General features: G+C 40.6%; 1 protein-coding gene across 1 annotated transcript; it reads right to left on the bottom strand.

The window, feature by feature from the left end:
* Positions 1-12,870: 12,870 nt before the first annotated feature.
* SCUBE1 (signal peptide, CUB domain and EGF like domain containing 1) lies at positions 12,871-222,387 on the bottom strand (the record flags this gene model as incomplete). Its single annotated transcript, XM_082308699.1, has 23 exons — positions 222,297-222,387; positions 219,430-219,552; positions 192,126-192,254; positions 170,125-170,259; positions 118,038-118,163; positions 108,123-108,239; positions 105,172-105,261; positions 85,664-85,780; positions 64,589-64,711; positions 40,964-41,080; positions 36,390-36,512; positions 32,834-32,953; positions 31,147-31,239; positions 29,476-29,592; positions 26,900-27,058; positions 25,538-25,741; positions 23,960-24,121; positions 20,626-20,793; positions 19,579-19,740; positions 17,905-18,102; positions 15,280-15,432; positions 14,160-14,239; positions 12,871-13,023 (listed from the first exon to the last, which is right to left on the bottom strand). The coding sequence occupies exons 1-23, from the start codon at positions 222,382-222,384 to the stop codon at positions 12,871-12,873; spliced, it is 3,057 nt and encodes a 1,018-aa protein (XP_082164825.1). The 5' UTR covers positions 222,385-222,387.
* Between the last annotated feature and the right edge of the window lie 14,040 nt (positions 222,388-236,427).

The following is a 236,427-nucleotide window of genomic DNA, read 5'->3' as shown; positions in this document are numbered from 1 at the left end:
CTGGAAATAAAAGGCAGGTTCTAGAAATAGGAATTTAGGGTCAGTAGCTGGTCAGGAAAGCCTCAAATTCGTGGAGCGCAGTCAGCGGGGAATGTACGTGAATGCCATGTTGAAGAAATACCTCTTTGCTCACTGCCCTGTCTTGTGTTGCTGGACTGGTGTCCTATATAACTACCGAGAGCAGCAATCCCTCTCTCCACCTAATCACAGAGTTATCAGGTGGAGGCTCTGGAAATCAAAGCGCTGGAATAGCTTGGCCAGGCGCAGAGAGAGTAGAAAGAGATTAAAAACGACGCCTACGTGCTGTAACTACGCATCACCACTCTGCAGCTGAGGATCCAGCACAATCCTCAGGTTGGGTATCTGAATAGCAAATGCAGGCAAATCTTCCTCTTTGCCGGAGGCTGTGTCTGCCTCACCACGTGCTGTGTTCTGTTCCCACACTTCCCCGGCACAAAGGCTTCACTAGGATGTCGCTAAGGAGACCTACCTCATTAAACAGCGGAAGATCAAAAAATAGTTGTATTTCCAGTGTTCCTTGACTGGGTTCCCGCCACGCTACTCTGAGTTTGAGGACTTTTTTGCTAATATCGTGGTTTGGAAAAGGAGGATGGCTGTGGTGGTGATCTTGCACTAGTAGTATAAAATGTGAAGACTAGGTCACTTACCAGTCCTCGTGGGGATCCTGCTTACTGAAAAGGATCCCAGTGCCACCCTTCCCTCATTTCTGTCTTTGCCTTAGACTCAATACCTGATGGCATATTACGTATGCACACAACGTGATACACTTCTACACAGTCTATGTCGAGTATATCAAGTTACGTGACTTGTTTTTTTGCATAGATTTTGCTCACTACACCAAATGCTGTCTCAAGTTGGGAGTGTTTACTACTGCTACTTTGAACTGGTTGGTTTTTTACTTCTTTTTTGCCAGATGACTTTATAAAAATAAGAAAGTCCCCAGAAAATACATTATAATAATAATTTTATAGTTAAGTCAAACTTTTTAATTACCTAAAGGAAAAAAAAGCCAATCTCTTTTCCCTAGACAGACCAAGTAAGAAAAATGAGATATATTTTCATTTCTTTACTCAGTAGAGCCACATTGATCATGCCCAGTCCCGAGGCAAGGGGAACGTGATCCTGCTCCAACACGAGGTTTACACAACTCCCGCTCTCGCCAAGCGCAGGCAGGTGCGTTCTCAGTGCTTGTTTGCACTTCCACCTCACCCTGGGTAGGAGTTCTGGCCACTGGCCAGCTGTCTGTGGTTCCAGGCTGTTTGGGTGAGGTTGCGGGTCTGGGGGCAGGCTACGCTGCTGCTGCTAACCTCCGAGTAGGACTAAAACACAGTCAGAATCACTGGGGTTAAGAGTAGATAACACCCTGAGCTACAGAAGCAACTGTAAGTGGGCTAGTTCCGACTTTGTCCAACAGTTATCTAATGCCGTCTTACTCAACTGCTGTCCTTGGCAGCCTACCCCACTTTTTTGCTGGTTTTCCACAACAGGAGTAATTCCTGGAGCAGGGAGCGGACTCCAGCACTCACCGCTTTCCCGGCACCGCTTCAGCTGCCAGGCTGCACAGTGAGGCTGTCGGGAACGTCGTTCCTACCCCGTGGCCTAGATCACCTGTGATGCCAGAGCCGTAGCCCAGAGATACCACTGTCAGCCTCTCATTATGAAAGCAGGTATTTGGGGATAATCTTTGTAAAGAAAAAGCTACCACAGTATATTATTCTCATTGTTTTCTTAGGAAGAGTGACTCATTTACAGTGCCTGAACAATGCAGTCCTTACTCAGGCAAAGTGCTTGCTAAATTTAATGGGTTACTTTACATAGGTATTTGCAGAGAATGCAAAAAATTCTCAGCAAGGCTGACCTTACTAGCACTAACCCGGTCTAAAATAAGAGGATTTAGCCTTCCGGCACTATCTGCAGGGGGCCAGCCCATACAGCCGTTGTCACAGCAGTCCTGATGACTTATCTACCACTACATTGTTTAGTTCCTGCCCTGTAGCAGCCTGGAGCAGGAATCTATCATGAGTTAGCACATGTGAAGCAGCATTTATTTGCCCCCAACAAATACAGCTAGAGTTTTACAAAGTTTTGTGAGTCTGGCAGTTTCTGGCTTTATTCCAAATATTTATGGCTAGCTGATCCCAATAGATCTGGTGTGCGTTCCCCACTTCTTTTTCCTGTTGTTTCACGTTAGAACCTTCCTTTTGGGCAGCGTGCCATGGAAACCTCCCGAAGAGAGGTAGGGATGTAAGGGGCAGAAGAGACCCTCAACATAATAATAACAAGGACGTGAGGGGACGTATTTCTGGTGCATTTTACAATAAATGCTGTAATATGGTATCAAAGAAACCATTTGCTTTCAGATAAACAACTTTCACAACAGTAAAACTAGAACTTCCAAGCATGGAAAGCAGAGATGGGGGCTTAGATGAGAGGAATATCATTTGCTGTAAATACTTTATTAATCATAGCTGTATCTGTGAACCTAAAGCCTCATAGATGCTATTATAAGAATGCAAAATGTATTCTGCATCAAAATAGCAGTGATTGTGTGTAGCTTTTGCTTACCTGCTTTTGTGGATGGGTATATTTTTGGGAAGGTACTGCATCCCTTTAACTGCAAGAATCCCCAAAACAGCATTTACTGTGTTTTGCACTCACCTGGCAAGGAACCTGTGCAGAGGCAGTGACGGCAGGCAGCTGTGAGGCTGTGAGCATGACTCTCTGATGAGCCACGTAAGGCTCAGACAGCTGTGGCGGCATCAGCTCAGAGCTTCGAACTGCAGTGATGTCCGGGCATGTAGCTGCACACAAATGCTGCACGTACAGCTGTAGAACAGACTTCCACATATGCCATGGCTAGCAGCTGAACCACTGACACAAGGAGAGAGAAAAATAAAGAACCAAATTTAGTTAAATTTGCAACACCCCCCTGTCAGCTGGTGTCCATCAAGGGCCTTAGACGAAGTCTCTTTCCCATACCCTGATTACTGTGTGCCAGTGGGGCTGCACTGTCCTGTTGTGTGGCTGGATGGGCACGTGCATGACGAGGTAAACCCGTGTTTTGGTCTTGGGGCGGGTGTCTGTGTGAACGTGGAGTTTGGAAAAAGCCCTGGAGAAAAAGAGCCTTGGAGGGCAGCTTGCAGGCGGATGAATGATCTTAGCAGGTTGGGCTCAGTCTCTGGCCTAAAGGTCTGACAAGAGATCAGTATCTTAAGGATAATAAGCCAAACAAATTGTCTGGCATAAACAATACTTTTACTCATTGTATCCCCCAAGAAACATATTTACTGCATTTATATTATGCGCTGACATAACACACGCTGACAAGCGCACATGTTTTAATTTCAAAGATGCTCTCGCTGCTCAAGCAGTGCTGGGGTGGAAGGATGCTGCCCTCCTACTGGCCGTACAATGAAAAACCAGCTTGCCAGGCAGCTCCAAGGACCTTCACCTCGTGTCACGTCCATGTAGGCAATCCCGCGTGCTGCCCTTAGTCCCAAGGCATCCGGCTGCACCTCCACAGCCAGTGCTGCAGTTTGTCACAAGCTGCTGGGGTGCCTTCAGAAAGGCAGATCCCTGCTCCTCCTTTTCCTGTGTCTTTAGGCATACATACATAGCCTGTTGTCTAATATATTACTTTTATAAAAATATGACCGTTACGTAGGAATACTGTTGTACACACACTACAAGTGAGCTGGAGGTGATGTTATTCTGCATGTTATTCTACGTGTTAAGAAGTGCTGTTGGAGCGTAGGAGATCTCACACCATGCATCAGGAGGCACACAGCAGAGGTGACAACAGGTTATGTGTGTCACCTTCGTGCTGGAGTGGCTCGGGGTGCTGACGGGCCAGGTGCCCAGCATCCATCTCCTCGGGCAGTGCTGGGGCTCTCCAGAGCGAGACAGTGAGGGATCTCCTCCAATGATCATAAAAAAGCCGTGGCTGGTATAGCGCTGACTCCTAAATAAATACCAGATTGGATAAAATGCACAGATCTGCACTTACTTAGGGTACTTTTCTTGGTTTATGTTTGAAACACAGAAGTATTTTGTAGCAAAAATAGCCAGTGGCTACCTAGAGCAAGCGCATCTATGTTTATGTTGCCCGCCTAGCATCATGATAGAAGGAAATTTGTTGGGGCACTAGGCAGCAACAGCAGCAGCGAGATGCACACAGGGGCAGGAGAAAGCAGGCTGCAGCCGTGTTAGCTTCGTGTGCTATAGGAGTTCAAGCACGGCTACATAAAACAGAGGGAGAAAGAAAATGCACCCAGGGCAGGGCAACTTCTCCTAAAAATGCTCTGGGAATGATGTCTGGTTTGTAACTTACATGAAGATTCAGAGAAATATTGCCAGTGGTTCACAGCTGACTGCCCACTTAGATGTTATTTTTAAGAGGCAAAAATAGCCACTCATTATGATTTGTACAGGACAGACCCCTCTGTCACACCAGGAGTCAGTCAGTGCTGGTGGCTGAGCAAAGAGACGAATGTGCCCAGTCTGCCTTCACTTACCTGCTGGGTCGCGCTGGAGTGCTGTCCCTCAGGCCATTATGTTCTGTGAGCTTGTTGGGAAGGCATGGAAAGATCTGAAACGAGAATGGACCCCGCTGCCATTCTCACCAGGCAACGCCTATTTCAGTAAACTACAATCTCCTACTCTTGTACGCATTGTCACGACCGCTGAACTTTCAGTGGCTTTTGCCCTCGTGTGCAGGTACTTCATTACCAGTAATTAATTGGACTTCCAATGACCTTCAGGAACTTGAGTACAGCTTTTCTGTGTCTTTGATAGCAGCTGACTTTTCCTATTACTCCTTTAAAGCTCTGAAGCTATAAAGAGAGCTGAGCGCCACCTGACACGGCACCGTCTGTAGTCTGATAAAAGCGATGCTGTATCTTCTTGGAGCGTAATGAGGATAACTGCCCGTATTACCTAAGTGGATCGCTACTAGCTGAAAAAGGCAGTAATTGATTTTTTGCAGCCAGTGAGAATGTCGCTGCCTGTCTCTTTATGCCTTTCAAACCTGTCAGTGACACCAACAGTCACCAGTCATACTGACAGTATTTGTATCATTTACAACATCTATAAAATCCGCGGAGCATACTGTCGTACGATAAATGCTTTCTCTTAACAAGACAAACTGCTTACACGAGAGCATTAGCGGAATACCACGCACCACGCTGGCATGAACATGAAGCGCCCTGCCTGTTCTGAAGTAGGTGGCTGCTGTAGCGGTAACAGTGCTCGGCAGGCTGTGCTCATCGCCTGACAAGCACGGCTGAGTGGCAAACCTGTTACCAGGCGTTATCAACTGAATTAACAACATCCATGCTTTTTGTCTGGTCTGGCGTGCTGTGTACCCTTAATGACAACTTGTACTTCTTAAACTGCAAAACATTGTTTAAATCAGATCTGAGCTATTGATGTCACTACAGGTAGTCTCTTTTCTGCCAGTCTGTCATCATCCATTTTCATCATTACCAGCATCGGGAGTTTCACTTGGGCCACTGATTGTACAAATGCTGCTTGCTTTGTAATCTTGGACCGCAAAAGTGTGACTGTCATCGTAAAATTCAGCAGCAAGGAGGGCCTGGGCAAATACACTTTTTCTACAGCAGGGCTAGAGGGGGAAAGGACGCTTTTGATCTCTCTTTAAATCATCATTTTGGGTGCAAGCGTAGTTTGCTCTCAGTGGGAGAGCAAACCCAGTCCTCAGTGGGACAAGCAGCAGGTGAGTCTGGAAGTCGCCAGTCTTCTCGGCAGCTTGTGGTAGGAATAGCCCATCAGGCCACCGGCAGAAAAGAGCTTCCTTCCTCGTTCGTTGAGGCAGTTTATCAATAGAGGGAAAGGGCACCTGCATGAGGTACATACAGTCGCATCAGAGTTATTTCAAGAAATGGTTAAAGGTCCTGGAGGGATGTTGGTGATGTGGTGCTTTGCTGTAGCCAGGATTTCTTCTTGCTCTGAAAAACTCCCCTTGAAGTCTATTTGGAAGGAACCTAATTCAGTGTCCTAGCACTCACAAACTGCAGTTGTTTGATGAGAAAGAAAAAGCTCTCTGTTGCCTAAAGATGAAAATTAGACTGAAATATGTAAATGCTATCAAAAAAAAGAGACGGTCTCTTCTGATTCCTGTCTACATTACACCGGTGCGTGGAGCCTTCTCCATGTACACAAATAAATGGCAGGCAGGGGTATCCGTTCCATTTTACGTTTATTATGAAAGTGATTTTAACAAAAGTTTTATTACATGCTTCACTTTGAGCTTTGACATAGAAATCAAAGCTATTAATATACAGAGGCAAAAGGAAATGTATTTTCTTATAAGGTACATTTACAACGTTTTCTACTACAAATCTGACAGTATTGTTAAAATACTGGTAAAGCTTAGACCACTGTATTTTATTTTCTAACTATCAAATTTTGTACAGTTATTCACTATCTTTGCTCTAAACTATCATGGTACATTTCATATGGAAATAGCTGTTTGTACATAATTTACATTGGTAATAAAGCTTAGAAGTCCCAGCAGCATCTACAAGGGTTTAGTTCAAAATGTCACTCTTGCCCAGTGATTTACACAGAGCAAATCGGTACAGAAACCAATATTACACTCCAGGTATTTTCCCCCAAAATCTAGTCTACCAGAAATTCCTGCTTAACAGATGATGGACATGATCACAGTGAACTTTATGCAGGTGAAACTACCACTGACCTTAGCGGCAGTTTTGCCCAAAAAAGGCTCTGTGATCTGATCCAATACGAGGTTTTATCACTTCTACTGCTACCTAGGAGCACAGAGATACCATACCTTTCCTTATCTTTATACCGTATTTGGGCGTAATCTTTTGAATTCCCTTTTATTTCTGAGTTTTGTGTTTTTCCTTATCCTAACAACGGAAGAAGAACTAGCACTAACTTTAAAATACGTATTCTTTATATGTTATGGTAAGCACTTCAGAATGACACTGGAGAGTCAATGATATCGAAATTAGCAGGTTAAATTGCCCCACAAAACTCTTCCCGTGATGCCAGTGAGACTGCAGAAATAACAGGAGCAGTATTCTGGAAGGATGAATCTGACTACTGACCGCATCCACCCCACTCTCCCAAAGTACCTTTTTAATCATTGTGTTGAGTATCTGCTGCTGTCAATGCAAATTAACGGCCTTTCTAAGGTATAAAACATAGAAAACAATATGTACAAAATAATTTTAATTCAAAAAGTAACAAAAACAAGCTCTAAAAAAGATATTTTCACAATTATTAAAATAAAGTTTAATTAAGCAAAGCCACTTCTTTTTCTAGATATTGAGAAATTCAGCTAAAATTGAATTGCAATCGTTTGTATATCTTTAAACTTGTTACCTCCGCTTTCTGAATACAGATGGTTTAAATTATTACATCTAAAGGTACTTCTGTACATTTTACTCTTGTATATTACATATTAATTTTATAGATTAAAAGCTTAGTGATGAAACAGAATAAATACATGAAATAACAAACTGGAATTGTATATATTCAGACACTTAGATAACAGTTTTTTGACATTAAGAGTTTATTTCCCAGTCTGTTTCTATTCAGATGAAAAATGTTACAATAAAACGTGAGACTTCTCTCTGAATCCAAGTCTCACACTGAGGAATAAGTCCATATTACCTTACAGAAATTTCCCTTCTTCCATAAATTCTTACAGGAGACAAAAGTCCTTTCCCCCCGCCCCCAAGTGCTTACAACAATCTCTCATCCTAGAAAACTATTTCATTAAAGTCTCAAAGTACTGAGAGTCTATAGTTACTACCATTCCTGTCAACCAGTGGTTTTAAACTAGGAAAAAAATGCAACTACTTGAACTCATGACACAGGTACAAGTAACTGTGTGTGTTGCTCATTCCCATCATTAAACAGGGAAAATCCAGACCCCTGAGGTGGCTGAGAAATTTGTTGCTGGACTCAGTTTTTGAAGATTTCGCTCCAGCTTCTTTGTTAAGAGCACTCAAAGGTATTCAGAGTCCAGACATGGGAACTGTCACAGAACAGTTAGGTTTTGCTGGCAAAGACCCGTCAGCAGTTCCTATAGAAGAATCACACCACTACTTTTGCTCCTGATGTTTGCAACTTGTTATCCGCCAGATTGTAACTGGGTTCTTTATAGATAGGACTGACCTGAGAAATTTGGATCTGTTGGGCACGCTTACAAAGGGGCACGGGGTGGGGTTTGACTTTCCTCTTTGAATGTTTAATGCATGTAAGCATGTTTCTTGTTCATGTGGCATCATCCTTGCGTTCTGCTTACAGACAGAGGACGGCGGGTGAGCTGTGCTCTCTCGAAACCAGCTGACAACTCGGAATGTGGACTTTCTGAAAACTCTGCGGCCAAGCCTATATTTATTTAAGTTAGTCTAAAACTAAACTAAACTTACACTAAACTAAACCTAGCTTACTAGGTAAGCTAGTTTTAAGTAAGCTTACTTACTTTTAAGTAAGCTTACCCTAGTATGAAGCTGATGTGTAGGAAAGATCAGGCTAAATCTTTAGTAGTTATAGAGCACTGTGATTTAACTTTATTCTATGGGGGAGGCACAACGAGGAAATAGATTTCTTTTCAAAAGTTGGTCTTTAGGTAATAATCTAATGTGTGATGGAGGAAGGAAGGCAGGGCAAGAAAATGGGCTGAACGAAGACTTCAGCGGCTTTAAGTTCAGTTTCGGTGAGCTAAATCTGCAGGCAGAATAAATCTTGCTGTTGTGCAAGATGCAGGTGGCAATCTATCGAACACCGAATCCTGATGCTTCCTGTACTGAAATCACACACACAGGCACCTTGCCTGCAGCAATCACTAATGAGCGCTTTCAAGAACGACTTGGGCTTGATTAGCAACTTCTGATTGTTGCAGTCTCCTGGACCGCAGCAGGTACGCAGGCAGTGATTTGGTGGCACATAAGAACGTTTAGGGATGATTCACCACCACCTCACTAAAAATAAGTGCAGTATTTAAAGCGGGAGGAGAGGCTTAAAATGGTAAGTGCTAAAGGTGCCGCTTTTCAGCATTTGCAAATTGAAAATAAAAAGCTCAGTTTGTAATGTGGAATTGGGCAATCACAAACGGACACTTCTTCAGCCTTCCTGTAATAACACATAGACATGTTGCACCTATCCTGCATACAACGTGTAATTCTATAAGAACAGCTACAGGGTTGTATTTATTGAATATCTTTAAATGCAATATTTCATGTTTACGGTAAAAGCCAAAATTGTCTGTTCTGCAATGTATTGATTCATTTCATGAAGCCGGTTTTCTTAAAGGCGGTCATATTTCTCCTTGTATGGTTTTTGATTCCCAAATCTGTCTAGGTCTTCTCCAGAGAAGACGACATTCCTTGTTGTTGTACCGTTATTGTGTAATAGCAATATGTTCTCTGACTTCTGACAATGAAGACATCCTACACCTACATTAACAAACGAAGAGCTGAGCTCACCTTCTATTTGGTGACTGCCAGTTTCTGTAACTATAAATCTAGTATGAAAATCAAAGCATTTTTAACCTTTAGAGCTGATGTAAAAATTCTGTGCTGTTGTACAGATCAGATGAAATCAGTTCAGACAGTCCTATATACCACTTGTCATTACTCTTTTCATTAGAAATTTGCACATCCAAGGGCATTTCTATGCAGAGCTGCAAACATTCAAACCTATATTTTCTAAATATATCACTTTTGAAACCCCTATATATTCAGAAGCATTTCACTGTATACTTTTGAAGGCCAAATTATGCTCTTTCTTTCACTGCTCTCAGCAACACGAAGTCTGCGTTTGCTACAGAAGTCCCTGAGCGCCCTGTCCTGACTGTGGAGTCCATGCCCTGACATGGCTCCAGGGAATATGAGCTAACACGCACTCTCAGGTTGTCTGTCAGGACAAACTAGACAAAACCCTGGTTTTGTCTAACGTGGTTGTAAGTCAGGGCGAGCCGTACCAGAACTAAATGCAGCCGGTCCCTCCTGTATTCACCTCTCACAGCTCTACCAAGGTCCCACTAACAGTGGCCACAGCTGGGATGCGTCCCTCTCGTAGTCGCTATCTGGCACTGGATTCCCCATGTAGCTAAGAACCTGGAAAGTGTTACGGTGCAGCCAGTGGCTTCTGGACTCGTAAGGCAATTCCCTTCAGCCCTGTTCCAGAGAGGAAGTTTGTCCTGCTCGGCACCAGTGTCGTACAGTGGTATTATGTCCAAACGCGTGGATTGTTAAGCAAAAATTTTAGCAAGGATTTTACTAAACTCACTGCACAGCATCAGGTTCCAAAGTTTGCTTACTTAAGTTTGAAATACTAAAGATTGCTGTAAATTGTTCAGCAAATGAGGAAGTTATTTTTCTCCATGTCTTTCATATCTTTTCCTTCATATCCTTCAGTAGGATGGCTGCAATCCTGACCCATTCTAATCGTTCTGAATAAGCTATCAGACTTTGAAACACTGTTTGGCTGAAGGAGCTTTTTAGCTATACACTTATACATAATTGAGTACCTAAAATGGTTTTTGCTTTTTTAAGATTTAATTTTTTTCTACAAATAACTCCTGTTAAGGAAAAAAATACATGTAACTTTTTTTTTGTTCCAGGCATGCACTGAATCTAGGACTGATAAGATGTTCTCCTTTGAACATCCACCTTTAGCAACCCATAATGAATATTTAATAAAAGTAGTTTCAACATCCTCCCAAAAAGTTAGGTTTAACAGCCTTTAAAAAAGGACTTTTATGGAGATGTCACATTTTGAAATGAGGGTTAATATATAAATATATATATATATTAAAGAGAAAGCTCGTCAAAGACCTAAGATCCATGAGTGAAAAAACCAAGCTGTTAGACCCTAAGTTAAAACTGTTCAGGCATAGAAAGAAAAAATTATGCTCTTCAACAGAAAAGGAAAGAAGGCAAGCAAAATTACAAGATGGCCAAGTAGAAAAGCTCAACAGAATACTTAAGATGTCTCTTAGAAATGGAACATTCAACCACTTGTAGCTACAAAAAAAGTGTAAGAAGTTAACCATAACCACCCTTAATGTACGTCTTTGTGAGCATCCAAGGGTATGCCAAACGACAGGGCAGCTATGCAAAAAAAAATGCAGTAAAGCAAAACTGCATCTTAGTCTTTTTCTGAAAGGATGTTGGCGTGATAGTTAATTTCTCCATGTAATAAACTTGTAGGATCAAAAGGGAAAATGATATACAGAAGGAAGGGACTTAAAAGTAAACAGGCTGAAATACTAATAAAAATAGCTACTCTCTCATTGAAATTAGCTCCTGGGCCAGGAAACAGCAGGAAACACAGGATTTATCATCATCTTAACCCACCCGTACCTGTCACTCTCTGAGGAAGGCCTCACCTCGAGGCTAATGCTCTCTGGCAGACCGTACAGCCCCCGCGGCTGATGGGCACTGCGGTTGCAAATACGGGATAAAAGGAGGCGCCGGGTCTCTGCAGACTGCAGGGCCTGCCCTCCAACTCATCTGCAAACCTGTGTCCTCTTCACCCCCTCGCCCCCCTCAGAGCCTGGGCCTGTGACACAGGTACGTTCCCAGCGCGTCAGAGATGGCAGATCCAACGAGAACTCCTCCCTAGCGAGCTCCTCTCACGTGTGTCGTCCTCAGGGGGAACCCTGTTGGTCTGCGTGTGAGGGGTGCCCAAGGAAGAGGCGATAGCTGACCCTTTACTGGACAGCAGTTGCATCTTCACTGATGATAGCTTTCCTGGAATAATGTATGTTGAAAGAGATTGTCCCAGAGTAAACCATTATCCAGTATTATAAAACTCCAAAAGGCTTCAGTTTGGTGTTAACGGAAGTGACAAGCACTCGGAGAAGTCATTTAATCATCTAAGCAAAGTTACAAATAGATACGAGTAAATAGGGTGTGTGGGAGTAAAGATTTAAGCATGAATAATATTTACAGTAACTAAAGATAACATTACTAACGTACCCACAAATAGAAGTATATATTTATATATTTATATATTGTACTTAATTAGATGCTCTATTAACGGAAAGAAAAACGAGACTACTACTGTTGTTGTTCATTTCTCACCTATCCTATTGTAAATGCCTTCAAAGGGACCAACTGGTTTACGGAAATCCAGAGCTAAATCTGTTTCAATGAAGTAACCGACAGTGGCAAACCTCTGAAGAAGTTTAGAAGAGGACAGATAAAAACATTAGGACATTAGGGCACGGGACTCAATCTTATGTACTTCATAACACAAAATTATACATCTGTTTCGTTTTTTTTTTTTTTTTTTCTTTCTTTTTTTTCCCTTTTGATTTCTACTTGGACAGAGGTTCCACTAAGCCACAAATGAGAAATAACAAAATTTAGATTGTTTTGTTTTCTTCTAAAGATTCGACTATAAACTTCAAGTGCAATTCAAAATCCGAATATTATTTATACTACATACTTCTTTCTACAACAGAACTTATCTGCAGGTAGTTTAATCAGATTTGAATAGATTCCTTCTTTGCTTTGACGAAAGTTATTGACGATGAAAAATAAAAAGCTGGAAAGAATATTTTCTACATAATGTAATTTCAAATGGAAAGTGAAGATACACTAGTGCCACACAAATTTGGATCTTCAACTAGATGCACTCAGGGATGCACAATTTTTTTTGTAGTAAAAATCTCATTCAGAACATTGGCTTTTAACGATTATAAAACATTATAGGTATTCTTCAATATACAATTGAAAACAAAGACTGCAAAAAAGAGCCTTCAAATTAGCAAATGTTTCTACTATGGAGGAAAGACAATATTTGACAGGAATGCAAGGTAACCAAAAATTGAATACCACTAGACTATTTGTATGGTCGTAGAAATCTGGAAACTTTTGATCGCAGTAGCTTTATAAATGATCTTGGGAACATCTCTTTTGACTCTTGTGCTGTGTACTTGAAATAGTTTTGTGGGTGTGCCAGTACATCAAAGAGAGCTTTAATCAGTTTCTTGTCCTATGGGAGACAACATAAATATTAGATAAAAATAGGGTTTGGATTTAGTGCCTGCACAGCTTTCAAAGTTAATGAACAACAATCAGGTCTTTTTTGCAAAACTTGATTCTGGGTAAAGCAGTGTAAGGAAACTACTCCATGTTGCTGTGGAGTTTTATGCTGATGAATCTTTCTACTGTGCCGGGCTTTTTTTTGCAATTAGCGTTCCTGGAAGGTCCTGAACTGAGAGGGTAGCAGCTGGGTTAACCACAAACCGGCATTAGAATTACAAACTGCCTCTGACTGCCCTGCCAGCCTGCTTCATGCTGTTGGCCAGGGCCTTCCCTCCCTGAACAAGAGAGAAGGCTGCTCTTCAGTGATGCTGAGCTCTTCAAGGACCTTCTCCTGTACCGTGGTAACGCCTCGATTCAGAGCCTCGGCTGAGCCTATGCCTGACCGCATACACTGCAGCTGGGACCCGGGCGACCTCAAAGCTCTAGCGAGAGAATACTGGCAGGGCTGGGGCAGGGGTGGCCAGGGCAGCTGGCTGTTAATCAGTTCCTGTCCTTCCAAGTCGTACATTTACACAGCTGAATTTTGCCTTCTGAACAGCTTTTTTTCAGTTTTAATTAGTTAGTTGTTATAGGTGGCAGCCCAACAGCCTTCCTCCACAATTCTCTCCAATGTGTTGCTTGTGCCTTTGGAAAACTATTTCACGGACGGCTTACAATGCTACATTATGGTTATGTCTTGTTGAGGCAGGACAGTGATTTAGGTAAATACATTTTTTAATGCACAGGAAATTCTAACTTAATGACTCATTTAAACACATGCCAGACTGAGGCTGAAGAAGGCTCTTCAAGCAGTAGGTTCTTCACTCTTTGTTGACTAATTTTTCTAACATACAATCTTGTTAGCATACATTTCATTTAGTTCCTGATTCAGCAAAGGATGTATGCACGTGCTCAGCCCAGCTGAGCTACTGAGTTTGTGCTGCTCCAAATACCAGCATAAATCTCAGAAGACAGAGAATTTAATTTGGGGTCACACTCGAGGTTTAAACATTATGACCCTATCAGGGTAATGAGACCTATCTCGGGAAAATATTTAGTAAAAGGAATTTGTGGTCAGCCTCAGATAAAGCAGAATTTTCTTACCTTTAGAATTTCTTGATGATTTTCTGATGCATATAATCGTCCATCTCGAACAATGTCTTCTATTAATTGTTGGTAATCCTCTGCAAAATAAAGAGCAGTTGAGTGACATCCTTTGGGAGGATAATAGCCAGACACTAGCTAGACCTCCTCGTCAAGACAGAGCTGAGAAATGTAGTATCCAGTTAATTACTCAGTGTCTCTCAAGCTGCTGCAGTCTAATCTAATCACATTATAATTCTGTACTGCTTTAAGACAGAAATTTTGAATTATCCATATAAATACTAACTTAGCCCCAGAAAACTACTCCCTCCAGATAATAATGCTTTATTATCTGCATTCTAGAGACGAAGAAACAGGACCAGGGATATGAAATAACTGTCAAAGGTTATATGTGAAGTCTGCAGCACAGTCAGGAACAGATCCTTGTTTTCTGCCCTGAGAACAGCTCTCATTTTGATTCCTGGATGACCAGCTTAATACAGATTTTCTCATAATTCACAAAATTGCACTGGTGTTTGGAAAAGAGATGGACTAAGAGCTGCCAAAGGTATCACAGAAAAGTCTTTGTTGCATTAAAACAGAAATCATCCCAAAGTCCAAAATATACAGTCTAATGCATAATTTATATGACAAGCCAGACTGTTTTAAAATGTGGATTTATGAAAGTGGTTACTGAAAGGGTATTTGGTTTTGCATCATTGTTTTTCTCTGTTGGACTTGTGATTTTATTAATTTATCATTTTCAAAATTGTGTGGGTTACCAGTAGGACGCAATGAAGGGGCTTCCTAAAATGCCCACTAATTAATGGTATTCTCATTATGCATATGATAAATGCCAATTAAAAGGAGTCTCATTGAATTCAGTGGGATAAGGATTAAGTTTAAAGAATTCTGTGTCACTTGCTGTCCATCCTTAAAGTATTAGAAAAACTAACAAAAATAAAGTCAGGCATTATTTCAAAGTCTTTGCAACTGGTTTTAAAGTAATTCACTGGACTAAAAATGAGTTACATCAAGTTTGTCCTCATTCTCTCCCTGTTATCAGTGTAAGAGAGATTCTAAAGGACAATTTTCTGTAATTCGGATATAACACAAAGATGGAAAACAATCCCATTCTCACCGTCGTAAGTCACATAGGGGACCTGAAATCCTTTGCCACTGTTCCCTTCATTTGACTTGAACTGAATCCAGAGCTTCCTCGATCTTGAGGTAAATGCAATAGGTCTCTCGTAAGTCTGACATGTTTCATACGTAGTAATTGAAGTAGGAGAAGCTAGAAAGAAGGTTAAAGAAAGAAATGTTCTTTATAAAATAACTTTTTGCACCCTTCCTGATCTAAAGGTCAGAAATATCAAATTGACAAGACACTTCTCAGCCAATGTATTCCTGAGAGCAGAAGTTTTTTGTAACAGAAGGGATGTAGTCTTTACCTGTCTATAAGAAGTAAGTTTTTCCACAAAGGTAATGGGAACCCCTCTGTCCCACAGCAAGAAGCTTAAGTAGACAGTGAGGTGCCCGAGATAATTTTTGACATTTATAAAATTACTATCCATATTACTTATTTTGTGTACTACTCTAGCACTGAATTCCAGGGTTCCCATATGCTGGGCCCAGATAGGTAAGAACAAGTCAGCTGCACCCCAGGCAGATGTGGTAACCAGCTCCTTACATGCCCCGTTTGGGGAGTTCATCTGACAGCAATAAACCGATTATCAGAATGTAACAGCCTGGTGTAGTGATTCTGACCGAAAGGCCATCGCACGCGAGGAGTTCGTGATGCACAGAACAGTTAACCTGGGCGTGGCCAGGCCTGCGCTGCGCTGCGCGTCCAGCGTGGCCTTCAGGCCTGTGCTGTGCTGCACAAATCCCACGGCTGCTGGATAACCTCAGCCAGCTCGTTGTAACGAGAGGAACTTGCAGGCAGCTCCCACGGGTGATGGTGGTACTGCGTGGCCTTGCCTTCATCCAGAAGGGCAGCAAGAAGTGCTCATTGAGAACATTGTTTCTGTTTGACAGTAGGAATGATAAATAGAGTTGTTTCCTTGCATGAAAATCTTACAATAGCTTGAATGACTGAAAAGGCAAAATCTCTTCTATGGACAGGGTCTCCCCAGCACGCGGCTTGTGGATCAGAGGCCCATTCAATGCTGCATCGCCTATTGTTCCCACCATCTAAAGGGATGCAAGGTTATCTATGCTATTCTGTCCTTATAATGATAGCTCTAATAAATAGCATTTTAAATGATACCTTACAGAATCTCAGTGCCCTTCTTACTGGGATCATTAATGGACCGGCACCTCCCAGTGCAAAACACCTGGCTGTAGGTTTGGAAAGAAAATGTCATTTATCTATACTGAAACAGAGCTAATAGGCTGGGCACCGGAAAGACCCCCATTTGCCCCTAACGTAAATAACAGATGGAGGGTGCAGGATGTCTTCAAATCATTATGAATGTATCATGAGGCTTCTCTAAGTTGAAATGAATTTCAAACAAAAGGAAAAAAATAGCTTCTTACCTAGTTCAAAAAAAACCCACTCCACAGCCACAGGATAACGAGGGAAAATAACAAGTGTAACTTAAAATCTGAACTTGCTAGGGCTGATTCAACGTTCACCAATGTTAGCAAAAAGAGACCGTTTGAATTGAAAGGGATCTGGATTCTTGAAGTGCAAAAAAGTGGATTTAACTGTAACTCTGGAACTGCCGTCAGTTTTTCCACAGTAATGTTGGCAGCTGACCACACATGAGCTACGATAAATATTCATAAGATCTTCTCTTATGATGCCAAACATACAGTGATCACAAATCACAGCTCTCATTTTCCAGTGCTGTTGTTTTGGTACTGTTATTGGTACTGACGTGGAAGTCGGACTTTTCCCTGATGTGGCTGGCTTTCCTCACTGTTGGAACCACAGTTTGGGCGTAGAAGGACATCTGATTTGTTCTGCTACAGTAAGTGCTTTGCTTTTAAAAAACTGATCTGGACAGATATCATTTCCTTCCGTCTATACCGAGCATGTTTCTTCTTCTGATACATAGAGATGTCAACACAAGTTCTCAAGGATAAAAAGTGGTGAAAATTGTTTTAGCAAATGAAATACAGTGTTTTAGCAAGTAAAATATGCTGTTTTAAACAAAGCTACATATAAACAATTGCCTTTCAGGTTTGATGCTTGTTGGAGATTTAACAACAGATCACCTACATAGGACTGAAGAAGGAGTGCATCTCATTGGTGTCTTAACTTCAGAAGTTGTTGAATTAACTTTGTAATCAAAGACACAACGCACCCCCCGCTCCACATAAAACTGGGAAAACTGGATTTCTTGAGGCTGTCAGGTGTACCAACCTGTGCCACTGCACAGATTTAGCAGTAACTGCAGCGTATATATACTTGCAAAGGATAAGTGAGAGCACAGTTTGTACAGACGACAGGAGATAGCTCTCCCAATATAATTTAGCGTAGCTTTGTTGACTCCTAGAGTGGCAGTGATTTATCCCACGTGATAACTGGGCCAGACAGAAGCCCATTAACTGCTTTGTGATTCAGCCAAGACACTTGAATAATTAATATCACTCTGTTAATTGTTATTGGTACAGTGTTCTGTTTTAACTTGCTGTGCCAGTTCATTCAACAATCCTTTTAAAAACACCGGATAGATGAAGACAGTCATCCCTTCAATATGAACTTTCCACTCAGTCAGTTTGCAATAAATATTTATATAACCCATGTCTGGCAACTTACCACTTTTTCTCATTACTAAAACATCGCCGCATTCATCTTCAATTGGGAGAAATATCTCAGGTACTACGATGAGTATTCTCCTCTTTGGGGGTGGATTTATATTCCAAATGCATTCAACATTAGCTGGGTAGTCTCCAGGATAGTTGGGCGATTCAATGTAGCCAGTATAATCTCCAAGTTCTCCTCCACAGTGCTGGTCTGTGGAGAAACACAAATTAGCATTTGTGTTAGCTGATTAGCTAATTTGAGGTGTTTTTCTAGACCTGTCAAGAGCAAGTCTAAACTCTTCCTTGTGGCTTTAGAAACGTATACATTCTCCAGCTGCCTCTTTGTTTAGCATGGAAAGCCTTTAAAGGAATACTTGATCTGCAGGGCTGCTCCAACTGATTTGCAAAACCTTAATCTCTGGTGTATAAACTGATTCAACGCTTCATTCAGGCTGCTTTAGCATTCGATTAAGGAACGAACACAGCTAAGTAAACATGATCCCATTGTGCAGGTTCTCACACAGTGGTTACCACTGAGACCATGCTGACATGGAGAAGGGATTCTGGTTTAGCTTCACTTGTTTTTAAACCTGATTTAGCTGAATGAGTGTGATGATCCTAATAGCCAGCCTTACCTTGATTACAGATCTGCCTTGCTTTATCTTAGATTAAACCGGTTAATAAAGCATCTCCATTGACAGATCAGTTTTACTTTCTGAGTTTTCAAAACTCCTATTGAATTTGCCACAGAAGCCTGATTCACTAAGTTACTTAAGTTTGATCTCTCTAGGCCTACTCACCCACATAAAACTAGATTTATGTTTAAATATTTTGCTTAATCCAAGCCTCAAAGATTATGCAAGGTCAGAAACTGGCTCGAAAACAAGGAGTATTTAAGACAGCGAAGTGACAAGGGTGGTTTTATTTTCTAGGAAAATCATCAAACTTCTTCAAATTCCTTACAAATACCTAATTTACTCAAATTACATTAGAAATAATGAAGGGCTTCAAAGACACATGGCACATAATCAGAATAAAAACTTACGATAGACTTGCACCTGAATAGTTAGTTTAGATGACATTACCTAATTATTATAGAAATGTTCCCTTAAATTAGCATGGTAGAGATGAAAAAAATTCCTTGCCTAAAAGAATCAGTTGTTCACAAAAGATCAAATAAAATTGCACTGGAATCCTTGGGGATGTTTGAAATGGTAATTGAAGATAGGAGGCTGAGTACTCCAAAACAGCCTATGAGAAGATTTCACTGCCGTGAGCGATTACCTGGCAATTGCAGTATGCATGACCATACCTCCTAGTATTTTGTAATTATTACAAAATGGCAGTTACTCTGATAGAAGATATTGTGCTCTACAGAGACACAGAGGAATATGCATCACTGCAAGACAACTTACAGGATCTGTGAAACCAAATGCTCTGTAGTTTTAACTTGTAGCTGGCACTCTGCCAAATTACATTAAAGCTAAAACAATCGTATGCATCAAGTGGTACTTTTCCAGGTCTTTTTTCCTCATTGTTTTCCCAATTTTTACTATTTCCTCTGGCAGTAGACACATGCTAACTAGGATATACAGAACTGAAGTTCAGCCTGACAGATGGAACCTTCAAATTGCAGTTCAGATCTGAAGATACGCTTCATCTCACAACTAATATAAATGCAACTTACTTTTGCAGTGCGTAACATTAGTGGAGCCATCAAAATCTGTACTTGTGTTCCCAGGGCAGGTGATGCAGTAGTTTTGACCAAACTCAGGCTGGTACGTTCCCACAGGGCATCGGATACATCTGTGTGTTGTGGAGTTGTAGTAGTGTCCAGGAGAACAATGAACTGTAAGGTGTGAGGTGTATTATTTTCAGAAAGTAGCAATCTTCAGTGCAGAGAGAACTTTCCTCTACCCTGGAGATACCTTATGATCCCCGTTCTGCAAGATACGTACTAGGCCATAAAAGGCAAAAAAGACACTAGCTCCCTGTATTTCCCGTTACAAAGGACCTTCTAACTAGAATTATCTTCCAAAGACTAGAGCTAAACCCCTACGAACACGAGCTACATGTGTCTCTCCCGGTATTTAATACAGTGGTTTCCAATGAGTTTGTAATAAATGGAAGCTGCTACATATTTACCTCAACAATAAAAACACCTTTCACAATAGCAGGAGAGAGGTTTCCATCAGTGTCTGTTTGCCAGCGCCAGCATGTCATTCCAGTAACTAAAGCAAAATGCACTTGGGCAGATTCCCTCTTCAGCATTTGCACTGGAAGTTGACGTTACGGAACACGCAACGTGTTGCATGCTTACAGTTTCTGCCTAGCCCATTAATAATCAATCCTTAAAATAATTTCTGTAGTGTTTAGTTTTTCTAATTTGGTAAATAAAAATATACAGGATGTGAAGGCTAAAGCATTGTCTAATGCAAATTTGTCTTATTTCTTGCCATGCAGTGGGGCTGATTCACTTACCAGTTGCAGCACTGACTCCGTACCTGCCTATCATAAAGTCCAAAGAAAACCATAAAGCCTGTTCAGTCTCTGCAACCTCGGGAGATCGTTTCTAGTTTACAGATTTCCTGACCGTTTAATTTAATCACACACTGTGTTTCTACATGCAGTGACTATGTTTGTTTTGGAGCCTTTCAGAGCCCCTTGGCATTGAAGATTACAAACAAAAGGGCAAGCAGCGGGAATATGAATCGCGGAAAGATTTTAAATTCACCTTTGGTTTCGCAGTCTTGAAAGGAAACAGCACCTTCATACTTGGTCACAAGCCCACCGCCACATGGAAAGCAGAGGGTCCTTCCCGGTTCAGGCTGGTATGTACCAAGAGGACAGACTCTACAAGGTTTAAAACCATCTGAAGAATAGTGCCCAGGAGAACACTGCCCTAGAAATTGAAAATGATTATCTGTATTAGTGAGTTGACTTTTCTGGACAAAGTACAAAACCCACTTGTAGTTAGCAACACTTCCTTTAACTTAAACACGTGACATCATGACAGCTGCAGATCAAATTCTGATCTTACCTGCTGATTTTGTATTGTTCCTGTAACTGCTTCCTAAAAACACCATCCAGTAAATACAACTAGTTTCTTAATAAGCTCTTTGCTACCTATTTCTCTTTGGTGGTTCCCCCCCCCAGCAAGGGCTCTATTGAGATGTTGTTAGAATACTTTGTACTTTCACCATGTCTTTCATCTGAGAATGTCAAAGCACTTTGTAGGAAAGAATGAAACTTTGCACCATATCTATGAAGCAAGTAATTGTTTTTTTATATTTCCATTTTATAGATACGGAAACAGTAGATCATGGGATTTACCAGACTGGATGGGACCAGTCCAGCACCCTGTCTGTGAGAATAGCTGACACCAGCAGCTTTCCAGGTAGCTGTGAAAACCAGTGCTTGTCAGAAGTTCTTCTGCCAGAAAATGGTGATTTGTGTAAACCAAAACACTTTGTGAATGAGTCTACTGACAGATACAAGGTGGTTTCAAAACTTGCTCTCCAGGCAATTTCTGATAGGCGTTTGTTTGGTTTGCTTCTTACTAGCTTGAGTACTTTACTCCTTGACAACCTACCTGAGAATCAGGATGTCAAGTTTTTCAAGATTATGGCATTAACGCATATCTTCACACCACCCCAGCCTGGGCAACCAGCACTTTGAGATGTCAGGTGTTCCCTGAGGTTGCCTAATCCCAGTACTTTGTAATTTATCTTCCCTGAGAACTGAACAGCAGGCAGAAACAACTGGCTTGAAAACCTGAAAGTTGTGAGAGCTCTAGGTGGGGCTGGGGTCTCTTAAGAACCCTGATACTTGCTGGGAAATGTTGGGGGGGCATCCAGTGTCTTGGGTACTCGGCACTTAGGATGAGCTAGAGCTCCTGAGCGAAAGCAAAGTTCAAGTTCTGTCCCCGCAAAAGTCAAACTCCTACGGACACCTGTGGGACCAGGATCTCTGGGATTTAGTTGCGCTTCCATCCCAGCTGGCTGAATATGACTGTATAAGCTGTCTGTTGTGACACAGACCTCTGAGAAATATTACAATATTACTAATTTGAAGACAATTCTGCTATTGTTTTTGTAGCAAAACTGATCCATCTGGTCTGGTCCAGCTGGTCACTGGACTTTAACATGAAGGCAGTTAATGAAGAGTGGATTTGGATCTGGATTTTAGTGTGAAAATTAAGTACTTGTGACACCTGGCTTACAGACATCCTTTGAAAGAAGCGGTACAGCTGGGTTTTAATACTGCTAAATACCTGATGCTTTCAGCACTAATATGTGTCAGTCTTTACCTGTATACAAGAATGAGCTAACTTGCTCCCTTCTTGCCTTCTGTATTGAAATTGCCAACAAAATCAATCTGAGGTGATTTCCCTAAGAAATGCCCCAAATGACTAGGTTTCCTAATTGCGTTTTGGCCTTGTACCTACATGGATCACATGTAACTTAAGTGTCACAGCATCTTATTCACTTGCAGCTACAACACAGAGCTCTACACAACAGTCACTAAACCTCTCTTTCATACTTGTTGTATGTGCCTCACCGGTCGGGGTGAGGATTTTGGTCACAGCTTACTTGTTACTACACAGGCATTACTGCTCCAGAAGATATGATGCAAAAATACTGTTGATTACAGGTGGTGAGTACATTTCTAACAAAATCAGTGTTCATCAAAATACACGGTTTCATCACACATGCTGACACATTTGATGGACACATACTGATTTTGATAAAACCTTTTGACAGGGAGGTTTATGAAGTCCAAAGCATATTCTCTCTTGCCACTTTCAGAGAAAGAGAAAAGGGAAGAATTGAGCAGAAAAACAGACTGTTGTGATCTGACAACAAACATTTTGAGACAGATCCACTCTGCAAAAATAATGAGAAGGGTTTCTTTTTGTTGTTGTGCAGAACAGTAATTCAAATGCAAGCCTTGAAACAAACCAGTCTTTTTCCTCCAGTTGTTGTGCTGCTTTGGTCAGTATACTGTATTCAACCTTTAGAAACTCAGATTTCACTTTGATTATCTGTTCTTGTTGGATTTTGGCTAAATACAAGTCAACATAACAAAGATGCACAAGCAGTTCAAGAATTTTTCTGTGATAGCTCCTTCATACAGTAAATCAGCAAGATCTACCATATGTTTGGGCTGGAGATACTAGAGTTATTTTTTTATTCAGTGGATGGGGAAAAAGTAGCAGTTTCTCAAGTGGCATTCATTGTGTGTTCATTCTAGTATCCTTGAAGGAAGCATTAATGTAAATTACATGGATGAGTTTTAAAGTTAGAACGTGCGTAGCAGATAGGACAGATTTCTTTCGAAGTCAAATAATGTATCTGCTATAAACTAGATTTTGCTCATCTGTAATGAAATAAGGTAAAGAAAATGATTAACAGTTGTGTCTTAAAACCTTATCTTGATCAGGTTACAGTAGAAGCATTAACAAACTGAACTTTACAGCTTTCTTCTGAAACCAGGTATTATCATCTAACTTATATTATCATGACGTTGAGTCAGAGATGCTGCATCACTTGCCAAAAGCTACAGTGAATTCAAGCAGCGTTGAAACTTGCAATCATTAGCTCTGGGTCCAGGTTACAGATTGCCGCAGCATAACTATCTCAAAATTATGATTGCTGCCAATTAGACCAGGTAAACTGCATCTCATGCAAAACATTAAATCAGCAGGTTCATTAGACTCACCAATACCAGCCCAAAGTAATCCATCCCTTTGGCTCACAATATACCTGACGAGTCCTTACAAGTCGAGGTATGTCCAGATTCCATACCTGACTCGAAGCAAAGTGCTTTGCTCTGCTTGCTCACTTCCATACCATAACTCACATTGCTGCAGCAGGTCCCATCTTCTTGTCGGCAATGTCAGCGGATGGAACAAGCCAAAACATTCTGTGTATTGCTTGTAAGTGCACAGAGATTTCTTCTGTTACCTTTACAAGACAGAAGTGTGGAAGGCTCTCCCCTCTTTTAGCCTCCGTGCCTCACAGGCTGCGTGGCAACACCTAATCCTTTTATAATCAAATTAAACTTGCCTCCACATTCTGACACGTTCCGGGCGCCTGCTACTCCCTGTCCATCGTTGCTTGGGCAAGGCTCACAGGTAAGTTGACCTTCTGTGTCTTGGTATGTTCCCGGTGAGCAAGGAACGCACTGATTATGTTCTCCACTATAAAAGGTGCCCGTGCTGCAGGTAACTGAGAAAAGAAAAGGGGAATCTACATAAGGACTTTCATTTTGATCACATCATTTGCCTTTATATCAAACACTCAGAGAAGATGGATCTCTTTGGCCCCAGTATTATAGTGGCATATGTTTTGCATATGTTAGTCCAGAATCCTCACCTGATGTAAACAGGCCCATGTCCACTGCGGTCTAGGTCAGTTTACATCAGGGTGAGGTCCTTCTTCTATTATTTAAGCCATTAAATGGCATTGTACTGCACTGAAGCGTTTATCAGACATAGGTTGTTAATAAAGCTGATGCAGTCTTAAAACAATATATTGCAGTTTAATTAAGACAGTGGTGCATAACGTATGGGAAGTGATGCGAGTTTTTAGTTTACACTAGGTGCATTTATGTGTTGGTTTTATGGAGGATGACTACAAAAAGTCTGTCGCCTGAGATCAGTTCTAGAGATTTCTCTGAGGGCAATGTGTCCCGTGTAATATTTTATGTCTCTTGACCCTCAAATACCCCAGCTGGAAAGCGTTTCAAATACAGATATGAATCCACATGCTTTTCTTGCTTCAACAAAGCACGTAACTGCGTTAAACGTTTTTCTCTGCTGGATATAGGTAGTTAAAATGTATGGGTTTCTAGACACTAATAGCAACAGTCTTTCAATACAGTTTCTAAATCATTGTTCCTATATGATGAAAACAGCCTCTGAACCAACTCATTAGAGGCAGCTATCAGATCTGCACTTAACTATTTCTTTTTCCTTGTAAATCACTTAGTGTCTAAAAGAAGCTGGAACAACAGATATGCTGATTTTGAAAAGGTGACTCTAAGTGATTAGAAAGCTTGCAGTGCTGAGAACTGCCATTAATAGGTATGCGCTAGCACCTTGCCCTCAGTAAAGCGCTAGAGCCTGATAACCTCAGAAAAGGCTTAAAGGAATTAGGTATTTTACATAAAGTTAAAATAGATTTCTACAGGGTTTTTTTTATTGGACCTCTTGAGCAGTAAATATATCCACGGGTCATGGATTATTTGATGGTGAGGAGAGTGAGGGAAGCGATATAAAACCAAATACACAGCATCTAGGCAAACACCACTTTACTGTTTTACAGATTTGTAATTATGTTTTCATAAGATGCTGGGAGCAACTGGGAACTACTTGCCAACACGGCATTGTGGCAGGCCTTGATACATACCAGCTGACAGCATGGGAATATATGCATATATGTGCTGCTTTTGTTTTCCTGCAATCATTTAGTGAACTCCCTTCGAAGTCTTATGAACCATCATCAGTCCGTGGACATAGGCTGAGTAATATGGATCTAAATCGTCTGTTATCTCATAGATTTCCTGCCTGGCTCACTAGGGACAAGTTAATTTTGGATTGCTTGTTTTGGGGGATATGGCTGAACAGAGTTGTTGGGACTTACCGCATTTTCCATCCTGCAGCACTTGCCCTGTGCTGCAAGCTTCATGCCCTTCAGTAGCTTTAGCTGGCTTCTGAGCCACTTCATATTCTGTCCCAGAAAACTGAATGTAAAATTGCTGTTTATTAATAGATTTCCTCAATGTTTTGATTGCAGTTTGCAGCTTCTGCTCCATCCTTTTCCGAACACAGTCAATGTTACAGGTGTCTAGATGGGAAATGATAAGAAAACTAGAAGCAATTGAGATTCATGTTTAAAAAGAGGTGCTTAACAAAAAGGTTAGCCTGCATCGCACTATGACACCTCTGTTTGCTTCACTGTCTTCTCCATATAAATCGTAGAAGCAGCTCACTGTATTCAAAATCAGGCCTTTTAAAAGGAGAAGAGAGTTCACTGAGGTCCATCAAATTGAGTTTCACAGCCTGTAAGTGCACACTGAGTGCTGATATCTCTAACATTAAGAAATCGGGTTATACTGAGTGCACAGCGAGAGGGCTGCAGAAAGCATTCAATCTGGCCAGCAAAATCAAGTTGGCGCTGTGCAAGAATGTTGTACTCTGTTGTACAGCATAGCGGTGACTGGTGCTTTGTGCCCTGCCAGAGGAATGGTGAACTTCCCACTGTGTTGTATTTCCAGATGTGTGTTCAGTTTGCTGCCACTAATGGTTCTGAATTTTGTCTGCCCATGCTTTACTCAGTTGATGAGGAATTCTCCCCACTTTCCTGACTGAAATATGAGGGACACAAAGAAAGGTGCTTTCTGGCATGATTACTGTTTGAATCACTTGGCTAGTGAGGTACCCCCCATGGACTAAGAAACCTGCCTTTGAGGACTGACATGTTTATAGAGTTCAGCCCACATTTTCTTTGGCTGGATTTTATAGCGTAATATTCCATCTCATTAATAACTTGAAGCAATTCTTCTTCCTGAAGTTTGTTATGAAAGCATGAATTTACCAAATGTGTGACTAAAATGTTTGATTCTCAGACTAAAGTTTCAGCAACTTACATTTTGGAGGATATTTTTATCGTTGTTGTTGCGGAACTTCTATCTAATCCTTACGTTCTCTGTGCATCAATTAGCACTTCTGCCGTTCAAAGAAATCAGACTAAATTAAAGCACATGACTTAACTTGAGGCTTTGAAGGGATTTTGCTGCAGGTTCAATCTTTGTTCCTCTGCCTTAATTTCATACCTGATTCCTTTCAATTAAATCTCTGAAACTTTGCATTTGGAAAGGCTGTTGAATGAGGCTTGTGCTAAAAGGTTTGCGTGGCAGCTTCATGAGATAGCATCAAAGAGATTCTAACAACACACCGAGGAACTGAATTCTGATTTCTCTCTGCAGGCAGATCTTTCACAAACCTGAGACTTCTTCTGCCTTCATCTCCACTTCGAACTCTGTGGTGATATGGGACACTTCTTTTGATGGTGACTTGCGGCCTCGGCGTTTTTTCTTGGAGGAATCGCACTTGAGATTCACAAAGGTCACCTGGCAGTTGTCTGTACAAGGGAATTGACCTCCTTTGCATAAGAGAAGCAACATAGAAAAGAAATCAAGTAGCAAAGTAGCAAGTGACAGGCTAATAAGCGATCTCTCAGCTGGGTTATCATGAATGCAATGACAGGCTTCATAACATTTCACATGCGTTGTTAGACACCTCCTTCTCTGTGCAGTTTTGGGTTTGCTCATTTTGCTAGTGAATCCAGGAGGCAAAAATACAGTGTGGTGATGCTAAGCTGTGCAGCGGTACCTCTAATGCCTATAATTTCCTGTCTCTTTTCTGCATAAGGTTTAGAAAGCTCTTTAGAGAAATTAGTTAAGATCAGCAATAGTATATACAGTCATTTGATGGTTAAACAAAGCAAGAGAGTCAATTTTCATAAATTCATGAGAGCAGCAGGCCTGGGACTAAAGCATAGCAGTATGAGCCTCTAGAAACTACCAGCTGGTATTCCATCTCTTTCAGCAATGACAATCACCAGATATCACAGGTTTTAAAAGCCTTTGATTGGGAGGTTATGAAAATATATTGGAAGGCTTTATCTGAGGGGAAATCATAGAATCATTTAGATTGGAAAAGACCCTTAAGATCATTGAGTCCAACTGTAACGCTACCAATTCCACCACTAAACCACATCCCTAAGCACCACATCTACACGTCTTTTGAATACCTCCAGGGATGGAGACTCAACCACTGCCCTGGGCAGCCTGTTCCAACGCCTGCCAACCCCGTCGGTGAAGAAGTTTTTCCTAATATCCAATCTAAACCTGCCCTGGCGCAGCTTGAGGCTGTTTCCTCTCATCCTATCACAAGCCAGAGGAACTGAATGCCCTCGTCAATTATCTGTAACCACTGAGGAGAAAGGCTACAATCCGTTGGGACTCAATCACATAAGCATCCTCTCCCTATAGAAAGCAAGCTACGTGAAAAACATCCTTTTTGTGATAGGCGATGGACCTTCTAGGTCCGGGAGAAATTTCTAGCCCTCAAGCCACCAGAAGGATTTCATTCCAAGTGTGTGCTGTATGATATAATCTTACTGTTAGACCCAGAAGTTCAGATGACATAACAAACACAAAGCAAAGCAAGCAAAGGTCAAGGAAATGCGTCCAAGATATATGTTCCCATGGTGACTGTGTGGACCAAAACCCCCAACTTCTATGACTTTAAAAATGAGTCTGATAATCATATCATATTAAAAGAAAACAATACATAAGCACAAGGTAAGCATCCTGACAACTCAGACTTCTTCTAAGCCGATACTTAGAAAATTAGAGAGATAAATGTCTAGATTGCAGGGTAAAGATAAAATATGACTCTAAACTTCAAAAATAAAATCTTTAAACCATTAGCATTTTTTTAGGATAGCTATTGTTACTCTTCTCTGCTCATATATGACTCCTCACTCACTAGCAAAAGTCGTGGTAAGACAGATTCACAACAGAGAATATATCACTAGTAGACATTTGCTGTAAGCTGCTAAGTTGCTTTCAGCAACAATATGAACTGTTGCAATGACAACAATACTGTGTATTAAAATCCAGAAAAATTTTGAGTTTAATATTCAATTTAAATGAACTGCAAATATTTTAAGCTGTGGAAATGCACAGCAGTAACACCTACTCGTTAATTGTCCCTGTCATGATATCAAGGGGATGGAGGACAAGAAATAAACATCACGAAGATCTGTTAAATACATATCACTTTAAAAATCTCTTTTATGTTCAACTTTAAAAGTGATGTTCAGAACTAATAATAATAAAACCCCATACGTAGTCATACGGAGTTTTAACAACATTTGATTACTTTGATTCAGTCTGGCACAAACTGTTTTCTTTCATTTCAGATTTTTGGTAATTATGTCTAAATCTTCTAAATATTTTTTCTAACATCGTAACTACTCACTCCAACATAACAAAAGATCTAAGGCTGTGTAACATCGGATTTTGATTATAACTTTCCCGCTTAGGGGTTGTCTTTGCTGCTGCAATGGGATACTAATCCAGCACAAAGCAAATAAATAATAGCTTTTGTTTTCTTTTACAAACCTCATTTGGGAAAACTAAACCAAACCAAACTGACATTGTTTCATGTAACTTTGCATTGGTCATAGCTTTTTTCCTCAGGATACTTCTGCCATTACCAATGCCAGAAAAAGGATCAGCTTAATTTCAAACTCATGTACTTTTGAATAAAAATTTTTCAAAGCAACTGGTGACATTTCAGCACTGTCAGATCCAAACCCAAGGCAGTTCAGCTGCCTGGAACCCAAACTGTTCAGCTCGAGTGTGAACCTTGGCCTGAACTTAAATTCAGATCCAAACATGAAAACCACTACTTTTTTTCCGTCTGCAGTGTGAAAACAAAATATGCAAACAAGCAAGCAAACAAACAAAAAATCAGAATGCTGTTTACATGTTAGAAGAAACCACATACCTAAACCAGCTTGCTTCCCAGAATCTTTTGTTTTTTCTTTGCTGCGAGGCCGTAAATGGCACTTTGCATCTTTAATTTTAAAACGAGCTTTCTGCTTGATTGGAGGGGCTAATGAATCTGTTGATGTAAAGTGAAAAAGCTATCATTTGGGATGCAGACGACATGAAGTCTGAAACTTATTTCTGAAAACAGACTCAAAAGTCTTCTTGTGACATAGAAAAGAGACAGCCCAAGAGTTATACACCTTGTACAAGAGGATCCATTTCCGTAAGTTCATTTTTTCGCATAAGCACTTACTCTTGAGCCCATAAAGATCAATGAATTTGCTAGTACTGCACATACGACTCCCCTCCAGCAGGCCTGCACATCTTGGTGGAATTTGGGTGAATTTGTCTCTTCCTATGAAAAAGGTTAATTGCCACTCTTTTTTTCTGACTCTCTGTCTGTGACTTCCCATCTTACTTGTCTGTAGCTCTGCTCTTACTAATGCCGACCAGGAATGAGATTAATTTAGTGGAGTTATGCTGTTGGCAGTTGAAAACCATCCAAAGGAAACGTCTTTATTTGACTGCGGTCTATGGCTTGCAAGCTTTATTCTTCAGCTTTAAATCCAACCCAGTTATGTCTTACGACTTTAAAGGCTGTTATACAGCCATGCACTGCTCAGAAAATGTAGCTGCTGGCTGACTTCCTCGCAAAGCCCATGGTGGAAAAGGCCGGGCCTGGGCCGTCACCTGCCAGCCGCTGCGGGCTGCCCATGGGACCCGAGCAGGCGGAGGGTGGTCGCAGGTCAGTGCCGCAGCGTGGGTCCCTCCTTCCTTGGGAGGGCCTTGCTGGACCGGCGCTATGGAGGTAGCCTGCCCCTGTGCCACAGGCAGCCGCATCGGCTGCCGTGCTGCCTCACCCCACAGCATCGTACCTCCTAACGCATTCCAAATAGATACGAAATACGTGGTTAGAGAACTGGCAAATTGGAGAGAAGTACAGCAGGTAACGATAGGTAAAGCGGGCTGACACTTCCCACTGCTGGATGCTGTTTCAGCTGCTTCTAATTTTGCCAGACTTCAACCATTTTGAGCTGAACTTTTTTTAATGCTGAGTATCAGCTTTAGGACACATTTTGAAATGTCTCTGCAAAAATACTCCAGCCATTTCTGAGAACAAGATAAATGAAACACAGTACGTGCTCATAAAAGTCTCATACCCTTTTTATTGGGAATCCCCAGGAGGAGGATCTGTGCTCCTAAGGAAGAACTTCGCAGGTGAGGGCTGGGACCCACCATAGCCTTCTGCTCTTGTGCTACCGATGGGCCCCTCTGGCTCACTTCTAGGTCTGGGAAGAAATGCCATTTTGATATGCTCGCTATTGCCTTGCTGGACTATGGAAAGTAAAGCATTCTAAATATTTGTCCTTATTGAATATATCTCAAACCCCCACTGCTCCTATACTGACCTACCAACACAACGCCACACGGGAGGGCAACTCCGCACACTCCATCCCTCAAGGAGAGGCTGCAGAAAAGTGTGTGTGTGCATGATGAAACATGGGCTACCTTAATTCTGGCCTTGTGTAACCTGGGAGCTCCATGTCTTGCAGCTCCCAAATGGTCTGGGGGACCTCACCACCCACCTCCTAGACGCCAAGGCCCGGGCGAGCAGGAGCGCACCTACCTGCGCAGCTGGGCAGGGTTGCGTTGCGTTTCTGCTGAGCCTTGCCTTGCTGGACGGGAACGCCGCAGCTCAGCGTATAGCTGTTCTCCGAATCTGCGGGGCAGAACGCAGGGTCAGCACGGGTGGCAACAGCCTCACAAAACACCTGCTCCCCTCGTCACCCCCAGCATTAATGTTCGGTGCTTGAACAAACTTATTACTACGGCTAAATAAGGAGACATTTTAAGTGCTAAACTTGGATTTAAATGGCTGAAACAGTTTGCCAAAGGCTACTGCTTCACAATGTTGACTACAAGCTTTGTTTCTTCCAGCACTGAAATGTTAAATTTTATAAACAATTTGGCATGAGGTTAGCTGTAAATAATTCCATGGTGCACAAATATAAAATATTTTGTGCTTGTCTGTGGCAGAGTCCTTGTGCTTTGATCATCTCTATAATTTAAAAAATAAACCACGTACTTTAGCAATAATTTTAGCTTCAAGACTCTGGCAGAATTTATTGGCAGAAACAAAAAAAATAACATACTTAGAACTGTAGCAGGGTTTACATACTGCACAGATAAAACTGTGTATTGGTGCATACAAATTAGATAAATGCATGGTTCCAGTAATCTCTGCTAAACTGAAAATGAAGTGTGAACAGCTCTACTGCCTATACTGCCAGGACTAACATGAAAAGTAGACACCCTTGCGGAAAAGAATCCTGTGTCAGAGCCAGAACATATATGAAAAAGTAATAGCAACCTCCTGTCCCACCTGCCCTGCAAAACTGTGTAGACGAAAATTACCTGTAGCAAATGATAAAAAAAAAGAGGGGGGGAAGATGAGATGCCTGAGTTTCTATAAATAACACTCTGCTGAACTATTACCAACAAAATCTGTTAAAAACCAGCAACTGCCAGCAACTAATAGAGAGAGATGTTTTTTCCATACAGCCTCCTGAGACAGATTTAGTTGTGTCCATTTTGTGTGAGACAGGTTTAAAGCTGTTGCTATGTCATCCTTTGCTCCGCTGGCTGAGCTGATGGAGGTTTTGTGCTACGCTGGCTGGTGGGGGAGCTCGATCATGTGCCGTGGCAGCCGCAGCGTTAAATTGCCCAGCACGTCCCGCTGCTCCTCTCCTGCCCCTGCCTCACGTTGTGCTCGCTAAGCCGAGTTCCCCTCAGGGGAACCCTCCGCTTTGGGGCCGTTTCTGCTCCTGCTCAATCACACAGTTACAGGGTATTTCAGGCCATGATGCAGAGTCCATCATTTTAAGCAGATGCCTGGATGGGCACAGGGGACTCTACTCATACTGAAAAATACGTTACTAAAAATCAGCAGGAATTCACTGAAACCAACTGTTCACCTCCCCCCCCACTCTTGCCATAGCAATTTAATATATTAAAATTTTTCTTTTGCACCATCTGGTTAAGGTAGTTGTGTGTCTTAGATTTTTATTAAAATTTTTCCCTCAAACTACATCTCAAATTAAACAGCTAAGGGCCAAACCTCTAATGTAACTGACAGTCAGCTCTTCTTGTATTTAATGATGTGCACGTTGCCCCAATTTAATTTATAATGACGTTTTGCTCATTTACAGTTGTCTATAACAAAAACTGAATGCAAGAGTCATGAATACATTAGCAGAGAATAAAAATCATCAAGTCATGTTCTAGACTTCGGAGGACAAATATTTTGTACAAACCTGGAACAAAGAGAGTATTGGATGGGCAGGATAGGAAGCAGCTCTCTATGCCTCCTGTCTTACTACAGACTAGCTGAGCCTTGGGCGCTGGCTTGGCGTTCGGGAGACATTTCACCATCTCTGAGGAGAAGGAGAAAAAAAAAAAAAAGAAAAATGAAAAAAAAATCAGGCACTGCCCAAGCCAGAACCTTGTGCATCCACTTGCTTGCAGCGGTGAGGAAAGGTAGAAGCGGCAACAAAACAAAACCACAGGCCCAGGCATTTCTGAAATAAGCACGTAACAGGGAGAGAGTATCTGGATCTTGAGCTTGGACTTGGAAACTCCTTCACATTTTTAGACCTAAACTCTAGATCAGTCTTTCCCTCCTATCCTCCACCTTGGCACTGTTCAGGTCCAGATCTGCACTCAGAGGCAGGTATCTCTCTAATTATGAGCACAATTCTGTGTGCACGACTCGATCACAGAAGCAACAGTTAATACTAATGACCCGAGATGTCCTCTCCCCGCTTTTGGAGGCACAGCTCTCTGCTTTAACAGGCCACGTACCACACCACGCACAGCAGTCACCCTCACGAAGATCTGTTTATTCAGATGACCGCTAAAATGGTATTTTCCACTTCTCACTCCAGCTCTTGCAGACTTTTTAATTTCAGCTCCATGCTCAAGCTTCTGGAAGTAGAAAACTTGCCAGGCAGGCCGAGGTGAGGCAGGACATGCTGGGATGGAGATGGACAGTCCCACCGCTCCTTTCAGCCACTGCCGAAATGCCCTAAGCGATGCACGAAGGGACACTGTGACTGTCACAGACATCCGCCATTTCTCATCGGCGCCCAGCGCACGAGGCACATCGCAGCTCGTGCAATGGGAATACCCGGCTTCTCCTCTTGGCTTCACGGCAGGATGAAGACCGAGTATCCTGCAGGTCTCACAAGCTGCTCTTCATATTGCGGTAAGAGACGGTTTGTGTTTTAGATGAAACTACATAAAGTTGTTACGAATTGTTGCTTCACCTTGAGATGATGGTATGCCACTGATAATTCTAATCCTGCATTTATTTTAATTGGACATCTTCTGGGACTGAAGTGTTACTTAGGTACCTCTTTCTTACACAAACGACGAGGTTCATTCTCGGCTGCGGCCAGCGGGCGCCATCACTGCCTGCGCTGAGGCAGCCTCACCGCTTCCCTCCTTTCCCCCAGAGATTTAACCTCCGCACTGACTGCTGGCCAAGGGCAGCTGGGCACCTCTTCAAGCAGATATTTCACACTGCATCAGCCGGTTAAATCTCAGCCAGGTGTCTGCAGAGCAGTTCTTGCTTCAGCCCCGTAAAAAGCACCTGTTCGGGTACATACCCTTTTTCTTCGACTGTTCCTTCCAAACACGCTCACCTTACAAGATGGACTTGGCTGACTCTTGTTTTGCTCGTGGCTGACCGTGCTACTGCAAATGTCATTTTTCCTACCCCCCAGCTCACCACTGAACCACACCAAGGTAGGGGGGAGATCAGAGCTGCAGCATCCGAGCCCAGTAGGAAGCAGCCAGACTGGTTTGGGTCCGCCAGGGCTTGGGAAGAGCCCAGTAAAGCTGGGATGAAACAAACCAGTTCAAATGTGGTAGCTGGAATGAGCCTTGCCTGGCTTGGCTTGAGTGCAGAGGAAGGGTCCCAGCAGCTGCCAGCTGGGTTGTATTCCTGGCCTCACTAGTGGTCAAATATAAAAATATACAAGTCCCTTGAACACGCCTGATGTTTGCATCTCAAGCATGGGAATAATCATCTGCCACTTACCTCCCTCCTAAGGCCTTTTATATTACTTTGGTGATGTTTATAAAGAAATTATTTCTTTGGACTGAGGAGACAACACAAGCGCAAAGTGTCATTGCTGAGCAAAAGAGGATTTTGTTACTGCAAGTGTCTCCAAGTCATGTGGCATTCAGGGCCATTAGGTATCATTCTCCTCTTTTCTGTTTGCTTTTATAACAATGTAGAACGCAGTTTCCTCTAAACAGTGTTGGTAATAAAGGCAGGCGATCAGCAGGGAGATGACACTCATTTTAAGCCTCATTAAATTCGTCAAATAAAACAGTGTACATCAATAAAGAAGGGTGTTCTACTTTCCATCTTCCAACTGAGTATTACAAATAATGAAGAGAAATTTACAAGTAGGAAAATATTCTCAATACAGTCTCTTACCATGGGAACAGCATTCTTAGTAGGTTGAGAGGGAATATCGCACAAAACTTCTGTGGTCTAACTATATACCAGACCTCAAAAAATTTTAGTCCCTGCTGTTAATTTACAAATTCCTTTCCAGAGGACTAACTGGTACACAGGAAGGGAGACCTAGTGGATAGCTGAAAAAACAGCGTTAACTGTTTTTTACTCCTATAGTACTTGTTCTTTATATAGCAGTGAGGGTAGTTTATGTAGAAGCTAAGTGGGAAAAATGAGGTACTTAGTTGTGGTTAAGACGACAGTCAGCGGCAAAGGCTGAAACCCAACTTGACACCCCCCTTCCCCCATCTCGCCTATAAAGTGCTTTCCATCCTGCTGAATCCATGTAAGTGGAAAAATGCCATAATTGCCTGATCATGCAAGAGGCCGGTGCAGTGCTCTGTACTCCAGACGACAGCGCCTTCCCGCAATATGTGCAGAGATTCCCTTACGTAATGTCCCCCTTTATTGTTCTAGTTTGCTCCCAGTTAGGTACTAGGCATCAGCCCCAAATGTCTCTATGAGAATCAAACCAAACCAACCAAACAAAACCCCACAACCTAAGTTTGATTATGCAAGACCTAAGGTATGCTATTCCCATTAAAAACCATGAAAACGGAATTAAAATCTCACAGAAAACACTTTGAATGGCTGGAGCCATGGCCAAGATTTGCTGTGCTTCAAATTAGACCCCAGGGAAAAAAAAAAGTCATCTACTAAAAGGATACACAAGAACGATGACTGGAACAGATATTCAGATTTGCCACAACGTGGCACTAGCAGCAAGCGCCATCATTTTAGTGGTCCTGGGATTTGTGCTCGTTGCAATTAATACTTTTGACACAGCTACTGTCAGTCCTTTATATTAAAGAGGATACCTTTGGTGATAACTTGAAAAATTGGGGTATGGTGCTGTGAATGTAGATAATAACTGGAATACCATGTGCTATTTGTAAACAGTTAAATATTTTGAATATTCTAAATGACTCTTAGAGGGAAACAGAGTTCTATCTGAGGTCTTAGAGATGGATGTCAAGAGACAAAAAAGATAAGAACTATAAAATACATAAAATAATAATGTAGGAAGACTTAGATTTGTGTGAACAGACTCATAAAATAAAAAAAAAAATTCAACACAAATAAAATCCAACATATTGTCCATTCTCTAATCCACCTATAGTTACATCTTAGTCCATGGACAGCCAGGCTGTCCAGGCTAAAATGAATTTGGGGATCTGTATTGTGAAAATGCAGCACCCCTCAGACAAAACCACGGGCTCTTCCACCCTCCTGGAGAACAGGAGCATCACCACAGTCATCTCGGAGTCAGCTCCCACACTCACCAACGCAGTCCTTTTTATTCCAGTGCAGTTTCTTTCCAGGTGGACAGACACACTCATAGCTCCCCATTGTATTAAGACACCCATAGTCACAGCTACCATTGCTGATGCTGCATTCATCAATATCTGAAATGTAATTAGAGTTGAGAAGAGTATTAACTGTATGTGAACATGTGTATTGTGCATTAAGATATTATGTGCATAAGGATAGCTGTTTTCCACCACATCTCTTATATTTCAGTCTACATAAACATGTATAAATGCAGACAATACTCATGTCAAACAATTTTATGTACATTGAATGTATTTGTCCTTAGACACATACTTAGCTCCTACTCTTGCAGAGATTTATGCATATGATACAGTTTACTTGCCAGGACTGAAATTCTTGGAAGTACTCACAAGATACAAATCATGCTCGAAAGTCTCTGCAGCATCTGGACAATAAAGCATATTGCATTATATGGAAAAATGTCAAAGGCATAAACATCTGTGAGATTCGATCACTTTTGCGTAACAGGGAGATAAATTCTCCATAGTGATTCACAGAGTTTGCTTTTAGAAATGATTCAGGTGGAGGAAACTGTATATTTGATAGGAACCTAGCAGCTGAAATACAGTTTATTTAGTCTTCTACTCCTCAAATAAAAATGAAAAGTAAGAGACTGCAAGAAGGCAAAGCAATTACCAGGTATTTATCGCTGATATTCCACTTAAAATCTTTCAACTTCACATACATTAGAAAAGCATTCAGTCAATATGAGGTACAACCTTTTTAGTCTATGCAATCGGCATTTATATACTTGGGGCTGACACATGGCTGATCTCCCATCTCCTCTCCTCCCACCACCAGAAAGGATGTTTATCCATCATGCTCAACAGGAGTTGTGCTGCCACGTACCCCCCCCTCTGGATCACGCTCAGGCACACCTGGGACACTGGATGGCACAGGCCGAAATTGTGATAGGGCACCAGTGAACCAGCAGTTGCACATCGCTGCTCCAGACTCTCTGATTTACTACAACAGCCATAACCTAAAGGCCCTTGCTACGGACCACAGCCCTGTTATTTTAGGTACGGCACTAACCTCAACAACAAGTGGTTTCTGCCCTTCGAACACAGCTACCCATCTGCTTGCTAAGACAGTAGCGTCGCTGTAATAGACCTTCACAAAGCATGTAGGTTGCGCCATGTGACATATGCTCAAGTGAGCCAGAATGACACCAAATCAACATGAGATACACTGAATTGCTAATACTCTGGCTTAATGTAACTGTAGAAGGAAAATCGTCACTGAAGGTCCTTCTAAGGGAAGCTGGCCATAAAGGCTCACAGGCTGAGTGTCTAACTGCCTTTCCAAACCACGCCTGAGCCCAGGCATGAATTCGGATTGCCGTGTGCTTGGCACTGTGTGAATCCATACCGTTTGCAGGAACACAGTCTGAGTTGAAGCCAGTTCTCCCCAGGCACCAGTTTTGGAGCCCAGCGACCCCATCTGAAGCCGGAGGGTGAGGTGCAGGTAGGAGGTGAGGCTGGTGAGGGACTGGGCTCAAGCACACACTTAGGCCCTGCGCTGATTAAGAAGTGCAAGCCTAGACATATTAGCCAAGGCTTCCTCGGGCTTCTTGGGGCACTTGACGGGAACATGAGAGTGTTTACTAGGGCAGCTGCTGGAATCCAGAAATGGCTTTCTTTTTCTGATGCCTGTGTGGTTAAGCAAAAATCCAGAAAACATGGAGTACCTGCATAAAAGAAACTGAGAAAGACACCCTAATGCAACAGGCGTGTTTCTAGAAAACATCACGATTTTTGAGTCAGAGTCAGGGCTTCTGGAGGTCCTGGGTCAGCAGTTCCAAAAACTGACAAGGGAGATAATTCCAGCAAAAACTTTTTCTGAGAAATTTTGTACCTAGTAGCTAGGCTTCTGCTGAGTGCAACAGGGGAATCTGCTTGCTAACCCATACATCAAAACACACATTGAATCCACAGTGCTCCTGCCACTGAGCTCTGGCCGAACTGTTCAAACACGGGCTCTTGCTGTCAAGTACCTCAGCCCAGACCCAAGCTCCTGAAGAAGCAGCCAAATTCCCAAAGGCACTGAACAGTCCTGCAGATTCTGCTGACTCTCCTAAGGTCGCTTAACAAGCCGATATATACTGCGGGTAGGGCTTTACATCGACAGGTGGTGTAAGCGCTAGCACTGTCCTTGTAAAAGACTCCCTTAGGATACACGACTTTTATTACAACAGATGTCATGAAAAGGATCCCAGAGAGAGCAACAAGGGTTGCCCCTCAGCATGGAAGGCCCAGACCAAGGACACTGCCACATAGTTTATTAATTACTATAAAGGGGAAGCAAGATGGAGAGAAAGCTTATCTGAAGCAAGCTTGCACCAAATCTTTTTGAAGGTTCTCATTATTTCTCCCTCGTTTTGACTTCTGCTCAGTGCCACATGGATGGCAGCCAGGGCGAGTTATTTGTTCCACTGTAAACATCGCTCTCCAGGGAATGACTAAAACTAATGATAGGCCTGAGCGGCAAAGCTCAGGGCCTGGACAAGTCTGGATTCAGAGCTGGGATTTTGGATCTGCCCATTATGGAAAAAAGCAGGAGGTTTGGATCCGGTTATGTTTTTGCCCGAAGTTCAGCACCGAGTATTTCCAGTTAGAGTTTTGGTCCTACTTCAGTCTTATTTAAAAGATTGAAGCTGAACTGAGGCTGAAGATTATTTAAAGACTGAGGCTGAATGCCAAACTTTAAAGGCTTTCCCTAAATGAATACGTAAATAAAGTCTTTAAGGAATTAACAGTGAAACTGAAGATCAGTCTCTCCGCACCCCACACAGGTTCCCAAAACTTTCAGACCCTGATTTTGCTTTCCGAACTGCCCTCAAGTGGAGTCTTTTTCCAAACTCTTTCCTTAGATGGACTCCTATTTCTCTCCCTGCCTGCCTCTACTATACAGTGAATTCATTTGTTACTTATCCTGCTCTATACAAGAGATACTAACGTACACTCCCTACACCCTTCTCCCAAAGAGAAGCCAGGCAGAGACATCATTAGTCGTGTCTCACGTTAACCCTACAAAATCAGGTGAACTCAGCGCTCAGACAAGTGAGGGGCTACAGCATCTGTTCCTGCTACATCAGTTTGCACGGTACAAACCGAATCCCACGGGGACAGAAACACCACGAGCCTTTAACTGTATCTTGGTGACTCAGTCTGTAGCACGATTTCCTTAGGAATACAGAGAGGACAACTCTTGCATATGATATGTACCACAATGCCTGCTCCACAAAATAAGAGTCATTAGGGCCCGACACTGTTCTTGGCAATTCTTCTAACAGCCTTTCCCTGGGCGAAGTCTGACTCAGATCAGAAGCAGGCCTGAATACATGGATTTTGTGGATTTAAAGTCGGGCCTTTGTTTATAGTTTGATGCAAGCTTTACTTGAATAATTAAATAATTAACTATTAACCATCTTTTAACTAAACAAAACCATTCAGTTTTACATTTACAAATAGCATGGAGAGTTTCTTTTGTGTCAGTATTTTCTAAAAAGTAATTTAGATTCAGGGCTTCTAGGTTTTATTATAATTTTCTCTTGCCACTTTTGTTTGTGTAATGCTGACCCGACTGGTTAAAAGCACAATTTGGACTTAATACACTTAACAAATCCCTCAAAAACCCCCTTTGCTCTCCTTTGACCGGTGTTCTGAACACAACCAAAACCTACCACACTTACTAAACGTTCAGGCAGGAGCCCACAGGCTAGCACCTGGGGGTGCTAGCCAGGCTGGTGGCAGGCAGTCTCGTACTGTGACACCCCTGGCCAACACTGGACTGAGTTTGAGTGCTCTGAAATTCTCCCGCCTAAGTCAAGTAGCAGTTGAACCTCTAATGTGGTCATTGCGGTAATACCGCCCTATGACGCACTTAAAAAACATCCCTCTCCTGGATAACCGAACACTACAGCACCAATTCTTTCCAGTTATGCCAAAAAGGTTGAAGAGCTGAAGTAGCTCCACAGAAGATGGGAAGAAGGTGCCCCACGGCCTTCCGTTATGAGTTTTACAGGCAGTTCACGTTGCAGACTGTAAGGACAAATACCAATAGAGCCAAAATTTGTAAACTTTGTAAAACTGACATCCTTCTCCTATCCTCTTTGTTGCCCAGCATTTGAAGCCTTCCTTCTGTAAATACAGTTGTGACTAACCGCGCTCCTGTGGAGGTACCGATTGGTACCCTGCGCCTGTAAACCCGGTAAGGAAGCTCACCCGGTACAGCGCGATGCAAGCGCCACAGCTGCAGGGTTCTCATCTACGCTGAGACTGCTATGTACCACCATCCAAAAATGCAAGGACATTGGTTTTTATTTATGTTCTTCTGGGAATGCTTCAGCAAATTTGAGATGCTGAAATTTTAGTCACACCCAGCTCATGCTATTTTAGCTTTATTTTAACTTTATTGCTTTATCTTCTTCAGTTCTAAAATCTTCAGCTAAAATAATGTGTGGCTCAGTAAACAGTTCACAAAGCAAACAAGCAAACAGATAAGCAAAACTCAGTTTCCAAACCTCCACAGTGCGTCAGTCCGTACAAGGTGTAGCCTTTATGGCAGAGACATTCAAAGCTTCCAGGGTAGTTGATGCAGGTGTGATCACAGGTCCTTTCGAAGGAACACTCATCTATATCTGAATTCATAGAAAAAGCATTAAGAAATTAAAATCCAGTTAAACTGAATGGCTGGAATTTCACATTCAGTTGCAAAATCTTGTTACTGATAAAGTATCGGGTATCATCCCAGGTAAAATCTGAATAAAATATCATTCTCGTTCCTCTAGTGCCTCATAAAGAAAGGACTGGCAGGTACCTGGAGAAAGGTAAGAAAAGATAATTTAAGAAAAAACATGAAGACTGTATTATATGTGTTCACCATTAGATGGCAACCTTTAACTTCTGATCATATTTACCCAGCAGGGCTGTGGGGGTGTTAAGGTTTTGGGGGGTTAGCGGCACAACGGAAAAAAGTTTTGAGCTGAATGAAGTCGTTCCCTCTTTCCCTGACCACTCCTCTGGCACCTGGCCCACCAGGACAGGGAGTCACTCGCAGCCTCTGCCCTGCCTGCGCCGGGCTGTACAGACACCGGCGCAGCTACCGGGGGGCAAGCCAAACAGGGCCTGGGAATAAGCCGGTACCAGCAATGGGCGGGCTGCACCTAAGACACAGGGAATCTCAGTCCAAAGTCTGCATTCTACCTCATTCGAGAAAATTTGACCTCTTCGCCTTAAAAAAGCCAGGCATCTCTAATGATCACTGCTCACGAATGCGAAACCCTCATTTACATCGTCTCTTCCATCCAGCAGCCGATGAGGGAAGCACTTAACAGCACAGCGCTTTAAAAATAAAAAGGTTTTGCTGAGCAGGGTGATACAAAGGTTTATTTGAGAGCAGTTGTGACGGAATGGACTTGCTGAAAACCGTTACATTAAAGGTACCTTAAATAGCAATGTGGGCAAAACAACAACGCTTTTGAGTGAATTTTATCCTCCAACAATTGTTTTTTTAAAAATCCTCTTCAATGATTAATTTTTCTGTTAAAAGGTCAGAGAAATTAATACAATGGCATTATCTGAGAGTGGCAATTTCAACAAATCTCATTCCTCCAATATTCCTGAGGTATAAATGAATGGAATAGTATTCCTCTAGTAGCTTGCACACTTTCTAGAGTTGCTTATTAAGAACATAACCTGAGCAACACCATTACTATATATAACCGGGACTTCCATATTGTACATGCTTAGAAAGCTGCGGGTGCTTGAAAAAACTTGAAAACTCACCAATACTTAAGGGTATGCTACCCAATTCCTATATCCAAGTATTACTTATAGTTTTGATGTTTAATGAGACATTCTAGGTCTCATCCTGCTATTATAAATGCAAATACTTCAAGAACTAGAAAATTAAGATTTTGTGTATGTCTACACAAACCCAAAATCTGTGTGAGAGTTTATGCACGAATTTAGAGTGCTGTAAACAGCTACATTTTTATATGATCTCCGATTTTAAGTGTTTCAAAACATGCATACAAAAGAGAACTCACAATGTGGAAAGCAACTGTTCAGGCAAATGCAGAACATAAATGAAATACACGTGATGAACAAAAACCTCTGCCATCCAGTTTTGTGCGTGCATCACAATCACTTGTCATGATCAAGTAGCCAAAACCAGACAACTGAGATTTTCTCTTTTTTAAATCTACTTCATTTTAATGCATTTTCTATGCGTTTTAAAATATCATTATTTGAGTTCTGAAAGTAATTTCTTTTTAAGGTTTCCTTTATAGTCTTGGAAATACGCAGCTTTTGAATACGCATAAATGGCAAACTGTTTCAGTTTTCTCTAAATAAATACATAAAGTAAAATCATTTGGGAATGAACACTGCAGTTACAGTTTTAAAGGATTTTTAATGCATAAGAAGCCAAATCATACATCATGGTTTCATTCATGTGTAACCTTGTTTGCTACACGGTGTTGCAGGAAATGTACAAAAGCAGTTCTTTTTCTGGCCTCTGACTTACCTTGGAAGGCTCTTTTGCAAAAATAATTTCATAGTTCTCAACAATGATCTTATCCTGTACTAGTTTAGTCAACGGGGTTTACGCGTTGCTTTCACACGTACCGCTTTGTGTTGTTACGTGTTATGGCTTAGGCCTTTACGGGTTTTTCTTTACATTAAGAAGGATGCATAGCCCTCTTTGCCCGTGGAAACAACAGTCTGTCTAATAACATGACCGCTCATCTGCTTGCCAAGTAACAGGCACTCACGACAGACAAATGCCTTTCTAGTACACGAAATATCAGCTACTCATAAACTTATATTGCTTACACTGGCTGGCAGAGACGCTGAAACAAACACTTTTATTATAATACAGAGACTGCTATTAAAGGCTTTTTGGCCATTTAAACCCCTCATCCCACCTCCTGCTGCTGCTCTCATAAATTCAACCCCTGCTGAATTCAGCATCTTGCTTTGGGTGATCGGACGCGGAAAGCCTCCGCGCAGGTTCTTCCTTGCTTCACAAGAAGCCCTCGGCCCCTCTCCTCCTTGCCTGAGGAGGGCAGGGCCAGGCGCTGCCCAGCTGAGCTTTCCACAGCGCCCTGCCTGCAGAGTCGCCAGCCCCCTGAGGAATTACGCACTGGCCATAGAAAAGGCAGAAATATGCACCACATGCTCTTCACTAAAAGAAACCGGTGGCGTGATACGGGATGCCGAAATCCTCTTGCACGCTTTTTTTTTTGAAAAAAAACCCCAACCTCTGAAGTCTGTGTTCTGGGCGCTGTTATCCCCTCGCTCCCAGAAACTTTGAAGTTGGCCCTCACACCTTTGTGGTGCTCCACAATATTTCGCCGTATTTACCCTGAAAGGATGTGCTTACTTCCCACCCCCTCGTGACACAGGTGTATCTCATGAGAGACTGAGGAGCAGGGAGTCACACCTGGTTTTCACCTTCACAGCCCTGGGTCTCAAATCCTGCTTACCACACAACTGGGAACGAATGTAGGTATCTAAACCTCGTCTCCTCTGTACAAACACCACCACAAAATCTCGTAGCATTATGTACTGAAGAGAAGCCCAAAATTACAAAAGCAGAGATGTGGCAGGTTACAGCTAGAGAACTGAGAACAAATAATTTCTCTTTCAGTTTTGCGGTCACACATACACACTCAGACACACGCACATTTTTGTATTGGGTCGCTCTAAATTTCTGCCCTCCCACTCACCAAAATAAGTACTGAGAAATTAACTTTCTCGGTCTGAGGTACTATTAAAACAATTTAAAGTTATTTAAGTTAAGGTTTTGAACTGTTTTAACATGAAAAGTCAAAATGTTTTGTTTTCAAGGAACCGCAGTGGAAAACTTCAACTTGAGGCTGAAGCTTGTATTCTATTTTTAGTTGAATTTGGCAGGAATTCACAAATAGTCCAAGCTGTCTCAGAAAATTTCAGATTTGCTAATGCACTTACTTGACATCAAACACATTCTTTTTACTTTCACTCAATCAAAAATTCCTATCACATTCACCACTGTAATCAGCACAGGCAGTTATGTCATTGCAGCGTATTGAGAGCCCTCACAGCTTAACTGTTTGAAGCTTCCAGGAACTACGGGGCTAAATTCATCTCTGGCAGTACAGGATGAGTTTCCTTCCAGAGGCAGGGTTTTTTTAGGATTACTAATGGTAGCATATAAATTCTAAGATGAGGAACTCCCTCCTTCACAGCAGACGACTCAGCGGAAGCGCCAAGTTCAGGGGCTGGAGCAGACGACCTCCAGAGGCCCTGTCCAGCCTCCGCCACTGACCCACGCGCACGCCGGCAGCCCCACTCTCTTTACGGTGTTCCGTGCCACCGAGAGCTCTCCTTCCAGCCACCGTCTCCGTGAAATCAAGGCATCATCTCAGACTGAATGAAGTCCAACATCTCTGCCATCAGTCCACGTTCTCATCTCCAAAGAGAATGTCTGAACAGTGGAAGCGCTCCTTTATTTTTGCCTAGAAGGGATTCAACTCAAAGAGATTGTTCAATGGTTTAATAAAAGAGCAGGATTTCCCTGTGTTTTTGAGGGAAGCAATTGTTGCCAACGGTGGTCATGCTTGATAATATTTGTTTGGCTCTGTTCCTATCATTTCAAGTCAGCATTTGGATTTTATTGTTGATTTTTCAATGATACTTAGCAATTTTTTTTTAGTTCATGCTTTCACATATTAAATGATCCCCTAATGATCTTTCTTTTTCTTGAATCTAATGTTTGTTAGCGGGTGTCAGATTGTCAGTACTGGAAAGTAAAGTCTTCCATCTATCTCCAGGAGGGAGCTACCACATATCGAATTTCTTCTAAGTTTCCTCACATAGATGTGTCTCAAAGGTGACCTGAGGGAGCAGGGAGAAAGCAGCTCATTTTCCACGCTCATTCAAGCCCCTGCCCTTCCCACTGATGCTGCCAGTAGACTCCCAATTACAGTAGCACCAATTGTCCTGGTGGTTTGTGTGATGTGGACACTGACTCATTTGTGGACGTAGAGTGCAGGGCACCAAGAAGCCATCACACAGTAATGATTTTTGCTAAGTCTGAAACGGAGCTGGATTCCTACCAGCAGCTCTGAAGTGAAAGGCTCCTTTCTGTACTCTGTTTCCAGCCCTCAAATGCAGTCCCCTGTATTCTTGATTGTCATTGCTTTCTTCTCTAAAATAAATTTCAGCGTAATTAACAGAAACCAACGATCAGGAAATTAAAGAGTAATGCAGGACATTTCCGAAAAGCATTAGCATTGCAAGCAAGCAGCTCAAGACTGAACACACACACACAGGTGAGGCTGGTGAATAGCACTGGATTTAGAGATGTTTTGAGGACTGCAAACTGATGTAGAAACTGCTGTGACTCCCTGACAGAACGTACACATGCAAAATTCACTCCCACAGAGGCACACGTGGGATTTGGGGGTTGTGGTTATAAAACTGAACAATTCAATGCCCAGTGTGCCTGATCTCACATTAAAAAATTATTGCAAAAAATAAGGATTTCCCCCTCTCTTTCTTCCTTAATATCATTTTGCTTTAATATTAATAACAAGTGAAGAAACTGGTTAGAGAAAACTAATGGTCACCACGACAGCTTTCCTCTGAGACTACGTTAAGCAACTAGGTTAATTCATGAAACGGGGAGCCTCCTTCCAAAACACGGGCCACATAAGATACTTGAATAAGAGTTTGGTCTTGTTGCTTGGAGTATTTTCCATGTGGTCTGAAAATAAACATGGCAAGGGGAGATCACTGTTTTTCGATGGTGCTATTTGTGCTACAGGGAACAAGACAGGAGGGGCTCAAAGACAATCGATAAAAGCTATAACAGGGATTTGGGACACAGTGCAGACTGTAATGATTCTGCAAAGATTGATTAATTAGTGATTAAGCAAAGAACCCATCTTGTATTTGATTTGTCTGTGTTCAGTGAAGCAAGACACGAAATATACACTAGATCACTGCATATATACAAAATATAGACATTAAATTTAAATATACTATTTCACATAGAAATAAAATAGCCAATAAATACTTTTTGCTTAGAAATAGAAAGGAAAATAAAAAGAAATATCTATCTCTTCTATCAATTCTTTCATCAGTAGAAGCAACTCATGACACCCTGAATGCTGGTAGAGCACTTCAGTCAAAAATAGTCACAATATTACAGTAATACTTTGAGGTGCTACCACAGTCATGACTTCATACACTCCCAATCCTCCCAGTTAGCTTCAGTATACCTTCGTTATGGCAGCAAAGATTTATACATATCTCGTAACTGCTGCCCAGGATGCTGTAAAGAACATACAGAGCAAGGAATCTGCGGTTTTTGGAGTCATGAGTTAGAAGTATTTGACCCCCAGGCTGGAAGCGATGGCCCAGGTGTCCCACCACATTGCGCACAGCAAAGCCACTGCTCAGTACAGTGGGGTCATCTCCTAACGTGGCCACATTCTCCTAATGCAAAAGTCTACACTATATAGTTTTATTTTGTCTGTCTCACACACCCTTGGTTTATTTTTAACGCTTAAACGCGGACTCAGTGTGGAGTACCCCACTCAACGGATCACGCACACAAGCCAAACTCAAGGAAGGCTAGTCAGAACGCTTTGTGTTCGCTTTTCTCAGCTTCCAAGTCATCGGCTCCTCTGAGAAACAGAGCCTTTCCTTTTTCTCATTCGTTAAGCACACATACATAGAAACTCTAAAGAAGTGTTACATGATGTTTTTAAAATAAACACTAATGCTATTTTATATGTATTTTGGCTGAAAGTTATTTTCTGTCTTGCCCCCCTCCCCTCTGATTTCTGCAGGGAACTGATACCACCCATGTAATGTTGTTCACCTTACAGCCTAGCCAACGTGGTTTCCAACAATATTTGACAGACATTAGGGAAACCACATATCTTAATCTGAGTGGTTCCTGGACCACAGGGAGTCATGATTCAAGCTATGTTCTCCAACAAATGCTGGTTTGAATTCAGTATTGGGAAAAGTATTATTTTGCTACAGCAGCCATATGATGGGGTTTCCACCACATCTCACGTTTTCTGATCCACAGTGACTTACCCCTGCTCACAGTCAGTAAAAACGCATCCTCCATCTGAGAGCGTAACTCTCTAATACACATCCAACGCTGACCAGAAGGAATGGCTTATAGCTAACTTCTCCTTATGTTTCAAAGTCTACAATAATAAAACCAATGAAGAGGAAGCACGGAAAGATGTAGTAATGTACAAACCTTCTACTTCATTACTTTCCCACTGAGTGCTTCAGGAGCAGGCTAACACAAAGGAAAAAAAAAAAAAAAAGCCATAACCCCAAACCTTTAACAGTAATTGGAAAACCACACCCATTTAGACTTCCCACTGCATTACCCACTTGCAATCAAGTCAACTTGTTGCTGAGACTTAATTGTTAATAACATACTAATGACCTGCAGAAAAAACAGATCTGGCATTAATTGCTATACTTTTACTGTGAATTTAAGTGCCTAAGTAGCAGAGTCACATCTTGTATTTCAGAAATTTAAGTGGGAAACTGTCCATTATGACTAGCATTGACTTGGACCAGAGCATGTATTTATTTAAGAACTTTATTGCTCACAGTTAACTATGTGATTAGTGAAGACCAAATGTAACACACTAATCAGGGAATGAAAGACTTCTGAAGGAAATTGACTTTGCTCACAAGGAAATGTGCTTTTTATTAGAGATGATTTGTTCTTAGAATGCAAAGTGGTAGTAAAACAAATAAATGTATATAAACTGCAAAAGAAACCTGCAAAAGGTACTTGAGACAGAAGCAATAAATAATTAGAAAGCTGTGATTTATTATGTAAGCATCCCACAGAGGAGGTATTTCAAGGATTTAGCAGTACAAAATGAAATGACTATTACTCAGCTTCAAGGATAGGCACACAGCAGCAGTCAGTGACAAATTCTGCAGAATCTTTGGGTCCTGCTCACTCTAATACAGGTAAGACCTCTGTTCCACGCAGTATTTAAACATGCCGCGGTTCAGTTCAGGAACAGAATTTTTTTTGTAGCAAATTAGAGCTAATCTAGTTTCCTCGGACCAGACAAAGCATTTAATGGTACCCTTGATTCAATCGTACCAAACAATATGTCTCTGATGGCTAGCAATAGATTTAGGCGGTAATGCTAGAAGCAGGTCATGTCTAGGTCCACATAGGAACCATGGAAATCGATGAGGACCTGCAGTGGCACCAGGGTCATGCAGATGTGCCTCCAGTCACATTCCCACTGGAGGAATTTGGGCTTAATTTCGCTTCTGCTCTGCAACCCACAGAAGGTACTTGCTGCCTCAGAGAGCAACGCTTTCTAGCGTGGCAGTGGCTGAACACGGACTTCGGTAATTATGACACATTCCTTCCTCTGGATTCAACACACTGATGAGGCTGCTTTCTTGCAAGCTACTTAGCAGCCTGAGCTTCTGCCATGGCAGTAGGGTCTCCATGGACCTTGAGCCTGCCAGCTCTTCCAGGCTGGCTAAGCAAGAAGTGCTCTGCCAAAGAGCCAAATGCCCTGGGAGGTGCAACTAGGCCACAGTTTCCACTTGTTGAATCCAGCATGGTATGCAACACCAGGAGTGGGAATTCTATCCCTTCCAATCCATAGCTGTACTAAGGACCGCTAGTGTTATCATCTACCTAGTTTTGCCTCACAGCCTCGTACCCTTTTATATCTCTGTATTTTTATTCAGTATATTGAGATCCCAGAAACAGCTTGTCTTCATCTTACTCCCAGCCTGTCTGAACCCATAGTAAGTTCAATAACTTGATATGTCTGTTCTTGAAGCTGTCAAACTGCTGATCACTCTTAAGAGAGACTGTGTCTTTGTCGTCATACAGTACTAAATGCAGTATTAACACCCTATAGCTCTGGTGCAAGTGCAGTTTAGGGAGCCACAGTTGTCTCTGTTGTTTATCATTATGGTCTGATGATTTTAGATATTCTTACTGTGCTCTAAGGAATATCTGGGCATCACTGATTTCTTCTTTCTCTGTGTGTTCTCACACTTCTGCTACATGTCCGAAGTTGAATGATGTCTTCCAAGTCCTAGCAGTGTGGATAGAAACTGGATGTTTATTTTGATAGAATGAGTATACTTAATGCCAGCAAGATGACCATACTCATTTAGTATGACCTCCTGCACTTAAGCAGCCTCTGGCATTTTGCGTAGTAACCTCCAAAAACATCTCAGTTCCAGAAAGGATTGTCTAGGTGTTTTCCTGGACTGATCTCTTAGTCTTCTCCATCAGTTTAATTCTTAGAGTTCAAATTGGTGTGATCCTTTTTAATTGCTAAATTTGGTAAAGGCTGAATAATTTCTCTTACAAGAGTGTAATAAATACCTGATCCTTCCAGGAATCCGCAGGTACCTCTTGATAATATTTTTCATGTTATTTTGTTGGGTCTGAGGTTACACACAAGAAAGCAGGATTCCAACTAAGTAGTTCCCATGGGCTGGCTGGCTGCCTCTATTAATTCATATCACCGGAGCAGCTCAGTTCAGAAGAGAGTAATCTTTCTTTGGCCCCTTGGGTGGTTAGAGGAACTGCAGTAGCCCGATCCTTCTTTGATGCTATGCACCAAGGGGACAACTCTTAACCCAGCAAACTCATCACCCACATTAACATCAGAGCAACTATTTTCCCACTGTTTACCTAGAAGTTACAGCAAAGGGAACTGCTGTTGGTGAGAACAAGACAGTACATTTGGGAGAGTCTTTAAAGGCAAATGGCAGCTCGTTTTCTTTATCTCTGCTATCAGACCTTATCAAAAGAGACCAGTTGCACTTTCTGGAAACCACTGTGCTATCTCTGGGATTTGAAAACAGAAGGAAAGCAGGTTAAGAAACGAGACTTGGCAATAAAATTGTAGGCCTAAACTGTTTGCTCCCTCTCCAGAGTAAATACAATCCTTTCTTTAGGAACTCTTCCAAGGGAGTTTTATGTGATCTCATGTACCAACAAATTAATTTTCCCTTCTCTTTTCAGTTTCTTTCAAAAATTCCCTATTTAATTTTCTTCCACACAGAGTCCACAAGCTCATTCTCTTCCACAAGCTTCCCTCAGGGCTTCCTCAGAGTCTGCAGAAATGGGGCTGCAGAACAACATCTTAATGCAGTAAATACCTATTCCCTATGCGCTCCCCGTAACGCATGTGCCAAGTCCACCGACCACCATACATTCCTCTTCCTGTCAGCACTGCAGAGCCAGTTCTGCTCCCAGTCACTGAGTACAGTTTTGTTCCGCCTCATTCATCAGCCACGGAACTATTTGCTTGCTTTTGGATCACCAAAAGCTTTGCCTGAGGGGCTGGGAAGATTTATGGGTTTGGATGGAAACTGCAGAATTTGGCAATTTCAGTCAGGCAAAAATTGGCAGCTAACTTTGGGGTCTTTGGGGGTATCTTTGACTATAGTTGGTGGAATTTGGCCCAAGGTTTTTTACATTTCTATAATGAAATACATCATCATCATCACCACCATTATTACTACATTATTTCTCTGCCGTTGGGCAAAGAAAAAGGTTTCCGACATTTTTCCCTACAGCACTATGAAGGACCCCACTGGCTTCTTTTTTTGTAAGCAACACCAAACTAAAAAACAGAATAATGGTAGAGGATTACCTGATAAATTCCCTTTCTGGCAGATAATAATTTCTTCTAATATTTTAAACATGGTTTTGCAAAACTACTTGCTAAATCCCGGTACTGCAAAGGGAGCTGGAGAACAGCTGTGGCAGCTTTTGCCCGTGGGACTGCTGAGAAGGAAAAGGTGCCCGGCCTCAGAAGTGCCAAGCCAAGCTTCCCCCTTCCTCCATTTCTTCAGCTGAGGTGAACGGCTCAGCAATTCTGAATTTGGTCAGCTGTCCTAGCAGAGAGAGGAATGAGAAAACCGATGCTGGGTCCTGAGGCTTTCTGAGTGGCAGGCAGCAGTATGTTTCGTACCTAATGAGCTAAGCTTGTTTCTTCTCTGCAGATACTTCACCCCATCACTCACATCGGGGAACACATCCGGAACTCTCCCTAGCTTAATGCTCCCTGATGCCTCTGACCATATTTCAACCAGCCCTACCATGGCTTCTCCCTGTTTGTGAAATCATTTGACAGATTGTCCTGGTTTTGGCTGGGGATTTTTTTCCTAGTAGCTGGTGTAGTACTGTGTTTTGGGTTTAGGATGAGAATAATGTTGATAACACACGGATGTTTTAGTTGTTGCTGAGCAGTGCTTACACTAAGTCAAGGACTTTTCAGCTTCTCATACTGCCCTCCCAGCAAGTAGGTTCGAGGTGCACAAGAAGCTGGGAGGGGACACAACCAGGACAGCTGACCCAAACTGGCCAAAGGGATATTGCATACCATGTGATGTCATGCTGAACAAAAAACTGGGGGAGTTGGCTGGGGGGGCATGGCAGCTGCTCGGGAACTGGCTGGGCATCGGTCAGCGGGTGGTGAGCAATTGGATCGTGCACCACTTGTTTTGTATATTCTTTTATCATTATTATTTTCCCTTCCTTTTCTGTCCTATTAAATTGTCGTTATCTCAACGCACATGTTTTACCTTTTTTCCGATTCCCTCCCCCATCTCACTGCGGAGGGGGGAGTGAGCAAATGGCTGTGTGGTGTTTAGCTGCCTGCTGGGTTAAACCACAACACAGATAACCTTAGTCAACCAATTTAATGACCAGCTGCACCAGGTGTGTGAGCTTCTGGAGCTGGGGAGAGGCCACAGATCTGTGCTGCGGCTGAGGATGGATGACCTCCTGCAAGCCTGCACTCTAAGGTGCCTATACATCTGGCCATGTGGCACCCCCTGTACATCCTCTCTGTACAGACACCCCCTAGACACCCTCACATTGAGTATTCGCATACTCCAAGAGAAGAAACTTGAGGGATTCACATCTGCCTTCAGATAGGGGAAGGGGGCAGAGAGGGCAGAGCCCTCAGCTACGGGAGTCTCCCCAGAGGGTTTGCAGAGAGACGCGCCAATCACCAGAGACAGCTCTGTAGATACTTTCAAATAGAGAAGTTAAAAAAATAAATGAATTATTTTTGCGGGTGAGAAAGTTTGCTGGGTCTATTATGGAACATGAAAAAAACCTACTAATAACTAGACACAATAGTATAAAATTAGTAAGTCTGCCCAAGGTCACAGACATGAAGGGAGCCAAGGGAGGTTTTTCTATAAAGGCGTTTGGAAAGGAATATTTCAAATCATTACTGGTTTTCACTATCAAGCTCGTCACACTTAGCCTCACCATAAGCTCATGGCAGTTGCTCTCATATTACTTTTTCTCCTTGCTGTTATCCTTGTGAATAACAATTTTTAAAAGGGCTTCTAAAGGGTTTTTAAAAGATTTAAAAATGCACTATAGGGATCTGAACCTGAGTAAAGCACGCTATCTTCTAAATACAACTAAAGCTAATAATATAAAAAATGCATAAGTACATTTAACAGTATTGTTCCTTTTTAGAACCTATTACTTTTAAAATCAATAGAAAATGAGTTGAGCTAAGCACTTTGTCAGATCACAGTTTTTTCCTAAGAGCTGCAAAATCTACCCACTATTGGATCACGAAGGGCTGGAATTACTTGGTGAAAGGCCATGTGCCAAAGAAAGTCTACGTACGTTTGCAACCTTTCAGTGATGGCAAATCAGAGAAAGGTCAACATAACTATGATAAATGAGCCTGACTTAAAACTGTACCTCTGAATGCTTAGCCTGGAGAATGAAAGTGCAATTAGAGTCGATGGTATTTCTGATAAGTCAAATCTGTTATGTATGCTAGCACCAACAAAGTTGTAGCACTGTGGGCATCGGGATGTATAGCTCTCGGGTGCCCTGTACGAGCAGGTCGGTGATCAGTCTGTGCAACCACATCTTCATTGCTACATGAAAGGAGCACGCATGTGCTAACAAATGCATTGCTCTGCGGATGTGGGGGACCACCATCCCTGATACATCTCTGACATTCCCTTTATTTGCTTCCCACCCTATGCACAGATTGTGTCTGACACGAGATTTTGAAACAGAATTATTTATGGTATGAAAATAAAGATCCTCTTGAACCAACTTGCTTGTATGGGTATTTCTACATGTGAAAACTGGACACAATCACCTAGTGGCAACACAAGTGCCTCCACGCTTTGATGGCTGAATCTGCTGGGATACAAGGTGAAAGAGAAAGAGATATAGAGACAAGAAAGGCAAAAGGCTAAGTTTCTGTGTGATGAAGATCTTGAAATTGGAGACTGCAGTTGTGTCAATGCTTAGATTATCTGTAGACTTCCCAGACATTACCCTTGCTCTTGGGTCTATGCTTACCTGTCTAGCTGTTTCTCACCCCTCCCACCCCTCTCCATTACGTGAGGGCTTTGTTGTGCTCAGGCTCCTCTATTAATCTGAGGAACCCAGTAGGAGGCAATTGGCTTTGACTCCTATTACGTTTATCCTCTTACCATTGTTTTACTAGGACAATCTAAAATTCAATTAAAGTCAATACTTTCCCAACATTTTTTAAGAAGACAAAGTACTTTCATCAATACATTGCCAAGATTTTATAAGCAAACATGTATCCTTTTCCAAAATCAATCATTTTCCAAGGCAAAGGCAAGTTATCTACTGCTATTACGGCAATAAACTGTGCTACTACTTCAAGTGCTTGGGGTAGGAGAAGCCATATATCAAGAGTAGAAGTGCATTAAAAGAAACTTCAGGCAGGTTTATGTGTTTCCTGCAAACATAAACATGTTTAGTAGTCTGCACTCTGCCACTATTTACACAGCAACTCTGTAAAAGCAGATTAACAGCCTGATGAGACAACATAAAAAAGGCTTTACCCTCTCTGTATCAAGCAAGGAATATTCCCTCTGTCCTGCAATACACTTGATTTTGAGATGTATGTCTGAAAAGAGGAAACTGTTCTCTTTGCTAAGGGTGTTTGTTTGTCTCCATCACCCTTTAGTAGGAGCTGCTAGTGAGACTTCTTGAAGGAACAAGAATCATAGAATCATAGAACAGAATCATAGAATCGTTAAGGTTGGAAAAGACCCTTAAGATCATCGAGTCCAACTGTTAACCTAGCACTGCCAAGTCCACCACTAAACCATGTCCCTAAGCACCACGTCTACCCGTCTTTTAAATACATCCAGGGATGGAGACTCAACCACTGCCCTGGGCAGCCTGTTCCAGTGCCTGACTGCCCTTTCGGTGAAGAAGCTTTTCCTAATATCCAACCTAAACCTCCCCTGGCGCAGCTTGAGGCCGTCTCCTCTTGTCCTACTGCTTGTTACTAGGGAGAAGAGACTGACCCCCACCTCGCTACAGCCTCCTTTCAGGTAGTTGTAGAGAGCAATAAGGTCTCCCCTCAGCCTCCTCTTCTCCAGGCTAAACAACCCCAGTTCCCTCAGCCGCTCCTCATAAGACTTGTGCTCCAGACCCTTCACCAGCTTCGTTGCCCTTCTCTGGACACACTCCAGCACCTTGATGTCCTTCTTGTAGTGAGGGGCCCAAAACTGAACACAGTACTCGAGGAATGTGCCTAGTGTTATTTCATGGTGCTGAAAGAGCAAGTACAACAACACAGTTTCAGTTTTCAACAGAAAACTCAAATGCAGCACTTCACCTCCCATGGACCTGACTGTGCATTCCCAGCTTACTTCAAGCTGAAGTCAGTGGCCAGTGAATATACACAAGAATTGCTGTTCTTTGGCTCTGGTTCAAAGGCTTGTTTAAAAACTCTGCCCAGAAAGGCTGGCCTCTGTGGAGAAACAGCAGGTATCCCTCTGAAAACACTAACAGAAATGTTTTGCAAATATGCATCCAAAAAACTCCACCCAGCAAAACCCCAAAAGATACTCCTCCATTCCACTGCCTCTTAATATTTGACCTTAGATATTGGTTTTCATCTCACCTGTCCTAAGGCATCTCCAAGTTATCAAAACAGGTGGTTGCAGTTCATAACACAGCTACTGGAAGAAAATCACACCCCTTTGCTTCAATAGGTTAGGCTTTTATTCTCACTAGAACAAGATAAACAAAACAGGGCACTTCTTTTAAAAGGCCCAGAAGGGTAGATGCAAGCACAGGAAAATGAAACTCTTCTGAACATTTGGGATAGGGTTGTCATTTTACTGCAGTTCTGTAGAACACTTAGTGTAAAGGAAATCTGACCTTAATCAAGGTGATTAAATGGTTGAGCACAGTAATATGGCATTATCTCAATGTGCACCACTGCAATACTGGAGAATATATATACATATAGTCTTTCTCTGGTTCTCTTTAAAAACAATTCCTATTGAATTACAGCTTTCAGCACTATTTATCAACAGATTATTGTTTGTGGAAGAATGCTACCTTCCTGCTCAAGCTATTCCAAGGCTGACTCATATCCTGGTAATTCATTAATACATAACATGATTCTAGTCCAGTAAAATCATTTCTGCACTATACACATCATAAATCCTACAGCATCAACTGAAAAATATATCTCAAATTCTCTTTCTAAACACCAATGGAACGTTTTGCTTGGCTTCCCACACACATCATCAAGGGGAGGGGGGCAGACAGAGCTGTAAAAAGCAGTCTGACAGCAGTATACTTCATAGAGTTTAACATAGGAATATAAGAGCTACCATACCGAATGAGACCTGAGGTCAAACTAATCTAGTATCTTACTTCCAACAGTAGCCTGTGTCAGATGCTTCATGGGAAAATAGAGGTGGAATAATCTGTCCCATCTGCCCTCCCCACATTAGGTCTCATCCCATTAGAAACTGATTTAAAGCCTAGATTGTGAGGTTTAATATTCCTTCCAAGGAGCAGCAACCAAAGAAAATTCACCTTTAACTTATGGTAACACTGTGCTGCAGAGAGGAGAACTGGAGCGGGGGGGGACGTATTTGTTTTCATGTTCCAGCAGACTTAATTGCTACAACCAACACGGGAGATACTATCACTTGGCAAACAAACTTGTACTGGCTAGATCTGTTTTTACTTCATGCCTGCGGCATTTATTGTTTCTGGGTATGATCTTGCAACCCCTTTTTTCTCACAGAGGCAGACTGTACCACTATTCACAATCTCACTGACACGAAGAGTAAGCACCATGTGTAACAGAAAGGGTTTGAGAAGTATTCCTTTCATTGACAGTGTAACATGTTGCTTCCCAGCAGAGTATTTTTTTAATCTGATGCTAGAAGCAATATGGTGCTTGTCATAAGCAAGATATTTTTGTAAGGCTCAGTGACACAGAATGCCTTAGAGAAAATCTGCATAGGGAATGAACATCATCAGTGACAGGGAAATCATCTTGAGTTTTCTTCCTGTGAGCTAGTCCGATTTCCACAAGCAGCTCCCAATATCTCCTCCAGTTCACCACCGATTCTCACTGGTCCTTGAGCTACACTGGCAGCTGAACCAGCACTGTTGTTTATATACCAAGCATCTGCACAATTAAATACTACTGGGCCAGACTCAGCTGGACTGGCTGAAAATCAGCCTATATCAAGTCAATGTATTTTATATCTTACAGCACGCCTATCTGATGTGGATGAGTGTCTGAGTGCATCAAGGCAAAATCACTCTCCTTCATGTGTATCACACAAATGAGTTGATAGGGAATGCCTCGAGTCCCTTCGTCCCTCTCTCTCTCATGAATCACCCCTGCACTGGCACTGACTCGCTCCGTTCAAGTGGTGTAAGATAATAACGTTCCCTCAGTGTGACAGCACTGTAACTCTGCTGAGTACAGGAGGCTCCTCCCTGATATAACTGAGAGCAAAATGAAGCCCTGGATATTTTCTCTGACTGCCGAAGACCTCAAACTTACAGAAAATGCACAAGCAAACTCAGGGAAAAGCCAGCGAAGGGACTTGTAAGCCTGCTTGCTCCTCACCCCAGACAGCAAACGCTCCGGGATCCCCGCTGCTACCTCCCTCACAAGGACGCAGGCAGCAGCACCCTCATGGCTTGCTAACACTCTCCACCCGCTAGTTCAGTCCTGACCATGAGGGTACCAACCTCAGTGAGAGGTTCGTGTGGCTTCAGGTAAAAATGTATTTTAAATATTAAGAAAAAACCCCATGCCAAGCAGTGACATTTCTGCTGGTGTCCTCTTTATACCATCTCACCTGGCTGTGAAGCTGTATGTTATTGCCACTCCAGAAAGAAGGGGAAGGCTAAATAATGTTACTTTTAGTGAACATTTGCTTCTTTTATTTATTTAATGAAGAGGAAAAAGAAAGAGAGGGGGTGGACCAACAACAAAACCTTCCAATATTTTTCACTGGAAAGTTGGCCAAACCATAATGTTGATGCATTGAACCTGAGGGGTCTGGGCCTCACCCATTCTCTTTTACACTAACGTACATGAAGCATTAGTTCTAGCACTGATATGGATTAGCTGAAGGGTTTAATCATTCTCTTTACTGCTGTATGGTGCAGCTGTACCCATTTAACATTTCTCACAGCTCACTGCCTCTGGGACTGCACTACAGTATACTCTGCTATAACTCAGAGCAAGAAGAGTTGGGGGAGTAGCAGTAAGGTAAAAAGATAGCTTGGCTTGGCTGGGAGAATGATGACATAAAATTCCCCTGTCCTGCTATTCCAAGGAATTTCCTCAGGATTTTAAAACTAGGACATAGGACATGGGATTCTCCCTGTCCTCTGTTTTCACGATGCAATGAGAGATAGATAGAGTGGGCCAGATGTTCCAGCCCTGACCTCTACCCATGCATTTAGTTAAGTAATCTAAGATGGGTGACTGTGTCCTATAGAAATCAATGCAAGGGATGTATCCTCATCCTGAGACCTTCATCAGGTTATGTGATTGGGACAAGGCCAGTTGCTTTACTGGGTTACATGACCAAATGTGGGTGGCAGGTCACTGTCATGTCACCCAAGGGTGCCAACCTCTTTGTTCCCTTTTTTGTTTTTTAATTTGGTCATTCTATGTCAAAGATGTCTGGTGATTCAGTGCTGCCTGGGTGGATGCACTGATTTACTTGGGATTAAACTGGTCCTGTACAGACGTATTTATCATCAATGGTTCCATACAGAAGAGTATAGTGAGATCTTTGTAGCTAATCTTTGTGGGCTTCTTTAGGCCAAAAATAATTCCCACAAACACCTTCTATCTGTCCTTCCCTGTATGATTAATCCCTCATTTCATACCCATTTTCAAAATGGAGATACCATGCTGAGAGATTCAAATCTTGCTCTTGGAAGGCTAATAGTGCATATTTGGTACAAATAAGTGAAAAGGTGGATGTTATGAGAGGGGATTACATATCCAATTAATATGGCAATGTTTCAAGACCAGGCCTGTAGGATCCTTGGATCATAGACAGTTACTGTATTTTTCAAGGTGCTATTTTTCTTTCTCTCATTCTGGAATGAAAGAGGACTTCTCTTGACAATTATGCATTGGGAGCCCTGTGTAAAGCATCCCTCTACCAAGAGATCAATCATAGGGCCAGTTAGGTCTAATCACATCAAATTCGCTGGAATGAAGACCTATTTGGCAGTAAAGAAAGGTCAGTCTCTCATTTAACAGTATTATTTTAGGATTGCCTAGATTACAGTTCTGTGGTGCAGTGGGTTAACACTGAAGGCCTGAGGCTGGGTTCAAATCTTATTTCAGATCATAAGTAAAAACCAGCTGTGGATGACAAGAGTTGGGAGGTATATCCTGTAACACATCAGAAAGCTATCACAAAACTTGCTACATGCATCAAATCTGCTCAGAGACAACCTGAGAAACAGAAAAACAGAGCTGGACAAGGTTTGAGGTGTTTTGCAGGTCAGCATTGCAATAGGCTGGCAGAGGAAAACTGCCTCAATACCTGCTCACAGTATCCTCGGCTCTAGCCATTACTTCCAGTTGTTCTGCTCCACGAGCATCAGGTTTTTGAGGAACACTTGTCTGGAAGTGAAGCTGACGAGAGACGTAGGGGGGATACAGTGGTGTATATAAGAAAGACATTTGTTTTAGAAGAAACAAAGAAAAGCCTAAATACACAAATAGTATAGTGGATATGCTCGTGTCTGTCTTCTGTAATGAGAGGAAAAAACCACCTCAAATCAGCTATACTTGGACATTGCATAGCTTTGTAGTGTTAAGAAACCCCAAACCTCTAGCAAAATGTGCCCACAGAAAATCACTAGAGAGAAAATTCCATATATCAGGAAGCTAGGGGGGCAAGTTCTGTTTGGGATTTCCTGTTGTATAAACCTGCATCACTGAATTTCCTTTGGACAGACACCAGCACTACCAACAGCAGACTATGAGGCCCCGTATTGCAGTGGCTAGTTACAAAAGACTCAATTGCATTCGTTGAAAATCTGGTAGGAAGGTAGCAAAGAATAACCAATAGTCAAACAGGCAATACATCAAAGCAAATAAAAAATGCTGTCACCTGCTGTGTGTGAACACATGGCCTTAAAGAAGCCCCAAGAATGCCAGACGGCCCATGCAGGTATTTCACATGCCCCAGAGGTACTTTCTCCTGGTGGACAATCATCTCCTTTTACAGTAGCTGTATCAGTTCAAATGGTTGGTGAAAAGGCTACTTGGGCGGACTTCGTTATGGCTGAACATCATGTCTGTGAGATCTAGCAAGCATCAAGCATCAAGACCCGCTTAAGCCCGCTTTGGAGGCTGCAAGTGTACTAGAATGACGGAAATGCATTGAACTGCCCCCTGCAAAAGTTTAAATTCCTCAGCGTAGGAGGATTTGGCTCTATTTTGGACAGAAGTGGAGAGGGGCAGAGGGCGAGAGTGTAAATGTAGCAGGCCGAAGTATTATATGTTGATCACTGGATGTTCCCACTAGAAGCACTTTTTTTCTGAATGTAACTTATTGTTCCAACTCTACCACTCCCTGGAGAGAGTTACGACAAACGTGTGTGCTATCTCTCCTTGTCTTGCTTTGCAAAAGGCAATTCCTACAGCAGGAAGAGAAAATTATTTATGATAGAATTTCACACATTTTTCTGGGTGTTTAATGAAGCTTGAACTTGAGTGGAGCAGAGAGAGTGCTTATTGTTGAATTTTTTTCAAGATCACTGCACAACAAACAGAAACTGAATAAGCAATTAAGTTAACTGGCTTTAAAACTCATATTGGCTGAGGATTAAGGTAATTATGTCTGCGCTCACACACATTCATTGCAGCTTTAAACAGTCTCGCTTGCTGTTTTGCTGCTGATGTGGTTCTAAAACTAATCTGAGTTGTTGTCCTGCTGTTAATTACTACAAAGGTTACAAACACAAGTTCTCCTTGCTACAAATATAGCTATGTTATTTGCATTATATGCTCAAAGGAGATGCCGGCCTCTTTTGCTAGGTTTATACAAACAGATCCAACCGTTTCTTCCTGTATCAAAGAATTTACAATACCTTAGACTTAAGGGATCTGTTAAAATAATACACAATAGATGGGTTTGGTATTGTCATACAGTGATTTCACCGTCAAAGGAGAAAAAAATCTATTTTTAAGTTTGTGTGAAAAGAGAGACTCTGGGAAAGCAGCGCCAGTCTCCACAATATCACTGGCAGGGCAGTGTGGATTCTTCACCTTCTGGGTTACAAATAAGTTTCCTTTTAAATGGCTGGAATGCAGGGGAGGGGAAACGAAGGGAAACCCCCACATTCTCCTTGTCTAACAAGGAGCCACAGCGTGAGAACCACTCCCTAGCAGAAGTAATCTGTGATTGACAATGGTTTTCTTTGCAGCTAGGGCTAAAAATGGTTTAGCTGTAAACAGACAAATGCAGAACGTTTTAATGCCCTTTACAAATGCAAGGGCTGCTTACATAAGCACTTGACACGCAGGGTGGCTAGCTAGTGGCACCAAGCGAGCAGCAAGCTTCAGAGTTCCTGCAAACTGAGGAATTTTCGTATCAGGGTATGAGCACAAACACAGGAGAAAAAAAAATTCTTGTAATGGGCAGATTCATAGAGGGCAGATTCACAAAAACCGGAGGTTCATTCTCCAGGCTGTCCAGGCATTCGTATGTGTGATCTTAGGCAAGATGCTATATTTGGCTTCACCCTTCCTGCCTGAAAAACTGAGAAAGAAATACCTTCCTCTTCACAGAGAGAATGAATGTGTGTAAGGCACTTGGTATGATGGTGTGGGAGCTCTGCAAACAACCAGAACAAAGTCTGAGACTTCGATACAATTTCCCCACAATCTTAAAGTCGCCTCTGAGGTCTACAATGAAAGGATATCAAGGAAATGAGGTGAGGTGAGGTGGGACAACCTCAGAATTTCACAGGGAATATGAAGGAATCTTTTTACTGAAATACATAAAATTGCCTTGTGCTGAAGTTAATGATCATATGAAGAAAGTTATGCAGCAACAGCTTACTTCTTTTTTCAACAGTTTTCAACAGTGAAAAATGTTGCTAACGTGAACTATATCTCCTCGGCTTTGTTCTTCTTCACCGATTCTTTCCTGTGAATCAGATACAGTTACAGACTTATCCAGGGATTCTGCAGGTTGCAAAAGGGCAAGTTTACCAGCTGTTTCCATGGGCATTTTGCCTAAGGTTAGCAGAATCTGTTGCTCGATATTAGTGATTAACTCACTTGGAAATGAACTCCCTATACACTAGGGACGCCACCGGAACTAAATAGGACTCAGCCCCAAACAACATAGACTTCTAAGGTCCTAAATAAATATTTGGTCCTAAATGAGTATTTGGTAAACACGCTGACTCATAACTGAAAGAAATCTATATTTTAAAAATGAAAACCAGAGGAGAAAGGCAATGTTGACAGCAAGATCGTAAGTCATAGAAATGCTATTATGAATCAAAACAACAGATGTAACATGAATAACAGCATCTTTTATAAATACAAATTAGACTTTTCTATTTCACGCATTGGAAAGGCTAATATGCCCAAACCAAATTTCCCTGAATCTCTCAGTGATGTTCTATGGTCAGTGTTGACTGGCTGTTACTAAAAAAACCCGTGGATGATTTATATTCCAGCAGCCACCAACCTCAAACCACATTTTACTGTCAGACCTGACATTAATAACTATAACCACTTCCACTAACTATATTCCCTTTGCAGAGGAAGAAGCAAAGTGCAGGTGATTCATACATCAGTGATTTCTTGATCTATATTCGCTTTCCTTCTTTCTTTATTAGCAGGCCTACTGACTGCATGAGTCACCAATTATCACCTTAAGCACCAGACAGGAACAAAATTATCACACGAAGCAGGCATCATACCGTGTTTGCTGTAATCTGCCTCTGAGGCCCAAATACCTCAGACTTCAAAGAGGAAATAACTTTGTCCTCCCCATTTCACAGGTTAAAGAACCAGCGTTTGTGGGACTGGAGGAACTTCTCCAGCGCAAAACTTCTCTGGGCTTGCACTAATCTATCTGTTACAGCAACAGATAAGCTACAGCTGACAAAAAGTACCATGTAGAGGCAGACGGAGTGTCTGCCCTTGCTCACTGACAATGGAAAATGTAGGATGGCCAGATCATGTTTGTATTTCCATGTCGGATCACACGAAGGAGAGGAGAAGATCAGCTACTGCTTCATTCCTTGCATGGTATGTACTGTTACCGGCGACTCATTCATTCAGTAGCCCAGGCATACGAAGAAACAAAACTCAGCTGAACAACAATTACAGAGCTGCTTCTAGTTTCCCATTATCACAATAGAGATCTGATTATTTCTAGGTAGCTTTCAAAGCCTATTACTAAGACTTTGCATAATGAACAAATAAATTTTGCACCAGCTCTTGCGTAAGAAGAATGCAGGGCTTGACTTTCCTCTTGAGTTTTTCACTGGTGTAATTACAATGACTTCAGGGGTGAAACCTCTGACTGATACCGCAGTGAGAGCGTGTCACAACGCATGAAATTCATGAACCAGAAAGTATTCCTAACTATCTCTAAATACATCATGAAGGGAACGTTTCTTTTTAACATTTTGTCCCTATTTTTAGCAGGTACATCAAAACCTGACAACTTACCCTCGTCTGACATGATCCTACAATGTTATTTCTGCCTAGTCATGTGGCACTAACTGTGCCACTATCAGTTCTTCCCATCCTGTCCCCGCTTAAAACCAACCTTGCACTGACTCCTTTGTGTCTAATCACACAGTCAGGGTGGAGTAGGCTTCTCAGATGATGGGAGTACCAATGAGACGCAATGGAAAACCTTTTGAATTACATACGTATCTTCAGACCTTGGTTTCTCTTTTGCTGATGAACAAAGAACCTCTAAAATACTAATGCTGTTTTGGACTTCATAACTTTTCCATGTTCAAAACCCATGCAAATAATTATGTATTAATAAAAAGGCAATTCCTGCACAAAATTTTAATTGAATATGTCCTCCTTCCCCTTCTCTCTCTACTGATGCATGCTCATCTTTCTAGCCTTTTCTAGGATGCTTTTAAAGAGTAAAGTTACAGAGCTCAAATGCTTAAAGTGTCATTTCTCCAAAGGTACATGGTTAGTACTTGAGTTGGAAATGGTTATGCACTTAAATAGTCATAGAATATCTAACATCATATGATTGAGATAACAAATCACGACACACACAGCAAACGATATAAAGCACACTTAATTTGATTTCTCACAAAACACCTCCATTGTCCTTCCATAAACAGATTCTGTCAGGCAAAGGTGAGCTCACAAATTAGACTCTTTATTTCAGTTTAAATGTTGCAAATACTCTATTCCAACAAGGTACTCTAAATGGCTCTGGTGTAAATAAGATAAGCCTCTGTACCATTAAGATCATAGCAAATTAGAGGATTTGAACGTAAGGTTCTTTGCCTGAGCCTATTCCACGACACCACATGGATTTTCCCACTTCAGCAGGACACTGGCATTCCTACTACTAAAAACACTGAAACAAGACATTTCAAAAAATCTTCTAACCCCACCTCAGAAAATGGGAATCTGGTAGGTCTTTTCTAACTTTACTTCCTGTGACAGTACAATTAAAACCTGTAGGACAAATGACTTAATGACAACAACAACAAAAAAATCCACTGAAAATAACATCCTTATTATAAAAGAGTAAAATAAATGAAGTATTACCTTGGCAGGTCCGTTCATCTGTGAGCAGTTTATAGCCTTTCTGGCAGCTGCACTCAAAGCTGCCAACTGTGTTTCGGCAGAAATGGTCACAGCCACCATTGTTTACCAAGCACTCATCAATGTCTGCAAAGAATGAAAGGGCAAAAATTTAGTTCATGGCAGCAATTCAGTAGTTCAGGGCAGGAGCCTACGACGTTACTCAGATCCCCAAGGAGGCTGCTGTCCCTGTTAGGAATCAGGCTGGTCAGATGTATCCCTTCCCAGTTCTTTCTCGTGAGGCTTACAAAAGAGCTATGGGCCGAGTTGTTCTGGAGGCAGAGGTATTTCTCTGAGAACTGGAACCGCCACATGACCCAAGCTGCGGCACTTTGGTGTTAAAGAACATTCAGGGAAGCTTCTTTGTAGATGTAGTGGTCTGCCTGACAGAAGACTTTCACCTGCGTAAGACATGAATCCCTTACCTTACACAGGAACTATCAAAACCCAAGGACACATGAAAAATTGAAATAACAACAAACATGAAGTAAAACATATTTGAATTCTGAAAAAATACTTCCACTACCCCTACATAAACAAATGTAGGGATACATTTGTTCAGAATTAGCATTATATGCTAGTTTGTCCATTATGAACAGTGTCACTGAATACCCATTTTCGCATGTCTAACTTTTTTGATTCGGTATAATAGAAGAGCAACTGTGAGTGCATGTGAAATGTTGCTGCTTTAGTTGTTGTGAAGGCAGAGCACCTATTGCCTTTATTTGAAAGTCATATATATGTACGAAGGATGGGATCAATGGCTCTTACTTTAAATAATGATTACGAAGCGCACTGATGAACTTGATAAGACGTCTGTTCTGAATTTCAGACTGGTGATTCTACTTCCTCCACCTTATCACTTCTCCCAAAGGTGTTGAAGAACTGGAATGACCAGTCCCTTTTCCATCCCGTAAAAGGTTGTGCAAGAAGTATATAATAGGTCACAGAACCTAATTTGAAATATAGGGCATCTTTCCATCCTCCCCCACTTAGAAAACCATGGATCCACGTTTATTTGAAAAAGAAAAAAAGTACTTTTTTTTTTCAGGAGGAGAACAGTGCCAAAAAATAGCTCTTTTTAGGGACGCATACAGTGAAGAAGTAATACGTCATAGAGCCTTGGCTGCCCACTTCTGGAAGTGAAAACAAGATCTTTCAGAAAACCAAGTGGAGAGTGATGTTTCCTATTGGAAACACTCTTGCTATAACAGCTTTGAAACTTTGAGGTAACAGCTGGCCATTTCAAAAGCAAATCTTGCAAAATGCAAATCTAGGTGCCAAAAGAGCTAATATGTGGAGATGGAAATTTATTAAGGACAGCATGATGCTGGTGAATGTAGGGCGCATTTAAAAATTGTTTGAATTTAGGATGACTTTTAGTGGATGTCATTCATTCATTTTTGAAAACATACGATTACTGACATGGGAGAGTAGTATGGCTCTTACCACATTTCTGCATGTAAAATACAAACAGCAGCAAGAGGAGTGAGGAGGTAAATCTAGCAATTCTAATAGCTGAGAGGCAAATTCAGCTCTCTTTTCTAAATGGCACTTTGCTGCACTGACATTGACAGAAATATGCTCAGGAGGGAGTAGTACTCAAATAAGCAAGGACAATGTATATTGTTATAAAGGTTTGCTTATGAGTTGCATTTGCGGCAAAGAGAAAGCAAATTTGCTCTGAGACCCTCTGAACCAATACTACTGCTTATTACTTTTGTGTCTGGTTCTGCAGAGGAGCAGCTTTTGCATTCAGTCCTATTAAAAGCATGAGGGTAAAAAGGCAGGTAGTAGCTGTGGTGGTATTACGCCCTGAGTGCTTTGCACAAAGCCAGCTCCAATCTTTATGTCTTGGGTAACAAAGTTCTCAAAGTGACCTGAAACCAGGAGTCGCATTTGTTGTCTGCGGTCCTCCAGTTTTGATGATTAGGCTAGCCAAGAACAGATAACCTTAGGCTCCCAACCTGAGAAATTTGGTAAAGAACACACCGAAGGTTGCTTTACATAATACCACGAGACTGGAGGCAGCAACCCGTTTGGTTTCTGCTGTGATAACCAGCACAGGTCAAGATCAGCAGTGAAAACACAAGACTTGTAGGCTCAGTTCCTGCAGGCTGGCATTTCCCTTTGTAGAAGTGCTTCCTCCCAGCTCCAGTATGTGCAACTGGGACTGTGTTGCAGGTCTTACGATGGATTACCACAACAGTCCCATCCTTTTGCACAGCACAGGTGTACCCAACTATAGTTTAGTTTGCCCTGACAAAACTGTTGGACAAATGCAATTGTGAATGAAAATTACTAATATATTATGCATCATAAACACACAGAGCAGTCATCCATCATGAAGAAGATCTCTTTTACCCATGATAAGAACAACATGACCTTTGGGCTGCTCTGCTGCCTGAGACTGCTTCAAGCAGAAATTACTTGCAGCTTGTCAAGCACCATTCTGAAGTAAGGATTGATGTCTTAAACGATGGCCCCTGGATTTCACATGTTAAATTCCAAATTCCAGTCTCACTAACTTTCTTTTCAGGGTCTCTGAAAACCATAAGGGACAAAAATGAAACCCTCCTGGCCTCAGAGGGTAGGCTTGAAGCTGTTAATCATTGTAATTCCACTGACAATGCAGCATATCAGTTTTACACCAGCAATTCTTTGGAATAATCCTGAACCAGGATCTGGGTAAAACCTGGGAGAGTCCACAGGAAAAGAAAGTATTTATTCATTTCTTCTAGCTGGAAAACATGACATGGCCTTTTGAAACCAGGACCATCAAAACAGAACAGAGGTCAAAACTGTTAGCTGCAAAAACATTCTAAATAACACAAACAGTGCCAATGTCTCTGCTTTCACTGTATTTCTTTCCACGGCCATAGCAAGACTGACAAGGCATGTAAAAATTATTTCACTCTATGGAGAGCAGTGCATTGCTGCATTTCACTTGAAAGAGAGCAGTATCCAACCATATCATGTCTAACTGGTTCACAGAAACTGCACCAAGTCTATATCCCCATTATTTTTCTTTCCATAGCTATAAATAATTCATGTTATGAGCCATGTGAAAATAAATTATTCCACTGTGTGAGAAGGTGAGGCCCCATTTATCTTTAAACTGACTGGTACCCAACTTCGTCAAGTGCCTGCTGTGAACGTCACAGAGAGTATGTGTGTCTGCCTATCATGTAGGGAAAGAAAACACAGTGGAAACCCATCATGATATCTCTGTCAGCTTTGAAATTACTTAGTCAAATCTCCCCATGCTATTATTGGGACTGTCTGTAGAGGAGTCATAAACCTGGTGTCTTCAAACATAGTTCTCAAGTGGCTCCTTTTGAACTCACGAGCAGGTTGCGGAAGAATGGCTCAAACTTTCCACAGTGCTCTGCTTCCTTGTATCCCCAGGGATGCAAAAGTATATGAAGAACTATATTTCTTCACGCAGGGGGTGTACGTAAAATGCCCTGATGATCGGTGTTCAGATAACGTGCTGGTCATTTCAGACTAGGAGGTCTGATGGGCTTTCAGTGCATTAGCAATGAAATCCCAAACGATTTCTCTGAATGCAGTAAGTCAATATTGTTAAATGATACCTTGCTCATACAAGCTGCTGATATGCTACAAATACCAACTGATGTGCCCAGCACAAATGGGACACATGCAGAAATGGAAAATACAGACCAATGAAAAACCACAGAAGCATTAAAATTTACTAGTCAAAAATGTCAGGTGAAGGTATGGCATAACAGGCAACTAAGCACTCAAGCCTCCCATTAGCCCTGAAAACGGTTCATTCCCCTTCCCCCACGCTATTAAGACCAAACAAAAGCAAACATATGATTTGCACAAAGGTAGCCAAAACCTTCTTTAAAGTTGTAATAGTTGGGGGGAAAAAAACCAATAGCAAATATTAGTCTGGAGATGGAACTCAGCAACACCATCGCAAACGTTGTGAGCCTGTCTGAACTCAGAAAGAAAGCCTGGCTCATCTTGCTGTTCACAAATAGCGGAGAAGTTCCACGCCAGCTTCTGTGACTCGCTGTCATCTCCGTGTGCATTGCTAAATGTAAGTCCAGGCTTGCAGCAAATCCCATAAGCAAAGGCCTGGCATCAAGGCAGACGCTGTGGTGAAGTCAAGCACGGCTGCTCTCTGGATCTGCTTATGTGACCTTAGAGCCTTGTGGCATTTGCTAGTACGTCACAGTTTTGGTACACAAATCCAAGTACTCTTTTAAAATGCCCTTTCTTTGTGGTTATTTCACAAAGCTCTCCATATTCTTTTGGACACTCAAAAGCTCATTTCAGAAGAATGGAAGGGGTAATAATTTTAGAAGAATGAAGGAGGAATAAATAGAATAAAATATTTCTGATATACGTGATTGTCCTAAGTTTTCTGAGGATCTCAAAATATGAGAGAGGCAGTGGAATCAGCTTTAAATAAAACTTCCCAGCTTTAAATAAAGGAACAGAAACTCAGATGGTTTGTGATAAGTTGCATAGCCACAATTTGACTAGACGAAACAAGCAGTCCATTATTTTTCTTTTCACGTCCTTATGAAGATTAATGGGAATGACTGCTCCTGTTCCACTTGTACCGTTTTAACTCTGCTCAGCATAATTCGTATTTGGAAGGACCTGGTTCTGATCATGGTGCGTCTGTGCATGCATGTACGCATGTGTGCATATAAACTCACAAAGATTTGCCTTGCTGCATACCAGTCAGAAAACAAATTAAAAAGTAGGGATTTTAGGCAACTTAGAATTTAACATTTCACATAAGCTGCTTAAAGGCAACTGAAAGGGTAATCAATCTGCAATCTTCACTTAGCTGTTGAACAATGATGGATATGGAGATTTCCAAAGCCTCATCACAGGCGGAAGTGGGGCTTCTCCTTTCAATGGCTGGACAAATATTTGAACTGATTGTGTCTGTCTAATCCTTTGCAGTTTTAAAATGCTACCTAGCTCCAGGAAAGTAACATACTCCCAGATCAACCTAAAATGATTACACAAGCTTCATACCGTTCTTGTTTTTCTTAATGACAGCATGTTAGGATTAATAATGCTATTACCAGCATACAGCGGACACTGATATAGACATATTTACTGCAAAGCAGGATAGTCTGCTAGTTCTTCTTATTCCCTGCTTTCATAATTTTCCTTTGCTTTTCTTTCCTTCTCTTTTCTCATACTTCTACAAATCACCACTGTCCCCTAAACCTTATAACTAGTGTTGTCTTGTTGACACAGTTATTAGTTCCCTGATGCATGCAGACCACAAAGTACTTTAGAAAGCAGCCACAAAACTTTTTAATCCCGTGTCGGAGGTGGGGAAATAGAGGCACAGACAAACAAACTAACGCATCCACACTTGAATGCAAGCCCAGCGCACAACCCAGCAGACCACCTTGCTGCGACAGTGTGTCAATCAGCTCAGGCTTGCACAAAACACAGGTTGTTCTACATGTTGCTCTACATTACAAATATTATCAAAGCCACCAATGCTCAGATTGCAATTATTTTAATATTTGCCTGTCACTTTGCAACAAAACTTGAAATATATTGAGTAACTAAGGACTAACGTAAGCATGACCTATCAGGCTATGCTTGCAATGCTCTAAATAACACTTTCCACAGTGTCTTAAATAATGCATGCCAGGGATATTTTATTACGGTATAAAGATAATTTCATATCCTCAGACTCACTGGATTCAGTGCCACTGTGAGAAAATCTAAATCAAAGTAGAACTTAGGTTCTGCTGTTCCCTCCAGAAAGCATCGAGCCAGCTGTTGTCTGGTAGTTTACAGGGAGTTAGAAGTCCTAGTTCCAGTTTTACAATGGGTTTATCTAGCAGTTTGGGCAAGTTGTAACACTCCTCTGCTGTACTTCATCTGTATAATGGGGTATTGGTAATTATCACTTGAAATTTTCAGGACCAATACTTTAAAATGGATTATTATAATTGAACAAAGCATTATGAATCAAAGTAATTTACTGTAAAAATTTTTTTAGTCAAATTACAGTTGTTCTTAATTTGCAGTCTGGCCTTCTGAATGGTTTGACACATCAGCACGTTCCATGCTGGTAGTGTTTTGCCCTGGAATATTTTGTGAATATGTGCAGAACTGTATGGCCGTCTTTACTTTATGAAGTACGTGTGCTGTTCCACCACTCTACCTGTGACTGCACAGTTCATTGCCTCTAACAAGTTTGCGTGTTTCAGGGAGGAATAATTCTATTTATGCAGTGTCTTCTACTTGAGGATTTCAAAGGCCAGCACCTTAACAGCTTCATTATATTAAACCTACACAACATTTCTGCAGGAGAGATAAGTTTAATTAATTCTCCTTTAACAAATGTGAAACTGAGGCAGGTAGGGTAGTGTGTGACTTCCCTGCATCAGATAGCTACAAAATGAAATAAGGCATATATTACAGTACCTCTAATTTGAGTTTTGCACTTCAGCGACATCCTCATTTTCCCTCCCACAGTGCTAATTAACTGTAATGTATGATAATCATTACTGAACTGAAGTTCCACTAAGTAGCATGAATGAAGGTTCTCTGTTTAATTAGCTTTATGGCTAGGTTGTGGGGCAAGGCATTTTCCTAATTAACAGAATTAAAACTTGACTGGGCAGACAGGAATGAGTGTAATTAAAATTTAATCTCCCTCATCCTGAAAACAGGCTGCCCACAAAACAGAGAGCTTTGTGTAAATGCTCTTAGAGCATGGAAAGGTTGAGGCAGGTTTCAACACATTTCCCTCATGTCACTTTCTCCATTTTCACCTGTTATCTTTGCAATTTCACGAAGAAACCTGTCTTCCAACCCAGATGGTAATCTGTCACGCATGGATTTAGGTGTCAGCTATTCTCCTCCAGGACATATCCACTCTGACATTATCCACCAACCAATCAATAAGAGAGTCTGCCAGGCTGCCAAGAGATCAATCACCTTGTAAAACAAACATTACGTCCTATTATTTTCTTATTACAGTTAATTAGATTTATAAAGCACAAAAAGCTTCGAAAGTGAAAAACTTAGAAATGCTGTCAGAATAGTTTAGGCCCTGATTTCTCATTTGTGAAAAGGAAGGGATTTACTAAATCTAATGTGAAAAGAAAGGATTTTCATTTAAAATTTTTGCTGAACACTGAATTCCTTTTCAAACTTAGAAACATGTTAGTGCAATGCTACGAACCCAAACAGTGCAAGCTGTCTTAGGCTGTGACACCAGAATGTGAAGTGGACTGGAGACATAAAGAAACAGACTGATGGAGTCTTTTACTGTCTAGGCTGAGCTAAATGCAAAAACTAGCACCACCACCCCCCAAGCCCTTGGAATCCCAGAAAATAAAGTCAATTTTCCTCCTACTGTAATATTTTACCCATCAAAATGCTTTTTCTAAAACACTGGAGAGGGAGAAAGAAGTGCCCAGTTAAGACTCCCATCTGTATTTGAGGACAACAAATAATAACATCTCTCTGTTTTACAAAGCATGTGGCCAGTACAGTACATCAGACTCTGGGAAACTCAGATGGAACAACGACTGTGTAAGTACATGCAGACCTGGAGGCTGTGCTTAAAATGGTGCTACAGAATTGTGGAAATACATTGGGCTGACTGCTTATCTACCTTAATTATTCACACAGCCACTATGACCATAATAATTCTATGCTTAATGTTTCTGTGTTTTATGCAGGAGGAGCTGAGACAGAAGTTGCTGAAGGTTACACACAATGGCAGCAGTAAAGGAGTTAGTTCAGTGTCTCTTAAGGTATAAATCAGACAAAACTGGGGAGCTGACATCCCTGGCCATCTTCTCTGTACTAGGTCTCACTAAAAAGCAAAGCCTTGCTCTTGTATTCAATTTTTCCATGTAATCTCAAAGAAGAGCACAGGGGCAAGCAAGCAAGCTGTGTACTACTGGACCAAGAAACAAGAATCCCTAGACTTAGCATATTAACTCAATTTACCTTTACTCATAGTTGCTTCCATTTTCCCCCTTGGAATTGCTATCTGCTCAGGAAAGTTGTGTGCTTGTTCCCAAGAATCTCAGTTTGCTTCTAAAAATTGTGTTCGATTTTACCAAACAAAATTTAAAAATAAAACTGGTATTAGGATAGCTGAAGATACTGATGCTCTCTCTAAAATCCCATTCAAACGATGCTAGCTTTCCTAGGATAAAGCTACTCCTGCTGAAAAGGACAGCTGAATGCAATTAGCCTATGATAATTCAAATGCCTTGTAGCTGATAATGAATCAAAGAATATTGGCTGGTGACCAAAAATTAACCCTCCAAAACTTATTGAAGACATTACTTCAGCCAACCAGGGATCAGTTCTGTACCAGGGAAGACAAATACTTCACTGAGAGTAGGATCGAGCCATATAAAAAACAAGCTGTATTTTATGGGGAAAAAAGCAATAATAAAAGAAAAAAAATACTGTAAGTTTTGAATGTTGGTAGCTATGATTATGTGAGTAGTCAACTCCCAAATTACAGAAAGCACAGCACACTTTTACATAATAAACTGCGGTTGCTGATCCTCAGGGAGCTTTATATTGTTGAATAAATGCAAGGTCTTTTCAACAACTGAAATGCAAAATATGACCCTCCCAAGCATTAATTTAAAGGATTTGGCATTTTCAAAAGGGAGGTTCACAAAGAGAAATAACAACTGCAAGTTTCCAGGGAACAGGGATATTGCCTAGTCATGAAAAAAACCCTAACTTAGTACACGTGAATTTATTTTGTGGGGATAGATGGAACCCTTGGGAGGGAACAAAACTGAATGAGTTACATGGCAGCTGACCCAAGTCTGCAATTTTTTAATGGAAGATAATCTGTTATATTATATTTGTCTGTCGTGAACAAGTCTACAGCAGACAAATGAATTGTATGTCTTTAACCTAAAAAAAAAGGCAATCCCCCCAAAATAGGGAAGGGGCAGTGAAAGCTTCACACACATTCTGGAGTAGATAAATGTGCAGCAACAGTTAGAAGGCAGATGGTATCCACAGTTTTACTTCTTGGATTCCGCTCTCCACTCTCCTTTTTTTTTTTGTCTTCCATTCCATTTTCTTCTTTCTGACTAATTTCACCTGTGTTGGTACCTAAAATTTGCGTTTCTTCTCATTTTTTTAAATCCCATGGGTTTATCATTCCATTTTTCCTCACTGTGGCCTGGAATTTCAATTTTCTCTTAGAAAGTCTGGATCAAATTATGTCTACATGTCTAAAATTCACTGTGCTGATGCCCAGTCCACATACATACCCATCAGTCAGTGTCCAACTGCTCACTTTTCTGATCCCCTCCCTACGCTTCTGACCACTTGCAGCCACCTACCACCAAGAGTCTTCTATCTTTTCCTCCCCCAAATCCCAAACGTTTTCTGCTGGTGATCAGCATCTTTGTGTCTCTGCAACATCTCCTCCACCACCTATGGTTTTACCACCAACTCCACTGACCCCTCCCCTCTCTCTGTGCCTCCCTCTGCCCCTCACTCAGATGCTCTGTCACGTTATCATGTGCCACATTTGCCTCTGCACCAACAGTCAACTGCCTCTTTTCTTTAAAAAAGTGGGGAAAAAATTAGAATCCTAATTCTGAGTGACCTCCCAGTCTTATCAAGCCTTGAAGCAGTTGTTTCCAGGGCAGCAGTGCTGGGCCAGATGACTGTGGCCCCCTCACTGGACATGACACAGAGCTTTCTACTGAGCTGCTGCAGCTGCCTGCCAGATGCTGTTACCACTTTCCTCACACTGGGTTGATCTTATTTGTTCTTTGTCTTGAGACTGGATAATATCGATGTAATCATAAAATGTAGCCTCAGCAATAAGGCTATCATAGACAGGCTTTAATGTTTGCTTCTTTAATCTACATTTAGGTAGCTACTTTGAAAATGTTTTCGTAGCTACCTAAGAGCTTGTGCTCTGGTCTGATTTCCTAGTCTTATCCATCTCTTCTAAAACAAGAAGCCCTTTTGATAAACTGAACTTGACCATTGCTCCTCCATCAGTTACTCCGTCTTCCCTCTCTCAGTCCTGATCTTTATGAGGTTTTTTTTGGACACAGATGGTCTTGCGTCTTGCTCAAGTCCTACCAAAACAAAAAATAACCTCAAAACTGCCTCTGTTATTTAATATTCCCTTTTGGCTTTAGTCTTCCATTTGCCACTCCTATCAAATACATTTAGAAAATTTCCTTTGCATCTTCTTTCAGCAACTACAAGTCTACCTGTTACCTCTGCAGCATAGTCCGTGCATATGGTTGATTCATATGCCAAAGAATTCCCTGTAGAAGCATTTACTGGGTTGCACTATAACACAATCTTCTCGGTACTTTCCCAAAGAGGTTACAATGTGTGTTCTCAGAAGCTCTTGCCAGTACTCAAGCACTGAACAGAACCACTGTTTTCGTGACAAAAGTCCTCATTTTCCGCTCATTTAATGTTGTTTTTGTTACTTTTTTCTTTGCTTAGGCAGCTGCATCTATTGTTTCATAGTCCTAAATCACCCACAGTCTGCCTTTGGTCGCCTCTACGGCACAAATGCCTTTATTTTCTTAATCATATGGGTTTTGTCAGAAGAAGAGGAGTGTTAGGAAGTGGAAGAGACAGGGAGATCCTTTGCTGCTGCTGCAACATGTACCCAGAAAACCTGTTGGTTTCCACAAATCACTTGAGCAGTTTGAGATTCACACAAACCTGCCTTGACCAAGAAGCTATCTGCTTGCTTCCTGCAAAGGGCATGTGATCTCATGATGCTTTAAGTATGCAGAAGCACTGGGAAATGGTCGGAACTTGTTTGTCAGAAGGCATTTTAAAGAAAATTCAGCTATTTTAATTGAACATTTAATCTGTGCATCACATATATAGAAAATGATTATTTTTGTTCCTCCTAAAAGCACTAGTTTAGTTACTGGAGAATCCACATTTTCATTACCATCATTCTTCACATCAGTCTCATATTCATGAATTTATTTAGGGGCTAACTTCTCTTGCAAGGCAAAGAAGGCCCTCTGTCCATCCTCCATTCTGTGTCATACAGCCTATGCATGCACACACATGAGGTTTCTGTATCTAATTTTTTTTCTTGTTTTTAGGATAAAAGATGGACCTCAGCCACAAGATTTGTATTTGCCTTGTGTTCAGCATGGAGACGGCAAAAGTATTTTTTGTTTTGATTCATGGCTGTAGTGGCTTGTGATCATATCTGATCTCTTCTATTTTCTGATAGCTCTTTGCTTACATGTACAGAGAAGCAAACTCCAATGGTGTTTATATTTGAACATGCACTTATTTCTAGTTACAAACACTGGTAAATTGTTATAGCTTGAAAGCAGAGTCATGTAAGGGGTCTGATGGAAGCAGAGTTGCTGTATAATGAATTATGAAACCTAGATCTTGATTTGACTATTGGGAAGTTTACTCTTGGTTTAAGTTGATGAGAAGCAGGGAGAAAGTCATCAGGGAGAAAGAATGGCTCAAAATAAACCACTTCAGTAAACACTTAAAGGTTGTTACAAGACAACACATGCTTTAATAACTAACTTCTAAAATTCTACCCCCTGACTCCAGACAGCTTGTGAACTGGCTTTGACAAACAGGCTACTGACTGCTGTTGATAAAAATCAAGAAAGTCTGATTCCTCTGGAGCAGGACGTTTTTCTGCGTGAGTGACACAGAAGGTAGAAGGAAACCAGAGAGGAACTGGAATTTTGAGCTGCATTGACTTTCACATGTGAGTGGAGAACACGGGCCTCTTTGCACCACTGTATTAACATCCACTTTTTTCTTATATTTTGTTTCTATTGTTGAGATGAAAAAGAGTTACTTTATTCCTCACTGGTCAGACTCTGCAGGGAAGTGGAATGGGTAACCCAGTTCAGATGTATTTTCAAGGCAAGTAAAGTGGATACCCTACAGGCTGGGATTAGACTATTTGCCTGTGCTTATGAGCATGTTATTGCGATAGGATATGAGTTCAGAGGGTGTCAGCTGTTCCACGTTATTTCCCAATGCACATACCTTTAAGCTTGTGCAAATAGGAGGTAGCTTAGCCATATGATGTAAAACCTCTAATCCCATCAGGAATTACCAAGGCTGATGTGCTTATTTTTCCTTGGGGTCACCTATTCTTCTGACCATATTCTAAAAAATGGGACACTGTGGGATTCCCGAGAGAAGTAAAAGGCACAAGGTCCAAAATCAAAGTTGATGACCACTGAGAGCTGATGCATAGAAGAGAGGACAGACATTCTAATTCGGTATCCATGGCAGGGGCAATATGGGCTTTGGGGATCAAAGGAAGAGTCACAAAAGGTGCAGTCTATACGAAGGCCTGAGGATGACAACCTCTATTTTAAAAATGAAATAGTAATTTTCAATGCCTTTTTTTCTGAGGTTCTTGACTTGAAATCCCACAAGCATTCAATTTTCTGAAATGTCTGAGGAATATTCCCCTGAAAAGCCTGAAGTGTGTCTGGCTGATCATCTAAAAACCTTGTATCACTTGCCACTCTCAGGAATCACGGTTAAATGTTCTACCTGCTTGGGTCAGCTTCTTCATAGAGGGTCTAAGCCCTCAGCGTATCTCAATCTGTTTCCATTTGCAAAGTTTTGCGTTTTTTTCCAGTGGAGATACCAAAATAGTAAATTAAAGCCTACTAAGAGTAATCCTGCCTTTCCCTTAGTTACTTTTGACAGACTCTAAGAAACATGCATACTATTGCTCTGGGATATCCCAGAGCAATCCAACCCAGATAGCTTTATTTATGCACAGCAAGCAAAGAAAAGCTACTTATTAGCTTAAATGAAAAGCTGCTCTCACTAGTTGTCACTATACCTTTGACTGAGAATAAGGCTAAGGGACCATTTTCCATATGCTACTTTCCAAACCAAGCTATGAATATAAGGCACCGTATCAGCAGAATTTTAACAAAATTTAATGTGCTGTACACCAAATTACTCTAGCATCAAGCAGCAATGGTATGAACCAGTATTAAAAGCAAGAGTACAACTGCTCTATTAACTATATAAATTATTTTAAAGGTATGCCACAGAAGTAAATGGCCATTTCAGGTGCTGCAATTATCAAGGGAAATGTGACCAGAAGAAGAGGGAATAAGACAAGCAGGTTTCTGCCCTTTCTGGCTTTGCCAGATGTCCTCTTCAAAAAACCCACTGCTGCTTGTAATCTTGTGACTGACATTTATGCTGACATTTGCTGGTACTGCAGCGGAGGTGATGACTGCCAGCAACTTCCTTCATTTAAGTTTATTCTTTCACCCCATTTGCATGTATGTTTTTTCCCTTTTTTTGAGAGAGCACTGGAAAATGCTAATGGCTCGTTACGGCTAATGGCTCATAAAGCTTATGTTCCTCAAAAACCGTACGTGTCTAATGTGGAGGAAGCTAAACTGATCTCTTCACATGTCTTTAAAAAATCGTCATGTCTAGAGAAAGGTGAGCTGCAAAAAGCTCTTTTTGTATGTCCCAGGACCTGCTCTGGGTGCCAATACAATATCTATTGACACTAACGCCATGTAATGTGGAGCAGGCACCAATATCCCTTTCACTGTGTGGAGTATGACAGATATGACACTAAAGGATACTGCTAATGGGAGATGCACAGAAAGTAGCCTGCTGATCTCAAGTAGGACTAGTCAGGCAGCTATGAACAGATTTGCCTCTATAAGCAACCTCGAGAAATTTAAACTCTTGAGGAGACCATTTAAATTCCTTTTAATTTACAATGCTGATGTATGTGAATGAATTCAACAGGGAACATAATTCCAGCTTTATAGGACGGTATCTTAGTCATTCTAATGCAAGACGTTCCTTGAAGTTACGCAGAAGTTAAATATCTAAATTCTGTGGCTGTGCACCTTCAAATGGAAGTTATACCCTTCAGCAGGGAATTTAGGTTACCTTTCAGCATGCTATTTTAGTGATGTCTTCTCTAACGCTTCTTATGCATTTATGAAAAAGTCATGTATACCTTTGGTAAAACGATGGTCTCACTTAAACAGAAACCTAAGAATTTTCTGTGGCAATCTAACCGAGGAAGACTTTCTCTATTTGGGTGACTACTTTCAAGGAGGTCTCTTTATAGCTAGGGAAGAAAACTAGAACAGTGCCCAAACCAAAAAATAAAAAAAGTTCTTTCACATGAATTCATTTGTGCCTGTCTTGCACTTGCCTCTTAGGTGAGACAAATTTTAGTTCAGAAGACCTGCTCCAAACCTACAGACTTGGATCTAAAGTCACTGAGACATTTATATGACGTGAAAAGTGTGGTCATGTGTGCCACTTAAGTTCTATCTGCCTTGATGCAAACTTGACTGATGCATATATTTTACAGATGTTATCTTTCACAGGGATATATTTTACTGTCAAACTTTTACTGGTATGTAAAAAAAATGTCAGGTTGAGTCAGGGATATTAACTAAATAAAACCTGAGTTCATCATAGGTAATTACTCCTACTGCAAAAACTTCCCCATTTAGGCAATCAGTGAAAAAAATATACTACTCTGAAATTTATCCAGTGACAGTCAAACAAAGGTAGTATCATAACCCAAGCAAGCCAACAGTTGATGTACCAGATTAACAACTGCATCTTACTAATAATAAACAATAAAAATAACCTGCAACTCCTTCTGTTTTTCCTTTCTAAAAAAAGAGGAAACATTTTCAGTTTCATACGAACTGATCGGGACTGACAAGATGCAATTCTAAAAGTTTTAGTCAATTTAATCCAATTTAGAGAAAAAAACCTACAACAAATTTTAAGTAATTTTGACTAATGGAATGATGGAGGAAATCATAACTGTTCACAGATATTCTGTAGCCAGGAAATGAAGCCAAATTGGCCAGCTAAGCTGTTCATTGTGAGCTTTTCACTTAGTGTTAGTGTGTTCTGAATGAAAAGAGAGGAAAGCCTTCAACATCTGAGACATATTCTTGTACCAAACTGATGTCAAGCATTAATTTTAAACATTTAATTTAATGAAACCTTTCAGTTCATATTTAACAGAACATGACATATTTTGCTTCATTGAAACTCATTCTGTGACAAACTCTTTCCTCACAGAAACAATTCTATTTTCAAAATTTAATTCACTTTCAGGGTTTCATTTTTTTGTATCCAGAAACAATTTAAAATGCATTTTCCTGCTGTAATAGGCTGCAATTAAGAAAGATAAAAAAGAGCAATTACTATGTCAACCTAACAAAGCCAATGCAAAAATTCCCTTTTATTTCAATAAACTTTGCTTCGGTCCTTTGACTGCAATTGTTCGTTAGTTTCTATGCTCCTGCTCTTCTTTTCTAGATTGCTTAATGATAAGGAAGGTTAGAGAGTTGAGTTAGTGGACAAACCATTCAAGGCTAAGGCATTTCTGATGCTCCCTCTGCAGCACAGTTGAGTATTTAAGCATGTAAGTGCCACATTTCTTTGCTGCATCTGAATGCAAAAGGATGGGGGCCTGTTGCAAGGAGGTAGAGCGCGCAGCGCATTGCTGGGTAACCATGACAATGAGACAGCAGGAAGAAGAAATGTTTGCCTAAGCAGCATCCAGTCACATAACCCCAGCGTAACACTGCTCTAGTTAAACAATATGCCAGAGGGCTAAGAAGGGCTTACTTAGTGGTGCACAGTAAATAACATGCCCCATCTCCAGGTGGAGACATGCAGGGACCTTTCTGTCTCCTAAATACATGCCCATGAAATCACCTGAGCTTGGCAAAGATCTCTTTGTGCACATGAATTAATACTGCTGTATTTAGCCACAGCTGGTGGCAGATTATCAGTGTAACGTCATATTGCTACTAAACCCACTGGCATTCGAGGCCATCTGAGTATCTACCTCCCCAAAATCCCACTGTCAAGCTTACCTATGAAAATGATGCAAACCAGAAAGTTAGCTAAACAAAATAATACACATCTTGCTATTACAAAACATATGTGAGGCACTGCAAAGTTAGGTGGCACTTTATAGATGTTTACGGAAAAGCCATATTTGAGATGTGGCTTTTGCTCCATAACCCTTAGAAATCCAGTTAGCTTCTCTTCTCCTGCATAAAAATTGTATTTGCTCTGTCATTTGACTGTAGGAGTTCAGCAAATGCTGCACCCTGCACATTTCCTCTATGTCTATGGGTACAGTGCTGGGAAGCTACATTATTCTGGGGCACAAGAGTGCCTCAGGGACACAGTTTCTTTGTTAAATCCCCGAGGCAGAGATGGAGCACATCAGACGCACGGTCCTACATTTTACACCATGCCAGAAGCCTGTGGCCCTTCCTCTTGCTCTAATTCACTTCTTAGAGAACCCACAAAGCAAGCCCCTGTCTCTCTCAGATGTCTTTTGCAGTCATTCCCAGTCCTTCTCTGCTGTAAGTCCTGGAAGAAGAATGCTCCCTTGCTCAGCTTGTCTTCCATCCTTCTGCAGCTGCCCTCAGGCAGACGAGCCCTTTACTGTTTGATCCAGTTTGGCAGCTGGATTTAAACAATCTTCAGAAATCTGTGCTAAATCTAATCTAGTCTGACTTCACTCCTCCTGAAACCCACAAGTTTTTTGCAAATGAGTCTCCTGCTTTATCAGCTACATAAGTTTTATTTAATATAATTAAAATGCTGAACTGGTGAATCTTCTCACTGAGGGGAGATTACAGCTGGATGCATGAAAAGGGTACTCAGCAGGACGGACGCGCAGAAACCAACAAGCAAGGGAGCTAGGGACCACAGAACCCCTGATATGCACAATACAGGGGATATTAAAAAGTGGGTAGGAGGCAATGAGCAATAAGCATCCGAGGCCACTATGTCTTTTAATCCTCTGGCTCCCTTTCTGTCTGCATTAGCTGACTTCTGCGGGATGACTTGGTAGGCATTTAAGGAAATGAACTGCACTGTTTTGTCATGTGTAGCAAAATAATTGACAGCATCAAATGAACTCAGCATCAAGCTGGGATCACCCAGTTACAATGGTAGGAGAAATTAAATAGCATTAATTAGAGTGAGAATATAGAACTCTTTCTGCCTGGGATGTGCCTCTTCACTTAGCTGACAAAAGCCTCCATGGTTTGGCTTATTAAGAGCCGAGTTGATAGGAAAGCTGAAGGGAAAAGAGGAGCATTCTCCATTGTGTGCCAACCCAGCTGAGGGAAGACTTGAGTTTGAGACTGACTTTTAAAGAACAGCAAAAGGTTAATGAATTTTTATCCCAGCCACCATTAATACATCCGAAGGTACCTCTAACTAGACCACAGACAGCACTTTTGCTCTTATTTCACTGAGATCAGGTAAGTATTATAGGCAAGGGAGAAAGAATCAGAGAGAAAAAAGATTTTTTCGGTGTCCAGAAACCAAAACAATCTCCTGCTACAGTAGTCTTCCTATGGGCTATGCAGCTACCTGTACATGTTCCGTGTTAAAGCTTTCTCCATAACATTTTTTCCCCTATTTTATTGGCATTTGATATAAACCAGACTGCACTCTGCATTAACAGAAGGAGCTTGATTCTTTGAGGTACAATGAACTCTCGTTTCCCACTGAGCCTGCGAAAGAGGTTGACAGGCGAAACAGCCGAAGGTAGGTCCCTTGTATTCCTTGGAAATTGCTTTCCTGCACCCTCCATTCTCTGATACATTGGGAAAGGGCCAGGAGAAATACCAGAGTTTCAGTCTCGACTCAGTTCTGTACTCTGTGATTTGAATCTATCCCAGCTTTTATGATACAACTATAGAATATGAAATATGATAACGCAAACAAAGTGTAGAAAAATTAGTTACATTTAATAGGGTTTATTTGCCATCTTTTGGTAAATAAAGCATGTTTGCATAAAGCATGTTTGCATATACTCTTTCTTAAAAAATTGCCTTTCCTTTTGTATGTATACTTGCCTTTTTTCTGTACTAAACAGTTAACGACATTCCAAACTACTAAACAAAAACCTGTGAACATTTTGGACAGTAAACTCTTTTTCCCATTACATGTCTACAAAATGCCTAAAACAGACTAGTCCTGTTTTCTGAACAGAACCATCTAGGAATTTTTGTTATTTAGAAAAATAATATTTTTATTTATTTCTTTAATTTAAAAATAAAAATGTTCTTTAATTTACCTGATTCCTTTGTAAAAAATAAGGAAGAAAAGTGGCAACAGATTTCCATAAAATACCAGTATGGTAAAAGTGCACTATTGAGGAAATCACCTATGAGTGAGCTAGAATTACAGATTAATAAATTACACAATGTCCACCTCAGAGCACTCAAAAGTTCAGATGTTTCTTTGAGTCTTACTTAAGCCTCTTGAATCTAAGCAACTACATAATTTCAAATAGTAGCTGCACTATGTAAAATGTCTTAGAGAGGAAGATGCCAAAATGGACTGAAAAATCATAGACTTTCCAATAAAAACATTCTTTTTGGTCAACATTATTTGCTAAATTCAACCTAAACACATTAATCATTTTGCTCAACCCACAATTGCATTTTTCTGTTAATATATTAATTATCCCTCCAACTTCTCTCAGCTTTTCTTACATGCCCTGACTCTCTACTTTCCTTAAATAAATAATGGCATATCTTTCTCCCATATTTAGAAATATAACCTCTCTTAAATTGATGCTTCTATGAAAAACCTCACTTGGAGATGCTGTGACACTTGATGGACTTGAAAACTCTGCCCAAGAAAGGATGTGACAGCTGCATGATCCCTGAAGAATCTTTAAAGGGCATCCAAGAGATAATCCATTGCTCGTACCACACAGAAGTACTGCTACAGCTAGAGGGAACAATGAACTGTATATATGAGAAATTGTGGGCCAGTCAAATCAAGGAGAGTAAAGAGAAAAAAAAATCAAAGGAGAAAACTTGAGCTGATCACTCTTTTCTTTTGTTTCCTACAGAACTCAGAGGAAGAAATACGTGCACACTGAATTTCCCCACCCCAGCCTTTTCCAGGCTTTACCTATAAGCAAGACGAGCCGAGAAGGCATCAATGTGAGTCCACCAAAATGCTCACTTTTGCGCTCAGAAGATGTTAATCTTAGAGAGCAGTCTTGACTAAGGGCTGCCTGCGAAAGCTAGGGAATAAGCTTCACTGGTCAGTTTAAGTGCAGGATCCTTTGTGCACAGATTTAAATGGGAAGTTACTTTAGCTTCAGGGAAGCAGAATCTAGCCCAGAAATCTCACAGTGCAATGCATTAAATAAATATTATTCATTACAGTTAAATTAAATGCAAAACATATACTTTACCATTTTATGATGAAGAGTATTGCATAAAATGTCAATAAAGGTTAAAAAGAAATGGCCTGGTTGGTTTGTTAAACCATGCGAGTTAATTTCCAGTTGCTGCTTATTTTAAGAACGTAAGAAAGAATCTGCAGCATCATAAAAATACAGATTCTGTTTCTTATATTTTCTTCTCATAAAAAAGGGAAAAAGAAAAAAAATGTGAAAGACCTTAGAGCTAGGGTATTTGGTTTGAGGATCAGTTGAATATTTCATTTTGTCTGGAGCACTAATTATAGACTTGATTATTATATAAATATTGTTTTATATTAGTTCTATGGTCAAACTTCTAAATTTAGAATTAATCTTTTTTTTCATGATGCAGTTTCAATAATAAACATTATGATCAAGTCTAGGTGTATGTTACAGTATTAAAATGCCTCCTTTTCAAGCACTCGGTGGAATCACTGTTACTGCTCTGCTATGGCTTAGCTAGTCTGCCTGTAAAAATGAAGATTTATTTTTATGCGGCTTGAACTAAAACAACTAATTTTTGATGTGTGCTCACCCTTAACTATGAACATTGTGTGCAATGGCAGTTTAAATGTTTTATTTTCAAACAAACAGGCAAATGGACTGTTATTTCTATAAATACTAACAGGATCATGCCCAAGCACTGAGATTTTTCAGCCTGGAGCAAGAGGAAACCACACATTTTCTGTTTATTTTTGTGGGTTTTACTATTTTAAGTAACATCAAGCCCTGGACTGAAGATATTCTGACATTTCTGGTTACTTTGAAGGAAAAAAGTCCCAATAGTTTCTTAGCAAGTTAGGTCAACTTATGCTAAGTCACTGAGTGATAAAAAAGTATTCTCTGTGGCAACAATATATGCAATGTCCTCCTGGATGTCCATCACCAAGTATCTTGCAATGGAGCTCAAAAGAAATACATAGGAAGATGGGAAAATGGCTGATGGAGGGCCTGGTCCTACTAACATGTACCCAAATCTACTCATGAGCATAGTGCTATTAAGTGTGATTCTGCAGGGATATTTGAGAACTGTCCCTGTCTCCTTAACTGGGAACAGATGTTGACAGTCATATCAGATGCTCTTTCTGTTCTCTCTTCCCCTGACCTCAGTTTTAACACAGTCACGAAGGACAAAATGCCAAGGTTCTTGTGCTGCCTTTGGAACAGTAAAATCTGAGCATCAGCTATATGGTTTAGACTTGTGCACTAGTAAATGTTGTTTTGGTTTTCCTTTGTAGCTGGCTACTTATGTTTTGAAGGGGCAGAAATGGACAATTGTCTGGGTTTTTTTGAGCAAAACCTCTGCATCTTTTGCTTGGCTTCACTTAGTAATAACCAGCTGATTATCTGCAGGTAACAAAGTACTGGTTGAGAATTTTAACTCGCTTTTTGAACAGACAAATTCAGACACCATTAGATGACTCAGGTTTTACAAGGATATCAACTGCATCCTTTGAAACTGAAGGCATTTGCAGCCCAGAGTTGCTCCTCTAAATCTCTGGTCAGTTTGAAACAGTTTGACCTCTGTATCTCATTTCTTTGCAGTAATAAAACCCTCTAATAAATAGAGAGAAAAATGATTGAAATAGGTAAATACAGAAAAATTAGGGAAGGAGATAGCTAATGAACTCAATTGCAATCACTATGCCAGTATTGCCTTAACTTAAAAGTATTGATTAAATAACTGAATATTTACATCTTGTACTGGCACTGCTGAAGGCAAATGATGCATTGCAAAGCAAACAGAAGCTGACCTTTGCACGTTTTCCCATCAGGCTGCAGGGTAAATCCAACCGGGCAACTGCATCGTACCCCTGTCGCGGTATCCTTGCAAGTCCGATCACAGCCTCCATTATTGACAGCACATGTTTCTGCAGAATGAAAGAGAAAGAGAGAGAGAGAGGGAGAAAGGGAGTGTAATGAAAGGTTCTGGGGGAGGGGAGAGGCACCGACTCTTTGGGGCAATATTATAACATTATGAAAGCAGTCTAAGTTTAAGCAAGCCAACTGAAGCAAGCTCTCAAGGTCATCAGGGCCCACGTACTGGTTTTGACTGGTAAATCATTTCCACAAGTCGTGATTTCTTTCTCCCCCCGAACTCGTGTTTTTATTTATTATCTTTAATTAGTGCTTTTGAACTGTCTTAGACAATGGGATGGGTTATTACATATGAAACAAGTTTAAAAAGAAAAAAAAAGTGATTGCCTTTAAAAGCAGAACCAAACATTCAGTCTGTTTCCTATCAGTCAATGTCTAGCCGAGGCTTTTTAAGGTTCATTTTTTTAAATGATGTTGTAGGCATAATGAACTTTAAAAAGCAGTAGAAAGCAAAGCAGAGTGCTAGACTTGGAACTGAGAATTTAAAATCCTTAGTTAAGAAAGAGTTAATGGAAAGTGAACTACATATATCACTTTGACAAGAATCTACATGCCCAATCTGTTCTTACTGAACTACAAGCAAAAGGCATCTGGGTTTTGTCCACTTAAAGCTTTTTGCAAATTGAAAGGAGTTTGGAGTGGGTGGGAGGGCATAATTGAGGTCACTGAACCCATTCCAAGCTGTGTCATTGAAATTTCCCAGTGCTTGTAGTATGTAGAAGGGTGGCTGGGCAAACACAGGCAAGAGAAAGCTGCAATACTTCTGAGCTTTTACAAAAGCGGGCAACGACTATTAGGTACCACTACATTAAAAAAAATCTTCAACTTCATTACAGAAAAAGCAAAAACCCCTCCCTCATAGCCATTATTTTCTGTTACTCCTGTGTGCACATGCGCACACCGCACACATACATACGCACACATACTCACACACACATCCATAAAATAGATAAAAGGCAAGTGAAATGATTAACTTTGCTTTGATCGAGAGAATAGAGTGGATGTAAGGATGCCAATTTAGCACGTCAGTTTGAACTGTGCATTTATCTCAAAAGTATTTACTTCAGAGAGCAAGTCCTTTTAATAGTATCTTTTTCAGTTGCTCTGGCTTTGATTAAATTAAAATACCCCCCTGCCCCCCAAGACTGCCATTATTCTACTCAGCTCACCTCATTCTGGCTTTCCCTAAAGAGGCTTTGTCATTACCTACTCAGATTTACAGACTCCTCTTGCTGAATATTCACAGTCTGTGTCACAATTGTACCCTGTGGACAGGGTCTGACAATAAGCTATAGGATATGCTAATCAGGAATTGCCGTAGAACAGTACATTGATCAAAAATTGTTTACACAGGACAGAAAAGGCTTTATCTTTCAATTGACTAGTACGAAAAGATTTTTATTTTAAAGTAGCCTCTGCTAATGCCCTCAAGGTGAACTTAGACTGGCCCTTTGGAGGGACTTCACTGCTTCAATATAAGAGAAAAAAATGTAAGTGGGTTTTTTTTTTCCTTTTGCACTGGCACAGACCTCTACATCAGTTGTGGAATAAGCTGCTGGCACTTGGGAACAAACTGAAAGCAAGGGGTTTGGGCACACATGCACTAACAGCATGGGACAGAAGTCTGCCGTCCCTATACATTCACACATGCTGTACTAGACAGATTTTAAAATTTTTATGCCATGTGTGCTATGTAATAACATCATGTAAAAAAAGCAATCAGTATACGAATGGATTTGCATGTAACTGCCAGCAAGCACTGCTAACAAATGGATTGACATGTTTTCTGGAACAGCTTTCTGAAAATGGAGCTGAGTCTGCAACTCCTTATTTTCAGGAAGAGTTCTTGCTCACCTTAGGTACGATTTGCAGGACCTGAACCTAACTGTTTAAGTAATATAGTTCTGATTTTCATTTACTCCTCTGGGAAGGACTGTTTTATAGACTTAGAGGCTGACACTGCTGCTTGAAGAATTCTTCTGTAAATGACAATGCTGGCATTTCCATTCGTATGGGAATGTGTGTGTGTGTGTCCTCATATGGCAACATATCAAATGATTTTATGTTTCAGAGAAAGGAAAAAGTTTCATGTCATTTAAACCTTTTTTACTGGGGTACAGTTTAATGGTAGGATGATTTGCCAGGAGTAGAGAGTTAAGGTTAAAAAAACGGGAAAAAGTGCTGAAGATGTACGTTTGGCATGGCACTGCAAAGAGCCGTAAATCTTACGTTAGCAGATTAACTTTGGCATATGAAGAGTCCTTTATTGCAGTTCATCAACACGAGATGAACATAAGCATTAATATTTCTGCTTTCTGGATGACATCCAGTGAAAATGAATAGACACAACAATTTTTTTTTTCCCATGGCATGGATGACTGGATCTATAGGGTAAGGGTCATTCAGTGAACAAGAGTTATTTCTATGTATAAATAGAAGGAATCAAGCCAGCTTTTCTTATTTTCACAGAGATTTAGTAAAACAAACCAAAAAGGATAAATACCCTTCAGCTTTTCTGGTGACTCTGACTTTAATGCATGCCGAACTCTAAGAGAATGAAGATCTAAGTGAGCGAGAGGACATCTGACAGTACCTCTAACATTTTGGATAATCGGAGAGATGTACTGATGAAATTCCTTAAACTCAAGGTCATGAGAAAACATTGGTAGAAGGAAGTGAACGTGAATAGCAGAATGTGGGAAAAAGGTATTATGAGTTACATCAAACCGAATAGCTGAGGCCTATATACAACATAAACTGAAGCGCGTCACCACCTGTGTTCATTAGAAATGACTTCAATTCATTTTTCACCTCACCACTATCAAACTTTAGTATATATTTGAAATGAAAATACAAGTTTCAGATCTCAAATAAAGAACAGAAGCAAATTACTTATTCCCAAGCTATCACGCTGGAGAAGCTATACTTATATGGAAGGGAAAGAACGAATGTTCAAAATCTGGATCAGATCTTCATGGTGATATTGATCCTACAGACCATTTTCCACTGGTTTTTTCCTCTGTGAAAGGCAACCTCAGCATATTTATTACTCTTTTTTTTGTTTGTTTCAGACTTTTTGGCACGTTTCTGATGTTTTTTGTTCTGATGAGGGAGCAGAAGAAGAACTGGAAGACACAAATAAAGCAGTGTCTTGTAACTGACATTTAGATTCCGTATGAATTATGATAAAGCTCATCATTTGAAACTATTAGACTTTACTGTGAACTTAAAGTGATGTTTGCAGCCCCACTTACATCCTTATTGAATTCCCACCAGAAAACTCAGACAGAAACAGGGATCTAAAGAGAAGGACACCTATTTACATAAGGCAGTCTGGGACGGCTTACATCGTGTTTTTCTACTGGAAGGTCCTAATTCTGCAACAATCTCTCATGTATCTGCTCCCTGGATCTATAGCCAAGAAGTAACCAAAATCATTACCAACATGCTATACCTATGGTCTACTCAATTAGGATATTTATTGTTTTAACAAAAGTCCATTGCACTATGGGATATGCACCGCTTCTGGATATTAAAATATCCTATTAAAAAGCAGAAGCTTGAGCTGGTGGTTCTGCACTGGATCAGGAATGTTGACGAAGTTACCAGGTGAAGTTACATGGGCATTCAGTCCTTTAATACGTCACTTCAGTGTCTGCAAGGGTTTAGCAGTGAAAGATCAGTTCTCCAGGTTCTAGTTCTGAAGTTTTTGAACTAAAGCGGAATCGCTACCAGGTGGCAATACAGCCTGGTCACTTTCTTAAAAAGAAGAGTGACACCAGACAGAATTTATTTGGTTTTGAATACTATTAAATGCCCGAAACTCTGAACACGTGTCATGGTTTGGGAACATTTCTGAAAACCTAAATTGCAGCTTCTTTTATGAACCAGGTAAACATAACCATTCAAAATGTAAGCTTCTATTCAAATCTGTTTTTTGGAAGTGGCCAATTATTTCATAAAGCCATTGAAAAACTGCCTTGAAGACAGATGTCTCCAAAATCTGCCTCCGATTTTTGTGACTTCATTTTATCTCTATGACCAAAAGAACATGACGTGATTTTAAGGGTATTGCTCAAAATCAGGCAATCTTGGAATCTTCATTATTCACTTTGGCAGCCTGGGTCAATTTGAACTGAGATTCAGAATAATGTCTTAGGAACTGAGATATGGGGCAAAGCAGAACAAACCTATACAGTTCTAAGGGACTAGAAGGGATACATCTGAAGATCATACAGTAATATATGGCTTAGTGAGGTCACTCAATATAATCTTTGATAAGTCATGAGGACAGGTAGGGTTCCTGATGACTGGATAAGGTAAACATCAAGAAAGACAAGAGGGGGGATCTGGGCAACTACTGGCCAGCCAGCCTCACATCAGACCCCCATGAGTTTATGGAGCAAATCTCCCTAGAAGCCATTTGCAAGCACATGAAAGACAAAAAGATGATTGGGAATGGCCAGCATCAACTTACTGAGGGCAAATCATGCCTAATTAACCTGACTGCCTTCTACAATGACATGACTTACACTGTGGATAAAGGGAGAGCTGTGGATGTTCACCTTAAGTTTAGCAAGTCTTTTGACATGCTCTTCCATAGTATCCTTATGGCCACAGTGGTGAGAGATAGACCAACAACATCCTGACTTGTATTAGCAAGAGAACAAGCAGAAGATCAAGAGAAGTGACCCTATTCCTCTATTTGGTGCTTGGAGTAACAAAATCTGGAGTGCTGTGTCCAGTTCTGGGCACTGTAGTGCAAGAAAGACACGGACATACTAGAGAAAATTCAGTGAAGGTCTACCAAAATCATGTTTAAGGGGCTGGAGCACATGACGAGGCTGAGAAGCTGAGAGCTGTTCAGCCTTAACAAGAGAATGCTCAGAGGAGATCTTACTTCTGCCTACAGCTAACTAATGGGACAGTAAAGAAGATGGAACAAGACTTTTCTTGGAGGTGCACAGTAGAAAGACAAAAGGCAACAAACAGAAGTTAGAATATGGGAAATTCCAGCTTGACACAAAGTAAAAATTTTTCACCATGAGAGTGGTCAAACACAGGAACGGGTTCCCAGGGAAGCTGTGAAACCTACGTCCTTGGACATATTTAAAACTCAAGTGGACATGGCCCTGAGCAACCTGGTATAGTTGCCCTTTCTTTGAGCAGGAAGTTGGATTAGATGACCTCCAGAGGTCACTTCCAACTTACATGAGTCTATGATTCAATGAAACTGATTCACATATCCTACAGAGACCAAAAAATCTGAGTTTCACTTTTACTTTACTTCTGCTCTAGAATACTGGAGGGGAAGAGAGACAAGGGAAGTACCATGAACACAGCAAGGAGCATGTCAAATTCAAGGGCACAGTTCATGTCTACTCAGTATCCTATTCAAGCTCAAGATCTCTTTGGAATCTCATACGTTCATATCATTGATACATACTGCCGATACGTATCTGATACATCTAGTACTGCCATCGACAGTAAACTAGGAGGAGCTGTGGACTCCCTCGAGGGTAGAGAGGCCTTACAGAGAGATCTGGAGCTGGGCAATCACCAACTGCATGAAACTGAACAAGAGCAAGTGCCGGATTCCTCAGCTGGGACGGGGTAATCCTAGTTATACCTACAAACTGGGGATGAGAGGCTGGACAGCAGCCCTGCGGAAAGAGATCTGCGGGTTTGGGTTGACGGCAAGTTGAATATGAGTCAACAGTGTGCCCTAGCAGCCAAAAGGGCCAACCATATCATGGGGTGCATCAAGCACAGCATAGCTAGCCGGTCAAGGGAGATGATTGTCCTGCTCTGCACTGCACTCGTGTGGCCCCACCTCAAGTACTGTGTGCAGTTTTGGGCGCCTCAATATAAGAAGGACATCAAACTATCAGAGCGTGTCCAGAGGAGGGCGACCAAGATGGTGAAAGGCCTCGAGGGCAAGACTTAGGAGGAGCAGCTGAGGTCACTTGGCTTGTTCAGCCTGGAGAAGAGAAGGCTGAGGGGTGACCTCATCGCAGTCTACAACTTCTTCAAGGCGGGCAGCGGAGAGGGGGTGCTGACCTCTCTCTGGTGACCAGCGATGGGACACGAGGAAATGGAATGAGCTGCATTAGGGGAAGTTCAGATTAGGAAAAGGTTCTTCACTGAGAGGGTGGTTGATCACTGGAACAGGTTTCCTAGGGAAGTGGTCACAGCACCAAGCCTGTTAGAGTTCAAGGAGCGTCTAAATGATGCTCTTGGTCATCTGGTTTAGTTTTAGGTAGTCCTGCGAGGAGCAGGGAGTTGGACTCAATGATCCTTATGAGTCCCTTCCAACTTGAGATATTCTATAATTCTATGATTCTATGATATTTCCAGTAGGAAATGCTCATGTTTGTAAAGTTGGAGCATGGAAGTAGAGACCTAAATTTCTTCCCTAGCTTCCCATAAGCTGCTATGTCACCCTTGGCAAATAACTTGTGTCGGAGCTCACAAAAAACTTTGTGATATATTGGTCTCCTCATGTAAAATAGATGCAGTATTTCCTATACTCATAAGATCTTCTGAAATTCACACAAATATAATTGCTACTAATAGTACAGAAATTACTACCAATAGTACCAAAATTAAAAGCAAGACTTGACGCTCACCAGTGTTAATTTACTTTTTGCCCTGATAATATTTATTCCTCTGTAAATGTAACTTTTTAGAGGGATAAGAGAATTTAATCTTTTCTGTCCACTCTTAAATTCCTTTAGATTAGCATAATATGTAACAGGATTAATATGAAAAAGCATTATATAACAGACAGGTTGGTGTCTCTGTTTTGTCTTAACCAAGGTCAGTCATTTTGGATTGGCTTTATGTTCTACTTAAAAAAATCAATCCCATAAACTCTGGAATGTGTGCATATACCTGCACCTATATGCAAAACTCTGCTTTCCCAGTCTCAGTCAACCTGCTAAAACATGTGATATACTCTTCAGTGGGATAAAAATTTGCTTAAGAAAACATAAATATTCAAATTATTCTCTTAAAAGATAAAAAGATTTTAAAAACCTAAAGATGCTGTACATGGGTATAAGGAATGAGATGGACAAGTAACAAAGTGATCAATCGTATTTTTTAAGAAGACCTAAACCAAAATAAGCTTCTTCAGGTGGTAGGCAAGAAGGTAATTTCAGAAAGAGGCAAGCACCTTCTTTGCACTGTAGAGGTGTAATCCTGCCCATCACAAAAGAAGGCTGAGCCAGGTGGCAGTCATAAAGAGTCCTCAGGAAAAGATGCTGAATATAACTTGGGCTTGTACTATTACTGCCTAAAAGCACAAATGCTATTTTGCAGTCACTGTGCCATTTTGCAGGCCACCAAGATACCAGTCAATGTAGTGTATTTCTACTGTGTTGACCTGTGCTGCTGTATCCTGAGTGAGATACAAGACAGAGGAGTGCTATGGGGATCTCTGCATGAAAGAGGATGATCTTAATTTCATGTTATGGCCCAGAATGTGTAAAAAAGTACAGAAATACTGCACTAGTGATCAATGTCACTTCCCTTTGTCTGATTAATATGCAGCTCTATCATGAACCCTTTCAGCCACAAGGCATGAAAGCAAAACCAAGCCATCTAGCATCAAAGTGTTTCCTTTGGAGATATGGAGAAGTGATTCTCTGATCTTTTCTGTTACCCAGCATGGCAGTCTGCAGCCAACAGGATCCAGAAGCCCTATTTGTTTTCCAACTCTTGATCATGACTGGAAAGAGTGGAGAACAACTGTAAATGAAAGAGCTGTTTTCATAATGTATGTATAAACATGGAAAGAAACCTTAACAGAAGACCAAAAGTGGCCAGCTCTAGTGAAAACAAAAGAAATCATATATAGCCTCAAGTGAAAATGGAGAGGGAAGCCACTTAAGTCTTATCACCTACATTCAAGGAAGTCTTGTAGCAGCTGCTGTCTTGATCATCTGTCTCTTGGGAAAAGCATGAGAGGGACAGTCAATGGCACCTTCTTCCACAGAAAAAGTTGTTCTTGGAAGAAATGAAACGAAAAAATTCTGTACAGCTAATGATTGCCGTCTCCTCTGAATCAGAGAGGAAGGTTAGACTGACCTCCTGTCTTAAGGCCTTGTGCAGAGGAAAAGGATTTTTTGCAGCAACAGGTAGGCAACAAAAGATTAGGTTTGGTCACATCTGTAGGTTTATGACATCAAATTCCAAAGACAGTGAAATCCATACACTGCAAAATGTGCAGTGTGTGCCCTCTTTTCTCACTAATTAACACAAATTAGTAATTAGTAACTGGTTTGAAGGTAATTGCTGTTGGAAACATGGAGAGGCAGGTTTGTGCTGATTCTCAAATTTAAAAGGCCATTGAGGTGTTTAATGCTGTCCGAAGACACAAATCTGGGCAATGTCTGACATTAAGACAAAAGGGAGAAGAGACAGCAGTCCCCCAAAACAAAGAATATTTTCTAAGTTTGCCAAATTTCTGTAAACCATTTAGGTTGACATAGTAAGAGGTAAGTACAGCTGAAAGGAAGACACGAAAGGGGAAAAATGCTTGTTTTCCCTACCTAGTTCCTATGATTGGCCAAATGATAACACTGACCATAGGGCAAGTTAAAGCAAACTAGCAATTCAACTGCCTTTCACTTGGAATTCATTTGCAGTAGCCTGAAGCTCACTGGGGTCAGCAGAAACAGGGTGGTTGGGCTTTGCTCCCAAAATCTGTATCATATTAGAGACGCTTATTTTGGCCCAACTTTTATGCCAGCCAAAGAGCAATTCATGATGGAGCAGCCTGGAATTTAGCAGCTGTGAATTTAGAGTAGCTATCAGGTCCTATCAAGTAGGTCATAGCCCAAGCAAAGTTATGAGTAATAATGCTGAGTGTAATCATATCTACTTCTACACTTGGTCTGAATTTTGCACAAGATCTGAACACAGTATCTTATGCTCAGAATAACTGTCTTAAATTCAGGGCTCAGACACATGAACAAGTCAATCTTGATGTAACTGAAAGCGAAAGGTTGCAAGCAGAATGGCAGCTTTAGAGCACTCACTGTTATAGCCAGGGCAACTATGAGGTATATGGATTACCTTAGACCATTTTTTCCTAATGAGGTGCCTGTGAAATAATATTGCCTGGCAACAGCAGTGGTAAAAAGGGTTAAACTACTAGCAATCTCTGTTCCTCAGCAGATGTGCTGTAACTAAAGCTGTTGTAAACTGCTACTGCGTCTGAACCAAGAGATAACCTGTTTATCTATCCTAAACACATAAAAATCAGTTGATTTGTCTGTATTTAATCTGCAGTGAAACACAAACTGACTCTCCAGGCTATGTGTACAAGACAGCAAAACTTACATATGTAAGCAAAACTAAAAAGTGAGGAAAGGTTAAGGATATCTGTGAAAGAGAGCCAAATATCTGGCAATCTGTAAGTATGAATGCTGAAAAGCTGAAAAATGCCCTGTTAATGTTCATCACCTTGACAGCTATCACAAGAGTTGCCATTCTGTCCTCATTTGCTTTATGTCCTGCACCGATTCCCAACAGATTTTACAGCACATCTCAGCAGAAATGAAATTGCAGAACCAGTCCTAGATAGTGCACATAGAATATCAGCAAGTCCTATCTTAAATTTAAACTGGATTTATTTTTTAAGTAAGATTTCAAAGGAAACTGCCAGGAATTGGGGGATTCTTTTAAGAAGGAAAAAAAGTACATACTCAGGATTGTTTTTATTTTGAGAAGACCTAATCTTAAACCATCAATTGCCATAATCTGTAATGATTCTTTGCATCACTGTAGCATTTTGGAGCCCTCACAAGGACCAAAACAAGTACTCTGTTGTGCCAGCTACTATTAAGTTACAGTTACAAAACAGTGATGATGCTGAGGTGTTAGAGCAGTTCTATGGGAGGGCGAGATCCTGCTCAGCTGAGCGGTACTGGCGCCCTCACCTTAAAGAACATTGAACTCATTTGGTTTAATACAAAAAGTATCTGGAATCAAATTAGCCCATAACTTGTATCTCATCTCCTCTCACACCCAAAAACGCTCTTTGCTCAGTCTGGCTCAAAGGCGGCCTGTGCTGCCAGCTCATCCGTTTCCTTCACGTTGGTATCACAGCACAATCTCCACCAAACACAGCTCTTTCTGAATTCCAGGTATACTGGGTTTTTGCACAGTACACTCTTCCTCTTAACATTTATGTTATATAGGAGACCCTTACAGAAATAATTTTAACCACTAGTGGCATCACTGCTGTATGCAGGTGAACTGCATGACCATGCCTAACAACAAAGACTATCTAATTGGCTAAAAAAACACTCAAAATCCCACTCAAACTCTGACCAAAAATATGCAAATTCTGAAAGCCTGAAACTCGGAAGAGATTAAAACTTAACTCAGGAAAGGCAATTTTTTAAAAAATATTCTGTTAGTTATACAGATGAGCCTGCCTTTAAGTAAGAGGGACTATGCAGTATGAGTAAGAAAGCAATGAGACAGAGAACACATGGTAAGACTGCTGCTGCTATCCGTGAAGAGAATTTTACTGCAAGCGGCAGTACATGCGGCATTATGGCATGAGATCAGGGTACAAGGAGGGACCCAAAGGCCAACAAGCACAAGGAGAAACTAAACACACAACTAAAATATCTGAATTTTCAGTTAAGTGAGAACTATGTTATTCTCATGCAAATCATGCTCTGTGATGCTGAAAAGATAGAGAAAGAGCATTCAGAAGAGTATAATGAAAGAAACAAATAGCTGTGAACAGATGAAGGAGAAACTGAAAGAGCTTCATATTCAGGGAATGAAGAAGGTGAGACAGAAAGGGTATCTTGGAGGATGGGGAATTCTTCACTCCGTTATGCTTGTCTCCTCATTTCCTTGCAATTTCATGATTGGTAGAATTTTATTTGCATGAAAATAGGATGAGAATTCTGCGCTGCCACATACGGAACGTGTGAAGAAACGACTAGGTGAATCTTGCACAGAATCATGAATCCCGCAGCTCTCATTTCAGAAAAGTTCGATTCCTCTTCAGGGAACACTAGATATTTAGGGAACGTAACTTGATAGATTGGATCAGGTGTTTTATAAGCACCAGATGAGTCCAGTCCAGTCCCTTAAAAATAGCATTATTAGTTGTGATTGTGGTGCTTTTTCTAAATAGAGAGACTACATTTAAGAAAAACTGAAATTCTCTGAACATTGTGAAGGACCATTATCTCCTAACCTTGGACAAATCCTTTCATTTAAAATGGAAAAGCAAAACAATGGAAGATACTGGTAGGAATTCTGGATAAGGTCAGAGTCTTCACCATCAGCAAAGAAATGAAGAAAAGGGGTTTTTACAGGAAATAGCACACCATTCACAAACTCAATGAATAAAAGTGACGATAACTCAAGATGAAAGGATCTGCCCTTGGGAGAGAGAGAATGCATGAACGACCTCAGGGATTTTTCCTCCCTGTTTTCTATGATTTCATATAGCAAAGTAGAACTGACAGAAAGAGTTAAAGTGAGGTCTTGGTTTCACAGTTAGTAACTGAGTTAGAGATCCTTCTGGCAATATGCCCGTTAATAATATGTTTTAAATGCTTTATTGATTAAAGCACAAAAAGATTGTGATGCATACAGAGCAACACACTTGGCTTTCTGACAGTGAGCATTTCTAAGTCAGATAAAAGCCATTCAAATAAAGACGTATTTTAAGTAACTTGAAAGAGTCCTAGGAGGCAGTACAACAAAGCTAGGAACTGAAGTACATACTGAAAAGGTGCTCTTGGCTTAAAGTGACCCTTGGTAGGCTGTAACTGCGATAGAAGTTAATTGCTTTGGAAGAACACTTGAAAACAAACACTAGCTTGCCCATCTCCCTGCCCTTCGAGACAGAAAACTGTGAGTAGGATCACCTGGTAACTCTCATTCCATTTTGAAAGAGAACCAAAAATGAAGTCTGCAGAATCCATGTTTAATTCACATTGGAATAAAAGAACCTAAGACTTTTGGAAATTTTCTAATGGAAAACCAGAGCTCGTAACAGTCTGTATTCCAATGGCTTGGTGGTTAGGGCATCATCAGATTACAGGATTTTTTAGGTAAAGAATGCACGGCTCAGTAAGCTCTACAGTTCTACAGCTCCTTCCTGAGCTGCAAAGGAGCTAAATTTGGCTCCACGACAGAGTCCCGAAATCCAGAAAATGGTGGATTTCCATATGAACTACACAATCATTGTGTGTTTTATACAGTAATTCAAGACAGAGGTTTGCTCTGGAGAAGTTCTTCACAGTGAACCACCAGAGGAGAGATCTTTGGATGACTGAAAGAACGACCGAGGAAGGTTTCCATGTTGATAAGATGTCATTTTACACATGGCAGGAGAAAATCACTTTAATTATGACACTCTGGTAATTCTAGTTAACTTTGTGGATTCTATTTTCCTGTAATCAAGAAAGGGCTGTATGTCTCTGCTGAAAAGAAAACAGTGATTCAAAGAGATTAAGTGCTGAAATTCCTAACAAACAAAACACCAGACTGGAGGCAACAGCTTGGATCAGGTAGGCACAAGGGACTAGAAAGCCCACAAGAACAGTTACTCTATGATTCCAAAAAACATAAGCTGTAACACCCCCTTGCTGTTCTGCCAAGCTTATGCTCTTCAGTAGAGAAGACTATAACCCTCAAATTTGCAATGTGTTATAGGGAGAGGCAGAAGTAAAAAGAAGACTTCATACTAGAGAAATTAGAAGGTTTTTATCTGTTATTCACATGCATGTTCATACAGGGCATAGATCCTTGCAAGGTAAGACCTGAGATTTTTTAGCCTTAAGACCACACAGTCCCGTACCATCAGTTCTTCTCAGCTCTGGAATCCCAAGAATTTCCAGGTGGACTAGGAGAAAGAAGGGGAGAAGAGTGGCTGACCACATGAATGTGCATACGGACAACGCATCTCAAGTGACCTTGCCTTCTCCTCCCATGATTATCAATATCGAATTCACGCATGCCCTCTGTAGTCCCTGTTTTATGCAAGCTACCTGAAGGAAGATCTTGGTTCATCAGAAACAGGGAATGTAGAGGACTGCAGCGATAATCTGGGGTGGAAATAGCTGTAACTAGGTACATTCCTGCCACGGAGGCAACCAGGTAAGAGGTGCTCCTAAAGGATCTGCTCCCAGACAAATAAAAGTCAAAGCATGCTTGGTGTCCAGGGTGAATAGGGTAGCCTAATCCTTAGATAATTGTGGTTTAGGAAAAAATGCCATACGGCTGATTATTAAGATCAGATGACTCAAGGTATATAAAGTTGGGTACCACTTTAGGTTCAAATGGGTAAACCTAACTTAAGAAGGATCAGCTTTAAAGTTGTAAATCTCTCTATTTGATGTAACAGATGCTAAAATGTTTGCCTTTGCTGCAAATGCAGTAAGTCATGACCATATGCTCAAATTGTGGGTTTTTTTTTTTTTTTTAATATGATGTGAGCAGCTCATTAAAAGCCATTGTACGTACTGGGCTAAAAAATCTCCTGAAATCAAAACAGCTTTGGTCAGGACAGGATAAACGCAGTTACCTTGGCTGATGTTTCTAGGTAACTTCAGGAGGCACAAGACTGGATGAAAGAGCTGACCAGCACACAGAGAAAGGAGTACTGGCATGTCATGGAAGTGGCCAAAGCAGGACTGAACTGGCTCTGGCTATCTGCTGCAATGTTTGAGATCCTTGGAGTTGAACTGATAGTAGAAGTACGCTTTCCAAAGCAAGCCCACGTTAAGGCAAAAAAAGAGATGATTCTGTCCCATATAACATGCAGTGATGTTCTCTGTCATAAGCTAATCCATGGGAGAAATGCCCAAATCACAATTTCCACAGCTCACATCTCTAGCGATTGCTGTGGAGAGGAAATGGTCTTAGTGGACTGCACACTCAGCTCTCCAGGCAGGTAGCTACGTGCTCATTATAAATGGCTGGGAGGCTACTAAAAATGGAAGAGGAGCCATCTGCAGAAGTCAAATGATTCTTGCCACAAGGGAAAATACAGAACTAGTGAAAATACTACCTTAATTGCTGGTTATGTGCCATTAATATAGGCAGACCAAAGCCCTGCACGTAAGCCACTCTTAGGAAATCAGGGATGGAATGTACACATACAACATATCCCAGCCTGGCAAAGCTGGTCCTTGTTGGTGTGATTTTCCAAAATGACTTGAAGTGCTTCCTACACTACAGAAACAATCTAGGCAGAGGTAAACTTCAGCAGTAACAAAGTCCAGGACAGTTCCAATGCACTTTACAGTTTATACAAGCACTTCAATTGACAGCAAACTAATTTGTAGGGATCTTGGGAGCCAGCTTCAAGGGAAGGGAAGAGAATTACATTCCCACATCTGAGGTGGGCTGCAAATAGCCTTACTGATGACCCAAGAAGTCCAATGGCAAAACCTTAAGCTGTCCTGGCACACAATGAGTTGAACACGTCTTGTGAAGGAATGAATTTCAGTGTAGAGTTTGGGTTTCTGAAGACACTTGTAGCGATGGTATTATTGCCATTTGCACCATTATCCTGGCCTTAAACATGCAAGGGAAATTACTGCGCCTCCTTAACTTCAAGATGGGCTCGATGTCCTGTTGCTCTTTGCTATACTGAAAAGAACTTTGTAAAACTCTCTTCTTGAGACAAGAAGGAACCAATCTTATATCTTCTAGGGCCAGAGGAAGAACATTTTATTGCCAAAGTGAGTTCTCACAACAGTGATCTCTGGAAAGAATGGAAAAGGTGGATTGAAGGCAAGGGAGAGAAACGTAGTCTTTGCAGTTGTTCTGAAGTCATTGGGTTCAAGCCCAAATGAACCTGATAGATTTGACTACTAAAGAGTACAGGGAGGGAAATGAAACATGGGTGTGAAATGGGTCAGGCCCACCTCTTCAAAAAGTGCTGATCAGAGGATAAGATCTAAGAAATGCCCTGGAGAGAACATCATGGTTGTGTTGTTAAAGCACCTCAAAGATTCATGCAGTCTAGTCAGGCCTGTGATGATGCCAATGTAGCAAGTGACTGCATTTTTAAAGACAATATAAAAATATATCATAAAATGTCTTGGTTCTAAGAGTTGATGTAAAGACTAGCCAAAGAGCAAAGCCTTACCTTTGATTAGGAGACAAGGACTTCTTGAGTCTTAAGACCAGACAGTTCTGCAGTCCCGATTCCTCAAAGGGGAAGTTTTCAGCTGCCTGCCACATCTTTGTAAGCAGTTGACTTATTTGTGATGAGGCAGCCCAATGGCATAGCTGATGCTGTAAAACCTATTTTTGTGTCCACAGTATCAAGTTCTATGGAAAAGAAAGCTTCAGGATAGCAACAGACAATTGCTCTATAAAAACCCTGTAGCCTTTTCAAGTGAAAGACAGCACTCAAGAAGCGAGTAATGCCAAGCCAGTGAGATGTGAAAATTTACAATATATATAATGATAAAGCACTAGACTACTGGATGACTCATCTTTACAGTTGTAGACTGTGGGGCCACTGGACTTATGAATTCTATCCAGGGCTGCAACAGCAAAAAAGAGATTTGGAAACTGGATACACGAATAAAACAAACTTCCATCGCTGAAGATGTGACACTGGACAAAATATTTTGAGGATATGTGTATTAGTAGGATTGAGTGGAAATTTGGTAATTCTGAAGTTGTGTGCCCACACTAGAATGGCTTTCATCCGGGTAGGCAGGGCATGATGTACTGTGTTTCCAACTGATGCTGGATTTAGACTGAACACTACGTGAAATGCATTAGCACACTCCTCTTATCAGGTAGGGCAGTCTCATGCTATGATGCTGTGACAAGAAAAACAGTGCTGGCAAACAGGTTCTTGAGGAAAAGAAGGTAAAGGAGAGTGGGGAGGTCTCTGTGACTGCTCCTCAGAAATACACTGAAAATATTTTCAGAAAAAATTGTGTTGTACCATACAAAACAGAGATTTGAACATCATTTTAAGAGTTGAAGGCAGTGCTCAACTAACTGCAAGATAAACTATACCAGATATTTAAGAAGACCTGAAGACATTGGTTGTGCCCTACTGATTTATAGTAAGTCCAAGGTGTTCTGCAACAAGGCGGATGTAAACATATCTTACAGATAATGGTAAGGCTCTGGTTTTAAATGTTCGGATGTGTGCACTTCTGCAGGATGAATGTACACTTTCCTTCCTAACCTACAGAATGTACATGGCTCAACGTCCAGTTTATAGCACCCACCACAGAACTCTGGCAGATGGCAGAACTTCCCCAAAAGCCCACCCGGAGTACAACTGAGGCTGCGCTCCTTTCCACTCTACAGTGGCAATGGCCCAGGGGGAAGTGAAGAAAACGTAAAGGAGCTGTATAAACAGCAATATGGTGCAACATGCACTGATCAGAGAAAAGTCATTCAGTGCCATCTCTTTAATGAGAGTGCTCTTTACTCTGATTCCAAGTGTTTTTCTCTGAACAGGGGAAACAAAGGACAGCTGGAAGCCCTGGGGTCTTTCCCAACATTATGAAAAAAGTTGGATGAAAATTCCTAGGAATCACTGGATGGCTTTAAAGGAAGGTTTCTTGTAGATCATCAGAGAAGACCAGTCTCTTGTTTGCCCCACAAGATCCAGATAAAAATGTATCTAACAGGAAGGAAGTAAGTTTATTTATCTACTTTTCTCTATTTAAGATTTAGCCACAAGTCACAGGACCACACCATGACTAGGACACAGGCCCCTGTAAGAGTCAGTCTGAGCTACAGAGGTGGCCAGTCTTGCTGTAGCAAAATGAGTGGCATAGGCAGTCATGTCTGACAGCAGTCCTGTTTTCCTAAAGTAATCTCATGCAAGCTTATTCTTAGCCTTGGCTGATATTAAGGGTTATAAAGATCATAGTCATTTTCATAGCATGCAGCAAATGACAGGGGACTAGAAATTATCATCTCAGGGCTTGCAACTGAAAGCATCTTTCATCAGACTACTAAAATTACAGAAAGCCATCTACTTTTCCTACTCTCCCAAGATTGCCTGCAGGAGGGTCAAAAATCACAGTCCATTCACAAAAGGTGGTAACAAAATTTCCTGAGGAGCCTTCCAGTACTTTCTAAAACATCTGTTTAGAAAGCATCTGAAGACACATGGAATGTCATGGAAATGCCACTACACTTTTGAAAGGTAGTAAGACTCCATTAAAAAAATAAATTGTGGATTTTCTAAGCATCAGAAATCAGTAGAAATAAACAAGTAGAAAAGTCCCTAAGTAATAAGCCACCCACTCAGATCTCACTTACTAATTAAATTTCTTTTCAGTTCTAGTTAATGTTTTTCTAAGGAATCAGTTGTTCAAACACAGCATGTCCATAAACTCTCAGCTCTTGGCTGATACCCACTAATACATGAGGTACTGAAGAGTTAAACAATGTATTTTGCAAACTGGATTTTTAACTATCTCCCTAAACCTATTTCTAGAGCCTATGTTCAGCTTGGAACTTGCAGACCTGGCATAACTAAGAAGCTTGCTGCTAATCATAACTTTTAAATTCTGTTTGCCTGGATGCTTGTAAGCAGTGTGAGCTTATTTTCAGGTTGGATAATTACTTTTATCAGAGGGTGAGGCAGCAATGCAGTGCACTATACTATATTGCTTGGTCCCTCTAACTCGTATTGTACGGACTGTTAGTGGCTGGGCAAACACACCGGTTTGAACTAGAGGACTGGATTTTCCAGTGGTCTAGACGTCCCTTGCACATTTTTTTTCCCGACTTCCTGTGAGACTGCGGGTCTTATTGAAATTACAGCTAAAAGTGTTAATAGCACCTTTAGAAAGCAAGATGAGCTGCCCCATAGCTTTTGGTAACTTAAATTAATTTAAACAGTGCATCATAAAAAATAAATTGATATGGGTCACTTGCTAGGTCTGCAAACTAATTGCAAATTAACAATCATAGATAATCTAAAAACAAAGGACATATACCTGGGTTTTCACAGGAGGGAAAATATTTTACCTCAATGTTATCATCTAATACCATTTCGGAGTTATAACACCATGCCACTTCCTACACAGTGGTTGTATGCTGGCCTACGGTTAAGCGGATGGTTTGCCATGGGCAACACGATACAAGCGATACGGAAACTTTGTAAATACTGTCACCTACTGCAACTATTAGCCCAGCAATCAACTAAATACTCAAATGAGGCTTCTGGTCTCCTAGAGGTGGTTCTTCCAGACAGGTGTGGATGCTTACAGCCAGAGCTGAGCTTGCCAAGGGCTAGCAGGACAGTCTGCAATGGACTCAATGGTTTTAAGAACTGAAATAGCAACCAGGAGGGAAGGGAGCACAATCTTGTCCTGCCAGAATCTCTTCTGTGGGTGAAGAATCCCTGTCTTGTAAACGGTTCATTGGGTACATCTCACCAATGCTCACTATGTTTAAAACCTAGCAAAAATATTTATATGTGGCGAGTAGTGCATCAGAATGGAAAATACAGAGTAATAAACCACCTAAAAACCTCCAAACCACTGGTATCATTCACCCTGTGCTCTTTGTCACATGAAAAGAGTCTGGCAGAGGTCCAGCCACTCTACCCTTTCTATTCCCAAAAGGTCATTCTCACTAATGGCCATAAATGTAACATGAAGAAGGCAAGCACAAGGGTGCGCAATGGGTTAACTGAGAGCAGAAGCTAAAGAATTATCTTCATTGTTCAATGCGCTTCCTCATCCCTTCCACTCTCAGGCTCCAACAACACAGAGAAACAAGCCATGCTTCAGTCTTGAAAGAAGAACATACGGAAGCTCATTGGTCACTAGGGAAAGATCTTTCAGTGGTTACTAACATAGCTGCGCAAAGGAAATAAATGAATTTCCAGTCATAATATTTACATTTCAATCAAAAGTACTGCAAATTTTAAGTAGGCAAATACAGTTGTTCATTTAACACCACATATGTAATAGAACATTGTTTTAGATCATCATCATCATCATCATCCACTTTTAAGTCAATAGGCAGGTCTGCAACATGAGATTTTTCAAGAATCCTACAGCAACACATACACACAAACACACACAAATCACATGTAAGAAGTAGCTTGCATAAGGTAAGTAAGGTTAATGGCAAAAGCTTCTTTCTATGCAGAAGAAATTGAACATTAAAGCTGCAGCATTAGGAAAAAAAAGTTTAAAAACAAGAAATGAAGTCGTACAACAGATGAGAACTTAACAAAATTGGTGACCTTTCCACACAGATGAAGTCAGGTTAAAAAAAACAAACCAGACCAAAACCGAAGGGACCAAATGAGACCAAAAGAGAACCTCCCCCCCACACACATACAGACAAAAGTGAGAGCACAACAAAGGAAGTGGAAGAAAAGTGTTACCCATAAGTAGCCGCCGTTTCACCCGCTTGTCCACATCAGCTACTGACGTGGCATTGTACTCAGAACTCTCAATTGCAGCCTCATCCTTCTCTAAAACACAAGTAAGGGACAAACATGGAGCAGTTGGTTAATCACAAGCCCAATTTTCCACTGCCTAAGACAGTTTCTTGGCATGGCACAGCCAAAGCCAAGAAGCAAGGCATGAAAGCACCTAATCCCCGTTAGAGAGTTAATTCCCTTTGAGACCCCAGGAAAAAATTAAAGGGTGTTCAGGGAAAGGAGGAAGAAAGAGGGGGAGGAGGAAGAATGGTGAACTATGAAGTAATTAACCACATACATGAAGCTGGATTCCTACTGGAGAACAAGACAGCTAACATGAGTGCCCCAGAGAGGTGTTAATGATGAAAATTGAAATTCAGGGATGCTAGTTAAACAAACTACCGAAGGCAAACTGTGAAGTGATTCAGGCTAATGGTGGCACCAGGGTCTGAAGGTGGCAGGCAGAAGCCCGAGACAGACAGAGAGAGCTAGAAGAGTCCGGTGATGGATGGGCACGGATGCACCATAGTTTCGTACACATTGACACATCGTGAGGAGAAACCAAACAACAGCATGCAAATTAAACAAAAACAACAACAAAAATAAACAAACAACAAACCAAACAAACACAAAAAAAGATCAATTTGGGCAGTGCTGGTTGCCTGCTTGTCTATGAAACACTACTAGCTAAACATTCAATGCTAGGAAAGATGTTGCAAGAACAGGGTTTAGTAATTTTATAAGCATGCAGTAAGCAAGATGATGTCAGCAAAAGTAATTTCACAAGGTGGTCTCTGATATCCTACATGTAAGAGTTTCGTACAGCATAATGAGGACTTTAGTTTGGTTATGCTTCATTAGAAATACACAGAAACAGTCACAAGTGTGGGAAGAAATGATCAGTAAGTGAAACAAAAATAAAGACTTCTGATACAGGAGAGCAATGGAGAAGCAGCAGCTGGGTAAATAAAATGATTTATACAGAGAGGGAAATGCTTATTAGGAAAACAAAAAACAAAATGCAAGTGGGGACTTTCACATGCAGCAAACATAAAAAATAAAATAAAAGGATAAGTCAAGCAAACGAGACAAAATATGTTAGACAAAGGGTCAACAAGTATTTATCTGGCATTGCAGAAGTTTGCATTCTTGCAGTGATGCCTGGAATATATACACCACTGAAGACAGCAAACACTGGAATCACTGAAGTGAGGAGGAGGAGGAGGCTGGCAGGTTTTGTTTGTGGCAACACTACATGGTTGAGTGGTAACAAGAAGTTGTTTTGTTTTGTTTTTAACAAGTTCTAGATGGGATCAGGCTGCAATAGAGGCTTTTGTTTGAGTTTTTTTTTATTTTGCTCTGTAAATAATTAATGAACGTCAGTTATCAGACAAGACAGGCAATCAGGAACCATCACCAGAAAGCAGGAATAAAAATGTAAAAAATAAATAAAAAAATTTGAAAGTATTCTAAGAGAAAGAACTACTTAGAGGGAAGAAAATCAGCACAGGCAGTAATATGTGACTTACATCACAAGACCAAGGAATGTAACATGGAGTTGTATGTATTACATTACAAAAATGGAAAAAAAAGTAAAAAACAGGTACAGTGTACACAGCTTTTAAAATCGTTTTTACATGCTGGACAAAATAAAACATCAATCCAAGGATATTAGTGAACGCTAATAAATAGACGATCAATTATCCATTCAATAAAACCTGCTCTCAAGGCCCTCGCTCTTGCAAATTCTCTGCGTCTGGAACTGCCACAGGCTTCAGGGAGGGTTATTTAAACAGAGGGACTGTACGACGGAGCCCTCTGTGTTAATCAAAAGTACTAGCTGAGAGATCCCGTAGGCTGAGACATAGCTTGTGTAGACAGCGAGGCAGAGCCCAGCGCTGAACCTTGTTCAGCTCTACCTCTGCCAACATACCCCTCACCCCACCACACAATTTGTGCAGTCAAACCCATCGCAAGCAAGTGAGCCTCTGGGCAGCCACTGAGTTTTAGGCCATGGATCTGACCAAGGGATCACTAAAGATAACTGACAGATTTCCATGGGTTTCAAGTGCTCTCTCTTGCAGTATTGGTAAGAAAGATGATAAATATGCGTCCATGCTTTTTTAACCTCAGGAAATTACTAGGAATTTGTAAGAATTTGAAATTAAACAAACAAAAAAAGTCAACATAACCACAAGGCTAATGAAAACCGTTATGGGTTTTAGGTTCTGATCTGTGAATAAGAATTTCCAAATTTTAACTTGAAGTATGCAAAAATATCCTTTTTTATTTTAAAAACAAAGTGGAGCGGAAAGAAATGGTATTAAGCAAATAATACATTTTAGAATCATAAATGTTTGTGTAGCATCTCCCAAGATGCTCCATCTCTTGAACGGCTTTTTCCTACTGATAATCTGAGTGCAAGCTTATTCACTACAAGTGCTGTAATTTTTAGAATCATAAAACATACAACAGGGAAGAAAGCACATCACGATGATTAGTTTTCCCCAATAACAGCTTAGAAAAGAGGATCGTTTTCCTCACCTTGCTTACGCAAGGAAGTCTTAACTCATGAAAGTCAACGGAAGAGCTGAACTTTCATACATAATTATGAATGTTCTGCACCTTTTAGCTTCAAAAATTATTTGAGTTATGAAAAGAAATAAAAGTTACAAAGGAGTTACAAAGGGATACTTAATTAACAAACATTTTGACAAAACATGCACAAATGCTTCTCTCTCTGTATAGTGTGACCTTAGCTACTACGGCCAGGAACTGCTGTTATACACTTCTCTCAGCAGTGGTGCTAAAGGCCTGTGAGATACACACACACGCGCACACACACACACATATGCGCACATATATATTCTATGAGGACTATGAAATAAAATTTGCTGCAGAGAAGTACTCACCAATGCAGGTTCGGCCATCTGAATGTAGGGCATACTTCTGATGACAACCACACACAGGACCAGTATCTGTGTCATCACAGGTGTGTTGGCAGCCTCCATTCCCATAGTTACAGGTTACTAGTTAAGCCCCAAATGAATGTGTATATATGTATATATAAATAAAATGACAATGAAACCAATTAGTCTTGAGGGCCTTTCAGAATACAGAAGAGCAGTAACAAACCAAGACATAAGGCAACATAACATTTGTATTTGCAGTTATTTGCATTTCTTATTCTTTCTGACCCCCCTTATCTTAGCCACGCTCCTGTCTCACGCCCTACTTTCAATCCATGCAGTGAAGAATAAAAGAGAAAGAAAAAAAGAGAAAGAAAAAAAGAAGCATGTGCTACTTTTCCCCCAGTCTATTTGTATTCATAATTTTAATATGAGTGGTTAGCCAATTCCATCTCTTCCTAAAAGCTACCTGCTTCATGTCTGTGATGTATATTGTATGAAGAAATGAGCAGTCTACTAATACAGACATATATTTTCAAGTCTATAGATAACATTTCTCTTTCCTTTCCCCTTCACTTTCTAAGTGGAGGAAGGAGAGACCAAACAGCAAGAATAGAACCATATAAGTCTTGAAATCTATTATTTCAAGTACTGGTCCTCCTAGAGCAGAAGAATGTTTAAAAATAAAACAGGAATTTTTTTTTTTCCCTTTTCTTCTCTGTAACAAAGAATACATGGTTGTTATTGCCCTGCAGTGCTCTGGCCTCAACTAGGAAGGAAACATTGGAGATGTCACTTTCACTTCCAAGCATACAGTGCAAAACGGCTTCTAGCAATTAAAATGTCCTCCGGTGAAAAAATACTAAACATCATACATTAAAGCAAACATTGTTCATGACAGAGTTTTGAAGTTTACATGAATTAATAGATTAGATTAAATTTTCTTTGTCACATGATGGACTTAATTTCTGACTATTAAGACAAACCATTTTTTAAATATTAAGCTGGCTAACACCATTAATAATGCCTCTCATTTGCCCCTGTTCCATTTAATCCTCTGCAGTTGCATAGCTTGATGCTGAATAACACAATTCTGATCTCACTCAATTTAATTTACTGTCTTTATATACAGGTAATTTGGACTAGGTTCTTTATCGGTATATACATACTGGCAGATACAGGGGAAATCCAATATACCATTATTCAGTTATATCATACTCATCATTTCAGAGGACTTCAATGTTTTGAAATGTTACAGTAATTTAAATACTGATGACAGTAATTTAAATACCGACTCCTACTAATCAGAAGGAACTTCCTCACATTGGTCTTAGCAGAATTTTCCTTCTAGATAAGAGAGTTTATAAACGAGCCAGGGTAGCAAATTGCAATATACAGTAAAACTAAGATAATGGTTAACAGGATTTTAAAATCTTGTATCTAAATCTAAACTGAGGTTCTATCTAATCCAATAGGGCTAAGCTCACATAATTTCCCACTGACCTCAGTGACTCTGCTTTAACACTAGCTTCTTAAAATGGAGTAGAATGGAATCTTCGGTCACAGTAACTAGAACTGAAACATCCCACCTCTGGCGTGAGCGTCCCAGTGCTGAATAGTCATGCCACTCTCAGTAATCACTTAAGTATTTTGCTTAAAATGGAACAATTCTAAGAAAAGCAACTGAAGGAGACCCACCACAGCATAACCAACAGAATTCCCATTAAAACCTCCTGCCAGTGTGGGAACTGCAAGTTTACACCTGTGGTCCCTGAAGTCTGGCAAAGATCACAACAGGAATTGTCCACCTCTCAAGTGAGTACAGACCAGAGGCTACTACAGGTGCAAGCACCCTTGGTCCTTCACATTGTACACTTCGAATAAAATCCTTGTGTTGTTCAGAGATAGAGAGGGAATAGTCTCGTGGCCTAGTGGTAAGAACAATCCCCAAGAAGAGGGCCTGCCTGGATTCCTACCTCTCCTCCCAAGAGTATCGCTGTTCTATCCAACTGGAAAGAATGCCAGTGAGAAAGATGGAGAGCAGCCTGATCCACATTCCCTTATTGGAGCTTGACAGTTTGGGCACTAGGCTGGAAAATGGGAATTGTGGGTTCAGTCCCACCAGACAGAGGGGGGAATTGAACTCACATATTCCAAGTCATAAGAATCCTAAACTTCCAAGGAATTACATTTAAAAAGCTCCCTAAGCAACAACGACCCTCAGGCATTCTTTCTCCTTCTCCAGTTTCATAACTTAACTATTCATTTCGTTTTGTGAAAAAATACATAAAGCAAATCATTCTGCTTTGCATCAAATGGAAGCAACATTCCATTTCCTTCAATACACAATAACATTTTGGCTTTTCTTTTTGATGCAGAACAAACAAATTAAAATTTTACATCAATTCTCCATTCTTAAACCTCCCACTCTTTTCGTTGCAGTCATGATGAAAAATCATTTCCTTACTCAACACTATGCCTGTCCTTATTCACCTCTCTTCTTTTTGCCTGTTCTTTGATTTGCAATTTTTTGGGGTTAATCTTTTTCTTGTGGCTTGCTCTCTATGCCACATCATGTGCGCAACAGCAACTTCTTGGTTAATCTGGAGGTAGAGAAATACTGATTTGCAGGTTAGCTGAGAGCTAGAGGAACAGACAGAGGTTGTTTAAATCGGCTGACTGCAGCCTCACGGCAAACATGAGCTCTCTTCTGGCTGGCTGTGCCTGGTATTTGATCAAGCAGGGTCAGCAAGTGGTACAGAAGGCAGCTGCTGGCAATATCCATGGTATTGGGCGCACACGGGCAGAGCTAACTCAGGATAAGGTAATTTCCGTCCCCCTATCCTCCCCTCCTTCTTGACCCCGTATGCTTCTTGGACTACGTGGAAGTTCATTCAATGTTTCTGTCCCTGTGGGACTGCTGTGCCATCACAAATTAACTTGAAGTTGTTGTTTATGCCAGATATTTAAATACATTTCTAGCCAACAGTATTTTTATTGTGGATTTTAAAGTGCCATCAGCAACAAAGTGTGTATTTTAAACGACGGCAGTGGTTATTTTTGGCATTCCTTGCTGAACGCCTCTGCTGGCAGAAATCAAAATACCTAAACACGGTTTCTCTGATCCACGTAATATGAGGGACTTCTCCTTACTATATTTGTCTATGAAAAATTGCACTAGACTGATGGGGTTTATAGTAAATCCTGCAGAATCACACACTTCTTTTATGGTTTCCCTGTATACTAAAGTTACTGGTTCCTGTTTCACCCAGTCAATGAACACAGATGTAGGCCAGTTCCTTTTCCTGTCTCTTACAAATATTAGTAAATCATGTTTCTGAAGGATTTGAATTTCTGTCTAAACTACAATTTATTTATTTCTTTATTTTAAGCAACTTGAGACAGAATTCTGGAACTTGACAGCTCTGCCGGTGAAATTGGTACAAAATCCAGTTGTAAAATGTTTCATTTCAATTTCTTTCCAGCCTTAATTCTGTGGCAGTGATACAGTGAGAAGCTTCTCTTGCTTCCAGATCTACTCCATTTTTGTCAGAAAGCATTAAAGCAAAATTAATGAGAAATCTCGAAGTGTTCTTCTAAAAGTTATTTCTGATAACTTTGAACTCTACAGCTATGCAAAAGACTGTGTGCTTGTTCAGAGTCTGTGACATTAAAAAGGCAAACAAAAAGAGGCAAAATGGTAACTTCTGATAGACACAGATCACCTTCAAATATTATAAATCACGTTGCAATCAAAGGGATGGAAAATAGTAGGTAATTTTTCTTTTTTTTTTACCGAAGGAAAATATACACATATCTGTTAGATATACTTATCCCTACATAGCAGATTTAAAACCAGAGTAACACTGTTGCTTTTGACACTGCCTCAACATTTGTGTATGTCTTAAGTGCAATCAAAATGCTGGGCTCTTTCCCTTAGTGGGAGAAATACCCTGTACAACTGGCTAAACCCAGTAGCTCATAGCGAAGCCTTTGCTTGTGTTGGCTACAAACATGAGTAGAAACAGCACACAAGCGAAGATGCACACCATCTGTATGAGGTGTCTAATGCTGGTGGCCAGGCTACCAGTCTGTTCTCCCAACGTTGTTTCTACTGTGAATGAAGAGCTATCATAGAATATCATAGAATAATCATAGAATCATAGAACGGTTTGGGTTGGAAGGGACCTTTAAAGGTCATCTAGTCGAACCCCCCTGCCATGGGCAGGGACACGTTCCACTAGATCATGTTGCTCAAAGCCCCATCCAGCCTGGCCTTGAACACTTCCACGGACGGGGTATCCACAGCTTCTCTGGACAACCTGTTCCAGTGCCTCACCACCCTCATAGTGAAGAATTTCTTCCTTATATCCTTTCAGTTTAAGGCCATCACCCCTTGTCTTATTGCAACAGGCCCTTGTGAAAAGTCCCTTCCAGCTCTCTTGTAGGCCCCCTTCAGGTACTAGAAGGCTGCTATAAGGTCTCCCCAGAGCCTTCTCTTCATAGGAGAGGTGCTCCAGTCCTCTGATCATCTTCGTGGCCCTCCTCTGGACTCGCTCCAACAGGTCCATGTCCTTCTTATGCTGGGGGCCCCAGAGCTGAATGCAGTACTCCAGGTGAGGTCTCACAAGAGCGGAGTAGAGAGGGAGAATCACCTCCCTTGACCTGCTGGCCATGCTTCTTTTGATGCAGCCCAGGATACGGCTGGCCTTCTGGGCTGCAAGCGCACATTGCTGGCTCATGTTGAGCTTCTCATCAACCAACACCCCCAAGTCCTTCTCCTCAGGGCTGCTCTCAATCCATTCTCCGCCCAGCCTGTATTTGTGCATGGGATTGCACCGACCCATGGGCAGGACCTTGCACTTGGCCTTGTTGACCTTCATGAGGTTCGCACAGGCCCACCTCTCAATCCTGTCAAGGTCCCTCTGGATGGCACCCCTTCCCTCCAGCGTGTCAACCACACAGCGCAGCTTGGTGTCGTCGGCAAACTTGCTGAGGGTGCACTCAATCCCACTGTCCATGTCGCTGACAAAGATGTTAAACAGCGCTGGTCCCAATACCGACCCCTAAGGAACACCACTCGTCACTGGTCTCCACCTGGACATCAAGCCATTGCCCACAACTCTTTGAGTGCGACCATCCAGCCAATTCCTTATCCACTGAGTGGTCCATCCGTCAAATCCATGTCTCTCCAATTTAGAGACGAGGATGTTGTGCGGGACAGCGTCAAATGCTTTGCACAAGCTATGGTGCATCCTGAGCCGAAGCCCTGACACTGGTGTTTCAAATAGCCTTCAAACAAGATTAATTCTTTTCGCTGACTATAATGCTCAGGCTCTTGAACTGGCTAGCCACCTTTCAGGGCCTGCAGGCTGGCAGCGTGGCATAATCTCCCTAACTGTCCACCTGCCTATGCTGTAAGCAGCAGCATCTATTCAGTTTGGCTGGGCTGAGCTAAGCATTCCTGAGACACAGCTTTGCATGTGGGCCAGTGCTTACATCCATGGAAATATATGGACTAGTCTTGAAATGACATTTTGATGATGAAAGACAGGAAACAACTGTCTGGAAGAGGAATGACATCTTAAAGAACAAAAGGGATTTTAATGTACTTATTCCACTAAATGATGATATTGATGTTGCACGCTAAAACCCCCAGAAGATAGAAAGTACCAAAACTCAGCCTCACTCTCCAGGCTAAATCCTGCTTTCAGTGCTTCTCTGAACTTTCATATAATCCTTTTTCTGGTCTCTTCTATCTGAGGAATATTTGAAAACATATGGCCAAATATTAAACATAGCATTTAGTACCCCCTAACCCAAAAAATCCCCTAAGACAATAATGTCCTGGTCTTGTCCACATGTGGATTGAAATATATACTATGGCTCAGATGCCACAGAATTTGCAACAAGCCAGATCTTTTGTTTTTGTGGCATGGCTTTCTACGACAGTTCAAACCAGCACGTTGTAATTCCAGATAAATTAAAAATTGCACTGTTTTTTAACTAAATTGGCCATTAAATATATAATTTATATAAATACATGGTCATCTCTTTCTATGTGATAAAGCTGTGCATGCAACATTGCTTGCATTACCTATTCTAGTATGGCCTTACATTTTTAACATTTTGGAGACCTTCATACTGACAGCAAATAGCTGCATGAGAACGTCATCAGCAGGAGCTGAAAAGCTGCCACTTGGCGTAGATGGGACGGCATTTTATTGTAAACATATTAGACAGGATTTTTAGAATTATTTAGCACTAGCTCTCCTGCTTACTTAAATCATTATTATTGCGGGGGGGGGGGGGGGGGGGGGGCAGATAGAAATAGCTGTAGTTAAGGTTATCCAGCATTTTTCATTAAAAGATTCAGCTTTCACTTGTTTATAACTGCCAGAATGACTTCTTTTAGGTTGCAACTTGCAGGTATGCATATCTGCTTTAGGTTTCTTCTTACTTTTTCAAGTTCCAGCTAAACTGATCCAGCTAATAATGAGATTAACAAAAAATGTCTTGGTTTATTCATGTTTGGGGAAAAAATCTTCAGTTTATCAAAAACTTGTAATACAATCATGCTCAGGAGCAGCATCTTAAAATCTATCATGGATACAGATATAGAAAGAGGAGGTAATTTCTCCTGTTTTCCCACTGTAATCTGGAACCTGATTCACTACTCCTAAATCTCTTCTTTCTGCTGCCAGCAAGTATCTATAAAAATCACTGACAAAGCATATTCCTCTTCTAATGTGTACACAGAAGATGGTAATTTACTGCTGGATCTAAAGGATGCAGCTCTTCTGAGGAATTATGTATGGATCAGTATGATTCTGCTTGGTGTATTTCTAGATGAACCTCTTGAGGTCCCTTCCAGCCTCAATGCTTCTGCGTTTTCCTAGTGTGGTGGGCAAGACTTTTTTTTTTTTGGTAACTGAGAAATTGCATGTTTAAAATTTACACTAAGAAACTGTTAAGGTTGCAATAGTAAGCACTCAAAAGCTACAAAATACCAGACTTCTGGTATATAGACTTAATGTATCATGATAACCATCCTTAATGACAAATGCAGAAAACACTCCAGTCTTATTCAGTGCATGGTGGAGCTGAGGAAAGTCAGGTCTGTGGAAGCAGCTGGAGAATCTTGTCTCATTTGCTGCAGAATGAGTAGTAAATCAGAAAGGGACTGTCAAGAAAGGATGGTCGTGTTCAGACAGTGAATAAAGCCCTAAAAAACTCTAATAGATTTCTGTCCCTGCCATGGAATTCCTACTTAGGGCTTGGCAAGTCACTTGAATCACATCTATTACAGTTACTAATATTATATTCCTTTCTCCATGGCATTTGCAACTACAGCTGGAGCCATTGGGAGCTTGGCTTTGATCATACTAAAGTGCTATAAATGCTAAGCTGGGTTCTGGGTGTTTCTTGTTAATCACCAATCACTACTAAACGACTTTGACATTAACATCTTTATATTCATTTGCCATTTGTAAGACAGGCAAACCAGTACTTTTTAACTTGACAAGAATGTTCTGAAAATACATTACCAATGCCTACAAAGCACTTCGGTATTACAGTAATGAGTATCATGGGAAAATCTATGAGGAAATTAAAAATTTTATGTTCACAATAGGGTTTAAATACTGTGCAGCAGGCAAGACATGACACTGAATTATGGAGAGGAAGCTACTGAACAGAAGCCTGTTTAATGAGCACTGACCATCATGTACACTGAATGAAGCAAGACACCAATAGTGACTGCCTTATTAGCATGCGATGATACGATCAGGTGATATGTAATCGTGTAATTAGGATGTAATGACAAATTTGTAATGCATGCATAAAAACCTGGGAGCCTCCCTCCAATTTTTTATGCTTTCTAACTTACTTTAACATCTTTTTTACCTTTGAGGAACACATACCTCATTACTAGTAGACTTGGGCCAATACATCTGAAAACCTCTGCCAGTATTCTGATTCAATTGCAAACTGGCTGATAAAGATTCACCTAGCGAGGTACTGGTTCTCTGCCACTTGTTCACATAAAAAAACAGGGAAGCAAGCTCTGACAAACCCTGAAAGGCACAGTCTCCTGGAGGGACCATGATAAATCAGAATAATTGAGAGGGATACAGGGATATACTAGGGGTATATCAGACCCTACCAGTCCCTGGCATACGGGGCTACAGACCCAGTCCAGGCAGGCTGACAAGGGGCAAGTGTCTCTTTTTCAGCTCTTCAGCATAGCTGTACTCGGCACTTGCAGAGCTGCAGCTCAAGATTTAAGCCAATTCCACTGAAATCGTTAGCTGTGAAAAGGTTTTTTTAAAAGTTAAGATTTGTTTTCAGAACTAGGCCTTTATAAATAGCCTGCTGTAATCTCACAATTACTGTCCCAGGCTATCTGACTACAGCTTTTTACTTCTTTGCGTCTGGAAGGCCTAGAAGTACAGTTATTTTAAATAAGACTCTGGAACATATTTGCAGAATGTGCTGTGGGTTTGGGGGTTGGTGTACTCTGCAGCGAGCTCTCGGCCTTGAAAAACTCAGCGTCCCTTCTTAGAGGTCTGTCAGCAAAAGTTCATTATACTTCCAACTACAATTTGAACATCACAGGTCACAGAATGAATTCAAGTTTTTCACTCTATTAAACCTTGAGGCATTTAGAAATATTGTTCTAGAAAAGGCCCTAATTCTCCTGTCACCATCTTACTATGAAAAAGGATAATGTAATTCTTAAAGAATGTACAAATTTGTGGAAACAAATAATAAACAACATAAATAAACATCCTCTCCCACTTTACCAATGGAGCTGATGTTGCACTGCAATTAACAGCACACAATGTTCACTTCTAATAAACACTGAGAATGAAAATTAAGCATAAAGGCAATTTTTCTCCGTGCTTTTGCCTTTGGCTCTGTGTAGCCTCTTAATGCCGAGGAGCAATCGGGCTGTACAATATCCTGTGGCATTTCTTGATGATATTCAAAGGTGATCCTTTTGACTTTGTACTTGGGCACTAATATCATCTAAGCGTGTTTATACAGTGGAGATCTCAGGAAGAAAAAAGTTGAAGCGGAAGAAAGGCTATCACAAAAATACTGGCCCTATGCAAAGCACAAAACATGTTTTACGTTGGTTTATTGCACTTCCTCTTTTTTGTCTCTCACAAAGCTACCAAGAAGGAAAGCAAGCTACTGGAGTCAGATCTAACACTCACTGAAGCCATCAGAAAGAATCCCATGCAATTTGGAAGCTTTCACATGATGATGATAAATTACAGAGGGTCAATTGTTTTAACGTATACAGAACAATTTCCAATTTTGTGGGCTAATGAATATCTGTACCTTCAGCATCCCAGCGTCAAGAATACATCACTCAGGGTTTTTCTTTGAAGAACAGTATATATATTGTACAGCTGCATGTTTTCCAAGTAATAACAAGAAAAGTAGCCTGTGTGCAGTGGAATCAGGACTAGAGCAAACATTTCTATCCTTTAAAAAAGAGGAATTAACACTCTTAATTTGATAGCTCTAGTGGATTTATTATTAAACTCATTAGTAGATTTATCAATGCATCTATCATTGTGGTCCTGCAAAATACTGCAAGCTGGAACCCTCTATGCTTTATTTGTTTTGCTTTACAAGGAAAGCCTGTATTAAACTGATCCCTCACTCTTCTGCATTCATAGGAAGGTAGAAAAGTTGATACCATTTTGAGAACAGAGTCACTGCCAACATTCTGTTATTCAATGCCTCTTATGCATCCCCAAGTACACCTTCTACAGAAAAAACATTACTAAAATTATGAATGACCTTTGGCCAAAACAAAGTTGATTTCTTGGCTTCTGGAAAACAACAACAATGAAGAAAATAAGACATTTGGGAACATTCGAAATTTAATCTTCATCTACCTACATTTGCAGTCCTTCTGGTTTTTGGCAAGTTCAAAGCCAGGCCTACATTCACAGGCAACCCCACCTTTGGGCGTCTCCCGGCAGATGTGTGCACACCCATGATCTTTGTTCATACAGTTCATACCCTCTGTAAAAAATAAGGAAGAAAAATGGAAAATATTAGTACTGAAATAAAGTTACAAAATAGTTATACACATCCAGTCCTTCAGTGATTTTAATTGTAATTTTTATTTTGCATCTGGACTGTGCTCCACAAGGCAAAAGAATGCAGCTGAAAAGAGGTATACAATCAACAGAACAGTGACATAAAGGACAAACCTCCTCTGGGGCAAATACAACAAGTACTACTGTGGAATATAGGGTGTCTCTGCTGCATGTAGAAACCCAGGACTTGTGATTTCCCTATTCCATATCCACACTCTAATCGTTCATGAAAATATAATGGATTCAAAGGATACTCTAGGAAGTTGTCTGTCCCACAGGTGATTATCAGTTAAATAACTGAGCTCATTGTTATTTTTCCCATGTATAAATTTAATGGTTGTTACTGCCTGGTGCATATTTATTTGCCAGTTAATGTGCTTTATATTCTTTAACACACAAAATCTACCAAAGATATATGAGCAATTTTGCTTGGATCTGTTTCTTCGCTATTTGTTATACATCTTAATTACCAGTGTCATCCACCATAAGCACAGCCAATCTCCAACAAACCTACTACCACTTTTCTCTTTGACTATATTAGACAAAACATACCAGCTGTTCAACAAATGTCCAAGTGCCATGGGTGGACTCCTGTTAATGTTTACGCCAAGGAGCAGTATCAACCAGCTTTCTCTTAATCATCATAGGGCCAATTTTAGGTTTCTAAACCATGTAAGTGATTTAGATACTGAATGAGCCTTACGCTCTTAGAGGCTTTCATTACTGGGTTAATTCAAATCCCACATATTCACAGAAATCTTGAACTCAGTCCTTATAGGTCAGCATCTAGCATTCCTCGTGTGAAGGAAGGCTAGCTAGATTTGCATTACAAAGCCTTCCCAGACTTCCCCTTGGATATCTGACCTGGAAAGGAGAAACAAATTCTCTCAGAGTACACTGACAGAGAATTCACAGCGTTACTCAGCTTACTACTGTGAACACAGCATGTATTCCCCAAAACACTGGTGCATGCAACATCAGTGTGGACTCAGCGGCTCATTTGTCACTTTGTAACACGGCTACTCCTACCTAGGCTAATTTCTCAAAACAACTCCAGTGCAAAATGTTCAAGTTAAACCTACAGTGATGACATACTGTAAATAAATGTTTTTTCAGGGCTGTTGCAAAGTTTTTGCTTCCAAAGGTGAAAACGATCACTGCCCTCCCTTTTTATTCTTACAGAAGCTACATGAACGTACCTGCCACCTCCGGCATCTACACACACTGTCTTTAGGCTGAGGCTGGTCTCACACTATCAAATACTTGAAACCGAGCATCAAGGCTTTATGATGAATTTGAGCAAAAGTTTCTCTGCATACAGAATAGTTTGTAATTGAATACAAATAAAAGGATTAGCGTGTAAGACAGCTACTAAGAAACTCTGTGTACAAAACTCTGAGGAGGGAATGCGACAGAGATTCCCTCAGGTTGACCGAAGGTAACAGCTTCAGAAGTTATCTGCACTGCTCGACTTTACCTCAGAAAGGTTTATATTAGTGGAGCGATGTGTGGAAAAACACACATCGCCAGTCCAAGTGGGTATTTTTGTTCATCTCTCCTACAAAAAATATTAGGATCTTAAATCTCACTGCCTATGAAAACGAACATTATAGACAACAGATATATTTCTCTTTCCTAAATTCCCCTCTGTGTTAGCCTTGATTTGTCTAAAAACTTGCCAAAACACAAACCAAGTTATTCTCTGTAAACTGCAGCCTGGACAACAGATGCTATTGGGAGATATAATACATACTATATATACTATATACTACATACTATACCATCCTATACATTGAAGTGAGGTATGAATGTTTTGTTTGGCTGAGCAGATATAAGAAACCTGGGAACAGCCTTATTGAAGGTTTTGAGGCATTTTATAATCTCCTTCTCTCCACTTCTCCCAACAAAGGATTTCAGACACAATGTGTTTGACAAACTGCATTCCTGCGCACTACGCTATGTTCAGAAAAGGTTCTGGGAAAGATAACACATGCCTGATTGAGTCACACTGCTGAGGCAATGAGAAGAGAGGAATTAGATAGATGAAAGAAGATATTTAATGGCCCAGAAGTGTAATGAAGCAAGTGATTTTCAGTGTTTACTTACAGATACTGAATATCTGCCATTGTTAAAATCACTTGGGAAGACAGAAATTGTGCACTGCTAAAAATATAGGAAGAAATCAAAGAATTATTACATTCTGAAACAAAAGTGAAAGACAAAACAAGAATTTTGTGCTGGTATTTGTGTGTAAGACCACAATATTTCAGTTACTGTATTAATAATTTCAGTTATTGTATTCATCAGGTAGTAAGAGCTGTAAGAAAACTATTTCAGTTCCATGTTTAGCTGGAGAAGAACACCATAGAAATCTTCTAAGCCTGAAAACCATTATTTCAGAAAATTTTAATTTTTCTCGTGAAATGAAAGACCATTATTTTTCAGTCAAGAGCAGGAACTCATCCACAATGAAACTTCTCAGTTATATTTTAGTATTTTCAAAATCCCTAAGAACTAAATTATTCCTAACAAAAAATTCCTAAAGAAGATTTTCTTTAGGCCTGAAAAAAATTTTAAATAAAAATGCAGCAAATAAATGTTGTGGCTTGTTTAAACATGTAATCTAACCCAAATTTGTGTGAATTTGCAAATGGATTTAATCATTCCAAATTTTAATTTTTCAGCAAATGCAGTATTTGGCCAGATGTCTTCTGTATCAATCTACGTACACAAACGATTTATGAATCATTGTTGATACAGGAGATCTACTTTTTTTGCAAGCTGACTCTTCAGACAATACTGATCCTTTTATGATATAGCATACAAATCACACTAAAAAATACAAAAATATGCTAAATACCTTCCTAATACTGGTTTAGTTGCTATACAGATGCATGTAAATGGAAGAGAAAAACACTCCTAAAATGACTTTGTTCAGTATTCTCTTCAGCAGGATGTGGTCCAAACTCTAAAACGAACTAGAAATACATAAAACACCGCACACATATTTTCCTATATTGGAACAGGATGGACTGCACTGCTGGTAGTGAAATAACTGGTCTGCTGACTGCACATCATTCTGCTATCACAGAAGTAGTAAAATGTCTGAGTTATCATCTCCCTTCACTATCACCTCCTAAGAAACAAAGTTTTGCCTTATTTTAGTTAATGCTTAGCAGCCACCTAACGTGCACATGCTTTGTACATAAGGAGCCAAGAGTGTGAATAACACCATGGAAAAAATTCCCCTGATGTTAAAGGGGGTTGTTTCTTAAGCATCTCAGTGCCTGCCTTGGTGGTCAGCCTCCCTCGGCCCCAGGACGAAGGGCGACCCAAAGGGGAGGCGGGCAGCGCGCTTCCAGACCCACTGGCACTGCCATGTGCAGTCAGCCGGAGACTCCTCTCCCCAGTGATGGGCAGCGCACAGCTCCAGCAAAAATGCTGTGTTCGCTCCGGGGGTAACCGGCACAATCAAGGCCAAACAGCTTGATTTGTAGAGATGGGTGGGAAACGAGTCATTCAGGTAAAAAACACGATCGTGGAAAAACTAAGTGGATTCTGCTGCTCATTTAAATGGGTCTGAAGTTTTTCTCTTAATCGCCATAAGCCCCAACTGAGCAGAGGGGCCCCAGCACCAACAGGAGTGCCCTGTGCTTCACATGTTGCTCCTTCCTAGAGCTGACCAATGTAATGCAGAACCAGGGAAGAGAGCAGAAACACCTATGAAATCATTCCAGGCTCTTCCTAAGACAGTACAGAATTATGCCGACAGCAGTTTTACTTCAGTATATCGCACGGCCTGGGCAAAATATCAGGCAATGGATCTTCCACCCAAACCTTAACCAGAAAGTATTTGCAGGACTACATCTTTTACTACACAGCCTTGTGGCCGCCTGTCGTGTGCGCACCTGCATCACTCTGGTTTCGGACACAAGGAGTTGTTCCTAGCTGCCTCTCTTGATTTTTGCAGTGATCTGTGTGTCCCAGCTTCTAGAATTGATGTAACTATGGGTCAAGTGGAAAACCATAGTTCCCAAATCAAGGGAAAGACTAAATGTTGATAGAAGTCCGTACATCAAAAAATCCTTACTTTATTGTCATGCCACTAAAATGTCCAATGTTGAAAGGTTCCAGGTTTTTCATGTTAACTGTTAATAAAAGCAGTATCTTAATTTAATATGCTGCTACTCAAGGTAGTCTCTAAAGCCTAGCACAAAAATGGGTGCATGTTCTCTTTGGCAGTGCTGGCAGACAGCAAAATAAACTTTTCAAACACAGACACATTCTCAGCAAATTCACCTTACAAGAAGACAGCAAAACAGAATCCAATGGAAAATACAAACAGGAAGAGAAATGCCACTTAAGAAAGGAAAACGCTAATCTAATTAAACTAAATCCTCTCTCAGCATTTTAGATATGACTTGAGAAACTCTCTCCTATTGCATTCCTGGATTTTTTCTAACTTTCAGTTACAAAAGACTGTTCATGGGAGAGTGGCAGATGTTGTTTTATGACCTACAATCCACATTCATTTTTGTTCCTGGCCTAGGAGAGATTTGGGTGTGAGTCTACTACATTAATCCAGTCTGCCATCTAGTTATCACAAATCTCTTCGTAGTGCTGTTCTGCAAAAAGTTCCGTCTGATACAATGACCTCTCCATTGTATTATGCTCTAAAAATGTTTTCAGCTCAATGGCTCTGAAAGTGCTTAAATCAGGCTGACTGTGACAGCCTTTATTTTTCATTAACACTGCCTGTTCTCATCTTAATTAAGACTTCTAGCAATTATTTTACTCTGGTTCATCATATATACTTACATTATCCTCTCTGTTGTCATAATTTCACCTACTCTGTATTTATATTGCTGCTATTTTCTATAACTTCCAAATAAACATCCTGATTCCAAACACAATCTGAAAAAGACTGTTTTAAATTGCACCAAAGATATAATACAGTAATAACTTTTAGAATATTGTCAGAGTATATGTGGTTGAATGTGGTAAGAAAATACAAGAAATCTTGAACTTAACCCATATATACACACTGACATGCACAGCAGCTCGTGCATCACTTACACTCAATCCCCAAAATTACATAATTGGAATCTCTTTTTTGTTAAGTTAATTTTAGCACTAGGTACACAGTGAAATCTCTTATTACAGTTGCACCCTTATTTAACAAAAAAATGAATCTTACAAAAAAATCATTAGAAAAGCTGTAGACATGATTTACGAAATTCATACATCACACATAATTTGTATGATTGTGTTCTAGTAACTTCTAAAAGAGTTAAAAGACATTAAATATAAGTTATATGCAAGTCACTGAATTGCGGGACTCAGATAAGCCACAGTGTTTAATTATTTATGAACTGTTTTATACACTTTTGATGAACATACCCTGTATGTAAAGTAAAGCATAAATCTTTATAACACAAACAACAAGCAATTGTTGTGGTTAGTTTCTCTCCATCAATCTTAGTTATAGGGGATAATTACTTCTGCTTGGGTAGGGGATCCGTGTGGTGCTACAAAACTGCTACCGGTGATATTTAGGACTTTCAGAACTTTTCTCTTTTAGAGAAGTGCTAATTTAAGGAATGGTAGAGTGCAACCGTATCAGGATCAGTTGATACAGTTCAACTGTACCAGTATGTATTATATATCATAGCAAAATATAATAATACCAAATATATTGTAATTGTAATAACTATAAAGTAAGAAACAGAATGTAGCATGAAATATAATGTCTTTATATCACCTGATTGTCACTTATGGTCATTCTCTCAATGCCTGGTGCTAGAAAGAAGGGAATATATCTTCAGCAGCAGAGAGAGGAAAGAATACAAGAGGAAACAAGCATTCTCATTTTAGTTTACTAAACTATTAACATAGTGGGATTTTTTGTTTGTTTGTTTTCTTTTTAAAAATTCATGTGAGAAACTACAGCGCTACAATAAACCACACTGGTCAATGACCAAGCAATTTAGAAGACTGACAGAGACAACTCCTCTCCCAGAGCTTTTGTTTTACTCTGTTAGGGATGGAGGCCAAACAAAACACACTAAGTTTCTGATGGAGACAGGAACACGATGTTAGTGAAAGTGTAAGATGGCTGTTTCAAGCCAAATGTTACATTATGCATGTAAATTTTGGTCATATAAATGCAGTTAGATGGTTGGCTATCCAAAAAAAGCATACTGTTAACTTTTCAGCTGGCTTGTGGAAAGCAGCTCCTCATCTACGCCTATGAGCGTCCCTGCTTTGACCTTCTAACTCCAGCATCTTGTGTGCTCCACAAGACTAACGAAAATCAACATTTGGCTAAAATACCCAGTTATAGTCAACAAATACATATGGTCAGATCTTGGCTCCATTGAAGCTGAAGGATTGCTTTCCAACAGCCTGGATCTGACCTTCACCTTTATGCTGCAGGGTTGCATCGGATCCTCTGGACATTTCTGGCTCACTAATAAGGGCCTGATTCTGGGATGTGAAGAATATCTGGGTGAGCTTGGCTCCCCAGCGAGAGCCTAAGATGCTCTCATCTCAAAACAGAATATGTCCTTACCACCAAAAACCATGAAGATTTGCCCTCTTCAGCAAGAAAATGGAGGATAAAACATTGGTTGAGGCAACTACCCTTCCTCAGCTGATCACAATGTCATGGGTACAAAGCATCCATCTAGGAACAGACCACTAGAGCTAAGTGAGAAACCTCACATTGGGTATGCCAGAAATGTAATAATCTATGTCATGGTCTAATGTTTTTCGTATTGTTAACCAAATGAACACAAGACTTTCTTTCCATCTTCTTTCCTGAAATAAGCTGCCTGGTTCTGCCTACAGCTTTCAGAAAATACAGTTGCTTCAATGACTACAACTCACCGCAACAGAGGCTGAAAAGAAAAGGAAACAAATAAAGCAGGCAAACTGACCCAAGGAAACAGAATTCTACACTATTAAGTAGGTTCGTTGGAGAAATCCTGGACATCATACAAGAAAACAGCTGCTGGTATATTATAAAATAAACAAATTCAAGTTTGTTTAGCAATTACATGTGTTTTCAGTTTGGATATAAAACATGCTTAGGGAGAGCATCTTCAGCAGGCAGGCTTGCAGTCTGATCTCTGACAACATGTTCCTGCGCTGAGTGGCAGCCAGAAAACCACGTGTCATCCAGCCCTGAACAGGGGTTTTGTCTGAAGATTTAGAAATAGGCATGTGTCAGAAATATAACTTCATTCTGTCAGCAGTAAAAACAAAGATTTGCAATTCTGCAAAAGTACTGTAATTTCAGAAAAGAGGATAGAAAGATTAAATGAATGATGGGAGTGAACGGACCAGGTTTAATTTAGCAGAAAAACTATGCAGGTAGGGAAAGGACATAGATTCAAAAATTTCCAGAAAATGTCAGCAATTCCTGTGGGACCAAGAAACGAGAAGAAAGGCTGGCTGAAATCCAGCTGAGGTTGGTTGTGACTGACTTGTGATTGTGTGATGGCTTTTTGGTGGGTCACATGAAAGAGGTTTGGCAATCTCAGTCTGTTTGCTCCATTGCAGAGCTACCAATAGAACCTGGTGCTCACTGAAACCCCTTCCAATAGTCTCTGTTACCTTCTCACACATAGATATAGTTTATCTCAAAGAAAATTCAACAAGATAGCCCTGGGAATGTGTGTTGCTGCTGCTCTGGCAGAACCAAAGCTGTCAGTCTCTGGCAGTATCTACTTGGCATCTGACATTACCAATGATTTCACACAAAGGGAAATAAATGGGAGGGGAAGAGAAAGATAAGGACAAGAAGGGAAAGCAAAACAAACCACAGTCAACACTACTACAATCTGCTTTTGATTTTGCTTCATCTTTAAATCACAATTCCTTAAACAGCAAAGCAAAGCAAAAGAAAAGGTTGGTTTTCAGGGAGTCACTGCCACACCAAGTCCAGTGGCAGATAGAGGTGATGCTGAGGGCAGACAAGGCCATGCAGGAGGCACAGCTGAGAAATGAGCTTCCTCCATTTGAGTCTTCACCACCGCTGTCATATTTCTTGGTGCCTTGGTGGGAGCTAATAAACTTTGAGTAGTTCTGATACCCTGGCCCCCAGAGACGTGGTGCTACAGCAGAGCTAGCAAATGATGACATTACCAAGGCATGCTCAAGTACCCTCAGATGGGTAGGAGCTCAGTAACTATAAAGAAGTCCCAAGTTGTTGCAAAAATGATAAACTCCCAGGTTATTTTTGAAAATACTAGGCCTTTGGGCCCCATAGCATACTAGAGATATGAAAACCTGGCTCCTTCTTTTCTAAAAGGTTCTCTCTAGGGATTAAAAGTACCTATTTATAACATGGGAAAATTGTAGAGCATTAGACCAGACAATGGCAAGAAAATGTTTTTGCCTCCCTGGTCACAGGAAAACCCACTATTTAAACAAAAATTCTCCACCTCCTATCAAGTGAAACTTCTCAAAAAAATGTTGCAAAGTTTTTAGTCCTCCAATAAAAAGACTTAAAATAATCTCAGAAAGAGACACTTTCCACAACTATAAATAAATCATTTAATTGAAAGTATGGCTTTTCATTAGTGTTTCATGAGAAGATTTTGAACCGGGTCTAACCAAAGTTTACATCATTATAGTATCATTTGTGAAAAGATAAGGCAAGAGATGAGATGATGGGATTATGAAAAGAATCCTAAAATCTTGTATTTTTTTCCTTCTTCTGAAATCTGCACAGCTGACATGAGACAGCCTTGGTTTCCAGAAAGAAATATTTCTAATGAAATATTTTAAAATTAAGTATTTCTAGGGCACTTTTTCAAACACATAGCATATATTCAAATAGATAGAACAACAGTAAATATTTCAACACCACTTTGCTTTGCAGGAACTCCTTCACATCTCAAACTTTTCCCAGGAAAATTTTGTAACTTCTTGCAACATCATGTAATTAAACACGAAATTAATATGTGCTTGATCAGCACCTTTGGAAGCAAGAAGAGACATTTAGCAGGTTTACTTTCCAACTGTTATTTAAGCAAGCTCTGTAGTAAATAAACATTGCAAAGCAGCAGGATGAAACAGATTCTTCTTTTGGGTTCCTATTAAGCTTTAACTAAGATGCTTCATTCCCCATGGAACCGACCAATGATCAAGGGCCCTGGATGTGTGTGAGGGTTTACTTTCAAACTCCAAGTGGAAGAATGACCTCAGCAATGCCTGCTCTGCACGGGAAATATTCTCACAACTCTCAAATTCTTTTTCAGGGAAGTAACAGTCTCCTGTGGCCTTGACTTATAGGCACTACCTTTCTAAGGCATAATAAACCCCAAATCAGACAACATTGGCTGCAGAAATCTGATACTAATTTTACTTTTTTGTAGGATTATTTTATTACCATGAACACAACATGTAAAGGCATTTCTAACTGTTGACGGCTGGAAAAAGTTGCATATATGCAATAGATTTTGTCCTATTTTCTTTTTACATAAACAGAAAATACACTGTAGGACTAATTAGCAAAATGATACACGATATTATATTTCACTGCATATACTATATACTATTATAGAGATATGTATCATTATATATGCACCAATTTATATATATTATGAATATTCATAATTATATATAATGCTATATGTACTAATGCATATATAACCTATTTAAATCCAAAAATACATTGTGCAATAAATGAAGACTGTCCACTGCTCTACAGGTAAATATGGAGCACAGACCAAATGATTATCTTACATCAGGCCTATCATTTTTGTAGGGCTAAACACGACGCAGCTTTACATGCTGAGCATGACATCATATGGTGTGGAATATCCCTTTGGTCAGTTGGGGTCAGCTGTCCCGGCTGTGCCCCCTCCCAACTCCTTGTGCACCTCCAGCCTCCTCGCTGGTGGGGTGGGGTGAGAAGCAGAAAAGGCCTTGACTCTGTGTAAGCACTGCTCAGCAGTAACGAAAACATCCCTGTGTTCTCAACACTCTTTCCAGCACAAATCCAAAGCGTACCTCCATCCTAGCTACTATCAAGAAAATTAACTCTACCCCAGCCAAAACCAGCACAAAGCTCATTCTGTTATTTTGTTCCTTACAAAATAAAACACTGACCATGATGTTAAGGAATCCATAGACTTTCTCCCGTGCAGAAAGGACCACGTGGCACAAAGGTGGTCATGTCTCTCAAAGACAAGGAATAAAGCAACAGAGTTTCTAGCCTCCTGTTCAGTTTTTGGGGGTCGCTTCAGCTCTAGAAAGCTGAATGTGAAGCAACATTCATATGTAGCTGTGCTATAGTCCCCAGAGCTTCACATTTCCATCAACATTTTGACAGTAGAAAAATCCAATGGTGTAAGTTATTGTCCAAAAGCCAAACAGCTGGTTTCCACCAGCTGTGGCGACTTTCAGAAAAATCATATGCAACCTGGAACTAAAATTTTAACAGTATTTTTGGAGCCATTGAGTCAACTACAGTTTGTCTCAAAAATGAGATTGTGGATATACTTAAGTAGTATATTTGCACACAACACAAGTTCTTTTCGGATGCAAAGCTTTCTTGTGTTCAAACCTCAAGGTCTGTACAGCCCATTTCCACGCACCACTGGTGTGCAGGAAATAGTTCGTCCCCTGGGGAAGTCAAACTGGAAGGTGTACACGAGGGTGCCAGAAACAGCACCACAAAGTGCCGAATGGATTTCACCGCATGCCCTTCTTTTTTTATAAAAACATATATATTTCACTGATAAGTATCAATAAAGTAATCCAACTCAGAACTACAGGGGAGTCAAGAAAGAATAAAATGATAATATGCCTTAGAAAATGCTATCGCCTCTGAAATGTTATTCTAGCAAGACTGTCAATACCCGAGGGCAATGGAAGATGAATATGAAAGGCAAAATATATGTTTGCAAACTGCCTTGTGAATAGGCGATTCGATGTCCTATCAAAATGTTTTAAGATGTGTGTAGTGGCGGGGGTAAAGGCTAAGTTATCTGGAGTATTGTCATAACTAAATAACTACTTTAATAAGCTCAGAGTGTTTGGCTCCTCCATTCTCCTGTGTCTCTTGATTGATTATTTAGTGGGTCTGGTGCTAGAGCTCATAAATTTCAAAATTCTTTCAAGTTTTTTTTGTCTTTCTGATCAAAGAAGTGTTTATGTATCCTTCCCATACTGTGTCTCTTTAAACCATTGGCTTTTTCAAAGTGGGGTTTTTTTAACGCCATAATGTGATGTACACAGAGAGGTAAATGATGTCAGAATCCTTTCTGCCCCAAACCAGTCTGTAAATCTTCAGAAAAGCAAAGTTCATGGGTGCATTTAAAAGGGGCACAATCTGTTTGTGCTTAAAAGAAAGTCCCCCTTTTTTTGTGTGTGCAGAATAACAATGCGAGAATGTGTTATTCCAAAGAACTGTTGCCATGGTGATGCCATCAATAACATCATTTTCTGCATCCTTGTCCTTTAAACACATAAGGAACGCAACAAGCATTGGTAAATGTGAAAAAAGAACAATTACCTTTTCTCTCTCAACAGCAGAGGAAGCCTTTTTTTCACCTCATCAATAGAAAATTATGTGGAAAGGAATAATAAAGACTGTTACAAGAAGCACCAAGAAGCCTATTAGTGACAAAGGCTTTTTTTTTTCTTTCCATGAATAATTACAGCTCTTCAAGAAGAAATCAGCCCAGGCTAAGGACCCTTTGCAAGCTTTAGATGGTAAAACAAACATTTGACTATACAAGGATTTCCCTTTCATGTACCTTTCCAAGGAAAAACAAGTAAAATCCAGAGCGAAATGGGAGTGAAAACCTAAAGAAACATCTGCTGCAATTAAATGTAAAGAACCCTGCACATTCACCTAAAAGACTCATATCAAAAGCAACTAGATTAGTGACAGAATCAATATAAATTTCAAGCCAGCAGGTTAAAGTCATCTGTGGTGGGAAAGTTTCGCTTTTTAAGTAGTATAATAACAGGAAGCTATTCCAATTCTGTACGAACAGGGGAAAACAGGATTTCAACACTAGATGTGTTACCAAACAGTTGTAAAACACTGTTAAGTTTAAAATCTCAAAGGCCAAAGCAAAATGGTAGATACACTTACTACACAAAGTCAGTTCACAAATAATGGAACCTTTACCAAAGCAAGATTTGACTGCAGGGACTTTTAAGAGTCATGTAACATATAATTAGGGACCCCTTCTGAAACATTACACTTTTTGTCCTGACTCTGATGGGTGACGTGCAAATGGGAGCTCTGAACGTGCTGCTTGGTGGTTTCTACACAAAGTGAAGGTCATCGTGTTGTGCAATGGCTTGTTAATATCTTTCGGGCCTTTCCCTACATACCTATACTAAGCTGAGGCTGAAGATGATGATCGGAAAATCTCCTGCTTCTTTCTCCTTGTCTCTAGGTAGTAAAAGGAACACAAGTTAGAGAAAAGTGTGGAGGAAAGGAAGAAAAGGGTGACAAATTTTAAAGGTAGTTGGAGCATGTGAGTTGGAGATGAGGAGTTGGTAAGCTCAGACATTTATGTCCTGCAGATTTAGACCAAAGGGCTGTTAAGGTTAATGACAGCAAAGATACATAGCAGAAAACTTCCATCAGGTTTAAAGCAGTAAAATGAATTTATTAAGATGATGCACTACCAAACTCTTTAGCTGAACGAGAATGGTCTATGAGTAAAAGACAACAACTTAACCATATGGCTGCATTTACAATGGAAAGTCTGAGCTAGTTAGGAAAGGGAATTCAAGATGTTTGAATTCTTTTCCTGAACATGTTATTGTCTTGCGTTGTCCTTTGATTTCTCACTGCTTCTGCCTCTCCACCTCTGAAGTGAGAGATAACGCTTGCTCATTTTGGATAGCTCCTTCAGCTCTCCACTTGTTACTGCAGAAATCCTAAAGGAACTGTAAGCCAGTAAAGACGAACAACATACGGAGATGGCGGGAACCAATTCTTTTCCTTTCTGTTTTAGAGCCTCTGCAACGTTTCAAAGTACTCCACTATTCAATTCCGTTTAAATGCTAACACTGACTGGATTCTGTTTCATGGAAAAAAAGCTTCCACGTTCTGTCTAGATTTCAACGCATTTAAGAATTGCTTAGAAAGCTCTGTTGAAAGGCTTTAATAGGGCAGCTAATGGGCTAACTCAGCTTATCTGAGGGGCTATTCATCAAATTCCCCAAAAAACAAAAATGAGTGAAATCTGTTTCTCAGTATCCAAACATTACCCTTTATCTCTGAAGCCAGAGGAATAAAAGACAAATTCTTGGAAGGAAATGTTATGATTCCCTTCCCTTCTGGTCTGCCTAAGACTTGGAAAGAAAATGTCTACTTTTGTAATGTTCTAGCTGGACTCAAGAGGCTGAAAGCTGAATGGCAATTCCCAGTTTACCAGTCCCTCAGATCAACACTCCTGCATGGTTGTCAACACAACAAACCAATGGTTTTCATGAATTGGTAAGAGTCTCCTGAACGCCTCTGGGATACTTTAAAGGCCATTGGAAGTTCATATGCTTAATTTATGGAGTAAGTATTAAAAATGTACATGTGTTTTGTTAAGCAACAGTTTCTTAACTCTGTTGAACTCTGTGACTGGAAGGACACTTAGTAATTTTAATTGCTTATGGGTTACCTCAGAATGCATGCAATACATAAGGGTCACTTCAGTGTGAACACATTCTTGCACAGATCTTTGAGAAAACCTTCTTTTTTATTCTGAAGAGAGAAAAAAGCTTCTGAGATGAGACATTTTAAAAAGATATGCCACTGCTTACAATATTATTCTCTTTCATCAGTAATTTAAAAAAAAAAACTCCTTACAATAATCAGGCATCAGCTAAATCACTCTTTTTCTGTCCCCTGAATCCTCAGATGGAATTTCCTCCACTTGATCATGTAAAATTGTACCATTTTTCAATGGAAAAGCAGAAGGAATGATGTCAAAATTTAAACTCCCCTATGCTAACATATTCTGAATAGTAATGGTGCTTCTCAAAAGAGAACGGTCTTTCCATTCCAGGAATGCTTGCAGAATGGAAACCTGACAATGAACCCAGAAGCATGCTTCTGTGACTATTCAGAATTAGTAAGACTTCCACTGTAGCAAAAGGCAGACTATCACAAAAAAGCAAACTACAGCATGCCATATCACAACTAAAACTTCAGTTGTTTTCATCACATCTGCAAGAATGCATCCACCTCTACATCACCACCATTTCTACTTGAATGGGTGCATTTCCCCTACACTTAAGTCACAAAAGTATTTTTTAAATGTTCTCAAAGATAGCATTGAAAAGCTTTAGTGACATATTTCTGGCTGCAACCTGCACACCAAAAGCTAGCAAGTATGTCTTACAGCTGTGCTTTTATCACCACGTAGGTAACAGGGTAGACTTTTTGCGACACGTCTTTGCTAAGGAACTTGCCAGATCCTTGGCTGAGAGAAAAATGAAAGCTGTGAGTGCGTGGGCATTGCTCAGATGGAGAAAGCAGATGAGAGATGGGTCCTGGGGAAGAGGCAAAATAAGGAGATGAAGGAGGCTAGACAGGAATGAAGGGTCAGTCAGTCATTGCCACTGAGTCAGAGGATTTGGATGGAGGCCCGTAGAGGACATGAGTAATAATGCTGGCACACAGCATATAAGCAATCAGGAGAGAAGGTCTCGGGTCACAGGCCCATGCTGGAGAAGGAAAGGGAAGTCCCATAAAGGGAAGCAAAGCTGGTTTTGATGAAGTCCTGGAAGTGATGTAGTGTGGATATGGAATAGAGAAGGCAGTGTGCTTAATAGACTGGTAAGTTAAATTCTTGGACCTAGAATAACAGGAAATAAATAACACGGAAAAAGTGGGATAATGGAGGAATGAATGGAAAGGATGGCAGACAGAGGGAGTCAACAAATACAGCCTTCAGGCTTACCGGAAAAAGGTGTGCCACTCAGTTTTTTTCCATGTTCCTCAATGACATTATATGACAATTGCTTGCATGCCACCGAAGTTCTTGGCTTGAAAATATGTATGGTTTTCAGCATCTTTAATAGAGTTTTGTGGGAAGGCTTGATTTCATCTGCTACAATCTTTCTCACCACAGCTCTGTATAACCAGGCTGCTTGCGGGGTGACATCAGACCAAACGAACGTTATGAGCATTCCTCTCTGCCATTGGCATAAGGACCATCATTATCAATATCCAGCAAAGCGTAACAGTGGAAACTCTGTATGTTCAGAAGCAAAGTACTGGGCAAACTCTTAATCTGTGATACAAACAGGAGTTTCAGTCTCCAGGTGCTATACTGGATGGGCTTAGCATTCTTGAGTGCTGATGAAGTTAAGTTCTTTGCATGTTTAACAATACGTTTCTTATTTAAAAAAAAAAAAAAAAAAAAGAAGAGCTATAATTAGCTGGGTTACTACCATAATTTAGAATAATTTGTGGACCTGGAAAGTTGCCACAGGGTGTGGGTTGTATGCCATTTTAATAAATGTTGTATGTTGGTTTGGGGTATCACTGATGTGCTTTTTTCTACGCCCATTGAAACAGTAAAGGAGACAAAGAATATGCACTTAGGCCTGAGTTCAAATTTTAAAATCTAGTTTGATGGCAATCCACATCCTTAAAAATTACAGGGTACCATAATCTGAATGAAACCCAACACATGCGCAACAAACTCCAGCTACCTCACTTGGCCAGCCAAGGAAGAGAACACAATGCTACTTTGGGATGTGTGTGTTTACCGGATTGGAAGCGCTAACCTCCCTTTTTGTGTAGAACTTGTTCTGCCAAAAGGGATGAAGAAGATAGGCCAAGTGGTGGGTGCCAGGAAGAAAAACTGGGACAGCACCCCCTAAGCCCCTCAGAGACGCTACAGGAAGCCTTTCTTCTTTCCCTATGCCTGCAATTCTTCTGTGAAGCTGCTTTTACGACCTCGCCTTCACAATGCAGACACACAAATTTATAGGTCTGGCACATCTGCTAACCAGGATTTGAACTACCCCAGCCTAACAACAGTGAGCTTCTCAGCGCTAGGAAGCCATTTTACATTATTTATAACATTGCTGCTCTGCACTGATGCCACTAAGTTTCCATCTTCAACTTCATGGCATGAGGAAAAGGACAGATATTTTCCTTCTATCTACTGTTGTGAAACCCTATTGGCAGCCACTCTACTTTTTTTCTCCATGATGTTAATTGCCAGATTTCATAAGTACTGAGAGGGTTGCTATGTTACTTTTGACCCCGACTCTTGTCTTCCAGGTCTTCTCTCTTGCATGCAAGTTTTATTAATGTCAACGGCTTAAGAAATAATAAGGACCCAGACTAACGTTAGGTAAAACTGCATAATCTTATAAATAAATAGTACTTTGTAAGAGGCTTTGCACTAATGTGTTTTTCTAAGATGACATTTGCACTTACAGTCCTACAAAATAGGGTTTTTTAATGAAACATTGAGTAACTGAAGATTGATAATTTAGAAGAGTCATTGCTCTTTACATGGAATTTATGATGTTGCAAGAGCTTTCAGATCCAAAAGCTATAGTACAATGCAATAATCACAGGCAATCTTTTTACTCAGCACAGAACCACCACCTTATTTCCTTATTAAAGGAGTAGCTAGGAAAGCGTATCTATTTGAGCAGAAAACTGTCATTGACTTGGTTGTACTAGGGTTCCCAAGCCGTTAATGTCAGAACAAAAATTAAACTGTTTGGAAAACGATTTTGTGGTCATAGATCACAAGCCACCCTAGAAGAAGTCACTGAGGAAAGTATGAAAGGACTTCTAAATGAAACTGCCTGTTGGGACAGAAAATTATACAGGTTCCTTCTTCCAAGATGATGCAAACTAAACCTGCTATCTACTTGCTCAATGTTTACTGCAGCTATTGCTTCTGCGTGAATGATACAATGGATTAATTTATTGTCACGCTGTATAAATTACCATTATTGCTGTCACTGAAAATTATTTGACATGGATTGTGATCACCTGGCATGGCTTATTTAGCACAAATTGTGAAAGCTTATTTTTTAATGATGACCTCTGCATAGGTACCTTTTTAAGAGAAGCAAGTTGTGGGCAGATCTGTTATCAACAGAAAGTATTATATTTAGTTTAATATTGACAACTTCTTTGGTTCTGTAACAACTTCTCGGAGTTTAAAACTGAAGAAGTTAAGTAATTTCTCACCCTCTCAGACAAGGTCAAAGGCCTCAAGTGCTAAACTTCATTTTCTAGAAGTAAGGATAAATTAATGTGCATTCCTATGCCATGCAGTGACATGAAGAATCAGTGTTATAGGAACAGTGTCAAAGAGAAAACCCAAAATAGGAAACATACCTAATTTAGCCAGAGTTTTCTAGCATTATTGAGATTGCTTCTTGATAATTATGCCTGTTTGCAATATCTTCAGAAGTTTTCCAAAGATAATAAAGAAGTTTGAAGAAAATTAAATAGCATTGTTCTCATAGCATTGTTCTCATAGTGAAGCCAGTTAAGTCAGCGACTTTAAATGCTACTTCTCACAGCAAAAATACTGCTTCCCAGAAATCTCTAAACCAACTGCATCTTACATGAACAAACAGTAAACCCACATTTGAGACTGCTTAGATTATAGTAGTAACTCTGAAAAAACTAAGGGATATGAAAGCGGGCAGTCTGTATTTTTACAATCCATCTCAAATAGTTTCTGTCTGAAGTAGGAAACCAGTCTCTGTATTCTCCCTGTATGGTTAAGAGAGCGAAATAAAATCCCCTAGAAGTCAGAATCTCTCTTGGACATGTGACATTAAATGCACAAAGACAATGTGACTATCCCTCCATTACCGCAACCTCTTAAAGAGTTTGTTGGTGAACTACAATTTTTCCAACATAATGTCAGATGAATGCTTTTTTAAAGATGATTAAATACATTCACTATGCTGGATAACAGCCAGCTATCATGTCGTTTTTATGTCACACACAAGAACCGCTTCAGCATCACAGACCTCTTTAGTTCTGACTTCATGGACAGATGAGAGGCAAAATAGAAACAGTATAGCCATTCTGGATAAAACAAAGCAAGCCACTTCTATAGGCTTTCATGAGTGAGAAGGAAGGCAGCCTGTCTCCTGGTTAGATTCACACAGCCTGTGGCAAAAAGTGCAAATGACCCGATGAACTCTTCATAGAATAGTTTGGGTTGGAAGGGACCTTTAAAGGTCATCTAGTCCAACCCCCTTGCAATTGGCAGGGACACCTTCAAGTAGATCAGGTTGCTCAGAGCCCCGTCCAACCTGACCTTGAATTTTTCCAGAGATGGGGCATCTACCGCCTCTCTGGGCAACCCATTCCAGTGTTTCACCACTCTCATCGTAAAAAATTTCTTCCTTAAATCTAGTCGGAATCTACTCTCTTTTTAGTTTAAAATCAGTACCCCTTGTCCTATCACTACAGGCCCTGCTAAAAAGTCTGTTCCCATCTTTCTTATAAGCCTCCTTTAAGCATTGAAAGGCCACAATAAGGTCTCCTCCGAGCCTTCTCTTCTCTGGGCTGAACAACCCCAACTCTACTCTCTCAGCCTTTCTTCATAGGAGACATGTTCCTTCCCTCTGATCATTTTTGTGGCCCTCCTCTGGACCTGTTCCAACAGGTCCATGTCTTCTAATACACTTCTAATACTGCAAATAGAAAAAAAGACTTGGACGTCATGAACAAATTGTGAGAAAATATTACTGAACAGTCATATGACTAAGAGACTAGAAAAAGAGTGCATGTGGATCTGTGTACATGTGTCTATGACAACAGTTTAGCACATGACAACCAAAGAAAACATTATTTGTTTCAAAGGAATATAGTTTTTTCAAAAAATACTGTCCAGCATCTAGATTACTGTGTTCAACTTCAGTTAACTATGATATTCCTGTCCTCTGCAAAGTATAACACTGACAAAACCTGCTGGTTCTGAGACAGTCTGAAATGCAGTATAACGAACAAAGATGTCAAGACTACTTCTGATGAAAATGAAATATTTATAAGTGTAATATACTGGCATAGTGGAACAAAAAGCAGATTAGCAAAAGACTTAGCACCTAGACCTACAAATTCCAAAATACAGCAGAAAAGCTGACAAACCTATTTCACTCAGAAAGTGCAACAACTACATCTAGAGAATCTTATTAATGCTTCCTCACAAACTCTAAAGTACTTTCATCCTACTAGTCTCTAGCTCCCCTGCCACCAGCATCACTGGTGACCATTTATGCCATGGTTGTGTCTCGCCTTTATATGTTCACGTCAGTCTATGCAAGTACCAAGAAATATAGGCATCAACTATCTCTTAAAGTTGTTGCCTTTCATTTTGGAGGTATGTAGAATCTTTCGTCAGCTTTTAGCCACCGTACTTTATTATAACAAGTAGGCTCCCTTTCTGAGCTGCCATGTGCAAACTAAATAATGAAAGCTGGAAGTGTAGTACTGAGGGTGTCAGGTTTGCTGGCTCAGCTGGCTGTGTTGTCCACAGAGACTGCAGTCCAGAAGCTTATGATACTAGAGAAAACTAAGTGATTAAAACTACCTGCATGTTGAAGGAAGTGGAGGACAAGGAATATGGATGGCATAGAAGGTTTTTCACCCTTCCCTCAGGACCCTCCTGTGTGAGAACTGGGCTGAGCCCTTCCTTTGAGCAGCTGCAATAGGGATGCAATAGGAAACATGAGCTGAAAACTCAACAAATAGAAGAATTCCGGGAGAAAAACCATGCCAAAAAAACTAATGGCAATACTTCACACTGAGAGAATGAGTACAGAGTCCTGACGTATATTTGACTTATGTGGTAACTACACCAGTAAATATCATAGGTAGGGATTCACAATAATTACATGTCCTTGCAGCTCACCTGATAATTACTCTCAATTCGATCTCCGAGAATTTACCATGTATCTGCTCTGTGGTTTAGAAGATGAGATAGTTATATAATTTGATGGTATTTTTCAGGGCTAAACCCTACTATTACATGGTGTGGTACTTACCACGAGTCATCACCAGTATGGTCTACACAGATATTGGTTCTGAGCAATAAAATTCCATATGATTGGAGACCTGAGTTAGAGTGCAATAGATACTTTTTTTTTTTTTAATGCCCAATGCACATCTGAATTTTAGAATAAATGCCCATGAATGTTGCATTCCCTTTTTAGGCACGCTTTCGATGAATTTCACACAGCTATTTTGCTGGCAAAAGCATTTGCTGAAACAGCAAATTTTAAGCTGTAATTACACATTATTTATGAAAAGACATATTTTGAGTGTATGGGAGTAAGAATTCACACCTAAGTTCTGATTTTCAGAAATGCATTTGCCTGGTCATGGAAAAGTTATTTCTTGCATGATCTGTGCTTTTAATCAGAAATCCATTTAAATATAAAGAAATGGTGAACAGCTGCCAACAAAAAAAGCTGCAGATGAAGAAGTATTCAGGTAAAGTTATGCCCTCAAAGGCTGCTCTACTGGACTGAGTACAGGAATACAACTCAGGAAGCCTGATCTCTTGCAGTCCCTGAGGAAATTCACTTGAACTCCCATGCCTCTGTTTTCTTCTTTGGTCTCTTCTGCCTATTTGGATGGAAAGACCTTTGCGTCAGATCGGTACTTGCTCACTGCCTGAATGAATGGGCCCAGCAACACAGATCGAGGAACAGACCCACCACTGCTAGTCATCATGGTAATATATATCATGAAGATATGACTTCTAACAAAGCACGTACATGTGGACAGAAAAACTGGATTTAACCGAATAGCCTATTCTTTATGAACGAAGGCTCTGAGCTGTAACTGCTGGAGAGACTAAGCCTCCTCTTTTGTGCTACTGCAGCACTTGAGGTCCAACAAAGTACTTCTACTAATCATTACTACTACTGGATTACAGCTGGGCCACTGAATCCAACCAAGATCAACTTCCTTTCAGTACCCATCATCTATAACCAGGGAAAGAATCCCTGCCAATGAGTTTAGTAAAGATGATCAAAAACATCCGCCTAAACTTTTTTCAAAGAATAACAGCATATTTTGGTCCAAAAATAATATAAGCTTTTCTTTCAACCATCTAAAAAGATCTGCCTACCAGAAATGAAAAACAATGGTTTTCAGCAACAAAATGAAAATGTAGAGAAAAAAGGCTATGGAAACAGTTCTACTTTGCAGGCTTAACTTGAAATACTGGAATATTACACAGTTGTTCAGAAAATGTTAGTAAGCACAAAGCATGTTATAATTTTGTAAGCAGCCAGTTCTCAATCTTAAAGTCCAAATGGCTTTTCTGCTAATTATTTGGTACAATTTCTGAGGGTGTGAGACAAGTCCTTCCAAACGTTGGCCCCTCCAAGTCCATGTGAATTTGCTTTCAGGACATGGTAGTGATTCTTTTAGCCTGGAGATAGTATTTTGAAGCAAAAATCTTGTAAATTTGAAGGCTGTTTATTCTTTGTTTATGCATCTAGTGCTCAACATGGACACACCAGAGTGAATCCAGTGAAGAGCTATGAATACGATTAAGGGGGTGGAGCATTTGACATACGAGGAGAAGCTAAGACAGCTGAGATCATTTTGCCTCAAGAACAGAAGGCTCAAGGGGATCTTATCAATGTGTATAAACACCTGATAGGGGGAAGTAAAGAAGACGGAGCCAGACTCTTCTCAGTGGAGCCCACTGACAGGACAAGAGGCAATGGGCACAAAGTGAAATACAGGAGTTTCCACTGAAATATAAGAAACGCCATTTTTACTGTGGGGGTGATCAAACACTGGCACAGGTTGCCCAGACAGGGTATGGAGTCTTCATCCTTGGAGATATTCAGAATCTGACTGGACGCAGCCCTAAAGAACCTACTCTAGCTGGTCCCGCTTTGTGCAAAGGGGTTGGACTAGACGATCTCCAGAGCTGCCTTCCAACCTCAACTATTCTGCGATTCTGCAAAAATTAAGAGATTCTATTGCCATGCGGAGTTCATGGAACTTGTGCTATGCTTTACTGACATGTGCAAGTCTTACTGAAACAGATATTCAAATTATAAAATAAGATGTTTTGACTGCAGATCTTTAAAAATAAGATTTCTGAAGGTGGACCTGATATGAACACGTTTCATGTAATGCTGATCAAGCGAAAACACTGTGCATAAAGCTGCACTACAGACTGAATATATCTATATATCTCTATGCATTCTTATCTAAGACGCACAACGTATTTTCTTCGTTCTCCTACTAAGCCCATGTCACAGCATGACATGCTTGTAACATCCCAGTCTTTCAGCTAAGACTGGAAAGGCTGGAAAAGGGTTATGTCTGACTCACTGCCTCTGGATTTAAGTCTGAGGACAGACTTTTTAGCAGGGCCAGTAGTGATGAGACAGGGGGGAATGGTTTTAAACTAAAAGAGGGTAGATTCGGACTGGATATAAGGAAGAAATTTTTTACAGTGAGGGTAGTGAAACACTGGAACGGGTTGCCCAGAGAGGCGGTAGATGCCCCATCCTTGGAAACATTCAAGGACAGGCTGGACGGGGCTCTGAGCAACCTGATCCAGTTGTAGATGTTCCTGCCAATTGCAGGGGGGATGGACAAGATGGCCTTTAAAGGTCCCTTCCATCCCAAAGCACTCTGTGATTCTATGAATGGCTCTCTGGGGTGCACTATCTAAGGCACAGGCTGTGCAGTCTTCAAAAAGCAAAGCCAAATGTGGAGAGTTTCAAAATAATTTGTATGTTATTTTAGAATTTGCTTTGTAAATAGAAGAAAATTATTGGAAGGGAATAGAAAAGAACTTCAAATAGTACCCTAGTCTGGTAATGTAAAGAAGGGGAATACATGCTCAGAAATCTTACCTTCTCTCCTTATATCCCCTCCTGAACTAAGAACTGATCATTGTATGTGGTGACTCCACTGTAAGAGTTTGTAAAGAAATTTACCCTAATTCCTGAAGAAGAGATTTGAGCTTCAGGGTCACTGGGGAACAGTTTCAGTGTCATGCAGCCAGAGACAATTTTTTTCCATGTTCATTCAGGGGCAATTTTAGAAGCACTTACGTAAGCTAGGTGTCTCCAAACAATTTTTAAAAAGTTTTTGACATAATTTTTCTCTCCCCAGCTCAGTGCTGGACTTCTCCAAAAAGAGACAAATATGGACAGAGAAGCCCAGTACATTATTCTGATGTGGTTATATACTTTCATTTTGAGGTACTCCTGGGGTTACAATGGCAACATAGATACAGATAACACTCTTTTAGCTCAACCATTTTACACACCTCCCCACCTCCCTACCTACATACTTATCATCATATCATTAGAACACCAATTATAGTAAGTCTTGCTGTCATAAAATTATTGAATAATTTAGGTTGGAAGTTGCCTTTAAAGATCATTTGCTCAAAGCTTCAAAGTCAGTTTGGGTCTTGCTGTTGGATGTTGCTTTGTTGAAGGTACCTATTTCTCAGCACAGCAATTATGAACCATGTTACGCTTGGTGAAATGGCTTTTTTAAACATTTGAAAATTAATTCTGAGGATTTTTATAATAAAATTGTCACCCATTTGTTATGCAATTACTGCTGAGTTCATGCTGGTGATATTTGTCACTTTTACTTTTGCCACCTTAGCAATGTGCTTTTATTAAAAAAATCTAATTAACAAAATAAACCAAATTATCTGCATGGAGGAGATATGGAAACGGTACCACCTGAAGAACAATTACCAACATCTCTCTCTCTCTCTCTCTCTTTTCTCCCGCTGGAGATAACCACCTTATCATCCTTTCTTCCCCTGCTCACTAACAGCCGATGTTTCCTTTAGTGCATCTAGTCAAACATGGATCAATTTTGCTTAGTTCATATTTACTTTTGAACATTCTTGTTTCTATTCCAGACCTGAAGATTTTACATGCTCAAAGCTTGCCAGGTTTTCCATGTCTATTAAGTAAGTCTGAAAAAACACTGTCTCTTCCGAAAATCCCTACTTTTCTTATGCCATTAGATGACCCCAGCTATGATTGCCTCACTGTTCTAACAAGACATCTGCAACACACTGCGAAGGCCTCCATAGTTTGGGTAAATCCTTGGTTTTAAGATAATGTCAAAATTTGCTGAAGTTTCAATATAACTAAGTTTTCACTGTTGACGCTATTTTAAATCCTCCCTGTATTTTGTTTAGAAAAAGGATGGAGAGAGTTTCGACATCTGACTGCAGTCAGCTCCCGTTTCTGAGAGCTAGGGCATGGTCCTCAGATGCATGGAAATCTGCCAAAGCAGCTGTCATCTGGGAAGAGCTCAAGTGCCCCTTGCCTATGGTTAAGCTCTGCTTGTAGGGTGATGAAAGGCAGAGTTAGAAGAGATCCCCAGGTGTGAAAGGGAAAGATATTTGCAACTGATCATCCTAACTTAGAGTATTAGATTCACACTTTCCTACCCTTGACGCTGCACTGGATTCACAACCAGGAAATATGAAGAGCTAGTATCCAAAATCGAAATGCTGTTTTGGGGTAGAGGGGTTCTTTTCTATGTCTTATCTATTTGTGGGATATTCACTTCCAGTTTTTTTCTTTAATGTGTTCCAAATACTAGGTCAAATCTGATAAGAAACTTTCAGCAAGTGAACATACGCTGTGGAAAGAGCTTTATCCAAAGTCATGTCTATTGTTTATGTGGTGGAAGAATATAAAAAACAAGACACTATATCTCTGTGCATATGTGGCTAGGTATTTAGCCATGCACAGAACTGGCTCACTGGGGAACTTTTCCTTTATGACCACATAAATCTTTTTCATTAAAATCAGAGTTATTTATGCCTAGGACTACCTGTGCTTGCACCAGACCTGGTGGGCTAGAAGAAAACCCTGCCAAGACCACAGACTAACCCAGCTCTCCAGGGATTCCTAGTCTGTCATAAGGAGTGGCTTAAGAAAGCAGTTTTTTGAAGTCAGGTTATGAGTCCCTGTGGGCCTCCTGTTTATTTTATAAAGGAAAAATTCATGCTACCTCTTTACCATATAACCCAACACCCATAGACAAGAGGAAATGCTTTGACAAAATTTACAGAAACTTATCTTTGAAAATTGCAGAATCTTGTACACCTTGCTCATGCTGCTGCATATCCGTTAAAGAAAGACAACTCCCTAAGATTTTGTCCTGAAGGGTATCATTCTAGGAATGAAATACAACAGTAGATGTTGAAAATACAACAGTCATAAAATTCTGAGCAAATATTTGTGCTAATGAAGGTTAAGGAGTTGTCAGTCCTGAAAACTGTAGTCCTCTATTTATCGACAGTCTAATTTCAATGCAGGCAGCTGGAGTGGAAGCTTCCCTACACTGGCCTGCCAACGCTTTCAACCCTGACCTAAAGAGACCCTCTCTAGAAGCAAGAAATAATTCATTCTTTATGCTTGTTTGGCCCTGGATTTATTTCAAGCAAAGGCTGCCAATTCCACTGAATCTGTACACGGTGGTTTTATAATATGGTCTACAGTCAACTGGGATCTGGACTGAGACCACCTAAGTCATTCCATTAAAACAACACACTGCAGTAGAAATAGAGTGCCGGGAGCAAAAGGCCAGAGCTGTTATCCACTTCAGCTTATTTTTGTGATTGGAAAGTGGTTGCAAAGGAAGGGAAAGCAAGCTGAGTCACACCTAATAGCCTTGAAAATTGCATAGTAAAAATTAGGAGGAAAGGTCAGAGAGCACTAGAAAATAGTTTGGACCTTTATATACTTGCATCACCTATTCTTTTAAACACAAGTATTCCCTATTCCTTTTATGAAATGAGGTGCATTCTTCTTGATGTCAGAATTCACTTGCTGTGGGCTTGCTGACTCTGATGCAGCATCCATTGACTGAGACAGTGACTTAGCTCCTTTTTTAGTTAGGCCAGCTTTGGGAAATGGATGTCTTAGTATTTCAGGATCTAACTTTTGGTTTCTGCTTAAGGAGTACAATTTTCAGACATGACTAATTACTCAGTAATTTTCAGAATAAATAATTTTCAGAGAGTACTAATTACTTCTGAAAATTAGCCCATTCAATGCCAGGCTGTAGCCAACCGGACTTAACAGACACACCTGTCACTTCCGAAAAGCAGAAATCCAAATGGCTCCAATCTGAAGCCTCATCCTGCTTTTTTTGAAGTTGTTTGCAAAACTGTTCAGAAAGAGATTGTGACAAAAGGCCTGAATTAGACAAAGACTATTTGTGTCAGTCTCTAATATAGCCTTTAATTTATTCTTCCTTAGGTGTGTACAGAAACAGAAATTTCCCACTGTTTAGAAGGGTGAAGTTTACTTGCATTATGGCCATGCCGTCTGCTTTAGGAACACACCCGCTACTCCAAAACGTCAGCTGAGAATATAGTTCTGTTTTATGAGACTCATTCCTCCTGTAGTTAGAAGTTAATTTCACTGCTGACATTTGTGAAGCACAGGCTCGTTTCATAATATGACTAGAAGGGGAAAGAATCAGGTGGTAAAAAAAAATGAATTATTTGCAAAAAATGGTTTATCTATATGATTTGTGACAACATCTATTGCTTTTGGAAGCATGCTCATCGTAACCTTTTACACCTAACTAAATCATATGACAGGAATTTGTAAAGCAAGCAAGTTAACAACACCCTCCAGTAGAACAGCATGAATAGAAAAACTCTTGGAAACTAAACAAAAAACTCAGTGGTTATGTGTTTAATCCTGCTAAATTCAACATAAAGATGCACTGATATCTGTAGTGTTGGATTAATCCCATAACTGTTTTTATTTGCTCAGAGATATACACTTCAGATGGCATGCTTTTAAAAAAAAAAAGAAGAAAAGGACAAATTTTCTTTTTTAATTTTTCAGATCACTTCTATAGTTCCTTTCTTCAGAACTGATCAGGTGCATGACAGAGGCCTTAATACTATCTAGAAGACAAGCTACTAGTACAGTCAGAACATGGCTCCATCCATTTTCCCTTGATTTTATTTCACAGAAAGACAACTGTGCTAACTTTGACCAAAGAATCATACTGATATCACATTGAGTTATCTTTATGGAGTAAAAGTAAGTATGCTTCTAAAAGTTTGCAAGATTGGACCTAAACCAATGACCTAGTAAAAGGATAACAGAAATTTATTTCTGTAATTCAAACAAAGGACTGAATAACACCCCAACGTGGCATTTTTCACAACATATTACCATCCTTTTTCCCTGTTATTCAGACATCCTGACACACTTAACAAGTTCTGCTACTTTTATTTTCCACCTCATATCAGCACAGAGCTGGAGCTTTGATACTTAAGTCTAATTGCTTCCTCTTGCCTCACCCCACACCTGTATCCACTTAATGCCTCAGGAAAGCAACAGAACTGTAGAGTACTTCGCAGAAAATCGGTGTACTTACTTATATTGAAAGAAAGACCATAATATCAGAGATGGAATTGTTAGGCAGCATAGTATAAAGCAGTTGGAAGGAAGAATTACCAGCCTCAAAGACAGCAGAAAGGACCAAAGCCATACGCCTGCCTAGTTAGCTCTAATTGGGCAGAAGCCATCACTGTATCTTTTAAGAAAGGGAGAAAAAGTGACCTTTTTGTACTACCAAGTGCAACAAAAATAATCCTTCTTAATAGTAAGCCACCCATACAAAACAAAACTTTCTGTCAATTAGTCTATTTGGAGAGAGAGAAATACAGTCACAGATTTTCTTCAGCTACAGTCAATATTTACTTTGAAACATATTTGACGTTTTTGCGAAGCAAGTTCTGGCTTTTAATTATTCATAAATCTCTCTAATGCTTCATATTTTGTGTGTTTCCCTTACTATTTTTTCAAACACAGAATATCATATAATCTTCAAGCAAGCAAACTCCCACTATTTCTCATGGCTCTCTGACAGACATCAGCATTAATCTATGTTGTTTTGGATTCACCCCTAATGAAGATGGAAGCAAATTTATGAAGAAACATCCACTTTTACTCATTATAATAAATCTGGGTTGGCTTATACATGCTGGAAAGTTTAAACTATAGATTTCACTTCCTGAGGAAAAAAATAAATTCAACTACCGAAAGAAAACCCCAAACAAAAAAGTACCCAATGGGCCTCACCTTCCCTTACTTACATGGACCCCCTACTCCAAACCCACAGCTACTAGCAAAACCTTACTGCATTCTGATAACCATTAAATCACTGGTTAGATATGGGTGGCAAACGGTGTCACATGCAAGTAAAATAACTGGCTCTATTTAACCGTTGGCTCTATTTCCAGGTTGAGGATTAACTAAGCTGCTGATCAGCTCAGGTCAGACGGGACTAACTGCAAAATCATGTCGTATTGTACACTCACAAGGTCACTTCGGCAGAGGTACTCGCAAGTCTTTGTACTGAACTTGTGATTGCTCTGGAAGGGTTCATCGGCTTGTGCACAGCATGGCGTGTGCACAGGGCAGCCCAAGCAGCTCACCTGAGCCTGAAGGATCAGGTGAAGCAACTTTCCAGTAAAACTGTTGAAGCGGGGTTGCACCTCTGCATGGCTCTGCAGCTGCTGCTGGGCTCCAGGCTGGTTTACCTGTTCCAGTCAAGGGCTGTCCATGCCAAGGCTAGACCACAGGTATGCAGTGACACTAGAGCGACAGGGTAACGTAGAGGTCTACAATATCATGAAAGAATGTGCGAGAGTGCATACAAACCAACAGTTCTCTTTCTCTCGCACCCTGGGATCAAGAGGGCACCAAACGGAGGGAGCAGGAGCCAGGATGAGACAAACAGAGGTGGCAGTTCTTCAGACAAGAGGCAGTAGGCCTATAGGGATTCAAGGGTAGACAAGAAGAGTATGTGTAGGAGAGATCCTCTAATGGCTACAAAGCAGACAAACCACACCAGGCTTAGGAAAACCCCCTCAGCTGGGAACGGTGCCAGGAAGTATCACATGTGCCTGTCCTGCTTTTTCTCTTCCCTAGATACTTACAGCTATTACTGGAGACACGATACCAGGCAAGACGGACCCATACTCTGAACAAGTACCGCTGTTTCTACTATCTAAGAAGAGTCCCCCTAGCATGTTCCCTATGGCCTACATACTCTGTTGTTTGTGTTTTTTTCCCCATTATTAAAAGATTATTGCATTCCACAATTTTCCTGGCTAACAAAGAAATTATTTTACTCATAAGGCAGATGAGACATTTCTTAGTACTCTCCTTTTCAGCCTTTCTGCTCCTAATTCCACAGAAATAAACTGGCAAGTAAGCACCAACTCACGCACTTGCATATTTGACTCCCCTTTACTTTTACCCAACAGCTTTCTGACTGAAAACAAGACCACTTTTCTAGATCATTAAGGGTGGACTAGACTCATAATACAGAACATGAAGTTAGGTATGTATATGGGAAAATACTGGCAAATATGTTTTTAAAAAGGCTAAGTTGCAAGAGTTTTAAATAACTTTAAACAAGTTTTACCATATAAAATAAAATTTGGGGTGCAATGGAGTTTTATTTCAGAATTTAAAAGGAAAATTTATTTTCAATTTACTTAGTGTGGGTTTAATTGCCACTGAGACCAATATTACATGCGTGCTATACATTTTACATGTCTATGCATTTTGCTTATATCCATAACACCAGTAGAATAAATCTGGCTCCTTGCTGCACGTAATACCAGTGTTCCTGGTGGCCTTCTGGACAGGCTTTCTGCTCTCCACGTAGCCTCAGCTCCTGAACTCAGGTGCTCTGAATCAATTCTTGGTTAGAGTTCATAGTCATTCTTATTACTAACTTGAGCCTGAATGCTGAAGCTCTGGAGAACCTGTTTCCCTCATACCCATAAGGGGGGTGGCTTTGTGCATCAAGTCTAAAACACTTCTGGTTTTTGTTTCATTTAGGTTCAGCAGATGTTTTTTGCAGTTTTCTTGGCAAAATGAAGCATCAACAGTTTCATTTAAAGACAATCAAAATAATTTTTTAATCTGCAACTATTTCATGTATTTTACCCCTTTTTTCCCTAAAATCTAAATGAAATGTGCGTGTATTTCATTTCAAAATATTGTTTCTCTGTCTAAATAAATTTTCTGATTTCTCTGTGAATTTGCTCATTGTTCCAGGTTATGTAGACATGATTTTTCAACAAATAAACAGTTTGTCTGTGAAATCTTGCCCAACACCAGTAGTGAAGGCTAGAATTCTAGTGAGCCAGAAATGAGGAGGCAGTGTTCTCTCCCTAGGGAGGCCAGCTGAATACCATGCTTCCCTGCTTGTAAAGTAGGGATACACATCTTTTGTCTATCTGAATGGCAAGGGAGAGTCTCACCCTCTCAGTCTCTCTCTCTCTGTATAGCGTGTAGAGCAGTTAACACAATAGACCCTGACCTAAAAGCTACTGTAATACAAATTAATACTAGTTTTCCACAAGCACTTCAGTAATGCTGCCTAAATATATTTTTTGGCCACAGTACCATCCACAAAACAAATGCATCGCATTAGAGATTTTCACCACTTGTATTGCAATTACCACAGTGAAGCAAGTCTTTTAAGAATCTTAGTGGTATAAAAAGAAAATAGCATCATCTTGTTCAATGCCAGCTCCTCTGCTGAAATATTCATCACCTAAGTGATAGTTACGTGCTTTTTCAAAGTGTAAAATGCACAAGCTTTGCCACTGGCAGACTATGTTCTTACTATGTTTAAACCTGTGTAGAGCAGCCATAATTGTTAAGCGTGGATGGCCAAAAACTGCAATAAATTTTAAGAGAATATATATTTTTATTCAAGTTATGTATAGAACTTTTTAAAAAGAAAATTAAGAAAATCTCAGAACTGAAAAATGCAAGCCTAGACATCTGAACTTTTCAAGTATAGCAATTACTTTAAAATAAAATGCAGCTATAGTTACCAAATAAATGAACTGATATTTATTTTTATTACTTGTTACTATTGGTACAATTTATTATTACTATTTAATGGATATTTGTTATTATTGTTGTTTACAAGGAAACGATGCTCGTACAACTGTGCTGTCTGTCCGCCTCTCAGTCTTTCCACTTAGTCACTTTTGAATCCACTGGGCAATCCCAACTCACTTAGCTAGAGGGTAGAAGTATCAAAGATAATTACACTCCTACAAGCTTTGTGAAAATTGGCAACTAAATACAGAGGAGAGAACCAGACTGGTATTGCCAGCCGGGAAAGGCTGCAACATAAGCGCAAGAGCTACCTGCTTTACCTGGCATACCACCTGCTCAGTCAGCATGCAGGAAAAAAATAGGACTTACTGACAAAAGCACAGCTGAGAACCCACCACAGCATACACGGCTTCCGCCTCCACAGGAGATCGGGGACACAAGAGGGGCATGGTTGGGATCAAGGTCATAAAGGAGACAGAAGTAGCAGGGGTTCTTGTGGTAGCGTGTGGGCATGGGTAGGGAGAAAGTGTTCCACTGACCGTGAGGCAACAGGTCCCAAACCACAGTTATTTTCTGACTCCTGAATCATTCTTCTTGATAACAGAACCATAACGAAGTTTCTTTATGGACACCACCTGAGCAGTTCTACATAAGAAATCTGCAGAAATAAGATAAGCAGAGTGCTTCCCTAGGTAAGCTCCTGGATCAAGTGAAAAGTTAAGGCAACTTCTGGAAAAAAAAGGAATTGATGAGCAGAACTTGGGGAGTGTGTGTGGTATTGGATAAAAGGATTAATTTCAAAAAAAGCATTCTGTTACATCCTCCTTGATCATTCTGTATCCATAAAGGAGGTAGAATTTATCTCATCAGAATGACCACTCTTTTGGTATTTGTCTTTCCTGTAAAGCCTGTTAATCACTCTGCTGCTTCCAATGATCCAGCAGTTAAGGGTTCAAGTGTCATCATGGATGCCGCACAGAAACCCAGATAAAGTGAAGAAGATTAAATTCATGAGCAATTTTCCCTTGAAAGGGCACTGACATAATATGCTGCCATTTGTCCTCCTGCCAAGAAATCCTGTTCATTTGAGGCCAATGCTCTAGATTCATAGGGTCGAAACCTTGTGGCTTCAAGCTACAGTTTCAAGTGCTGCATGAGATCTAATGAGATCCAAGTGACTGCACCTCTCTGCACAATTGCCTTAGCTCCACTCTGCTCAGGCACTTTGCCCTGAATCCCACTATCTCCACTGACTTGGTTCTAGCAATTCACTGAGGCATGCTGTGAAACTCCCAGCTTTGCTTGGATATGTAGGAGTGAGACAGAGCTCATGGTTTGGTAAGAAGATAAAGAATAGTGCTTAGACTGGGTAGGTTTTACTGCTGTTACAATAGCTATTCAAAGCACTTGCCAGCGTTTGTTTATTGGTACACTCCCTTCATATTCTGACCATGAGATTTAGGGTGAAGAGGAATTCTTACTGTAGGTCAGTTCAACGTCAATCATTCTGGATCTACTGTCTTTTATAACCGGGCAGAGAACACTAGGGCAATCTGGGGATTTCTAAATTCCCCATGACTTCAAGGATCTAGGGAACTGGCAATGGCCTGGATTTTTTCTTACTGTAGTAAATTATAGTTGTGGCTTTTGGGGCTCTACTACAAGTTTTGAGTTTGTTTTGCTGACAAGCGTTTTGTGGCTCGTGGTATTTAGTTGCATCCGGAATAGATGTTCTCTGAACCCTTTTGAACTACGTATCTCTTGCAACTGACTTCAGTTGATGGCCCTGGTGGTCTTAAAAAGCTGTAAATGGCAACTACAACTGTAGCTAAACACAAATAACTAAATTACTTATTAAGCAACTGTATTTCTTTTTGCAAGTATATTTTTCCTTTCAAATTTTCTAATTAGTCAACCAATGTAGAAATTACTTAAGATTGCATTTGTGCTGGGAAAAAAAAAAAAACAACCAAACAACGCAGAGCCTTGATCTGAATAAAATTTTAGGTCTATGGGATTTTTATTTTATTCCAAAATATCTTGCTCTGAGACCTATTAAAACACTCATTGTGTCAAGGCACGATATTTGATGTTTGTAAAGCGTATTAGACAGATACTTACATGCTTAATATTAAAAAGGCAATGATTGGCTTCACAAAGAACCATACAAATACCTTTTTAATTGAAATCTTTCCATCTCCCCTACTTTCAAGTCCCCAAAGGTACCAAGCTATGAATTTCAATGAGGGCTTTGCAAAACAGTATTTATTAGTGCTTTGCTGTCAGCCTTTCTCCTATCACTCACCTAACCATTCTTGTTTCTACAGTGACATGTAACAGCAATTTAATATCATACAAAAGGAGCAACATTCTTTAACAGATAACACGAGTCTGAAACATATCAGTTCAACCTAATTTTGGTATGGCTGTTTTTCAAACCCATATGGAATAGTGTCTGTTTTTATTATGGAGGTAGCAGACCTTCATTCATTCAAAAAAAAAGCATCATTCTGTACCTGAAGGAACCAAAGGCTTCAACACAGAGCTACAAAGCATAATCTGAAAATTAATCCCTTGTTTTAGAAATGCGTTGCTGAGTAGTTCCTTGTAACGGAAGCAGTCTGTTCTATCACTATTGCATTTCAGCTGTCAATCTAAAAGTATTGCCATGAAAAAGGGTGACTAAAGCTGAACCACAGCAAATGATGCAGCTGGACACAGGACAGTATTTTGACCAGCTTGCAGACACACTGCAGTCTCTTTTGGTTGAATGTTAATTGGTAAGTTCTCTCCCTAGCAAAAGAAGCCTCTTGCATTCCTTGCCAAGTAAACCCTAACACAGTAAAGATCACAATTAGCACCTTTTATACCTTCTGGCTAAAAAGGAGACTGGCCACTAAGCCTGGCTTCATTAGTTCATGATGTTATCCTCTTTCAGCAAGGTGATACACCCAGGCTCAAAACCTTTAGTGCTTAGGCAATGCTAGTGCTACACTACAAAAAGCTTCAGTGCATTACCTAGATTAGGCACATCAGATGTCCCCTCCATTTTCTACACTGGCTTGCCACTGAAGTGTCGTCAAATTCTTGTTTCTTATCCTAAATGACTTTCACACCCAGTTTCTCATCATCTTCAAAGGAATTAAAAAACCTGTACTGTGAATGACCCAGCTAAAAACTCACTTCTTCATCGAAGTGTAATTCTCCCTGAGAAAGGCAAAGTTAGTTTATGACAGACACACATCATTCCTGGAGGTGAATGGAAGAAAGGGAAATGAATTATGAGATCCTGTACACGCTTCCTGCGGAAAAGATGAGAATACAAATAAGCAATATGTGATAGAAATAACTGCTACTGATGATGCAGATTAATATTGGAGTGCTTTTATGTTAAGATGATTAGGATACAGCAGCATATATGGAATGGAACAGCATCACAGCAGACTAATGCTGCTTGATCTACACCCTGGAAATTAAGTTCAGCTCTTGAAGTAAACTGTAGAAAGAGATCATTCAAATGAATGTTCCCATATGATGTCTTTAAAGAAATTTCAGCACGACTGACAATTTCTTGCTCAGACAAGGGGTCAGAAATGGAGTAAAAGGGATGCTACTAGCAAATAAGAATGAAGGATTTTGAGAGGTGTGACAAAAGGTACTTATTCACGCTACACCTACCTTTTCATAACATTTCTCCTTCTTTCAGATACCTTCTTAACATTACACAAAATACATTCAGAAACCAGGTGATTAAAGCAATAAAATATTTTTCAACATCTGATTGCAGGCAGAATTGGGAAAAGATGTGGTAGTATCCAGAAATAAGAACAAGACCCATGAGGAAAGCTGACAGTATCACATGAATTGCTCACTATGGTACACCTTTCTGTCCTCGGTCTTGGCTACAACTTGTGAGTCAGTATCAAGACATTAATTTTGGTAAAGAGGGAGCAAAGAAAATGAAACTAGCAGTAAAAGCCACAAGGCACCACAGGAGGGTGCTACACACAGTCACTGTATTCATCTAGCAGGAAGAGTTGAAGACAGCATGACTTTATGCTTTCCATGGAGCTTGAAAGCAGGAATAAGTCCTTTTCGCTCATAGCATCTCAGAGTGAATCCATTTACTTGTAATCAGAGACTCAAAACAAAAGGGCAACAGTAGCGTTAGCCTGAGATCTATGTCGGTTGTAATGATACTGTCAACTGAGGCCTATTGCTACCGTTGTAAGGAGTGAGAATTAGCTTAGCAAATGACTGATCCAATGCAGTGAGTTTAATGATTGTGTAAGTATTTTATTGCGCCTACACTGTGTTAGAGAATAACTCCTCTCTACCTCAAAACATCAGCAGTTATTCTTTACATGCTTAATATCAAGGTATCTTTGGAAGACTCCAGGATTCTTAGAATGAAATTGCTGTATGAAGGGATATACACTTTTATGAATCAGCATGTAACAATACACTGACTGTCTACAAGTACAGCTATATTTTACTGTGCCCAGATATGTTTTCTTTCACACTTCCCACTTACTTTTCAGTGGATAAACAAACCCATAGCACTGTACTGTATACAATACAACACAGTTACCACTAACTACTTTTTCCTGAGGCTGTTTACAGCAATTCAAAAGAATAGTTTTGAACTACTCATCCCCTTCCCCTCTCAACAAATTAAAGACAGGTTGTATTGCTATATAGAAGCTGATTGACATAACAGGGGCAGAAAGGATCCCAAGAGATTCCTCCTAACTTTCCGGGGTACACGTAATTCCCTTCTATATCTCAGTGAAGGTAAGAGACCTCACCACAGTAACCTGATGCACCTTGCAGGTCTCTGGCAATACAAAAACTGCATGTACTTTCTTTAAAGTATCTTCTAGCACAATGGAGGGTCTGTTGTCCAACTGCCCAAATAAGTATGACATATCCTCCCCAGAACCTGTCTCTTCATTGCCCCATCTCAGTGGAGCTTCTGTTCAGAGTCCCTGGGTATGGAGAAAAGGGTATGCTAACTCACAGAGGTGGCTGAGCTACTTGCCTCCTCTCAGGTAGGGACAGGCAAGATAATGCAAGGGAGACTTCCAAGCAAGATCTGGAATTCTTACTCTTCCCCCCTATCCCTTTAACATCACTCATCCTTTTTTTGTTCTGTCATTCTCTGACCTTCATCTAGTTACATCTTTCTGAGGTGTCCTCCCTCTTTGTGTTGCTTTTCTTGCTAACTCCCTTAATCATAGAATATCTCGAGTTGGAAGGGACCCATAAGGATCATTGACTCCAGCTCCCAACTTAATGTAATGTTGGCCAACAGCTATTGCATTGCCAGCTTTCTTCTGTCATAATATCCCTTGCAAGTTACCACTCCGATTCTCCTCTCTTTACCTACAGAGTAGCTACTACCACTTGCAACTTTGCTTTCTCTATAAACCCCTCTTTCCTTATTTCTCTCCATGGCGGAGCTTGCACTCTTCAAGGAATGAGTCCATCTGTTGTTCACTCTTTGACCCTGGTTGCTTGTTAGCATATCCGCGCTATACAACATCACGCTTTTGCCGCCACCTGTCTCTATCCCCTCTTACTTGATGAGTTCCAGTTGTTCTTCAGGGAGATGGTGAAGGGAGAACAATCCCTAGCTCCTCCTTCTGTTCACCTGATTCTAGTGGTCATCACTACTGGGAGTATCACAGTCCGCTTCCAGTAAAACCCAGAGCATGCTGTACAGACATCCCATACCGTCCATGTGTCCAAGCACCTCCATCCAGAGGTAATGGCATTTCCTAGGATCACATCTGTAAAGTACCCTGGGATACTTCAGGATGAAAGGTGCTCTATTAAAAAATAGGTAACTACCTCAGAAGCAGCGCTGTGAGAAAACAATACATACCAGTGCCTTAAAATTACTGCTGGCCTACTAGTCCACACAGGAATTCCAAGTTAATCCAACCAAGCAGTGGGGATGGCATCATGATGAAGGACAGAAAAAGGCCTAGCAGGCCAGGAAATAATGGCAACATGCAAGGTAAGATGCAGTCAGCAGCACTGCTTCCTGCAAGGTGGAACTCCGGCGCTATTGGCTCTGTTGGGGCATGACCTTGCTTTGAGAAAGCCACCAAGTATTAACCAAAACTGGAAACCAGGACCCAGCATAGCTGTGACACAAATGGGCTGGTGACTGACAGCACAAGCAGTGCCAGTGGAAGAGTGGAGATACTTAGCTTGCCTGGTCAATTTGCTATTACAGGAGAAGCATCAATACAGAAGATCACAACTAATTTAGCAAAATGAGTACTCATCCGCTGCCTAATAAGTTGTGTACAAACATGTATTTTCCCAAGTCAAATGCCACTGTCAAAATTTCACTCCAAAGGAGAAATTTGCCAAAGAGATGCACGACTACTCTCCCAAACTCCAAGCTGGAAGCACGGAATTAGGCAAATGCTTTCAGAGAAGCTTCTGTCAGCCTGCATTGAATACCTGTTGCCACTATCACTCTAATTATTTGGCAGCTAAATTCTGTTTCTAACACTGTCTGGGACATACCACAAGGAAAATACATTCATGCGTTGCCACTTTCACAAAAGAGAAAAAAGTATGGCAACAATGGCCACCACATAGACTTTTTCTTTAGGGAACAGAGTTTGGATGGGAAGAAAAGGGGAAGAAAATTCATCTGTCAGAAGGCGATGCAGAAATACTAACTACTGAGAAGATATTTTTACATACAATTTCATAAATAAAGAAAACAGGCTGCCGGTCACCCTGTATCCTATACAAATACTGGAAATGCAAACTGTCTGGAAAGAAGAAATAAAATGCTATACCCTGGTATGTGCACTAATTCATTAACTGCTCTGTGGCTCCAATCCAGCAAAACACTTAAGCACATGAATAGTCCCAACAACAAAAGCCTGAAAGCCTGACCATACATTAAAGTAAAATGCAATGTAGGCACAAGCCTCTCCCTTGCTTTCAGAAAAACCTACAAAACCCAGAGAACAAAATCAGTGCTGCCTCCCTTAGGTACAGCAGGCAAGGAGTGGGGTCAGAGCAGCCACATTCAAGGACAGCTTAGGAAAATAGATTTACAAAATGCATATGTATTTGTATATACAAATTTTAAATACACATACATTGGTGGTATTACGTATTGTTTCCTAAGCATTGTAAGAGTCCAGCATATCTGCAATATGAAAGGGCCATTTAGCTATGAAAAAACCCCCGAACTTTTTACTGGGTTTGCTTTTATGGGAAGATAGTTTGCCACTCTCTGGAAATGGAATATGTTGCTCTGTTTTCCCTGAGTTTTCCTCAGAGAAGGAATCTGAATAAAATGTCAGCCTGAGACACAAAACAATCCTAGCTTACACAAATCAAATGTCAGGGTTCAAGCGAGCGTGATGATAACATTTGGTGGGGGCACGAGGGAGAGAGATGAGTGATTCACAGTCTGGAAGGCGACACTGCAGGGTCTAGGTCAGGGGAAAAGTGAGAGGTGCTGGGGAAAGATGGGTGTGGAATGGAGATGATGAATATATTGCCATTTGATAAAAGTTACCTGCTATCAAAATTTGCTCAGATGGCGCCATTAAGGCATTCAAAAAACATTTGCCAGTAACCTCAGGCAACAAAATTCTTTATTATCCGAACAAGAATATTACCAAGAGGACCATTTAAAGAACAGTTATAATTTCTCCTTTTACTATCGTTAGTATTTACATTCACCAAAATAATCCTCCTGCTTCTCTGTTCAAATGCTACAACCAGCACCAAAGGCAGACACACAGTGGGCATGTAGGCAAACACATTTTCCACACAGCAGCAAATTCGATCCCCTTCCTGTCACAAATGGTTAATTTTTTTCTGGGGCATTCAGCATCAGATTTCATGCGGAGGCACCTGAACTAGCAGTCCTATGTTATTAGCCATTTAAGACCAAATGCTATCACCAACACAATGAGTGGAAGCCTAATCTGCAAGTTGTACTTCAGAAATGAATGAAATGTTTATAGGGCAGTAGTGGTGTGAAAGTGGAAGAACCTGCTTCTCTCAGAGGTCTATATGCTCTGCTGGCACATTCAGGGTGAGAAACATCCAGTGTGTACACAAACCACTCTTGCTCTCATGTCATTGCTCTTTTTCTGTGCATTGAGGCTCATTCGTCATTGCAGAATACTTTCTTCATCTTAAAACTAGCAGGCTCTCTTCTGTGCCAAAGTGACTATCTCAGCACTGTGCTACAGTGCGTACCGACTTCTTACTACAATAACAATCATTAGTAGCGTTTGGGATTAGTAGACTCTGTAATTGCCCTGAAAGCATATTCTTCAGTACTGAACTGCCTTTAATCTGCTTATCACCTATCGGTTTCTTTCTGGCACTTTTTACCCTCTTTCTCAAAGTTCTGCGTAGGTCCTAGAGACACTTCTGTCCTATAGATTAGTGAAATGGTTTGCTAAGGTCTTCCACAGAAAGTGAAAAGTTTACGATGGTAGTACAGTCATTCACAACTTTCTTTACCTATGCAATGGTGTAACCCAAAGAAATAATCATCATTTGAATCACCTGATTCAATCTCTGGTTTTGGCAGATGTTCACAGTCTCCTGATGCCAGTTCAAATCCTACTGAAACTGCTGGGAGTTTGTGGACTTCCAAACCAGTTTGATCAGACTTGCATCTCATCTCCACTTCAGAGAGAACACTACAGCTGTGACTGGAGCAGTCTTTAGCCTCTACAGATTTCATGGTCTAACAAAGCTATATTATTTCATCCTAGTCTCCATGTATACACCTAACTGGTATTCCATTTTTTAAAAAGAGCAAGCAGGTGAAAGGATAGGATGAATGAAGATGAAGAAACATTGGCAGAGCTGCACATGGAAATAAGCATGGCATCTGCTAGCAGCATATCTGGTTTGTAGCCATCCCTGGCTTTAGCCATCTAAGAAGAGAAAGGTGAAGAAAATCTTTTGGAAGCTACAAGCTGTTTGCAAGAGGCCAACAAGACTTTGAGGCAGTAAATAGAGTGCAGTCAATATTGCTGTGCAAGGGTGAAAATGGAAAAATAGAATTCTTCTTGATAAGCAGCTCTATTTGATTTCTGTACTTTAATGAAAAGCATCAGCTAAACACTGAATATGGATTTTAATTTGGGCAGTATTTGTTGGTGGTCAAGTTAAGCAGAAAAAAACCGGCAGTTTTTCCTGATATCAGGTCATATTGGAAAGCAAGGAAATCCTGCTTCTGCCTGTAAATAGATGGTGGAAGTCCAAGGAGAGAATAAATATGGAACAGTAAAAACGGGATGTCACTCAACAGTCACACTTCTGACCACAACGTTGCTTTTTAGATAGCTCAACTCAGTACAGCTCAGCACAGAAGTATCTCCATGAAGTGAGTCATAATAAACATTAAGAGAAAATGAGGCCTTTACAGGTGTTTTTAGAGAAAATGAAGAAACAAAACAACCCCATAAAATATTCAACCAAATGACACATAAATAAACTTTGAGTGCTTGGAGATATATTTACATTCTGGGTTTGGGCACTTGATAGCTGACAGCAAGAAGTGCATTTGATGGACACTCAGATGTGGCACCATTTACATTAGGTCTAGAAAGCCTCAGAGACGGGTTAAAACAATACCCACAGTCTGGACAACAGGAAAATTCCTTTAGCCACCTAATGTCCCTATTGCATGACACTAATGAGAACAACATAAAAAACATGAAGGGGCTTTCTGCTCCCACCAAGGCTCTACTTCTAAAGGATCTACCTACTGAGAATTACCACCAGTGTTCTTTGATTTTATTGTTTTTCTGGCATTTTACTCTACCATGGGGCTGTTTCATGGAGCATTTCAGTGAGCTCCTGACAGGTAATCCTCCAGATTATTTCAGAGTTCATTTGGCCGATAAGTGGTCAGCTTCTCTGAGAGATAGCACAGGAATGACAGCTCACTATCTCTTTCTGTGAATTCTCGGAAGATTGAACAGCACAAGGTATTTTCAACTAATGCCAACTGAAGACAAATGGTAACTTAGCCAAATGCTAAAAAGTCATGTTGAGATCTACATAGAAAGCCCTTTCAAAATGAATCTCCAGGTAAACATATTATTCAGGATTCAAGAGAGAGACACAGATTAGGCTAGGAAAGTATTGCTCACCAAATCCTGGTTTAAAACAGCTTATTACAGGCTTTTTTTTAATGATATGTTTTTCAGACTCCAATTAGAGCAGAGTAATTAAATGTCCATTAAGGAAGCACTTAGGCCAAATGACAGCTTTTCCTCGGAAGCTTAGAGGGAGTTCTGAAAGCATTTTGTCTGGAGAGGTGAGAAGCAGAAACACAGGACTGGAGAAGAGCATGCAGACATGCAGCTCTACCTTGCAGGGCAGGGTAGGCCAGTCTCACCTCAAGCACAGCTTGAATGCTGCCCTTAGGCAGAGCTGGCAGGACCCTTTTTTTGTTTTGTTTGGCCTTTTCCTGGAAAGCTCCCCCAACACTGAAATATTTCACCTGTGAAAGGGAACCAGGCGATTCAGAAACACTACCTGGAATACGCTCCTTCACATGTTTGAGCTGTCTCCTGTACTACGTGCCCAGCCTCTCCTCTCGATAAGGGGGCTTCGATAAGGGGACATTCATGCTATGGTGCAATACAACAGCCACCTATGGAGGCAGACAAGGCTGCCTAACCACCACTACCATATAGCGCCAAGGATAATACCTCCAGGTATAAATGTTTCAGAGTTTTGACTTTTTTCTATGAATTTTTTAATATATATAATAATTATTATTCCAGGAAAAGCAGCTACTTCAGAGAACAAAATTTGGTTTAGTGGAAAAATATACTTCTTTCAAAAATAATGTTGACAACATTTGGTTGACCTGTTCAGGTAGCTATATTCCACTTCACTTTTCAGAACCTACACATTCCCAGCGTCAATTTGGCTGCCTTCCCAGTGCCAGGGCACAGGGCAGAGAGTCATCAGGCATCCTGACTTTCAGTAAGAAGTCAAGCTGCCTGGCACCATCAGAAATTGTTCAATTTACAACAGTGAGCCAACAGAGAACAAAAAGAACAAAAAGTGTAGGGAGGAAAGGCGGGAGAGGACAGGATTTGCAAAATGCACTGTTATCCACCCAGCTCCCTGTGCTACACTTTGATCTCTAAACATGTACATGTAATTCATCAATCACTGATGTTAAAGTGCACTGGGGATGAAAGAAGGGAATTAAATAACAGACCAAAAGAATGGGGCTCAGGGTATCTGCATTCTGTTCCTAGTAGGAGCATACATAAAAACAGATACTCAGTTTTACAAAACAGATCTGGTGAAATCAACACAGTATCAATTAAACTGCATGCTCTGTCAAATGATTCCTTCACAGCTTTTCTGGAAAGCTCTTGGGTTTTCTACAGCCTTCCTGTGTAACTCTAGGCAAATTATTTAACTTTTCTGCCTTCCATGTCTATAACTTACAGCACATGGCATAACAGCTCCTATTTCAGAGGGGGTTCAGAGTCCTGAGGTAGTTTTTGTAGACTCCTGAGACATCCTCTAGTGAATTAGTGATTAGAAAAGCAAATAACTAGGAGGTCACTTCTGAAGCAGGCAGAATGAGAAATGCACAGCATAAGAACAATTCACATCACTGCTTCCCTATCTTGGCATCTGTAGCATTCCAAACAAATGTCAGTTTAAATAACCAATTCTCATTACACTAAATACTGAAATGCCAGCACCAATCATGTGAATTTCTGTCAAAAATTAATGTTTGAGTAAGGAGGCTCTTAGTTTTGGCCTGTCTAGTACTTTGCAGTTTGATATGGATTGAAGATAGCAGCTATTGTATTATCCTCGGCCCATGTTAACTGTAGGGAGAAAACCTGCCAACACTGGTAAATCACCAATGTAATATGCTTGCAGCACACCGTACTGGATACTATTGGCTTACATTGTGTGTGCAGTCAGCTATAAACACAGAGAACTTTTAAAGGAGGTGCTCCATAATAAAGAGGGACAAAAGTGCTGTTGCTTTTACCAAAGGTGAATGCTTTATCTTGGAACAAGAGAAGAAAGATCATTTGCAGCGTCGCAGCACTGGTAAGTCAGGCAGTGCCTTTTGAAAGTGCTCAACCATACTATGCATGATGCACAAAAAGCAGGTAAACTGATTCACTGCATAAGCTGAATGCTCTTATCAATGGTGAACATAGTTCAGAGAGTAACTCCAACAGCACATGATGCTTGCCTCCCTGTTATACTTAACCCCTCTGTTTCTGCATTTCTTGACTCCTGGGAAAAGTAAAGGAGTTGAACCCTTGCAAGGGTATCATCCTGATCACTTGCGCATGATTGCAGGTTGGCTTTGCAATCTCAGCACATCACCCATTCCACTGAAAAAAACACTAGCTCTCAAAGACATTGCTGCAGCTTGACTATACTATGACTATACCGTGGTTTATACAGGAGAGGAGTTAGCTAATTGGAAATAAAACTATGAGGGAAAGGATACTGAAAAGAAATGGCATTAGTGAGCCAGGGAATTAAGGAGACAGAGAAGTATAGATTTTGCCTTGTGCTAACTGTTTCACACCCTTCTTTTATTCTTCAATCTATTCTCCTCCACTTCACCTCATTCCCCCTTGGCTGGCTGTCTGCCTCCCTCCTTCTCTTACTTTCTGTTTACCTGACATACCCTTGTCTCACTCCCTTCTTCCTTTGTGCCCCCTTTTAAAAATATCTCATGGTGCTACTACAATGTTTCTGCCATGAAAGCATTCACAGTGACTATGTGTTTTGTGCTGTCCTCTGCCCTATGTTTGCCTTGTTTACTTAGGCTGTAAATTTTCCCAGTTTGTATGAGGTCTCACACAGTTTGTACGAGGTCTCGCACAATCTGGCCCCATTCTTGACTGGTGCTCAAGTACAAAATAATCAAAATACCATCAAGAACAGTAACAAAACCAACAGTTTTATGACCCAGATACTTCTAAGACATAATGCTTAACAGAGCATGCAAGTATTCTTAGGCTTGAAAATAAACATGGCTATTAAATACAAGCATCTTCCTTCTCATTTCCATTAACTCCTAAATTATTTCAGAATAGCTCAGAGCAACCTCAAACATAATTACATGGAGTTGAATCATTAACAGAACTCATGAAATGCATAGTATGCATACCATATACAGGAGGGTAACAGTATATATGAACAGCTATTTGGCATTCATATCTTGAATTCCGACTGGTTTATAGCCACTACGGTATCAACCTCTAGAGTTCCTGCTGGATCGCATCTCTGAGATTTGTCATGAATAGCAGAAAAGAGAACCAGTGCCTGCAACATGGTCTGTGGCTGATTTCTCTGCATAGTGAAAAATACAAGACATACACGGACAGACCCATAGTGAGTACAGTAGGTATGAAAGATGCTGAGCATTCAGAGCAGGCCCTGAATTCATCATTGTATCCCTGATGGCATGAGAGAGACACATCATGACAAACACAACATACAGTATACTTAAAACAGAGTCCATTTGTTGTGTGCGTGTATGAATGCAAGCTTTTTTCCAGTACACTCTGGCTTAATATTCTTCCCAGATCTTTCTCACCTGATGTTTCAGTCAACTGGATGCTAGAGGCCTTTAAAAAACATGTCAGCTCTTTTATTTAGTATAATCCTGCTATATCCAGAGCAGACAGTATGAACAGAACATTGGTTCACTTCCAATGCTATTGAATGATTGAGTGTGAAAGCCCCCTTTGCATATTTTCTCTCTTTAATTTTTTTTTTAATGTACTACTTTCCAGTGTGTTTTCCCATTCGTGCGTATAGCTTTCCCACCTTGTCAGCATTGCCAGTCAGTCAGTTGCTGAGCTACAGACTGTTCGCTGCACTTTCTGTCACACAGGTGTGGAGAGATTTTTGATCTGACTTACAAATTCCCTGCTCCCCCTGGCAAGCTAGCTGGCTGTCATGCTGCTGCAGGGTGTTTCAAACAGCTGCTCTTTCCAAGACACACTTCTTTGCATCTCCAGCATCATTATTTCTTACACACTTCTTTTCCCCCTTTAGTTTCATCCTTTCCATGCAGAAACAACTACTGTACCATTAAAGTATTTCAGATTCTGGCTCATTGAGAAATTATCTGCATGTCCTAGTTTATCACTTATTCAGTCGTGTTCAGCTGTGCATCTACCTTTACTACTGTTCAAGCAGTACATGCAAGTTGCACATGTGACTTCTAGATTACTTCCCAGTTGATGTTTTCTAGCACATATAGGCTTTAATTTTTTTAGTATTATTTTCTTTCTTTTTTATTTTTAAAATATTTTTTTCTGTTCTGATCAGCACACTTAAATCTGGGACCTGTTACAGGACAACTTCTGCACAACAGTCTTAGAATTCAATCCCAGATTTTGGAAAAATCTGGCAATCTGCTCTTGGTCCCGAGCATTGGGAGATTTCTCCTTTGAGTTTCAGTGAACTCACTACCATTGCACCCTGCTAATCAGTTGGTTTACTAGTGCATTCAATTTCAGCTGAAGCAAAGCAGCAGAGGGTATTGACTACTCAACAAAATTTGGTTTTCTTTCTGAATTGAACCTAATTCAAAGTCCCAGAAAATTTTGAAGCACAGTATTTTTCCTCCAGAAGGCAAGTGAGCTATAAAACTAAAGTAGAATATGTAGAGACTTCATCAGATTTTGCTGAGTATAAGTATGATACGGGTCTGAATTGGTCCCTAGGAACTCAACAAGGGCCTGCAACCAACTCTACTTGGGTGTATTTAACTCTGCAACTTGGGATATACTGAAACTCTATCTTGATTTCATATCCTATATAATTTCCTCACATCCTGGTTTCCATCCGGACTGCTCTGAGGAACAGGACTGCAGCTGCTCTCATGGAGTGAATCTATCCTGCAGTTCAGACACAGTCACAAGAGCTTTAGACAATACTGTAATATTTACACCTCAGTTTTCTTACCTATAAAAGGAAGATTGCAGCCTCAGGTTTCAGATGCATTTAAAATTTTTGTAAGCCAAAAGTGACAAGCCTTTGCCTCCAATTCTATGACATCCTAAGCAGTCACCATTTAAGCTGACATTTATTGAAAGCCTTAATGTGAAAAGCTGAGAGGGGAAAAAAAAAAACCAAAAACCGAAAAAACCCTACTGACAATCTTGATACTTAAAACCCTGGTTTTGCAGTTTTATTTGGATAGACTTAGTTTTTTTTGGATAGTACTTAAAGGGTAGCCTCAAAGAGGATGGAGGCTCTCTTTTCACAAGGAGCCACATGGAGAAGACAAAGGGCAATTAGTACACATTGCACCAGGAGAGGTTTTATCTTGACATAAGAAAGAAATTTTTTACAATGAGAGCAATCATTCACTGGAACAACCTCCCCAGGGACATGGTAGCGTCCCCATTGCTGGCGGTTTTCACGACGTGACTAGACAGGGCACTCGATAATCTCATCTAGGCTCCCTTTCCCACAAAAGGTTGGACCAGATGATCTGTCGAGGTCCCTTCCAACCCAGGCTGTTCTGTGATTCTATGAGACTACTTACTCTCACATCTGGTCCTGAACTTTCACCTAATACTGTTTTTATGATTATATAATTACTGCTTCCCCTCACAGCTGAAATTAAGCCCTTTTTCCTGGATACATTCTGAATCCTATATTCTGTGAAAGATAATCAATTGAACTATTTATTCAAAATGTATCATGGGAGTGTATAAGCAGACAAGTTTCTATTACACTTAGGTCATACCTTGTGCGTTTTATGAAAAAGCTTACAAGATTGCAGTATGTTTGTCCAGATAAAACTTATGCTGCCTGAAAGGTTTTCTTATTACGTTATCTAAAAGCATATGAATTGATTTCCTTAGAATTTACTTTACATGTATTCCTCTACTTTCCAATCATATTAGGATTCCAATTTAAAAAGACAAATAGGACTGTTCTGCTCCAGTGAAGGGAAGTTCTGCTCCTGCCTGTACTTGGGGTAGCTATGGCAAAGTATATTCGACTAATGGAGTAATTTCACCGGTTACATCATCATGAAAGAGCTTGAGAAAGAGATGAGAAACCTTGTACTTCATGAAGTCTGGAACGGTGCTGGCAACACTCAATTATTTAAAGTCACCCTTCCACATTAATCTAAATATGAATAGATTATTGTGCTTTCTGTAGAAAAAGCACCTCTGTCCTCTAAAGTGCTTTGCAGAAATTCTGAGTCACAATAACCTTCTTGCCCAGAGTCCCACAAGGCATCAGCACCAGAGATGGGAATAAAGTCCAGAATCCCAACCTGTAACCTTTCCTGCACTGACTGGGGATCATGCTTCCTCCTAGGGAGTCCTAACACATTATTTGACTGCTATAAAATTGTACTGAACTAAGAAAACAGGCAAGGAATAAAAATAAACCATGGAAAGTAAGAACGAAAAATTGAACAAAAGTGGTTTTATAACCCTCAGAACAAGAAGCAGCTTGGTAGTTTGATGTCAGCTGACCCAAGGACTCCTATGCTACTACTGCAACATTAACAAGGGTTTAAACATATAATCAAGTTTAACAAGTTACTATGTATCAGCACAAGCACAGTAAGCCATTTCATAAGCTCACTTAGCCCGTGACAAATGCAAGACAACTTGGCTTAGCATGTTTCTCTTTCCTCTGGGACTAAACTGTTACATTTTTAGTGCAGAAAGAGACACGCTGGTTTGAAGACTCCGCAGCACAGTAATTTGCTAAGTTGTGGTAGCTTGACTTTATGTCAAACTCCCTAACTCCGCTAAGGCTAGTGGGATAAGGGGAAGTGAAAAAGCATTTCCTTGGCAAATGTTTTTTTAACAGGCTTGAAAATGATGGTGACAACCGTGTAAAAAGCTTTTCCACCATTTGACCAGACCATCATAATTCCCAGCCTTCTATAGCCTGGTACTTCTCCACCTCTTCTTGCCTCCACTTATAATTACCGCTCCTAATCGCACCTGCCTTTTTAGTTTACTTGGCACTAGCTGTATAAAAACATGGGCAGTGAATGATTAGCAGATATAAGACCATTAATGCAACTATGCTTTAGGTAGACATTCAGGGGATGGAATCTAAAATGACAGAAGTCTTCCTAGCCACAGAACTCCTGAAGTATCTGGCTTGTAAGCAAACACCCTTTGTGCTTTACGAGACTTGTCCTCTGGAGGCAGGACAGCAATGGCTTTCTATCCTGCTTCAGCTGAGAATTTTAACTGGCAAGGCAGTTTGTAGCCAGGGCTCCTGACCACACCACCTTTTACAGTTGTAATGCAAATGGGACATACCGTACCCTTCACTCTGATCATTCTGAACTTCAGCGGAGATACAGGCATATAGCTAAACTCTGTCCATTTTGATGCTTTTTATGCCCAATTCAGATTTTTAACCAGCTTTGATATCACTAGGACTTTAAGGATGTGCTCAGAGGCTTTGCTGAATTGGGGCTTCTGGCTTATCATCAAATTAAGGGAAACATGCTGTAACCCACTCACCTGACTCAGTCACAGCTGTAGTGTACCATGCTAATCTCCACATTTATTAAACACATGCTCCCTCTGGAGCTGGAGATGATACAGTAACAGCTGGTTTATTCTGGTTTCTTTTTAAGTCATGAGGAAACAAACACAAACATGTCTCTGGTATAATTCACAGTGCCCACACCTACTACTGCAATTAAGATGTACTAAGACAAACAACTTGTTCAGTTCTCCGTATCTTTTACGATCCATTCTCCCTCCAATTCTCTCTCCCCATTGTTGTCATCATTATTGTGAGTAAACTAGTACTGAAATCTGACTCAGCAAAGGGAAATTAAGTTTTATGCAAAAATAAATGAGGTAAGTTGTACTGGGCATAGTATCCTCCCAAAAGATACTGAGATTAAACAGAAGAAATCAGTAGGCCTATAATGAAGACAGTGAAATAAAGCAAATACTGGGAAACCAGGGTTTGCCCTGACTTTAATGTCAGCCTGGCCTCCCGTTGGTATAAAATTCATGTTTCTCTGTGGATCATTAATCCTTTTTGTCCACAGGAAATAATAAGAACACTTCTAGATGGCAAGCAAACATGTCATTTGGGACACAAGGATGATATTAAAAGCCCCTGCCATGAGCTCCAGTGTGGCTTTTAACCACAGCTTGTGGGTAGGAGCACAGCGGTACAATGCATCCCCAAAACACTGGGACAGGCACAGTGCATCTCTGGAAGCTGAGGAAATTCACACAGCAGCTGACAATTTTAAGGAGGGTGCTTCATACCAGAAGACACTTTTCCCTTGGCTGGTTAGTGCAAAAAGAGATATATTCCTTCCTCTGCTCAACCCCCAAGAGAATACCCAATGCCCTTTTTCAGCTCCAAAACTACCACATCACTTGAATGTGCTGATGAGCTCAAAGCACGGGATCAGCACCAGCCCTGCTGATGGCTGAGGCAGGTGAGCTGGGCCTGCAGACAGGGCGTTGCTGAGGCTTGATACTGCTCCCTCCATTCCAAACTCATCCCAACTCCAAATACGTCCTAAGCACCTTGCAATGCTTCTCCCTTTTCCCCAAGGCATCTGAAAACAGGAGGGAAAAGGTGGCAGCAAACTGCATGAAGAACCTTGTGGTTGATCGTTTTAGACTAGCCGAGTCCTTGAAGAGAATTTAGGTAATGTCAAGGACACCGAGATCGTGTGACTGCACATGCATGTTTCAGAGACAGAGAAGTAATCCCACTGCAATTAATGGATCTTATTATGCTCAAAGTCAACAAGCTTGCTAAAGGGCTTTGGCAAGTCAGCGCCTTTGTGTTTGGATTGCAGTGCTAGCTGTGTGGTGCGCCTTTGTCCCCTTCAGCCTTGTTTACCAACAGAGGTATAGACACAATCCAGCCCTAGGCACAATTCTGGCTAAGTATGTTAATGTGTATTTTTGCGTTCCAACAGCTTCTGTAGCAGCACTTACAAGTGAGACAGATGAAAGTGAGTAAACACAGATATTAAAAAAGGCATTTACTTTCTCACCACTCATGTTTACTATTTGCAGTTCAGTCACCTCTGACAACTGAAACAGATCATTTCATTTAATTTCCGTCCTCCAGCATACCCGCCCTTCACATTTGTGGTGGGGATCATGGCACTACAGTGTAATGTTTGCTGTTATTGTAAATTGGCACTTTATTTTTGAAAAGCTACAAACCGTTTGTTCATGAAACACTTTGCAATCACCATCGGTCTATTTGGTGGGTTCCTTGGTTTTTTCAGATCTAAAGTAATTTGAAGATGTTGCTTCAAATTAAACGCCCATGTCTTATATGGCATTTTCTTTGTAAACAAGCTAACACAAATATATTATTCCCATGCATACCTATTATGTGCACACAGCAGTTAACCTTCAAATCCACTCCCCCAGTCCTTCTGGCAAACTAGGAATCCTCTGCCATAAAAACTTACCCTTTTCCCTCAATAAATCTGTTCCTTAGAAGAAACTTTTGCCTTTAGAGTCTCATTTTCATTTATTTCATTAGTTTCCATCTCAGATAACTAAATTATCTTTTATTACAGCTGGGAACTTTTATAATGTGCAAATTGAAATAATGATTGTATCACAGTAGTCTGCAAGTGGTTTTCATTAAGCCTCCAGCTACTATTCCTTGCTCTGTTGGATATCTTTGTGTCAGGGTTACTTTACGCTGGACAGAAATTTGAACAATTTATCTTAAAAAGAATGGCCAAAAACCTATTAGATAACAACCTTTAAAATGCGCTGGTTGATGCAGCTTAATTGTATGTTCTTGTCATAATCAAAATACCTCAATTGCTTAAAACTTAACAATCATGCTAAAAAGTGGACCTGTGAATATATTCTGGAGATTCACATTTCTGAAAATCAAAATTACTACTTGTCTTTACAATTCTGTGTAAGCAGACACACAGTGCCAGAAATAAATTTACATTTCTGAGATGCTACACTACAACATCTTACTTTCTTGTCAACAGAGTGACTAAATTCATACTTTATGTTCAAGTAGGATTTTCTGGTTAATTTTAGTGACTTAAAATACTTCAGAACCATTTGTGTGGCTTGTTGAAATTTACAGCGTGCTTACATTGTTGATCACCAGATTCATCTCGCTACTTTGTCATTCTGTATTGCCTATTGGTAAATGAGTTTGCTAGCCTATATTCCCATTGCTGCCAGGGTCACCAGAAGTCTGAATGAACACATAAAGAGTGCACTTAATTGCGAAGATTTATAGCTATGCTGTTTTCTTTTCTCCCTTTCCACTCAAACTTGTCTTCCGTGTCTGACATGTATAGAAAAGGGAGAGCTGCTTATCCTAGTCAAAATCTGCAGCAGACAAGGATCACTGTTTTGCAGGGATTCCTCATTTCTACTGCTAGTGCATAGGCAACAGAGAAGCAGCTTTCTAATCCACCCTAAACAGGGTACTGAACCAAAGAAAAATGCTGTGTCAGTATAATATCAGCCATCATCAGTCTGCAATGAAGCAATGAGTTACACGACTGGCAAAAAAACATAACCTGTATAACTTCCAGAAGCAACAAGCTGTTCATTTTGATTTAAGATACCATGCTCTCTAAGGTGGAAGACAGGTGAACTATTATACAACAAACAGATGAGAAATTTTTAAGTCTTGGAAACTCAGAAGCAGAAAGTTGCCATCTGACAATCTGCCTCTGCCTGCCCAAAGAGCCTGCTGTTTGAACTGAGTATCATTTCTGTGTCAAACTAAAGCCTTTTCCCCTCTCTTATTTATGGCTCTGCCACAAGTTTGGGTAGCAGAGGAATCGATCAATTCCAACCAACCAGTGAAATGATTTTGGGAGCTCTGAGGATAAAAAAAGTTCCCCCAAACAGTTTCTGCATTTCTGATTGAACACAGTTATTCTAAAGAGCACAATTTACACACTGAAAACTTACCAATGGAGCGATGAATGCAGGTATGCTGGTTATCACTCAGAAAAAAGCCCTCTTTGCACTGACATTCATAGCTGCCCATAGTATTTACACAAATCTGCTGGCACCCTCCATTGTTATCCTGACACTCATCAACATCTAGAAGAGAGAAGGAAAAAGAAATGCAAGATAATGTACAGATGCAGAATACACATCTAGAAGAGCAAGGAATCCACAAAAAGGCACACTGTAAATTAAGCTAATGAAAACTACCCCAACCCCATCAGAGTTAATCCAAATGAATCCATCTAGTTCTTTTTCCTGCATTCTCGGTTTAAAGTTAACATAAAAAAAAAAAACAGTGGGGAGGGGAGTCCAGCTAAGTCTCCATGCATTCTGAGCTGCAAATTGATTTCCAATGCACAATGAATGTTAACGTCCTAAAAAGGCTGTGACCCCATCTGCCAAGTGTGGTGTTGCACCCTGTCATTCCCACTCCACTTGGAAAGACATACTTCAGGCCTACAGTAATTTCTAGCAGGGGTAGCAGGCAAACACAAAGGGCATTACTGGGTGAAAAGAGTCTTTATAGAGTTCTGGTCTTGAACAGAACAGCATGTTTCAATTACTGGAGTCATAACCCCCTACTTTGTCAGTTTGTTTAATGTTGTTTAATGAAAAGAAGGCTTCTTAAATCTAAATGTTCCATGTCTGTATTGTCATTTTAATAGGCAAATATATAAAACCACAAAGGCAGCATTAGCTACTGGCTGTTTTGAGGGTCCCTGCCTACCCCCCATCACCTCTCTTTGGCATAAAAGTTTTTATGCTGTTGTGCTTAACAGAGACATATGTTTCAGCATTGGGAAACCATGGCCACTAAAAGATATCTGACCCACATTCAACCTTGCAACTCTCCTGTTTTGCTCATAAAAGGTATATCATATCCATTTTCTGTTTTTTCTTTGTATAAAAGCAACTTGCCACCTGAAAAATCCATGTTTTCCTTTTTTATGGAGACTCTGCAACCAGTTAGTTATTTCACAGTATGTGCCAACATGTCAGCAAATGAGCTGATGTGTGTTTTGCTTTCATTTTATTTTTGGAGGGGGGAAAAACACAACAAAGCTAAACGATCCACAACATTCAAAACCTCAGAAGAGCTGGCACAGCTCCTGCAGAAACTAATTCCTCTAGGACTGGCCACAACACACTAAGGTAAAACCAAGCTGCTTTTGCCAGTGCTCTTGCAGGCAAGGCCAGGAAGCTCTGAAATGCTGGAGAAACAGCCGGTAACTAATGCAGGAACGCCAGCCAGTTCCGGCAGCTTGCTCGGCTAAGCCTGCTCTTGCTCTTTGTGCTGGTGTGCTGCCTGCGCTTCATGGGACAGAAATTGTAGCTCTTTCTCACAGAGAAAAAAAGCTCTAGGGTAATTACAGCAGTACCCAGGGAAACCAAGCAGTCTCATCCTGTCTTGAACTACAATGCAAGTGTGTAGACAGTGCTTCTCCTTTTCTTGGGAGGGCATAGGAAAAGAAGTGAAGACTTTCCCTGCCTACTGCAGTATAAGAAGGAAAGATAAATAAGACAACTTTGCGAGACCCTTCCTCTCTGAGTCAGCAGGCCTTGCTGCCCTCTTAGTCAAACTTGTTCCTTCAAAACAGCACACTGGAATCTAGATCCTCCTCTCCGGAAGATAAGTTGAACACTTACTGAAGGAAAAAGTCTCAGTTGGTACACGTACAAACCCCAATTTTTTTCTACAAAGTATGCGGCCTTCCCAGCGTTCTGTTTATAGTATCACAAAGCAACTTGAACAATTGCCTTCCAGCTCTGATGAATAATCTGAAACAAATGCAATGACTTATAAACATTTTTTTCTGCTCTTGATAGCAAATGCTGGTGATTTACCACTTCCGTAACGAAACAGCTCAACTTACCACCAAGCCCCAAATCCATATGCTGGAATAAAAGTTATTACAATTTAAACTCTTTAAAAAGTTTTACTATGAGGAATTTCTTCAAATTGTTTTCAATTACTTGCCTCAAAAATATTTTAATGTGCATTTATGAAGAGGAGGAGTTGAAGAAAGGGAGGAGCTGGGATCTAGAACTACTACATCTCTATCTCCATACTACATGCCTTCTAATAAATCTTGGCCTTGTGGTGCAGGATTAACATTTTGCTTCTCAGGCTTCAACCCTACTAGGGTCAGGCTTTTTGGAACACTTTGTATTACTGCAGTGTTAAAAGGCAGTATTGCTTATTATCCACCATACCAGGCAATCTATTGGACATGGCTGCCCAGAAAATATTTACTGAATTATTTACTTGGTAAACTTTCTTTCCAATAATGCCACTTTATGATCAGCCTATTACTAACCCAGGTTAGAGAATGCGGTAAAAAAGTCATCTGAAGTTAGGAGAGAGAACTCCAGTGAGCTCAAGCTTTGGTAGATGTGGCAGAATAATTCCTTCATGTATCTGAATTTTTTCAAAGCTCGCAAATGAAATAGCTGCCAAAGAGGCTTTTTCTTTTTTTCATTGTTTGTGCAACCCTCATTCAATGCAGCTCAAGTTACCCAGCTGAACGTGTAAACATCAGTAATGCAGCATATGTGAGACTGCATTTTGGACCAGATTTTCTAGAGATTAAGTTCCACATAAACACCAAAATAAGTAGCCAGGTTTTCCAGAAAGCTCTCCTGGCTCCAGTTTTGGAGGCTCTACATGTCAAACTGGGCTGTTCACTGTTTTGAAAAACTGAGGGTGGTTCCTCAGGAGCTTTAATTGTTGCCACTCTGTGTGACAGTTTACACCTGCTGGAGACCTGCATCCCAGGGCCTAACTCTAGATATAGGAAAAAGGTCACTTATGATGTAAAATCCCTTCACTCAAATATCTACTCCAAGGCCCAACTAAACTTATTTTAAAAACTTCTAAATTTATTGAGGACAAATACAAAGCTCACTTTCTTTATTACTCTACTCTTTATAAAAATGAATTTTTTTTAGAGCAAACAGACATGTCTTCTTTGGCAATCTTTTGCACCAAATCAGCTACCACTGGTCATCTTATCCAGGACCAGGGTTCTCTCCCTGAGGATGGCAGCCCCAAGGCAGCAGCTGCAGGTGTCCCTTCCTTTAAACTGGTATATGGAAACTCAATTCCATTTCCTAGGCTCCTTATCTGGCAAAAGTTCTTTCATCCAGCTTGGCCTCACCACCCGACAGTGTGCTGATTCCTAAAGTACATTATCCACTGCTTGCGGGAAAGCTGAGCCTCAAAATCCTACTGGTGATCCCAGGGTAGAAGCTGGAGCAAGGTTTCAGGAAACCTACACAATCCAAACTCACAAAAAGATGAAGAAAGGTTATCCCACATAGCTGCTCCAACCCTCATCCTCAAAAAGAGGAAGAAAAACTAGGAGAAAGTGAATATATGTCCTTAAGCCATTCTCTGTAACCCTTATCACAAAGAACTGTCCTGCAATTACGTCTACCAAAGACAACCCCTGATGGAAGCATCTAGAAATAACTCAGTTTCCACAGCCCTTAACTGCTCCTTACCAGCACAAATAAATAGCCAAGATGACAATCAGCACAAGAGCTAGAATTGCTTAGACAGAGTTTAGACCAGAGTGACAAACCTATGCTTCCAGGGAGAGGAGGGCCTGGACTCCAAACTGGCCAGTCATCATCAAGGACAAGGAATAAGAGAAGAGCCAGCTCAGGGAGAGGCTGGGAAAGGAGAAGTATCTTTCAAAAGAGAAGGATAGATAATGGATGCATATATACATATATACATACATATATCTATATATCAGAAGCATTATGCAAATTAATGCATATCCGAATTTGCATAAGATCTCTAGCTTTTTGGCCCACTGCCTTCACATAATCAAACTTGTGTTCTGTATCTCGGTAAGATGAGATCTTCTAGAGAGCGGTAGTGTGGAACAGTATCAAAGGGTAGGAAACATTACAATTGATAAAGATGGATGTTTTATTTATTAAATAAACAAATGCTTTCGGTTTCTCATCTAATTTATCTGATGAACTTTTCAAACTAGCTCCACTGGTATTTCACCCTGATCTGGCTCAGAGCTTCCTGCGGTATTTGGCCTAAAGAAGCTATTCTGACTGAGTGTCCTGTTTGGACACCATCGAGGCAGAAAGGTCTGCTAAGGATACCTGAAACCAAAACCACAAGCAGGAAGATACAAAAGTGGAAGCGCTACACAGAGTCAATGTCAAGAACAGTATATCCACTGGCCACTTCCTCCCATGATCTTCTCTTCCTTCCTTCTGACATTTTTCTTTCATGTCAGCATTTTCATAAGCACTTAAGCCCCTCAGAAATCTGAGTCTCATCTTCAAAGTCTCCAAAGCATTTGGGAGCCACAGTACAAGTCACTTACTGTAGCATTAAGATTCTTTGCAGACTTCTAAAAACAGGACTTTGACTCATGATCCAGGGAGCTGATCCTGCTAGCTTTTCTCTAAGCTACTCTTCGAAACTTTTGGAAGATTTCTCTTAAGATGCCTATTTTACCAGTGCAGAACATCACGACAGATAGATGAACTACTGATAGCAATGCAGGAGACTTTCCTCAAATGTTAGCAACAAAACGTCACTGAGGATATCTTGTATTTGTAAGAGAATGATTAGCAACCACAAACTCAGAAAACACGATTCTGGAATTTTAAAATCATTGTATTCTGAATATTTCTAGTCAGAAAGCTGGCTGAAAGTCTCATTAAAAAAAAAATCACATTCCTGCATTTACTATAGTCATAGTTATTCTTACACCAAAAGAACACCTAGCCCAGCATCCTTTCTTTGACACTGTCCTGTAGTTGCTGCTCAGGAGAAGACAGTAGAGATGGGACAGAACCATTGCTGGCATGCTCTCCCAGTTTTCAGCAATCACGTACCTATTAACCTTCCTAAATCACTTGCTAGACCATTGTCACTGCTGGATCTCTCCTGTATGAATTTGTTTAACCTCTTCTGAACCCAACATGATGGGGCAATTCCTTCTGCAATTTAATTATGAGTTACATAAAAAAGACATTCTTTTGTTTATTTCAAACATGCTGCTTCATAGTCTGAATGAATGCCCCCCAATCCCATTATTGTGAGAAACAGTAAATATTCATTCCCTACTTGCCTTTTCTGCATCTTTCTTGATCTTACAGATCCCCTTCAGCCTCGTACTGTCTACCTCATCTATTTTGAGCTCTGAAGCACAGCAATACACAAATATGATAATTACAGAGACAATCTGAATGACTTCAGTATATCATGTTTAGAACAAAAGGCGCTCATTTCTAGAAGTTAACCTGAATGATGGCAACATTTGGCACACATTCGTCTCACTTCTGTATTCCATTCCCTCCAAGTACCATGATGCTTTACTGGAGTGGGTGTCTTGGAAGATCTGATTTCAAGATAGCTGTGGAAGCCCAAAGAGTAAATCTGGCACGTAGGAGTGATGCAAGTGGTATCAGATTAGAGGTTGTAGGCAGGTGTTCCTATTGGAATGGTCATACAAGTAGCGACACGCTGTCAAGGTAGGGAGGGTGATACATCGCATCAGCTGAGGGGGCCATGGAAACAGGAATCATTGCTAATTGAAATAGCTGCTAAGCCATCTTTCTTAGACCAACTTTATATGAGCGTACAAAGGGAAATGTTAGAAGAAAGAGACACCACTACCTATGTACACAGCATTCATACCGTTAGGAGATCTGAAATCAGACTTCGCCACGAATTTAAAAGCAGGCCCCAAATTTTCTACTATTTGCACATAAGGCTAAAATTCTGCTTTTTGTCCCCTTTTTTCAGAAATTGAAAAATGTGGTGAAGAAAAGGAAAAGGAGCACCACACCCTTGAATCCAGTACTTCATTCACTACCACAGTTGCAGAAATCTTCACAAGGGCCCTTGCTGAGAAAAGATCCACCAGCAAAAAACTGGATCCTACAGCAGTAAACGTTTACTGGAGTAGACATTAAAAAAAACAGAAAGTGTGGAAAAATTACCTTTCCCTGAAAAATAAAACACGTTTTACAGAAGAGAAACATGAAGTACTAATCACAAGGATGCTCTTGGGTGATGAATACTAAAATCATTCTAAAACGATCAATGAATTAATCCCTAGAAACACTCTTTTCTTATGTACAAGGATACAACACCTAAAATGACACCCACGATCTGTCCTGAAGAATCCCATCTCTTAATGGGCTACAATCACCTATCACCTCAACACCCACTGACTAGGCTTCTTGTTTGCCTGCAGTTATAGATGTGCGCAACTTGAAAAGGAATGCTTAACATCTTTTTTCTGTAGCTATCTTGTGACACACAGTGGAATTCCTTAAATTTCACACTACACAAACAGAGTGTAAATGCGGCTGCAACAGACTTCTTTGCTATATATAGCATAGGAAATATTCACTTAGTGCAAGAGCTTAACTCTGCTGCCTGCGATGCCTGCCCATTTGCTGAGCTGAAGTAAACAGCCCCACGGACACCGCGCAAATGTTGCATTGAGTTCAAGTCTCTTGACGTCACTTGTTTATTCCTGTCTTAAACAACTGGGCACCACTGTCTGTCCTTCTAAGACATCAAAACCCTTTTCACAGCTTTTAGCATTTCCAAAATAAACATCCACGTTAGTTGTAGCTTCTATCCTCTCACTTGGTAATCATGTCTATTTTTTAGACAGACCCATACACATGGTGGTCTCCTGACAACAGTGCCTAAACACAACAAAGTTCCCAATCAATTATTTTTTAATAAGTTATCCATTATTCTGATACAGGGCTTTAAAACCATTTTCTATGAATTCGATCCCACTTCTATTCATCTACAGTGCCACTGTCTAGGGAATGCCAGCAGCCTCCAGCTTGGCATGAGGCTCTTACTGTGAGGTTCAGACAGCCCCGGCCCCATTAGCAATAAGCTTGCAGTTCCCACTGATGTCTAGCTGCATGTAGGGCACTCCAAGTTGCAATGCTGGATTAACAATCCTCCATAAACTAGAAGGAGGGAAGTTAATTACAGATGCAAACGAGCAGCAGTCCTGATCAACTGAAGGAAAAATCTGGGACAAGTTGAGTAAATTATCCAGTCTATTATCATAATGTCCCTTACTTTGTCTTACCCCTGGGTTTTCTCTGGAGCATCATGAACTGCTGCAGGTTCAACTGAAGAAGTATTCTATATCCTTCTTCCAAAATAACTACTGCTTACACCTGCTTCCTTTTACATCTACTTATAGATCCTGCCAGGATCAGAAAAATCTGGTTTGGGTTAACTCAAAACTGCTTTTGTTTGTTTGTTTTGATTTTTTTTTTTCCCCCCACAAAAATGAAAAATATTTTGCAGTGGGTCAAACAAAGCATGTAATTTAACATGAAAAATGAAACATTATTTTCATTTCAAGTTGGTAACATTTTCCAGGTCTATACAACACGAAGCATTTTGTTCCTGAGCTCTGGTAATAAAAGCCAAGAAGATGGCTAGATTCATGATCTTCTTTGTTATCTATCAGTAACACAGTTAGGGGAATCTCTAGATTCCGATGAGGGATTTTAAACTAAGCATTGCAGCATCCAGTAGGCTATGAAGTCATTCTCACTCTCTATATTGATAATACTTCAAGTCCACGAAAAGTGTTGTTGCTATGTTACACAGTACAAGCTGGATTGGTTGGTTGGTTGGTTTTGAGTACCTGGTTTTAAGAAAACAGCCTTAGAAAAGAGTTGGACACCTGTGCACCAGCTAAGCAGCAGCCGCCCATTAGGACATGTAACCTGCAGTAAACTGTGTGAGTGCTGTGCAACTCAACAGATGAACACCATCAGCCACATGCGTCTCATAAAGGAAGATCCGCACTGCCTTGGTGGGTAAGAGTGCTGGGAATTATCAATGTAGAGCAACCACGGTCAATAAACCTGACTTCAGGAAAGTCATAACTATGAAAAGAAGGGATGAATTTAACAAGTTAGGACCTGGCATGGTAGTGTAAAGCCAAAACAAACAAACAAAGAACCCAAAATATATCAAAACACACAACCACTTCATCCCCACCTTCCCCATGAAATTCACCAGAGCTGCATATTCTTTTCACTAGCACCTGGGAACACATAAATGGATTTCTGTAACAGCTATTTAACGGTGTGTATTTTTTCTTAAAGTACTTAAGAGTCATAGTCTTCTGTTATCAGTGTCCAATATATGAAGTTAATGCATCTACTCACTTTGCAGTTGCATCAGATAGGTTAAATACAAGAGAGCAAACCCTTGTATTTCATGCACAAGTTAATCTGTAAATGACAGGAATCATACAGAGCTTTCTATGGGCAACTATTCCACTAAATGCCTTCTTACCTTTTACTCTAAGATATCTGATGTTGGTTGTACAGAATCTTAAGTCAGAGGGAAAAGTATTTACATATTAAGGCAAGTGGACTGACCATCCACTGACAAATTCTGCCACTTGAATTCCCTGAAGTCCGTCTCAGACATGTAGCCTGTGTGAAATTACCAAGTGGACGCTTGTTGGAACCTTTTTATTTGGAGCTCAGTTTCCTAGAGTTCTTCTTTGAGTTCTGATTCCAAATTCACACATGCAAAGCAAAACTCAGTCCATACATGGGATACTCATGTCATTTCAGAGCACAAGAATGAGTTTTCACATTCTTTCAATGTGCAGTCATTAACAGGCTGAGTCTGTGACCCCTTCAGAGCCTAATCAGTACTCTAGAGTTAGGAGAAGCTCTCCCGGTTATTTTTAAAGTGAGTAAAATCAAGTCTCTTAGACTTCCCTAAGCTGTTTCAGAGGTTTTTATAAGTACTGAATAACACTCAGTGGCATATAGACAGTCTCAGGCCTATTAAAGAAAACGCTGTACTTGCACAGGCAGCAGATATCATAACTCATATCTGGTGTGCACGTAGAAGTTTTGATGCACTGGGACCGGGATGCTTAGCATCTTATATAATCAAGCTCCAAATGATTCCTAAGTCACACAACCAAAGTCTGGCTCCCTGTCCTCTAAGTGCAGCTCCAAGCCTGTCACTACAAATCACTACTGGGATCCAGAGCCCATTCTTTGCTGTCATATTAGTAATTTTTATTGTGTCTCTGACTAATTTCAGAAGCAGTTTCTTAGTTATGCCTTCAAAATAAACAACAGAAATAATTAAATAAATGAAGTGTCTCAACTTTTTCAAAGAAAATCATTCAAGATCCCCAGTTAAGTCTAAACATACCAAGGTATATACTTATGATACTGAATTGCAAAAACTATTTTTCAGAAGGTAGTACTGAAATATTGCTACTCTTTATTTGCTAATACATATCTGAAAAATATGACTCTGGTACTTTAATGTAACAGTATAAGTTATCAGTAGTGGAAAACTTTTCAGCCTGTATTGGTCACGATAGAAATACACTAGGAATACTTGCAAAAAACACTTCAGCGATTTTTTTTGTTGATTCAGATATACAAAAACAGATCACCTCACTTTCAAGTTGCTTGTATACTTATAAGCACGTTACATTGGAGAAACTCTGTAGGAGAAAAAAATCTTGTAGAAAAATGTAGTTCTTTCCCATTCAAGCTTATTTAATCAAAAAGAATTATAAAAAATGTCACCTATGAGTTTTCTCTGTTTAGTATGTTGTCTGATAAGATAGATAATACAAGAAAAAAATTAGCATGAAAAACTATACAGTGTATCCTACAATAAAAAAGTCTCTTTTTTCCCCATGAGGAACTACACAATTGTATATTCACAATTTTCAAAGTAAAGCCAACTTTCAAGGTCTTGCAACAAAAATCTTGTCCTCTCTGCACAGCTCTTCTTATGAGAAGAATAAAACCCATGGAAGTACGCTCACTACTAACGTATGACCTAGAGTACACAAAGCTAGAGGCTCCCAGAACTCTGGATGCCCTGTTCTTGTTGAGGAGTGTCCGTAACACTGCCGTCTAAATAAATTCAGCAAACACATCTTTCCATTCTTTTGAACTCTTCAATTCTACTTCCATTCTGTTTTAACTAAGGTATGACCACTCTGCTGAAGAGGCTGTACTATACCCTAATACTTCTTGCTGTAGCAACTTTCTCTTCAGTTAGAATTTTGTTTTGTTAAGTGGAAGTGGAGTGGAAAAGCTTTGCCCTGACTCTCATTTCTGCTCCTGTCCTACAGCACAATACCATATGTCCACTCCGGTCTTATTTATTTAACAAAGTATATTTCAATTGTTCCCAAATATTTCTTTCCATACCCTATAAGGCCTCTTAATCATAAATTTTGCTTTAATCCTAAACATTCCAAATTCTCTAAACAATCATTCCTGTAAAGTATGTCCAATGACTTTTTAATTAATGTTTTAGTTAATGAGTAATTATTACTATTATTATTATTATTTAGATGTTAGCTACAGTCATCACAAAGTCATATTAAAATATGCTACCATCAACTAGTCCGTGTTCCTTCCTGCCCCTCTTTTATGCAAAACTGCATCTTGTGCTCCGATACGATTCCAGTAAGGAACGTGTACACAGGGAATATTTTGAGATACTTGAGAAGGATCCGGATTGAAGTCTGCAGAAGGTAATGGAAGTAGTAAAAATAATCCTCTATATTGGTCCTGTAGTCTGATTCAAACTTTAAAGTTTGCACATTGTACACTGAAGTCAAAAGAGTAATGTCAAGATGCAGAAATTCATGGAAAGTATTAGACAGCAAAAGCAGGGCACTACAGAAAGCCGAGACCCTGGAATCTACATAACAAGGAAATTCACTGCCAACCTTTCATCTGGTACTCATCCATACTGGAAAAGAGGGTTTTTTTCATTTTCTAATACAATAAGCAATTATGCAGCAGCTATTCTCTTCAATGGCTATTTCTTGACTGTATAAATCAGTTTATCATAAATCAACACTGCCAAGAATCGATTGCATTCTAAGCATAGTATAATGACAGTGACTGTATTTGAAATCAGAGACCAGACAACTTCACTGCTCTCCTCTTTGCCTGATGTCTTTTTGTAATCTATATGAATTCAGTGTTTTAACTAGATCTGTGTAATTTCTAGGATTGACGAAGACACCCTTCCATGAGGGAAGGCTTGAATGTCATACACATCTGACTGGTAAACACAGCCATTATAGGCTGAAATCCTGCACCTTCAGGTCAATACATGTTCTCCCTTGCTTTAAGTAAGAGCTAAACACAATGTGGCTCTCAAAGCCTTGGTTAATTTTAATATATTTTATGGTTCTTCTCTTTTAGGCGACGCTGGCTTAGAAATTTGCTATTACGAGAAAGTTAAGATGAATTAATACAAGATACGAAACTAATACAAACAAGATTAAGCAGTAACGATGTAGAATAAATACTGTAGAATAAAACTCTGACTTTGCTGAACTAAGACACAGACATCTATAGCCATATCAGACCAAATAAGAGCATCCATACGGAATTTAACTGATTTAACTTATACATATTAACTTCACACTCTAAGCTGATGATTCTTTACTTTCCTGAGTGTTCCATGTAGAGAAATCTTTACTGTGATTGATTACCTCCTCCAGGGAGTAAGTATTTAAGAAAAAAAGAAGAAAGACAACAAGAAGACTTGCAGAAACAAGAGACTGAGATTGATGCTGCTGTCACATAGCTCCCAGTTTCTTAATTTATTATGACAGTCTGAGAATCTAACTTCATCGTTGACAGCAACCAAGATTTATTCCACACTTTTGATTGTTTCCCCATACCTAACAAAAAACCTTGGGCCTATGCTGATTTATACTCTGACTTGTTTTGGTACTTCTCAGATCACATTGGCTTAAGAAAGCAAACATATGGCAAATTAACATGTAAAGAAAGTTATGTCTCATTTGAACTCGAAAGACTAATGTGGAGTGACTAAACATTAGAGTACTTTTGAAGGGGGAAACTTTCAGATACAGAAATAGAAAAAGCAGGATAAGAAAAGCAGTGTGTTCAGATCCTAGCTTCAGAGAGGGCTAGATATCAGAGGTCTTTCCATCAATCACAATGAGAATTCCATATTTTTATTGTATTTCCAGAGTGAACATGGACGTGTTTTCAAAATTAGTCTCCAATTTTGGGCTCCAGACTCCTGATAGCAACAATCCTATTTTCAAAGATGTTGATTAGCTGAAGTCCGTGGGAGTGCACCCGTGAAAAAACAGGGAGCGGTTCATCTGAGCTACAGTAAATATATACTTTAGGATGAGGGCAGTCATGCACACAAAACACCTATTTCTCTCGAGTGACTCCAAGGTGAGTACAGATAGACAGCTTGTATACAGACATTTACACTCCATCAGCTGAAGCAGAGCCTAGGACATTTAAAGTAAGTGATTCTTAGTTTGAGGGCTTCATAAGCTTTATAGAAATGTAGGGCTTGGCTTCTTGGTTGTTAAATGTTCTTCAAATTTGTATGCAAACACCATGATAACGATTCTCATCCGTCCATCATGGAACCTGCCATGAATAGAGGAGGCTGCCATGGCTCAGAGTCTACAGTTACCAGGTGCCAGAAAACTAAATCTGAGGTTCAGAAGAGGAAGATCATCAGAACTAACATTATAATCCCATCTCGAAAGAGAGATTTAATTTATTTCTATGATTGTCTAGCACCACTTGCACCACGAAGACTCTCACAAGATGCGGGCAACCAAGTAACAAAAGTAAACATATATACACAGAAGTTGTATGTAAACATCTAATACAGAATTTTCTATAGAACATTTACTTATCATCCTAGCTATTTGTATTTGCCCAGCACCTAGTCATCGGTTAGTGGAAGGCGTTGCGGAATAGTAGTACATGTTACAAAATCTAATGCATGCCACTGTACCGCAAAGACTGGATACTTCAAACTGCTGTGATGAGTCACAGCTGTTGTCATTCCTCTAATGTACAGACCAAGCAAGACTGATAAAAGATCTGAAAACAGTAATACAGTAAAAATTAGTTCGCTGAAGAAACATATCAGAAAGTAACTTTCTTTGTTTTCCAGATGCAAGCCTGAATGACAAAGAACTTTAAAAAATGCACTGAAGTTTTTCATCCCGAAAGAATGCATTTGTCACTAAAATTCAGTTAGTTGTGCAATTTGCAGCGTGGATTTTTGTGTATGCACTCACTGCAGCTTGTCTGGGGGAGGTTCAGTAGCTTAATACCTCTGGGCCCCCATTTGCAGGGGTCCTCTAATCCCAAGGTTCTTTACTATGCTCCGAGGACCCAATCACTGCCAGTCATCATTTGCAGAAATACAGAACACATAAAGATTTAAAACATACAGATATCTCTATTGTTAAAACTTGCATTTCAACACTTTTCACCCTGTCTGTAAATATATATTATATAGGGCCCCATTCCCATCTCGTGCCTGGGCCCCTCACATTTAGAACAGATCCCTGCTACTCAATCACTGAGCCCTGATTTGGGAGTCTCGCCTCCTTCTCTTAAGACATAAAATAACTGCCAAGTCCTGAAGTTCTGCTCAAGCAAAACTCTCACTGGAACCACTGGAAATGAGTAAGAGTTTCAAGATTTACATTAATAACTTTCTCTACAAAAATACCATAATTTTACTTGTGTTTTAATAAAAATGAAGAGTTATGAAAAGAAGGCTATTGGGTTTATTCAACCCTCCTCCATCTGCCAAGGAGCTTAAGATTAGCAACCATGAAAATCTGGAAGACAGTTTATGACTGACAATATTATTAGAGGCCCTGCTGATGTGCTAGAGGAGGACAATACTTAACTGTCGGCTCACCTAATAGTCTCCTGGAATTAGGAAAGAAGGGCAAGGAAAACTGGAAAACAGCCAAGAAAATGGACCATTTTTCAGCTTCTCTTTAAAATATTTGTTTTTGTGAAACCAAAAACAACTTTCCAAAAGCTGTTTAGTTTTATATTAAAAATGTTCACATTAAAAAGAAGTAAAATCTATTTGAACTGTTGGGAAACATAAAGAAAAATAAACATCAGTAACAGAAGCATTTATTTGGAGTTCAAGCAAGCAACACATTGTGCACAGCTGTCTGGAGAAGAAGAAAAATAAAGCTAAATTAAAAGGAAGACACTGGTCTCTTTAATCATACCAGTGATTATGCAATCCTAAATGAGTTATGTACCACTTCTTGACATTTTACATCTGGGAGTTTTAGAAATGATTTCTCATACACTTGCAACTCTCCCCTCACTTCATGTTGATAGGCAGATTAGGCCATAATCCCCCATCCCAGTGTATACATTCAGACAAACAGAAGGGTAAGAATAGGTAGATTTTGGGTTCTAACTGGTTTGGGTCTGTTTTGAAAGAAAAATATAGAGCACTGGAGCATTCACTGAAAGAGAATGAATGATATGATGTGATATACATACACGTGCATACATACTAATGTTCTTTTTGTCATCTGAGTCAGATTACTACTAGCCAGTCAGGAATTAAGCCTACATGCCAGGGTTAAAACCTCTCCTCTCTTAAAATAAGAAGCACTGCAAGACAGGAACTTGGGTTTAGATCCTAACCTCAGACCTTAGAAGAAAAGAAATTGTGTGATTTCAAACATGAACCTAATTTTTTTACTGATTTGGGATCCCAAGGCCCATTTTATAACAGGCAGATGTTACTTCAAGCCCTGTGACCATCTGCTCCTGGTTTGTCTCAGAAGTTTCTGCTTTAGCTGCAGGCTCCCAAATGCCTTGCTGCGATTGTCACTCTGCTCCACCTACCAGAGCTGGCAGACTAGTACCACTTCTGGAGCAGGTTCAGTTGCTCCAGGGAAAGTGCTACCTCTCCTTTCCCACAGGGGCTTCCACGTGACTTAGTCACTTTGTCAAGAAATGCAAAATAGCATCTGAGAACAGACAAATAATAAAACAGTAATGTCCATTTTTCAGGCTGGAAAATCAGGCCTTCTGCCCAAAGCACACCTTCAAGATTGTGGACATAACCAGACTTTGCTATTCAATTCTTTGCTACTGAATTCACAGCTGACACTGTGCTTGTGTTTTTGTCTACCATACTGAACATCCAGCTTTTGCAGAGAGCTCCATGGAATCTATAATGCACACTAGTAATTGCATTTCTGGCTTCATTTATAATCAGAAGTTCACTCTGCTTCCCAGGACTCTTCTCAATCAGACACAGGATTAACTGCTGAAGAACCATAGACTACACTGGATCATCAAAAGCTACTGTAATAACTGTAGTTATTTTCAGGAGGTCTGACATACAAGAGAATTAATTGAGATATCATATTATAGTTGTCCAAATTTAGTAATTGTTATTTTTCTGTATGAGAAACAAAAGTTACACAGAATATTTGAAATAAGAGTGTGTAAGCAGGGATACAGAAGGGTAAGGATTCTATTCTTGGCTATGCTGCAGACATCCAGATATCCTGTGTGAAGACTGAGAAGTAACTTAATCTGTTTGCCCTAGTTCCTCATCTATAAAACAATGAAAATTATACTTCTTTTCCTTACAGGATTTTCTGAGGACAAATCTATTAGTATTTACAAGGTGTTCACGTATGTTCCTATATCACAGCAATTAATACCACAGAAAAACCTACACATAAAATAAATACATCTCTGAACACATTATGATAAATTTTTTGTCCATGCTCCTTTGTATCTTTTTTGATGGTTTCTAAGAAGAGTTTACAACGTTCTTGAGCACACTTACTAATCAGAGAAATTACAAAGAGCAGATAACGTCATGAAACCTATGCTAATCTTTAGAAGAAAGAAGAGTTAAGATGAGTGCAACCTGGAAGCAAGAAGTGTTTTTGTAAAAAAGCAATGCTTGCTCCCTATTAAAAAGGGACTATCACAAATCAGAGCTAAGGAGAAAATAAAAAAAAACAACACACAAAACAGAGAGAGATGAGTAGCACTTGATAGCTATTCACATTTATATCTGAATAGATAAGCAAAAGAAAATCATCACTCCATGTAATTCCATTCTTTAACCTGAAGCATTTTTCACACCCAGATTTGGTTTGACAAACAGAAAACAATGAGCTGTGTCGATTTTTAGGAAGAATTCCATAACTATATGTACACAAAACTCTGCCTCCAGGAAAAAAGGATAGAAAAGCAGAATGTGGAGGAGGTTTTACATGGTTTTCTCAAGTAAGAACCAATGACAGTCAGCTTTTGTTGCTGAATATTTTTCTTGCATGCTTCTTTCCCCATTTTTTCACATTCTGATCAGAGACAGGTAAATTCCAGAAGGCCTGGAACAGCTGGAGTATCAGCTGATATGTGAGCCCTTTGGCAAGGAAATTTTGCGAAGCAAGGCTCTCCACTTTCTGATCCAAATAATCATGGCACTCTCTTCCACTTTCTGTTTTCCAATGCTGAATAAATTTGTAAGACTTAGTCAGGAACACTAGCAAGAACTGCTTTCAGCAAGGTTTCCAGCAGGCTTTTCCTGGATAAATCCCAAGGTTTAGTAATCCAGGATAAGCTTCAGAACTTTCTTCTTTGGTGATGCTTCAGACCAACACAGCACATAATACTCTCCTAGGAGCTTACATTTTTATACAATAGGTGAGAGATTAATGTAAGATAATGGCACTCCACATGAGAGTCCTTCAGGAGAAAGGAAAAATAATTCAATGCTCTTTCTGAATTTCCCAAGCGGAGTAACCAAATGCTATTGCACTACCTCATTCACTTCGGCGGGGATACAAAAACAAAACAGTAAAAATCTAATTCTTTGCAGCAGGCTTTGCTGGATTTGATGACTATTGCATCTTCTTTTTCATCCTCTCTTCCCTAGAAGAAAACGATAGCTTTTCTTTCATTCTTCTGGCATTAGCCATGTTAGACTTCATGATCCTTATGGCTCCCTTCCAACTCGAGATATTCTATGATTCTATGTTTTCTACATCACTCAATATTCTCACTGCTCTCTTTTGGCTTCATCCAAGTGCAATGCCCTAAACTGAACAGTTTTCCACCAGCTGAAGCCTTACTGCTGCTGAAGGAGCAGAGGGTTTCTTTCGATATGACAATTCCTATCCCAATAGCTTGAAAGTAAACTAAAAAATGCAGGAAATTCTCTTTTACCCCCCTGGGTACATTCTGGAGTCGCCATAGTGGCAGCTATGCCAAGCTCCCCTGAAATTCTCACTAAAAAGGAAGACAAATTCTCAAGCCTTCTCTATGGCATCCCCATCCACTGCATATCTCACTTTGCACAACACCCAGGCTTACAACACTGGGCTCAATCTACCTCCTCTGCTCTCTGCTATCTGTCTTACTGAAAGCCTCCAAGAGGACGCGAAGACAGAGTATAAGTATGCCCAACTGCCAAAGAGGCCTCCAATCAATAACGCACTTACACATATGCAAAAGTCCAGTCTTCTTACTTAATATTAAACCAAGAAAGTAAAAAAACCTAGGCAAATTAGAACACCTTTAAGCGTCATGCTGAATCAGAGCAGGGAGTATACTATGAATAACCAGTTTTAAAGGCATAGGTCTTATCCATTGATACTCTGTAGTAAAGATTCACAGATTTTATCAGATATCTGAGAACAGACTCTGATTTACTACAAATGAGATGGGTAAAGTGTTTGGCACTAATACGAAGGACGATCAGTTATGCCATAATCTCTCCCTAAAAGCAAGAGAAAAATCGATAGCATGCCTCAACATGTGAAAGACACAAAGAAGGAAAAATCAATTTATCAGTAAGACCACAGAGAAAAAAATGATCAAACAGGAAAAAACATCTGGACCAGTGAGCTAACTGCTTATAAAAAAAAACAGACTGGTATTTCACTTATGAGAGGGGAAAACATATTTCATGACTGGTTTCAAATGAAGGATAAAGAAAACCTATTGCATGAGACCAAATATTAGTCTTGCATCCACTGAGCAGAATTTAGAGCAATTTTGAGAAAGAACTACTGCTATTTCAAGTGATTACAGTGCTAAAATAAATTATTTTTAGCCAGACAAGGATCTCATCATAGTTTGAATTCCCTGTGGTGTCATTTCATGTTATATTTGAGAAATTCCTCAATAAAAATGTCAAATAGAAAGCTAGTTGAGTTCCCCCGAGGACAGTTTTGGACATTTTCCAGTACAAATTTTAGCTGTGAATTCTTAACCAAACACCTCCTCCCAACAAATAAATAAATAAGAAATTTCACTTGATTAGAAAGAGAGAGAGAAATCTTGAAACAAGAACTCAAGGAAAAAACACTTAACCTGTCAACTGCATCCAATCTAATTAGTTGTGAATATTCCAAGTTTGTTATTTATAAAGAAGATTGTAATTATCTTGCTATTCTGACTTTATTAGAAAGATATCCAGTGAAGGTTTAAAAAGGAATGTAAACCCTGTCAAGAAGAGATGGCTTACGATTTTGCATAGACTTTAGTCAAGCAAGAGATGCAAAAATCCTGATATAATGGTCTTGTCAATTACAACCTGTTTCCTAGAGGTTCCTAGATGGCCTATAGAACTATCAGTGAACTATCATGGGGTCCCATCCCTAGGCCTTCTCTCTAAAATCACTAGACAAAGATCTCTGGTGATGTGTGCACGACAAAATGCAGCCCAAGTCACTGAGAGAGCAATTCAGCTGTCTAAACATTGGAGTCAGATGCCATTTTAGATTCTTTATATTATTCCATCTAGCCTCCATCTCACACTCCAGACCTACTCCTGTACACATCACATCTGCCAGCACCAGGGTGTCCTCACTGGCATGAGGCTCCTATGTTTAGGCAGTCAAATTGCCCTCTAAGAGTTCTTGCTGCCTGGCTCCCCACATGCTGACAAAATGGATCCCAAAGGTAATGCCTGGAAGGTCAAAGGGTAGGGGAGAAGCAGGAATAGTGTAGCCTGATGTTGGGTCACTCCAAGCAAATATTCTATCCAAGCACATACACATCCATGGTGCTGTATGAGAAGACGGTTCAGGCAGGGTTTTCAAAATCAACCTACTGCAAGTGTTATAGGCTCATCTACGAATTCTATGGAAATGACATACCTCTATACATGATCCACTACAGCTCTACTTAATGTGTATACTGACTTAATTTCAGCATGCTGATCAAACATTACATGCCTTTTCTAATAGGAACATAAAATTGACACATAGAATATACGATATGGTACCTAACTAGCGCTCTTCATTTTGACAGTTCTGTAAAGTCCTATAGAGGTTGGGGGCAGGAGGATCAGTAAAAGAATGCATTGAAAGGTGAAAAACATTGTCACTAATCTTATGAAGAGTTCTTTGTCTCCTTATAATCCATGAAAAATAAGTGGTTTCTCAAAAAGCAAGAACAGGTGGAAATCAGTGGACTCATCAAAACTTTAATTCCTTTCAATGCCTAATTTCCTCATGGGGAAAAAACTATGTATCTTTGGAATAAATTAACCAAGTTTTACATGCTGGGAAAATTTTCGGAAAGGTTACGGAAATACTAACTTAATCATGGGCAAATACCAGGTTTGGTTTTGATTTGAGACCTCACTGCATCTTCTTATAAACAGCCAACTGCATTTACACATTTCTGGTAGCATAAGTGAAGGGAAATACAACTACGCCAGAAGGGAAAAGACTAGAACATCCCCCTTTTCAAAACTGATACTGTGCTAACGGGCACAAACAGGCTACCCCAGCAGTCAGTATAACCAATAATGCCAGCTAGGGAGCAAATGATGACAGAAAAATGAAGTTCTCTCTTTTGTAGCAATGGTGTCCCAAATCTGAGTTAGCACACAACAGGCAGTCATAGCAACATTTGCATGGCCACTGTCAGGATGAAGAACTTCAATCTGAGACCTTACAACCAGATACTTTCATCCTCAGCAAACGCACTCAAATTTTAAAGAAGGGAGAAAGAAGAATGTGCCTTGATTCCCTTTTCAGTGCCTCTAAGTAAAAACTGTTATTTTACTGAAACATATCAAAGACCATTCATTAGCTGGAAATATTCAATCTGCATTTGAGGAACAAACTTCCTCTGTCCATGGACTCAAAATTAGAAAGGCAATTGTGACCTCTTTTAGTGTGCTAAAGTTGCACATTGGGAGAAAGGGAGCCCTTTGCTATTGTTCCCACTCATCTGTCCACTGAACCTCTTCTAGAAGCAACATGGTTCCTAACATTTTTGGGGTAACACAAAAAGTCAGCTCAGAGTATGGGCCCATGAGTATGGGCAGACACCAACTCTAAAAAACCTGAAAGATCTCTTGGCAAGCTTTGAACAACACTTTCAACCGTAGCCACCTGTTAAGCACAATGGTTCATATTATTGTAGGTCTTTTTTTAATCCCCAAAAAACAAGTGGCTGAACAGAAATTAATGAAAAGAAAATCAGAAATCTGACTATCTCTGTAGATCCAGCCTGTATGTTTCATGACCAGAAAGCAACAACAGAGACAGCAGGGTCCAAATAAACCCCACAGATCTCCTGAAGCATTCATCCTTTACCAGGTCACTCCTTTTGCTGTTCTTACTTGCTAACCTACTTTTCCCTACTGCTATGGGAATCATTTGGAAACAAAGTTGAAAATAGCAAGCTCTTTGAAACAACGTATATGCACAGTTATTTGAATTCCAAATAGTTGAACTATTTGATTATGTTTGTGTCCTGTTTTATTAAGAGGTATTTATGAACTTTAGTATAAATACAGTTTTTCTTTCTTTTTTAAATGAATGTCTGGCTGCTCTTTGAGTAAGAAATACCTCTTGCACAATTAATCATTTGACCACCTCAGGTTGAGGCAAATAAATCTATTTAGTCTGTTCTATAACAAATGAAATTTGGAAGTTTCAGTCAAAAGCCTGTCAATGGTCATGATATATAATCAATCTGAACAAATATTACTCAGTTTGAAAATGAACCCAGTAGGAAATACATCTACTGAAAGGCTAACCAAATCCTTGCTCAGTAATTCTAGCTGTTCCATAGCTTCAGTGAGTGCCGACTGGTGTTACTGGACTTTATTTCTGGTTCACTACCTCATTTCTTGACTTTTATTGCAAAGAATCTCAGTTTTTACCAAAGTAAAGGTGCTGCATGACACAGAAAAAATACCCCTTTCCTGCACTGTTTTATAAACATAGCCTTGAAATGAATTTGGGACTGTACCAAACACTGGTCATTGCATTTACATTGGGAATATTCAGAAAAATAGTCCCTAGGCACTAGGATTTAGCTAAAATGACTACCAAGTAAGCAGGTATGGGAAACTGGATATAGCAGTCAAAGTTCATTTCCAGGTAACTGGTGTGAAGAAATTTTGAAACAAAACATACACTTTTTTAGCTTATAGGATAAACCCAACCTATTATAACCAGAGCAACTGACATGAACCAAAAAAAGACATCCAAAAATCCTCAGACTGCTGAAGCAATTAAGATCCTGCTCTGTACATGGCTGTGTCCCTCCCCTTTGTAAACAGCTATTACTGATAACTGTTTCTTTGCCCTGTTTTATTGTCCAAGTATTCCTTCATCACACTTGCACTTTTAACATTCTGTAATTTATGTTCATACAGCATATCCCAGAACTATGCTACCCTAAAAGGGAAAAAGAAGGGAGGGGGAGCTTTAAAGATATGACTGGAATTACAAAAGTTGGAAGAAATAAGACCAAATATATTTAAGCGGATGGGACGGATTACTTTTCTTAAAAAAGAAGCCCAAACATCCAGCACAGGCTTTGGAGGTCAGGGTTTTTTTTAGCAACGTTAAAGATGGGCAAACTGATTTGAGTATGTTATGATTAAGAGTGCCAACTTTAAGGGTCTGATCTAAACCACACTGGAGTCAACGGACAGGTTTGAACTTATTCAGTGGGACCTGGATCAAGTCTTTACTGAAAACATACCAGATGACAAAATGTAGCAAGCACATCAGGCCTTCTTACCACAGCCATGAAACAGAACTTTCTTGCCAGCATTCACTACTTACCAAGACAGTTGTGGCCATCATGGGCTAACATGAACCCATCATAGCATGTACACCTGTAGTTGCCTGGAATGTTGATACACTCGTGGACACAACCCCCATTGTAGAAGTCATTCTCACATTCATCAATATCTAAAACACAAAAGGAGGAAAAAGAAGCTCTTGTAAAAAGAGAATACTAAGAATACAGAACAATTTCTCCAGCCGAGCATGACCTTTGAATATATGCATGTTCCTAATCTTTCTATATACTCATATTGCGTATTTCATCCAACAGATGGCTCAGGGAACTACTGAATGAATATATCAGGGTCATATATGACCGAAAAGGAGCAAGCCAATGTATAGAACAGTCCTTCCCCAAATAATTGTAGTATCATGACAGTAAACAATATTATTGTCAAAAATTAAAAAGAAACACTTGATTTCAGTACATTTTTTACATTTAAAATGTAGGTTTTGGGTTTTGTCTTTAAAATAATCAAGCAGACAAGGAGTTAAACCTTTGACTTTGTAGTTAACGAACAACTATCTGAAACATGCTATTAATATGGCATAAGACAAAAGAAAAATATGCCTTAACAAAAAATTGTCTTCTCAGAACAAGGAAGATCTGGTATATTCCTGACAATACATAAGGCTGTAGTTCTGTACAATAAACCTCGAAAAACATCATTTCTGAAATAGCTGTCACAGTCCACTGAGCTCTATGAAGTTACTATTGATACCTTGGTACAGTTTTGTCTGTCTCTTCCTCTTCCCCCACAAAATAAGCCCCGTTATCATTTTCTGTATTAATTCATGTATGGCAACGCCAAAAACAACAAGAAGTCCAATGTTTTGTTCTTAGAAGGTATGCTAGAATTATTTTTAATTACTTCTTGTACACTGGCCTGTATCTGAAAGAGTACCATGAATGATAAGAGAGATGCATTCTGCTTCAACTACAAACAATCCTGTTATGATCTTCCCTCCCTTATATAAAAACCACTTCTTCACTCATTCTAGAAAGTGCAAACTTTCTTCTTTTTACAGATTGTACCTCGGCTTATACGTGGAATGTCAGTATCACAGTCACTGCTGCGAATCATTCAGTGGTGCACATCAACCAACTAAAAATACACTAATAATTATAGAAAGCCTCATAGCTTGATAACTATCAGCTCTAAATCTGTGGTGTGCTAGACCAAAAACACCAGCTACTGTTCCTAAATTAGACAGTGCGTGATAAATGGATAAAGTCACCTTTTTAGAAAACCACCTGTTAGTACATCAGACCCATCCTGGCTGTTCAAATGTGCCTTCCATTGCAGAGGTGGCTGAAATATTTCTGTATTAGGTTCACATTCACATAGCCTTTTTTTTTTTTTTTTTTTTTTTTTTTTTTTTTTTTTTTTAACTTTTAAAAGTACTCCAGGAAAAGCTTTGCTACCTGGTATCATATCCAGCCGCAATCCCAAGACAGCAAGGTAGTTTGGTAAAACCAGATTCTTCTGAAAAGCCAGCTCAGACTCAGTCACTCAATGCTTTCAGCATTTCTGGCCCTTGGATTGAGTTTGGCTAGCTTTGTCCCTCCTTGCACAATCCTCTGAGAAGTTTGATCTGTCAGAGCAGGAACAGGCTCCTCCCAAGTTTTTTTGCACGCCTTGCCCCTCAGGTCTGCCCCTCCCAGAAACATACCTTAAACTCAAAATAGCCCAGGTCTCCATCCACTTCCCTCCAACAGCTCTGAAGCTCTCTTTCTACAATCTCCTCAGCAGCTTGAAACCAGAATTACGAATTTTACTTGATCTGCAAAACCAGTTAGCTTTTTTGTAACCCAGCATTCAGCACCACAAAAATGCTGGAAATAAGAAGCTGGAGAAAGGATCTTCCTAACAAAAATATGATCTGCTGCTTAAAGGTAAACTTCCTAGGCTTTCAACCACTGCTCTGCTTCAGAAAGTTCCCATCCTTTACTAACAATTTCCAACCATCAGTTGTCCAAGTGCCGAGTCAGCACAGCCTGTTGGATGTGCTCTACGTTCTGGACTCCAGTATGACAACAAAAAGAGATGTCTGTGATTTTTCCTGAAAACAATAACCAGCAAGTCAATTACTGCGTATTGGGCTCATTATGAACACACCTGCAACGTGGCAGTGCAAAGTCCCTGAGAAGGCGCTCTCCTTTATTTACCGCCCAGCGTGCCCGGGTGCATATTGCCAAAGTATTCCAGTGAGGTTTCCACTTAGCAGATATTTGCAGCTTCTACAACCTTTCATGAATATTTCCAGATACTTCTTATCATTCTCAGGCTACAGGGACAGAAATAGAGCTCTACAGCAATGCCATGTTTTAACAGGCCAAGTCAATAATCAAAAAGCATGTAACATGATTTTGATATCAGGCGTGTCGGGCATTCCTTCAGGACACTCAGGAAAAATGGTAACTTCATTTTAAGATTTGTTCTTAACTTTTATCCAGCACCGAGTTTCTTCAGAAAAGGGAACTCAGATGAAAGTGTTATCAGTTGTTGTGTTACTCAGCATCGGACTGCCAAGGGCTGATCAATTCATTCCTTTTTTTAAAACAATGAATCAAATAGGACTATCTGTTTAAATAAGCGATGGGAGAGCCTTCAAAGAGGACAAAAACCAAAGGAATGTGAAGCCTTTTGAGTGCCTACCCTTTATATAATACTTCTTTCTAAAAAGCTGTACTGTGATTAGCAGCACAAGGTGCTGATGTAATACAAATACTTATGTTCCAGAAAGGGTAATCTAACAGATACATAAACCAGAAAAATAACAAAAGGAACAGATTCTTTTCATCTCTCTCTCTCAAGGAGTTCCAGTTGCATTAGATTTTGTAAAAGGAGTAGAAGATTACTTCTCCTTTTTGTACCCCAAGAGCTGTACAAAACTAGGAGTGGAGCCAAACATTCTACCTATTTTTAAAAGCCATGTTGTAGGTTTTTTGGTGTTTCTTTCCCCCCAGAAACCACACTGCTATTTAAGAGACTTCATCTGGCAGGCTGACTGGAAATTCTATCTCCAGTATCGCTAGTTAAACACCAAGGGGATACGAATTTAACACTTTATTTTAAAAAACAAAACCAAACAAACACCCCCACCCCCCCCAAAGCATTCACAAAGCCTGCAAAATCCAAATGTTGACCTTTTTTCAAGCTCCAGCTGCATCAAGAGAAAAGCAGACAACATGCCTGCGAACAATGTGAACACCACCCCGTCTTCTCTTCTCATATACCTGCAGGAAGGCATTCTATAAAGAATGCCTCAGTGAAAGTGCTGAACAACTATAATTTATGGGCAGAATATTACAGCTGACATGGCAGGATATGGCTTCCTTAGTAAGCTTAATATAGCGATAGAAGCAATAGGAGTACATTCATACACATAAAGGCTCGCTCTTAATTTTATCTATTGTAAAACTCAAAATTTGCAGGGGCCAGCTATGTTCATTTCCTTTTAGTTAGGTCATATCCTATTATTCTTTCTTTCCTGTAATTGATAGAATTGGGTGTTAATCAAACTCTTGTCTCCAAACACCTTTAACTCAGAAAGTTAACTCTTCCTGCTAATTTTGTAGCTTCGACTATCCTTAACATTTTTAGAGTTTGATCCCTTAATATTGTCTTTCACCATGAACGAATTACCATAATACAAAAACGAAAGAAGAGAAACAGAGAAATGTTGCCATCCGACCATGAAACTGCTGTGCTGGGGGCAGGTGCGTAGACTGTTGAATTAGCAAGGTTTACTACAATTTAGCTCTCAATGGGAAATCTGAAGTTTTATCTACACTGGCAGAATATTTACAAAGTTTTCGCTCCAGTAAATTCTGCCTGTGCAGACAGGCAACTCTTGGGGTATCTAGTGAAGAAAAAAACCTGAAAAAAGTATTGCAATTTCCTCTCTAAGAGGAATTCATTTCATATGGTATTACAATGGCAACAATTACAGGAGCTCTGGAAAAAAATTAAATGCACCAAAATGATTAAGAAGGCGTAGGGACATTTAGAATAATGACATAGCCTCCCAAGAACCAATTTGGGCTTGCTGTGTTCAAATGAGACAGCAACTCCTAATGCCAGAGCTGGATGTATACAACCACATCCTCAGCTGTTGGTGAGCTAGTTTTGACCATCTCTTTCTGGAACTGGTTTGGGAAATCTCCAAAATCCACTGCTTGTTTCAGAAGTTTTAATGGACAAAATCATCAGGAAAAAAGAGATTAAATGAAGCTTGCTTACTTGGGTGTACTAGTAATTGTAATGGTTCAGCTATTTGCCAAGGTGAAAGAAGCCTGGAAACTACTAATCCCTTCTGGAAAGCAGAGGCGTATCTTTTTGTCGCAGCCTGGAAATAACTCTCAGCAACCCCAGGGAACACAGCACTGCCATGCTCTGCTGTTGTCCTTTTCAGTGAGCAGTGGTGTTACTTAAAGAGTACATACTGTATGAGACTGCAATTATTATATAAGCATCCAAGAACTTTTTTTAAAAATGTAGACAAGTATCTGAGAAAATCTGAGCATTTGTTACTGTGAGGAGTGCTGTAATTTACAATCACTGTATTTCAGTTATAGGAAAAGAATCTGAAGTTGTCTTCTATAAGTGACCTAATTCTTTTTAGTCTGAGGGGACCTGTATCTACCTTATACAGATTGGGGCTGATTCTTCTTTCATTATTACAGGTGAAACTGACGCCTTCCCAGAAATTTGTTTGATTTGTCTATTTTTCAACAAAGGGATGGCACCCTCAGAAGTCTCACAAGGCCACCCTGCAGAGAAGTAGCTCTTCCAGGAGCACATACAACTTGACTAAGAAATGTTCAAAACAAAACAACAATCGATCTCTTCTGCCTCCAGTATCACAGTATTTCAGCTTTCTGTTTCAGCAGAGAATAGAAGACACATCAGCATGCAATAACTCATGTCCAAAAGGCAAACCAAGCTGTAAAACAGAGTGAGGAAAATGCTAGTTTCCGTTTTGTCTAAACATTTTCAGCAGTGTCATGAAATTTGCTGTGTGCTAACCATCTTCTCCAAGCACTAACAATCTTCGATAGAAGGTGGCATAGACTTTATGCCAGGAAGGCACAAAATCTACCTCCAGCAAAATCCATTCCCACTCTTCATTATACCAGTTGCCATTCATTAAGTTCCTGAATGTCCAAAAATCATTACAACACATATAACAAAATTTATTTGTCAGCACAGCTACAGATCATTATGGGCAAAGCTACTGAAATCAAAGCAAAGGTCTGTGTGGAATTGATGAATTTTGGATCAGTGCCACAGCTAAACTGTCACAGAAGCCTTACGGCTATTAACATGCAAAAGAAGAATGGCTGAGGCCTGAAAGTCAATGAACCAAATTCAGCTTTTAGTGTTGAATTCCACAGATTTCTACAGAAAATGGGAAAGTGTGCATTGGCACAACCTTTATCTTGGCATCTGTCAAGGCCACAGATCCCAATACTCACAATGCAACAGAAGATGTTCAAACTAGGAGTAGGATTGGGTAAAATCTGTGTTCATTTTAAAGTATTTCTTGACTACTAATGTAAGGGAAAGATCTGGATTTAATTTAGTAAACACAAATTTCAATTGACTTTGAAAGGAATAATTTAAGTGCTTGGACATTTTAAAATAAATAGCCAAAGGAAGCTGTCTGCCCACATCAATTTATTCTAATTTAGAGAACCACAAACAAAACTTAGCATACAGGTATATTATGCAGATGTGGAATATTTCCTAAAGGAGCTGGATCCATAAAATAGCTAGAAAAATAAATATTAAATTCTTTGTAAGTGTATCTTGATGGATAAATCCACATATTTATTCAGTATCTATCTGAAGAAAAAAATATTTTGGTGTTTATCTTTATCTATATACCTAGCTGCTTCAAACAAAATACCGCCAAAGAAGCATTATGGAGACAGTAAATAATATTGTCCTTACAAACTTGCCAGCAAAGAAACTGTGTTTTTACCTTCCTGCTCCGTGAGAGGTTGCTGCTAGCCCCCTACAGAGGACAAAGCATACCACTTGCAGAATTCTCTATTATCAGTGGTCTTCGTTTAAAAAAGTCATACTACAGTTCTGCAATTGCAGCATGTTGCCTGCTTCTCCAGAACTGGTATGCAGCAAAGGACATTGCAAAATGCTGGAACACACACTTCCATGTGGTAATATTTTGCACTTTTATGGCTTCTCTCTTAAAAGCTTTCAAAAATTTTTACTGGTTCTTTACTGAGTTTGGGTCGCTGTTCCTCCTAGGACTAATGCACTATCCTCATTTCCATAGAAAAATACAAGAGAAAAGACCCACCCTAGGTTCCAAATCCTACACAATTAAGAATAGGGCTACAGTACAAACAGAGCTGTCTTAGTTTTATGCAACCTTGATCTCGGATGCTTGGGAAAGAAGTGACCTTGTAATATCCAAAAGTGAAACGCCCTGAGGTGAAATCCCAATCCTACAAAAGTCAAGAGCCATTTGTGCCACTGGCTTCGTGGAGCCAGGAAGACATGTTTCCTGGGACTGACGGGAAAGAGAGATGCGAGACGGGATCAGCACTTACACTTCTTGTTTCCACTTCCAATTCAGCAGCAGTGTAGCATCAACACCGTCACTTTACTTTTAAGGAAACAGGCAGAAATGAAGTAACATGGACACTGACAAGAATACAAACGAGTTCAAGTCCTGGATCATAATCAGATCAGCATCTTATTCTTTTTAATGACTGGATTTGGGGACTATAAAAGCCATTAAAATAAATAAAAACAACATGGGAAAATTTATATATAGGCTGTTTCTTTGGCAGATTCTACATGTAATATACTTTCAGCAGTTATACGCACACACTGGACAAGCTAAACCTAGGGCATTTGTATTTCGCATATCAAGTTGCACTTCCCTTACAAAGGGAACCAGCTCCAGATCTAAAGGCTGGGAAAAAAGCTCACACATAGGTTAAAGACCGTTTTGGTTAAGTGCAGGCCAAATTTGCCAAAAGTTCAGCTCTCTGGAAAGCATTCAACTGGAGCAAGAATACTAAAATGATTAGATCCTCAGGAGGAGTTTAGCATCAGCACATTTCCACATGTTCAAAATTATTTGAAGTCTGGTCAGCTCTGCTTTTAAAATTTGCAAGAGCTGACCCAGCTAGATGTATGAAGAATCAGCTGGGAAAATGGTATCAATTCCACTCAACCTGACCTGCTGAAATACCACTTTCCTCTATGAGTTTTGTGACAGAATTTGGCATCTACTCCAAGTCCAAATTTTATGAAGAAAATACTGACATATCAAGATTCATTAAATTTTTTTGTACCCCAAATGAAACCTTCACCTTCATCTCAGAGTGACGTCCATTTCTGAAAATCCCTTCCCATTAAAAGCTTTGTAAGTCACTTTTTCTATAGGAGAAAACAAATTAAAATCTATCATTTGTTACATCTGGTTCTTCCTGAGATACTTTATTTTTTGACTCATAAATGTTATCATCTTTATTCTTTAGATGCTGTGGCCTTGGAAATGTTACAATCTAATGAATCAAAGAGGAACACAGTGCAGTTTTTACGGCTTTCAAGTTGTCATGATGTTTTCAAGATGCTTGTGCCCAAGAAAACTGTAAAATTTGATACCCATTAGGACTACCCTGAGAGCCAAGGTCAAGGGTGAGCAGGCTGGGAGTAGGGTAAAATCAGAAAAAGCAGCCTGATGTTTCTCAGTGGAGAAAGGAAAAAGAGCAGGTACAACAGGTTGTTTAGCATGAGTTTTTTTCAGTGTAAATCCCTCAAGAGCCTTTCCACTATGGGTACTCCCCTTCCAATGTTTTTCCCATTAGTGCATCCACAAAGAAAAAAAAAATTCAATTTTACAACTTCCTTCAAAAATGTCACAAACCCCTACTTTCCAGTATAAAAACAGCAATAAAATGAAATTAAAATGCCATGCCAACTTAGTGGAGATGATTTGGATGCAATCTGTGGTATTGTTGGGGTGTTTTTCTGGAAGCCATTTCATACAGTTTCCAGAAAACATTAAGTACTCTGTAGCAATTTTATTTGTTTCATTTTCTTCTGTGATGGCTGAGCACAAAGTTCATCATGCTTTATGTCTTGCTAAAGTACTTGTCTGAAAAAAGGGGGGGAAAAATGGAATACAAATCAAGCTATGTAGAGGTTATGTCCAACTGGTTAAACAGCACATATATTTTTAAAGTGTGAACAGCTTCATATTTAGAACTATCTTGTCTAAAAACATTTAGGATGCATTTGGAAGGCAGATGAGATATCACCCCATTTATCACTGGCCGTAGGACAGGGCTTTTTTACTTTCTATTTGTTTGATATTTTTTTCTCTGACCACAATTATTATCTCCTAATTTTAGAGAAAGCACAGAGACACCTATTGCAGATCTTTATTTTGTCCTGTGTCTAAATTTGTTTCCTATTATTACACCGATCACAGCAAGCATGAATTGAACTGTCAAGTCGCACAGAGTAAGGATGGCCTTATGAGAGTCATCTTCACTGCTCAGGAATAAACAGACAAGCTTTCAGACACACAAGTCCTTCTCTAAGGAGGCAATGGAGTACGTGAACTTCTGAGTTTAACAGCTGTAGAAAAAGCAGGTGTGTTCAGCACCTGTTGTTTTGCAAGTTTTAGTTAATGATGTTCAAATATTGTTTATCATGCAAAGGGAGAACTAAAGAGATACATTTAAAGACTCTAGCAGCTAAACAGTGTCACGCACCCAATGCTGTAAGCAGAATTCAGCTGACCCAGCACACATACTGTTAAATGAAACAAGGCAATAGATAGTGAAACTCCAAACTTTCTTCAGGGGCTGAATGATTATATTTTACATTTTTGGTGAATGACCATCACATTCTTCGTTCATTGATAAGAAATACAGTCTCTGGAGACTCCCTTCCTTATCTTTTTTTTAAATTTACCTTCCCTTCCTCTGTTTCCTGTCTCCGTTCTCTTTCCTATGCAGTTCCCTCCTTGCTTAAACTCCTTGTTCAAAGAGTTAGAAGAACATTTTTAATGGCTGGACATTGATATGCCAATCAAACAGACAAAATAATCAACCCCTTTGATTCACTCTTTCAGGATGCCTGCAGTTCGAGGCAGGTATTACTGCTTCAGTGCACATGTACTTTGCCAATGGGAAGTTATCACTAAAGTACAGGGGAATAGAAATTACTTAAAAAAAAATTAAAAAAGAACACAGAAACTAAAAGCTGAGATTCTGCATGCACTTGGTGCAATTTGCCAGCCACCTAAATACTCTTTACAGTGGCATATATAACATTCCAGGAGCAGGAACAGAGAGGAGATCAAATAAATGACATGGAACGCTCTTCATTTAGGACCTTACAGAGTTTTTGACTGCTTAATTCACAAGTCTTCCTACTGCATTAACATTAGGTGTATATAGTGTTTTTTACCTAGAGTACCTTTTGGGGGCCTAAAACCTTTGGACAGATAGATACAGTCATTTATGGAAAAAAATAATTAAGCTGAGTTCTTTCCCTGGGGAAAAATACATTTTCCATTCATATACCTGACTATTATCCCTGTGTGAAATTTGCCATCTCAACCAGCACAATGGAAACTTATCTGGGACCATTCCAGATCCATTCATGGTTAATACAGTATTTCTCTAGATAAAACCAAAATTATTGTTATCCTGCATTACACATCTTGAACCCTTGATTAGAGTTTGTTGTGGTTTGACATTTTTCTTAATTGATATTTAAACAGATTGGCTACAAGTTCTTTGAACTGCAAGTGAGATACCCAAATAAAGATGGATACCTGCAGAGCACATAACAGTTTTAGAGTCTGCCTTTATTTAGTAGCTGCCATGCCCGACAAGCTCAAGCAGAGAGATTTCCTGTTCACAAGCTGTTATGAATGTGAAACATGACATTTGACAGGATTTTTCGCACCACTTCTAAATCACAGCCATTTCCACCACAATTCCCTCTTTTAATATAATGTGAAATGTTTGATTCCACATCTACTCTTGCAAGTTCTTGGAGATCTAAAGAGAGAATATTTCTGTGCGCCTTACTGCCACAACTGGTATGCATGCATCCTAATGATTATCATTTCAGTAAGTCATGGCAGGAGGTTATTCCTAGATCTTTAAATTGAAATACGCATCTAAAAACTTTGAGGGAGAGGTTTAAAACAGTGAAACTAGCTGATTAATACAGTCATCATTCACCTACTTTTTTCCCAACCCCTGTAGGCACCTCCCTCATTCTCAGATTGCACACCTTCAACCTTCCTTTGCATTTGATTTTTAAATTTCTGTCCATTGACAAAAGGAAACAATCCCAAGCTTCAATTCTGAAATAAATTTCCTTATTACCTGTCTGTGGATGAACATTAGCTTATTTTCTGTGTCCTTCATGTGGGAGAACAGAAGGTGGCTGTTCCTTATTGCTCATTTCAGAACAAGTCAGTGGAAGATCACTTATTGTAAAATGGAAGATTTCTTGATATCATACAGGACATGTTTCATTAGTCCCTGGCAGATTAACACTACCTTGGTTTCAGGCTGAGACAGCTAAGGCCACAAGCGGTATGAGAGGCTATATAGCAGTGGTTTTCAGCCTTCTTGGATATGAGGAACTGGTATGTTTTCCAGCAGAGGTGCAAATCCTGGTATAGCAAATTTATGTCTTCTGAGAGCAGGCTTACCTTTTCAAACTATTTTTTCCACATATGGCTTAACAGTAGTCCTTGGGCTACTGCAGACTCCTGGCTGACAACTGTTCTGCTGTGCTGGTTAACCACTTGCGAAATATAATGTAATTTATATCATGTAGGATTTGTAAAACGTAGGGCTTCCTGTCATCCTGTATTACTTGGTCAAACTCCCTACTTTGTATGGGACACATATCAGACATTAATTTCACCAGCCTACAAAAACTCCCATGAGAGTACCATACAGCTAATCTATCTATGAGCAGAGCAACTCCACATTACGTACACTGTTGTGTACTGCCATGAGAGAATCATTGCACATACTCAAGTGACCTGTTCAGGGCTGCCATTCATTTCGACATTTACTGAAGTCGTATGGCTACTTCTAAACATGATACACAGGGGATCCATGGATTTGCGTCCCCTGACAATGCTGGACCTAATGTTATGAAGCCCAAGAAACCAACTCTGCCTATTATTTTGTCACCTGTTCCCCGAATGCAGTCAAATTCATACAGTTCCCCAACAGCATCCTTTATGAAGTGAAGGCTTCCCAGCACTTTGGTTTGCAGACAACAGCAAAGAGCAGCCTGTAAGGACTGCCGCTCTAAGTCCTTCACAAGTATGAAGACTCTAACTCCTCACCTATTAAACAGCTGCTGACTGGAGGATAACTTGCATGATCAAAGCACAGATCCTTCTTTGTTTCAGAATCATTATTTTCATTTTTGCTGTAAATGGTTTTTTCCAACTACCGAAGTGTTTATCTGGACTAAGAAGGTCCACATGATAGTAAAACAGCTATAACACACATAGACTGTACTGAAAAATGAGAGTCATTCATTAATACTTAATGAAATAAAAGTCCCTCACACCTCATGGTAATTAAGACTCCAGAATAACTTTGGCAAGAGTATTATATTAAGACCAGCATGTTGCCTAACTTCCAGTATCAATCATTTTACATTCCACTTTCTTATCCAGGAGATAGTACTGGGGATTTCATTTTTCCCTTCTCTTTTCTATGGTGGTGTGCACTGATAGCGAGTCTGCTTAAAAATTATTTTAGTGCTCCATCCTAGATACACATACGTTATCTGTATGTAATTTATGTTTTCAGGAGAGTGTTAAGTATTCATTTTTCTTACGAGTCCCTTGCAGGGCTGTGGGTACTCAGCATCTTTAGGAAACAAAATGAGTAAAATTAGTTGAGATGACCCTACATTTAAGAGAAACGTCTCCTTTATGAGCTTGATACATTTGCTTCAAAAAGATCTGAGAAGACTAAACTGAATAGAAATTAGACCAAAGATTTCAAGAATTTTTTTTAAATCTGAGATAGGCTTACAAAATGCTCAAACTCATTTTTGTCCATCACCCTTCAGCTTTGTGCACCATATAGAAGGTAAAAAAGTTACTAGGGTACAGATTTTGTTATGATGCGAGAGTTGAAGATGATCAAGTCACATTTTGTTTGCGTAATGACAAATTCAACTTGTCACAGAACTGTGCTTCAGAATCACAACTTTCAGTAAGTTAAACCTTATTAAACCTGTGATAATAAAGATAATACCCTAAACGTGAGTGCACACAAAGTACTGTCTGAAACAGTTCACAGCTCTAAGAGCTATCTCAATCAGAAGTCAGTGGATTTGGGAACTGTACAATCATGAAATGTGGAATTATTTTCAAGATGCCAGAACATTTGGCAATTTTGCTGCACAAGTCAGAATTCTGGCACAGCCTCTCAGGTTCTTACCAACAATTCTATCTCCACAATGTGCATAGTACCTGCCACGTAATTTTGCTTGGGTGTACAGACCAAATGTAATTTTGTTTGGGTGTACACACTGAACATTCTCCATTTTTTGAAAGTGTGGCTCTGGCCAGTATCAACAAGAAGCCCTGTTGTAGTAGATCAGAGCAAAAGGGTTTTATTTTCAAACAAATATTACATTAGTGCAATTTTTGGATTCAAGCTTTTTATTGCTGAAACAGAGAACCCTGTCCTACTGATACATGCTGACAATTCTAAAATTTTATTCACAAAGAGAGTTCATCAGTTGTGATGTAGGCTCTCCTTAGTCTTCCACAAAGCCATGCAGAAATTGGTCTTGTGAGCCAGAGCTCTATTTATCAGCAGAGACAAATAATAATAGAGAAAATCTGAAAACCACTGGTAAGCAGCTTTTGGGTTTTGACCTGTGGATGTGTAACAATTGTCCAGCAGAGATGCAGATCTACAGATAGCGAACACCAGCATGGAACTCATCAGCTTTTCCATCATTACCCTTTACAAACTCTTCAAAACATTGCCTGGACGCTTTGGCCAGTAGAGAATTAAGCAAGAGCAAGGGCTCTCTGAATAGTTACACACTCTCCTTTGCCTGGCATGCAGGGGTGAGGGTTAGATGAGGCCAGGGCAGGCTGTACAAACACCTATTTCATAGTGAGGAAAAGCCCGGAAAAGCAGTAAGGATGAAATTTAAAATTCAAACATGAAAAACACTGTTTCTGACCTGTGAATCATCAAATATTTTCAATTATAAGCTGTGCTCACATCTGATGTTTGGACAAGAAAGAAAGATAGAGCAAACAGATGCAATCAATTAGCTTTGCCAAGAAATTAGACATTTCTGTTCCAGCGTTCAAATATCCTGTACTAGAAAGCATACACAGCTTCCAGCAACGTTAATGCTATTCAGTGAAAAAAGAATGAAACTGCAGATATGGAAATAGTAACACAGGCATTTGCCGAAAACTGAAGAGAGCTCGTATTCATAGCCTGGAAATTTTCCTTTTGTAATTTTATGCAATTATATTTGTTTGTTACATTGGAGAGGATGTTAGGTAGAAAGAACCAAAGAAGGCCTACAACTTCTGTGCAGTATTCAAATAATAATATGCATTTGACAGAATGCACCACAGAAAGCCAGACAGTCTAATTGTACTGCCCTCCTCCCCAGTAGTAGAGGGATAAAAGTGGATAAATTTATATAAATATTTGTTTAGTCCTGTAGAGTTATTCCCAATACTCTCATTTAGATGATTTATCATGAGACGCCTTTTACAGCAATGCTATTTTATTATGCACAGATAAGCAAAATGCAGCAATCTCTTGACTAAAGACTTGATTAACAACCCAATAAACAGCTTGAGGTTTTTTTTTTTTTAAATTGGACAGTACATCCAATTTAAAACTAGAGATTAGAGACGTCACTTTTTGAAATGTTCTTGATAAATTCCCCATAACTCTCCTTCCTCCTTCCCATCTTTCTACACAATCCCTCTTTTAAGGCTGTATCTGGTGTATATTCACAGTATTTCTAAGATACATAACAGAAGTCCAGGATAGAACACATGACAACATCCTTGGTTCTCCATTGAAAACAGGGCACCAAGGCCTGACTCACCCATGATTAATACAGGACTTCACCCTCAGTAAAAGGCTCATAATGAAATAATAGGGTAATGGGTGTTTATCCGTGGCACCTGGTTTAACAACGTAACCATCTAAAGTTAGGTTGAACATCCAGATCAAGCTTTTCAAAGTACCTATTCATTTTTCACAACTGACTTGAGATTCTCCTTAACAAGGTCTCATTTTCAGAAAAGTGGGAAGGCCAGTCATTCTGAAGATGTTTCTAGCTGCCAAGCCAAAAATTAATACCTGGTTTTGTAGGGTTTGGCTCTTTAGAGAAACATGGTGGGACGCTCATGGTAAACAATAGTAGATGGGAGACTGAAGAGAGACAGGTGTATATGACTACCTGCTCCTGTACAATCCTTTTCCAGTGTACTGACCATGGCTATCACCTGTCTACCAGCTGTGAATTTTGCAGAACACCTATAGAAGCAACATACTAATTTTCCCGTTCTATACTGAAGATGCCATTAAACAGTGATCGGACTGAAACTTCTGGCTCGAGAAGTCTCTAAATCTCCAGCTGCATTCTTCCATGTCCCGTTTTTATAATCTACCCTAAGCATCCACTATTGGCCACTGTCAGAGACTGCACATCAAGCTAGACAGATCTTTAGTCAAACTCGGTCTGGCCAGCTTACACACTTTTGATATTAAAAGATAAATACACATAGGTGTATGGCATGGGTAGGGACCAGTGTTCTTTGAACCCACTGTAAAGAGCCCTGATTTTACCTTCCTGTAATGGGTATAGTTTAACAATTTGTATACTCCATCAGCACAGAACATACAACAAAATGGACAATAAAGAGAAATTCTAAAAAATGCTTAAGATTTAATTCCAAAGATCTGATAACTAAGCAAACGAGACTGACATTCAAGAAGGTCTGTCTGTCTCCATAACTGGCACAAGTGACTTTTCTTAGAAGTTACTTCTAAGTGCACATAAAGGTCTAGCAGGCTTAGTGTAAAGGACTCTTAATTTGCATTTAGCTTATGCAAGCAGACAACTCAGCTACTGGAATTAAAAGTAATGCAATTTAAACAAAGGTATGATCACACGGTCTAGCAGTGCTTCCTCAGTAGGATGTACCAAGAAAAATCTTAAGGCTGAGTTCTAAGAAAACACAATTTTAAAAAATCAGCTTTTTCCTAAAATAAAGTGGGGGGGGATTTGTTTTGGTTTGGTTTAGTTTAGTTTTTTAACTATATGCCTTCATAATGACCAAATGATAATACTGCAGCTTAAAAATCCCATGTTCTGGTTAAATTCAAAGCACAATTAAGTACAGAATATTTTCCCTTAATTTCAATGGACTTTGAATCTCACAGCTGCAGGCTCTTTGGCCCAGATACACCTCATCCAACTTCACACACCTACACTATAGATGTCCACATCTGTGTTAGAAAGAGACTGTTATTTTCAGGACATGATTATCTGACCTGGTTTTGTCTCCATTAATACAAGGCGAACTGCATTAAGGAAATTCCTACTTCTCTCCATCAACTACAAAGGGAAAGCAAGGTGAACCACTTAAGCATACTGATGTGTACTACTGAGATCGAGATTTGGACAGACAAAATCCACCCTTTGTCCTCTTCAGATAGCCCTGAAATGAACAGAAACTCTACCAGTATACCAAATGCTCAATAGATAGAGCCAGGGCCTCCCTCCCAACACAACAGACTTTATTTTTACTGGAAGTTAGGTCCCAGAAAGGAGTGCAATGTGAAGCCCATAATCAACTGTCTGAGCACAATTTAAATGTTAAACTAAATGAATTATAGGATGTATTATTAACAGTCGTAATTATATGCCTAGTACACCAATGAACTGAAATGACTGACAAGCGTTCACTTGAGCATAGAGAAATGGAGGCAGCTAATATTTGTACTAATTCACATGTTAATTTTGTAACTTATGACCCCAGAAAACTTTTAAAACAAAGGGCAGCAACATGTTTTCAAATTACCACAGGAAAAGTAAAGTAATCCCACCCCCCACCAGTCAAACAATTTTACAGCCAGCAGAAGGCACAAAACCACATGGAGGAGATATTTTTAATTAAGTGCAATATAAGGAGAATAATGGTTACCCGTATTCAGCCTAAACAATTATAATCAAAAGGGCCTTAGCATTTTAAAATAAGCCATTTAAGAAAGGCTTACTGTTTTAAACATAGGCTGTTTCCGATTATAAAGTAGAGCTTTTAATTAAGATTAGTAAGGCCTAATTCAAGCTATAATTTGGTTAGTTAGCAAATGTCTATTAAAACTGAGCAATTAAGGTTAAATGGGTTGAAGCATTTAAAGCACTCCCCCCTGCTTCAAATACTATAATAGAAAAGACCATTTCAGTGACTAATTCAGACCAGAAGACATGTATTTCCCTTAAGTTTTATACCTCCTTGTTGATCAGAAAATTTACTAAAGAAGAATCCATTGATAAAGTAGATTCTCAATGGAACAGAACATTGTTGTATGTTTCTATGTTACAGCTTACCATGCATAATTTAAAAAACAAAATATAAAATACGAACTCTGTACTTTTATAAATATAGTATAAAGTTTGCTCCTGTTATGGCTTTTCTCCCTTAATTTTATATAATTTGGTAATAAAAATATGTAGTAAACTTCCCAGTAGCATATTTCCCCCTTTTGACAGTTGCATTCATACTTAGCATAATGGTCTTAAGTGCCTATGTTGTGTGTGTACTTCTGACAGGTAAAGGTAGACGTATACTACTGTTTGTATTACTTAACATAAACCGCCTTTCAAAGGATTCCCACCTCACCTTCCACTTCCCATTTTCACAGCTTCTTCAAAGACTGAAATTCTTCCTCCTTGGTCTCATCTTTGAGATCAAGTTATTTTAGCAAGTTCAAGCAAAATCAGCTGAGCAAGCTCGAGACCCGTATTTCTGAGGGCATGACACACACCCACACATACCCCTGCCCAGCTGTGGCAGAGCCCTCACCCAGCAGTTCTCACACTTCCCTCAAGAAAATGAATTTTTGAAAGATGTCAAAACAGAAACAGTGAAAGGATGTAAAGCGCCAGAAGCATAAAGAAGATACATCATTTTTATATAAGTTTAGAAGTGACTGTTAACATAAAACTTAAGTGACAACACCTTGGATTTTATCCGTATCACAAAAAAATTGTCTCCTAGTCAACCGGAATGGTTAATCATACTACAAACAACAATTTGAGGGTGTTGTTTTCATTGTTAAAGCTTTTGAGAGAACTGTAATAGAAAAGTTCTTCCATTCTGAAGCCATAATCTCCTTAGATGTAAAACTGCTTGCATATAGAATAAGCCGGTTTCGTTTTCACACAATGAAACAGTCTATACCTAATGAAACAAACTATACCCAACCAAACCATTTTAGTCTTCAGGTTCTTATTTCAGTAAAACAGGTTGAGGTTGTCCCTTCCTGCCTTATAATCATTCCCTAGCTCACTCTTACAAGTCAAAACAGTCACAGCTCAGAGTAATTCTGGCAGCCCTCCTTCCCTCATTTATTCCTTGCACTCTGAATACGTCTACACACTCCAGTCTGAACAGAGGTAAATTCGCTTTCCTAGGAATTCAAGCCAAGCAAAAGCCACAGGGCTCCACTTGTGTCTGCCCTCTGGTAGCCACATGGTTCACAGTAGCCGCACTAGTGAAGCAGTCTCACGGCTTTGTGTCTGTCTGCAACGCAGGCCAAGCGAGACTGCCTTTCCCCAGTGTGCCCATGCAGACAAAGCCACTATGAGAGCCCCTGGGAAAGTCCTATAGCAGGCAGAAGCAGGAGCAATCAGTTCGGAGCACCTGCCTTTCCCGTGTGTGGTACACCAAGACCAGTAGTAAGGATCAGATGAACTGTACCATTGTGCAACCAATATTTGGGCTGGCTTAAGAGAAAAGTGGTGTGTGGGAGGAAGGACGTAGAAAGAGGAACTTTGATCATACTCATCTTTAGACAGGTTGGAATGCATCAGAAAAATGGAAATTTCTAAATAAAGTCAGACTTTGGTGCTTTGTAGGTAGATAAAAATATACGCATGTCTCCACAGTTTTCACGGAATCCTTTTCAAGAAAGTTTAGCAAACAGAAAAGTGCAAATATAATAATAAAGGCACAACTCTACTCAGTAAAGACACTACCACCTCCAAAGGTATCAAGTCAGATATCAAATTCCTCCTACATACACGCTGCCAAAAAAATTAGATATGCATTACCTATGCTCCCCATTCAGCAAAGTAGACACCCACTTACTTCAAGCACTTTTTCACTGTAACAGGGAGACAACTTGTCTGAAAGTTTTGAATGTAGCCTCCACTTCCAGATAATGACATGAGAACAAAGGCACTTCAGTGCAATTTCCCTCTGACAACAGCAAGAACTAGGATGCACACCAGTTACATCCTGTAGTATTTTCAGCAATGGTATGTCCAACAAATAACTACTCCTGCAGAGGTTCCTGTTCTCTGAAGCACATTCTGCAGCAACACCCCCTCTCCCCCCCCCCCCCCCGAACATTAATAATCACCAAATGAGTATTATGCATCACTCCTCCCCCCCCGCAGTTAAATTTTTGATGTTCTGTGGGCACAATGCCGTGTTAAACATACTGACTGACAGTGGTTCATGCGGACCAAGGCATGGGAACAATGGAATGCAGAGTTAAGCAATCTCAAGCTGAGAGACTAAATGAAAATTGGCTTTTGTATTCTCTGAGATAACAGCTCATCTGCTTAACAAATTGATTATAGGAATCAGAACGATCTGAAGGTCATTTCATCTATTTAGTATTTCTGATTCTGTCTTTGGTGGCTGTACTGTAAAACATCATCAATAGCTGTGAAAGCATGGTCTTGAATTTTGGTGTGTCATCTTCGGGGCCCACAGCACCAAACAAACTGGTCACGTGTTAAGCACTAAGTTCAGGTTCAAAGCACCTGCAACATGAAGGTCTTATATCAGCTTATTAAATGATCCAGATGGGTTTTTTTTCTATTCCTTGGTCACTGAAAGAAAAACTGTGATCTTCTATAGCTCCAGAGAAGGAGCACTGCAAAGTAAAATAAGACAGTATCTTCAATTTAATACAGCACTTAAACAGAATTACTTTAAAGGATAACAGCTTCTTAAGATTAAGCACATGCTCAAGTACTCTGATGAATCAAAGCATTTGAACAAAACAACTTTTCAAACTGTAATGTAAATGTATTCCTTTTGCTGAGCATCTTAAATGTGTAGAAAAGTCTTGAGATTTCAAGGGGGTCTGTCAGACCCTATCTTCAGTTTCTTATAAGTCTGCCAAATATTTACGCATGAGCTACAATTTTTCACGTAAGATAACTGCTTTAAAGCAGGTCTTATTTTCAGCTGAAATTTAAAATAAATATATACATACTAAAACAAACAAAGAAAAAAACCCAGAAAGTTGGCTTTTTTCTGAAGTGATTATATGGAAAATTCACTGCTTTACTATGTTGAAAAAAATCTCCCCCAATTACTTGAACAGATTTAATGCTCTCAGAGTTTGTTTCCTGTAAGGAGGTGGGGAGTTACCTTTCAGTAAATTTCTTGGGACTGAAGAAGCTGGCCAAATCACAGCTGAGAAGTCACCAAACAAAAAATAGCCGTTTAAAAAATCATTAAAAAAAAAAAAAAGGCACAATCAAAGAAATTCACAAATCCAGCAGGCATCTGCTGAAATGCAGGTAGCTAAAGTTTCCAAAATGTCCTTCTTGGTTGGTGTTTTTTCAGCCTTAGGCTGCAGTTTCACAACACAATGGCTCTAGAAACTACGCCAGGTTAGGAAATCTATTCACCTTGTCCACCACCACCTTCTCCCTGCCAATGTGCTGAGGGACAGGTGAACCCTGAGCTGGTGGTAGGGGCCAGGAAAGAGGTGGAGAAAAAGGAAGAAAAAGGGAAAACTCTGAGAGCTGGCAGGAGCTGTTTTGACTTGAAGACAGAACTCAAGGGAAAGGACCGGTGAGGGGTCCTCAGAGCTTGCAGCTACCACCTCTCCAGGCCCAGAAGTCTTGCTGTGGGGCACTGGCTCTCAGAAGAATACTGCTGCAACTGCAATAAGTCACTGAGAGAGGGGACAAGGGAATGAAAACTGAATAAAATAAAAAAGAAGCAGGTGAAAATACACTAGGAGAGGACAAACGAAAGACAAGTAGCATTTGCAGTAGGGAAATGATAAAGTTAAGAGACAGCTGAGTAAAAGAATATACAAGACAACATAACGAAGACTGCAACGAAAGGGGACTGCACCAGAAGTAAAGGTGACAGGTTGGAAAACAAGGAAAACCAGGCAGTGTCTGGCAGATGTATAAAGAATGAAGACAAAAGAAGGACAGACTCTTACATGTTGAGCTTAGTACATTCTATTTATGCTCCTTCATTTTATTATAATTTTCCTGGCAGATAATTTACACTGTATATTTGGGGGAAAGGAGAAGTTCCTTCTAAATACCAAGTTTACATCACCACAGGAGGCCACCCTGGGTTCTGCGGCTTAACAACTGTTGAGACTGATGAAATTTTATATATATTTATAAGTTCCCAGAGTACCCATAGAACATCCAGCGGACAGGGAGCTTATCAACTATTTAGATAAGTGTCCTTGGAAAAAAACATATTTTTTCCAAATTGAGAATTACATGTAACGCTGCTGAAGAATGAGGCCATATTTCTAGTGGCATGGTATTTGTTTATGCAAAATATAGTGATATTTGTATCCAAGAAGCATTTCTGGAGGGCGGGGAAAAAAAAAAATTTGGAGCAAATGTTCTTTTTCTAAGTAAAAATGGAAGATTTCCAAACTGGACCACCGGGGGAGCTGTTCACTGAAGCAGCATTATGGGCTGCCAGAAGGTAGCTCTGAGAGGTACAACAAGGTAGGGAGGAAAAGGAGGAGGAGAAAACAACAGGGTGTGTGATACATGCGGACTGATGGCACTGTGAGCAGTTAAACAGGTCATGTCATCCCAACTAAGGGATATTCTGGTTTTACTGGATAAACTACTGAACAATGACAGAAAAATAAAGCCATCTGAAATAAATAAATAGATTTTAAAAATCAAGGCTCAAGCCTGGCCAAAACAAAAGCCATACTCAAGGAACAGAAGAAGCATGAAGGAGAAAAGAAAAAGTTATCATAAGCTGTTAATTCACTTAGGCTGTAATAAACCCCTGTTTTATTACAGAATGTTCTCAGGATTATTTTCTTGCTTGCTACTTCTTCTCCATCCCCTAAAAAACTCCATTCTCTGAAGTAATTCAAAAAACTGGCAAGCTAGGAATCGAGTATTAAATGGTACCAGACAATTAAAAAAAAAAAAAAAAAAGGCACAGATGTAGAAGACCTCAGAATTGGATTCTGGGAAACACTTTTATCAGCGTAAACAAAAAAAGATGCATCACGTACCCAATCAAATGAGTATGATTTACAGAGAGGAAAAAGAAAATGTAGTTACTAGCTCAAATCAAAGAAGATAGTTTATATTCTCCCTCCCCCATTTTTGACAACATGTACTGCTTCATTCTGGAAGCTGTTTTCAGTGAAATCAGCACAATGGCTCACCCAAAGCTATAATCCGTGTGAATAAAACTAGGAAGGAAGATTTGACCCTGAAATAAAAATCACCACAAAATTGGGAGGTGGCAGAGTAACTCTTCCTCTGTGCTCAGGTGGGCTGCTGCAAGCCAACAGGACAAAACCAGCATCACAGACCTGTAGCTACAGATCTCATCCAGAACACAGTCATTATGGGAGGGTGACATGAAGTTCAACACATGACATCAATGTCATCTGTTAAGGTGTTGTAACTGTAAAACTAGAAAGCACGGCAGCTTCAGTACCTAATATTCACTGCAGACCTCAAGATCACTGGACAACCAGTTCCAAAGTAGTTAGACCAGTGTCAAAGGCTCAAGCACTAAACTGAGATCAAGTCACAAAATGGTTATACAGAAAATAACAAAATTAGAATAAGGATACGAACAAAGGATGAAACAATATTTAGGAAAAATGTTCACATTCCATCCTCCTGTAGCTTTTCAGAACAGACAGACAAAGGATGTAGATATTTGTGGTGTTTTCAGGGGAAAAAAAAACCTCAACGCACCAACACAGAGCTATTCAGAAAATCCTTTGTTCCCCTGGCAGATACGTAGTGGGATATTATTAGTAGATATTATTAGCGGATTTGACCAAACCTACTTCCCAGAGCACCTTCTTGCAAGTAACAACAGCAAGACTATGGAGGTAGTGATAATATTCAGCCTGAAATGAGTCAATATTTGCAAGATCCCAGAGGATGACACTTCCCTGAGAGAACAAATTCACCTTCTATTGCAATTAGAAGAATCATCAATCAGGAAGAAGTCACTTAAGCTGCCTTGTTCAGTGGCATCACTGTTATTCAGCAGTGAGACAGACAGCACAAGCCTGAGCGCACTGGAGTTGTGCAAGCATCAAGATGCCCAAGTTTGAGAAACCAAAGGACACCCAACAGTGTTCATTTACTCTCACACATCATTGATAAAGATGGTTCACTTAAGAAAGAATTGCTGAGAGTGGATTGACAGGACACCATGGAGCTCTTAAAAAGAAATGGGATCATTGTTCCATTTAAAAGACATCCAGAAGCCCCGTACTTACTTATCCCTGCAGATAAGAGGAGGCTTCAGTGCGAGATACTGGACCAGGAGCTGGGAAATGAGAACTCTGATATGTCCTGTGCTGTTTCCAGGTTCATTGATTCAGAGCAGCCCTGTCACAATATTTGGATTCATTTTTGAAGAGCATGAGAAGAACACAGTAGATATTTGAAAGATTACAGTAAAATTAAAATCCAGTGAGTGAGACCCACTTCTCAAGAAAAAGAAAGATAAAACGGGTGAACAAGATTAAAATTGTAAGAAGAACATTAAGTCAAGCCTAGAGAAACAATCATGATTATTCAAATGGGAGTGATTAGGAGATAAATTTTCTATCTGTTTTTCCAATGTCTAGGATGCATTTAAAATACTTTAAAAACAGATCTAACAAACAGGTACAAGAAATTTGGCCTCACACCCACAAAATTACTGCAGATGATAATGAGTGGTTTATCTATACCATTTCTATATCTATACCATTTCATTATCTATACCATCATTCATTGTAAATGCAATGAGCTATCGTTTTATACTTTGGTGTATTGCTGCAAACACCGTGAGTAGTTTAAGTTTTGGCTTAGGGACATTATTGCACCTGCAGCATGAAGACAGAACTGCATGCGCTATATTACAAGAGTCTCAAACATTTGCCGAAGTAAGAAATTCACTAGCCTGTTGTTTCCACAAAATTAGAATTCCTAGTTGAGAAAAGGGCTTTTAGTTAACAGTTTAGAGATGATCTGTACGATACTCTGTGCTTTTCTGTCTGCAGCCACAGATCCTGTCAGAAACGAAGCCAGATGTCGCAGAACATCAATGGAAATAACAAAATCTAGGTATATCAATGAAGGTATTTTTCCAGATACCCTATTGAGTATTTCCATCCACTGTTCACAGACAAATGTTAGGAACTATGGCAGAAGTTACGATGAGCAGCATACCAGCCCCAGATTAGGAGATGCCTTGCTAGATCGTTTAGCTGTACGTGTTCCAGAAACTTCCTTCAGCTAAGCAGCCCTTAGGTGAGCACTGGGGTTCAGAAAGGACAATTAGTCAGTGTTTCCAAATAGACTTATGCAGAATATAACCTGCTGTGGGGCTGAATATACCTATGATTGAGGAAGGAATGGTTTCTCTCATTTTCAGATTGTATCATGCTTAAACCCAGTGAGGTGCTATCACTGGGGTAATCATCAAGAATAACAGCCCCCTTTGCAGATTACCATGACCACCTGCCTGTTTACCTGGAATGCTTACTTACATTAGGAAAAGGACTGCAAGTACATCAACATATGACAAACTTACATCACTAGAACTCTAGAACTGCACAGGCCTACTCAACTACCAGTCAAACAGAACTGCTGCTGATATAGCAGAAATTTCCAATGCCCGTAGAAACCTGAAAATCACCCTTCAAGGCAGACTCTGCCAAGATACTTTGCCATGGTACATGTATGTTGCCCTCAGCGAGAAGTCCATCAACAACATGATGAAGCTTCACAACAGGAATAAAAGAAAAAAGCACAGCTGAAAGTCGTGAGCATTTCTCTTCTGTACAAAGAGTTCAAGAAACATGACAACAACTGTATGAGACCAATTACTAAAAGATCTGAAGAACAGTTATGCAAATACTATGAAAGACAGTAGAAAAAATGCACCAAGAGGGAGATCTTATTCAATATGGGAAAGGTCAGAGCAGAGTTTTGCAACCCAGAAGCAACAGGAAAGATCGCATCCACCCAATCACATCCTCTACATACTGTAGAGAAAGAGTCCTACACATAAGGTATCATCCAAAAGCATAATGAATGTTCTTTAGACATGAAACAATACGGGTAGATTGCTACAAACTTAAAGAGGCACATTATCTCTACAAAAGACATCCTTTTCTCACAGGTAACTAGTTTCAGTGATCAAAAAGCTTATCTAGAAAAGCTCAGTTATAAAGACCCAGAATCGTTTAATGACCCAGCTTTGGTTTTGGCACAACAAAAACCTTTCGGTGTATTTCATCTTTGGTATTACAAGCACAGTCACTTTGATCTTAAAAGATAATTTTTAATGGCTGATTACTGGTGTTGTCTTGTGACGGAATATTAAATATCAGTCAATACTGCTAGTCTGTTTATTTCTGTAGGTTTTGAATACTTGACCTCAAGCTGTGAAATAAACCCACTCCATGTGAAGAGCAGACCTGAGGCAGATCTTAGGTCTGCTGCTGACTTCTATGACCCTTCCTTCACTTCTATAGTTTTGAGTTTACTCACTTATTAAAAGGACATAATGATATCTGCCTGCCACTGAAGGTACATAACTTCAGTAACAAAGTTTCGTTAACAAAGTACTTTGGGATCAAATTAAGAGGTACCACATAAGTAATCTAAAATAAGCTCCAAAAAGGAAGCATCCAAAAATATTTCAAGGCTTCTGCTTATCCCAAAGTTTGATATTAATTGCAAACTTAAGATATAGAGCTGATGTAAAATCTTTAGAACTGTTACTGTAACATTGTAAAAAAAAGTTATCACACATAGTAATATGTGGTTTAGATGATAGCTTACATTCGTTTACCTGACTAACGCTGAACAAGCAACATCCATGCAGAATGTGTTGCAGTCTGCCCCAGCTTACTTATCACGCTTGTCAGACACTAAATTCCATTAGATATGAGTTTGACATCAGCCACAGAAATCCCATGATTCTGTACATCATTCCACAGAGAAATCTGATTTTTTACTGCTTACTGAGTTCTCTGTTTTACTGAGCCAAGATCAGTTGGGCAAAGAGAAATATGTGTATTAAATAACCATGAGTATCAGCCAGGTCTACCATAAAACGGAGTTCAACAGCTAAAATATGAATAGTTAAAGCTTAAGGGAACTTCTGATGTGGAAAACCAATACAACAAGAAGTACCAATTCTGAGAATGCTGTAACCTCCACAGCTGCGGCCTTGAGTACATTTTCTCTGCACAGAGCTCTTTCCCTGGAAGGGATGAACAGAGGAAGAAGTGGTGCTGAATGATTATTCTGTTTGCAAGAAAGAAAATCTGGCTTCCAAAGGAACAGCAGCTCAGAGACGCTAGAGCACCAAGAGGTGGACAGTAGGAATTTGCCTCTGTCAATTTAAGCCCAAGACAGAAAAATATGACAACCACAAAAATGCTTTATGAGGGCACTTGAACAAACACTTTGGAAGTCCGTGGAGAATAATATGTGGTTTCAAATTTTTGTAGACTTCAGCAAAGTCATTTCTAGGTCTTTAATCTTTTTAATGGACTGGCCATATACATTTTGAAAAAGTTTTGGTCTGCTGTAGAAAGAGAGAGACTTGGAAGGAGAATTTTTATAGCTGCTAAGCATCTACAAGTAGAAAAAAAATAATAATCTTGCATCTTTTATTTGTAAGGCATTCTGCTGTGATTACAATATTCGTTCTTTTCACCAGAGAACAATCTCTCTGCTGAGGTTCAATAGACAAGGTGGAGTTCATAAAATCTGACATATGAGTGTACACAGTGCCTAATAAAACATGCTAGGTCTTTTTCAGTTGCAAGGATTGATGTAAGGACATACAGAAGTAAACCAACGTTTTAAAGTCTGCGTAAGTACAGTAATCTGAAATAGTTCCTTTTAAAATAGTGTTCCACAGATTAAAAATATATGATCACGACACATGCATAGTGTCAAAGAGAAGCAAGCTCCAGCGCCCAGTTCGAGCCGAATCAGAAAAACCACCTACTGCAACTGGCCCGGGGGGACGAGGCTGTCGTTGGGTGAGAAGAGTGACGGTAAATCACACGTCAGCCAGGCGGAAGGTGCAAGCTTCCCTGTGCCTCAGAGGGACCCGAGGAGAGCGACCGGGACAGCCGGCAGCACCGCGCCGGGGCAGGGTTGGGGAGGCCGCAGGCCGGGCGGGGGCGGGCGCGGCCCCGCGGCTGCGGCGGAGGGAGGCGGCCCCGGCTCCCCGCAGCCCCGCTGCCTGGCCCGGCGGCGGGAGAAGGCACGAGGCCTCCCCGGCCGCCCACCCGCAGGCGCGGCGGCCCCGTCTGCTGGCGGCCCTCCCGCCCGCTCTCCGCCGGGGAGCCAGCCCGGGGCCCGGCCCGGCCCGGCCCGGCGGCGCGCGCCCACGTGCTCGGCGCGGCGCCTCGAGCCCCCGGCGGCAGCGGGCCCGGCGCTGCCCGGGACGGGCCGGCGCTAACCCGGGGGTCCCCACGGTGGGCAGCGCCCCCTCTTTTTTTATTTTTTTTTATTTTATTTTTAGAAGTAGGCTGGCGGACACGACGTTTGTGATGCCGGACAATTAGCAAAAGCAGCAGGGGGATGCTTGCCAATAAACACGGAGATTTGAGGTTAAGCAGCTGTAAATCTGCATTAATCGTTTCAGGAATTCAGCTATTTACAAAAGCTTTTAAAGAGCAAACAAATAAGGGAAGAGAGGAGAGGGAGGAGAGGAGCCGAGCCGTCCTTACCTTCACATTGTTTCCCTTCGCCTTTATAGCCTGGCTTGCAGATGCATTTGTAGGATTTCGGTGTGTTTTGGCAAATTGCATCGATGTGGCAGTCATCCGTTGCTTCTGCGCACTCGTCAACATCTGCAAATACAGAACGAACCCCAAGGGGACAGGTAAGAGGGGAGACCTGAGACGCAGAAAAGCGTCAAAGCGAGATACTCCCCTTGAAGAAGCTGTTTGCTGGCCTGCCTTCCGAGTGTCGTCCTGGAAATGGGAACATCTAAGGTCAAATAACTGAACAAACCAGCGCGTTATTCCCCTTAGGCCATTTATAAGCGCTGCTCCTCCGAGCTACAGGGACTCGGTCCCACGTTTCTGCATTAGGAAATCATCAGACGTGGTATGGCATATGGCATCTGCTGTATAGGTCTGGTACTGGAGACCCACATCTTAGTAAACCAAGAGAGCGTTTAAATGACCTATAAGAGGAGGAAAAAAAAGCCCATTTGCACGTACTAGCAAAGAGATCTTCTTAATTTAGAAAGATAGACCCTAGTTTAAATAAACTATGCTGGCAGGGGAATGAGAAAAAGAAATATTTGAACAGCAAACCCACATTAATCCTTTTTATTAAGAGGCAAAAAAAAAAAAATAAATGGGAGACCATATGAAACTCGGTAAGCGCGGAGAAAAGCAACCTGCAATAATATCATCTACGTGGACTAAAAGTCATTTAGAAGGAAAAGGTCCCAGCAGCCTTCCCGGCCCCTGCTCGGGCGGGCGCCCTAAGGGCGAGCAGGACTCTGAACGGGGGGGACCCTGACCGCTTTTCTCGTTTTCAGGGTAGGAAGCCTTTACAAACTTTTCAGTGACGGGCATTCGTTTTCTCCCCCGGATTTAAAGAGGATGGGGGAGGGAGGAGGATGAGAGAAAGTCGAGATTTGGTAGTCGTGGGAATGTTAATGAAGTGAACACAGAAGGGGGGGGGGGGGAAAGCTCCGACCTGTTCAGCGACGGGGTGTGCTGTTAACATGGGAACATTTAAAGCCCTGCCTAACCTGCCCTGCCCTGCCCCCCCCGCCCTGTCGCCCGCAGCGCCCTGCGGCAGGGGCTGCGGCGGGGGAGGCGCTGCCCCGGGGAGAGCGGCCGGGCCGGGCCGCCCGCCGCTGTCAGCCGCGGCCGCCGTGTCGGTAAGGCGGCTGAGCCGGGTTTCCCCCCCCGTCAGGCCAGCGCCACATCTGGCGCTGCCGGGAGCAGGGCGGGCGGGCCGGGGAGCGCGCCGCCCGGCAGGGCGGGCCGGCGGCCGGGGCGCCGCTCGCAGGGCTGCGCCCAGCGCGCCCCCCTCGTCTTCAGGAGCGTCGAGGAGAGGGGGGTGCTGCGGAGGGAGGGGGCATCCCGCGGGAGGCATGTGCCGCCGGCCGCGCGCCAGGGGGACGAGCAAATCCTCAAAAAAGGTGCGCTAAAGCGCGAACAGCTTTATTGTTGGCTTGAAACCCTGGCGCGCAGCGCTTCAGAGGCGCTCGCTCAGCCGTCGCCAGCGCTGGGACGGGGTCCCCGCCAGGCAGCGGGGCGGGGGCGGGAGGGGGCTGTCCGGAGAGCGAGCGGGAGCAGAGGGCGCGGCGGGCAGACGGCGGCGAACGCCGGGGCGGGGGGCGGAGGCGGGCGGCCCCGCGGGGCACCTCGGGGCTCCCCGCGAGGGAAGCGCCGCCGCTCCGCATTGCTGGCGTCGCTTTTTTTTTTTTTAAAGCAAGAGGGGAACGGTTTCCCCTTCCCAAACGCGGAGCGTGGTATTTTCTGGGGAAGCGCGGGGCTGCTGTAATCTGTTCCCTTCTTTCTTGTCCATTCGTTTATTTTAACCGCTGAGCCGGTTCAGATCTAGCGATGATTTACGTGAATTAGCTTAGGGGGTCCGAGGGTGTTGCCCAGATCAGACACAGATCCAGCCAAGCACAAAAAGAAAAGAAGGTGATTTTTTTTTTTTTTAAATGCCTTGGTTCATACTTTTGACTCATTAAACCGGCACCCATCTCCCATCAAGATCAGCAAAAGTGACAGCTGGACTCTTTATAATGCCGTCAAAAATTCAAACTGCACTGAGCCAAGGGGGACATTTCACAGCAACCAGAGGATGCCTGGGAGTCAGGCGTGAATGCCAATGAGTCAAATGAAAGGGCAAAACCAAATATGAGCCCCTGCTCTGCTCCACATCTCACATTGCATTTCTTGGACTTTAAGAACTTCTACGCTGGCTTCGTTCATTTTGTTGCATTTAAACTCTTGTATCTGAGGAAAAGGGATTTTTCCGCCCCCCCACTCTCCTACTTCACCTTAAAGGATTTCTTCCAGCACAACTTCAGAGACTGCGTACACATCTTTAAGAAATTACTTTGGGCTTACAACATTCCTAGGCAGATGGGGTCTTTGGTTGGCTTTTTTTTAAAAAAAAAAAAAAAAAAACCACACCGGAGCAAAGATGTACTACCATTACTGCTATTAAACAGATACGAGCGCGGCTGTTAAGACAGCAGGTCTTTGGGTTAATGCGCAGACAGGGAAAACCTGTGAGGATATAACAGCCAACGCTTCCCCTGCCGAGTCTCTAGGGTTCAGCACAGATTTATCTCGCAGGCACTTAAGGAAAGTAACTTTTTCTTCCCAGTCTCTCCCTCCGGACGTCCCTTGGCTCCGGCAGTGTCAAACACGCGAGAAAACGCCTCCCCACCACAACTTCCAACACCCCCGGCACTACCAGCAGCGAGAAGTGACCTCCCCCTCAACACCTTACACCAGGGAGAGGAGAGCGGACAAACACGGTCCCCCCGGGGCCACGGCTCCGCGCCGCCCGAGCCTGGGGAAGGCGGCGCGGCGGCGGAGCCCCCTCTTACCTGCGCCCCCGCTGCCTCCCGCCAACCTGCCGGCCCAGGCGAGAGCGAAAAGCAAACAGCAGCGCCGCGAAAAGCAAACAGTGCCCATGATAATGATGCGATCCCCGGCCCCCGGTGCCTGTCTGCGATAAGGGACGCGCTCGGGGCCGGCCGCGCGGAGCCGCCGGCGCTGACGCCCTGACAGCGCCCCGCTGATTCGCCGGGGCTCCCGCGGCGGGGGCGGTGCCGGCCGCCGGGGCGGGGCGGGTCGCACCCCCACCCCACCCCCCGCCCCGCCGCCCCCGGGGCTGCCCCTGAGCCCCGCCGCCGCCGCCGGGGGCAGGGGGTGGGCGGCGAGGCGGTTGAACTCTTCCCCGCCCCGAGAGATGTCCGTGAGCCAGGCGCGCGGTGCCCACCGGCGCGATGCCCGCGCCCCCGCGCCCGCCTCCCAGCAGGTAGGGAGCCCGCAGAGAGCCGTTGGGGCCGTTACCGGGCTTCGTCCTCGGGCGTCCCCAGCTGCGCGAGCTTTGTTCCCCTCAGGGGCCGGGGCGCGCGGGCGGACCGTTAGCGCCCCCCACCCCCCCCGGGAGGGCGCCGCCCCGCGGCTGGGGGCGGCTCGGGAGACGCAGCCCCCGGCCCCTCGCAGGGAGCCGCGGGGAAATGGCTCCCCCCGAGCTGCGGGCTTTGAAGGCAGACAGTCCGGCGAACCCGGCCGCCCATCTCCTTGACAACCGCTGAGGGGGATTTTTTCCCCCTTCCTGGGCTCAGACTAAAAGAAAAGTTTTTTCTTTTTGTCCCCCCTGCCTTCCTCTCAGCCTCGCCTAACTCCTGGCACTGCCTTTCCCACTCGCCTCGGGTCATTACCAGCCGCTGGATTTCTCCAGCGTTTTGAGGGCCGTGCTGCAGAGGCGCCTGCCCCTCTCCAGCCCGGCCAGCCCGGCCAGCCCGGCCAGCCCTCCCCTCGTCCTGCTCCTCCGAGCCCCGCCGCACCCGAGGCAACCCCGGCTCGGCAGGTGACCCCGGCGGCCCCGGCCCCGGCCCGGCGAGACGCCCTCCCCCAAATCACCAGGGAAGCTGTAACTGCCCCTGCTGCAGACATGTGCTCATGAGTGTCATTGTCACCACCACCCTGAAGGAGAAAATCCTTCCGCTTTAAACCCAAACGTGAGAAATTTGCCCCCGCTGAGGCAAATTTTGTGACCCTGAAGTCCTCCAGACTGATTGTTTTTAAAGGACTGAAATAGCTTGCAGACATCCCTTGTTATGACTTTGCATCCCTATTCGCTTTACACCTTGTTTCTTTCGTAGACACCCCCCCCCCCCCCAAATGCTTTGTTACTTCAGGTTCTAAGTCCTCCTAATTCCCCAGCGAGGCTGTCTGTTGTGCGCAACATCCACTTGTCATCCAGATAATAAATACACCCCGCCATAGCCTTAGATGCCTCTTTTTGTCAAGTTCCTCCCAAATGTATGCATGTTTCAGTACAATACACTTGCCCAGAGAGTAGCAATGTTAAATATCTTTAAGCCTGAAGAGATGGGAAGGACACGTAAGAAAAGTTGCTCAGCCCAGCTGCTTGGTTAGTAAAAGTACACGCTACTATCAGTTTCCTTCATAAAACTAAATAACTAGTGCACGGCGCAAAAGCTGTTTGCTCTCTGAATGTTTACACCTCTGCTTTGGGCATTCCCGTCCTTAATCCTTTAGGGGTGGGGCAGGAGTATTATTATTTTAATTCCAGTCCCTTATTTTAGTGTGAATACGCTGAGGTGCGGTTGTGAATTCCATGCTCGAGTCTTCCCATGGATACACTGAGCGTTTCTTCCATGTAGGTCCCCAGAGGGGTTACCTGGTACCTTAGAGCTCCACCTAGTGAGTTTTACGGCATGCTGTAGCACAGCGACCATCACCTCGACAATTACATCCGCTGGTAGCGTGACCTTTACCTTCTTACCACCACAGGCCGATCTTTCTGGAAGGGCTCTTATTTTCAAAGACTTTGTAAGTATGAGTCTTGTCCTAGGTGGAAAACAAGGCTAAGCCTTCTTACTAATTTTTTAAAAAATATTTCATAATTGGCCTTGTTCATTCCATTTCATGAAATCATGCTACAATTTATCGTGGGATAAATTGTGCAAAAAGTTTATTTTCCATGAAGGAATTCACTTGAAATGTCTAAAAATGAACTACCTCAACTTTTTAAGTCACAGCATAATAAAAAGGTTTGCTAAAGCAACAACATACTCCAACTGCCTTGGTGACTTGCTGTCTAGCGTGTCTTGTAAGCATCATGTTAACAGCATCTGTAAGTCACTCTTACAGAAATCACTACGCTTGTGCCTTTTATCTTCCCCGATTCTATGCATTTATGATCTGCATAGCACTAACACTACCTGTCGGGCACCCAGGAAAGCGAGTCACCTTGATCCAAATAACACACCATCTATATACGTCCTTGACACCATCTATATACGTCCTGACACCATCTATATATGCTCCAAGGGTGGCATGCAACTGAAAGCTAAAGATCCTTCGTATCAGGTGGCCATCTTCTAGCAAGCTGCCCTTTTTTTTTTTTTTTTTAAACTGACTGACAGAACGTATGAAGAAATACAAGAGTACAGTGTTTATCAAAAGAGGGCCTGAACCTTAAGTCAGGATCATCAGGTACAATAAGGAATATGACCTACAGTGCCAGGCGGAATATTTCCAGAAGGGTCTTTTCAGCAGTCTTCCTTGCTAAGGGCCACATCTTAGAAACGGGACCTTTTCCACTTGTAATTATGCTTCTGTGCTTGTTTATCGTCATCTAATATCATCCCTACATCAACTGCACAGATGCTTCCATGAAAAATTTAATATTAGAAGTAATGACGAGGCAGCTTCTTCCAATGCGGAAACTGATTCATGACCATAAATCTGCTCTGTGTAACGGGGGTAAGCAAGAGCTACCGGAACTGAAGGTGGAGGGGGCCCAGCCTGGGAACCACCCCTGTTGTTTAAGCTCTCTACCAATGTGCTCAGGCTCTGCCTGAAAACCTCCGGGCATCCTGCAGCCACAGCTTGCATGTTAGTGGATTGCATGAGCTTCTAATGTTCTTCCACACTAACGTCTTTAAAACGTTTGGGGAATATTCCTAATAAGAGAGATATGTTTTATTAGGACCCATCTCTTTACAGGGTAGAAGGTCCATAACACCTGCGTATCGGGAAGGCCAAGGGCATAAATAGAAGCATGGCTGCAGAACAGCAGCCTCGCCTCCAGAACACCTTCTCCCACAGACATGCACCATTCCGAAAACACTTTGAGAAGACAGAACAGCATCTGCAGAATTATTTGGTTTCCCAGTTGGCTATTTATGAACACCTGTATATCGCGGCCAATGCTGCCTCAGGAGTCAACACAAGCTGTAGACAGGGCTAGGAATCACAGCAGGCACCAGACAGGCTGTGCAAACTTGAGTAAATTGCTGTACCTCTGTGTTTCTGTTTCTCTTTCTTCCTTCTGCTCATCTTGCCCATCTACAGGGCAAGCCCACTGTGGCGGAGCCTGTCTATCACTGTATCAATACAGCACCTTACCAAATAACATACTAAACTTATTTTCTCTGCCTCCCCAATTAGGGCTTTCACGAGGCCAATGAGACATATAAACCCTGATAGAAGAATCCTTTTATTTAACTTAAGTTCTTCACTTTCCCTGAAGTGAATATGAATATGAAGGACTGAGTGAAACCTGGCTCCCTCGGATAGGGGACAAGGAGGCCAGGTGCCAGAATTTGTGCAGGGAGCATATATACTTTGAACCCTGGACCATGTATCTCCAAACTTTATTTAAAATCTTTTCTATTAGGAAGAAAGAACAATGTAAAACCAGCTCTTCAAAGCAATATAGACTATTTTGCATTTCTACACGTACTTAGGGGAAGCTTTTGAAACTAGAGGCAATGGACATGGATAGCCCCATATCATCAATGCTATGCTACTTCTTTCCAGGAAAATACAGCATCTAAGTTTCCCGGAAGTTAAGTAGCAGCATGCAGTTGAAGTATTTCAATGATTTGTCCTTGCACTTGGGACAAAAGGAAAAAACAACAACCAAAAAACAACAGTCCACCATAATCCATAACGGAAGTTCTATACAAGAAAATTCAGTGTCTCAGAGGAGGACAATATTTTTTCTTTTTCCTTGGAGGAGATGGGGAATTACATAGCAGCTGCTGTAACAGTTAAAAGGGGATATTTATTCCATAGCTTTGGTGAGATTGCAATCAATTTTATCTCACTCACTCATCAGTGAGACAATGGTTGAAACCTTGTAGAAGTAGTGGTAAATTTGGATATTGTGGGGAAAAAAAAAAATGTGTCAGTGCCAAACTTTGAAGAGATACACCAATGCATGCTTGAGGACAGCTACTCTCCTATTTCTACTGTGATGTTACCTTCCACTAAAACATGTCACCTGATTCATCTAGCTGACCCTCCCCTTTCATTACCAGGGTACCAACAGAGATTAAAACTCATACAAAAACATTTCCTTAAACCTGTAAATCTTTTAAGATAGTGGATCATGATACACCTTATTGAGCATTGCGTATCTACAAATTCATAAGCTGCTTTCCCCTTAACTGTCTTACGAACAGTTTTCCATTCAGAAAAATGCTTTAGCAGCTAGAGAGAGGGGGGAAAATGTTACTAGAAAGAGTGATGGAGATTTTTTTTTTTTTTCCTTCCTGCTTGGATTGTAACCACTGAGAGGGACAGGTGATAATATTAATGAAGAGCTGGAACATACCACCATCACCACAAACAGTAGAGTAGATCCTCCATTACTGGTACTCACTCCATCCTGGTAAAAGGCATGTTTTGCCAAGATGAAGGTTACATCTCAAACAGATGAATGAGGACTTGATGCATAAAGAGCTGGGTAAAACTTCATGACCTGCATTACACAGGAGACTGGTTACAGCAGTCTCCCTTAAAATGAATAAGAGACACCTACAGAAGCTGCAAGAGAAATTGCACAGAACAAGGTTGTATGTACTACCTGTTATGAGATTACACCACAACAGGTGGAAGAAGAGGACAAGGACTTGTGGAAACATGCAGCTGAAAAGGATACCTTTCTTAAAGTCCTCTTTGTTAACTCTGTTGCCAAAATACTTTTAGAGGTGGTGATGTGTCTTTGTGTTCACAAGGAGATGGGCAGCAGCATTCTGAAATGGTTTGGTTTTAGGAAGTGAAGGCATAAGGGATCCAGAAGTGAAATATCAAGGGGGGAAAAAAAAAACCCGAACCCTAAAAAAAGGAAGACTAGGGAAACAGTAGGTGAGCGTTCAGATTTCTGTGCCAGTAGATTTTATAAAGAGAATGGACGGTGAGAACACCCTCCCATTTAAACAAAAACCATACCAGCTGATGGAAGCTAAGCCCCAGCGTATTTACTTGGACTTCACAGAAAGATGCAGGAGGTGCTAAAATGCCAGCATCGAATACTATCCTGACTACAAAGGGGATGAAGTGAGCAGGATCCCATTACTCCTTGTCCATTCACTAACTTAAGACCAGGGTAGGATCAGAATTTTAACTCAGTGACTTCCCCACAGAAGCCTTCAAAACAGTGACTTTATGCTAGTACAAGTTCTGGCTCCTGATCTGGTACAGATTACTTACCATTGTATTCTTATCATTGGCAGCTCAGTTACTCTCAAAATGAATTTCACTGATTATTGTGATTGCAAAGAAATATGTTGTATTGCTGCTGTTTTAACATGCTATCCTCTTGAACACCCAGGTCCTAAACATCCTTGACCCAAAAAGGTCAAGGAGCTCAGAGGAATGTACTGTCTTGGGTGTTTTAGGCCTATGCCAGTCATTTTTAATCTTAAATCCTGGATAGTCATTAACTACTCTGACTGCACAGGACAGCAACAAGAATTCTAGTAACTCAACAGATGAGAAAGCATTGGGGTTGTTTTAGGAGACATTTTATGATCAGTCTTTTTAAAGTGAACTTGCCCTTCAAAAATGGCTACAGCTGGCTCTGATTTCTTCTTCAAAGCCCTGATTAGGGCGCTCAAGCAGAGGTACTTTCTGTTGTTCCCTTTCTTACTGTTATCCAAGATCTGCAGTCAGTTATCTGCGTCCTCTCCCTGTCTAATCAAGGCCCTGAACATGCAAGGAACACTGACGCATGTACTTATTCATCAGCAGGACTACTCTTGCATATAGACTTCTGCAAAGACTGTCTCAGCAGGCTCAGAATCATATATTGCAAGATAAAGAGAAGGGTCCATGGCCTCTACTCACAGTCCCTTTATCCTTCAGCTTAGCTGAAAACCAGATGCGGGGAGTAACACGTCTCTAATCCACACGGGCAGTCCTCTCTGCTCTGTAGAGCATACCACGACAGCAGTCTGAGGAAAAAGTTGATTCTACTTCACAGAGGCCTTAATGTGAAATTTTATTTTGTTCCAATTCAATTGCCCTGCTTACCCCCCCAAAAAACCCACTCCCAGAAGCCCCAAGACTTCCAGAGGCTGCAAATTTCAACTGCAGCCTGACAGAGCAACTGCAGAGGTGGGTAAGTTTGCAGGACATCTTGCCAAGTCATGGTAGGATCCTGTAAGACCCCTGCATCAGTTCTTTTGGACCTTTCCTGAACCCAAAATGTTCCAGTTTAAACATTAATAGCAGCAACAAGACTCTGGGAGAATTCCAACAGAAGTTCTTTAATCGAAATTTTTCCTGACTCCACCATTCCACAAACAATTTAAGGCTGCTTCTCAGGACACCTTCACGCAGACGGGAAAGAAAAATATCTGTAATGCAGCCTGCTCCTGCAATTCTCCTTTCCCACCCACCCATCCTGCCACTGAGGGCTAGAGTGGGATTTGTGTACCGATTCAAAATTCTGCATTCTTCAGTGAGGCCCACAGTACCAAAGCTACTGTCAAGACTTTCCCTTTCATTTGCCATAATCTGAAAAGGGTCCAATGCTCTTGAAAATCAGATAATTTCATATAGCAGCATCTGTTCAATTTACTGCAGGGAGAAAAACTCTTCCATCAAAAACATCTGGAAGACCAAGGACCAGGTCAGGGCATCAATCCCTTTACCAACCCAAGTCCTAGCTAGCTATGTAGTGGGGAGCTATGTAGTGGTGGTGATTTGCATTCAGATTTCCTAAAACCGATACGCTTATTTTAGTGCCAGTATATGAATGTACTTATCCCCTTGTTCAGCTGCAATCTTTACTGCACATGATCCACAGTGTAAGAACCCATTGCCATACAAACTTAATCTTAAGCAAGAAGTATGTTGCTAAAGAGGTGCTTTAGATCAAGCCCTGAATTTATCCAGCAAGTCTCATGTATTACCAATAACAACTTTTATCCTAGACAAAACCTGTGTTGACCAAGTAGTTTTATTCCAATGTAGGTGCCTATATTGAAATATAAACACATGTAATTCTTTGTACTGCAATTAAATACATTTTAATTCAGTTATTCTGTTCATCCAACACAGCTGAACTGATATCAGCTTTAATCAGGGAGCCCGCATCTCCCCTGCTTTGACTGCAGCCTAGGCCTCTTCAGCTGTGACAGATGAATATAAAATACTCCAGCTGTCACCTGGAAAGACAAGTGAGCATCAGGTAGATAGCAGCAGACAGTTACGCCTATAGTCCTGTAGCATGAGGACTGTGGTGTTCACCTGATGAGAAATGACCAGCAGAGCAGCACCACAAGACAGTCAAAGGTTCAAAACGAGAACAAGTGAGGTCCTGTCTCCTAGAGTCCTGCAGTAAGCAACTCTGTTGCCATCTCTAGCTATGCTCAGATTAGCTAAGGATTGTGACAGATAAGAAGTTTCAACCACTTCCCAGTATACAGAATAATGCTTCTGAACAGAGAAGCGCTCAAAGCATGGAGAGGATGAATTTCCTCAATGTTTTTTAAGAGAAAAGGAGAAAAGAGGCTGTCTTATCTCACAACAGGATCTTTAAAATACTCAGATGAAGCTTCTTCAACTATCAGAACATTGCTTACCTTTTAAGAAAACTGAGGAGATTCTTTTATGGAAGGATAAGCTGTGTTCCTCACATTTTTAGATACTCAAACACTTAAAATGTTGATCCTGAGCACTATTGTGAGCATTACCCAGGGAAGATGAGCATGTTTTAGTCCGAAAGACTAGCCACAGTAAATGAAAAATAAAAGTTAGACCTAAGAATACAGCTGTGTGCTTAGGGCTTTAACGGGCACAAGTAAAATTCAGTTCCCATAGAACTATGCAGCAACAGGCAAAGAGCATGTTTTGAGTAGAATCATGCTGCGCTTCTCAACACACCAGACAAATGTGACAGAACAAAACTAGCATGCTCATTGTGGTTTAAGAGAAGCTTCCACTAGAGAAGATATCGCAGAAAATACCCAGGCTCAAATTTTTGCCTCAGACTTTTCTACATCAACCAATGCCTCCCCCTTCTTAAAAAAGTAAGTCAATACACCCATGGGTGTTGATATTTGCAGTTCTTCTAACCTGAGTTTGCAGAGAGTTTATCAAAACAAAAGGTCAGCAAATCTCATTTCTTCTACCGCATTTTCCCCAGGTCCCAAGATTGTATTTTGGAGTCCTATTCTGACGGCAGGTGGGATTCCAGTCGCTGCCAGGGAGCCCATGGCTCCCAGGCCACGCTCATGCAGACACCAGCCTCTTTTCCCAATACTGCTGTGAAGGACTGAGCAGGGATCCCTATTGAGCTTAGAAACTAAACATCCCTCCCTAAACCCCTCATACTGAAAGTTTGCTGCTGCTCTATGGTAGAATGCTTATCTCACACTCACGTCTTCCCAGTAATCATCTTTAAATGAACCAGGAATCAGGGTAGTCTAGTAGCCTATTGCATCTTTAATAGCACAGCCTGCTCGGTTACACACTTGCAGAGGCTTTTAAAATACATCATTGTATCCAAATATACAGCAACAATTTCAGAACCATTTGGAAAACCCAATTATCATTTTCTGCTAAATGAGTTCTTCTCCCTAAGGGCTCTCTGGAGGAGCTAATGCTTTAGTGCGCTACGCTACCTATGAGATAGCTGAAGCTCAGACTAACTCGATTCCTGACAGGCAGCTGCAGTTTCAGGTGGTGTGAAATGGAAAATAAAAGAGAAGATTATCAAATAGAACTAAATGCAGCATCCTCAGGAGGCCTTGATATAGAAAGGGTAAAATTCCACTCACCTTAATCCTGCATATTATCCTTTTCAACTGAATGGACATAGCTGTATGAATAAAGACAGCAGGATTTGGTCTCATATGCTTACTGCTTCTCTTTTCAAATTACATGAAATGCACCATGTAGACCTATTAATAATGTTGCAATTTGTTAGTATTATTATGTCATTAGAGATGGACTGGATTAACACAGGTATACTAAATTACAGTGAAAGCTTACAGAAGAGAACAGGATGGTAAGACTGATTCACAAAGGTGCTCAAGAAAGCTCACGAGATCAGGAAAAATGCGTACTATCGCTAAGTGAAAATACAGGAAGCAGAAGCTACTGACTGCTTGTGAGCACTCATCTTCAACTGATGATGCTTTAGTTACACATCTAAAATCATTTTGAATTAATTTCAATCAAACACCTACAGTGAAATTATAGAAAACCAAAATCGATACTTGTCCCACCAATTTCCAAGTGAATGTAAAGAATCCTTGGACAGCAAAAAGGCCAGATTAGGTGTATGTAGATCTACATGGGTCAAGACCGCGACTGCAAATAGCACATGTAAGATCTTGCTGATGTTCAGAACCTGCTTTAAACACAGTATCTCAGGTTTCTCTCTTTATACCTATAAATAGACAACTTAATCTACATGCAAGTGTTTATTGAACTGACACCGAACATGGTGATACCTACCTTCTGCAGCTTTCCCTGTAGGTTTTTTCTTCAGCTAGCATGTGATTAAATGTTCAAACAGGGTCTCAGTTCTCACCTACTTTCTATCTCTGCACGTCCAACCTAACAACTCACAATAACGTAGAGCTTTCTAGTGGCTTTATTCGGCCTTCAGTTATGCAGTCAAATTTGCACCAAGGGTGCGCAAACCCTGCCAGATTTAAACGGCAAGACGAACAACTCTGCAGGGTGCAAAACAGCAGCGTCAGCCCTGTGGGAAGCTTGCACTGCATGTCCTAGCTCAAATTGAACGCCGGGGAGGTGTAGCAGAGCCCACAACTGTATCTGTAGTGGAAGGACACCACAAGCGGCTGGGTGACAACTGCAAGCGCTGCCAGCTGTGCCAGCCATAGTCATTTGTCCATCACTTTGTGCTCCCATTGCGTGCCAGCCACGGCTCGTCAGCCTGGGACTGCATAGACTGTTTTAGGAAGAAAGCACAATAGGAACTTTCTCTCTAGGTACCAAAGTTACACAAACGTTACTCCACACAAGGAACTCACAGGATACAGCTCAAGAATGACTCCTATACCAAGCTATAGAAACTCCAGCAGGTTTCCAATTTGCAATTTCAAAAATTATTTATGATGAGGCCAGTATTGTACAACTCTCTTCTGCACAAAGACATCGATAAATATTCATGAATTAGGTCTCATAACGCAGAAAAGGGGAGTATTATCCTCCCCTAGGAAAGATAAGGGAAAGAACATAGAGGGAGGTTAAATGACTTTCTCAGGTTCACATGGGAAGTTTGGAAACCCAGAAATAGTCAGAGTCAAGACTTTCGAAGGGATTTCAGGTGTCTCCATTATACAACTCAGAGGGGCTTACTGCAGTGACTGCGAGCTCCATGCATGTTTGTGATCAGGCCACTCGAGGGGGTCCACAATTAGGCGACCGTTGCTACTAATGACCTTGGCAAAACTTAGTCCATATTCTTGACTCCTGCTCCACAGTTTTTGGTACTGCACAGCACAGTGTGCTGTCCTACCACGATACAGTGGGAGCTAATTAAAGACTGTAATTTATCCTTAGCCACCCAAAAACTAAAGCTCCATGTTCATTGAGCACTTTTTTGTTTTCTAATCTGTTCAACGGAGCTTAAATACATTATTTTTAGACTAGAAATTTGGGATAAGTCCTGGGTTTTGTAGAACAGTTATGCTCCAAGAAATCCTTTCACTCAAAAATAGATGATTACAACAGTTTCTATAAATATAAATTGTTTTACAAAGACAGACATTACAGTTTGTTCTAGTTTTCACTGAAATTAAGCCAGCAAATCTTTCATGCCAGTACTATAACAATAATCATGCTGATAGTGTTATTTCAGTTTACCAAAGCCAAAATCCGATATGCTACAAATTAGATCAAGCACCAAATAAAATTAAGCAAAAGATAAGCAATGCTAAAGGAAATGAATACTAATAAAAAATGAAATGTTTACATTTCTTTGCTGGGTTCAGATACAAGCTCAACATATACAAGCAATCTTATGTTGAACTATAGCTTTATTTCCCCCTGTCGTCTGCCCCCTCTCCCTTTTTTTTTTATTTAAAAGCAGATTTTGCAGACAAAGATATTATGAGAGAGCACATTTCAATTGTAAGGATACTGGTTTTAGGACAGGGGAAGGAAAACAGGGCGCAGACCAATTAAAAGCTTTAGAGAAGAAAGGCAAATCAATTAAAAATGCCAGAGGGCAGACATTGCTTAGAAAGAGAAGAGACTTTGACAAATTTGAAATAGCTGTGTTCTACAAGGTCCATAGTGGCAAACAAAAATAAGTTGCATTCATACCCGCAAATATTCACTGGAGAATAAGTAATCTGATACATCATGGATAACATAGATCCATCCTTTCGCAGGCTGAATAAACAAGCCACATGACTGAGTTAGTGTTTGGTGAGTACTTTGAAGATGAAAAGCAATGTATAAAATGGGAGGTGTTATTCTTAAGACACCCAAGGCAGCCAGCCTTCAAACTCAGCTGCTGAATTATTAGTCTTATTGATCTGGCATTGCATTATTTTTTACACCACAAAACGCGGTAGTTACTCAGTAGAAGACAGGCACTGAAAAGACAATAGTCATAAAAAGACTTGTAATCTGGGACTTCAAAAAATATATTCCAATTTTGGTAACTTACTAGGAATAAGAACCAAAACTGCCATTGCTGAATGTATCCTTTGACTGTAACTATAATTTAAAAGCATTGTCCGATGTAATTTCTTCTTTTTTCACACAGTGATTCCAGGCCAATTATTTATCCCCCCTCCCTCCCCCCCATAAGAATAGTGTTTTGAAGTCAGCCAATGAAACATGTTTTATTTAAGGACTATATTCCTAGAGCAATGGATTCTTTGGAGACCGAAAGGTTGCAGAGCACTTCATTAGTTCCACATAATGAAAGAATGGTGCAATTGAAGGAGGTCTCTAAGGGAGAATGGTGTGAAAATTAGAGACCCGTCTGCTCACTTGCAAAAAAAAAAAAAAGAAAAAAAAAAAAAAGGAAAAAAGAAAAAAAGAAAAAAGAAAGAAAAAAAACTGAGAAAAGGAAAAAGGGGGGGGGAGGAAAAAAGGAGAAAAATGAGAAAAGGAAAAAAATTTGTGGATTTTCTAAATAAAGCACACCGTCTCCATTCAGCCCACGGAGAAAGGGTGCCTACTCAATCCTCTTACCGTTGACAATATAATAAAACCAGAGGAACTTTTTTGAAGTAGATCTGCACATTCCACATTTGGATTGAGGGGCAATGGACTGTTTAAATTGCTATTTACATTTCCAGCTGTTTTACCAGTGATTTGCCCAACTTAATAGCTCTTTAAGCTTTTAAACAAGAAAATAGCTATTCTCACGATTCAAAGAAGAAACCATGGTTATTTCAGACTGCCTCTATTGTAAAAGGCTTAGACCCCTCTGTCTTTATAGATGCCCTTCCCTTTATAGTACTTCCCTTTTCCATCTCCTCCTACTTTCTAAATCTTCCATTTTTTAGTTCACTTTATACATTATATACTTTTAGCAACATAATGCGTCTTTGCTGATACTGCTGATTCAAGGAAAATGTTTGCAGGCAGCCATCAAGGTTCCCAAGAGAGACTTAAGTTAGCAAGAAAATTAGATTTGCGTGTATAATCTTCTGCTAGTTGTTGGGGAGTTAGCCAATGTTAAACAAATGCTCTACAACTATTGAAAAATGTATATTTATTTATCCGCTTTCCTCTGGGGATGTATTAAAAAAACTTAGAATTGTGTACAGGCATAACGTAAACTGTATTTTCTGCTTATTTTTCAGGCGAAGTGGAAGAGGAGGGCAAAGGGGCAGTCTACAGATAAGAATGAGACTGAGATGAAAGGTTAAAAAGGGGAGGGGGGGTATTTCATAGTGGCTCTTAAAACCACCACAATTATTTTGTTATAATTTGAACCCATTAGCTTGTTTAACCTGGTGCTAATAAATTGTAAAATCATGAAGAAATTCAAAAACAAAACCCACCCCCTCCTGCTTTTCCCCTGATCAAAGCTTCAACATTTTCCTTTTATTAACTCTAAATGTCCCCTGTGTTTACAGATGATTGCAACACTAGTCAGATGGTGGGGCAAACAATCAAATCTAAACCTTGCAGAAAGTGGTAGCAGCAACTCTCATTAAAATTTTTGAAATTAATACAGTTCACTAAAGAAAATTATAATAATGCTTGGGAAAATGTAAATTCTTTTCTTTTTAGATTGTACCCTAACTTCAATATTTTGAGAGAAAGGAATTGCAACTGGTATAACGCTAAACATCTGTGATTTTGTTTTAGAGGCAACACTTCATATTTAAAAGTCAATATATCCTAAACTAAAAATCTCTTTTTTTGTAAGGCTTGTAAAAGGTAGTTTATGATCCCCAAACTGGCATATTGGCTGCTGATGAGCAAGTGTTTGTCCTGGTGTCATGCACTGGCACGTCACTGACGTGCCAACATAACAGTTTCACTAGGCAAGACGGGACCAAGAATCAACGTGTATTTGAATTACTGTGGTTATAAGAAAATTGGCTTGTAACTGGAATATCTGTTCCCTTCAAAAAGGAAGGGAAAAAATCTGCACACCTGAGTCACTGAAAGGTGACAAAGAGAAAGCAGGTAGAACTCAGTAAGGGTAACATCAGGTGCTATCTTTCCCTGCAAAGA

This window comes from Platalea leucorodia, assembly GCF_965183815.1.
Source record: "Platalea leucorodia genome assembly, chromosome: 4".
Classification (NCBI taxonomy): domain Eukaryota; kingdom Metazoa; phylum Chordata; class Aves; order Pelecaniformes; family Threskiornithidae; genus Platalea; species Platalea leucorodia.
The sequence above is the reverse complement of the archived record's forward strand: the minus strand, read 5'-3'. Positions and strand labels throughout refer to the sequence as shown.